Here is a 268,152-nt window from a genome sequence, read left to right as displayed (position 1 = left end):
AGACTATAAGACTAAGAAAAATTAAACATAAGTAGTAGTGAACTAAGGTGAGTTTGACTTCTTCTGTGTACAGGAAAGTTTCTGGGTCCTGACAAGCTCTTTCTTTTCTGAACTTCTTAAATTCTATTAAAAATATCTTTATAGAAGTGTAAACATGGGAGTTGTACTTGTTTCACTGGCTCTCTAGCTAGTTCACCAGTCCTGTCACACTTTACATGCCTAACGCAAAGTTGCACCTGACCCTCTGCTTGCTCAGTTCCCTTTTGCAGCTTCTGAACAGCTGTGCAGAACTTTAAACAGAACCCCTCTGTTTTCCTGACTCCCTAACCAGCCTTCCAGCTTCACGTGAATCCTCTAGACAACCCTGCATTGCCATGACCAGTTCCACATATATGTGAAACTTAAGCAGAGTTTAGACAGAAAAATCCTGTTTCAGACTCCTTAGAACTAAGGGTGTGTTGTTTTTTTTTAATATAAAAAAAACAACTAACCTTAAGTTTTAAAATTCTGTAGCTTTGCAAGAAGCAAAGATATCCACTACAGGTTTAAGTTTCAGATACACAGATTAAAAATAACTTCAACTTGTGAACTGAACCGTTTCACCTGTAGCTTTTCAGAAAATTAAGTCTCTCCTAAACATGAGCAGTAGTACATCGTTCAATCCCTGTATTATAACTGCACTCTTACATAACCTGTATAGTACAGCCAGTAAGTGTCTCTGTAACATGTGATGGCAAGGTTATTTTTACAGTATCACAGCAACAGGTTTTATGATCTGACATGTTTCCATAGTAGTAGCAGCAGGAGGATCAGATGCCTGCCTGCCTTAGAAGCTTTGTTTTGCTTGGCAGAATGTGTTCAGCTCCTTTATTTCCTTACACAGTACAAAACTAAGCCATGTGAATGTCCCCAAAAGGGCAGCTAAAAAGCTAGCATCACTAGTGTCACCCACGATGAAGTATCTTATTCAAGTTCTTCCAGCCACTTGGCTCTGAAATGATGAGTTAGCATATTTGGTCCAAAGAACCCCTCAGTCCTCCTCCCACCTACAGGGCATGTCCACAGCCACACTTAGCGCACAAAGCAGTATTCCCTTCCTGCTAGTCCTGACCAACACAACAAGCTGCGGCTCCAGCCTGCAGCCTAGAACAGCACCAAGTAATCTTTTTCTGTAGGGTTAGCTCCAGCCGCAACTCCCCATAACTAAGATACTTAACTGTACAATTGTTAAAACTCAGCTCACTCCTGTTGTTGGTTTAGATAATAGATAGGATTCATTCGTTAAAGTTTCCCCAGCTTGGGAGCTGTAACAGTTAAACTTACAAACCAAGACCAACAATCTCGTGCTGAAGCAGCAAGTGTCCAGAAAGAAGTGGGAACTGCTGCACTATGATATGAGGAAGAGAGAGAGAGATTCTTCCATGGCGATTTCTCACATCCTAAGCTTTGGGTCAGCATTACACTTTCTGCTGGGCACAAAGACTCCTGAAAAGCTGCTTCAGTTGTTTCTTCCTGTCATTGTAGCAGCCTGCAATGAAAGCATTAACTGGAGAGTTATACGTGACCGTATTCTTCATTCCTGTAAAGGAATAAGATAATAATTGCCCACTTTCAGGTAAAGCTGTACTCCGCTTTGGTAGTTTGGAACTACAGCCAGAGATGACTATAGGCACACTGAGCTGAGTACTACAAAAGAAATTTATGATACATGCTTAGCCTCACTGAAGTTTGAATTAAGAATCCCAGAACTACTTCACATCAGTAAAATACACAATGTCAAAAAAGTCCTTAATAAACAGTTACCACAATGACTGTGGAGCAGTTTTTGAAGCAAAGCTGGCATGTGAAGACGTCTGCAGTGGCTTAAAGTACAGGCCTATAAACAAAACTGTTGCCACTACATTTATACACTTGTTTCCAACAGTGCTCCTGCAGTCTGATTACTTACATCCACTTTTGGAAAGCATTTGCTCCTTTTGGACTCTTCACATAAGAGCACATATACCCATTTCTTTTGTTCTCAAGTGAAAAGCGTGTGCTCTCTTCTGGCTGACACACAGATAGATAGCCTCAGAACCTGAGTAGGGCACTCTGCCAGCTCTGGATGAGTAAGTACCTAAATGGGTATTTGCCATGAAGTTCTCATTCAGTGGTGTATCCAGGGTTCCCTCTCTGCTGACAGGCCCATCGTTCCATATCAGGTCAAAGCCTCCCACACGCTTCTCCTTCCCTGTCAGCCTACAACATTAAATGCATGTACTGAAGTACCTGAGTAATGGCAATCATCTGTCCGCACACGAATAAACTCCCAGTCAATCAGAGACAAAGCTGAACAGCTGAAAGCAGTGGACATCTTTTTATATAAGCACAGTTGCAGAGTCAATCACAAAATGATGCAAGGCACACTTCTTGGAACCGAGCTTGAAGAGCGAGGTAAGCGTGGGAGGCACGATACAGAACAGACTCTGAAAGAGTTCTTGTGCAAGTCCCAGCTCCAACACTAACTCCGTCCCCCTTACAGCCCTGCGTTGCTTTGTTTGCCCACTCTGAAGTGGCAGTATGCTTGCTTACTTTGCTGGTCTTGGAAATTCATTACTTAATGGTTATAAAGCTTAGAGTATTATGATCAGTTGCATAGAAAAGACAGAACTAGACCATCCATTTCATGCACTTTAATAAAAAATGTTAGAGGATAATAAAGATCTTGCCTACCTGCCTTCCATGTCCACAATATGAAGTGTGTCTTTGAGAAGATGACATTTGAGTTCATAGTCTTCCTGGCTACTGGCAGCAAGGGAAGGTGAAGCATTTAGCTCAAGAAGCCAGCTAAGGAGAAAAGATGAGCAGTAAATTATGGAGAAATGGACATTTTTGCCAACGGTTCATCTAACAGAAAAGTCCATCTACAAAAACATCATTACACTGCTAGCAGGCAGGAATAAGAGTGTGAAGCAATAGGAAATCTAACCCCAAATCTCATTCCTGTATGCTGAGCCAAAGAACATTCTGAGCTTATTGCAAAGTTTCTATTCCTGTTCTCAGTGGTAATAAAGAAAAAATCCCTCTAGCATCCAGAAAAGTATAAAAGTTAAAAACAAAGTCTAGATGAAACAGTAAATGCTGGGGATAATTCACAGAAAAAACATTAACCCTTTTCTCGTGGAGGAACACAGATGTATCCTGGGAAGTTTCCTAAGACAATGCAAAAAATAGTCAAATAACTCTCCTATGAGAGCCCAGTAAAAGCAGCAAACTGCAATAGCAGTATCCGGGAATTACAATGACATCAATGACTTTCATTCCAATTCAGTAGTTAGGTTTGTTTCCTGAACAACTAAAGTTACTCTGCTTCTTTATGTGCTGACTGTCTAAGCGGTAATTTGGTTTGAGGCTATGAACAGACTGGACTGTATGAATTCGGGCCATCCAAGGCCACAGCTGAGCTGCATTTATTTGCTCACTTGAAATAAAGCTGTCCCCAGGGGCCCTGCATGAAATAATTGGACTGATGCTGACAGGACATACAGCTTTAACAGGTATGCCAGCTACTCTATTTTTCAAGGGAAGAAGAGTAAAAATTGAGAGAAGACACTTCATAAGAAAACACTGTCAACATAAAAACATATCTTAAGGAAATTGCCTTACCCATAGTACTAATGGCACTTTACATGATTAAGGCTGGAAGAATAACAATCGTATTTGCTTGTCAGTTCTGAAGTATTGTTTGCTGTTTCTGTTTTTTTCTCAACGTGGATAATGACAAGTAAGTTGTATTTTCAGATTCCTGCTGTTGTAATACTTGGGTTGAAAATGTAGTGGATGAAAATTTGAGACTTTCAGCTGAACTTTAATTGATACATAGTTCTCATTTAGCCAGTGAGAAAAGCTGTATTTTAAAAAAAACTAAATAGAGTCAAATTAAGTTTTTTTGTTTTTTATCCTCAACTCCTGTGGAGCTCTTTTTCTCTCCACTATTAACAGAAAAACATCCTTCAGTTTTGGTCTGCCTTTTGGCCAGCATATCACAGATAAAGGAGTCATGTTCTAGTGCTAGGAGCCTAATAGCAGTGGCTGGACATTTATCAATGCTCATGGGATGCTGCTGTAATATACTGTGTCTAGAATCATAAACAGCAGGAGAGACCACGGTGACCCTCCCATTTCTGGTAACTGCTGTTCTACTTGTGATATGTCGATACTGGGGGAAAAAACGTTGCCCAAAATAGCACGTTTACACAACACAACACTAGAAGTACGGACAAATTTACATGTTGCTGCACTCAGCTAATAAGCCCTGATACTCTGAGCAAAACCAGCTGTATTGCTTCCAGATTTTAGCTTCCTTCATATAAAACAGTTCAAACATCTTTACATTTCACTTACGGTTCCTGGACTGGCTGACTCTAAGCCAGCTTACGAGCACCTATCCACAAGACACAGAGGCATCCCAAACATTCCTACGTCCCAGGGAAAGCAGCCAGCCCGCTACTGTAACCCCTTGTATGTTTATTAACACCCTTACGGTTTCAGATCCTGATCGATCAAGATGTCATATCCATAGAGCTCAAAGCAGTGTTTGTCACTGATAATCACGTTCTGAACACTCTGAAGGCTCTTGATGAAAATGTTGTCCATATCCGCAAAGAGAACTTCCACCAATTCTGCTCCATGCTTGGCAGTCAGGTACTGTCTGAGCTGCTGAATCATCCACTTGCAGCCCTGAGACATCCAAACAGTTACACTAAACTGTTCCCAACAGATGACAATGCATTCAGTCTGCTAAAAATCATCATCACTCTACAGTCTCTACAGCCAAGCAAAAATTCTTAGTAAAAAGCCAGGCATCAAAAGGTAGGGGCCACTAATCCCAAAGTGCAGTTAAGCTCTTTGAGCTTGATTATTGTGTGGCACTAGAAAAAAATTGTTAGGGTTCCCATTAGAAGTTCCCTACCAGCAATCATCTCACCTACTATCAGTGTATCGCAGAGACACTCCTTTCCATACAGACGAGAGAGAATTATAGAAGGGAGCAGCCTATAAAATGGGAAGTTCAACACAGTCCTTTATTACTATCAAATGTTGGCTTTTGTCTCAGATTCACTAAGAATCTGACATCTAAGATTTTTTTTTCTCTCTTTCAACTGCTGCCTCTTGAGACAGGAAGCTTAAGAGTGACAGTTGCATGTGAAAATATTAAGCTTGTTGTACCACTGTGGTCTTAGAAGTGCAGGGCTAAGCAATAAGATATCTACATCTCAGACGAGCACTAACCAGAAAGTTGTTATGTTTGAAGTCAAAAAGATCAGCCTTATAGATGAGCTGACAGCTGTAAAGCAACAGTTAAAGCAGAGCATTTGCCCACTCTCTCTCTCTCCTAAAGCTTCTGTCAATGAAATCGCATTTATGGGTGTCTGGAGACAAGACAGCACATTTGAGTGGCTGCAGCACACATCCACAGCACGGCAGCTGGCACGATGAGGTCAGCTTGCCTGCATCTGCCAAAAGAGTCCAAATGGCAGGCATCAAGGGAATAGCCTACGGGCAGCGCACATTCACTCACCTTCTCCAGATCGTAATCAGGTGCAGTCTTCTGCACAGCAACATTTGTGAGATGAACATCTGGCAGGAAGTGGAGATAAGGATCAAAGACAAACAGACAAGGAAATACTGAATTTTTAATTTAAACCATCCTTTTCTGCCCCAATGACAATAAATTATCCTCCCTGTCTGTAATCACAGGCTTCAGTCACACAATCTTATATTTAACACCACATGATGACATCTTACTAAAAAATCACAGGAAAAAGAACAAAAGTCAGAAGTAATGAAAAACAGATATCTAGAAAAAAAGAATACATGACTGCCCTGAGCTAACACTGTCCCTCATGACAGGCATGAAGCCCTTCACAAAAGTATGCCTCCAACCCTCAGCGCGCCTATATCCAAGAATGTTTGCTGTACCACTCTGGAACGGCTCTTGATCATTCAGAGTGAGTATGAACTCTGCCGAACTACCACTGAGAAAAGTGATGGATTTTTCTGACTCTTAAGCTGTCAAATTAAGGTGCAATACCTTTTAGGAGGATATGTTAATCAAATAAAATCTATCAAACTCAATACAGTAGCAACTGTGACACATAGAAATTAAGAACAAAATGATTCATTGGGTAGAAATATTTGACTTCCTATGAAGCTAAGGAAGAAGGAAGGCTGCAAAAATTCAACCACTAACAATAAAACCAGAACTGACATTTCACCATTGGTCCTAGCTGATTTTTCATACTGACATTTCTAGTGATCTGCTGACCAGTCTTCCTATGAAAAAAGATAGGAGAGGGAGAGAATGACAGCAGCAGCAACAGGACAGGAGAACCCTATACATGTTTGGAGGAATCAGAAGTGACAAGATACATCCAATATCAAACATTAAAATGGTATATTCCTTTTCTTACCCCTCTTTATAGCACACACAGATAGGTAGGATACAATGATCATCTATGCTATTCAGAGTAAATCGTGTATTAGAAAAGCGAGCAAATCCATCTCTGTATAACCAGGCCTTCAGCGGGATGTACTGAGAGAACAGGAAAAGAGCAACCAAGCATTAAGGCAAGAAAATCCAGTTCTGGCATAGCAATTACGTAATGGTGTTTTGCACTTACAGATGTCACTAGAACATAAACTCTCAAGTCAAACTTTCGACCTGTGAAACACAGAAATATGTAATACAATACAGTAGTTGATATTGCCAACTAATATTAGAAGTACCTAATGAGAATTTTATCTATAAATACACATGCAAAAGTAAATGGATTATAATTCACACTTTTTGTTACTTCAGCAGGAATTGTGTGAATATTTATCTAATCTTAAAAACACCAGTCGGACCATTACTCCAAACTGAGGATCATACACTTATGTTTCTGGAAAAATAATGCAAGATTTAAGTTAGTATTCCTTTGAATTATTTTGATGAATACTTGGGCATGCACACTAATGAAGCAATGATTAAGAGAAATAGTGGGGGGGGGGGGGTTAAATCACAGAATAGTTGGAAGGAACCTCTGGAGATCATCTAGTCCAACCCCCTGCTCAAAGCAGAGTCAGCTAGTGCAGGTTGCCCATGACCATGTCCAGCTGGGTACTGAGCATCTCCAAGGATGGAAACTCCTCTGGGCACCTGTTCCAGTGTTCAACCACCCTCACGACATAACATGTTATGTCATAACCAATTATGTCTTGAACTAGTTCTAATGATTCTTCACCAGGTCACTTCTATATTCTTAGAAGCTTTCTCTTAGCAAACCACTAAGCTACCACACTATAGATACTGACACTGCACATTATTCTCAGCCACATTTAGGCCCGGAAACAATTCAGAGAAAATAAGTCACTTACAGTTCACCAAACAGATCTATGATATCCTGTTTTCCAATAGGAACATCATCTATTAGGATGTTGCTTTCCACATACCAGAAAAGTGTAGCCTTAGATGGGCATCTTACCTCCTATTAAATATGGATTTTCAATATATCGCTGAGCTACATAAATCTCTACTTGTGTTTCATCTTTCTGATCATCTGTGCAGAGCCCATCCTGTAAAAGAAACCACAGGCAATTTCCTCGTTCAGGGTTGTATATGAAAAGAAGGTGAAAAACACCCACGGTTTTTCTAGAAGCCCAATTTCCATATAAGACAACAAATTCCAGAAAGAGTATCCAACTGTTCAGGAAAAGCCACTGTAAGAAACTTCGTTGCTGCCCTGGAGAATTGTGAAGAAATACTGCATGAGACAGGCACAAGTAGACAGAACAAGTCACTAGCAGAAAGAGAGGATGAAATAATAGCAAAAGAACAAAATGCCAGTTGGACATTCCCCTAAAAGGAGAGAGAGAGTAGTTCTCACCTTCTTCCAGTCAATGATATCCTTGAGTTTTCAGAACAGAAAAACTCCTTTACCTTGTGACCTGCCAACCTGCAGCACGGAAGAGCAAAGTTACTTGCTTTAGTGTCGTGTTTTCCTGCTGTTCCCCAGAATTTCAGTAGAGAAGACCTGCATAACCTGATTCATCATATACTTGCACCCAAACTTACTTATTTAAGGTTAAGGTGGGGAAGGGGGAATTAAGGATCCACGAACAGCTCTCTATTGCAAATAGCTCAGATTTACAAGTGCTAGGAGTATTCCTGAAGGAATGGGCAGAACATGCAGACAGCTTATGAGGAAGTTCCATAGTATTCCCCCTCCCCCCCCCCCAAAAAAAGTCACATGCTTGCAGAAATGTCAGTAATGCAACATACGTTCTTGGGAATTTTGAAGTTACATTTTAAGTTTGTGTATGCACAAAATAACCTAATTAAACAGAAAAGCCATGAAAGATGCCAGAGAACAATGACAAACAAGAGCAGAACAATCTTGAAGACAGCCTAGTTTGTACTAAACATTTAAAGTGGCTGAAGAGCGGCTCCGATAAACCACCAGAGAAGCAAGACTCCACAGAGTACCTTCTAAAGAAGTCCAGCCACCTTCAGTCCCAGGATTCAGCATTACACCTTCCCTGGCCAGAGTGTGGATAAAGGCAACCTGATGCATCATGACATGGGGCTGATCAAGAGCACGGACTGACAGAAGGAGTGACACAGTTTATCTTTACTCGCCTGTGAGTTTTGAGGTCAGCCACAAACTATTTAAGTTCTTGTTATAATTTCAGTAATCACAGTCTTTTCATTTACTCATTTACTGTGTTCTGGTTATTTACAATGTTAATTGAGATTGTGGGCACAAAATCAGCTTAATGTATGGTTTTTTGTTGCCAATTAACACATTCCCATTTGTAGAGTTGGATAATCACTAGCTGCTATCCTCCTGGCTGTAATTCACGTTAGTCTGCATAATTACCCCCATTCACTTCTCACAAGCATACCCTTACCGATAGGCCTGACTTGCAGAGTAAGGCTAATTGTCCTGTCCTAGCCTCCTTGCCAAACCTACTGCGCAAAGCAAAGTGACTGTCCTCTTGCAGGTCTCACAGATGGGTGTATTTTTAATTATGCACTGTAGCACAATATTTGTGATGTTAAATGCCTTGAATCAGCTGGCAGCAGCAAGGCATTTCTCAGCTTCATGTAGTACTGTTGTAATTTCGAAAGGAAGCACAATTTTTCCTTGGTTCCCAGGATATTGGCTGAAGTGGAACTTACTGCATTCAGCACATATAGGTTTTGAGGGACAAACGAAATTTGAAACATGAGGCTACACTTCAGGTCTCTAACAGCAAAGCACAGAGAAGATAATGCCAACCAAATCCAGTCTAACTTGCACTTCAGGCTGCTCATGGAGTCTCTTGTAATCTCTTCACATTCTCGGGATGAAAGTCAGCTTAGTAGGTTGGCTGGACTTGCGAGGGCTGCCATATAATATAGAGGGATTTCTTTAAAACCAACAGACATTTTCATAGCTCCATCTTAAGCAACTGCCCAAGCATGTTGCTTAACTATTAAGTCCAATTAAACAGCTGTTTTGCATACACACATGCTTTTTTGCACACATGCAGCTGAACTGAAAGATTTCAGAGCGTGAACTTGGCCATAACCCCACAGCAAGAATCCCCGGGAGCACAGTCTATTTCTTCACACAAAAATTCATTACTTTCAGTCTTCACCATTGAGTTAACTTTGGCTCAGCAAATAAACTGAGCTGTTTTTCAACTGCTGGAATAAACTGTTCCACAAGATGAAATGCTTTCATAGCATAAATTGACCAGGAAACTAGCCAGAAGCATCGCTCCTCCTAGCCACCTTGCTATGTGCAATTCTTCCTGCGGATTTCCTGAATATTTTCCTCTCCCTCCAAAGATTGAAAGCACCCATTCATCTCTGTCTCACTTTCCCTGGGACAGCACCATACTTACTGGTTTCATAATCCAAGTGATGCCAGGATTCTTGTGAAATTCTTCCACAAACAAGTGATACTCTAAAGGCATTTCAAAGGTCTTTGGAAAAAAGTCACATTTTGTTGCCTCAAGCTTTCCTGCTTCTCTTTCCAACTGCTTCCTAAACCTCTTCAGATTCTTCACTAGATAGTTCTTCCGAGTCAGCTGAGTAGAAAGAAATGTAAGATTAGGCTCAGCAGATGCTCACATCTTCTGAAGCACCACCCTCTTCTCACTTTAATTGCCCTCGAGATGTTTCTGGTGACATCTGGGAATCAACTGCACCACATATTCCGCAGAGAAAAAAAAAACACATTTATATGGATGCCATTAAGAACTGCTTTTTTCTTTGTGGACAAGAATGCTTGATTTCTTCTTTTTCATCTCAGTATGAACATGGGGAAGCTAGAACAGAGCAGGTCTTACAACCCATGTTTTACCATTTTTATGTTACCTTTCAGTTCAGTTAGCATATTAATTTCCAGGACAGACAGCAAATGTTAGGACCTGCCTAATTTGAGTTTGCAGGCAGACCTCCCCTGAAAGTTGTTACCCCCATAGCTGAGCTGGAAATGCATCAGCTCCTGAACCACTACAGATTACAGATCGGTATTATAAACCATTGTCAGTCTTGGTTTCTGCTAACAGTGCTAAGCGTGAAAGCTCAGGGACAGATGTACATCCTGCTCAGCTGCCCTTATTACAGGGGAAGCAACGCCCAAGAAAGGAGCAGGGCAGACCTGTGAAATACTAAGAGTTTTAGCTGTTACAGCTAAATCTGCCCATGAATACAAGTCAAACTCTGCCAAATACAGCCATTTTGGAGGACCTACTGCAATGCAGCCACCCTCAAATGTATTTAAAGTACAGGTTATCTTCTCTTGGGCAAATGAGGTATTATGGGTGCCTCCACTCTAATGCACTGGATTTGCAGGAGATCCTGCTCTGCTACATTAGGAAACTCAACTTCACCTGTAAAAGGGAGCGTCTGTGTTTTAACCAGATCCCCTACTGCAACTGTTTTTCAAATTTGCAGGGGTTATGGGCTTAGGGAGATGCACCAACCCTGGAATACAGTGAAGTGAGAAGTCACATTCCTGGGCAAATTCCCTCCCGAGATAGAGGGATGTCGACAGATTCCAAAGAGGGTTCAGCAGAGCTGCCGGGCAGCAGGGGGAAAACATTACGAGGTATTTCCATCCGTAGCCGCTTCCCATGGAAATTTACTGACAGCTTAAGAACCCTCTCCTTGCACAGCCGGAGCGTCGCCCCAGCTCGCCGGGGCTCCCACCTCGCAGCGGTTGCGGAAGTGGCAGGCGCGGACGCGCTCGCCCATGTACGCGGGGTCGAAGCGCTCCCGCAGCCGGCCGGCGTCGCACCAGTAGAAATCCCACTCCTCCTCGCTGCGGGCAGAGGACACCCCGCGAGGAAACCGCCCGCGCCCCACGCTGCCCCCCGCCGCAGGGGGGGCACGCGAGGGAAAAGCCGCCACGGCCGCCGCGTTTGGGGCGTTTCCCCCCCTTTTCGAAGGTAAAGGCCCGGTTTCCCCAGCACTAGGCCCAACCTGGGCCTGGCCTGGCCCCGGGCGGCGCTTACCCCTGGGCCGGCAGCCAGCCGCGCCGGCGGCTCAGCACGTCGCGGACGGCGACGCCCGGGCCGCACTTGAAGCGGACGCAGCCGCGGGGAGGCGGCGGCGGGGGTGGGGGGGGGCCGGGCCCGGCCGCGCCGCGCTGCCCCCCCGCCGCTGCTCGCCGCTCCCTGGGCCGCGGGCCGCCGGGCGGGGCTCGGGGACCGGCGCTCTGCGGGGAGAGAAGCGGGAGGCCGGCGGCGAGGCCGGCGGCAGCGGGGCCGGGCCGGGCCGGGGGAGCGCGGCCGGGACCCCCTCACCTGCCGCCTCGCCATGGCGCTGCCGGCCCGCGCCGCCCCCATGGCAACCGGGGAGGGGCGGGGCGCGCCGCCCCCATGGCAACCGGGGAGGGGTGGGGCCGCGCCGTCCCCATGGCAACACGGGGGGGGTGGGCCGCGCCGTCCCCATGGCGACCGGGGGGCCCCGCGCCGCCCCCATGGCAACACGGGGGGTGGGTGCCGCGTCGTCCCCATGGCGACCGGGCCCCCCCCACGCCGTCCCTATGGCAACACGGGGGGGGAGGCGCCGTCCCCATGGCAGCACGGGGGGCCGCCGCCGCGCAGCAGGGGGCGCCCGCGGGTAGGGGCCGCCGACCGGCCTGGGACCCCCGGGCTCGGTCCCACCGGGCCTGGTCACCTCCACGACACCTCCCGTGACACCCCCGGGCCCGGTCACCCCCCCGCGACACCCCCCGGGGCGCGTTGCCTGTGTGCAGCTCTCTGCCTCCCTTTCGCTGCCGGCGGGAGGCGGGTGACCCGTCCCCTTCGCTCGCGCAGGCCGGTGCTGTGAAATTACCCCAAAAAGGAGAGCGAGAACCAGGCAAAACGGCGACTTTGGGCAAAGCCCTGGCGGACTGTGCGCTGCCGCGGCCTGGCCCGACCCGACCCGACGCGGCGCTGCCTGCACCGCGGGGCCCGGCCTCGGCAGGCCAAAGCCCCAAACCGCCCCGGTCTGTCCCAAGAGCTGGCGGGGATTTCACCCCGAGACTTGCCCTTCCCGAAACCGAGCGGCGGGACAGAGCTCGGGGTCCCTTCACGGAGGGCCGCGGGGCCAAGCCCGACCCGTCCGCGCGACGCGGCGGCTCGTTTGAAGCGCGAAGGGGCCTCAAATCCCCCGGCGCTCGGGCGAGGGGCCCGGACTTCGCCCCAGCACGGTGCCAGGGGTAGCGGGGTGGCGAGGAGGGGGCAGGTTGGAAAGAGAAGCAGGAAAGCTTGAGGCAACAAAATGTGACTTTTTTCCAAAAACCTTTGCGAGCCGATATTTCCACACGTGCGCGCGCCTCGCCTCGCCGGCGGGACCTGCCCGGAGCCACCCGATTCCCGCGCCGCGGCAGGTGGGCACGGAGCGCCGGAGCGGCCCCCGGCCCTCCCTCGAGGGAGCCGCACAAAGGGGCTTGTTCCCCACACTGGCGCTTTGTTCGGCTCCGGCGCTCCCACATGATTGCTGCTCGTAGGTGGAGTTTCTCCGCTCCGGCCCAGGCGGCGGCCGGTGTCAGGCGGCGCCGGAGCAGCCTCCCCCGGCGGGAGGCAGGCGGCTGCCGCAGGAGCTGCCGGCACGGATTTATCCCGTCCCGGGAGAGGCACGGCTGCTGCGCCCAGACTGGCTCCGGCGCTCCGTGAAAGAAGCCCCTATCCAGCTCCCCCCCCACCCCTGCAAAGGGCAGCGATCCCGAAGGAGTAAATCACCTCTTCATGACGGAAACCCTACGGCCGAGCGTCCGGCGCGGGGACTGCGGCTTCGCCTGGGGACGCGGAGGACGGCCGCGCCGAGGTCACCTGCTCCCCGGCGCTCCGGCCGCGGGCCATGGGGAACGGCATGAGTAAGGTAAAGAGAAGGGCCGGGGCGCCGTCGCTCCGAGAGCGGCCTGCCGCAGCGCTCGGGAGGGGAGACGCGCCTGCCGCGCGGCCTTTCCACCTTCCGCGGAGCCCTCCCGGCTCACGGCCAAAGCCGCGCAGAGCTTTTCTGTCGGAGAAGCTTGTTTTACCTACCGGCAGGAGAAGCAGGCGGGGACCCTGCGCAGGAGCCGCGGGAAACCTTCCCACCGCCTCTGGGCTAAAGGAGCAAGGTCCCGCACGGACGCCGGGAGAGCGGCCGAGCCCGGAGCTGCCCCGTGGCCTCTGGCCCCGCCGCGCTCCCCGGGGCTGTGCGGTGCTCAGAGCATCGCTCGGTGATGCCGGCTAGAGACGGCTTCTTTCTGCAAAAACCTCCATCTCCCGGTCTTTAGCACCCCCCGCAACCATAGCCGCTCCTTGCGGGGTGAGGAGCTTTCCAGTGTCTTAGATGGAGCTCTAATACCCCATTTTATCCAGCGAGCAAGAGACCGGCACGTCTCCGGTGATGGGGATGTGCCGTTATCCGTGGCTCCGCAGCCTCCCCTCGGGAGCTGTCCTTGCTAAATGGGCATCTTGCAGCATCTCCTTTTCAGTTCAGCAGCTGAGGGTTATTCTATTAAAGGCACCCTGTCAGTACAAAATTGATCTAAAATTTCAAAAGTCATAAAAAAGGCTCTTAAAACTGTTAGACCAGTAGAAATATTTTCAAATGTGGGCAGCAAGATAAGTGCAAGAACAACTGTTTCTGTAAAAATAATTTCTTCTTGTACGATTCCCTGCCAAACATTAAAGCAGGGAGAAGCCGATAGTGAAATCGACTGTAAACAAGTGTGAAGCCGACTATTAATTTTCATCATCCAAGATGAGAGAAATGGAAAACATAAAAATAGTTAAGGGTAAAAATGGATGTAAGGCATCTTGCTCCTGTCATCGAGAGTGCTATTAACCAGGGCTTAACACTGTAAAGCAGTTATGTTTTCATCACGAGAAGTGGAATATCATGAGGGAAATAAAGCTAAGATGCAGGGTGCGAGATCATCCTCCCCAGCCCACCAGGAAGGGGCTCCAGGCGGAGCAGAACGGAGGGGAGCGGGATGCAGAGCTGCGAGGAAGGGACGGCTCGGTGCCTCCTGGGCTCTGCCGGTGCCGACTGAGGTTGTCCCTGCTCGAGTCCTTTAACTTCTCTGTGCCTGTTGTTTCCCTATCCATAAAAAGCAGTAGTGCCGTGGGTCATGGGTATAGTCCAAGGCTGTACTGAGGCATACTCAGCCTGGAGATCTTGGATAAAAATTACCATCAAACAAGTTATTGATGATAAACAAAGAAGCGGAGCAATAAAAAAGCCATGGCAGGCTTCCCGCGGCACTTGCCGCCCAGGCTGAGCGGCCGCTGAGTCCCGCCAGCGGCAGCCCTGGGTACTTTGGGGCTTTGCACGTCACGTCGAGGCGTACCGGAGCATCCGTGCTGCCCCGACACCTGAAGCGGCGGGGCCGCGAGCCTTCACGTGCCGGAAACGGGCTCGGGGGCGTGCAGGATGCGGCGGGGGAGCTCGCTCAGCGCACCAGGCGCAGGCACTTACCGCAGCAAAGCTCTGCCGGCTCGCGCAGGTGAGGCTGCGCCGGCATTCAGGAAGGGAAAAGCGAGCGGTGAACGCTGGCGGTTTCCTTTGTACGTTTAATTCTGGTCTCTGTGAAGCTCTGCCCCGTGCTGGAGCGCTGGCAGGTTGCTGCTTCCAGGGAGGGGGGGGTACGAACGCACGGGGTGCGAGTGCATGAAGTGGCTGCTCACAAACTGAAACTCTTCTTTGCGTCCTGCAGATCCTCCCTGGTCTTTACCTTGGAAACTTCATCGGTAAGCAGAGCCACGCGCCTGGACAGGAGTCCTTCAGCCGGGAAGCTAAGTTTGCCCCGACCGCGCGGTCCCCTGCTGCGAGGGAGCTCCTTCCACCCCTCCCTCCATGCTCCCCCTGCCTGTGCTTCCAGGTGGGCTGCACGCAGGGACCAGCCGCAGGCACCCAGCTTCTCCAGGGCTTCCCAGTTCGGGAAGGCCCAGGGCTTTTCTGGGGGCACGTGGGAGCAATTCTCCCTCTGCTAGTTCACGGATAGAAAGCGCTCTCCAGCCCCGTCGTCCTGGTTCACTCCAGCAGCTCTCGGGACGTCCCTTTGGCCGGCAGCGAGGGACCAGCTCCTCCTGCAGGAGAGCCTTCCCCTGCCTCCGCCAGCCTCCACCCGGCTGGGCTGGGCTGTCCTTCCCCCTCCTCCAGGCCCTGCTGGAAGCACCCGAGGAGGAAGTAGCAGCAGGCCAGGCCTAAACAGATGCAGGTGCTGGGTTTTTAGGCAGTTTGCTCAGAAACAGCAAAGACTTGGTGCTAATTCAGGGTGTGATGAGGTCACATCATCCTGTAATGAAGTTTCTTAATTGCACACAATGCAGTGACCGATTTTCCTGGCTGAATGTCCCAATACCACAAACCACGTGGGTGCAAACCACGCAGCACGCTGTCAAGGCATTGCAATCTCCCTGCCTGTCCCCCCAGTCGCAGGTGAGGGGGGGTTGCTCACGCCACACGCTGCAGCAGCGGGCAAACGGCATCGAGCATCCCACGAAACGCTGCTTCTGCGCCGGCCAGGCAGGGTTTGTGTCGATGACAGCAGGAGAGCGGCTGAGCGACCATGAGCAGAGCCATTGGGAGGGAAACGCAAGGCAGCAGTTCTCTGCCTTCACTCTGATTTTCTTGTTTCTTTCTAATGGCTTCCCTAATTCCTGAGATCGCAGAAAATGCAGATGGTAGAGGCTGAGCAAGGCCACAGCCCTGCCGGGAAGGGTTCGGTGGGACACGTATCTGATGTGACAAGTGACTGAAGCAGGGGAGCCGCTGGCTGGGCTCAGGAAGCCCTCGCCGCAGCCGCCTGAGCTCCCGCTGAGCGAGGCAGCAAGTGCAGGCAAGCCTGGGAGGCGATGAGCCCAGGTTCAGCCACCAACAAACACGTGGGACAGCACCTGGGCAAGCGGGGATGGATGCTGCACACACCTCCTGTTCTAGGAGAGAGCTTTTGAGTCACCCCTTCTTCTGCCAATTCTCTATTTTAATGGGTTTTCATTGTCAAGGACAATTCGTGACTAAGTACTAGCATCTGCCAAGAAAAAACAGCATTTACCAGAGTTCCTGCCTCCCAAAACAGTTCTTTGACGGTTTGATTCCTGCTGTGAGTGCTGAGAACTTTAAAAAAAACCCACTGGCATCAGTTGCTAAAAAGATGTCATTGAAAATAGCATCCGTAGCCGTGGCTGGTGATAGCCCTGGCCACAGCACCCTCCTTGCTCCTTAGCGCACACAGGGATTTTTCCTGAGTTTGGCCTGGGGGAAGCTGCTTCTGGCTTCATGTTTGGGAGCGCTTCCCACGAGGGGCAGCCAGGACACCCGGACCCCAGGTTAGTCACGAAGGTTATTGCAGGTAGGTGACTGCATTTGGTCTTGGACTGATGCCATGGAAGCGTTGCCCTACCAAGAAACGCAGGCTGATGACAGAGATTTAAGGCCTGGTAAATGAAGCTCTGACAGTTCACAGAGACATTTGCTTCGGCTGAAAGCACTTCCCAGCTGTAGTAAGCCTTTACAACCATGTCACTCTAATTACCGTCATTCTGCCTGTCAGACACGGGCGGAAAGGTGATGGGTGATGAACAGGTCCATGGACGGAGGGGTGGATCTCCGTTCCCCTTGCCACCTCCCTCTCTCCTCCGTACAGAGGCACACGATACGTGAACTCTAATGTGAAGCGTGGCTCTTGAGACTCGCTGTTATTAAATATTCATGTCATGCCATTAGCACATCATGGTTTAGATTCACAAGCCAAGTTTTTATACACTTGGAAGTTTAGAGACCCAAAGCTATGAGATGAGAAAATATTAGTAGTCATCTCTAGCAGCTTGTGCAATATCAGCTGGTAATGTCATAAAAGGAGAACGGCTACAAAGCTGCTTAGCCAGCAAAATGAACACACTCCCCTCCCAGCATAACAACTTTTGTGCTAGTCCGGTGACCAGAATCACAACCAGAGGAGGCTGAAGCATTAGTGAAAAGTAGGGTGTTTCTCCAGGAAGTTGTGCATACCTGATTTCCATACATGCAGTTTCAGAGAGGATAATGCAAAGTGCGGCAAATTGCAGCGTGGTGGTTTTCTGCAGGTACCCCAGATATTAAAAAGGAACTCAAACAGATTAAACCAAATTCAGAGTTGACATGGAAGGCTGCAGCTCCCCTTCTGTAGTTCATAAGATAAAGCAAATCATTTAGGCTGCAATAATTCACATCACTATCTATTATGTTTGCATGGGAGCGGTGCAGGCGGAGAGCGTATTCTTTCCTTTGTAAGCAGGGGAACAAGTAGAAGCAAGCGCAAACATGTCTGCTTGCAAATGAGTACGTTTTTCTATGCAGATGCGAATTTTCATCTTGAGCGCAAGCAGCAAGGTCAAGTGCCTTTGGAGGGAGTAGGTCTCTGTTTTGGTATCATGTGGATTTGCGTTCCCAGATTTCCAGGATGCATTTGCGTATTTGCCTGTGTCTGCTCCCCTACCAAGTGCGTAGATGCACACGGGGTGGCGCAGAATGCAGCTGTTTCTCTGGAGCGAAGCTCTGCGTGCTTGTTTGTCTGCAGGAGAGCAGCAGACCTACTGGTGGGAAGAGAAGGGTAAGAAATAAGTATGTGCTGAAATCTAGTCGTATCCTTCTTTAGATGCCAAAGACCTGGAGCAGCTCAGTCGGAACAAGATCACCCACATTGTTTCAATCCATGAATCTCCGCAGCCCTTGCTGCAGGTAGGGTCCCCTGCCCCTGACATCGCCGTGCAGATTTCGGCAGCTCCTTCCACTCTGCAACGTCTCCCTTCCAGAGCATCCCCGCAGCGAGCGTGCACACCTCTCCCCACTCCCCCGTCGGCACTCCCGGAGGAGCCGGGCAGCCCCTCTGCTCTGGGAAACCGGCCTTCTTGTAAATATAACCTGGCCTTGAATCCTGGCTAGAAACGGTTTCCAGATCCTCAGCTTGGTCTTGTTTTTCCACCCCCTCCCACGAGCTCTCTGTTCACCTATTGCCCTCCCTGACGCGCGTGCCCAGGGGAGACAGCAGACACGTCTCCGTGGACCCTGCCAGCCTCAGTGCAGAGAGCGGTCGCACTTGTGAGAACGAAGCCCCGGGGGGAGCGCTGGGGGCCAGGAGGGAGCCTAAACGAGAGCGCTGCTAGGCCAGCTGTGCGCTGCCCGAGACCAGGACAGCCGGACCGCAGCTCCCAAGCTCCCAGCTTGTCCTGTTCCTTTTGTGCCTTTCAGGAAATCACCTACCTCCGTATCCCTCTGCCAGACACGCCTGAGGCCAACATGTGAGTACCCCCCCACGGCCGGCCGGCGCGTTCCCGCACGGCTCTGGAGCACAGGGCAGAGCAGGCCTTTGCAGGGGGATGAGCAGGGAGGACTCGCAGCGCTCCCGAGACTTTGAGGCGCCGCCTCCAGCTCCTCAGCGGCCGCGGGCAGCCCCTCCGCAGCGCTGGCCCAAAGCAGGAGGGAGCATCCCACCCCGAGAGCCCCCGGGGGCTGCCCCGAGGGCGAGGAGCAGGGCAGGCAGAGGAGACACAGCCGGCCGAGAGCGCTGGTGCGGGCAGCCGTGGGAGTAGCCAACCCCCTCCCGTACACCCCGGTCACCACCGGGCCCTGCCGTGCAGCCCTTGCCACCCTCGCCCTAGCTGTGTCCAGTCCGCGGCAGAGCACGCTGCCCCGTTGGCCTTCCCTGGGGAAGCCAGAGCGCAGAGCCGCTCGGGCCCCGCAGCTGGTCGTGGCGGCTGTAAAGCAGCAGTTGACCTCAGTGCTTTGTCCTCAGGCGCTCAGGGCTGCGCCAGCCGCGGGCCCTTTGCAAGAGCCCTGTGCCCCAGCCCACGGTCCTTACTCTGTTTTATTTTTCCTGATAGCAAGAAGCACTTCAAGGAATGCATCGGTTTTATCCACCAGTGTCGCCTGCGTGGAGGGAACTGCCTCGTCCACTGGTAAAACTCCTTTCCCCGAGCCCGATGCCGCGTATTCCCTAGGGCAGCACAACGAGGCCCAGAGAAGAGGTGCAGCCTCCAGAACCCCCCTGCTTCGGCTGCAGGTCCCCAGTCAAAGCGAGCGTGCCCCAGAGGGCCCCCTTGTAAACGAATCCGCTCAGGAGCCACGGTGGGGATCGGCTGTGGCTCGTGCCTCAAACTGAGCAGGATTTAAGGATCCCTTTTTGGGCCAGAGAACCCTTTGCCCTGGAGACAGGGCAGCTTTTTGCTTCAGCCAAGCGAGTGGGAAGAGAACAGTTTAGGGGCAGGGATCCAGCCAGCGGCCGATGCTTTCACTTCCCCTGGGGAGAAGGATGTATTTATAGGCACCGATCAAGAGGACCTTGGAAGGGCTTTGGCCTCCCAGAGAGCAAGTTCTCTGAGAAGAGGAACTGAAATAGCTGGAGCAGAAGGGGAGGAGGAAGGGGTGAGCGTGGGGGTCAGGGCAGCAGCGCGGAGGGTGCGCTTCAGGCAACGGCTTTGCTCTCTTCCGCTTGCCAGTCTTGCAGGGATCTCCCGGAGCACTACTATCGTGGTCGCCTACGTTATGGCCGTCACAGAGCTGAGCTGCCAGGAGGTGCTCGAGGCCATCAAAACGGTTCGACCCATTGCCAACCCCAACCCTGGCTTCAGACAGCAGCTGGATGAGTTTGGCCACGGTGCAGCCCGGAAGGTGGGCGCGCGAGGGGGACCCTGCCTCTGCCACCCCTGCAGCCCTGCTGGCCTCTTGCACTTCCTCGGTGGCCAGTGCCTGCTCACAGGCCTCTTGGAGCAAGGGCAAAGTCCAAGGAGGACCAGGTTGCTCCCAGCACCCCTGGCTTGTGCTACTGTCCACTCCAGGAGTGGAGTCTTGCCTAGACCCCCAGCACCAGCTCTCTTGGACATTGCCAGCTGGGCACGAGGTGGCTCCTTGCGTTTGCCGAGCCAGGCTTCCTCAGCTTGTGCAAGTCAGGGTCCAACACTGACCGAGCGGAGTTACAGGCTTGCACCACCTGGAGATGTGGTTCATCATCACCACAGTCAGGGGGAGGTTGGGAGACCCCTCTTAGGGAGGCAAATAAAAGCTTGTGCATCCCAGGTTCAGGTTTGGCCTTGCGCTTTGACAGGCACATCGGTTTGCTCCTCCCTTCTTTCCCAGGTGCGCAGGTACCTGAAGCAGAGGTATGGGGCAATCCCTTTCAATGACGAGGAGGAAATAAAGGCCCTGCTGCCCGCAGAGAGGGGAGGACCAGCCAGAACAGAGGGAGCTCTGCAGGGACTGATACCAAGAGCCAGAGACATCAAGAGCACAGCTCCCTTTCTGCTGCGGGTGAAGAGGACGTTCTCCTGCATCCCTGCTTGTCTGAAGTGATCCCGGCCGAGGGGAGAGTAGCCAGAATCGCCTAACAGCCTGGTAAAGACTAAGGAGCAGCAACGCTACCGATCAGGAGGGGCCGTGCCGTCCAGGAGAGCCACAGCGAGCCCACGAGCTGGGAACTCGAGTCCTCAGCCCACTTATTCCTTCTCTGTGGGTTCGAGCATGTCGTCTTCTGCCCGGCTTTCATCTATCGCGGGAGGGATTTATTTGTGCTGCTGTGCTCTGCAGACCGCTGTGGGGTTAATCAGCTGGCGCTGGCTTATTCAGGGACTGGTAAAAGGGCAGAGGACAGTGCGCTGGGTTACTGCGGGCTCTCGCTCTGGGCAGCGCGACAGATGGGGCTTTTCCTGCCACGGTATCGGCGCCCACATCGCTGCTGAAGTGGCTGGTAGCACTTCAGCGCTGCTGCGCAGGCTGCAGGAGGTCCACGGCATGGTAGAGCTTGCTCTCTCCTTAGTACAATTTTTCCACCAGCAGCAGGTTTCCAGAGCTGAGGTGACCGCAGAGCAGGGACACACAGGTACATAACCATTAACTCCGGTGTGCTGGCTCCCACCGCGCGAAGGTGCAGCCCAGGCCAGCCAAGCACAAGCCCCGAGCAAGCACAGTAGCTTTAGGAGTGAGTTGCATCCTATTCCCACCGACCCCAGGGCACAACCTCTAAAAGGCAGGAGATAAATGTTTAACCTGGCCAGACCTCACTAAAGCAGAGCCTTAAGCCATTTTGCTTGAAAACTTTCTAGGTCCCCGTTCATTAATAAACATCTCTCTCTGCAGTGCGAGGTGCAGTCTGACTTGCCTGCGACAGCCAGGTGGCCAAGGGGGGGGGGGACGCTGTGGCAGGGAGGGTCCCGGTGCGGGGTGAGCCTGCAGGCTGCAGTGAGCTGCCACCGCCCCAGCAGGGAAGGTGCAGAGGGGCTGGTGACGCTGGCATGCCCGGGGGGGGGGCAGCCTGCCATCTCATGGGAGGGTCACGGGGAGGCGAGGGGTGCCCTTCCCTTCTCCCCCACCCAGCACCCAAACAGCCCCACCATGCATCACACGCACCCCATGTCCGCAGCGGGGGTTCCCAAGGCAGAGCCCCCCCGAGCAGCCGGCCCCGGCTGTGCTTCTGGGGCATCACCCATGGGCAGGAAGGTGTCCATGCCGCCCCGAGGGGAGCAGCTGGGGCAGTCCAAGGATGCTGGCAGCCACCCTTGCTCACGCCGCTGCCACAGGTGGGCTCTCACTGGTGACGAGGCTCTGCCCCGGGGGTTCAGGCAGAAGCAGATGGTGACTCGCACCGATCCCAAGCTCAGCTGCAGCCTCCTTGCTCATCCCATCTGAGAGACCTTGAACCGGAGCCTGCTGAGAGCACCAGGCCCAGGAACACACCAGCTCCACACTGCTGCAGGGAGGCTGCCCCCAAGCTGGGCTTTATAAACCCCGGCTCCCCCCAGTCCCCTGCCCTGCCTCATTAGCACCTCTCACTGGCTGCAGGTGGGGAGGTGTTGGGGCTGCCCAGATGTGTCACCGGCATCCGCTGTGTCACCGGCATCCGCTGTGCCACCGGCATCCACTGTGCCACCAGCATCCGCCGCGCTGGGAGCCGGAGCGGCTTCCAGGGTCTCTTCCCTCCTGTGTCTCGCGTGCTTCCCTCCTCCCTGCGGAGGCCAGCAGCCCCAAGCGCCCTGCCAGGCCGCAGGGACAGGAACCTGCAGGGAGGTTTTCAGCACGGGAGCAGGCGCTGGCTGGTCCCTGTTTGCGGCGCAAACCCGCGGCAGGGCCATGGCGCTCCATGCCAGAGCGCTCCCAGGCCTCCAGTGCCCGGCAAAACATACTTGTTTTGGCAGCTCTGGTTTACATGATTGGAAAAAAACAGGTGGGGGCAGGGCTGGCTCTGAGTTAATGTTTGACGCCTTTGGAAGTGTATTCCAGCATGAAAAGTTTAAGGGTTAAAGAGCTGCACCTGCCCTGCGCAGGGAGCAGCGGAGCGGGAAACCGGCTCCTGAGCATCTCTGCTGCTGCCGGGGCAATTGGATCCCGCTGAGGCCGCGTCAGCGCTCGGCTGTGGGCAGGGAGGAAATCCCCAGCTGATAAGGGCAGATACAGCCGAGCAGGACGAGCTAAAGGGCTGAGATTAGCTCCGGGACCTGGAGCCGACCCACGTGCGCAATGGAGTCGGGCCGTGCAACGCCTCCCCGGCATCCCTGCGTTTCGCACGACACGTGGGGGAGACCTGAGCCCTCCCCTTTCCCCGGGATGCGGCGGCCGCGTTGCCGAACGCGGGGGGCAAGGAGGGGGCCGGGGTGGCCGCGGGGCCGGGGCCGGGGCAGGGCTGCGTTGCAGCCTCTGCGTCAGAGCCCGGCTGCGTGGAAATCCCCTCCGCAGCCGGCGCGGCTTCCTGCGTCGCCGACTTCCCGCCCCGCGGCTCCGAAACCCCGCGGGCAGGGGCCGGCGGCAGCGAGGGGCTTTTCCTGCCGCCCTCCCTGAAACGTGGCCCCGCAGCTCCCGGGGCTCGGAGCGATGCCGTCGCTGCCCCAGCCGCTCGGAGCAGGGCTGCAGCGAGCCCGGCGCGGCCGAGCCCCTGCCCCGGGGCGCCTGCTCCTGCCCCATCTTCCGCTCGCTGCAGGTCCTGCCTCCGCAGCGAGGAGGGCTCAGCGCCGAGAGCGAGCGGCCCCCCAGCGTGGCTGGTGCGAATCCCGGCGTGCCCTCCGCGCCGCCACCGGGCCCTCGTCCCCGCTCCGCGCGGGACACCCCGGGCCGGCGCCTGGCACGACGTCACTGCTTATTCATTTCGAGGATTTCCATGTCAGCACAGCCCGCGGGGTCCGGGAGCCTCGTGTCTCCTCCCGGCCGAGCGGCAACTGCCTCTTAGTCAGAAGGGAAGAGGAACCCGGCGGGCGGGAGGCAGCGCAGAGTGGCCGGTTCCCGCGACGGCAGCCACGCGCAGCCTCCACTCTGCGGGCAGGGGACGAGGAGCTGCCGCCGCCGCCGGCCACATCGGCACCCGGCTCCGGCCCCTCCGGCCCCCCAGCCCGGCACCCGGCTCTCACCGGGGCGCCCCGGGGAGCCCAGCCGGCCAGGGGAGCTGCGGGCCAGCGCAAGCCCTGCTCCGCTGCGGATGCCTCTTCCCTGGCTGCCGAAAGCGCCGGCTCCGTGGCGGCCAAGCCAGGCCGGGAAAGGGCCCCGCTCCTGGGCGCTGCGCGCGCAGCCCCTGGTGAAGCTCCTCGGCCAGGTGCCACTGCGCCGTGTTCGAGCCCAGCCGGCAGCACCCTCCTCGCCTGGGCGTGAAAACCCTCCTCCCGCTCCCGAAGGGCCGGAGCAGGCAGGCTCCCGCCTGGAAGCAGGCAGCGCCCGCGCGGGACGAACCCTGCGGGTGGGAAGGCAGCGCAGGAGGATGCTCGGGAGCAAAGAGGCGGTTTGGGACCATGCTCCGGGCCCCAGTGCCCCTCGCGGTGCTGAGCCCTGTCCCGCCTGCAGCCGCACTGCCACGGCAGCTCAGTGCCCCGGGCAAGCAACTCCCGGGCAGCAAGTCATTTCCTGATGGTGCAGGAAGTCTGATATATAGAAAGCTAATGGCAGTCGAAGCCGCGTTTCCTCTTTGGGCACCGACCTTCTTCCGGGAACGTCCGGGGGCCCAGCAGCGACCTGGCTGGGCGGAGGGCTGGGATGAGTCAGGCTGCTCCGCAGCTTGCGCCCCGCTCCCTGCACAGCTCATCTCTGCCCTTCCCACCAGGTCCCTGTTCGACTCAGCTCTCGGGCCCATCTGGCACCTCGGGGGCAAATGTGAGTACGGTGGCGGAGGTGAGACTCAGCAAGCGAAACGATGACACCAGTCACGCCGGAGCCTGGAAACTCCAGGCCCTTTCGTGCAGCTCCTCAAACGCTGTCTCAAAGCAGCGTCCCGTGGGAGGATGGCGGACAAGCGCCGCGGGGGGAGGCAGCTCCCCCGGGGCCATGAGCCACCGTGCACCCATCCTTCGGAGGCCGCATCCCGGTGGGCCAGGAATTGGGTGGGAAGGAGCAGCCCCGGGCACCCCGGCCCCTCGGCAGGGCCCTCCGGGGCGGCCGGCGGCTCCGGTGAGCTCTGCTCCGGGCTCCTTCCACGCGCAGCCTGCAGGTGTTGCCTGCTCCGAACCCCCAGCCCGGACACGGAGCCGGGGCGCGTGGGAAGGGGCGGCTGCTTGCTCCCGCGTGCCGGCACTCCGGTGTGCCCCAGCCGGGAGCACTGCCTGGCCCCACGTGCCGGGGCTCGGTCCCGCTCCTCTGCCCCGGCAGGCCCAGGCGCCGGACAGGAGGCCCCCAGGTGCCGGCCCTTGTCCCCAAGGCACTGGGGAACCCTGATCCCGGGGGGGGGACACCCCGGTCCCCCTGGGGAGCCTGTGGGGGTGCGGAAAGACTAACGAGGCCCCTAACGCTGTCACAAGGCACCGAGGAGGGTGCAGGGTGCCCTGTCACCGGTGCAGGGCTGCGATGTCCCCTGTCCCCGGTGCAGGGTGTCCTGTCCCGGTGCAGGGTGCCGCGTCCCCTGTCCCTGGTGCTGTGTCCCTTGTCCCCAGCGCAGGGTGCCCTGTGCCTGGTGCAGGGGCGCCCTGTCCCCATCCCCAGTGCTGTGTCCCCTGTCCCCAGTGCAGGGTGCCGTGTCCCCAGTGCAGGGGTGCCCTATCCTGGTGCAGGGGTGTCCTATCCCCTGTCCCCAGCGCAGGGTGCCCTGTCCCTGGTGCAGGGGTGCCCTGTCCCCACTGCCCTGTCCCCGTCCCTGGTGCAGGGGTGTCCTATCCCCTGTCCCCGGCGCAGGCTGCCCTGTCCCTGGTGCAGGGGTGCCCTGTCCCCATCCCCAGTGCCATGTCCCCTGTCCCCGGTGCAGGGGTGCCCTATCCTGGTGCAGGGGTGTCCTATCCCCTGTCCCCGGTGCAGGCTGCCCTGTCCCCATGCCTGGTGCAGGGGTGCCCTGTCCCCAGTGCCGTGTCCCCCGTCCCCGGTGCAGGGTGCCGTGTCCCCTCCCCTCCGCCCCGGGGCCACGGCGCAGCGGGGGGGGGGGAAAACCGAAAGCGGCGGGCAGGAAAGGGAAAGTGAAAGTCCGGCGGCGCTTTCGCTTTCGCCGCCCCAGCACGTTCCCGAGGGCGCGCGGGGGCCGCGCCGGGCCGCGCCGGGGCGCAGCGGGGCGGCGGGAGGCGCCGCGCCGATGGCGGAGCCGGGGTCGCACATGCGGCTCAAGGAGTGGCTCGTCGCGCAGATCGACAGCGGCCGCTACCCGGGGCTGCGCTGGGAGAACCGCGAGAAAACGCTGTTCCGCATCCCCTGGAAGCACGCCGCCAAGCAGGACTACCGGCAGCAGGAGGACGCCGCGCTCTTCAAGGTACCGCGGCTCCCCGGGGCTCCCCCGGACCCCCCCGGGGCTCCCCCCCACCTCCCCGGGGCTCCCCGCCGCCCCCGGCCCGGCCCCGGCGGCCTCCCGCCCGCCCCCCCCCCGGGGCTCCCTGGGACCCCCCCGGCCGGCAGCGCCCCGGCAGCGCAGGGCCCCCTCTGCCCCGCAGGCTTGGGCCATCTACAAGGGCAAGTACCACGAAGGCACGGACAAGGCCGACCCGTCCACCTGGAAAACGCGCCTCCGCTGCGCGCTCAACAAGAGCACCGACTTCCAGGAGGTGCCCGAGCGGAGCCAGCTGGACATCTCCGAGCCCTACAAGGTCTATCAGATCGTGTCCGACGGGGCCCGGGACGCGGGTAGGTCCCTGCGTCCTCCGCTGGGACGGGGCTGCTTCAGAGTTGTGGCTGGTGTCTTTGCCGTTCCTGTACGAGCCCCGTGTCCCGCAGGCGTCACCGCCTCGGGCCTTCCTCCCCGCGCCTCTTCCTCCGCAGTGTCCCGGGCCGGGCTGCTCCGCAGCCAGCGGTGCAGGGAGCAGCCGGGTTGGGAGGGAGGAAGCCTGAGAGTGAACCTGGCCGGTGCCACGGTTGGGCAGAGGGTCACGTCGCCCTCGCGCAGCCCCCATCGTCCCTTAGCTCCCCGTCCCCTGCTGGGGCAAAGCCCCTCCAGCGCTCCCTCTCGAGGAGATGCTCCGATCCCGGGGGGCATCCGGACACGGGGCGGCTCCTCTGGCCGCGCCGGGTGGCTGTGATGCGGGTCGGAGCTGGATTTGCTCTCCCAGGCTCCCGGCCAAGGGAGGGCGCGGAGCCCCGGCCTTCGCCCGGGTGCTGGGCTCATTCCCAGGCCATCGCTCCGGCTGGCGCGCGGCTGCTCTCCGTCAGGGCATCAGCGGGTTTTCCCATGCTCTCTGCAGACAAGGATGGCAGCACGGAGTCGCCAGCCTGCAAGGACCAGCGGGTGAGCGAGCCCTCGAGCCCCGTGTCGTCCTCCGCGGCCGTTAGCTGTAGGCCAGGGAAGGTGGGAGCCGGCTGCCCCGAATCCCCCCTCTCCCGTCAGCCGTTCCCCCTGCCCGCGCGCTCCCGGGCGCCCGTTGGTGCCTCCTTCACTGCCCCCCCCCGTGTGGCCTGGCCTGTCCGTCCCTGCTTGTCCTGCTCATGTTCGCTCCTCGCTCGGAGACCGCGGGAACCGGCGTCCCTGGCCCGCCGCTGCTCCGCGTTTCCCTGTGGGCTGCGGGGTTTCTCCCAGGGCCATCGGTTTCCCTGGAAATCCATTTTTCACAGCTGGGAGTTTGCCGTGTCCATGCTTGTCCCCAGCTGGGCCCCTTTGGGAGCATCCCTGCGCTCCTGGACATCTCCGGCTGTGTTACAGCAGCACGTTCATCCCACCCCGCAGCTGGCTCGCTCCCGAGCATCGCCACGGCCCCCCCGGGCTGCACGGCTGCCAGAGGCGGGCGAGGGATTTGCAGCACGGGGGGGGGGGTCCGCTGCAGAGGCAGGAGCCAGCTCGGGTCCCCTCGCTCCCGGCTCCGGCCCTGGCTGCCGGCTCGGCCTGTCTCACCGGTGCCGCTCTCCTCCCTCCGCAGGGCAGCGCCGCGGTGAACCTGGAAGAGGAGAGCCGGAAGGGCGCGACGGAGACGGCGCCGCTGCTGCCCCTGGCCTCTGCCCACCCCGCGGACCGGGGTGAGGGAAGCGTCTCCCCCTCCCCAGTTCGGGGGGTGGTTCCGGGGGGCTCCCGCTCCGGGCCCACGTCCTGCGCCCCGGCACGGCCCCCCTGGGGCACCCGGGAGCGGGGAGGGGAAGGGGAGCAGCAGGACGGGGCTGGGGGCGAGGGAGCTCCCCGGGCCCCCCTGGAGAGGGAGGCGGCGGTGGGTCGGGGGCTCCCTCCCGCCCGGGCTCGCCGTCCCGCCCGCCCACTCCCGCGCTCCAGCGAGAGCCAGCAAATGAGCGGCGGCCGCGGGAAGCGCCCTGGTGCTCCGGAGAGCCCCCAAGGACACGCGCGGCGCCGAGCCACCGGGGCCCCTTTGCCATCCTGCCCTCTGCCCCCACCCAGGATACCACGTGCGGGGCGTTTTCTACGGCTGGAACCCGGCCCCCGGCCACCTCCTCCCGGGACCCCCGTCCTACGTCCCCACCGAGGACATCAACCACTCAGGTAGGAGCCGAGGCCGCGGTGCCCGGCGCAGCCCCCGCTCGGGACGCCCCGTCCCCGCGAGCCCGGAGGCCAGGCACCGGCCCTGTCCCGGGCAAGAAACCCCCCGGCTCGGGGCTTCCTCAGGCGCCCGGCTGACCTGAGCCCGGGCTTTCCTCCAGCTTCCCCCTCTTTTGCCTCTGCTGGAGGAAATGGGGGGGATGTAGCAGGTTTGGGCTCTTGCAAGGGAAGGCAGCTTCGGGCGCGGGGCGCCCCGGCGGGTTCCCCAGCCTCCCGCGCAGCTCCTTCGGGAGCCGCCGCGTCTCCTTCGCCGGGTGTCCCCGCGCTGACCCCCCGCTCGCGCAGACTGCTGGCTCCACGTCCGCCTCTACTACTGCGACGTGCTGGTGAAGGAGCTGACGACGCGCACGGCCGAGGGCTGCCGCATCACCTCCCGCGCGGTGCCGGCCGACAGCGAGCGCCTCTACGGCCCCTCGTGCATGGAGCAGATCCAGTTCCCGCCGCCGCGGGCGCTGAGCGGCAACAGCCGGGTGGCCAGCATGACCGACGTGCTGGAGCGGCTGCTGCCGCACCTGGACCGCGGCGTGCTGCTCTGGGTGGCCCCCGAGGGCGTCTTCATGAAGCGCCAGTGCCAGGGCAGGGTGTACTGGAACGGGCCGCTGGCGCCGCACAGGGACTGGCCCAACAAGCTGGAGCGGGAGAAGACCTACAAGCTGCTGGACACGCAGCAGTTCCTGCAGCGTAAGTGCCGCGGCGGGGGCACGCGCTGCCGGGAGGGAGGGCTCCTCCGGCCCCGCTGACGGTGTCTTGCAGAGCTGCGGGGCTACCTGAGCCACGGGCAGCCCTCGCCGCAGTACCAGATCAACCTGTGCTTCGGCGAGGAGTACCCCACCAGCGCCGGCCACCACTTCCAGAAGCTCATCATGGCCCACGTGAGTAGGCACCGGGGCGGGCGCGGGATGGGACGGGATGGGATGGGACGGGACGGGGCACGCGCCCTGCGTCCGTGCTCCCGGCGGCTCCGTGTCCCCGCAGGTGGAGCCGGTGTTCGCGCGGGAGCTCTTCCATCACGCCCAGCGCATGGGGCCGCAGCTGCTGCGCGAGGCCTCGCAGCCCTGCGCCCCCGGCGCCTCCAACCACATCGTCCAGGTCCTGAAGCAGCTGTGCCAGCCCTGAGCCCCGCAGCGGGCGGCAGAGGGGAGCCACCGCCACGGGACGCCAGGCGATGCGCCGCCGCCTTCCCCGCGTGCCGCCCCACACCAGCCCCGGCTTCGAGAGCGCCCCGGCCCCGCCAGCACCCGGCCACAGTTCTCCCGGCGCATCCGTGGGGCTGCACGGCGCCACGGGAGCAGGATGTGGCACAGACCCTGCGGCAGGAGCGCGCTGCCAGGCCGCGGTGTCCCGAGGGGCCGGGGCCGTGCTCCGCCGTATTTATTCCCTGGAAGCTGTCGGAGATCCCGTCCGGGCCTCGGTTTGCCGCGGGCTTCTCCGTTTCGCGAGCCAGGGCGGCGGCGATCTCGGCGCACGGCTGCAGGCGGGGAGGAGGCAGCTCAGCCCCGGGGACTCGCCGTTCGGGCGCGTTAGAAATAAAGGTGTTTTGGTACCGCAGGCTCTGGGCAGCGGGGGACTGGGGGTCACCGCTGCCACCCGGACACGCACACGGTGGCACGTGTTACGGCGGTGGGCGTGGGGTCGGCACCGGTGTCTCAGCACCGGGTGCTCCTGGCCGAAGCTGGGCTTTCCAGCACATCCCCGGCACCCGGCGGCTTTCCAGGGCCCGGTGCTATTGGCGAGGTCTGGGAGGGCGGCAGGATCCACCCACCGAGCCCCAAACTGTCCCGCACCGTCGGTCCCGGGGCTGGGTCGCCCCCACGCTGGCTCAGGACCGCCACACGCTCCGGTTCCCGAGCGTGGGCAGGGATGTGCAGGCAGCGGCGAGGACCCATTAGCTGCTCTGACGAGCCGGCAGCCTGTCCCCAAGCCGCTTGCTGCCCCATGCCTCAGTTTCCCGTGGGGCGAGATGGCTCCTGGGATGTAGTTCCCGCGGCACCTTGGCAGGGATGTTCCCAGGCTGCAGGGAGCGGTGCAGGGTACCAGCATAGTGTGGGAACCCAGCACGGTGGGGGATCTGGCATGGTGCGGGAACCCGGCACGGTGCGGGGATCCTGCATGGTGCAGGGATCCGGCACAGTGCGAGGAGCTGGCACAAGCACCAGCCTCGGGTGGGGGCCGAGGCACCGGGGCGGGAGAAGGTGGATTGGGGGGGGGGGGGGGGTGGATGGTGGCAGCCCCAGCCTGTCCCTGCTGCCGACAGCCCCACTGCCTCCATCCTGCCAGCTTCACCCCGCTCAGCACCCCGCGATGCCCCGGCCTGGGCAGGGAGCGGTGCCCGGGGCTGAGCGCCACGAGCAGGAGCAGCACGAGACCCCGGTGCAGCCGGTGCACGGGGCACTTTCCCACGGCGGGACCCGGGAAGCGGGTTTGGGGAAGCCGAGCTGGCCGGGGGTGGGGGCCGAGCCCCAGGGCTTGGCTTGGCCGAGCCGGGCATCCACGTGCCCCGCTCGGCGCTGGCCCGGCGCCGCGGCCGGCCGCAGGGCCCGGCGCTGGCCGAGGGAGCCCCGCTCCGCCCTGGGCGGCCCCGCGGCCGCGGAGAGGAGGGGCCCGCCGCCCCCTCGCCGGCCCGCGCGGGAGGCTGGGCCGCCGCCGCGGCGTTTTAACGGGCCGCCGCCGGGGCCGGACGGCAGACGCGGAGCGGGGCGGCTGCGGGGCCGGCGGCCGGCCGGGAGGCAGGATGCAGCCGGAGCATCCCCGCGGCGGCTCGGCGCTGAGCCGGCTGCCGCCCCCCCGCGAGCCGGGCGCCGCGGGGCCGAGCCCCTTCGGCAGCCCCGAGCCCCCCACCACCACCGCCGAAGCCACCAAGCCGCCCTACAGCTACATCGCCCTCATCACCATGGCCATCCAGAGCACGCCGGAGAAGCGCATCACGCTCAGCGGCATCTACCGCTACATCATGGGCCGCTTCACCTTCTACCGCGACAACAAGCAGGGCTGGCAGAACAGCATCCGCCACAACCTCTCGCTCAACGAGTGCTTCGTCAAGGTGCCGCGCGACGACAAGAAGCCGGGCAAGGGCAACTACTGGACTCTCGACCCCGACTGCTACAACATGTTCGAGAACGGCAGCTTCTTGCGCCGGCGCCGGCGCTTCACCAGGAAGAGGGGCCTGCGGGACGCGCCGGAGGGCGACGCAGGGCGCGGGAAGGCGCCGCGGGCATCCCGTTCCCGGGGGCTGCCCGCCGCCCCGGTGCCGGACCCCAGCGCAGCGGAGGGCGGCCACCCTTCACCAGCGGCCGCGGGGCGGCTGCTGAGCCCCGACGAGCTCGCCAGCGGCGCCCGGCCCGGCCGGCTGCCGCCCCGCGCCCGGCCACCCTGCCTGTACCCGCCAGACGCGCCGCAGCCCAAGGGCCCCTTTTTCGGCAAGGAGCCGAGCCGCCCGCCGCCCCCGGGCGCCCGGCCGCCGGCGCCCCCCCAGCCCGCCGAGACTGCCTTTGGGGGGCTGCCGCTGCCCCGGCCAGGTCAGTACGCGCTGCCCGGCGAGCGCCCGGCCCCGCTGCCCGCGCTGCTGCCCGCCGAGCTGCGGGAGCCGGCGCCGGGCTCCCCGCCGCCCCCCGCCTCCCCCCCGGGCAAGGAGCCGCCGGCGCCCGCCCTGGCGCTGGGGCAGCCCTTCGCGGCGCCGGTGCCCCCCCGTGTTCCCGGGGCCGCTGCTGGGCGCCGGCAAGCCCCCCCCGCCGTCCTGCTTCCTCGACGGCGGCGACGGCTACAAGGCGCCGGCGCTGCCGGTCTTCGGCTCGCTGGGCTGCGGCGCGGGGCCCGAGGTGCTGGGTGGCAGCTACCAGTGCCGGGTGCAGGCGCTGAGCTTCTGCGTGAACGAGCCGTGCGGCGCCGCGCTCGAGCACCTGCTGGCCGCGCCGGCCCCTGGCGCCCCGCGCCCGCCGCCCTGCGGGGCCGGGGGCTCGCGGGCCACCGAGCCCAAGGAGCCGTGGCCCGGGGGCGCCGGCCCGCTGCCCGCCGGCGGCGGCTACCCGCTGGGGCTGCCCCCCTGCCTCTACCGCAGCCCCGGCATGTTCTTCTTCGAGTGACGGACTGGGCGCCCCGCGGGCTGCCGCCGGGGCCGGGGCCGAATAAAGCTCGTGTCCCAAGCGCTGCCTGCTGTCGTCTCTGCGCCCGGCTCGGGGGTGGGGGGGGAGAGCGGGGCTTGGGGGGGCCCCAGGGCCAGGAGACGCCGGGCTTGAGGCTGCCTCCGTGCTCACAGGTGCCGGGCCTTGCTCTGGGCTCCACATGTGACACGACAGTACCGGCCTCAGCGCGTGGCCCTGCTCGGGCACCCCGGGAGCTCCCGGGGGGGCTGCACTGTGCCGGGGGCCGGGTGCCCCCTGCTCAGTGCCGTGCCGGGTGCCGGCGGGTGCCGCGGGGGAGCCGGCAGGGCCGGGCATGGCTCGGCCACCCTGGGAACGGCCCCGCGGCTGCGGCTTTGCAGGATTCCTCTGACCTGAATCATCCCGGGCGGCTGCCGGTGAGGAGGCACCGGCTGAGTCACACTGCCCATCCTGGGGTGGGCACAGGGGCCCCGCCGGAGCAGAGTGAAGCCGGGCCAGGCCGGCACCGTGCCGGGACGGATGGGGGTTCCCACAGCCCCAGACCGGGTCCCCGGCCCCCAGCCCTTTCCCGCGCTCCGCACGCGGCACCCCACAGCGCCTGGGCCAGCAGCTTTATGCCGTCGGCTTTGCAGCCGGAGCAACACTGGAAAGCACGTGTCCAAGAGCCCCCCCCAGGACAGAAACCCCCCCGGGTGCTGGTGACTCAGGTGGAGGCAGGAGCACGAGGCTGCCGGGGGGATGCTGGCGGGGGGGGGGGGGGGGGGGGGGGTCCCGCCGGGGGACCCCTCCGTGGTGCCGCGGGAAGGCGGCAGCCCTCATCCCGGCCCCCGGTTCCCGGCTCCACCACGTCCGAGTGCAGTGGGGCCGCGGCCTGGCCGGTCCCTGGGGAGCCCCGCGGGGCCGGCTGGCACCAGGGCAAGGGACGGCGCTGGCGTCACTCGGGGACCGGCAGCGCCGCGGCCGCGTCAGCCCCGTTATCGGCCCGGCCGCCCGCAGCCCACGGCCAAACCGTGGCCGCGTCCCAGCCCCAGGCCGGGCGGCGCGGGGGGGGGGGCTGCCCTTCGTCATCGGAGGAGCCGGCACGGCCACTCAAACCCCCGGCTTTTATTTTCGCCCTTTTTTTTTTTCCTCCCCAGTGAAAAACAATATTTGAGTGCCTAGATCATGCTGGCGTCTCCGAAGCCGCCTGCAGCGAGCGCGTCTGACCTCAGCCCCCTCCTTCGCGCGGTCCCCGGGGGCGCGGGAGGAAGCGAGCGCCGCGGAGCCGTGCCCAGGGGCCGTCTGGTTCCCACACGCCGTGGCCAGGCCGCTCGCCCGCGCCTGGGAACGCGCGGCCCTGGCCGGCCGCAGCCCCGGGCCGCCGCCGAGCGAGCCAGGGGGCCGAGCTGAGGGGCCGAGCGCGGCATCGCCGGGCACGGTGCGCCCACGGCACCCTCCGCGCCACAGCCCCCAGCTGGGTGCAGGGCTGTGATGGGAGCGGGGCGGCGGGCGCCCGTGCTCCTGCCTGCACCGCGGGGCGCTGGGCACGGCCCTGGCTTGGCCCCCGGCTCGCTCCAGCCCTTGGGATCGCAGGTCCCTGCTGGAGCCTGGCCGGGGGGGGGGACAGGGCAGATTGCAGCCGGCTTGTTCATCCCTGCGCGGGGCTGGTGCCTCCCTGCCGTGCCCCTGCCCAGGGGGGACAGGGCTCGGCCCCGCTCCCGGCAGCGCGGCCGCCCTGGGCTGGCTCCTCTCCCTCCCCTTCCTCCCCCCGCGCTCACCGGCGGCCGCGGTGGGTGGGCTGGCCCCCTGCCCGCTCGCCCGCTCCCAGCCGCGCCGTGCCGCACCACTGGGGACGCAGCCGCGCTCGCACCCCGGAGCGGGAGCAGCGCTCGGCCCCCGGGGCTCCCACCGCGGTGGCGCGCGACCTCGCCCCTCTGCCGGCTGCTCCCGCGGGGTGCCGGAGCTCAGCGCCACGGCTGCGGGGCTGGACACACGGGGATGCAAGGTGCCACAGCCCCCTCCCCGCGCAGGGGACAGGGAGAGGCAGGAACACAGGGCTCCTGCCCAGGGACGGGCCTGTGATGCTGCGTGCACATGTGCGCACATGCATGCATGCATACGCAGCTGTGCACACGCACATGCACACATGCATGCACACACATGTGGCTGTGCACATGCACACACACACGTGCATGCACACGCAGCTGTGCACACGCACACACGCAGCAGCCCCGCCTGCACACCCGGGAGGCAACGAGGAGCCGCCGATGCATCAATCGGTGCCGCAGCCTCGGTGCTACCGGGAGTGCAGGGTCCGGCCACGGGGCGCCCGTCACGTGCAGCCCCTACAGAGGTGCACGGGGCACCTGCCCTTGCCCTGCTGTCCCGTCCCACTGTGGCCTGCCTGGGCGGTCTGGGGAAATCCGCCCCCCGCCGCAGCGCTGGCCTTCCTCCCACCCCTTCCTCTTCCTCCCGCACGGAGCAGCCGGCTCACCCCGCTGCAATGCCCACGGCGAGGGCTGGCGCACCAAATCCCTGCGGCACCAGAGACCCCGCCGGGTCAGCCGGACACAGGGCATCCGGTGAGGAGAAGTCGAGCACGGCCCGGCAGCCCGTCCTCGGCCTGGGGAGGTGGCGGTGGCCCTGGGGATGGCAGCGGTGGCCCTGGGGACAGGCTGCCCTGGCTCCCCAAAGGCGCAGAGCCACCGGGCCAGCCCCGGTGCCTGCACACCGAGCTGGCTGCATGCGTGGGCGCCGCGCGGGCCGGCAAGGTGCGAGAGGTGCCAGGGAGCTGTGCGAGGGGCTGAGCCCTCCCGGGCTGGCCGGGCTCCATGGGCCGGGCACTGCTGATGGGAACGGGGCGCTGCCGATGGGAAGGGGGCGCTGCCGATGGGAAGGGGGCGCTGCCGATGGGAAGGGGGTGCCCGCTTGCTGTCGGGCTGCTGCTAGCCCGGAGCCAGGGCTGTGGCTGGGAATCAGTAACGCGGAGCGGCTCGCGGGGCCGGGAGCCGCCGGGACGAGGGGAGGGCACAGGGCAGCCGGGAGCGGAGCGGGGCCGGGGAGCCCCGGGACACCCCATGCCGGGGCCCTGCAGCCCCCGCGGCCCGCGGGGACCGGGGCGACGCTCAGCTCCCGGGGCTCAGACAGGAAGGAGACGTCAGCGCGGCGGAGCGTAACTCGAACCAGATGGGGCCGCGCTCTTTTCCAGGACCGCAGGGTGGTCACCGACAGGAACTGGTCAAAGGCTGCCGGCAGGAAACGGGCTGGGAGGGAACTCCCTCGGCCGCCGCCGGAGCAGGCGCCCCGGCCCGGGCAGCGTTAACCGCTTCGGGGCCACGGGGACCCGGCCGGGCAGGGGGGGCACGGGCCCCCGACGGGGCGAACCCCGCGCAGGGCTGGGGGGCCCTGGCACAGAGGTTCAGCCGTGAGGACAGCCCTGTCCATCCCTCCGTCCCCCCTTTTCCTCCAGCACCCCCAGGGCCCCTCAACCCCCCCTCCCCAGCGCACTCGGGGACCCTTTTCCATCCCTCCAGCCCGTGGGACAAGACGTGCCGCTTCCCACCCCCCCTCCCCGCGCTTATCCGCAGCCCTCGGCTCTCAGCCTCCACTTACTCACCCTACGCAGCCCAGCCCGCGCGGCAGCGGGAGGGAGGTTTAACGCCCACCGAGCCAGCGCAGCCAGGCAACGCGGCCAAAACAGGGCCAGGAATAGCGCCAAGCCCGGCACCCCAGGGCTGCGGCAGCCCCGGAGCCGCCTACGCCGGAGGCAGCTCGGCCCCGAGGGCCAGCGCTGCCCCTGCTGCCTGCGGGCTCAGGCTGGCAGCCCCCGCGACCGGAGCGGGGCTCACACGGCGGCCGTCCGCGACCACGCGGCCCGAGACCTGGTACAACAGGTCCCTGCATCCCAGCAGAGCTCCCGGGGCTCCTTGCGCGGTGCCAGACGCCCGCGGTCCCTCGGGCCAGGGCTGTTTGCACGTGGCCGGCTCAGACTCGGGCTACCAGGGGCGAAGGGCCAGCGGATCCCCTAGGAAACGCTTGAGTAAGGACACGGGAGCCTGATCCTCTCCTTCCCCGCTCGCTCTCGAGGCTGGAAAGTACATAGGAAGGAGCCTCCATGGGAAAGAGGGCTCCCAAGCGGCCTCCGGTCCTTTCCACGTCCGGCCGGTGCGGAAAGGCGGCAGGCTGAGCCCTCTCGCAGCCCGGGCCGCGCGGGGCAGAGCGCAGGGGAAGCGGCCGCGCGTGGGGCGCTCGCAGAACCGCTGCACGTTTGGAAACACCGGCCGAATTACAGAGGGCAGCTCCCGCGGGGGGGACGGGGCCCGGCCCCGCGGGGAAGGGGAGCCCGGCCCCACTCGCACCCCGGGCCAGAGGCGCTCCCAGCTCCGCAGGACCCCACGCGGGCGCAGGGCTCGCTCTCAGACCTGTACATTTATTTACACGAAGCTGAGAGCCCGGGCAGCTCTCCGCGCGCAGCAGGGCACTGCCAGCCCGGGCAGGAGCCAGGGGAGCCGGAGGAGCCGGGCCGCAGGCGCAGCCGGCCCGCAGCCACCTCCGCTTGCCGACGCCGCCGGCGGGCAGGGCGGCCCCCGGCCTCCCCCGTTCTCCGCTCCGGGCCACGCGCCCAGGGTTTTGCTGGCAGCCGCAGAGGGCACAGGCAGCCCCGGAGCAAACAAACAATCATCTCTCACCGAGAACTCGCCCACAGCAAAAACCAAAGCTGAAGGGAACGGGGAAGCCCGGGACCTCGTGCCAACCCTCCTCTCCCACCTCCGGGCAGGGCTCGATGCCGTCAGGCTCCGGGGGGCTCCTGTCCTCCAGCTGAACCACGCAGTGATGCTGGGCTTCATGGGAGCCCCGCTGCCGCTGCCGCGGGGGGCGAGCGGGGAAGGGGCACCCGCGTCCCAGCCTCGCTCGCGGCCCTGGTCTCGCTCGCGGCCCTGGCCGCGGCCCCGGCCCCGCTCCCAGCAGGCCGGCGGGGCGAAGCTGGCCGCTCCAGCCGCCGGCCGGCCGGCAGTTCCTGTGTGTTGGTGGTCAGCGCTGAAGCAATCCTTTCATGAGCGGGGGGAGCAGGGCCCAGATGGTCTGCATTAGGACGCCTCTCTCGCCTTTATCTTGTGGGGGACGTGCGAAGGGAAGGTTGTGTTTTTCCCCTGCTGGCAGAGCAGAAGGGCAGGGAGGTTAGGAGGGAACACAAAGCCTCCTTCTTTGCTCGCTGGCTCCCATCTGGGGACGCTCCTGGAATCCGTGCTCTGCACTTCCTCCCTTCCTGTGCGCGGAGCCCTCCCGGCGCGTACAGGAACTCGGGCCCAGCTCCGGTTACTGAGCTCCCGGCTCACCCGGCGGGGGAGGAGGCGCTTTGGCCCCGGCTCGCGTGCTAATTCGCCAGGGTGCAGGTCCACACCTGCCCCTCCGGCATCCCGATGCCAAGGTGCGACTCCCAACCTGGCACGCGGGACCATTCCCCGCTGTGCTCTGGCTGGGAGCAGAGCCAAATGCCAGAGAGATCGGGCACCTCTGGGTCCAACAAAAACTTGCCCAGGGCAGGGCTGCAGCATTTACAGGCTGAATGCACAAATCTTGCGTCCAAGGTAGTGACGAGCATGTAGGGCCAGTCCAGACAGCAGTGCTCAACACATAGGACTGGTCTTTCCCCGCCACGGTCGCGGGAAAGAAACGCAAAGAGAGCAGCGATGCTACGGATGGGGGGATTTTGCAGACACGCTCTCCCGGCCCCCCGCATCAGGAGCGGGCAACGCGGAGGAGGGGGGATTCCCAGCAGCAACTGCAGAGCGGTGCTGGGCGGCTGGCACAGGGGATCCCGAGCGGCATTCGGCTGCGCCTTGCAGAGACACGGTACGTTCAGGCGGGGAGAAGGCACAGAAGGGCTAGAAATCCAGAGATGAGATCTACAACTACCAGTAAGCGGTGGCCTCACAGTCCTGGGAAGTCCAGGCTTCATGGGAACAAGGACAGCTCACGCCTCGAGGCCCGGCACTCCAGGAAGGGGCTGCCAGCGCTGCCAGCAATGGGGATCCCAGCACAGCAATGCTTCCCCAGGGCAGGATGGTCTCTCCAGAGCAGCTCTGCAGCGGTAGGGTCTGGGGTAGAAACCCCGCGGGGTCCTGGCCCCCAGGCAGTCACGCAGCGGCTCGGAGCCAGGGCAGGGCAGGAGTCTCGGCGGAGGGAGAGGATGCAGCAGAGCAAGACCCGAGGCAGCGGTTTCGTGGGGGGCGCAGAGCAGGGGTGCGGTGTGCATCTCACAGCAGCGCGGAGTCCAGAGCAGTCACCTCACAGCAGCATGAGCAGGGGCCTTACGTGTGCGTGGCACCAAGCTGTCTCTCTCCAGCCTCTCACTCCTGCCCCCAAGGTGGGAAGCAGGTAGGGTCTAACCCCAGCAGAGATCCTACTGCCATCCAGAAGCAAGAACTACGTGTCACTCTCCTGCACAATCCCAGGACCAGGCTCTGCAGTGCGCAAGCCCCTATTCCAAGTGGTTGCTCTTTGGCCTTGACTCACACATTGCTCAGTCTCCTCCCAGGGGAGGCTGAGCTCAGACATCCAGTGCTGTCAGTGATCCCGAGCTGGTGATCTTCTTGAACCGGTTGGCAGCACACACACCGATGAAGTTTTTCTGTAAAAGGGAAAGAAGAGATGCTAGTCTGACAGCAAAGGCTGCAGATCTTGAGGCAGAACCAGACCGATTTTTAGAGCTGGTTCAGGAGCTGAGCTGCAGAACTGGCAGCTCTTCCACCTAGTGAAGCTGCTTTGACCACATGAAATAAAGCCCTGACAGCCGCCCTGGCACCAGCTCAGCCCTGTCTCCTGGGAGGAAGTGCAGGGCAGGGGGAAGGCGCACAGTCAGTGCCAGGGATCAGCCACCCTCCACTCAGAGGGGCACGGCCCTGGGAGCATCCCCTTCACTCTGTCCTGGCACACTTCTGCCCCAGAAAGGCACCTTTGGGATTGGTTTGGAGGGGGACAACCATGAAGGCATCTATGTTTAAGGGAAACCCACATTTGGGGCACCCAAGCAAGGTCAGGACCCATGGCACTGGGGAGCCATTCCTCCAGGCTCAGCTGTCCCTTGCCCCACAGCTGCCAGCAGGACAGACCCGCTCTCCCCAAACACGGCCCTGCCAGGATGGGCAGGGGCTGACAGCGCCTCTCCACCAGCTCTCCCAGGCGGTGCAGATGGGGGAAGGCCTTGACTGTCCTCCCAGCCCGCAGCCAGTGCTCAGGGAGCCCCCACGCACCTTCCAGCGCCTCCGCATGACGTATTTCTTGAGCAGCACCTGGGACTTGAGGCGGCGGTTGCAGCGCTTGGCCTTTTCTGCCAGGTTGTTGAGCCACGGATGCTGCAGGCACTGGCCAGCGCTCATTCGGGCACTGAGGGCAGGAGGAAAGCAGGTCACCCTGTGCTCCCGCCCTGGGCATGGGGTCCAGCCCGACAGAGAGCTGGGGTGAGCCCCGTGGCCCTGCAGCCCCCAGAAGCCACATTCCCCCTAGACCAACCCCTAGAAGACATGCCCAGGGGGTTGAGGGACCTTGATGGTCCCAGAGTGGGTGCAGATGGTGGGTATTTGGTACACACGGGCTGGTTGAAGTGAGCACACAGATCTGGGGACACCTTCCCTCTGCCCCGCCACGACCTCTGCAAGCGTCAAACCTTTTCTCTTTGATAATGAGGTTTGAGACGAAGTCCTTGGCCTCTTCAGAGACGCTCTCGAAGGTCTCTTCGTCAAAGTACCAGTTGGCAGCCAGGACATTGTTGAGTGTCTCGGTGTCATTGTCACCCAAGAAGGGGGAGAGTCCACTGAGCCTAGGAGAGAGGAGAGGGCTGGGTGAGAAGCCAGGTGCCTTCAGTTTGGGGCACTGCACAGCCTGATTTCTCAGCCCCTTCCAAATTCCTCTAGTACAAAACAAACCTTGCCGCGGCTGTCTTGTGCCCTGCGGGTCAAGGGCCCTGCCCAGGCAGAGCAGCCGGCGCCAGGAGTAAGGACACAGCGCCCGGCTGCTGGCACCTTGCTGCACTCCCGCCCGCGGCTGGCAGAGCTGAGCCATTTCCTGTCTGCACACACGCGCCCGGACGCTCCCAGGCACCCGGCCCCGCTCGCTGCCCCCCTCCTGGCCTCCCAGGCCTGCGGCGAACGGCCCCGGGTGCCCATCTCCCCACGGAGCAGTCCAGCACCCTCCCTCCACCAGCACCCTCCACCGGCCCACCGAGCTGCGGGGCGCTCTTGGGCACGCGTGAGGGTTGGAGACTTGCTCCGCGCTGGGCAGAGGCAGCAGCTGAGCAGCAGCAGCTCCGTCCCGGTGCCCTGAGAGGGCCCCTGCCGCACCCCCCCCCCTCACGTACAGCATGTAAGTGATGACGCCCATGCTCCACATGTCCGTGGCGTAGGTGACCTGCTCGTAGTTCACCACCTCGGGGGACAGGAATTCTGGGGTGCCGAAATTCACTTTCAGCTTTTCCTGGGGGTTGTACCTGCAGTCAGGGTGGCAAGTCAGCAGGAAGGCAGCAGGCTGTCCCCAAACCACTCCCTGCAGCACCCCCCCTCCGCCCTACCCCTCCGGGAAAGGCCGAATCCGCTCCCTTCAGGCACTCTGCGCCTCTCCAACCCTCCTGGCTTGGCCCTGCTCCCTTCTGCGTCAGCCAGAGAGAGCCTGTTATTACAGTGCTCCCAAACCGCTGTCCCTTGCGGTGTACAGGCCATCAGGCAGCACAGCAGCCAAAGCCACTCGCAGACAGAAGTCTCCAGCACTCCTGGCCCCACCACGGCTCCTTCCTCCCCGCAGGGCTGGGGCAGTGCCCTGTGTCCCCACATGCCAGCGAGAGGGCAAGTAGGAGCAAAGGAAGGGAGTAGGAGGGGAAGGAGGAAGAGAAGCTGAGGAGAGAGGGAGAACAAGGAGAGCAGATACCTTCGAGCCAGCCCAAAGTCGATGATCTTCACCATGTGCCCAGTGGCAGCAACGCAGAGGATGTTTTCAGGCTGCAGGGACAGGGAGCCCCCTGGTTAGAGCCCAGCTCCCCCCCTGCTGCAGCCCAGTACGGAGGACGCGCAGGGATTTGGCTGCCCATGTATCACAGGGTCCTGCGGAGGAACTGAAGGGGCAGGACAAGCGTCTCTGACCCGCACCGGAGCAGCATCGATTTGCAGGAAACCCTCCCGCAGCTCCCCGCAAGGTCATCGCCCTGGGGCTGGCTGGCGTCGGGGAGATGCTGCCCCAGCCTGGCCTGCCGGGCGCCGCAGGCCCTGGGCCGGCACGCAGAGCAGCGGGCAGGCTGCCCACAGGCTGCAAACAGCAGCTGCCTCCCTTGCCTGCACCTTTGCACCCCTTCCTCTCCCAGACCCTCAGGCGGAGGCCAGTCCCAGCAATTATTGTCCGCAAGACCGCAGGGCTCTGGGTTCAGACCACGCAACACTCCTTTCTGCGCTGGCCCGTCCTCCCCCAAGCAGGAGACAGGGCTGCAGAGTGCGGGGGACAGGGTGCTGAGGAAAGCTGGGTGCCCGTGCAGAGCCCCTTTAGCAGGACACAGCCAGGTGCCCACATCCAGCCAGAGCCGGGGCCGGCACCAGCGAGCTGGTCCCGGAGCTGAGGAGCAGCCGCGGCTGAGGCAGGGCTGTCCCTCTCTGCTCTTGGCCCTGGTGCTGAGCACCTTCGAGGGGGGCAGCGGTGGCTGCTTCCCGGGGCCGCCCAGCCCCAGCTCCGCACCTTGAGGTCGAGGTGGAGGACGCGCATGTGATGCATGAAGCGGATCCCCTCGCAGATCTGCCTCACAAACACCATGCAGTCCACTTCCGTCAGGTGGTAGTCATCGTCGATGATCCGCTCAAAGAGCTCGCCGCCCTCCACGCTGCGTGAGGATGGACCGTGGGGTCACCTGGGCTCCCCCCACCTCCTGCCCCAAACGCTCCTCTCGCAGACTCCCTGCCCTGCCCACCCTGCGCAGCTCAGCCCCCCCCCGGCCAGCACAGCCATGGAGAGGCTCGTGGAGAGACTGTCCCTCAGCAGCAAGCAGGAGGTGGCATGAGCAGAGCCAAAGCGGGGTGTGTGCGTGCTGGGGCTGGATACCCCCTTCCCAGGGAGGGGCAGGGCGAGTTATCCCGGGACACCCCAGGTTCACGGAGCAGAGCTGGGCAGCACAGTCCCAGCCCCACCGGGTGCAAGTGGGCAGGGAGAGCAGGAGCTGTGCAGGAAGGACCCCGGTTAGGGACCTGGATCATCCTCTGCTCTGACCACAGCTACAACCATGGGAGATGCTGTCCTGGGCAAGGCACAGCCAGAGATCTGCCTCTGCCTGTGAGCAAGGTGGGGCCGGTGCCCTAGAGGGGACAGGCAGTGCCTGGGGCAAATGTCCCCTGCGGCTGACTGCTTCTGCTGGGCGAGATGGGCCAGCAGGTCTGCTCCCACCTCCAGAGATGGCACAGACCCTCCATGATGGTCCCCCTCACCCAGGCATTGGGCCCAGTCCCTACCCCGTGCCCCAGCACTGCTCCGGCACTCACAACTCCATGAAGAGGATGATTTCCCGGGGTGTCTCGATGGCATCATAGAGCTGGATCAGGTTCCGGTGGTTCAGCTGGTTCATCACGTCGATCTCCAGCAGCACCATCTCCTGCAGAACGAGCCCCACAGCAGCACAGGAGGTGCGTCAGACCTCGGCCAAGCCACTGGCCCAAGGACAAGCCCTGTCACAGCCCTGAGGCTAAACCAGCCACTGCACGCATGCACGGGCCAGATGCTGTCACACCACCTCATTTATGCCAGCACGTGGCAATGCAGGCAAGAGGAATGTCCCTAGGGAGAGCATGCTCAGACCCCCGCTCCCGCTGCACTTCGGTCACACCTTGTCCTTGGCGCCCTGTTTCCGGATGACTTTGGCAGCCAGTTTGAGCCCTGTCTGTTTCTCTGTGCACGTGTGGACTTCACCAAACTTGCCCCTGCGGAAAGGGAAAGGCAGATACCGTTGGTGGCTGCCCAGGCTCCCAGGACCCTCAAACTGTTCCAACTCCCTGCACAAGGCTGGGGCAGCTGGTCCTGCGTGCTGCTGACTTTCCATAGCGTGCTGTTCGCCACTCCCCGCAGCACCCGTCCTTCCCGAGGCTGCAGGGGAGGACTCCAACACCTTCACTCCACGACTAGAGAAGTCCCATCAACCCGAGGCACGGCTCTGCCACTCGTCTGCCCCAGCCATCGCTGGCCACCAGGTAGGACTCTGATCCTCAGTGTCAAGGGTGCCTAACCTTGTACTGTGGGCAGGGGAAATCGCTCCCAAACCAGGTGGTGGAGGGCTTCACGAGGCTCTCCCACCCTGCCGGGGCCCCTTTACTTCCCAGGGTCAAGAACACGGAGCTACTGCCAAGGTTGTAGAGCAGCTCAAGGGCAGGGCCGGGGGGAAAACCCGGGCGTCCTGCGCCGCAGCCCTCCCTGCAGCCCCAGGGTCCCCTTCTTACCCTCCCAGGATCTCCTTGGTGCTGAGGCTGAACTGGGCGCTCACGCTGGCAGACCGCAGGGCGACGATGCGGTGCGCAAAGGGGGCAGGTGGCGGAGGGACGTCGTCTGCGGAGAGAGAGCCGGGCTGAAGGGCGGCTGGGACCCCCAGGACAGCTGGGGACCCGGGCGCCCCAGGCTCGGAGCTCGGCCCTGTGCACGGGTGAAGGCTGGCACCTAGCGGCACAGCCCAGCCAGTGCTTGGGCCCAGCACCGACCCGCAGGCGCAGGATGCTGCCATGCACCGAGCCTGGCCCTAAATCGGAGCCTCCCCTCGCCTGACAGCAGCTCCTCTGCTGTCACCCACAGGATCCTGCCGCACTGCTACAGCCTGCTCTGCTGCCCGTCACCGTGCACGCTGCCACCCTGCCGCGTGCCGCTCTCGCCCTCTCCAGGCCGCCGTCCTGCACTGTCATGCTCAACCCCTCCGTGCCGCCTGGCTGTGCATCACGCTTGTCCCCTTCGTGCCACCATCCTGCACATCGCACAACCCCTCTGTGCTGCCCTGCTGCGCATCACGCTTGTCCCCTTCGTGCCACCATCCTGCACATCGCACAACCCCTCTGTGCTGCCCTGCTGCGCATCACGCTTGTCCCCTTCGTGCCACCATCCTGCACATCGCACAACCCCTCTGTGCTGCCCTGCTGCGCATCACGCTTGTCCCCTTCGTGCCACCATCCTGCACATCGCACAACCCCTCCGTGCCACCCAGCTGTGCATCACGCTTGTCCCCTTCGTGCCACCATCCTGCACATCGCACAACCCCTCCGTGCTGCCCTGCTGCACATGGTGCTCACCCCTTCCGTCCTGCTGTCCTGCACATCACGCTCGTCCCCTGAGGCCAGAGCCCCGGAGAGGTGCACCCTGCGCACCCAGGCCCGGGCCGCCCCTTCCCCACACTCCATGCACATGGACAGCGGGAACTGGCTCTTGCAGGAGCCCCACGAGCACCCTTTGCCCGAGAGCTTGGCACAGCCTCCCCTTCCCAGCCGTTCCTGCAAGGACAGCGCAGGACAACAGGACATGCTGTCCCTTGCCACCCAGCCATGCGGTGGCTGTCACACCTGCTGCCACAGGGACAGGCTCTTCTTCCTCTCCAGCATCCCTGAGCAGCAAGAAGCGTGCCATGCTCTAGCTCGGAGAAGCCTAGGGACTGGACACGACACATTTAGCCCTGTTTACAGTGAAACAGGAGCTCGAAGGCCGCTCAGCAGGCAGCAAGCCAAGAGCACGAGCCAGTGTCCCGGCAGCAGACAGAGCCAGCGTCAGACCCCGGCGCTGCTGGCCTGCCGAGGGGAGAGGCAGCGGGTCCCAGGGTGCCAGCACCCGCCAGACCGAGGGCAAGGTAGGGATCGCATTTCTGGAAGGTGACACTGCCTTACCCAGTATCTCGAAAGGGTCTTCCTTCCCGAAGTCAGGGGTGAGATAGGGGCTGGGTGGGGGCTCTGCCTCTGGCGAGGGGAGCTGCCCCTGGGCCTCGGGGCCCGGCTCCTCCGCGGCCCCGGGAGCGGAGGCAGGGGCCCCTGCAGGGCTCGCGTCCAAGCCAGGCTGGGGCTCTCCTGCGGTGCCGGCAGGCTCTGGCAACGTCCTCTCCTCCTGGGTGCCAGCGCTGCCCGGGGCAGGGCCAGGCTCAGCCGCGAGGACAGACTGCTCTGGAGCCTGCAGGTCTCCCAGGGCCGTCGGGGCAGGGCCCGGCTCTGCGGCAGGAGCTGCTGGACTCTCCTTTGCCTGCGCTGCTGTGATGTCCTCCAGTATCATCTCCATCGCAGCTGCCTCCACGCAGGGCTGCTCCTCCCTGAAAGCAGGAGCAGCAGGTGAGCAGGGCCTGGCTGGGTCCAGCAGAGCCAAGCTCCAGAGCAGCACCCAGCACCCACCTCTGCCCAGGGGACCCCAGGCACCAGGAGAGGGGGAGCAGCGAGGGGAGGGACCCCCACCCTGGGAGGATGCCAGCTGTCTGCGCAGCCGCTCTGGGAAGTGGTTTCCCGGGGGGGACGAGCAGCACACGGGTACCTTTGGCAGGAGGAGGCTGGGCAGCTCAGGCTTTGCTGCAGAACCGGGCGCGTTGGCTTGGGACCCTTCGGCTGCTTCTGCTTGTCGGCCTCTTTCTCCGCCTGTGCAGCTTTCTTCCCTCCATCCTGTGCCTTCGCAGCAGTGGGGGCTTTCTCCTTTGCAGGCTCTTCTTTCTCTCCATCCTGAGCCTTTGCTGTAGCTGGAGCTTTCTCCGCCTGTGCAGCTTTCTTCCCTCCATCCTGAGCCTTTGCTGTAGCTGGAGCTTTCTCCACCTTTGCAGCTTTCTTCCCTCCATCCTGTGCCTTCGCAGCAGTCGGGGCTTTCTCCTTTGCAGGCTCTTCTTTCCCTCCATCCTGAACCTTTGCTGTAGCTGGAGCTTTCTCCACCTTTGCAGCTTTCTTCCCTCCATCCTGTGCCTTCGCAGCAGTCGGGGCTTTCTCCTTCGCAGGCTCTTCTTTCCCTCCATCCTGTGCCTTTGCAGCAGTGGGGGCTTTCTCCTTTGCAGGCTCTTCTTTCCCTCCATCCTGAGCCTTTGCTGTAGCTGGAGCTTTCTCCACCTTTGCAGGCTCTTCTTTCCCTCCATCCTGAGCCTTTGCTGTAGCTGGAGCTTTCTCCGCCTTTGCAGCTTTCTTCCCTCCATCCTGTGCCTTCGCAGCAGTGGGGGCTTTCTCCTTTGCAGGCTCTTCTTTCCCTCCATCCTGAGCCTTTGCTGTAGCTGGAGCTTTCTCCGCCTTTGCAGCTTTCTTCCCTCCATCCTGTGCCTTCGCAGCAGTGGGGGCTTTCTCCTTTGCAGGCTCTTCTTTCCCTCCATCCTGAGCCTTTGCTGTAGCTGGAGCTTTCTCTGCCTTTGCAGCTTTCTTCCCTCCATCCTGCACTTCCGTAGCAGCTGGGGCTTTCTCCTTTGCAGGCTCTTTCCCTCCGTCCTGAGCCTGTGCTGCAGACAAGGCCGTCTCCCGCGTGGGCTCTGCCTTCCCTCCTTCAGCCTCCGCTGCAGCTAGGGCCTTCTCCGCCTTTGGACCTTTCTCCTCTCTGTCCTGAGCCTTCACTGCAGCCGAAGCCTTCTCCTCCGTGGGCTCTGCCTTCCCTCCATCCTGAGCCTCTGCTGCAGCCACGGCCTTCTCCACAGGCTCTGCTTTCCTGCCTTCAGGCTCTCCCGCAGCCAGAGCCTCCTCTTTTGCAGGCTTTTCCTTCCCTCTGCCCTGAGCCTCTGCAGCAGTCGGGGTCTTCTCCTTTGAAGGCTCTGTCTTCCCTCCTTCAGGCTCTTCCGCAGCCTTCTTCTTTCCAGGTTCTTCCTTCCCTCCACCCTGACCATCTGCAGCAGCCAGGGCCTGCTCCTTTGGGGGCTCTTCCTTCCCTCCGCCATCCTGATCCTCTACGGCAGCCGGGGCCTTGTCCCCCGCGGGCTCTGCCGGGGCAGGCTGGGCTGCGCTGCCCTTCGCTTCGGCGGGGGGCTTCCTCTCACCGCCCCCAGCATCAGGAGCGCTGCCCAGCCCGCCGTCCCGCTCCATGGGGAGACTCCAGGGAGCCCCGCCGCCCCGGCACGTCACTCCCGGCTTCAGCGAGGCTTCTGCGGGAGAGAGAGGAGAGAAGCTGACAGCTCTGCAGGGGCCCGGCTCACCCCCGCAGAGGGGCGCACGGGGCCCTCGAGGGGTGTTTTTGCAGCCCCGCGCTGGAGCCACGGCCCCCCCCCCCCAAAGAGCGGCGACCCGCTGCCAGCCCGCAGCGAGGCCATGCCGCCCCCCTCTCCCGGCCGCCACGCCGGTGGCATCGAGCCAGGCCCCGCACGGCTGCCGGTCCCTGCGCCGTCCCACCGCGCCCTGATATTCGCCGTGCGGTGACTGATCGGTGCTCTGACACCGGCACCTGTTGCAGCCACGGGGCCTCCGGGCGTGCAAAGGGGCAGCGCAGCCACGCTGCACCCCCCCCCCCCGCGCCGGGGCCGGCCCCAGGCTGGCGCGTGGGGATGAGATGGGGCGAGTGCCCCCGGGAGTTGCCGGTGGTGCAGGTCTAGCCCCAGCCTGCTCCGAGGCCCTGTGACCCCCCCAACGCTGCTGCTGTCCCCCCCCCCGTGCAAGCTGGCAGCACCCGTCGGCGCCCATAGCACGGCGCAGGCTGCCAGGCCAGCAGCGTGGGCCACCGCGCCGTCCGCTCCAGCCTCGGGGCACCGTTACCCCGTTCCCTGGGCTCCTGCAGCCCTACCTCCCGCCGGGAGAAAGCACCAGTCACAGCCCCGAAACACAACTCCCCGCTCAGCCTGCGTGACTGTCCCCGAGGCAGGGACAGCCCATCCCGGTGAAAAAACACGCCAGCAACCATTCTAGTAACAGGGGAGTCTCCTGCTGGTTATACTGGGACAGGCGCCGAAACGAGGGGCAGGGAGCTGCGGAGGGAGGTTTCTGGCGAAGCAGGACGGACAGACTCAGCACAGGGACCCTCGGGCGGGGGGAGCCAGCGGGGCCGGGGAGGCAGCAGCACCCTTGCAAACACACGCATTACGTTCAGCTCCTTGGATTCAGGGCTCGGGTTTCCCACCCTGCGGCCGTACGGAGGTGCTGTGAACGCGAGCACAGGCAGAGCAGGCAGCCACGGGGACCCCACCGCCAGCACGCAGAGCCCCCGGCCCCTTTACCTGCGGTTCCCGTCGCAGAGGCGGTCAGAGCTGGCGGGAGGGCAGCATCCACAGTGTGGAAGCGCCTGGCCGGAGCGGCCCCTTCTATACTGGGTGTAACAGAGCTGGATTAGTGCGGGGAGAGAGGAGTATCCTTTACACCCGTCGGAGCCATTCCGCTTCGCCTTTCTCGCCACCTGTTGCTGCTGGAGCCCATTCAAAGGGCACTCCACTCTTCCCCGTCCTCCTGCCCGGAGGAGCTGGGTACGCAAACAGCAAGCAGATGACGGAGCCACCTCCTGCCCCCGGCACAGTCACCACGCTAGCGGCTCCCGAGCGCAGGCCAGAGGGGTCGGGAGGGCTGGCGCAAGGCGGGTCCGCGAGGGAGCTCCCCAGAAACGCGCCTCGTGGTGCTCACGCAGGGGCTGGGCTGTCCCGCGCTGCTGGGACCAGCCGAGCCAAAGCCCTGACCTCGCCAGACACAGGCCAAACGGTCAAGTGCTTCCAAGGCACTTGGCAGATGCCACCACAAGCCAGTTGCTAGCCCCCATGAGGACAGGATGCCCTGGAGTTACAGTGCTAGCCGTCCAGGGACCCTCTCGGACGGATAAAAGCCCAGCACTGCTGAGCTGCAGCCAGCTCTGCCCACTTGCACCAGCCCTTCCGGAGATCGCCGTTTCCAAACGGCCCTTTGCTCGGCAAGAGAGACGCGGCGCCCCTCGGCACGGCCAGCTCTGACCAGCGCTGACCCAGCAGGGCCATGATCACTCTAGACCTTTGGACTTAAAGTGAGGAAAGCATTGCTCATAAAGGGTACACAGGTTTGGTTTCTCAGGTTTCTGCTGGGGGTTGAGGTGGTTATTTGAGGCTTGCAGTAGGAACCTCTTAATAACTGAACCCAGGCCTCCCCTATCAGTACTGCCAGGTAAAAGGATTCCAGTAACACACACCATCAAAAACCAGCACCCATTTATCACGTACCGGCAAGCAGGATTGCTAGCACAGCCCGTACAGCACGGAGGAAGAAGGGCTCAGCCCCTCACCTGCATCTGTCACTCCTTTGAAAGGGGACAGCAGAGGCCTTGGCTTGGTGATGCACAATAAAACAGCGAGGACAGCTTGCGGTAAGAGAAAGGACACACCGCAGGCCACTTCAGGTCAGGCATCTGCTCCCGGAGCTACCCCAGCACGAGTCATGCCCCTGGCCACTCTCCAAATCGCTCTGCATCTCGGTCTTCCCAGCCGGGAAGCGGGGCAGCATCACCCTGCTCCTCGGCGGCGGGCGCCGGAGGCTTCTCAAGGACCGCAGAGCGAGGGGAAGACGAGGCAGCAGAAGGCTGAGCGCTGGTGCTTGCTTGGCTGGAGCGGGGCTTTCCCAGGGGCTGGGTAGGGTTGGCCAGGTGCCGCCGGGCAGGGCAGGAGTCAAGGGCTGAGATTACCTCAGGGTTCCCCAGCTTGGCCTTTGCCAGCTGCACGGCCGGGGCCTTCTTCCCAAGCTCTCTGTGCCGCTGCTGCTTGGAGTTCACAAGCCTTGAGTCATGCCCGACACCGAGCCCCAGCTGCTCCCTGCGCATTTGTGCGGAGCCTCCCCGAGCGGAGGCCCAAGGGACGGAGACAAGGGCGCAGCAGCCCTGCACCGCTGCCGAGCTGAGGCTGCCAAACACACGACGGCGAGCCCAGGAGCGGTGCTTACCTCGTACAGAGCGCCTCCGCGGAGAACGCAGCTACGTCCAGGCAGGGCGAGACACGCCAGGGAGGACGGGAAGGGGCTCGGGGCAATGATGGGGCCCAAGCAGACACCAGAGCTTCAGCTAAACACTCCTCTCCCGCAGGCAGGGAGGCTGGTAACACCCCTCTTGGGAAGGAGAGCCCGATTTGCACAAAGGTTTCTGACCTTGGCACAAAACTGCTGCCAAAACAGGCCTTAAAACAAACCTGGACAGGGAGAGCTCCAAGAGAAAACTTTAAAAGGACTTGGACCATCCTCTTTCCTAATCAGCTGTAATGGAAAACGGGAGGTGAAGCGTGACCTTTCCAACTACAACACTGCCAGCCAGCATCGCATCCCAGCGCTTAATATAGGAGAGACCAGGGCTGCAGCCAGCCCCACGCCAAAGCTCTGCACACGCCAAGGGGCCAAGGCTGTGGCCAGCCCCATGCTGAAGCCCTGCATGCCTCGAGAGGCTGGTGTTTAGAGGAACCTCTCCTCCAGTGGGCCCAGCCCAGGAGAGAGATTTGAAGCTCAGGGTACGGGCGGATAAGTTAACACTCAGTACCAGGTTCCCACAGGCCTCTACTTACCCCAAACAAGCAGTCCAAACTCTGGGAGATGCAGGTCAGAGCCAACAAGTGACAGTGCTTCATTGTGTCGTCAAATCCCGGCTCCTAACAAGCCACCAGCTTCTGTATGCCATGGCGTTCAGTTAAGAGCAAGACAAGCTGGGATCTAGACAAGGCAGTCCCTTACCTCCTGGAGATGCTGCTGTCCTGCCTCTGCCCACCCTTGAGTTGCAGGAGGGAAGCACGTAGGCCCACAGAGCTTCATGCAGGAATCATCAGCCAGCAGGAAAGACACGAGAGGAGGACAGCAATTTCTCTTGTTTCTGCAGAAGAGACCACCAGTGAGTAAAGCAAGAGAGAAAAGCTTCTCCCAGTGCCCTTTCCCTACCCCAAACTGAAATATCAGGGAAGAAACAAATAAATTTACAGTTTCTATGTTAAGTACCTTCTTACCTCCCTGGGACCAGTTGGCAAGTCAGGACCGCTCTGATCTATCACAAGAAGAGAGAAGGAAAGTGAATTTCTCTTTCAAAGCTGCAGACTGGGTTTCAGAGGGCACACTGAGCTTGTCCCATTCCAGCAGCTGCAAGACCACAGCAAGGTGCTCAGCACAGAGCCATCACCCTGGCACAGCATTTTAAGGAAGTGACATTTGGAGGACTAAAACTAGAAGGCTGTGTTTTTTCCTATGCCTCCAAATTGACCCTGCTGTGAAGGTTGGGCCCTGGGGTGCCCCAGCAGGGTCCCTTCCAAGGTCAGTCAAAACCTTTTTCTTCATGCTCTAAGGAAAAAGAGTATAGATACAAGCTGGACAAGGTGGTTTTTGCAATAGAGATTTAGCTTTTTTAATATACCTCAGTTACTGGCAACTGGGAAGATTTTTTTCTCCAACATCACAGCAAATAAGTCCTCAAACATTTCACACGGCAGCTTTACGACAAGACATCAGTGCACTTACTGCAGTCACCCACAGCGACACATTCAACACATCCTCCTCAGGAGCACTTGCTGCAGACCCAGCCGGAACAGACCTGGCAAGCGGCTTGCTGAAGGCTGGGACCACAGCCACGCGGAGGCTCTGAAAGGGAAACAGCAATTAACTGGCGTTCCCCGCAGCCAGCTCCGCTCAGCACACAGCAGCGGCACCAGTCACCTCCGTCTCTGGCTGCGGGCAGGAGCCAGAGCCCCGGGACAGGTATGCATCTCACACACGGGAGAGGCACTCTTCTTGCTTCTGATGGCCAGCTGGAAAGCAACAGGAATCAGTTGATACCGGTGATGTTTCGTCTTGCTTGGAGAATTCCCTCTCCATTGCCGTTGCAAGGAAGAGTATCTCCCTTTCTTTCTTGCTACTCATCTTTAGGAGCTGCTGCAACCATCTGGCAGTAACTCACAGCCCTGCTGTGCAAGAAAGAAGAGGCAAGTTTAAGCTAAGGAGAAAGTGAAATTCGTGGCTGGAGATATCTCCCTTAACAGTCCCAGTAGTTCTGAAAGCAAAACTAGCAAATCCTCAAGCAGTGGTATGGTAACAGAAGCATCTTAGGTATCTACCACCATAACCACAAAGCAAACAGCAACATTTTCTCTAAAGCAGGTAGCCTGGGGCTTTTGAACAGGCATCATGCACTCCTGTTCCATTCTTGGCAGCTCAGATTTGTGGTGTTGGCAAGCCTAGCTCATCGCAAGCTGATGAACTTTCTTTTTACAAGATTAAAGATAGGATCTGTTAATTAACTGAGAACCAACAGGGGTCACACAGGAGCAAATACACTGCTTTAACCACCCTATAAACGGCGTGACCGAAGCGCTGATACAGTTGTATACATGCAGAAGTTTGAGCACCGCTGGTATCCATGGCTCTCGGGGACTGCGGAATCTCGACTGCGCTCTCAGGGCACAGCCATCATTCCTTGCCTGTGAGCAGGAGTCCCGCTGACTTGGAGGCCAGAGAGCACAAACGTAGCAAAAGCAGAGTATGGCTTTGCTGCTGCTTTCAGGCACGCCGGCAGGAATAACTTGTGAGACTGCATGACTTGGGCAGTGGGGACTCTGCTCACTGACTGTCATTGCCAAGGCACAGTTTGGAATTCTCTCTCCTTTTCCTTCAAGCAAGAACTGCCAGGCACCTGGAAGCCACCTCTCCATCACTTCAGGCACACATTGCCACCTCTTCACCAGCTTTCTCCTCTCAGCAAGCTAGGGTTAGAAAGAGTACATCCATTTACCATGCAAGTGAGAAAGAGCCAATACTCCATAACTACGCCACACAGCTCTTCAGGCCATTTGGACTGGCTTTTGCTCTGAGCAGTAGAGGTTACAATAAAATTCTCCAACAAAATCAGGAGAGCCTGTCAGGAAAACAGCAAGCTTCCTGATGGCGCTTTCACATTTTTTAGAATTTCATGTGAGAGAGAACAGGGTTCACATGCAGAGATGAAGCCTTAGGACAAGATGAGGAAGCGAAGCTGTAAAGGAAGAGCAGGCATTGCACTGTCTTGGAAGTCCTAACAACAGTTCTTCAAAATGAGGGATGTATGAAGGAAGTCCAGTTTTCAGACTGCCCATGGTTTGGCACTATTAAGAGATAACATTCATTCATAGTCAAAGCAAAATAAGTTGAGTGAAAACACAGTCCTCTCACAAGAAAGTTTTATAGTAAAAGGAGGACAAGAGTCACCTGCAAACTAGGATTTCAGACACTTTAGTCTGAAAACCCACACGCAAATGACCAGAATGGTGCTCCAGGTCTCTTAAAGCACAGGAAACAAACCAAACACCACCATGGCTTCTTGGGCAGTGTGTTGCTTGGTTTTTTTTTTTTTTTTTTCCCACCCTTCCCATTCAGGAACTTAAGCCAGAACCTGCATTGGCTCTAGCTGGAAAACAGACTGTCCCAGGGATATCTGGCAAAGCATCAAGCATGCTAGTTCCCTAGCTACAAGGTTGTCACAACTTACGCAGCACACACTTTAACCTTTATGCTTTTCATGGGTAAAGAAGCTTCTTTACACAGCCAAGTCCTGTCCACTCTCCAGGAAACTCTATACCTTGTCTAAATCGAGCAGCACAGCAGGCTGTGAGGCAGATGGCTTCCAGACGAGAACCACCTCCCCACCTGAATCCTGGCCATGGCACTGTAACATAAGCCAGACAGCCTGCCTGTCCTGGTAGGGACCAACCCAGACATGTAGTCACCAGCTTAACTGCTTCTATCAGCACTAAGGTCTTCCCCGGACAAGCTATCATCATGTTGTGACAGGTCTAATCAAGGTGGTGGGGAAAGAGGGAAGAAAAATCCCAACATCGTCAGACCAACCATTGAAGAGCTATGCTCATGAAGAATACGCATTATCAGCAGCATAGCTGCCAGCAACGTCACTAGGAAATACTGAGTGCTGATCCGAAGCTTCGGGATGGAATTATGAGGAATGCATCCTGGAACTGCTCTGCACATGCACACAGCAGCCAACATAACCTTGCCAGCTGAGGGTCAGGGTACCTCTGCTAACAGTCTTTGCGTGTTAGCTTCACATCAGGCTAGCACTACACATCGGGAAGTTATACCAGCAGAGAAGCAAATGAGAACTGAAGCTGTGCTTTTTGAGAACATAATCAAGTCTTTTAATAAGAGTTCCATTTATTAGCTAGTAAGGTGTTCCAATTCTCAGCTACCTTTCAAGATAAAATCCAGGAAAATATTGGCTGCCTTTTAGTTCCAGTTCTAGTCCGAGTTCAACAAATTACTTTGGTGACAACTGAACTAGAGAAACAGCATCAGAGAAAGAATTTAGTACTAGAATTTTATCCAGCTCCAGTTCTCCTCAGTTACTTCTAGCTCTAGTCCCACCTACTGTCAAGGCATGCTTATAAAGTTAATGAGTTTTGAGTTTTTATATAAGAACTTTGTTGCAAAATCCACCAGTGGGTCACTCTGGAAGAATATAGGTTTTACATCAGCTTGTCAGCCTACCCTGACTCTCAAGGCACATGCTAAAAGAGCAGCCTTCAGTTAAATCCTAGTCCACTACTCCAGTCCTACAACTTTATTCTCCCATTTCTACTCTACTGGGAGTGGAAAATCACCTGCCACTGTTTTGTTTTTCACTGCTGAAGCCTTAACAGAATCCCTTCCTTCGCTGACATTCAGCTCTTCCAGGACACTGTTCATACATTTGCTAAATTGAAGCAGTTTTTCCAGCATGTCAACACTTTCCTCCTAATTAAAAGGGCAGATTACACTAACCACACTTCATCCGTCAGCTCATGAGAATCTACTGGGTGACTTCTGACAGCTCTGTCAAGTGTCTTACATCCCTGTACAGCACAGAGACTTGAGACTCTCTTTCACTAAGTTTGCAGTGTATGAGGAATATAAGAGGTAGTGCTTGCAGTAAGAGGTAATGTCTTTTATTAGACCAAATGATATAGTTGGAAAAAACTGACAAGCTGTCAGACATACAAACCCTTCCTCAAGTCTGAAACAGAAGCCATGTAAGGCATTCATGGAAATCCAGCTGTTCCATCATTCACAGATCAATATCTGCTCCAGCTCAGTCTTGTTATCGTGCTTGCCTTTACATTCTTCTATTGCTCATCATCGTTTAGGCTTTCCTGACTCTTCATAAATATTTGCTGCTACTGCTGCCTGCTCCTGCTGTCCACACGGCTCCATAGGAACTGGCACTCCAGGCTGCAATAGAAAGTACTTTCCTTGACAGCATATTCAAGCTCCTGAGAGTTTCCTTTCTAGCAGATCATATGGAATATCTCCACTGGGACAGCAATAAGCTTCAGGAAGACCGAGAATAAAAATCTGGATGCATTTGGTCAGATTCATGCAGATCTGAGCAGTTTTCAGGAAAAGGATGCTTACAAGTTTTTCTTGGTCCAGCTGTTCCTGTAAACTGTATTTCGGTAGGGCTATCCAAGTCAGCTGGGACAAACAGCCTTTTTGGTAGGGCTATTGCTGTTGATATTTCCTCACAAAGTTACTCTCAGCTCAGCAATATGGGACCATTGGCCAAGTTAGCAAAATGCATCTTAAACCATTCTATACGATTTGGTCAATCTTTCAGGACCAGTTCTGCCACAGCCATTTAATTATGTTCCTGTAAAGATCCTCAAGAGAAGGAAAGAAAAAGCTGAAACTTAGGCATAAAGGAGTCTTGTCTCTCCGCTTGCCATTTTGAGGCTATGCTGTTAGAGAGTCCATTCATCTTTTAGTACTAACGTGTTCACACAAACTCCCTTTTTTCCCAGTTTCTCAGTTACTCTCCCACCGCACAATACAAGAGTTCTTATGCTTATGGTGGGGATGACTTCCTCTCTTTTAATCCAACCAGAGCTGGAACTTCAAAGGACTGGTGCCCATTGAAAAGCTGAAACCTAATACACTCAATACAGAATACACATTTCTTGTTCACTGCTGGTTGTAGACTGCAGCTGCTTTTCCCTGTAATGATATCTCTTGAGCACTGTATTCTTAGGAAGAATTCCTGCAAAAACCATCTTCGGATACAATAAATGCTCGTCTTTGAATTTAGCTCTCTGAAGACTTTCTGCCTTTGTCATCTCTCTCAAATTAGAAGAGAAACAGTAGCAGTAAAACAGTAGCAATTGCTTGATACACTTTGACTTGGATAATGACAGACAGTACTTATAACTATACCCCTTGGTAGGGGTCCAGCACATGGAGTTTTCCAGCACACCCTCTCTTCTCTACCCAAAAGAAACCCAGAACAAAAGGCCACACAGCTCCAAGAATATCCAATATCTAGGTATCCAAACCTAGAGAAAATGAGAAAATGTTTTTCAATAAACCCCAAACAAGAAATAGTTTGCCCTACCTGAACAAGTTGATAATTCAGAGCTTCCCATGTTTCAATCTCTTCCAAACAGCTCCATAACACCAATGAGCAGCCCAACTCACACTAGCTCCAGCAAGTGATAAAGGTAAAAGAGACCCATAAACATAACTCCCAGGGAGAGTTAGAGCCTCAATACCATTACAGCCATGAGAAACCAAGCCAACATAGCAAAGAGTTATGCTCTTCCAAGCCTGAAAAAAAGGGCTTGCTTTCATTCTTTCATCCAAGGGCTTTAAGTATAGTTCTTTAAGTATGCTGTATCAGAGATGCAAGTCATTTTTCCACCAAGGAAACAGCTCCACAACATGATCGCTTACATTAGTGGAACAAGTATCAGCAATACAGACATGTTAGAGGGCAGCAGTGGTGCCTAAGTCAGATGACTAAAATCCAGAGCATCATTTGGAGTAGCAGTATTCTTAAATCCTTTTTGCTCTCACTCACTCTTATTAATATTCTTGTTAAGAGAAGACCAAGGAAAAGCCTAAAAGCAGACTTAGCAGGCTTGGAAGCCTATCACAATGGTAAGATAAGAAAATATTCTTAGTAAACCTTAATCTAAATATGATCACCACTTTGACGCTAGAAGTTTTGTCCTCCAGCACGTCAGAACGTTTGGTCTATATTTAGTTGTTCTAGCCGTACTAGACTGGTTAGGAGGACACAATACATCTTTAGCCAACATTACTGCACTGGCATGAACAAGGGACACAACTAACAGCAAGAGTTATTCGCCAGTTAACTGGCTCCCCAAATAGAATGACTTCAGCTATAAAACAGCAGAAGGTTTAATGCTCTAACATACACAGGGAACTACTTTAAAGTGTGGGCAAGATTCATATTAGCATTCATCTAAACATCAATAAGAAAGGTCAGACTTGCAATATGCTGGCTTGGAAAGCCTCACATTACTTAAACAATTCAAGTTTAATATATACTAAAAGGCTAACAAACAGAAACTTGAAGCCAATACTTAGACGTAAGAAGTCAAGGCAGCTCTTCCAGATGCACATGTCCTCGTATGTCTGCTGAGTGCCCTTTACTGAAATCTCTTCTGCAGGAAAGGGATTCAGCCCACGAGCAAGAGATGTTTATCAAATTAAGAATTTTTATTTAGTTCAGGTACACAATACTTGTATACAACATCAAAACCTGGTTTAGTCTTTAGAGAATAAGATGTCTAGATGTGAAGCAAGCCATGGACTAGATGGCACGGTCTGTATGCTGTGCCTCAGCCATTTGCCTCAGACGGAGTTAAACTACTTGATATAAGAAAAACGGAGCCAAGTGTAGGATTTGAGAGTGAGGAGTCATGTAAAAACAACTGTTCCCTCTCTGCCCACCAAGAGGGCAGGGAGAGATAGGCTCCCTCTCCCACTGTCACATGGATGCATATCAGCACCGGAATCTGTCTGAGAAGTTGGGAGACTTCGGCATAGTCAGCGGCTGGTCACTGGGTTTCACTTCTACACTGCGATATTTGCGGATTGGGTTTGCCTTGTGAACCTGCAAAAATCAAGGACAAAATTAAAGAAAATGGCTACAGTTACGCTGAACCTAAAATATGCAGGCTAGCCATCAGTGGGATGCAGTCAGGCATCTGTCTATCACACTATCACACTGCCTGGGGCACTAGAGTGAGCCACCAGGAGCATGCAAGACATGCTTTAGGGTTTTGGGCTTCTGTAGGGCATTCAAGTTATTTTGCTGCAACAGTTAGATGTGTACAGCTGAGAAAAATCATCAACAGCCTCAGCAGAGCTGATTTTTGTGGGTTTTGTTTTATTTGTTTTAAGATCAGTTGTAAAGTTAGTGAGGAGTCAGCTTACCACAGGGAGGACTAGAGAGTCCTAATGCATCCCAAAACTGACATAGTTCTTTTAGCATATTCACACATCCCTTTAGGTAACATTACAAACCCTGTTCAGAAACAGCTCACTTACCAATTCTTGTCTTAGTTTAGCAACTTCTTCCTTTTCACGCTCCTCTTCTCGCTGTCTGGCCTGTTCTTGAAGCCTCTCCCTTCTGGCTTCCAGGTCTGCCAATCGTTTTTCAAATTCTTGCCGCTCTTTAGCCCTTTTTTCTGTTGCCAGCTCAAAGCCTTCAGGAACTATGGAACCAGAAAGGCTCTCTAAGTTTAGAAATAGAGGGGATAACATTGGTGCAAAGACAGTCAGGTAAAGCAGCACAATACTAGTGTCACATGGAAGTCTCCCCCTGAAGCACTTCAAATTGTAAGGGTTGTTAGTAGACACCACTGGGGTTCTGAAGAAAAGAAAAGCTTAAGCCCAAATATGAGAAGTACTAATGCAGACATTACCTCTGTCATGGGTATTGTCATGTGAGGAGCAAGCACTCAATTGTTAGTACAAACAAGTTTTTGGCTGGTTCTATATCCTATGAAGTTTCCAGCGCATACAAACTAAGCTGTGGATGCCTCCATCTCATTACAAATGGGAAGGAAAGACTGACAGCTGCTGCAGAAATGCCAGCTGTCACTACAGGGAGCATCTTGCATACTATTTACCCTTATCCCAAGCTAGCATGCATCAATCATCTGCCAATTGTAGCATAGCTGTTAATACAGCTGCCATGTTAGTGCACAGGGACAGGGAGGCAGTGAAGAGAAAACTCCCCTGTTCCCTGGGGACACAGGCTGTTAGGGGGTTAGTTGATTGAGTGCACAGCAATATTGGCTGTGCTGATAAAGAAGAGGCATCAGCCAGTTTAAGCATCATTTAATTGCATCAGTTCTGAATTATCAGCCAAGCCTGCATAGCAAGTACTTGTAACTCCACCTGATAGCAGCTTATTTTCCTTTTTGGGCACAAAAGGCTCCTGGTGCACCACTGTGTTGGGACGAGCTTTAAAACATGCTGCTTCTTTCTGCCTTTTCAAGTCTTCTTTAAGCTGCATAAGAAGAGAGCCTGTCAAATGTCAGGCATAACAAAAACACCATCTCCCATCCCCCCAGACTTCAGCTCTCTGAACACTGGAAAAAGCCAGTTTGATTTCAGATTAAAATCACTTGCAAAGAAAATGATATTAAAGTCAAGAGAGATCTCACTGTCAGTTACTTTTGCCAAAAGTGACCTGAAGAACAGCTTCAGCTCTCAAAGCAGAATATTTTTCAGGTGTTCACCATAGACTCCACATGAAAAAAGCCGTATATTATTTATATATCAACACATCTCAAAGCACAGAAACAATCAAAGGGATCCAGCTACACATAGTTGCCCTCTAGAAAGTACCCCATAGCTGGTTCAGGCAACTGTGGTAAATTCCATCACTTACCATAAAGGGAGAAGGAAAGAAAAAAAAAAAGCCAAACCCTAACCCATAGCGCAAGGCTCTTGCCAAGGACAGAATAATTCATGGCTCAAACTAGTCCTCAAATCCTGATTAAGCTCAAGCAGGACACTTTCTGAAGTTGAGCACAACTCTGATTAGCCACTTTAAGTCTGTTCATAGCCGTTATCCTTTTCATCCTACCTGCTGTTTCCAATTCTGTAGCTTGGCAGCTCCCCGTTCATCAATCTGCAGATTGAAAGGCTCAGGCTGAGTTGGGTTTTTGACCTTTTTTTCTGGCAGCTTGACACGGTCAAAGTAAGGCAGAGGCAGTGCCTTGAACTTTGGCACCTGAAAGAAACAACATGAAATATTTTTTGCCCTTTTCTCAAAGGCATGTAGCTTTGGAAGCTTAACAGCCAACAGCAAGAGGCAAGTCCTGCAACACTCTTTTTAAGGGGGGGAATCCAAGGTATTTATTAAGTCTTACCTCTTCCTTCTGCAATTCTTCTATTTTTTTCTCTTTCTGTATTAGCCGTTCTCTGTCACGAGAATCAAAAGAGAAGGGGCAAACTTCCACATGTCGCTGCTCTGGCATTTTAGGTTTGAAGGGCACTCCATAATGCGGCATAGGGTTAGCTTTGATCACAGGAACCACCTCCTTTTCCTAAAGGGAGATTAGTGTTAGGATCTGACATTCTTATATGTGCCAGATTTGAGATTTTTGCAGAAAGACTACTGCTCCTGCTACACAAAGCCATGAATACTAGAGTCCCTTTAGTAAAGGTCACAGACAGCATCAAGAAAACACTCTGAACACTGCAAAGTTAGTAATCCAAGTATCACTTTATAAGCATCCTGAACCACAGACAAGCTTTTCATCTTTCCAAAACACTACCAGTTCTTGTACTCATCCAAATTAGCCCATAGCACCGTATTCGGGATAGTTACCTTTTCTTCATCTTTGCCAGGCATTCGTGTTCTGCTTCTCAAGGTGAAGGCTGGAGACCTGGGGACTGTAACAGGAAGTGCTTTCTTCTCTGGAACACCCTGTTCAGAAAAGTAAGTCACCCAAGACTAAATACCAAAAAACCCCCAAACCAAACCAAAACAAAAAAACTATAGAGAAACCACCTGATATAACAGTGTGTATTCATTGCAGTTCTTATGTAACGAAAGACAAGGTCTATTAAAGATTATTAAATACATAATGCAACATAGCCAGGGACATTTCAAAGCTAACTGCCCCTCAGCCCTAATTCCTGGGTCTGAAGTATTACTAAACTTCTTACCACAACATCCTCCAAGATTTTAGTTGGACACGGCCTGGAATGAAACTCAAAATGCTCTTCCTCCTGCTGCTTCTTATTCTCACGTTCCTGAATCCTTTTTTCTATTTCTAGTTCAAAGCCAATGGGCTGCGTGAGCTCCTTCACAGTGGGTTTCTTGGGTAGGATTGGTCCACCCTCTAAGATTTTGGGATCAAGCTCCCTTGCTCTGAATTTGTATCTACACAGAAAAAAGAGAGACAGTCACCTATACATTGCACATGACAAGATGCAGCTTCTAGCAAGCGGCTTCTCTCAAAGCATAAAAGAGCAACTGTCAGATTCAGAAGCAGTTGTGTCACACATAGCGTGAAGCTAGTTAACTCCCTTGTTTTTGAAAAAGCAAGACTTTGAGGTCTACCTTGAGGATTGCTTTCTTGGAAATCCAGAAAGTTTGGTTACAGCAGAGTTTCAAACTTTGTGCAGGCAGTACTGCTATACTGAGTTAGCTTTATTGGTCATAAGTTGTACTCAACCAAAGAACAGCTGTCCTAAGAGCACCTTCTTCAAAATGAATTGGCTACTTCTACATCCCTGTGTTCAAAGCACAGCCTTGCGCACAACCTTAAAGAATGTTAGTGTCTTTATACTACTTGTTCTTTTACGCAAAAAGGGTGTTCCTGAGAAGTGGTATTTTGGCATATGAAAGGGAGATTTCCAGGGTGTGGTACACTTCCCTCTCAGAGGGAGAAAGAAGTCAAACTTTACTTACTGTTGAATTTTCTCTATTTCCTCTGCTTCCAACTCTGCGGCACTTTTGCAAGTTACAGGTCTGAAGCGCTGCTTTGTTTGAAGCAGGGGTGTTTTAGGGTGTGTAAGCCGAGCCTTCAGAGGCTTTCCTGGAACTGGGCCTATAAATTCAAGTCAAAGACTAGCAGTTAACAGTAAGACTTGCAACAGGCACAAACAATTTGCTCAGTACAATAGCTAAAGCATCTTTCTTGTTCTGTCATCATCTCTGTGGACAGCCTGCTGGCTAGACATAGCCAGAACTGCTCACCTTCATCAGATTTCCTGCTCCTCAAATGGTAACGAGAGGGTGTGCGTTTTTGGAATGCTTCTACTTGCTGAGCAAGGGACACATATTCTGACGTAGTTTCTTCAAGTTTTCTTTTGTTTCCCTGGGAGAGATTGAAAGGCTTGGGGACAGTGGGCCCCTTCGGCACTCGAACCTGGAAACAAGAACTACAGTCATTACAGCCATTTAGCAACAGCATGCTTCAGCATCACTTCCTTTCCCCACTGATACACATTATCTGTCCCCTCCCCTTATTTAGAAGTGGATAACACTTAACATTAGACAAAAATTATTTCACTGTCTAAACATGCACAAATTAGTCATATCAGACTGTATTAAGTGGAAAATTAAAGCTTGAAGTGTAATGACTGGAAGGCCCGACACGAATGGACCCCATATTCCAAGAGAGTCCTTTTAAAGTCTTGTGGCAGTGCAGATACACAAACTAATGGGTACATATGCGCAGCATGCTTTCTCCTATGTATCTGCCAGCTGAACAGGTTACCAGCATCCTATAGGTTGCAAGAGCAGCAAGGAGGTGTCAAGAATTAGTCAGTGGCTTGTTGGCAATACTCTGGCTCTCACCGGAGAAGGAGGATGCTTCCTCAGTACTGCAGCAAAATCCAGTTCCTTGTATTCGTTCCCAGGCTGGCTTTCCATGTGTTGTTTAACCCTCTCCTCTGTGCAGAAGTGGAAGTCAATTGGCTTTGTTACTTGACCAAGAGTTCTCTTCACAGGTTGTCCTAAAGAAGAAGAGCGTGTAAGGTCTGGAAGCCTTTTTTGGTGTGTGTGTCTGCAGGGGGGAAGGCTGAAAAAGGAATTGAATTTCTAATAACTTGAACAGATTTGGGGGAACACATCTATAACCTTTCAAAACATGACAAAACAGAATTTAGTTTCCAGGCATTTGGGGGGGGGGGGGGGGCGCTGATACATATAAGAGCCACCTAAACCCTGATACTTAGTACAAAATCTGGAAGGCTTGGTTTTTTTTAAAGGTGCAGCTCCATGTTGCACTCCCCAGCTGAGCCCAGTACAGCTTCAGCCTGAAATTCAGCTAGAGCCCACCTGCTCCAGCAATAGCTGCTTTCAAAGACTCCTCATTCTTCTTCCTCAGCTCCATAACCTCCCGCTGCAATTGCTGCATCTTTTCCAGCTCCTGCTCCTCTGTACTCTTCAGCTTGCCAGAAAGATTGGTCCTCCTGCAGAAGCATGTTAGAGTTAAGGTAGAGATACATCTCTCCCTACTTCACTGAATATTAAGCATGATGTCAGCACAAAGGAACACACCTACCTCTGACTTCATTGCAGAAACAGTCATGTTATAAAAGCATATTCTTTAGAAACAATTTGTTGGGATTTTGGTTGCTCAAGAAAGCTGACAGTTTACTACTGCCTTGCATACCCATTTGCTATATGCACACTTCAGTATTAGCAAGAACATTTTTTTTCCACCAAGTTAGAAGCAAAAGCTTTTCTTTGCACAGGTTGAGTTAGTGAAGTACATTTCACCCTAATACTATTGTCCAATCTGGTGTTTATTAAGTGTGATACCATCATGTGCTGAGTTGGAAACACTCTAGCCAGGGCTGTCACCTAGATCAACTGTGATTAACAAAGACAAGCCTTGTTTATGAGAAAGCTACATACTTCAACATTGTTGGTGTCATGGGCATGGTCAGTTTGCTTTTCCCTCTTCCTGGGGAGTGGTCAGGATTCTGCAAGGGCTCTCTCTTCGCAGATACTTCCATCAGCTTCTCTCTGCTGTCAGAACTAAGATCAACAAGTTGTTATAGCAAACCACTCTAACTGTGCTCGAAATGAAAGATCACCTGCAGCTCTCACCACCATGCACAACATCCCCAACACCTGGTGAAGTTCTAAAATATTCCAGGACTGGCCTTACCTCACCACAGGCCCAGGCATAGATCGTCTACTTTTCCCTGGTACTCTAAGGCTGCAGAAGGGAAGACGAATTACCAAGTTTTCAGAACTTAGGCTTTTCTGAGGAGATAGGTGTACTGCAGTTCATTTAGCTAGAGCAGTGTTTGAAGGATTACACTTCTTTTCAGTAATGATTTCCTGACCTTAAATTTATCACCACATGATATCTTGGTGTTTAAGCCAATTTGAGAAATATTCTAGCTATGACTCTTTCGTAGCCAACGACTGTCTGATACATTCCTGATGGACCAGTTAAGCCAGGTTTAAAGCTAGCTGACAGATACTGAGTGTGGAATAAGAAGCTTAAGAAACCCAAGCTTATTTCATTCGTATCTCCAACTCCAAATAAAGAGAGGATTTCCTTTAGGTCTTACAGACATTTCTTTTCATCTATGAAATCAGTATCAGGAATCAGGTCCCTGTCACCTCCCGCTAATCTTCCACATTGCTCTCTGTGAGAGCCCCTCTCAGCCAAGTGGAAATACTTTCAAAATAATCAGTTGCATCCCTCTTCTCAGCCCCAAGTTGAAGGACCAATGACATACATTCTCATTTTTTTCATTGGTGGAACCTCTTCATTATTAACCAAGGCAACAGCATTTCTCTCAGCTTTGATTTTAGCCAGGTGTTTGCGTTGCTGTGTTTTTCTCTGCTTTGTAGCCTGTCTTCTACCCGCTCTAGAGTGCGACAGAAAATAGAGGTTAGTTTTCCCACAGGCCTGAGCAGACTTGCAATCTATATAATACTTTTCATTAGTGCATCACCAAACCCCAACATGCTCTACATAAATTAGTTGTGTTTAATACAACAATCCAAAAGCAGCTTGAATGACTTGAGTTTTACAAACCAGAAACTTAATATTCTTTGCTTTATACGAGTGCACAGAGCCCTTTGTGTTCATGTAAGGAGTGAGCTCAGCTCAACTCAGACAGATATAAACAAAGAAACTTTATAAGCCACCTCATTTTCAGGTATTCTCACATTCTAGAAGCTACTAAGGCTACTTAGTCTCATTTGACAAGCATGTGAGACACCGCATTACATTTCCACCCCTGAAGATTGTCCATCCAGCTTAGTAAGCAGATCAGCTGTCCCAGTACACGATCTCTGTACTGGAAAACTTCAGTCCAATAGGATAACCCAGAAACAGCTAGAATTGTGAGATCCTGAGAGTAGGGACCTGCTTAGTTACACTGCCAACAATCTTCATACAAACTGATCGCAAGTATTTCACCTTTGAGAGGCCTCTGCAGGAGCAGCAGCTCTCCAGCTCGTCAGAGATCCAACAATATTCTGTGGAACCACATTGACCTGTGCATGTTCTGTTTCACTGTCCTCTGCATCGTGGCTTTCACCTGAGAACAGTAACAAAGATCAGCTTATATGTACAGAAATGCTAAAGCAAAGCCACGTGAGAACTTGCTAGACAACAGTATATGAAGATGGTCCCCAAAAAGCCAGACTGAGTCCTTTTTAGTTTTCTGGTGAAAAACAAGTAGACTTTATCCTCTCCTCCCCATGCCTGCCAACTTACTTGTTATTCCTTGTGACGTGACAGAAGATAATGGAATATCAGGCTTTGAAAAAGCAGGGCTATTTTGCAAGACTGTTGCCAGATTTTCTGCAGGAGGGACATTCTCTAGATTGGCTTGTTGATCTGGGAGGAAAGAGACTTTCACTATACATCCCATGTTAGGAATTTTTAACAATACCACTGGTTATCACCAGAATGTTAACAAAGTCACCTGTCAAGTTACAGATCATGATGAGATAAATACAAAAAAAATTACTGCATGATGAATGATGCAGTCAATAACATGACTAATCTATCAGTACAGAAACCAGGCCCAAAATACGCAGCACACCAACCTTCACCCAAACAGAAAACAAATCAATGAGCTGAAAACAACTTACCAAACCAGGCATCTGCATTGTGCACATCGTCATCACTCAGAGACCCAAAGTTGATGCAAGTGTTTGGGACATCAAAGGAATAGCGAGATTCCGGGTGAGACATCTTCGCCTTCACGTTGTCCCCAGAGTCCTTCCCTTGCACTGTTTCAGTCCTTTAGACAAATAGCATTGGTCACCTGTTATGCCAAATCCCAAAACAGGAATCAGCTACTCAAAAAGCCGTTCTGCAGAACAGCAGACAGGCTGCATTACTCGAGACCCAAGCTCTAAGCTTTCAGTTGGACAGCATCTGCATCCCGTCCAGAGGGAACAGTAACAGTGGTTTCCTAAAAATCCTTCAACACACATGAGAGTCTTACACCAGACCCTAAGAACAGTGACCTCAATTAGGGGCGATTCAAAGGCAGCACCCCAGGACATTCACCATAGCTAAGAAAGAGGATGTTACTCTAGAGCATTGACCCCAGATTCCCATAAAGATAACACTCCTTTTGGTATTGAACACCAGGAAGAACCCAAAGCTTAGACCGGAAATCAATAACAACATCACATCTCCTTCCAACTCCACATGATGTAAGAAGCAGCCCTGCCTTTTTTCCTCTGCATGGAGGAAGCTTTCTGGAGACAGATGCTAGGACAGTCTTTGGTACATTTTCCTCTCTCAAAACTTACAGCCTTTCGATAGAAACCCTTATAAGCAATGTAATTTTATTCAGCTGCTGATTGGCAAAGCTAAGGAACAGTTTTACCATTGTTGTCATTCGCAGGTTTCAAAAACAAAGAGATCAAGTTTTGAAGGTTTTCTTTGTACCTGTCAGAGCTAGAAGTGTATTTTTAAAAGGGAACTACAAAGCTTTTCCAGAAACAGTCTGGTTTGCCCTTCCATCTCTCACCACATACAGCAAAATAAGTTCTTACCATTACCAAGAAACAGATTTATAAAGCTACAGCCTCCGATCAAATGAGGGTGACTCCAGAGCACTGCAAAGCTCAATTTTTCTCCCTCTGAAGGGCTACAAGCAAGAAGGAATAACATGACAAACCATGCTCTTCTACAGAGTACATTGACTTTCAAAACAGGAAGAGAGTGCTGCAGAGTACTGTTACGGGGCAAAAAGTAGGAAGAAGGTAGTGTAGAGTCCTTGGCGAGGTTCACGGCACTACCTCAAAAGCCTGTCCAGACTATAAACAAACTAAATACTATGACAGAGTATCAAGAATAGTCCAGGTAGTTAATTAGTGGAGCACTGACAGCAGAAGGAGTCCCGGTGTCAATAGGCGATACTAAATTCAAGAGAAAGCCAGTAAAGCCAGTAATGAAGTTATAAATCCTTAGCTGCAACAACACCTTCTTGCAAAGGTTTTTTTCATGCTTTCATGGTATCTCACACAACTGCAAGGCAAACTCCATGACGATATGTTTCAAAAATACTCCCCCAAAAGATCACATGAACTTTGCTTTTTTGAGTTCAACCAGTTCTAAAGCAGTATATTCTTAACCCACAAAGTCTTAGAGCTAAACCCATCTGTCTACGCAGACCACCTATAGTTCAGCCTAGACAGTATGCTCCATTCAATAAGAATATGTCCAAGAGTAAATCAAAGCAGCATTTAGGAGGCACCATTGCTGTTCATAACTCATAAGCCTTTCCTTCTGAAGATGGCTGCACCATGAACCCTTCAGCTCCCCAGGACAGAGGTGCTAGAGTTAAGGAGAAGAATGCTGCTAGAGAAGAGTTAGCTACATGACTGTGAAGCCATCAGAGTAAAGACCCAAAGAAGGCAAACAGAAGAATCAGAGCCAAAACCAACTGTAACTGAGCTCAAGACATGGCTGGAATTGAATGCTTTCCTACCATCCTTAATCAAGATAGTGTTTCTGTCAACACTACCCTTTTTTTTTTTTTTTTAAATCAAATGCGTCATCTGCATTCTCCCCTACCACTCCCAAATCAGTCCACCAAATTGGAGCACCAGGCATCATGTTTCACAGATACTTGTATCGACTGCTAGACTGCTGCAGAGTTGCCACAGTTCACATAAGTCAAATTATTTCCAACTTCTTACCGTGTAAAGTCCATACTCTTTCACAGCGTCAGCAGTCTGAGAAAGAAGAGTGCCTCTTCACTTTGACCCCCTTCTCTCTCTCCCTCCAGCCCCAGACTGAAACGAATAGTCAATCATCGCAACAAAGTTTATCAATATCACAGTTTCATATGCCAAGTTTCTTGAAAGAGCCAGTGGGGAGTTAAAAGTTATTCTGACTAAACTCCAGTGAGTCCATTTCAGTCAGATGAACTCATGGCTTCCCCGTTTCAAATCCCTACATATCCTCCGAGTCCTGCACAGAACAGGATTTACTATGGAGCAGTAGTTCACTGAGAGGCATTTCAAACCTCCACGATCAACTCCGTTTGGGACTGAGCTCACATTGATTAGGAAAGATTATCGCTGTGATCCATCCATTGTAATGTTTCTGGAATAGAAATAGGTTCAGTCAAGTACAGTTTTAAGCCTGCTGCCCACCCTCTCCAAGGACAGCTTAAGCATTTTAAGACATCTGATCATGATCTTGATGACAGAACCACCATTATCTCATTTTTTTCCTCAAAGACAGGAGGCAAAACTCTTTCCTTCCACTATAGCACTTTTCCCACAGGAAGTGAGGTGCAGAAATTTCTTTTCATTAGCAGATACTTTACCTAGTTAGCAGGTACAATGCGCCAGACCATGGTTATAGGGACGCAGTAATCCTACAAAAATCTATGCTGTAGCTAAACAGTGTGACCCTGCTCTCTCCCACATCCATCACCTTCTGCACTTGCACAGCTTCGCAGTGAGCCAGTGGAGGAACCCACGCAGCTGAAGAACACACCCCCTTGCTTAAGATCAGCTATCGGCAGGATCCATTTACACCTGGTTCACATAGAGCTGCATATACACCAACACTGGCACAGGAAAAGCATGGAAGGATCTTGTCCTCTCACCTTCAGAAATAGCCCAAATTTATTTGATAAAACTAACTGCAAAATGAAAACCTTAATTCTCCTTCTAGCTCCACTCTCCTCTAAATATAGATGTAGCTCCATATGGTTTCTGTATATAACAGCAAGGCCAAATTTACAGAGAGAAATAGACTGTGGGTTCTCTACACATGAGAGTGCCTTGGCCTCGTTTAGATTAGTTAGCTTTGAAAAAGAACTGAGCTAAACTGGAACAAGCATTCCTATCCTAGAATAAGACTGACACAACAGCAAGTGCAATAGGTATTTTGGAGTAACTTCACACCTCACTCTAATCCAAATTAGCTTTAAAATGCAGACAAGCTTTTGGATGATATATTCTTTGATTCAGTCACAGATATGCTCAACTTCATTGTCTGAGTGTAGTTGTTAATCTCTTGCCAGTAAAAATTTAGGCCAGAGAAGGCTTGAGGAGCAATTCCAGTGAGACCTAACAGAGCATTGACCTAGTTGCCTAGCTCCAATACGTGAATTCAGCACCAAATGCCTTGTAAGGGAACACTTCACACTACACAATTATGACTTAATCCAAAGAGACTCTTATTTTAGGACAGCAACCCGACACAGACCCGTGGTCATTAAGCAATACAATAATAGAGCCCATACTGACTAGAACAGAGTTCTCCTAGTTGTATAACCCTTTCTGTCAGGGAGAGGAAGCAAAGCTCCAAGATAAGAAATTGGACATCCCATGGAGAGAAAACAAAGGGGTTTGCGGAACCATCAATAGACAGGTGGAAGGAGCTGTGAAGAGGTGGTTTTTCTTGCTGTCTTGCAATTTACTTGGATAAGCCCCTTGTCAACTGGAGAAAAGACACCTTATCACAACACGTAACTGGAGCTTCATAAGCTACAGATGTAATTTACTCTAAGATCCTACCAGGACTGGAAGGGAGGTAAAATAGTACCAGATGCATAAAAATGATATTCTGATTTACATCAGTAGATAAATCTGAAGCCAGTGGTTTGTATGCCTCAAGACCCAAAATGGACTATTAGGAGTTAGCAGGAGAAACTTCCTCAAGCCCAAGGATGCTGCACGTCAATTTGCTGTGGTAATTCTGGTACCTCCTGCTGAAGCATCCAACACTGACTGCTGTTTAGACACATAACACTGGACTAACCAGACAACTGGTTTAATCCAGGCTGGCACCTTCTTTGTTCTGCTACAACACAAAGTGCTCCTTCCCTCTGTTGCTTCACTAAGTTGAAATTGCTAATGCATTTATGCCTTTTATTGAAATAACAATCCACACAAAGATCCCAGATGCTTTTCAATAGTCAGTATATAAACTGGACCATTACAAAGGGCTGGAAATTACCCCTCTAGAAACAGTCTTGTCACCATAACCTTGTAGGAAGCTATCTCACCACACAACAGCCATGTGAACTCCTTCAACACGATGCCACACAAGGAATTCTGTCTTTGACCATTTGCTGTTTTGTAGTCCCAAAATGGCTCTTTTTTCCTCCAGACTCCAAGGTAAGTGCATAATTATCTCTTTGCTAAAACTAAATAACTAAACCAAAATTATTCCAGGTCGAGCATTTTCCTTTTTGTTTCCTAGCTTTACGAACACCCATCCTCCTCACCAGCTCCCTCTCTGTCCCAGGCAGCCAGGAGGGGAGCCAGGGTGCCCAGCTATGCTAACGGCATGACTAAGATGGCTGCAAATAGAGCTGGGAGAAGGCCACAGGTCTCACATGTGGTGTCCTCCAGAGCTGCTGCTGCTCCCCATTCCAACCGCTACTTCCAGGCCTGCTGAGTAGAAGGAAGAAGCTACATTTACCTAACGATTTAAGTACTGAAGAGACAGGTTTGCTTGTGTCTTGGGCTGGGGGAGAGTGCAGAAGAAGATGACTGAAGAGGAAGAATGGAAAAATAAAAAGGCAATAGAGTTTTTAAGGGGAATTTGTTAAACACCTTGGTGAAAACTTTTTTCCAGCCTGGAGCTATTAGTCTGGTAGCCAATAACAGAAGTCTCCTTCATCTTTTCCTGAGTGGGGTTAAGGAAACATTTCTAACAAATACAGAATTTGTTTCTCTTTCTCCTCTGGTATTCCTCACTTGATGCTCAAACATGCTTTTCCACAGTACAGAACCAATGCTGAATTCATTGCTCTAGGTACAGAACAGAGGTAATGCTTTCTATTCCATCATTTGATGCTCAAATTCAAACTGTGGGACATAGTCTTTAACTCCACATAGGCAGGAGATCAGATCATATAGAGCTCTACAGACCACCCTCACCCGCTGTCATTAGCCCAGAGCTAAAGGAAGAGCAAGGCACAAGAACAGCAGCTTTTCTCACAAGCAGCCTGTGCTCTAGTAATAGCTACCCAGAGCTGCCTCCCCTTTCAACAGCCCAAAATAAACAGCCCTGACATCTCACGCTCTGTAAACGAGAGCCCACAAGTTTTAGAAGACATGAAGATGGGACATTCTAAGAATAACTCTTCAAGGAGCAGTGAGTTATTTTTAGCCACTATAACCTCAACTTATTGTTAGATAAATTGAAACTCCCCTGATTTAAAAAAAAAAAAAGCAAAAACTTAATAGTTTTCTACCACTTAAGTTACTTTTTGCCCCTTTTCTTCCCTCCTTTCCAAGGAAGCGGGATTTGTTTTGAGAAGGAGTAAAATCGTTTCTCGTAGCTTCAAAAGAAAGATGCACACTTCTTCTGGCTTTGAGTAGTCAGTGTGAATAAACAGTTAATGACATAACACAAGACACAGTGCAGCCTTGTCCATGCTGACATTAGCACATCACATCACTCCAAGCCGTATTTCACCATGAAAGAAATGTGCCTTGCTTAAGACTTTCTTCAGGTCAGATTTTGCGATTGTCGGTTTGAAGACTCAGATCTCAGCGCAGAGCTTTATTTTAGTCGTGACACGGCTACCCGTCGAAGGCTTATCGCGGTACTACGACCCCATATTGCGGGGGGAGTCTAGGCCGTGCAAGCCGGGGCTACACCCGCGGCCTGCAGGGCAGGGGCAGCGCGGCAGCACCGGCTCTGCCGCACACGGTCCCCCACGGCGGCCTCGAGCTCCATCGCCTGCAGCCGCTAACGTTTCGGCCAGGCTCGGAGCCCGACTCCTCGGGGGTAGCTCTGCCCCCGGCCGGCTCTGCTCCCCGCAGCCCCGGCAGCGGCGGAGGGGGCTCGGAGGCGCCTCACGGAGCAGCCGGCGAAGGGCCGCGCCCCACCGGGCGCCACGTCCGGCTGGTAGCGAGCAGAGGAGGCGGCCTCGCCACCGGGCCTCGTCCGAGAACGCAGCCGCGGCCCGGGCTACCGGGATGAAGCCTCCACCCGCCCCCCACCCGGCCGGCACTGAGGAGAGCCGCGACCCCGAACAGGAGCCCGCCGTTACCGGAGGACGCCTGCGGCAGGCAGAGGCTCGGCCCGGTCCCCGAGCGGAGCGCGGCCGGCGGCGCCAGGCGCTGCCCGTGCCCTGCGGAGCCGCCTCACCGCCGCCCGCTCCCACTCACCTCAGCGCCGCGGCCACCCTGCCCGGCGCCTCTCCCCGCCGCCGTTAACGGATTTTGAAACACGGCTCGCCAGTCCGAACGCACCAATCAGCGCCCGCGCCGACGCCTCTCCGCGCGCCGATTGGGCGGGCCGCTGCGAAGCGAAGGTGCCCGGATAAACAAAGGCCGCCCCTGGAAGCCAGCAGCTGGGCGCAGAGTCTGTCGGGAAGCGTAGTGCCCACGCACACAGCGGAAGGCAGAGTGAACCAGAGGCAAACCACAGCTCCCATAAGGCAGCGGGGAGGAGCCGGCCGACCAATCATAAAAGGCAAGGCTTTGTCCCGTGACCCGAAGCGGCCTATCGGTTGCGGGGGGGGCGGACCGGGCCATTTCCCCCCCACCCCCCCCGCCGCCTGGTGGGGGCGCTGCCCCTATGGTCGCGGTCCCCGGGCAGCGCCCGCCACGGTGCCGCTCCAAGCCCGCCTTCGGGTCCTGTCGGGGCCCAAGCGAGCCCCGGCACCTGCTGCTGCAGCAGAGGAAGCAGGGCAGGGTGCTGGGCGCAGATCCCACGGGAGCCAGGCCTCAGCAGTCACTGCGATTGTACCGCGGTGTTTTGCTTCAGGGCGTTTGAATTGCAGAAAAACGTTACCAACGCTTCATCTGACAAAGCCAGAAGCCACCAGGCTTGTTGACTAGTTCTGTCAGGGACTCTGTGGGCAGAGAGATAACATTCCTAACTATTTCAATATTGTCTTCAAGATCATTTGGGCATGAGTCAGCAAGTATTTGTTTGGCATGAGGACAGCTTAAATGTTTTTTCTAAAACCAGCTGATCCCAAAGGAACTGCAGTAACGCAGGCACTTCAAAACAGAGCAATCTTGTTCCCACGAGCACCACAGCTACTGGTACTGGCTGTAAATTATGTGATTGCTGGAGCATCTAACTGGCAGCATTTGGAAAAGCACATAAATTTCTGCCTCTCTCCCACCACAGGTGTTCCCTATCAGACAATAGGCATCTTTCTTGCAGTTTCAAAGCCCTGCATTACTTCCTCCTATCCTACCTGTTGCAGTTTGTTCCTGGTCCTTCAGCTAGTTGGCCCAAGGAAAACAACCTCCATTGCCAAGCTGTTCAGTTTTCAAACATAGCCAGGCTTCCTCCTGTTCAGGAAGAGCTCCCTTCAGCTGGCATTTCAAATCCCTCAAATTCGGCATAAAACTCCCTGTGGCTGTGACGCTTCAAGAAAGTCAGTCGTTAGGCTGCTAAGCATGGAAAACTGCCCATGAGCAGGCTGACCAACGTCACCGCACGGCTTCCTTCTGCTGCCTCAGCCCTCTGCCCCATCAGCCCTCGTGTCTGCAGCAGGGGCACGCCGGCCGCCGCTTTGTTCACGCGGCACAACGCAGCAGGTGCGCATCGGGCTCTGGAGACACAAAAAATAAAATATTAAGCCAGCCCAGAGCTGTGGTAACGGGGGCACAGAAGAGGGCCTGTGCTGAAGGAGCCCCGGCACAAGGCGAGGAGGCCGCGCCGGCAGGCCCCGGTGCTCTAATGTACCTCCGTGGTGTGCTGAGAGGGCGGGCAGGGCTCGGCCCCCCAGCTGCCGCCCCGGGCCGAGGGGCCCGGCACCGGGGCCTGCTCGGGGCTGCCTTGGGGGCAGAGGCCGCCATTAACGCCCCAGCGCGGCCCACAGAGGGCGCCAGAGCCTTGGGCTCCGCGCGGCCCAGCCGCGCATGCGCACTGGCACCCGCCGCCCCGAGCGCGCATCCTCCCGCTCTCCTCCCCCCGTATAACGGACAGTCCTGCCCCGCCTTCCTGCGCATGCGCGCTGTTCCCCGCCCAGGCTCGCGGCGCACTGCGCGTGCGCACCGCCCCCTCTTTGCCCCCTCCCACCCTACCGCACCCCCCCGGCGCGGCCCAGGAGCGCGGCGGCCGCCTGGCGGGCGATGAAGAAGGGGCCCGGGGGCTGCTGAGCGGGCTCAGGCCCGGCGGGGCTCCCCGCGACCTCTTGCTGCGCTGCCAGCCGGGCCCGCGGGACCGGCGAAGGGGAAAAGCCCAGGCCCTCCACCGGCCGCTGAGGTGAGGGGCGGAGTGGGGCAGGCCGTGAGCGACGCGCGGCTCAGCCAATGGGAGCGCCCGCCTCCAGGCCCCGCCCTGCAGGGCTTTCCTGGCGTTTGATTGGCTGGCGGGCGAGGGGCGGGCAGCGTGGGCCCCGTCCTCGCGGGCCCCGTGGCGGCCCTCGTGCTCGGGCCCCGTGCGCCGCCCGGCCCCGCCCAGCCGGCTACGGCGGCCGGGAGGGGCGGCTACGGCGGCCGGGGGGGGGTGGGCGCAAAGACGGCCTCCCCCTTGCTGCTGCCCGGTCCGAGCTGGCGCCGGCTCGGTACCGGGCTGAGGCGGAGGCTGCAGTAGCTCGTTGCTAATAGCAGCGAGCACCAGGAATTGCTCCCCCAGCCGTGAGGAAACGGGGCTGGGCACCGGCAGCCCCCGCGGCCCGGTGTCACGGGCACCGGGCGGGCTGTGATCGCCACGGCTTGCGCTCGCCAGGACGGCGGCGGCGGGCGGGAGGACGCGCCTCGCAGCCCGGCCGGGCGGGAATGCCCTTTGTTTGGCTGAGGCCTGCCTGGAGGCGGGGGCGTTGTTAAACCGGGGCCGTTCATCCCAGTAAGTCACGGGGGAGCCCGGTGAGGCTCATCCACCTCCTCTGTGGTTCGCTTGCGTTTTGTTTCCGCCCCTCAACAAATATGCGAGATCTGCTGGAAGGTATGTCAACTGCTATGCGGTTTCTATTGCTCTTTATGGCATTCCTCCCTCCTAGTGATACAGATCACAGAGTTGATGAATAATGCTATCGTTCTTAGAGTTGATCTGCTGAGAGATTAGATCCTGCTCTTCAGCTGTTACCTGTGACCCATTCTTTCCTCTTATGCTACACCTGACTCGCTGTCCAGGTTTTAGCAAAAAAAAGGTTGCACAGAAACCCCAATTTGTGCAACATGCAAACCAGCAAGAGCTTAGGACACTCCTGCTTCAAACAGCAGTGACTCCTGGTTTCTTCATAGTTCCTATACTTGATTATCTGTCTTTGAAAAAGCAGACTAAATCTTGGCTCTTCTGGCACTCATCCCTGAGTCTGGGTCCCTCTAAGGCTGCTGTGACTGACAAAGCTCAAGTGAAACTTGAAAGAGCAGAAAACCTCAGCTCTGGAGATGAGAACCCCTGCAACCCGCAGGTCCCTGCAGGACTGGGGAGAGCCGCCATGGTTAGCACGGGGCTGGGGCGAGAATGGCAGGGGGCGGGATGGAAAGCGTTGTGGGAGGGCCGGGGAGCTGCCTCCTTACAGTGTCAAATTACTTTAATCCAAACTCTCTCAAATGCAGCTGGTCCAGCAGACGAAGTGAGCTGAGATTTCCCAGCCCAGAGCTTTCTCCCGGCAGTTTTTCTCTAGGGGGTGAGTACAGAAACACAGACACGCTCTCTCTTCAGCCCACATCCTGATGGGGGACCAGTGCATCCTGCCTATTGTTACAGATCCTTGTGAAAAGGGAGATTAAAGGGAAGCAACCTTGTTCTGCCTCTCCTTGCAGGCTCTAGTGCAGAGTAGGAATGGAGCTGGGAGAAGCTGACTCCAGTAAAAATGAGTTCTGGAAAAATGCATTGAGTAAAGAGCCTTGAGATGGATGTGGAGTCTGCCAGTGACTAAAATACCTAGTGCCTTCTTTGGGGAGTGGGAGATTTAGCTCTGTGGAAGGAGTATATTCAGAATTTTGATTATGGAGACCTCTGACAGTTTAAATAACATCATAAATTCCTTTTATTCTAGAGGCAGTGGTGGTTCCATCTGAGTATAGTAGCTGGCAGACTGATATATTTAGAAGACTTTCTTTGGGGTTGTTTCTGTCCCTGTTTTATTACTGGGTGTGCTTTTTGTAATGCAGTATTTCAGGGCTATACTGAAAACTGTAAAGGGTGGCACTGACTTGTAACCCTGTGCGTTCCTTCTTCTGCAGCTACGGTGCTAGAACTCCTAAACAGACTTCATGCACTCTTTATCTTCTCCTCTTAAAGGATATTTTGAACCTTTTTTCCCCTTAACTTTTCCTGTTTTGCCTGAGGGAGAGTAAGGCTATTTTTGCTGGGATTTCGGGAAAATTGGGGACTGTTTCTGGCCATTTGGGAGGCAGCAGGGATTTGATGGCAGTGGCAGCTGCATTCAGCTTGCACCGTGGTGCACCTGGGAGCCGTGGTACCCAGCCAAGCTAATCCCTGGGGACGGGAAATGCCGCGTTTAACATCTAACCAGGCCCCTGCACGGGCGGCTGCCGGCCCAGCTCGGGGCAGCTCTGACCACCGGGAACCACCACCGGTGGCCTGAGCAGGCGGCTGCGTGGCTGTTGTCACCGCTGGGCAATACCGCGGGGGGGGGGGGGGAGCCGGGCCCTTTAACGGGTGGGCGGGCCGGGCGGCGGGGGCGGCGCTGCTTCCGCGGCGCTCCGGGACTGGCGGAGCGTGGCCGGGGCCGGCCTGCCGCCCGGGCAGAGGCAGAGGCAGAGCTGCCGCCTCGGCCTGCCTGCAGCCGGCCTGCCTGGCGGTGCCTGCGTCCGGTGAGATCCCGGAGCCAGGGGCCGGAGGGCGGGGGGTTGCTTGGAGCAAGCTGGGGATCCCTTTGGGGTTTAGCTTGGTTTCACAGCAGGGGGTATGGCTGTCAGCTCACAGTGCAGCTTAAATCCAGCTGCGGAGATGCCTGATGATCTCAGTCTAATGATAAACTATTGATGTTAATGGCATGAATGCATCTAAAAAGCTGGAATGTTAACCATTTCTTTGCCTCTCTTTTCTTTCCTCTGGCATTAGTCTGTGCAGAGGTCAGATGTTTTCATCAAACCTGAGGAAGAGTGGAGTCAGGACCTGCTAAGTGTGTTGATCTGCTTGTGCTCTGGACCATGGACTCATTGAGAGTTTCCCTAGTGTGAAAATGTCCAGCAGTAACCGGGAATTAGTGATTGACTTTGTTTCCTACAAGCTCTCACAGAAGGGATACAGCTGGAGTCAGCTCGAGGAAGAGGATGAGAACAGGACTGATTTTGCGGTAGAGGCTGGGATGGCCGGTGTCCTTAATGGGAGCCCGTCCTGGCACCCCCCTGCTAGCCACATAGTGAACGGAGCCGCTGTGCACAGGAGCAGCCTCGAAGTCCATGAAATTGTTCAAGCAGCTGACGTGAGGCAGGCACTGAGAGAGGCGGGAGATGAATTTGAGTTGAGGTACCGGAGAGCTTTCAGTGACCTCACTTCCCAGCTCCACATCACCCCTGGCACGGCGTATCAGAGCTTTGAGCAGGTGGTGAACGAACTCTTCCGGGACGGAGTGAACTGGGGTCGCATCGTGGCTTTCTTCTCCTTCGGAGGGGCGTTGTGTGTGGAGAGCGTTGACAAGGAGATGCGGGTATTGGTTGGACGCGTTGTATCTTGGATGACCACGTACTTGACCGACCATCTAGACCCCTGGATCCAAGAGAATGGCGGATGGGTAAGAACTCTTCTCTCCTGTGGGGGTAGCTCCCTGTGTCCTACTCATTCAAGACCATCAGTGGTACTAGTCAAACTAAAGCATGGTAGCAGCTCACTGCGGTGTATACGCTAGCACATGTTCTAGATCATGCAAGGAGATAAACGGGTACCTGGCCTTGCCCTCTATGTTCTTAATGCTTTGCCACAAGAGGGTCAGTCCACTGTGATGAAACAAAAGGAATTTTTATCTAGACTTGTCCTCCTTCATCCCTGTTTCTTTGCCTTCTCCTTGGATGTTACATAAAAGGCAGTTTTCCAAGAGCCTTTGGGAATCAAGTGTCATCCAAACTTGTCTTTCAAATGGGAGCTCTTGTTCTTGGGCATGTTCCTGGTGTCATTTAACAGTAGGGAGTGGAGCTTCCTCTCCTGTGAGCACACAGCACTCTCAAGGGTCGGCCTTGCGATCTGGTGGGGTAACAGCTACTTCTTCATTCTAAAGACAGGACTTTGCCTTCTGCTGTGTTCGCTGGTGAAGTGACTCTTGCTGTGAGCCTTTGTCAGGGGGCTGTTGGGGGCAGCCCCTTTTGGGCCCATCTCAGGGCGGTTGGAGCTGGTGTGGTGCAAGCCAGAGCTGAGGTGTGTGGCCAGCTCTGTGCCGGGGAGCTGCTAAATCTTCAGCTGCTTCGTACTTGGCTTGGAGCAATGTTCCCAGCTGCCCAGAGCAGCAAGTCGCGTACGCTTGCAATGGTTATGTATTAACATGAATAAGCATTTCTTCAGGAAGCATTCTTGAAATGCCTGGTCTGTCGGTGCAGTGCTGCATGGGACTCTGCCAGCGGGAGGTATATGGCCTACAGATGTTTGAGTTTTCTTCTTGCTTCTACTTCTGGGTCTTAGCGATTCCCTGCTGATGTAGCCTTTACTAGTGCCCACTGGAAAGAGTTCACTGTGTCAATTATTAGCATTTAAATGGTGGAGAATTGCTTTCTTTGCATGTTGGTAAGCTAAGGTCTTTGAGGCATATTCAGCTTGGCAGTTGTCAGCAGCAGTCCATCACAAGACCCCTGCAGATGTGAGGAGGGGACGGGAGCCTCTAAGCCTGGCTTTATGCTGTACACCCTTCTGGTAGAGGTGACCCACAGGAGCCCCTCGGAGCTCAGCAGCTCCTTGTGCCGGCTCGGCCTGGCTGGCTCTGCCGGGGACCCTGGAGAAGGAGCGAGTGGGTGCACCCAGGGAGAGGGAGTTGGTACACCCAGGGCGCAGGAATTCCTGGAATGTGGCTGCCCGGGGCACTGCCTGGGTGGGGCTGCTCAGGCGGAGGAGCTTCGTTTCGATTAATAACCCAGGGTCTGCTGGCCATTTCAGCAGGCTGTGTCTGGCCCATTAGCTCTCTCATCGAGTAGATAACCCTGGCCAAATGCTGCGTTCTTCCCCCCTCCCTCCAGCTTTGGCTTTTAAAGCCACAGATTAGTCTTGGAATTGAGTGATCAAATTGAGGTTTCCATGCTGGTGTGGCTGTTGCTGTTAGTGACGGATTGGGTTGTATCCTGGAGACCTAGGCGATAATGCAATCTGATTTTTTGTAAATGAACTCTCTGGGGGATTTAGATTAAATCACTGGTGGAAAATCACTAGTCCCTGCTTGTGGGGAATAAAATACCTCCTCCCTCTGTTCCCCACCCCCAACGAACTATCACAGTTAAGACTCTTCATTTTTTTGTGTCTGTCTCTAAATTCATTGTTTGGAGCAAATATTTGTTCAGCAGATTGCAGAAGGGTCAGGACTGCTCTCCGTCTAACCCGCCCACCAGCTCTCGCTTTGAAGATCTCTGTTAGCCGTGTTTCCCACCCTGGGGAGCAGCTTTGCGCTGTGCTTGTAACCTTGAATGGGGCTTCTGACTCCGCTGCCTGGGTTGTGCTGGTAGCTGAAAGGAAGCTAGGTAGAGTGGCAGGGGCCGTGCGCTGGAGGGGGTCCCGCACACCAGGCACCCGGGCAGGGCGGAGGAGCGTGGCTGCTGCCACCCTGTTGCAGAACCCGACTGGTGCTTTTTTGACTTCTCTGCTGTAGCTTTTGCGTGGACTCGAGTTTCACTACAGTCCTCCTTGCAGGGCAGCTGTGCCACCCTTGGCGAAGGGCTGGCGCTGGGTAGTAGCGCACGGGGGCCATAAGAGCTCCTGAGTGCCTCGTGTGCGGTGCATGCATGGGGATGCTCTGCTTCGTGCTAGCATGATTCCAGCTGCAGAGAGAAAAGCGTTGGCCTGATGCCATTTATTTCTCCCTTGAAGAAGAGTGTCACCCTGTACTTACTGTGACAGAGTCCCTCTCCTGCAGCCCTGTTTGCCCAGGGTTATGGCTCCCATTCAATGTGTCTGAGCTGTTATATTGGTCCATTCAAACAAAGCTTGCTGAGAGGTGCAGCAGGCAAGTCCCAAGGAGAAGGATGCAAGTTCTGGCAGGCCTACTCTTGGCAAAGACCAGGTGGTTTGCGTTCTGGAGCACTGCAGCATTTCGCTTCCTGGAAAGCCTTTCTGAGAGGGGGAAGCAGCGCAGTACCATTAGAAGTATCGTAGAGTCTGCTGACGTACAAAGACTTTGTTTCGTTCTCCATCAGCGAAGAGAGGTGGAACAAAAGAAAGTGCAGGATGGCTACTGGAGTGCAGGTTTGCCTGTGGAGAGGACTATTACAGCTGCTGTGTGCTGTGCTGTAACAGTTTTCTTAAGAAACCATTTTCTTGAGAAAAATGGTAAATCCTGCTACCTGATATCAACATGGGTCTATTTTGTCCTGTTTACTGGCCGTACCTTTGTTTCCTCTCCTTTCCCCAGTCTGGGAAACAAACTGCCACTGGGAAAACAAACAAGCAAACAAAAAACTAAGGTGGGGATTTAATAACCAGCCCTGGGCTGGAGAGAGTTGCTGCCTGTGTGAGCCACCAAAACTGAATAGGACATTTTTCTGCAGCAACTACTTTGACCAGGACCAAATTTCACTAGCTGTAAACTTTAAACAGTGAACCCAGTAGTGATCAAAGGAATTGCAGAAAACAAATCTGGTGAGAGGGAACACAGGAGGGGGAAACACAAGGTGCGCTGGAGAGCCTGGCAAGCAGAGATGTGTTGACCATGCTTAATATGTTTGAGAAAGGAAACTGAGCAGTAGTTCTGCTCTGCACCTTACAGAGACGTATCAAAAGTGCCTTGTCCAGTTGTGACCCTCCGGGGGGACGACAGTCCTTCCTTGAAGGCTAGATCTACGTTCAGAGTGGGGTTTAAATAGTGTTCTGTGGGAGCTTGGAGACAGGTCTGTGGACACAGAGGCAAAGGTTTTCTTGTTTGCAGAGCGTGTGATAGGGACCAGCAACAAGGGTCTGTGTCAGGCCGGGACGGAAAGCATGCAGCATCTTTGTCGCTGGTCTGTAACATCTGAATCCTGACAAACTGGACAGGACTGAAGGAGGACGGCCTGGCTGGAGCTACTTGCCCTGTTGGTCCTGTGAATCCCGAGCTCTCGGCAGTCCCCTTGCCACGCAGAGCAGAGCGTCCTGGGCTGTACATGTTGTGGTGTTCTGCAGTGGAATGGAGGCTTGTGGTTCTGTTTGGGGAAAACCCTTAGATGTCAATATAGCAAACTCATTTTCTAGTTTTTTAATATTTTTCTCGAATGATGGGAAGTGACTCAGGCTGTATCATATGACAGGCTGGGATTTCGTCCTGTGTTCTAGTTCCAGCCTTCTGAATGGTTTCAGGTTTGGAGCTAGGCTTTGATTCTCAGCTCTTCAGAAATGGTTTTTGACCTTGTGCCCACACCTGTGGCTACTACACCTTGCTGCACATAACTTGTCTGGGAGGCTGAGCCTCTCCCTCCCGTGCCACCAGTTTGTAATGCAATGTTTGCTGGAGGTTAGACTAACAATAGACTTTAAATGTAGACTCTCCACTGAATACCTCATATTTATGCAAATGAAGAGTCCCAAATCCACTTGTCCAGATATTCTGGACAATCCTGCCCCTTGCAACCACCACATTATCTAGCAGATCCTGGCTGCCCTATGAACCTCAGGTCTTGCTGGTTCAAGCTTTCTGGGCAGTCTGAGATTAGTGCAAGTTTGAATTCTGCTGCCGCTGTGTTCTGAGATATTGAAAGAAACTCCAGCACTAGGTGTCCATGGCGTGTGTTGAAGAGGCGCCTGTTGCACTGTGTGGGAAATGAGCTACCTCTGGGGAGAATGGTGTTTTCCAGAGCTTTGCCGTTCTGGCATCACCTGAGTGAGTATTAACTGAGTTTCTGGGGCATCCTGGCACTATTGCTCCCCTTCTAGATCAAAGCCATCGCTTTCAAATTTGGGTCAGCACATAGCAAAGCCGACTGTGCGCTAGGAAGTGGGTGGAGATAACCAAAGGATGCTCTTTGCTGTGTCAAAGATGAAGCCCAGCTGGTGGTCTGCAAAGCTTATCTGAGCTATAGTTTTTTACTCTGTCCTCTGTAATGGTTTTATGGTACATGTCCTTTGCAGCTGAGATGATGTCCCCATTGTCACCACCTGCTTGTGATGAAAAAATATTCTTCTCCCTGCCAGCCGAGTCCCTTGTGTCCCTCTGTAGCACTGAACGTTCCCCTGGCGCCAGGAGCTGCTCGCGTGATTATCGTTTTCTGCAGGATCCCGGCTCGGGCTCTCTCGTGGGGCAGGACAGCCTGGCTAGTCGCAGGTAGCTGCGTTGTGGCTGAGGGGACCGTGTGAGATCTCTGCTCTGCGCGCAGCTTTCTGGCAGCTTCCCAAGCTGCCTGGGCGCTGGGAGGCTGCTGTCGTGCTCTCCAGGAAATGCCTTTGGAATGACTTCCACTGCTGCTTCCTGTCCCGGCCCAGCAGCAGCATTCCTGCCACTAGAAAGTGAAAGATGGAAAGACACATTTTCAGAGCTTGATTCCTCACCCCGCCGACTCGGTTCTTGCTTTGGGGCCCTCTCTGTTTTCCTCGCTGCCTCTCCGTGTGTGGTGCAGTTTGATTACGCTTCTGAGATCTGTGATTAGAGCAGGCGCCTGGAAGGCAGAGCTCCTGATCGGCTCCTGTTCCGTCACTGCCGCGCTGTGACTCAGAGCAGCCCACTTAACCCCTGGGCCTTGCAGCAAAGCGGATAACGTTTCCTTCCCTCCCAGGGGAGCCTGTGAGAACTCCAGTTTGTCAAGTACTTCTCTAGAGAGATTTTCTTTTTTAATTCAAACAACCAAGTATCATTTAAAAAAAAAAAAACAAAACTGTCGCATAACTAACAAACTGTTTTTTACTGTTGTGTGTTCACAGCTGCTCTTGATAACGTTAGTCTTGTGATCATCTCCGGCTCCTGTTTGAAACGGGTGTCTGGGGCGCTGCCTGAGCGCTGCCCGTCTCGGCCGCGATGAGCTGGCGGGCCTTGGCAGAAGGGGTGGGAAGGAGCAATGATCTCATTTCCACTGTGGAAACTGCAGTTCTCTGACATGTCCAGGGTGCTCAGCTGCATTTGATTTCTGGGTGAAAACTATGTAAAGCTCCTGTATGGTTTACATACCTGGTTTATCTCCAAGAAAGGCGATATACGTGCAGCCCACACCAGGCACTAGTGTGGTACAGGCTGAAGGGTGGTGTGATGTTTCAAGGCCTTTGCTTAGGCTTCTCTCCTTTGATTTTTACCAAGCTGTTGAAGGCTGGAAGAATAGCCCTATCCTGACGTTACAAGGAGTCTCTAGTAGCTGTTTCCCCACTAACTGAGAAGCCGGAGTATTCCCAGGAGGAACTAGAGAGAGGTGGGGGAAGGGACGGACAGGCGCTGTGGCAGCGCAGCAGAGCTGCTGAACCAAGAGGGAAGGGCTGAGCCGTGAGCTCCCACACGGCAGCAGAAGAGGGGCTGCTCCTCTCCCCTCTGGTGACCCTGACGGCAGTGGGGAAACGCCACCGGTGTGGACAGGCCTCCTGGCGTGACTCAGTGCCGAGGTATTCCCTGTGGGGTGGCCGCTGCCTCTGAGCGGCAGCAGAGCAACTAGCTCTCCTCCTCCGCCCTCCCGAGAGGGATGTTACCCTTAAACACTATTGTTCTGAATGACTAAAGATTAACGCTGATAATAGAGGCATGAAAGGGAAACAGTGTCCCTCTGTGCCAGGGCACTCCTTGATTTGCTGCCCTGTCCTTGGAGAGGGAAGCTGAGCGTTTTTTCCCAGCCTCCCTGCTGCCTGCCTGGCCGGACGTGCAGGGTGGTATTTGCCGGTGCAAAACCTCCCCAAAGTCAAGCTACTAAACGTCCTTGAGACACTCAACATTAAAGTTAAAGGGCGCACTTACTAGAGAGGCGCGCGAGCTCTCTGCCGTGGGCTTTGGCGTGCCGGTGAAGAGGGAAGTGGGGGTTTTCCTGGATGCACCAGGGCAGCTTCGGTTTGCTCCTCCAGGGTGTTTGTATATTGTCGCAGCATTCAGGTGGGAAGAAAGGTTGCGCTTTGCCACACAGGCAAAACAGCTCGGGCTGAGTGAGGGTGCGGAGAGCTGTTGGGAGGCAAAGCCGTTAACAGATGGCTCCAGCTGGGGCTACCGGGGAGCAGGTGTGGGTTTCAGGAGGGGAACGTCTTCAGAGATGGCAGTTTCGAACCCAGGAGGCTCGAGAGGCAGAGCTCGGGCTGCCACGGCTCGCATGCCAGGGAGCTGTGACCTAGTTGTGCTGTAGAAACGCTCACTTTATTTTTTTATTTTTAGGTATTTTGCTTATTTTATTCTCATGTTTAATTTAGTTAGAAAGAAAAAAAAAAAAAAGGCAAGGGCTGAGCAGTACTGGGAAGGACTGCCTCCAGGCGGAAACGCCCCGTGCAGCTCCTCCATGCAGCCAGCATCTCCATCCGCCCGTGTCTTCTCTCGGACACGTGCTCACGTGTACCAGCCCAGTGCTGTCTCTCAGGATCTCTTTAATGGGAAACCCAGTGCACTCAGTGCTGCTGCCTGCCTCGAGGGTAGCGAGGGAGGGAGGAGCGGACAGAATTCAGAGCATTAACCAGAGAGGTTCCTGCGGCCACTGGGATTATTTGAACGTTGTGCTGTGCTGGTCTTTCTTCCCCCTGCTAATGGGAGCAGGGAGTCGGATGAGCATGGTGTTGAACCTACTAGCTGCATTTCAGCAGACATTATAGTGGTTGCTATTTCGATAGCTGTTTGTCCCTGCATTGGCACAGCGTGCCCAAGGAAGGGTAATAAGCTCTGTTTGAGAAGAGGGAAGTTTCAGGGGTCTGTTTGATTCCCTTGGGGAGAGCTGCTTGAATTTATTGCATTATCCTCCTTCCTGCTCAAGCTTGTGTTTCAGCTGTGTCTGCAGACATAGCTTCTGACTTAAGTAGATCCAATTAGTAGCTAGCTTCTGGCATCAGTATCCTGCTCGGGGAGATTAGCCCTTGAGATGAAGAGCCTCTTGTGGAGGAGGGGCCGGCCTCGGCGAGAGCTCAGACCATCGTTTCTGCCGGGGCTGCCTGCCCAGGACGGGTCCGGGGCTCCCCCTTCCCTTCGCAGCCGCGGTCCTGAGGTTAGGATGAGCGAGGCAGGTGTCCCCCCGCTCGGGGCTCGCTCTGACCGAGAACAAGGAGCAGCCAGGTTCACTCTGCCCTGTATCGCTGCCAGCCAGGTGCTCTTAAGACTGAAATCAAATACTCCAAAACATGACAACTTGGCAACATGTAGGAGTTTTGAGTGAGAGCAGAAGGCTTCCGCACGGGAGCCGCTCCATGCTGGGAGGGGTGGAAGGGGGCTGATGAGCAGAGTCTTGTAGGGCCTTGCCAGCGTCGAAGCAGCATGTGCTGCCTGTGCCGGGACCTGTTTGCTGGAGGTAGGACTGTACGTGTGAGAGAAGGGAGCTGCTGGAATGGGCTGTCAGTGCTGGTGACCTGGTGGCCGCTTCTCGAAGGAGAGCGGAAGAGTTTTCCTTTCCGACGCAGGGTGAAGGGCTCTGCAGAAAGCAGAAGGCAGAGGCCGAGGCTCTCGCGTAACCCTCGGTGGATTTTGTTTGAATGCAGCTAACTCCGCGCTTGGTAGGAGTGGGCAGCGGGACAGTGGTCTGTGCTTTGCTAGTTCTGGAACGATCCTGGTCCCATTTGCCCATCTCTGTGCTTTTTGTCATCGTTTGTGCTGAAAGGGGTTGGGGATCCTACAAGCGTTCTTATGCAAGAGGAGAGGCTGGTGGCGGTACGTGACTGGTGTGCTGTATGTATAACTCGTGGCTAGCTGGCTCGTATTTTGGGCCAGGGATGTGGAAGCTGGGTGTGTATGTGGCCCTGGGTATTTTCTGGGTGACATATAACTTACGAATTAAGAAAATGAGATGTTGCTACCCATAAGTCAGCAGTCATACCAGTGTTGTAAGTGCTTCCATCCTGTAATGGTACAGCTCACAAGCGTATTGAACTTGTCGGGAGAGTTGATTTCTTTTACTAGAACAACTGACCTCCTGCGGAAGCTTCCAGTGCAGCAGCAAGTGATTATTTCATGCAACAGCGTGTTTGGGGGAGCCCAGAGCAGAGCGCAGTCTCCTCCTTGTGCCACACTGTTCCCTTGCATTTGCTGCCTCAGCTCCCTGTGCTGCTTCCTCCCCTCAAGTCAGCAAGGATTTTGCTAAAAGCGACTTCACGCGCTGAATCATTGGAGGCTTAATATGGACTAACAGGAAGTGAAAACAGAATGAGCACATCTTCCTCTTCCTGTACCTCCACCCTTTCCCCTTTTTCATTCAAGCAGCATGGAAGCATTATAGCAGCCTTGTGAGACCCTTGGGCTGAGGTGGGAAGTGGTGAGATTTGGCTGGTGTTCCTCTGGGATGCTGGAGAGCAAGTGGCTCCTGAGGCAGGAGAACCAGTGTGCCCGTCCCAGTGACCCACCTCCCCTGGGGAAGAAGAACCGGGATGTCCCTGCACCCAGGCTCGTTCAGAAAGAGTCTGGCAATGCCGGCTTTCCCTGAAAAGTGGGATTGGAGTAAGGCTCATGGTCTGGCTAACGGCTGGTGAGAGCTATAAGGATCCCCCAACTCTGCCCCTGGAAAAGAGGGAACTCTCGTCTGAGCTTGCACTCGGGTGCACGTAAGCACAAAGTGTCCCCTAGCACAGGTTTCCCCATAGTTACACAAGGGCCTGATTGCACAGGAGCTGTGTAACGTTTGGGAAAAGTTATGACGAGGTGAAAACTGAGCTTTGTTCCCGGAGTGTCACGGGCACGGTGGACCCTGGAGAGGTGCTTGCGTTACGCACCAGGCTCGCTAAGTCGCTCAGGCTCCCCAGCATCGCAGGCTTCGCTTAACCGTGAAATTAAAGCAGGAGTCTTGCCCCTGCCCCCAGAGCGTGCCCCTCGCACAAAGGCAGGCAGACCGTTCTGCCGGTTGGGGCTCAGACACCATCTGTCCGGTGGGGAGAAGCATCAGAGAGACCGTCTTTCCTCGGACTATTCCATTTAATGCCCTTTGGAAAACAATCCCATTCCCAGCAGGTGCTAATCTCTTGAGTGGATCCGGCTCAGCCTGCGTGTTCTTCGCTGTGCCTTTGTGCTGAGGGCTCTTTGCCTGCCCTCCCGAGCGTGCCCAAAGCTGGTCTAGGCTTCAGCACCTCTGGGAGTCCTCAACCCAGCTAGTTCTGGGAGAATCACTGATGAAAGGTGGATGCAAACAGATTAGTCATTCACACCATCTCTTGCTTTAATACACATTAATGTTTCAGCAGATTTCTGAAACGGAGCAATTCCCTTCTCTCCAGTCTGTTGCTGTACACAGCAGTCCCCTGGGATAGGGAAGAGGGCTACAGCTGTCATCGTAGCCCCTTTCATGGATTTGGAAAATGCTGAAATTGTGCTGAATGGTGTGGGGCTGTTGTAGGTTCCCTGGAGATGGTGATGAAACCAGTTTGACAGGACGCTGCCGCGGTGAGGGTTAAGGCTGGAACGTGCTAGTGAAGGTTTGCTTCTGCTTGGAAAAGGGCTGGCTCTGGCTCTCCTACGTGCTGAAGTCCTGTTTGTTCGACTTCTGCCCCGATGCCCGGGCTAACGGAACGGGGGCAGCATCTGTGCCATTCCCGACGCCGGCTGGAACCAAGCAGCTCGCAGGCTTAGCGTGTGGCCGCTTGGGGTGGGAGGAGAGGTGGGGCCGTGCTTATTTAGCCCTTTTCGGAGCGTGGCTGCACCCCTCGGTCGCAGGTTCCTGCGCACAGGCCTGGCGGAGCCGCGGCCCTGCCACTGTCATGGAGATCGACCAGCTGCTTCCCCGGAGGTCGCCGTCTGCATGACGGTGCGAGCCGGTGGGGAGCACTGGCACCTGCGAGCCAGCGCCGCTGTCCCAGTGCCGCTCCCACCCCATCCCAGCCGCCCCGAGGTGGAGCAGCGGGGCTGGAGCCTGGAGCGGGAGCAGCTCAGAGCCCGAGTCCTCCGCCTTAGACGGCACATTTCCTTGGCGCGACATGCCTGAGGCGGGGGGTCGCGTTGTCCTCCCGGTCCCAGGGCTCCCGCGGTGCAGCGTGGCTGGCGTGGCCGTGTTCGGGTGTCACTGCCGTACCCCTTTAGGGACTGGGCTTGAGGCAGGGTTAGGGTTGGGTTAGGGCCATATTTGCGTGCAGGAGCTGGGGGAGGTTGGATCCTCTGGTGGAGCAGGGCAGGGAGAGGACCTCCAGGAGGGTCTCCTGTGCTTTAGTAGTCACACAGGGATGCGCTGCACTGTGTTTACAGGATTTCAGTGGCAGCCTAGGGAATATTTCTGTTTTCAGTTTTTCTGAAAGATCTCAGCTGCCTTTTCCCTACTGTGCTTCACCTACAGGTTTGTACATGCCAGTCCCATGTGGTGAGCTGGCAGCCCGAAGGGGCTCTGGGAACAGGTTGCTGTCGATGTAGGGCTTTGTTTTGGTCTGCACTGTGCTGCCGCCTTTCTTTTTCCATGCTTCTCTCACTTCTCTCGGCACAAAACTGTTCCCAGCATCTCATTAACAAATGTCTGTTCATGCAAACGAGTCCAAGCCTGGCCGGTGGCTGATGTTAGACCTCTTAACCGTAACTACAGCTGTGTTACTGCTAAGGTGTAACAGAAACAGAGCGCCTTGTTTTCAAGTGAAACATTGCCTCATGACTAGAACATGTGGACTGGGAGTCAGATGCTGCGGATCACGCTGCTGACTTTTATGCAACTCTAGGCAAATCACTTAACCTCTTTGCACCTCTCTTGATGCATCTGGGAATAATATTGACTTACTCTGCAGGAGGCTTTGGAGAGCCGACTAATTTTTGGTAAAGCACTTAAGATTCTTGCACGGGAAGTCTTTTGTATGCGCTGAACTGTTGCCGTGGGTGTCTGTCTCAAAAGGTAAACGCTCTTATATGGAAGCGTGTTTCCCAAGCAGACGCACTCGTCGGTGGGAATCTGGGTGGGAGACGTTATGTGCAGCTGGTGCTGTGTGCAGTTACCGTCTCAGAACGGTTCCCCTCTCACAAGCTGGTGCTGGCATTGCTTATGGAGCAGGAACGGCGCCGCACGGTGCGGGGAGAGGTGCCGCGCTCGGTCTGGGCCGGCTCCCTCTCCGTGGGGCATTGGGTGCGAAAGGTCTGGGCTCCTCCGCTGAGCTCTGCCGTCTCCTCCCTGAGCACAAGGAGATCCTGCAATGAGTCTCCCTGTCTCTGCCTGCTGGAGAGGGGGCTGTGATGGCAGTGGGGACCCTTTTGGGCCAGGTATCAAGTGTAGAGTGAAGCTCTGTAGCTCCTGCTAGAGTCAGTCGGTCTCAGTGTTGAAGTTGGACCGAGTGCCACTGGTTCACCGTTACTAGGCTAGTTAGAGCCCAGCTCTCCTTTTCTGCTATTCAGAGCTTCAGGCTGGTATCTAAGTGACCTCCAGACCCTTCACTTCTCCATGCAAGGGAAGCCTTGAGTGCCCAAGCTCCTGCGTTCCCCTAGCAGCCAGCTTCCTCCTCTTTCCTCTCTGCCCTGGCTCAGAACAGACCAGATGGGGATTAATTGCTTGCATCTGCTTCCTTCACCTGCCTTCATGGTTCAGTGTTACTTACTGAATCCTCTTTCCCTAAATGTAGCAGCTTATCCTGAAAGAGGAACTTGGTCTGCTTCACTTGCCCTGAATAGGATCTAGCAACTAATATCCCTCCTGCTCAGGCTGCTCGTGGTGTTTCAGCTGGTGCTGGTGAATGAAACCAGCTGAAGCTCTGATATGGATACCAGCAACAGGCTGAAACCTCGGGTCTTCCCCTTGCTGCTTTCGGGACAGGATGTGGACACTGTCCCAGCTAAACCTTGCGTCTGATAAATCTAGTCTTCCACATGAGACAGCGAGCGCTTTTGGTCAGGCACAGTCCTGTTTTCTATCTGCTACGCTGCCACGTAACACCGCTGATCAGTGTTTGGGTAGCTGCTGCATTTCCCCTCAGAGGTGACTGCATCTTGAAGTGGTTGGAATAAATGGTTGTCCGCTACGGTTTGTGTGTTTGTTTAGATTGCATTAGGTGCCTTGAGAGTCTTTGGGCAGCTGGTGCACAGGCAGGAGGCTCTCAGCACTGCAGAACCTCGCCTGCCCCTGCTCTGCGTGGCAAACGGTGCCGGTGGAGTGTGGATTGGGAATCTGGGGCTCTAGGTACCCTGTCTCTCTGGAGAGCGGCATGCGTAGCTGGGAGGAAGCCGCCGCAGCAAATGCGGCTGTAGGCTCAGGCAGGGAAGTGTTATGTCCTTCACCAGCACTGGAGGAGGAGAAGCGAAACCTAGGGATTGCCTTTCATGTAGGCATAACCTCTTGCTGTTTCCCCATCGCCGGCATCACAGCATCCTCCTCTCGGATGCGCCTGTCACCCGGGGGTGGGGAAGGGGATGTGGCGGGTGTTCAGAGCCTGTGGTGGAACAGCCTGTCCCGTCTGGGGGTGGCGGAGGCCTGCGCAGGCACACAAAGAGGGCAATTGAGACAGTGACGCACTGTTGCTACCAGAGTCCTCCTTTTGAGCAACTCAGGAATTCCAAATATTTCCTCTCAGATAAAGGTGACTGGGGGAGGCCAGAAATATCTGGACATGTCTGGGCAAGCCTGAGATCCCAAACACAGGGACAGAGAGGTCAAAATCAGTACTCGGCGTGCTGGGCTTCAGGTGCAGAGCAGTCGAGGCACGGGGTGGTGTGGGAACTGAGCAAGCTGCCTTTCCCTAACCTTCAGCCTGCTCCCAGGATAGGGAGATAGGATGCTTTTGCCTGTTTTCCCACTCCTCCTCTTCTGGGATCGCTGAGCTATTCCCAGGGGACACATCTGTGCGTGTAGTTCTGCAGTCACTAAGCTATCGGTGGCTTCTCGGGACGATTGCCCCAAGGAAGGAAAAGGCTCATGTCAGCGGGTCCTGGGCAGCCTGCAGCTGCATCTCCAACAGCTGCTGCTCCCTTCCTGCAGGAAGGAGAGGGGTTTGCGTCCCCTCCCCTCCCTTCCCGCGCCGGGCTCTTGTGCTCTTCTCCGCCTGTAGCACCCGATAGCTCTCGATTCACCCCGTGCCATTTATCTCTTGTTCAGCAAACGCTTCCTTTTCTTAGAACTAAGGGCCTCAAAACATGCTTCTTGGAACCGGCTTTCCCCAAGCTCCAGGGCACATACCGTTGCAAAGGTAGCACAGAGGATCCAGTGCTGGCCCCCATGGCCCCCCCCCCCCCCGGGCTGCGTGTCCTGCCCGTCCCCCGCACTCGTTGTGGGGGCCCTCTCCGGGTGCCGGCCTCTGCTGCTGCAGGAGAAGGTGCCTTAGTGCTGCCGTACCAAGCAGAAGAGCCCATTTCTTTTGACTTCCCTTCTTGAGCACTTGGTGCTGGTTGAGGAGCCCCAAGGAAAGTGCATCTTACCCCCCCCCCCCGCAAGGAGACTCTGCAGCGGGGCAGCGCGGTTTCGTGGGCTTCCCAGCCCTTGCCCCGCAGCTGCGCCTCCTCTCGGGGCTGTGGAAGGGGTGGTGGGGGCTTGGGCAGCGCCTGGCAGGCGTGGGGATACGTTTTACCCTTCCGTGGGTTTCCCAGGTGCAGACCGAGAGAATCGTCCAGATGACTTTCCCCAGCCCCCCTCTTCCCATGCTCAGTTTTGTGGTTGGTCCCACTAGGAACGAAGCACCGGATCCTGGGCGCAGGAGCTGAGGCAGTGGCAGTGGCAGGGAGCGCGCGGGGATGCCCCTGCCCTGGCCAGGCTGTGGCGAGCAGCCAGCCCGGCCTTCGCCTGGGCTTCCCCGCTCCGTACTGCCCTGCGAGGCAGCTCCCGCCGAGGGCAGCCCAGTGGTGGGAGCCGCGTGCTGGGCCGCGGTCGTCAGCCGCTCCGCGGAAGGAACGGCTGTGCGGCCCCTTCTGCCACAGCAGCGTTCCTGGGAGCGCTCCGGTGAGGTGGGGATGGCTCCTCGGATGCGCAGGAGAAACTGAGGAGAGGTGGCAGAGGTGTTGGGTGTGTTTGGCGTGTAGCTTGGGGGGCAGACTTCCATGAATATCCAAGCAATAGGGCTTTTTCTGGGGAACCTGGAATGTGTACAGCATCCCTCCTGCAGGCTGAGCGTTGCTGCCGCAGCATCAGTTGCTGTGAATGCCTGGACTTGCCTCAAAGGCCAGTGCCTTCCCTGGGAGGGAACGAAGGTCCCGGTATGGAGGGATATTATTTGGGCAGTGAAGGTACTCCAGAACCAGGCATTTTTGGACAAGCCTGTGTTTTCTGTACGTACGCGTGCCCCGGTTCTCCTGTGTCCTCACCAGCCTGCTCTCAGTTTGCTGCCGCTTGCCATGTTCTGTCACTGCTCTGCTGCTTGTCACCATGTATCAGCAGAAAGATTTCCTGTGCCGTAATTAAAAATATCCCCTCCTTGGGTTTGGAATCGCCTTCCATCCATCTCCTGCAGTAAATCACTTGCTATTCTATGGCTCCTCGACCTTCTTCCTGGGCCAAGGACTGAGAAGCAAGCTGGCAATCACCCTCCTTCGTGTTTAAATGGATGCCATTAAGGCATTTTAAACAGCCCTACGAAGCGGGGGTGCTGTCAGCTCTCCAAAGCATAGGTGTTTACTGTTGGCAGAACGGCAGTGTCTTAAGGGGGGGAGCTACAGCAAAGGCAAGTGCTGGCCACGCCGTCCTCCTCCCGGAGAGAGCCTGCCCGGGGAGGGCTGGGGAAAGGGGCAGGAGCCCTCACCTTCTTCTCTGGGCGGCATCTGTGTGCGACTCGGGGGCCTGTCTGTTCCTCCAACAACGGAGCCGGGATGCAACACAACACCTCTGCAGAGCCCGTGCCAGCTGGCAGGCCTGGTGGGAAACTATCGGCCTTCTGCTGCGCTTTGTAGGTGATGGGGATCGCGGGAACAGTTGTCATGCTCCTGAACAAAACTTTGAGCGAGGCTGTAATAGTGACGGGCCCCGCGGTGAGCTGGCAGGAGCGCCTGTTGCCAGAGTACCCTCTCCCTGGGGTCCGCTAGTATCCCCTTACAGCAGGGGCGGAAGGCGGTCAGGGAAGTCATGAGATACTGCAGACAGTGCTTCACAGAAGGCAGAGAGGAGCTTTGAAGGACAGCAGAATGGATGGGGCAGGGGCGGGTGCTGAAATACAGAGATCACCTGGGCTGTTATTAAAACGCTCGTTCCCCTGCTGTGGGGGTCGATAGCTGTGGGACAAAGGATGCTGCGCTGAGAGGGTCTGAGACAGCCGGGTGGTGGAGGAGGTGCTGCTGGGGCAGGGGTTGCAAAGCCCACGGACTGCTTGTACGTAGTGCGAAGAAGAAAGGTTTGCCCTTGCAAATCCCCCTTTTCCCTTACCCCTCTGGAAAAGGGATCCTTTTACGTCTTCATGTGTAAGAGGCTTACCCCGGCGCCAGTCAGCATCCGTCTTGGTAAGAGCTGCGTGAGGAGGCCATGCTCTGAGGTGATCAGACAGCTTTGGGGGTGAAGTCACAAGCCTCAGGAGCTGCTCCGTGAGCGGAAAGGTCTGTGGCAGAGGAGAGGGACACAGCCCAGCCGCCTGGCAGCTTGCTGTGTGCCTGCTTGTGGCACCCCTTGCTGCGAAAGGCTGTGTGCGAGCGCGCACCTGCAGGCCTGTGGCAAGGCGAGGGGATGCTCTGCAAGCCGGGACGGTGCAGGAACGGGCCGAGGGGTTATTCTGTGGGGACTAGGGGACCGGCACTACTTTTTCAAATAGCAACAGAGAGGCAATTGCCTAAAGAGCTTCTTGGTGTTGGTGATGAGGGACACTGACCCCCCCCTGTGGATCCCGTGGCAGCAGCCATCGCTCGACGTGGGTGTCGCGGGGGCCGTGAGCAGGAGGGGAGGCAGCTCCCTGCAGAGCAGCGGGCTGGGGCAGACCCCGGGCGAGGTGCTGCCCCTGCCTCCGCGGAGGCCGTGGCAAGGCATGGCGTCAGCTGGGCTTATCTCTGCTTTCCCAGAGCAGCCGGATTACTGGAACTGCATTTATTTATCGGGGAACAGGGGACCTTGCTGGGAAGATGGGCTCTAGGTGCAATACAGCCAGGCTCCTGGGAGAGCGGGCCCCGAGCCGGGAGCCTGGCTGCAAGCTTCTCCCAAGGGCTCTCGGGAGAGCAGCCGTCCCTTGGGATGGAGGCGCGCGGCACTGGCAGGGTCTCACCGTGTGCTCGGTGCCGTGGCGGGGAGGAGGGCCTGCTTGCTTAGCGAAAGAAAACAAAGTTAGGCTGAACTGTCCTGCTCTCTGGCCCGCTGAGCTGGAAGCGATCCCTGAGGCCAGAGTCGCGCAGCTCCAGCTCTCTGTAACCCCGCGTTCCTGCTGGGCTCTGATAAACCTCGGAGTCGCTGGGGTGTAAAGTTCTTTCCTTTGTGTCGTCTGCCCGGTCGTTGAACTTGGATCCCTCCTTTCACTGCAAACAGTGTGCGGCCCTTGGGCCTGAGCAGTTAACCTCATGATGGTCCGAGGTCTGCGATGGACAACCAGGTCCCGGGAATGCTGGCTTCCCGCTTAGCTGCGCAGACTCAAAAGCAAACGTTTAGTAGCCATTTAAGTGAAATGGTTCCCATAGACTCGGGTGAGTTTTCTATTTAGTAGCGTCGTTAAACCACCTGGGCCGCCGGCCTGTGTTGGAAGAACCTGTTGAGCAGCGAGGCCGCCCTCTCCACCCATGGCCTGCAGCCAGCATTGTGCTTCGCTGGCGGAGCGCTGGTGGAGCGGCTCTCCAGGCTGCGAGGCTTCCCTGCACCGAGAAGGGCCGGGTGCCTTGGTGCCCGGGGGGAAGAGGGAGGCCCCGGCCTCGGCGCGGCCGCGGAGGTGTGTCGGGGCTTGAGCCCGCGCCAGTTCTCGCGTTGCCAGCCCCGCGGCACACCGCCTGCGCGCTCGCGGCCGAGGCGCCAGCTCTGGGGCGCGGGGAGGCTCGCTGGGGCGCGTTGCCCCGTCCCTGGGGGCGCGGGTTGGCAGCCGGGCCCGCGGAGCTGCGCGGGCGCCGGGAGGGTGCAGGTGCGCTCCCGGAGCGCCTCTCCGGGGGCGCGGGAGAGGTTCGGTCCTGGGGCCTGCGCTCTTCTCTCCCTCAGTCCAAGCCTGCACCTTCTGCTTGCTCCTTGAGCCTGCTGGCCATCCGGCCACCCCACTGCTGCCTTCCTGCCTCCCTCGGCGGAGAGAAGGGCTGTGACAATCTGCTGCACAGTGGCACTGTTAAATCTGCCCGGTTTTCGCCGTCGCCAGAGATGAAGGGCTGGGGGAGGAGGTCAGCTCAGACGGGCAAGTCTGGAGTGACTGCATTCCTGGCTGGGCCTCGTGTTTGGCCCCGTCTCCTGAAACTCTGGGGAAGGCAGGAATTTCTCGACCGGAATGGCTGGCTTTGCAGCGATGACTCGTGAAACTGAAATGCGAAATCCAGAGCATGTGGTGAAGTAACCCGCAGCGGCCAGGGCCACGGGAGCGTTGGTCTTGCCGGGATCTGGCTGCAGGGAAAGGGAGGCGGGAGGATCTGCGCTCGGCCTGGAAGCCGTGGGGAGACGTGGTCTGTGCTCGTGCTGTAACCGTAGGCACCAACTGTACTGCTGCTCCCTCCGACCTCGGCAGCGGAATAAAGCCCAGCTTTTTCTTGCTGCGATGATTTCTATCACACTTTGATGCTAATTTTAGAGAGCCTAGAGCATGTGGTGCATCTTCTGCCCTGCCCTCGTGTTCTCCTCGCAAATCCCTTCTGGCATCTGCTTCTCTCATGACTGGTCCTGTGCTTCCCCCTTCACCCTGTGTGCATGATTCAGAGCAGGGAAGCGCAAGGCTCTGTCCCCACCACTGCGTTCCCGCCTGCAGGAGCCTGACAGCCCTGGACCTTCCTGTTCCTTCCCCTTGCATCTCCCTCTCCTGAACCATGGAGAAGGAAAAAGCCGCAGAAGGCAGCAGAGAGACCGAGGCGGCTGGAGGAAGGCCCCCAGCATAGCCCAGAGACGCTGTGAGCATCCTGCAGATCTGTGTGACCGCAAGGTGGCACGTGCAGGATGTCTCAGCCATCTCCAGCCTCGCGGAGCAGACGGCATAAAGCTGCTTGTCCCAGGAGACAGCCCTTCTCCGTGCAGCCAGGAGAGCCCTTCACCGTGGTAGGCGGTGGGAAGCGCAGCCCTGAGCACCCCAGCGCAAGGGTGGGAACACCACCAAGTGCTCCTGTCCCTGCCCGGAGCAGGGGTATCCCTGTCCCTGCCAAGTGCTCCTGTCCCTGCTGGCAGGGGTATCCCTCCTGCCTCTGCTCTGCTCCCACCGCCCAGCCTTTGAAGCCTGCCGGTGCTGCCAGTGAGAGCTGATGGGAGAAAGCGAGCCCCGAGCACCCGCGAGGCCGCGTGCGAGCAGCGCTTTGGGAGCAGCCCGGGCCGGCAGCCGGCAGCCGCTCAGGGCAGCGGCCCCGCTCTGTGTGCTCTCCCAGGCCCTCTGCTCACTGCTCCTTCTCTTCCCCCGCAGGAGCGGTTTGTGGACCTCTACGGGAATGATGCTGCTGCCGAGATGAGGAAGGGCCAGGAGACCTTCAACAAATGGCTCCTGACTGGGGCGACCGTGGCAGGAGTGCTTCTGCTGGGATCTCTGCTGAGCCGCAAGTGACCCGACACCGAGTCCTCCCGTCGCCAGGACAGCTGCACCTTCACCGCAACATCCACTACACTCCGCTCCCCAGCACCGTCACCGTCGCAGGGGGCAGACCCCCGCCACCTCCCGGGGCAGCTGCCCTGCTCCACGGAGCTCTCTTCCCAGTGCCGCCAGCTCCTTTTCTTGTAGCCCCTCTTATTTACAGTTCCGTTGTGTTTTAAAGGCGCTGAGACCGATGCAGCACTTCAGCCGACGGCTCCCAGCGCTGGGGGGATCCAGGCAGCTGGGGGCAGTACTGGCTAGAAGGTGTCCCAGCCCTGCAGGGCCCTCTACATCACTTTGAGGAGAATAAACAGACTTATTTTTGCATGTGTGAGTGCGTGCGTGTGTGTAGATGTCTCACTAATATAAGGTTCCCTAGCCAGAGCAAGGGTCCAGGCTCTGAGACCCCTCCTGTGCGCGTGCCGTGGCTGCGGCTCGCGGGCTCAGCACCTGCGCGGCAGCTCCCAGCCCTGCGCCGGGCTGCTGCTCTGCGGCAGCCGCCGGACCGGGGCGCGGGAAGAGGCCGGCGGCCGAGGAGGACGGTGCCGAGCTCTGCCGGCCCTGCAGCACTCCTCTCCCGCGGCTTCCTCTGGGCGAAGCTGCTCCCAGCGCTGCCGTGCAGCTTGCCGGGAAGCCACGTGCCCACCGGGAGGGAGCCGCGGGGAAGGGTGAGTGCTGCAGAGGCCGATGGCAGGCGGCTCTGAACCGGCCCGTCTGTCCCAAAGCCCCTTTCCAGGTTATGTTCTCGTGCCTGTTCTCCTCTGGCGCCAGCTGCTGGGAGCTGAGGCCCGGTCTCAGGTGTGTAGCCAGGAACGCATGTCAGGCCCAGGGCTGTGCCCGGTGGGAAGGGATCCTTCTCCTCCTCCTCCTCCTCCTCTGAATGTAGATTGCTGTGGGGCCTCCCAGGTGCCCCCCGTCCTGCCCTGCCCACGCTCGCTCCTCCAGGGCCCCGCTCTTTGCTTCGCTCTCGCGTTGGGGCTGGGCCGGCGGGCAGGGAGCGCGCGTTCCCTGGCCGCAGTGCCCAGCCGGGGCGAGGAGGACGGCGCAGGCGCCGGGGCAGGAAAGGGAGGACGCCCTGGCGGCACGAGGGGCTCCTGGGAGAGCTGCCCGGCTGGCACCATCCCCAGTAACTTCCAGCAAGCGCAGGAATAAATAGCGAGGGGGCGGAGGGGAGCGGGGCTGCGCCTGCCCCCGCGGCCCAGGCCTCTCCCCGCGGCAGCTCCACGTAGCCGCCCGGGCCAGGCCGGCGCTCCTCCCCACGCCCGGGGAGCAAACATAGGCAGGGCAGCAGGAGCAGCACCGCCCCAGCCCGCGGCCGGCTCTGCGGGAGAGCGACCCCGAGGGAGGCAGGGAGCGAGGGCAGGGGGCGAAGGCTCCCTCCTGCCGCCCCGGGCCCAGCGAGAAGGGCCGGGAGCCTCTTGGGGAGGCAGCACTGGGGGCTGGCAAAGCCGCTTGCCACTGCCCTCTTCCTAGCTAGGAGGTGGCCGTGCCCGTCCCGGCTCACCCCGGCTTGCTTTGGGGGGGGGGGGGGGTGCGGGCTGCACGTGGCTGCGCTGACACCAGCGCTGCGCCTTGCTGCGCTCCTCCGGCCGCCGGCCCCGTAGCACAGGTGGAAGGAGCCCTGTCCCGTGGCGTGGCTGTGACGGGTGCGTGCTGTGGCGGGGGGGGGGCCTGGCTTCTCCCCGTTTGCCCCCGGCTGCTGCCGGGGCTCGGGAGCCACAGAGGCGCCGCAAATTATTAAGCTGAAGTTTTGGCTTCTGCAGCAACCTCTTGTTCGTAGGAGACCCGGGCTGTCCTCGCGGGCATGTCGCTGTGTACATACCGCCCGCGCTCTGCTGTAAATATCCGAGTAGTTTTTAATTCATTTGTGAATACTCTAATGCTATTTTTGTTATCTGTATGTCTGTATTTATGTGTGGTGCCGTGCTCTCTGCGGAGGCCAAGGCGGGCTGGTGCCGGGGGCCCCGCTCCTCTGCGGCCGGAGCAGCCATGGGGGGGGGGGGAGGGGGGGGAGGCAGCGCAGCCGCTCGGGCCCTTCCCTCGCCCTCCCGCCCGGCCGCCCGCACTGAGCAGGGGCCTCGCGCTCCCCGTGTAGGAACCGCTCCCATAGGGCAAGCGCCGACTGCTTCGGTTTGCAGGTGGAGGTGAGTCCACTAATAAACTCTGTCATTGGAGCTGCCGGTGGTGCTGTGGTTCTTGGGGAGCGCGTGGTCGCGGGGGGGGGGGGGGCTGGAGCCCGGCGGGGGGCTTGGGGCGTTTCTGCCCTTCGGGGTTGAACAGGAGCTGCTGACGGTGGAGCGGCTCTTCCCTGCCCTGGGGAATGGATGGGCACCTTGGGGGGGGGGGGGTTAACCCTGAGAACAGGCTTCCAGGAGCCGGAGATGGTGCGGGGCTGGCGCTGGGCAGGGGTCGGGGCCCAGCGGCTCCTGCTCACCTGGTGTCAGGTTCACGTGCACGTCCAGCACCCTCGTGGCCCGCGCCACTTCCTTGCCTCCAACCCGCGTGCACGGTGTCGGGGGGAGCCGGGAATGGTGGGGGGGCACCAGGCCGTGGTTGCCTGCAGCCCAGCCCTGCGATGTGGGAGGGCGGGGGGGGGGGGGGGGGTGGTCTTGGGCATTTTAATTTTGCAGGGCGATGCGTGTGCCGGGCAGCGGCCGCTCGGGCATCCCGGCCCCCGTGCCGGCTGGCACCCAGCCCCTGCCCTGCACCGTGCCCAGGCTGCTCCCTTCGGTTCGGCACGCCCGTCCTCCCCGGGGCCGCAGCGGGCAGCCGCAGCGAGGTCCGCCGGCTCGCAGGCAGCACCGCGGGGCCCCGGACGCCCCGGTGCGGGGCCAGGCTCTTGGGGACGTGCCAAGCCCAGGTGGGCGCTGGGCTGCTGCCCCATGCACCGGGCACCAGCTCTGCTTCCGCACAGCCCCTTCGCCTCCGGGGCGCTGGGTCGGGCCCGGGGTGAGCAGGGCGGCATGGGGCCGGCGGCGGCCCCGGCGGTGGGGAGGCCACGGACACGAGCACCCTCGCGTGGGCGACGGGGGAAGCAGCCGTGCAGCTGCTGCTGCTGCAGCCGCCCCGGGGCGACAGGTCCCCGCAGCATCGGGCCCTGCGCAGCCGCTGGGACCGGGACCCCCCCCAGCCCCGAACGGGACCCGGGAACAGGCACAGGCCCCAGCCCGGACCGCAGGGCCAGGGGACGTCTCTGCTCGGGCAGCGAGGACACGGACAGCACACCGGGCTGAGCAATGCATCATTTTAATCACTGCCGCGGTGCCCACGGGGAGCTGAGGGGCTGCCCGGGCCCACGGCCAGGCGGCTGCACCAGCCCCGGGGCCGGCAAAGCCGCCGGCTCCTCCCTGGCCGTGGGGAGACGGGGACGGCGGGATGGCTCGGGGTCGCCTCGGCAGGGCCGGCAGCCCGGCTCAGCGGTCCCACGCGCAGCGCCGTCTCAGGGCTCGTACTGCAGGTCCGTGGTGACGAGCGCGAAGCCCTAGGCGGAGAGCGGGGTGAGCGGGACATGGGACACGGGGTGCAGGACATGGGGTGCAGGATATGGGATACATGCTGTGGGATGCAGGACATGGGACACCGTGGGACGCGGTACCCACCTCCTGCAGTGTGACGTGGGGGTCGAGCAGGCGGAGGCGGCGCACAGCAGGCAGCGGGAAGCCAGCCCGGAGCTTCCCTGCAGGGGAAGCGGAGATGTCAGCAGGGCAGCCGGGGCGGCAGCGGGGCAGCGGGGAGGGGGCAGCACTCACGGTTCGCCAGGGGCACCCCGAACACCCGCAGCCCGAAGTTCAGCAGGTTCTCCAGGCTCTTCACCTGCGGGACACGACGAGCCCCGTGAGCCCGGGCACGTGCGGGCGCCGGCACGGGGGCAGCCAGACCCCTGCCACGGCCGTCGGACACGTCTGAGCGTGCACACACACCCCCAGCGTGCAGTGCCGCGCCAGGCCAGCGCAAAGCCTGCAGCACACCGGTGGTCGGAGCCGGGATGCCCCGGCACAAGCCCCCCAGCCCCAGCACGGCCTGCTCACCTCCAGCGGCCCCACGTGCGACTCCACCTGCGCCACGCTGAGGCTGGAGGGAGAGAGCAGGGTCAGAGCCAGGCGCGGGGCATGGAGGGGAGCCGGGGTGGGAAGCGGTCGGAGCAGGTGAGAGGGGCCCCGGGGAGGGGAAATGCCAGAGGTGGAGAAGGGGGAGCTTCCCTGGGGGCTCCCGGGGATGCAGCACCCCGGCCCCAGGCGGGGGACTCACCCCACCAGGCTCATGGAGCCCCCGATCCTGCTCGCGGTGAGGATCGGCTTCCCCGTCACGTTGGCATCCTGCAAGAAGGGATGTTGGAAAGATGGGGCAGTGCCTGCAGCCCAGCATCGCCCAGCATCGCCCAGCCTGGCCCAGCATCACCCAGCAGTGCCCAGCATCGCCCCCAGCATCGCCCCTGTACCACCCAGCATCGCCCCACGAGGAGCACAGGGCAGGTGGCCCCCTTTGGGGCCTGGCCCCGGATCCCCTTGCCCCCGGCAGCACTGGACACTCACAATATCCAGCAGAAAAGCGGGGACGCGGGTGGCGTTGGGCAGGACCACGAAGGCCTCCGCGGAGCCGAAGAGGGCCAGGCGCAGGCCGTCGGGGTGGCAGGAGAGCAGGGGCTGCCGGCGGGCCGAGAGGCGCAGCTCCATGGGCTGGTCCGGGTAGAGCTCCTGCAGCTGCCGAGGGCCAAGGCTGGGCTGGGATGGAGCCGCGTCGGCTCCGCAGGGACCAGCCGGGCTCCAGGGCAGCCCCCCACCCCAGCCCCACCACCAGCGCATCCCTTCACCGTCTCACCCAAGCCTGGATGTGGGAGGCTGGGGATGCATCCTGACCGGCCCACATCCCACCCTACCTGCATCACATCCCCCCCTGCATCCCAACCAGTCCATATCCCATCCTGCCCCCATTGCATCCCCCCCCCCCCGCATCCCAATCAGCCCGCACCACATCCCGCCTGCATCGCATCCCCCCCTGCATCCCAACCGGCCTGCACCACATCCCGCCCACCATCGCATCCCCCCGCATCCCAACCGGCCTGCACCACATCCTGCCTGCATCGCATCCCCCCCCCTGCATCGCATCCCACCTGCATCCCAACCAGCCCGTGTCCCATCCTGCCTGCATCCCATCCTGCCCACATCCCATCCTGACTGCATCCCATCCCCCCCTGCATTGCATCCCCCCTGCGTCCCCAACTGGCCCATGTCCTGTCCCACCTGCGTCCCATCCTGCCCACGTCCCATCCTGCTCGGTGCTGGGGGCGGCTCCCTGCCCCTGCTCACCTGCGGGGAGAAGAGTCCCAGGCTCTTGGTCCTCAGCTGGAGCGGGAAGCGCCGCGGGAGCTGCAAGGCAGGCGGAGAGGAGGGGGCTGCTGGGGCGGCGAAGCCGGGCCGGTGCGGGGCAGCGCGGCCGGGAGCCCCGCGTGGGGCAGCTCAGCGCCACGGGTCACACCGGGACCCCCCGGCCCCGGGGCCGTACCATGTCGCCGGTGACGGTCCAGTGCAGCGCGCCGGCCGTGAAGTACACGAAGGCGGCGGAGTTGGCGACGAACTCGGTGACGCCGAGGAGCAGCATGGGCTCGCGCGCCGCGGGCAGCAGCACCGGCGCCGCCGAGAAGGGGCTCTGCCGGTGCCAGCCCACCCCGAAGAACTCGCCCTGCGCAGGGACGCGGGCGGGTGGGCGGCCGGACGCGGTGCTCGGGCCAGCCCAGCCCTGCCGCCGGTGCGCTCCGGCGCGGGGCGCCCGCGGGGACGGCGCTACCTTGATGCTGACGTCGCCGTGCTCCGCCGTGATCTCCGGCCGCTGCAGCAGCGAGTAGTCGATGGCGGCGAAGGGGTCGAGCTGGGCGGACACTGCGGGGCCGCGGGGCCAGCGTGAGCCGTGCCGCCAGCACCGGGGCCGCCCCACGGCAGGATGTGGCCCCCAGCCCGGTCCTGCTCCCCACGGCCCCAGGCGGGCACATCGGAGCCCCCCGGCTCCCAGCGCTCCCCACCTTGCACGTTTTCCAGGACGTCCTCAAGCCTGCGGATGCCACGATGGAGCTCGGGGCAGAGCTGGAAGCGGAGAGCAGGCGTCAGCGAGCCCCGCGCTGGGGACACGGGCCCCTGGGGGGGGGGGGACACCGGTGGCACCAGGGCCGAGCACTCACGTGCTTGTTGAGCTCCAGGCGCAGGGGTCCTTGCAGCACCGGCGCCAGGAGGTTGTAGAGCCAGCTGCGGGGACAGCGCGGCGCCCTCAGCCCCGGGCAGCCCACGGCCACCCCCGGGGAGCACCGCGGGCCCCCGCGCACCCGGAGCCCAGGGGCAGCGCGGGAGCAGCGGGGGCCGCGCCGTTACCTCTGCCCGCGGCGAAACTCCAGCTGCAGGCGGCCGATGTCGGAGTCGCAGCCGGCGCTCCAGACGGCGGGGCGGCCGCCGGCGCCCACGCTCACCCCCAGCACCGCCGAGACGGCGACGTCGCCCGCGCGGACCTCCACGGTGCCGCCGTCCCGGCTGCGGGGCAGAGCACGTGAGCCCCGGGCGCCGCGCGGAGCCGGCCCGGCGCGGAGGGGACCCGCGGCGCGGGGACTCACATCGCCCAGAGCTCGGCCGCCCAGTCGGCGCTGAGCCGGATTCGGGCATCCCGGACCGTGAGCCTCACTCCCACGTCCTCGGAGAAGTCCATGGCGGAGTCGTCTATCTGCAGCTCGTGGACGCGCACCCTGCGGGCACCGGGAGCCTGAGCCTGCCGCCGGCTCGGGCGCGCGGGGGCACCGGGGCCGGGGCGGGCGTGCGGGCTCCTACCGGGGCACGGCGAAGGCGAGCTCCCCCAGCAGCGGCAGGCGGTACGAGCCCGTCAGGTTGAGCACGTGCTCCTTCTGCAGCAGCGACCGCAGCGTTTCCAGCCCGAACCGCCGGCCTGGAGCACAGCGCCCGGCGTCAGGGCACGGCCGGGGCCGCGGGGCGCCCGCGGGAGCCGCCTGGGCGCGGGGCAGGGGGATGCGCGGCCGGGAAGGGGCGCGAGACCCACCGTAGTCCAGGGCCCTCTGGGTCACCCTGCCCTTGAGGCCAGGGTTGGACGTGGCCACCGTCAGGCCGGCAGCCAGCAGGAGCAGCAGGGACAGACGGGCCATCGCGGCGGCGCTGCGGGACCTGGGGGCTGGTGCGGGGGGGGGGTCTGAGGACCGGGACGCCCTCGCACCCTCCCGCGCCACCCCGGCCGCCCGCCCTGCCGCGACTTATATCAGGGCTGGGGAGCGGCGGGTGACATTGGGGGGGACGGCGGGGACAGTCCCGCCGCCGTCCCGGCGGGCGCCCTCCGCCGCCGCTTCCCGCACGTGCCGGGGCCGCGGCGAAAGCCCGCCCTTGCCCAACGCGTGACTCAGAGGGGAAGCCGGGTCCCGCGTCGTTCCCGTCTGCGAGCGGCCCGGCCCTGGGAGCGGAGCGGCCGCGGGGGTCCCACGCGGTGCAGCCGGGGCCGGCGGCCTCCGCGACACCCGGCCGCTGCTCTCCGGGATTCGCTCTTCTGGTTTCGTGCCCCGGGGGGGTGGCGGGGAGCGGGCGGCCGGCACGTGCGCGGGCCCGGCTGGCGCAGGTGCTCCCGCCGCACCCGGCCCCGGGGGCCATGGCCGAGCCCCGGCGTGTCCCGGCACCGCTCCGGCCGCCCCGTGCCGTGGCCGTGGCCCAGGCAGTGCCGCCCCACGGGATCCTGTGCCTGGTGCCCAGCCGCGGGGCTCAGCCGCTCGCATCCAGCCCCTCGGGAATGACCCCGGTGGATCCCGCGCGGGACCATCCGCACCTCCCCTGGGGGGGCCGCGGGAGCACAGCCGGGAGCCTGCGCGGCCACAGGACCCCAGGGAGGCTGGATCGGTCGGAGCGAGAGCAAAACTGTGCAACGCCCTCGCAAAGCCCCGGCTGCCGGGGCGGCAGGGCTGGGCCCCGGCTCGCACCTCCTTCCCCCCCCAAAACAGGGGCATCAGCCGCCCGCATGGGGCGAGCCCCGGGCAGGGATGCAGAGCACAGGGTGCGGCGGGATGGCCGGGAAGAGGGAGCCACGGGGAGCCTGACCGCGGGAACCAGGTGCCCGGTGCGGGGACAGCCCGGCCCCGACGTGGCACAGGCTGCCGACGTGGCGCAAGCCTCCCTCATGGCAGCGCGGGCAGCTGCATCCGACATTGGGCATCCCGAACTTGGCCCGAACCAGGACCCCTCCAGTGGCCCCAGGACCCCGCCGCCGGGGCCAGGTCCCGTCCCAGTGCCCCGGGGAGCGGACAGGGCCCACATCTGTCCTCACCGGAGAAATCACAGCCCCAGGGAAAGCAGTACACGGAGCCCTCGAAAGCAGCACTCAGCATCCCCGGCACTGCCAGCCACAGCCATGGTGACACCCACAGCGCCTGGCAGCGTCCCCAAGGCCAGCCCCATACCCCAGCCCAGCCCCACGGAGTCCGAGCTGTCCCCAGCACCCCGGCCCGCACCCCGCTCCACTCCGGCCACCCCTGGGTGCCCCAGCCCTCCGCCGAGCCTCACCGTGCCAGGCGAGCCTGGCGCCCCGGGCCGGGGGCCGCGCGGGTCCCATCGTGGTGCCCACCTCAGCCATGTCCCCCGGGGCCACCGGTGGCAGCGGGCAGCAGGGACCTGCTCCGACGGCGACGTCCATCCCGGTGGTGGACAGGCTGGTCGGACCAGAATGTCACCCAGCTCCCGTGTCCCTAATCCCTTCCGGGATGAGTCAAGTCCCTGTCGCAGCAGCAGCAGCACCAAGGAGCTGTCGGACAGCGGATGCCCGTCGGGGCTGGGCGCTCCCTGGGGCTCACTGGCAGATCCCTGCGCGGCCGCATCCGGCATCCTGGCACGTGCCAGCAGGGCTGGAGCAGAGACGTGGGGCGGCGAACACGTGCCGCCACGCGCAGAGGCTTCCTCCAGCATCTTCATCTGCCTCCTTCCACCTCGGCCGGCTGCGGAGGAGCTGCGGGAGCAGGGAGGGAATGAAGCCACCTGCGAGCAAGGCAGGGACGTGGCCTCTGCCACGGCACGGAGAAGGGCCCCAGTGTCCCGAGCATGGCCCCAGCACCCCGGGGCCTGGCCCAGCACCCCGGCGAGGCTGCCGGTGCCCAGAGCCGCCGTGCTGGTGCAGCCCTGGCTGGGGGCAGAGGGGCTGGAGGGGCCCGGGCTGGCTCAGCCCCTGCACGGCCCCATCAAACGGGGGGTCCCTGCAGCAGCCCCAGCAGAGCCCCCGCAGTACTCTGGTGCCCCAGGAGCCCATCCTGCCCTGGGAGCCCATCCCGCCCCCCCCAGGATCCCATCCCACCGCCAGGAATCCCATCCCACCGCCGCGCAGTGCGAGCGGGCGCCGGGAGAGGGACCCCGCGGGCCGGGAACAGGCACCGGGGGCCGCGCTGCTGCCGCCCGGCCCGGCCGGGCCCGGGGACAACCGGGGCCCAACGGGGGCAGGGGCTACCGGCAGCCCTGGGGGGGGATGGCAGGGTCCTGGGGGGATGGAGAGTCCTGGGGGGGGGGAATGGTGGGGCCCCAGGGGGTGGAAGGCTGCATCCCCCCCCCCAGCCAGCAGCTGAGCAGGGCCCCAGATTAGCCGTGCCCCCTGCTCTGTCCCCTCCCGGACCTGGACTAACACAGGCCCTGGGGAGGGAAGGGGACATCCGGCCCCGTTTGTCCCCCCCCCCAGCAGTGGCGCCACCAACTCGCTAAGGGAGCCGGGGGCAGCCAGGAGCACGGCACATTTTGGTGCTACTAGTTCAGATGCTTTTTACTTTGATCGAGAGGAGCTGAGACCGGGGGCCTTGCCAGCCCCCCCCTGCCCACAGGAAGGGCTCCAGCCCAGGGCAGGTTGGGGACGGGGCGGCTGGGCAGGGACAGGAGCACAAGGAGGGTCCCCCAGGACAGCAAAGTGTCTCCCACCCGGCACAGGGTCTGCCGCAGAGAGTGGGACCCACGGCCTCCACAGCTCCCCTGCCACTGTGTCCCCGCCAGGGCAGGGAGGGCCAGGCTGGATGTCCCTGTTCCCCGAGTCACCTGGCATCCAGCTGCCCCATCCGCAAGCAGATGGTGGGGATCCACCATGCCAGGGGACTGACACACATACAGACACTTGTGAATACGTACGCACACACACACACTTGCACCCACGCATGCGAACCCTTGTGAGCATGCAAACACACACGCACAGGTGCAAACACGCACACCTGCAGCAAGGCTGTGTCACCCCTTCCATGCCTGCAGGGACAAGCTCAGGGCCACCCGTACCAGGCCCGGCTGGGGCATCTCCCTGCCACAGCATGGAGGCAGCCTGGCTTTCTGGGCAGAAATGGGGTACAGGGAAAAGGGGGATGCACCCACCTACGGCACTTGACCAAGGCCTGGATGTGGCCCTGGGCTCCCACCACGGCCCTCACTGCCAGAGTAGCCTCCCGCCCAGGGGCTGGCACAGCAGGAACCCCCAGTCACCCCTCCGGACCCCGATGGAGGGCTGTTCCCATCTACTCCGGGGGAGGCAGCTCGGTCCCACGACACAAGTCACAGGGCAGCACCGTCACCCAGGCGCCCCGCAGCTGCCGTGGGGTTGCACAACCCGCTGCTGATGCAAGTTCCTGCTCCTGCGTAGCCCGTCCAGCTGCAGCTCCCATCCTCAGGGCTGCAAAAGGGCAAGTGGAAACCGCAGGGGCAGCACCAATGTTCCCAAGGCGAGCGGCACGCCAGCCCTCGCGTGAACTCTCACCGGGAAGCGCGCAGGGGGCCAACCGGCACAGCAGCCCCCGCTGCAGCCCCGAGCCTCCAGGCTCCCGGCCGATGCAGTGACTCACGCGTGACTCCGCGCCAGTCCCTGAAGCGCCGCGCTGGCCCGGCTGGGAAGTTGTGCAAGGCCAGGTCTGCGCTGCCAGGCACATGCTGCGGGGCAGCGCCGGCCCACGGGGACCCAGCCCGGGCTAGGGCCTGGCTGCACAGGGATGCCCAGGGTGCGGAGCCAGCCCCAGAGCTCCCCCGGTGTGTGTGTGGGGGGGGGGGGGGAAGCCCCACACCTGACCCCATCCCACCACACCGCATAGGGCTGCCCATGGGGCCAAGAGGAGAAACCCCAGAGCCCCCCACTCTCCCCACTCCCCGGGGGGGGGGGGGGGGCAGACACAGGGGGACCTGGGGGGCACAGGCTGGTATCCAGGTGGGGGCCACCACCAGGGCCAGGCCCCTTCCCGGACACCCCCCCTTGCCCCAGGGCTCCTGCACCCCACGGCGCGTCCAGCGCAGCCCACGCTGCCGGCGACGGGCTCCCGCGGGGTTTGTGCTCCGAGCGCAGGCGGCTGGAAAGGAGAAGCGTGCGTCGTAACCAGGGCTTGTTTAATAACAAAACTCCAACTATTGTAGAACAATATTCTCCAGCATCATTGTAATATACAATACAGGGAATGCTCTCAGCAATCTGAGAAGGATACGTGCCGCGGGGCCGTCGCGGGCGGGGGCCGCCCCGGCTGCCCCACCATGGGGCGGGGGCTGCTGCCCCCTCCGTGCCGGGCCCGGCCGCGGCGCCGGGCGAGTCCTCGCAGGTCCGGAGCGGGTCTCAGCGGCACAGGATCCGGTCCGCAGCGGGCATGCACGGAGCCTGCGGGAAGGGCGACAGGGGGCCGGTCAGTGCGGGCTTGGGGAGCCCCAGGGGAGATGGGGATGGAAAGGGGGAGCACGGGGGGGGGGGCAAGGGAGGGCGGACCCGGCTGGGGGCTGCTGAGCTGGGGTAGGTGGAAGGGGGCACCCACAGCAAGGGGACTGCACCGGTGCAACCCGGCGGGGAGGACGGGGGCGGCGCTGGGGCGCCCGGCTGGTTCACCTGGAGCGAGAGGAGCGTGAAGGCGACCGGACCGGGGCAGTCCGAGTACCCGGGGGAGCGGGAAGGGGACCGGACCCGGGGCAAGGAGGGACCGGACCGGGGCCGCACTCACCTCGGGGGGGTCCCCACCGGGGGCGGCGGCGCAGGGGGGCCCCCGCTGCAGCGCCAGCTGCAGGTCCCAGATGTAGTCGATAACGTGCTGCAGGATCTCCACCTTGGAGACGCGCCGGTGCCGCGGCAGCGTGGGCACCAGCGCCCGCAGCCGCGAGTAGCAGCCCTTCATGTCGTAGAGCAGCGCGGCGGCGGCGGCCGCTTGCTCCACCGCCCCCGGGGCCGCGGCCGCCGCCGCCACCCCCGGGCCCGGCCCGCACCGCGCGGCCTCCCCGGGCCGCACCGCCTTCAGCGCGCCGCCGGCGCCCGCGGGCAGCGGCGAGGGGGCGGCGCTGGCGACCTTCATGGAGCGACAGACAGTGACCGGCGGCGACGGGACCCTGCGGGCGGCGGAGCAGAACGCTGCGCTCTCGCCGCGCCGCGCCGCGCCAGTTATAGAGCGCCGCGGCCGGGGGCGGGGCCGTGGGGCCGCGGCGCAGCCAATGGCGACGCCTCGGGGGCGGGGCCTGCCCCGCCCGCCCCATTCATGCGCCTCGAAGGGGACGGTGTTAAAGAGGCAGTGTCCCTCCCCCGGGGAGGAGCGGGCCGCGGCGGGGGGGGGCTCGGGCCGCGGCTCGGGGGGGGGGGGGGACCGGGGTCACGGAGCACCGGGGCGCACCGCCTGCGCGGACACCTTCCCCGCCACGGGCCGTGACCTGCACGGAGCCGGCCCCGGGCCCCGGGCCCTCGTTAACTCTGCGCTCCCGGAGCTCGGCCCCGGCAGCGGAGCCGCCGCGGGCAAAGGCGCCTCCAAACGCCCGGCTGTGAGCGCCCGGGGGCCGCCGAGACCCCACTCCGGCCGCCGCCGGGGCCCAGCAACCCCCTGAGCTCCCCTCCAGCTCCTGGACCCCTCCAGCCCCCCTGGACCCCCTGGACCCCCCGGGTCTGGCATCCCCCGGTCCGCAGCCCAGCTCGCCCCCTCCAGTCCCCCAGGCCCACTGCAGCCCCCGGCCCCTTGCACCCCCCCCAGCTCCCTGCACCCACGGCCCCCTGCATCCTCCAGGTCCATGCACTCCCGGATCCCTGCAGCCCATGGCTCTCCCCAACACCCGGACCTCTGCACCCACGGGTCCTGCACCCCTGACCTGCTGCATCCCCCAGATCCCCATATCCCGTGGCCCCCTGCAGCCCCAGTCCCCTGCACCCCCAGCCCCTGCACCCACAGGTCCTGCACCCTCGACACCCTGCACCCCGACATGCTGCATCCCCTAGGTCCCTGTATCCCTGCCTCCTGCACCCCCAGGTGGCTGCACCCCATGGCTCTCCCCAGCCCCGGCATCCCCTGCACCCCCGACCTCCTGCACCCTACGGCCCCTGCACCCCCCAGGCCCCCACACTCCTGCACCCCCAGGTCCCTGCACCCCATGGCTCTCCCCAGCCTCAGGGTCCCCTGCAAGCCCAATCCCCTGCACCCTACGGCCCGTGCACCCCCATGGCCCTGCCCGCCCCCAGCCCCCCGCAACCCCCCCCGGGCCCCCTGCATCCCTCCCAGCCCCCTGCATCCCCCCCGGGCCCGCAGCCCAGCTCGCCCCTTGCGGCCCCCCCGCCTCCCCGGCGCCTCAGACCGTTAGACGCCAGGGCCGTGACGTCACCCATTCATAAAACCCCGCGCGCTGTCAGCGCGGCGCCTCGCGGGCGGTGCCCATGGCGACGGGGGCGGGGCGCGGCGCGGCGGGGGGGGGAGCGGGGGGGGGGCGCCCCGGAGCGCTGCCGGCCCCGGCGGGCGCCTTCCCGGCCCCTGGTTCAGGCGCAGGCGGCCCGGGGCTCGCTGCCCGCGGGGCCGTGCAGGGGCCCGGGCGCCCGACGGGGTGCCAGCGGGCCCGGGCTGCCGGGCAGACGCCCCCGCTGCCCCGGCCCAAGTTTGTGCAGCGGCTGCAAAAAGCCAGGGAGGGAAACCTGCTGCCCCCCCTGCACGGCGGTGCCCTGCCCGTGGTCATGCCATGCCCATGCCCATGGCCATGCCGTGCTCGGTGCAGGCTGCAGGCGCAGGGCAGCGCTGCCCTCCCGGCTCCCGGTGCCTCCTTGCCCCAGCGCGCAAGAGCCGCCCTGGCGGCCCTGGGTCCCCGCCAGCGCCGGGGCGCAGCTCTGCCACCATGGGACACCGGGCGAGCGAGGCGCCAGGGCCAAACACGGGGGGGGGGGGGGGGGCAGCTGATGGTGGCGTGGGGCCGCGAGGGCCGGGCTGAGCCGTGGTGCCCCCGCGTGCCCCAGCAGCTCGCGGGGCAGGCGGTGCAGGGACGGGGACGGCGGGAGGCCGGGCTGGGTGAGGAGGCAGCGGCTGCGCGGCTGCAGCCTTCGTGCAAGGCACAGTGCAAAGACGTAACAGAAAACCAGTCCCTGCCCTAAAGGGCTTCCGATCCAAGCGTTAATTAGCATTAATGATCGTTACCTTATCCTCGCACCTGTAGGGAGGTTCATCCAGCGTCTTGGCTAGACAAGAATGATGGCGCCGCGGCGGGAGGTGACAGTTCCCTGGATCGCAGCCGAGGCCGGCGCCGGGGAGCCGCGACTCGCGGGCTGAGCATCAGGCGGCAGCACCGCGGGGTCCCTGTCCCCCCACCACCCCCATGACCCCCACGGCCCGGCCTCGCGCTGGGGTGCCATGTCCAGCTGTGTCCCAGCAGGCTTCGTGCTCGCTGCAGGGGCTCCCACATGTCACGGGGGCTCACAAGGCTCTCGGCCCCTGGGGGCTGTGCAAATGCCCCGTGCAGGGAGCCCAGGCCGCCTGGCACAGCCTTTTCGGCCTTTTCAGCCTTTTCAGCCTTTTCAAAAGCAGAATCCCCCCCCCCCCCCAGCCCCTCTCCACCCCCAAACGGCATGAAACAGTGCAGCAGCAAACAAAAAATCTCCAGGCAAAGTTGCAGCCCTTTTGCTTACTACCCACACACAGATGTGCACACAGAGGCGTTGCACATGCACGTGCACACAGATGCATCACCCCCCCAAATGTATGCACGCACACGTGCACAGATTCACGCACATACACAAGTGCACAAACCCGTGGATGCATGCACATGCACACACACACACGCAGATGCACACGGATGCAGGCGCATGCACGCATGTCCATGCACACGCGTGTGCCAGGAGCGTGGGAGCGGCTCCCCTCCCCCGTGCCCGCGTGGGGCCGTGGGGCCGTGCCGCGGGGCCAGCTGCGCCGCGGCTTTGTTGGTGGCAGCAGGAAGCAGCGATGGCCTCTGCAGCGAACAAAGCCAGCGCGGGGCCGGGGCGCCCAGACAGCGCAGCTCCAGCCCTGCCCGGCCCGGCCCCTTGGCTCACCCAGGTGACGGGGCCACGCTCGCCACCACCACAGCGGAGGACTGCAGGGGTGGCCCCGCTGGCCCTGGCAGCCTGGTCGCCTCGTGCCCTGCCTGGCCAGGGAGCGTGCTGCGAGGGCGGGTGCCGGCGCAGGGTGCGCAGGGTCCCAGCGCGGGGTGCGTAACCCCTGGGTTGCATAAACCCTGCGGTCTCTGGGTTCTGCCTGTGTCAGCCCGTCTGGGAGGGGGAGCCACATCCCTCCATCCCTCTGCTCCTGCATCCCTCCATCCCTCTGTCCTTCCATCCCACTCTCCCTCCATCCCTTCCTCTCTCCTGCCCTCCATGCCCCCTTCCTTCCATCCCTGCATCCCTGCATCCATCTGTCCCTGCATCCCTCTGTCCCTGCATCCCTTCATCTCTCGCTCCCTGCCTCCCTCGGCCCCCCGTGCCGGCGCCGGCGGTTCCCAGGGTGGGCACGGCGCTGGGGTCGCCCCCTCCATTCAGGGCGCCGCGGAGAGCCTGGTGCCTGCCCGGTTCCCACCGAGGCTATCAAAGGCGCTAATTAGCCCCCATCTGGCGGCGGCGCCGGCGGCCCCCGCGCACGGAGGCGCGCGGGGACATTGTGCGCAGGAATGCCTTTCAGCGCCGCCGCCCGCAGCTGCGCCGCCAACAATGCACCGCCGCCGGCCCCGCTCGCCGCCCTCCGGCCGCCTCAGATCCCCCGCCGGCCGCTCGGCGCGAATTAGCCAGATGTCAAAGCTCGGGGCCCCGGGGCCCAAAGGTCAAGCCCGGCCCCCGGGCTGGCGGCCGCCCCGGCGCGCGGCTCTGGCCGGACCCGCTTGTGGCTGCCGCCGCGCCCGGCCCCGGGGTGGCACCGAGCCCTCGCGGGGCGCCCGGGGCTGCTCCAACCCCGTTCTGCTCCCGGCAGCACCCGGTGCCACGGCCGCACCAGCGCCCAGCTGCATCGCCTGGGCGCTGCGGGAGAGCGGCCGGCGGGCGAGGGCGGCCGGGCCGGGGGGCTCCGGGGTGGCCGCGGCGAAGGGACCTTCCTCTCCATCGTGCCGGGTGCCGGGAAGACCCAAGGGGAGGTGGCGGGGCCGGGGCGGGCGCGCTGGCCGCGGGAACGGCGGCCGGACCCGGCACCTCGCGCCACCCGGGCCGTGTCGGCCAGCAAGACGGATAGCTTCATTTCCATGTCAATTCTGGGAACGGGGCGCGCGGCGCAGTAACACCAGCCCCGGCCATATGGCGCTCGCGCGGGGCTAAGCCGCCGGCCCGGCGCGTCACAGCTGCTTTGCGCGGCGGGGAGGTTGCCCGGCAGCCGCGCGCATCAAAGCCCCGCGGGCTGCGCTCCCCAGCCAGCGGGACCATGCGGGGCCGGGCCCCGGCGTCCGGGCGCTTGCGGGGGCTCGGAGCGGGCAGGGAGCCCCGGCTGCGCCGTGCCGCCCCCGCACCGTGCACCACTGGGCTGGGACACCACGGGCGCCCCGGGACCCCTGCGCCCCGTGTGCCCCTGCCCTTCCCGGGGTCAGGCTCGTCCTGCCGCCCTGGCCGGGCGCAGCGGGATGCTGGGGAAGCGCCGGCAGCGGCACGGGCGCCGCGGGGTCGGCGGGCGAGCGGCGCCGCAGATGTGAGCCGGGGCCGGCAGCTCCCGCCGCGCAGCTGGAGCGGGGCTGCGGCCTGAGAAAGCCCCTGCGCGCTCCCCTCCCTCCTCCCGCCTTCCCGTCCCCTGGCTCCATCCGCTCCAGCCCAGACCAGCTGGAGCCGAGCGGCCCTTCCTGGGATTTATTCCAGCTTCCTGCCCCTCCTCGCCGGCAGACGCGGGCTGGGGCTGCTCGCGGCTGCTTCCTCTCCCCGCTCGCAGCCGCACGCCACGCGGGCCAGCGCCGCCGGCCAGCACCCGGCCCCCGACCGCCCGCGCACCCCGGCCCTGGCCCCGGCCCCCCCTGCCCTGCCACCGCGTGCCGCGGCTCGGCGCCCACCCCGCTGCCGACCCGACATCCCGGGCCCTGGAGCCGGACCCCGCCGGGGGCCGCGGTGGAGGGGGGGATGGGGCGATGGCACAGGCTTGCTTGGCCATCGCGCCGGCTCGCAAGCTGCGCTCATCACCGGCCGCAGCGGCCCCCAAGCCCTGGCCCAGGCGCCCGGGCTCCCGGGTTCCCCCCACCCTGCTACCCCGGTGCTCGGCGTTTCCAGCCCCGGGTGCTCGCTGCGCGCTGCAGCTCAGCCCGTCCCATCCCGTCCCTTCCCATCCTGCCGGGGCCGAGCCGCAGAGCCCGGGGTGCAGGGGGAGCAGCCTGGCCACGGGCTCGGGGCCGCCCGCGTGCAGGGATCAGGCCAAGCGCCGACTGCGGGCGCAGGACGGGGGCTCCGCACCCTGCCCAGGGGACACGATGACGCGGCCGAGAGCTGCGGGTGGCCCCGGCCCTGGGGACCGGGAGGGCTCAGGGCGCCCCGGGGGAGATGCCCAGCGGCGCGGGAAGGGGCTGCAGGGGAAAAGCCTCGGCTCGGCCCCGTGCACGAGGGGAGCGTGCCGGGGAGCAGCCTCGGCCCCCGCCCCGGCCGGGCCCGGCAGAGATTTCCTGCTGGAGCCGGCGCGCTTCCTCGGCCGCCGCAGCCGGAGGGACCCCGCGGCGAGGGGGAAGGCGGCCCAGCAGCCGCCCAGACAGAGCGGAGCCAGGCGCCGCGCGGCCGGCCGGGAGCAGGGCTGTGCCGGGCCCAGGTGCGGCTGCGCAAGCCCAGAGCCGGCGGAGGCGCGCGGCCCTCGGCACCACCCGGGGGGAGCCACCGCCACCGGCTCCTTCCAGGGGCCGCCGCGCTTCCTTCCTCCGGGCCCTGCCCTGGCCCTGCTTATCGCGCCGGGCAGGACCCCGGCGCCCAGGGTGCGGGTGACCCCGCTCTGCCCTCCCTGAGCTTTCCGCTCCCCGCGGCAGGGCCAAGAGCCCTCGGAAAGCTCCTGGCTGGCTGCTGCCCTCTCGCCGCACGCACCGCTGTCATGAGCGGCCCCGAGCTCTGCGGGAGCGCAGGCCGGCCCCGCTGCTGGCCCGGGCAGCGGCAGAGCAGGGAGCAAGGACGCGGGAGTGGGATGCTCGGGGCGAGGAGCGGAGCACGCGCCAGCCCTGCCCCTGTGGGACCCCACTCGGCGCCCAGCGGCTGTGAACGCGCTGCTCCGGGCTCGCGCGCGGCTCCCCGGCAGCCTCGGGGCCCAGCGAGCGGCGACGGAGCATCCTTGCACCAAGACGGGCCGGAGGTGCCCGACAGCAACCCGCCGCAGCACTGGGGACACGCAGGGACGCCCCCGCGTCCCCTTTGCTCCGTGCAGGGCCATCCCTGCCCGGGAGAGAGGCTCGCAGCTCCCTGTCCCCCAGCCGGGCGCCTCCTCGGGCCGAGCGCTGGGCAGAGCCCTGGGCGAGGGGACACGGACGAGGTCCCTCCGGGGACGCAGCCCTGCCGTGCCCAGCGCCACACGGCGCCCTGCCGCTCCGCGCCGCAGCCAGCGTCATTTTCCATGGGACACTCGAGGCTGGTGAAATCACATCTGGAGTCTAGACTCAGCGGCTCTGTGGGCCGGGCCTGTCGGCCGCACCGTGCCCAGGCCCTGCTGCACACTGTTTGCTTAGCTGGAGGTATTTAATTGGAATTAAAGTGGCCCCTCTTGTTTTTGCGGACAGGGCTGTTGGAAAAGGAGCTGTAAGTCATAGAAAACATCTGTAGGAGACTGCGAAGGGTCATTAGATGGCAGAACACGAGGCGCCACTTTTAGTGCTCGCAGCCGACGTGGGGAATAATGGTTCAATACGGCTTTTGTGGAGGGGCTGCCAAGCCAGCAAACACTTTCTATTTATTCTGGCAGTGGGCATGGCCGGAGAGATGCGGCTCCTCCGTGCGCCGGCCCCGGAGGGCGGGCAGGGACGGCTCCGCCAGCACTGCAGAGGGCCGGCAGCCAGGCCGACACGGCTCGGCGGCTCCTGGGGCTGCCCCGGCCCCGAGAGCCCGAGCAGAGCTGCAGGGGGAAGCAGGGACAGCCCGAGCCACCTAGGCTCTGCCTTCACCCTCCTCTGGAGCTGGATTTGGGGTCTCCCCCAGCTTCGTTTCTGCACGCGGTGGAGACACCGGGACTCCTCTTCCTCCCAGGGGCCCAGGCTCAGCCCCGGGGAGGGACGGGGCTGCAGGGCCAACCCTGCACAGCCCGATGGCTGGTGACGCCAGTGGGGGGAGAGCAGCCCCCTGAGCAACTCGAGGTCTCCGCTAAGGCACTGACAACTGCCACGTAACCCAGAGGGACAGCACTGCAGGGGCAGACGAGGGGGCAGCAGCAGAGATAGAGCCCATGCTGCCGGGAGAGCAGGCAGTCACGTCAGAAGCCCACGCAGGAGCCAGGGCGACCGATCCGGGTGCCCCCTTCCTTATTGCAGCACCCCCAGGCCCAGCCAGAGCAGACTCCTTCCTTTGAGATGGTTTAATATGAGAGAAAGCAAATGCACAATACAAAATTTAAAAACCGGCCTGTGGTTCACCCCCCCCACCCACTTTGTACCCATGAAGGAGACAATAAAATAAAAGGGAGCGAGGCTGGGCAGCCCCCGGGGCTGGGCTGGGGGACGTGGATATGCGGCGTACATCGATACCCCACCTGGGCGACTGCTCCGGACACACACAACACGATGCTCTTGCACAACCGTTTCATCGTCTGTCACTTGCGAAGGGTCTGGAAGGGGCCCGAGCCCAGCAGCACCAGGCCTGGCCCACGCGGGCAAGGTCACTTCTCCTTCTTATCAGCTTCTGTCGTCTCTTCCTTGGAGGCCCCCGGCACCTCCTTAGGGGTAGAGGTCTCCTCGTAGCTGGGGACGAGAGGCACAAGAGGGCGAGGGGTTACCGGGACTTGGCCCTTCTCGGGCACAGGCGCGTGCTGAAGCCCGGCAGGGCCAGGACAGCCCAGCTTGGAGCCGCAGGCTCTGCCCCACCACAGCGGCCGAGCTCTTTGAAGCGGCCACATCGGGGCACAAGCTGTGCCAAGGGGTGGGCTCACAGCTGTCCGTGGGCAGCCGGCTCCGGCCACCGGGTCCCCCAGCACAGGGACCCCTGCGAGGCAGAGCCCGCTCCCACGCCAGCACGGACAGGGAGACGAGCGCCGACCCTCACCGCGACACCCCCCCGGACCACCCCCAGCCCCGGAGGCGCTCAGCGAGAGGGCTGGGCCACGCGGACGTGCTGCAGCATCCCTCGCCAAGCCCCCGCAGGCGGGGGATCCACCGAGCCACTGCTGCGCTTTGGAGCGCATCTGCCTTTCAGCGCCGATCCTCGCTCCGGAGACGACAGTCGGATATCCTGGATAATACCACGCTTCCCCCCGCACGCCGTTGCCTGGAGCGCTGTTTAGCCAGGGGAGCCGCAGCGAGACTGACAGTGGCAACCCAGGGACTCGCTCCTCCGGCTGCAAAACCCCCACGACACTGACCTTCGGGCCCGAAACAAAAGGCTACGGGGGAAACCGGGGAGCACAGCTTGCCCGGCCAGGCCAGAGCTGTCAAATCCTCTCCCCCTTCACAGTCCTCCCCGCAGAGAAGGGGAGAAAAGCCAGCTCACAGCAGCGAGGTGGCAGCCACTGCATCGCTTGGGCGAGGGCAAGGGGGAGAGGTGGGAAGAGCCCCTACCTGGCCAGAGCGACAGACAGAGAAAGGGCACCGTGTGCAATTGCTACATGGCGCTAGGGCTTTGCTGCCGGCGGCGGCGGGGACAGGACAGCTTCTGCTGCATGGAATCAGCAAGGCTGGCCGGCGAGCCGGACACGGTGGGGAAGTGGGTAAGTCTTGGTGTGTGTGGCAAGATTTCAGCAGAGGACTCATAGCTGCAGGAGAGACAGGAAGCAGGAAGGGAAAGGGGGGAAGAACAGGACAGAAGGGAAAGAGAGAGAGAGAAAAAGGAGCAGAGTCTGAGCGAGATAGCTGCAAACCCACCACCCTGCACAGCCAGGTTTCTCCTCCGTCTCCACCACCCTCTAGCCCAGGCTGGGGCTCCCGGCCGAGCTCTCCTCGCCTGCAGGCCCTGTGGCACGGGACAACGTTGCAGCATGGAAGAATGAGGGCTGAGACCTGGGAAAAAGGCAGCTCCTGCTGGCATGCGTAAAGCCAGGCAGCTGGAGCCCACAGAAGAACAAGCCCGGGCACTCAGCCACAGATGTGCACAGTAGGCAGAGACTGGCCTAGGGGCTCTGGAGACAGCAGACCAACACACACGACAGGCCCCTTCATGCAGCTCTAGGACAGGCAGGTCTATGGCAGGTGCGAGTGGCAGATCAGGTTTCCCACTCCTGACAGCTGAAGGCTGCAGAGCAGCTCAAAGCAGAGGGAGCCCGAAGGTTACTGCCTGCCTCGGGAGGCTCGGCAAGGCTGCAAGCCTCAAAGCCACAGCTGAGCCAGGTGCTGGCTGGTTCTGCTCCACCCGCCCCCCTTCCCCACATCGGCAGCGCAGGCCTACCTGCTCCGACCCTTCCTGCGGCGCCGGCCTGCCCTCCCAGCCCGCACGGGCCCTCAGGTGCGGGCCCCAACTCCCCCCGCGTCGGACCCTCATTGCCACGCCGGGTCAGCTCAGCACTGGAGCCCTCCTCCCAGGGCGGCTCGGCCACGGCGAGACGCCACGTGCAGACAGCTTGCTGCGCACGGGCGGCCGGCAGGGACCACAGGGGAGCTGCCGGCTCCAAGGCGCCGTCAGCGCTCAGAGGAATTGGGCGCATCAAAGCCGCGCAGGGGAGCGCTACACCTGGTGGGATTCCTGGGGTGGGAGGCCTTTGGCCTCCAGGCACGAGTCCTATTGCATCCCATTTCCTCCGCCCGTGACTGGAGCGGCTTCAAGAGGGACCCGACCCTGGGGATCTTGAGGCCCCCACGCACCCACAGCTTGCGCCGGCCTCCTGTGTTTGCTCTGGCAGGGCTCAGCGAGGACAAGCAGGCAGCGCTCTGCTGCTAGAGCGGCCTGCGCTCAGCGCCAGCAGCTGGGTGCTCTGCCGAGGCATTAACCCTCTGCGCCCTGCTGTCAGGCTCCGCGAGCTCCTGGCTGACACACGGGCCGGACTTGCAGCTCGTCTCTCACCAAGCATGCATTTCCTGGAACGGGGAGGTGGTGCTGCTGTGAGCTGGTGACTCACAGGCACATGTGGAGAGTGGCTACAGGATACCAGGTGCACAGGAAGGACGATCCCAGGACACTCAGTGCCTGCAGCAGCGATTGTCAGAAGCAAACATCAAAGAGTGGGCAGGTGCTGAAGGGCTGGGGAGAAGTCCCAGCTGACAGCTCCGGTGAGAACACATATACCTGCATCTCCCAGGGGAGGGGAAGGAAGCGAGGTCAGCCTGGCTCCCCGGTGCACAGCCGCGAGAGCCTGCGCCCCCATCAGCCGCTGGTGTCCCTCTGACCAGGCTGGGGCCTCAGGCGGGCTGCTCCTGGGGCCATGGGCACCCAGCAACCTTGGCACACATCTCCTCCCACACGTTAACCCCCAGGCTGAGTTGTGCCCCAGGAAACACAGCTCTTCTGGGACAGATGTTCCCTTCCCTCCTCTGCTTCAGCCATCCTCAAACAAAAAGCTGCACTGGGCCACCACGAAGCCTTGAGCTCTACCAAAGTCTCACGCAAACAACTGAGCCCAGCTGAGGAACAGCTCCCAGACAGGCCAAGCCGTGCTCTGCACGGCTCAGAGGATGGGAAAGCCCAGGCAGGAAACTCCAAGCTAGAACGATGCTGCCCACTGACAGTCCACTGCTAACGCCTGGAGCACAGGAGGGTGGCAGAAGGGCTGGAGGACAAGAGCACAGCTTAGACTCCCCTCGCCATGTCTGCAGTTCCAGGGGCAGGGAAGACTGCTCCAAACAAGGATCCTTTTCCTGAGCAGGGAGCCTGGGATGTGCTCAAACCAGCCCTGGTTGCTCTTGCAGCTGGATCCAATTCCATTCGCCCCCACCCACAGGCCCTGGGACACAATGACCAAGTATCTCTGCACCAGGTGTGCGGTCCCACCCTCCCCTGCCTGCCAGCTCATGGGAAGAGTTTGTCACAGGGGCGTAAAGCAATACCAGATGCTGCCTGCCTGTTGGTACTGCACCAAAGCTCCCACACAGTTACGAGGAGGTGGTTAGAGCCAGGGCTAGCGTGTACAAACACAGACCCACTCCCTCCACCTACGCACATGCACACGCACACCCAGAGCATGCCCAGATGAACCCGTCCCTCCAGCTGTGCCCAGGCGTGGGAACATCTGCACGCTTCATGCGCTCCAATGCCGCAGGCAAAACAGCTCCATCCACAGCTGACACTCACCTGAACATTTCAGTTACTTCTCCCTTTGCCAAGGCCACAAGAAGTGGGAATCCAATGCAGGCGGGGACTAGGTATAGAAGAGCCGGCTGTAGGGAACAGTAACAACTGTTAAACCAAACCACAAGACACCTCTCAGGAAGAGCACAAGGCAAGCTGGCCCTGTCCCCACTAGGCCTATCACATCCGCAGCCCGAGTTTTTGTCACAGTGCCGCACACAGCGGTTAATGCTCAAAGCTGGGTTTGAGAGCCAAGTTACCACTGCAATGGGACAAAACCCATGACGTGAGGTCCCAGCGTCCAGGCCCAGCATTCACGCGGCCCAGGGAGGGGGGATGCAGCCTGGGGTGCTGGTTTCGGCTGCAGAAGGTCCCATCTCTTGCTTAGTAATTCACCAGACTCTTTGTAAGAGCCAGGGGAATGTTCATCCAGGGAAGAAGATAAGCGTTGGGCTAGTTAGGGCACAGATGGCACCCAAATGCCACGCTCTAGTGAGGCAGTCTGCAAGGAGTGAGCGCTGCCACACTCACCCACCACTTCGTCTTGCTAGACACCTCCTCTGGCCCAGGGAGCTGCTGGGAGTTACTAGAGCCAACAGGGTGTCTATAGGCTGCACTCTTCCCCCCATCTAGCGCCCCAGACCAGGCCATGAACACACCAAGGGCTCCTACAGAGAGCAGCAACAGCACCCACAGCACAGGCATACTCTCAGAGCCCCCTTTCCTGCATCAAGGATGGTTCTCCCGGGCAGCTCAGTTAAAGAGAGCCACAAAACACAAGCCAGCCCAACTGAGGTGCAGCTCTTGGAAATGCTGCTGCCTGAGCCAGTCTCCCTAAAAGGGACTGCCCCTGCCACACACACAGAGGCAGAGCTTTGGGCAGGGGACAGGTACAGACACTGGAAAACCAAAGCCAAGAGAAGGAGCACATCTACTTTTTTCTGGCACTAAGCAGGCACTGTGGCCAAGCTGGCATTTCCTACAGTCTGGGAGAGCTGGTGGAGTGCATCTGTGTGAAGACAGCACAGCCGAGCTTACCTGGGCATGCTTGAAGATGTGCATGATGAATATGGTCAGGCCAAGCCCAAAGATGTAGGCCACAAAGCTGGTGTAGAAATACGTGTGCGTGTTCTTCTTTAAGCTACACGGAAAGGGGGCAGAGCAAAGTTACCTTCGGCCTGGGGCCTGCGACACCAGCAGCCAAACTCCCCAGGCAGAGAGGGAGCCAGCCCAGCTATCTCGGACACCTCCCGCCAGGGCAGGGTGCCACGCTCTGCCCTTGCCCACCAGGCTAGCACAGAGACTGCCACCAGCGCAGCACCCCAGGCCCAAGGCGGCAGTGCCGAGGACCAGACGGGGTTACACCGATGTGAGGTGGTGGGAGGCGAAGGAGATGCACAGTTCTGCTGCTGGATGCTTACACAAGTGGTAGGAAGCAGTACTGGAGATGCAGGGAGAGGGTCCCCCCCTCTCCAGGGAGGTGCTGCCTTTCCCTGGCACCCCTCTCTCAGCACATGCTGTTTTATTGCAGGTCAGGCTAAGGGAACTGGGATTCCCAGCAGGTGCAGTCAGGATGTGGGTGGAAGCACCTGGAAAAGCTGGCACAGGCTGGAGGGTCTGTGCAACAACAACGGGAGCATGGCCACACCACCGCAGTCACACGAAGCAGCCCATTCCCAGCAGCACCTGAGCCAGAGACTTTCGGTGTGGGGCAACTGCTGAAAGCTACACCTTGGTGGTAGGCACAACTTCTCTGCGTAGGAAGGAGCTGTTTTTCCCACCGTGAACAGCAACTCAGAGGCAGCCAACGCTGCCAGGCCCCAATTCGCATCCACAGCAGCAGCGCTTCCCAGGAAGCGGCGTGCCCAGCTCTTTCCCATGCCTCCCTCCACTTTGCCTCACCACCACAAGGGCACTGGCCCCCCTCCTCTGCTGGGGGATGAGCCAACAAGGCCCTACGGGGCTGCTCTGCGCTGCTGCCTCAGGTCCACCCCCCAAGGCTCAGCCCCTGCATTCCCAGCTGCACATACAGCAGTGCTCCTGAACTCAGACGATTCACCCCAGCACTCAGGACTCACCCACAAACCTGACCTGCTCCTGCCCTGCTCGTGCCTGCTCTTCCCAGAGCTTTCTCTTGCACCTCCACACTCCAGCAGCCCCCCAGGACCCCATCCCAAGCCCCAGATAACAGCTGGTAATTCTGCTCCCAGTTTTCCCCTCTCCTTTTCCTCTACAAAAACAGCTCAAATATGCTGCAAGATCCAACCTGTTGTAATAGACCCTTCCCTACCACCTACTCACCTGATGTCAAAACGCAACAGCAAGGCAATGAAGATCCCTATGGGGAGAAGGGCACAGTGAGAGGATGGAGACCAGCAGGCAGATTGAGCAGGGAGCAAGGCAGCACTTGGAGCAGCTGGGCTCCCTCCGCTCAGCTCCATGCAGCCATGCTTGGGCTGACAGTGCCCTCTCGCGGCACAAGGCACCGAGACAGCAGCCAGCTCCAGCACCCAGCCCTGCGGGAGGCCTGACGGGCTCCAGCACCCAGCACTGGGCAGCACCGAGGCCCAGCAGAAGGTCCATGGGGCTCCAGCAGGGCCGAAGGCAGAGGAAGGCAAATGAGGTCGCTCAAAGCCACCCACCCAACTCCCCACGGCCAATACAGATGGATGACCCCGGATAGGATCCCTTCTTCCATCCTTACCTGGAATGACAATGTCTCCCAGACCCAGCATGGCAAAGTTGTCGGCCTCTAGGCCCTTCTCCAGCAGGTCCTGAGGGAAAACCACTAGGAAGAGCAGAGAGAGGCACACTGAGGGCGGAAGGATCCCTGTGCTGAGCAGACCTCTGCATTGCTGGGCCTGGCGACAAGGGATCTGAGCAAGGCAGGAGCCCTACCCTGTGCCCTGGGCTGCCTCCTCCTCCGTGGCTCCCCTCACCCTCCTTCCTGGGCCAACTCTGGGCACTGGAATGGGAAACTGAGGGGTTCAGGGCCTGCCCCACATGCACGTTCCCAGCTGCAGCTCCCAGCACTCAAACCACTGCATAATCCACAACAGCACGAATTCACCTCTTTCCTTTTGGGCCACCCTGAGCACCTGAGATCCTCACCTCTGGGGAATGCTGACTAATCCAGCCCACCTAGGTCTCTGCAAGTGGTCCCTGTCCAGAAACCTGGCCTGACTCACTGGAGTTTGATGGCACTGTACAATAGTTTAACCGCTCACAAGCTAGGAGCTTTCTAACAACATCTTCCTGCACACAGATCCCACTTTGAGCAGAGCTCCAGAAGGAGAATCTGTTGTCAGCAAGGCAGAGGGTGCACAGGGCAGAGACGGCAAGAGAAAGGCCAGTCCCTGTGTCCCGGGACACAGGAAAGATCTACTCACATTTTATTGGGGCCTCAAACGATTTGGCAACAGTCACCATCACGTTGGTGCCAAAGACCTAGAGGCAAGCAGAGGAGTCCAAGGTGACCACAGCTGCACAAGGACACAAACACACTCAGCTGCAGCCTCACCTCAGGGTCAAGAGCAGCCACAGTGGTAGGAAGCAGCCAAAGAGCCTCAGAGCTCTGGGAAGATGAGTCCCACCAGCAAAACTCCAAGACTTGGAGCAGTCGAGCCCATCTCCCAGGGAAGAGGGCACAAGACAGTGCTCAAGGAGGTAAATACATCAAGGCTCTCCTGTTTTCAGAGCAGCACCTGGGATACTGCTCACTTCACACAAGCTGTGCCGACTACCACCCCATCCCTCCCCAACATGGAACGCCAAGGGTCATTTACAAGGGGCAGCAGCACTGAGTGGGTTTTGTTCAGCTCCGATTAGTCAATTCAGTACAAAGTCTGAACAACGTGCAGGACGTTATCTGAGGATAGGAAATCTCAGCTGAGAGCATCCCAGCCAACGCCAGGCAGCTGTTGCTTGCAAGCTTCCAACAAGGACTGTAGCAATTGTCAGATCAGCTGCATTTTGCTCCAACGTCATTTATTTGTATTGCACTATCAGCTTTAAATACTGGCATCTTTTGGGGGATGGACTGTAAACATTAGGTCAATCACCCCGATTTCTATTCCTTTTCATCTTCAAGCCTCCAGTCTTGACTATACCAGCAGTAGGCATACAAACCAAGTGCCGGTTAGCACCTGGTGAGCAAGATCCAAGAGCTGGAGATCAAAAGAAAACTTAAAGCAGGCAATTGGGCATCAGAATAATTACTACGAGGTGCAGCAAGGTCTGGCCATTGTCAGCCTCATCTAAGGGCAGAGCATGCAGCAACTGCTATGGAGTGACAGGACTCTCAACCAGGACCAGGGAAACACCACAAAGCACCACATAAAAATTCACCCCAAGACTATGGTTCACTGAGTAACTCCACTTCTTTCCTGAAATCCTTCTGGGATGTCACTGTGAATAAATCCATGCTAAGATCCAAGTGATCTGTCCCTGCACAGGGGAACAGTAAGAGGAATTGCACTTCAGAAAGGCCTTTCTGCAAAGCCACTGACGACTGTGCTCCGACAGTGCACTCTGCTGGAGAAGCCCGGATTGACTACAGCAGGCAAGCGGACAGTGGCAGAGGTTATGCTGCTGCTACCTCCAAAACACTATAAAGAAGTTCTCCTGAATCAGAGACATGCAGTCTATACAGTCCCCAGCTCCCCCACACTGCCTCTCTCTGGCATTGGGCGAGTGCGGAAGGGACTGCGATCACACCCCTAGCACGCTTGGTGCTTGGTCAGGAGGCTGAATCATCTTCAGCTGAGAGCACTGGACTGGCACAGACACATGAATCTAATAGCTGGGACTGTTAACAAGCCTATGAAACCACGGGCGGCACCAGCCGAGTACAAAATAACACACAGTAGCCAGGCTTAAAGAGGGAAGAATTACTGAGGCAGCTGTAGAGCTGCCGGACAGACCTCAAGGTACACAAGGCTTTAAGACATTTTGAAACAGAAAAATTCAGAAGGTGGAGGTAAACAGGAAAGACCAAGGAATCCAGATATCACATAGGACTAAGGAGGAAGAGGGATCCAGTGCCACTGTAGAGAGATAAGGAAAACCTTAAAGTGAAGATGACAGAGCACTGTACTGGCCGAAGGGAAACGACTGGAGGCCTTCCAGTATTTGGTGTTTGCGCAAAAGAACAGAAGGACGCCAACAAAGCTGGCAGATGGCGGAGCTGAGGCACAGCCCATACGAGGAGGATCAGCATATCCCAGGAACAGTTAGGTGGGTGCAGGTAGCAGGAAGGGCAAAAATCACAGGTTTAGGGTCACTTAACAAGAACCTTCGCTATGAGCTGGCAACTCTGCCACTGAAGCTGAGAAAGACTTGACACACCAACTGATCAGAGACGACCACCAGTATGATGTGGCTGTGGAACAGGCAAATTCATTGTAGCCAAATCAGGGGTGGTGTTGCTGGCAGAGAGCAGTATTAACAGCTCTAGCCAAGCATTCAGAAGACCTTACATAGGAATACAGGTCACCAAAACTGTTATGTTGAACACCTACACAGTCTACGACAGCAAGACTACCTGATGAGATCCCTGCCAGCCCCGGACTCTTTGACTAGGCCAGAAATTAAAAGAATATACATTTGCTGAGCTGAGTTTTGCCAGTGTTCAATTCTGTCATCACCCTCACCACATCCCTTTGGGTTGAGAAAGTGGAAACCTGGCTGCCAACACATGTCCAGCCAGTGTGTGACCTCCAAGCAGGCGTGACACCCCGCACATGCCTTCCACGAACGGCTGCAACCCGCATCCTCCCCCAGGGAATGCTCCCGTTTACCCAGAAGACGTCGTAGATGAAGAGGCCCCCAAGCAAGATGCAGCCAGTGCTGACGTTGTTCAAGTGTAGCAGCTCCACCCCGTTGAGGGAAAACGCCAGGCCAAAGAGATTGTTCGCAATCCAGTGCTGAGAACGACAGGAAAAGGAGAGATGGATCGCACTGCACAGAGCCATGGCCGCCCACGGCAGACGCCTTGTGGGCAAAGGCACCAAGGCAGGCTCGATCCAGCCCATTCCCTGGCCTCCCCACAATGCTGCTGCTGCTCTCTTACCTTTCTCAGCAGGTACCAGACCCCGACAACACTGCTCATGGCCAGGCACACAAGATCCTTGGTGTCAAACTCGTAATTCACTATTTCTGCAACGCAACACAGAAGACTGATTTTGGCTGGCCTGGGCAGCTTCCCTTCCCATGCAGGGCAGCAACTAGCGGGTTTACGAGCAGGGGAGGAACACAGAGCCACAACGTTCATGGCCCAAATGAGGGGACTCTACCACCGCGAATGGCCATGCCCACGGTAACCACGTGCAAATTCAGCACACAAGCAAGCAGCTCGCACCGGCGAGCCAAGGTCTTCGCCTTCAGCCAGACTCTGCCACATGGACAGCATCTGTGATCCCTCTGTCAATAAGGAAATTGGATACAGACGCTGTCTTATGGCAGGGAGGGGCCAGTTCTTCTCGCCCTTTCTCTACTCCATTAACTCCTGGTGGTACTACTAAAAGAAATAACCCCCTACCAGTAAAGCTACTGGGCAGGATCCTTACCAGAGGACCTTCACCAGTGCAAAGATTTAAATCAAATCAGTTAAGGGAGGGAAAAACAAACAAACAAAAAACAGCATTACATTAAAGGTAGCGCATTTAATACTGATCATTAGGTCTATTTTCAGAGCACTGGTTCTGGGATTTCCCTGCCAGCTGGAGGCACACAGCAGTCCCAGCTCTGCATGAACAAGGCTTACAGTGGCTACCAAAGCACAGCACGGGGAAAGAGACAAGTCTTTGAGAAGATTGTTTCAAAGGGCTGAAAGTCAAAACACCAAGCAAGCAAGAAACAAAATAGCAAGGGCAGAAAACATTCAGGCCCCTAGAGAGACTGGCGAGCTCACGTACCTTCCTTGGTCTCCCCCGAGCCCTGGGTAAAGAGAAGCTGGTACTGTTTGTTGGGGAAATTTGCAGGAAAGAATCTGTTCATCATGGGGCTGAAACAAGAGGTGCAGAAAGGGCAGTTCTACAGAAACCCCAGCACCTCTGCGCGACAGCGTCACAGCACAAACATCAAGCCCCCACCCTCTCCCCTCTCCGTTCACGAGAGGAGGGAAACGCCAAGTTTCACCACATCGGGGCAGGCACAAGGTCCAGCCCCAGTCACTGAGCAGCATGCACAGGAACTTGTCCTCCCCAGGGGTTTGACCAGCCTGTAGGTAACTGTCCCCCAAAAACACTCTAGGGCAATGGGCGCATGCCAGCACAGAGCATCACCAACGAGAAGGGAGAACCTATCCCAGACCTTAACACCTGCCCTGTGCCCCACAGTGCTGGGCACAGTGCCCTGGCCACCATGAAGCAACTTTCCTGTAGCTGGGAGCAGGGGCATGAAGCCCACGCAGAGCAGCAGCTCTGGTCTAGGGAAAGCATCTGGTCCCCAACCCCCTAGAGCTCAGGAAACAGGAAACCAGTTTTATTTTTTCAGTTACTGAAACATGGTCTGAGCTTTCAACACCTCACACCAAACACCAGTGCGAGACACTGAGGACTTTAATCATTAACTCCAGCTGCCTGTTTCAGCTGTCCCAACAGAGGGAACAAGGCTGCTGAGGAGCTCTCCCCACCCCGCAGAGGACCATGCTAGGCCACAGCGGCTCTTCCTGGTGCAGCCAGTCCTGATTTCTGACAGTAGCCACCCACACCCTTGGGAGCTCTCCCAGCAACACTGCACAGGGTACCGGATCACTGGTACTCCCAAGACTTTGGCTCTGACCCTGGTTCCCTGAGCAGAAGGGCTTGCAGCACCCTCTGGGCCTGTCTCCCTAGCTGTGACGCAGCGACAGTACTGCCTGCCCTCAGCGCCCTTCAGATCTACTGAGGGAAAACACCAAGAGCTGAGACGTGGCTCTGCCGCAAGGCAATACTTATGGCGGGGTTTCCTAGAGCAGCCAGCCCTGGACACCCCTGCCCCAGGCACGTTCCCGCCACCGCACTGTACCTGATGGTGTGGGACAGGGCTAGGATACCCAACACAAAGAAATACATGGAGAGCAGGAGGTTGATGTACTCTTGTGAGAATATCTGCAAGACAAAATCGACAGAGGGGGGTTACCAGAATGTTCCCCCTGTTTCTAGCATGAGAAACTGTTTTATGTTGCAATCGGCAGTTGCTGCATCACCGCTTCAGGAAGAAAAGCTGGAATAACCCAAATTCTTGCACTGTTCTAACACCGCTGATGTGAAATACACAGGAAATAGCCATGTACTTGCAGAACGAGCACAAGGGGCCTGTGAGTCGCTGCACATCTATGAGCCGCTCAGGTCAAAAAATAACTCCTGCACTACAGAAAGGAGGACACAGCTTCCCCAGTGCATCTCTTGTGGAGCGCAACTGAGCACGGAGCGAAACAGCACGCGGCTCCTGCGGGCTGTCCCAGGAGAGGGGAGCAGCAGCACCTCCCTGCCGCCTCGCTCCTACGGCAGGCCGAGCACACGCCCTGCCCTAGTTTAGCAGGGTATTATTAGAACTCCTGCCCTCCAACACACACACACACGCAGCCCTACCACTGAATCACACCCCTTGTGATTCAGTGTGCACCAGAGGCCGCAGCAAGGCGCTCCGACGTACCCAGGGCGGCCTTTGGTCCTCCTTGGTCTCCTAGAAGGAGGGATGCTGGAATCCTAGCGCTTATGGCAGGTTGCAGATACTAAAAAGGAAGAAGCCACAGATCATGCGGCAACTTTAACTGGGTCACACTGCACATTCGGTACTTCTTTTCCTGGTGTCTCAGTCTCAGCCAGGAAAGGTCCCCGAGTACCCTGAGAAGTGGGCCACTGGGCTGGGCTCCAGGGGATCATTGCGGGCTGAAGGGCCTGGCTGCCAGCTCTGTACTCCCACCATCGGCAGTGCCCAACATACGCTCTGCTCCACTACTACTAAAAGAGGAGCCACAGCAACTCCAGTGAGCGCACAAGTAACTTGAGGCTCAACTCCAGCACTGGGAAAGCAGGGCATATTGCTAGGGAAGCGTGATCCAGCCTGTCCTGCCTTCTGCTGCAGAAGTTACCTCCACGCATCCTCAGTGCCCTGTCTACAGGTGCCCAAGCCACGGCACATGCTTGCCTTCCCCATTAGCAAAGATCAGACGTGGCAGCTGCAGCGCGCAGGCCTGAGCCCACACGCGCAGCGGGGTAAAGATCTGCACAGTGTCAGCTCGTGTGAAGCAGGGCAGCCCGAAGCAGCTCAACCAGTCACAGCATCAGTCAGTGTGCTGCACACTAACTGCCATGCACAGAGATGAGACTAAACTGAAATATTCCCACCTTTGAATCCCTAATCCCCACCTCCTGCCCCACCGCTGGGGTACCTGCCATCCCTTGGCAGGCAGGAGCACCATGCCACCTCTCGGGCAGTCCAGAACAGAGGGCTGGGTGCTGCCCAGGCCTCCTATCCACACGCCAATCCACAGGTACTGCCTGACAGGCCCTCGCTGCGCTGGCAATCCTACAGCTTTTCCAGGCCCTCCGGGTGCTCAGCCACACGCTGGGCATGCACAGAGGTACCCAAAGGTGCTTTAAGTCAAGACACTTTTTCCATACATACACAGCCTAAAGCACTTGCTGCTCAGACCTCTTATCTGAGACTCAGAAACTGTCATTTAACTCAGTTTATTGAATTTACCTGTCTCAAAGACTTCACCCAAATACATACCGGCTTGTCCATAAGCTCTTCTTCACCTAGCAATTACCCAGGCCTACAGCTGAGATAGCTTTAGGAGCAGGGCAAGGAATACTGCACAAAGACAGAAGCATTTGCAATTCAAAAGTCTCTGGCATCCTCTGGTTTCAGTTTGTGCACCTTTGGTCAGCCCAAGGAGGTAGGCAGAGCTCAGGGGTGTACTCAGCCCTCCACAACTGCCTCCAGAACAACCACATGCGCAAACAAGCTCTGAATTACCCAAGGGCTGTAGAATTCAGGTGAGATCTAACATCCTCCTGCCTGGTAACACTGAAGATTCAAGCTGCACAGTCTTAAGAGACCTTCTGTCCCAATACTACGGGCCCCAACAGGGTAAGCCAAAAACAAGTCAGCTCCATCTCTGGAGTTCCCAAAGGCAAACGCAGCAGGGCTAAGCAGCAAGGAGGAAGGAAGGAGTAGTCTATTTCTGTGGGCCCGTTGATGTTGCTTACTTACTTTAAAGAAGAGGTAGAGTCCCAGAAGGGTACAACTGGCAACAATGGGAAAACGAGCAGCATCTCGGCTGGTAATGGTCTCTGGCATCTCAGAGGAGTTCTGGGGAGGGAAGGAGAGGACACGTGCGGATTAGGCTGTGCACTGGCCTTGTACCTGAACAGGAGGGAGAGCACAGAAAGGACAAGCATCTTGCAGGGCTCCGCAGGGGCATCACTGCGGCTTCACGGAGGAGCAGAGCATTTGCTGGCTCCCTCGGCCTGGTAGGTGGGACTGTGTTACAGGCAGAGCCTGAGATGGGAAAAGCAAACCTGCCCACATTTGTCCTTCCAAGGGCTGCCACAATTTACTGCTTTCTTCCTCTTGAAGGAGGAAAAAACCTGCTTTCTGCACTGGCGTTTTTCCTTTCTCCCCTTGCCCAGAGGAGAGCTGGACTCTGCAGCTCCTCCAGGCCGCTCATGCCTGGCTGTCTCCATCAGCCTCCCCATCTGTGCGCACCATATGTCGATCACCCTCTGAATGACATTTCTCTCCAGTCACCTTTTTATCCCTCACCTCATTCCTGAAACAGTCACCATACTCCAAAGCATCAGATTTATCAAACTCTTTAATCTTTTGAAACTTCTGTGAACAAGCTAGACCAGACCCCTTTTAAGCCGTTTCCCATAAGAGACCTTCGACGTTCACCAGGACTGTTGTCCCTCCCTGCTCTATTCTCCTCCTCGCAGTTATCTTCGCCACAGGACCTGCCCCGGACACGAGGGGGGCTGCCCGCTCGCAGGCCAGCTGGGGACGCCATGCGCACAGCGCTGCTGGTGCTCGAAGATTTGATCTTCGTCGGTGCAACACCTGCAGCCGGCACTGGACAGAGTGCCCATGAACGGGAGGCCGTATGCAAAGCAGCCGCACGAAAGTAATGACGGCTTATCTAGAGCACAGCTGCTGCCACACAGCACCCAGCTGCTCCGAAGCAAGCGCCCGCAGAACCGCTCGCTCTTGGCAGCGCAAGGGAAGAGGAATCCCCCACAGATCCACCTCCAGGCCCTGCTCACTGATGCTCTTTTAGCCTTCTCTAGGGCTTGATGAACAGGGCTGCTAAGACCCCCATTAAGACCAGCCGAAGGCCCTGAATTAAGATATCAGGGCAGAAAATGTTTAAAAAAATAATAATAACTGGACTGTACAAAACAGTCCCTTCCCCTGGACTTCAAAAGAAAGAAGTATTGGGATTTAACTTCCAGCCACTACCCACAGCTGGGTGGAAGATGCAGAAACGAGCACGATGGGCCTGGATGCAGGCTGCCTGTGCAGCACGCAGGAACGCGGCACCTGTCCGGGGATTGAGCCCAGCGCACGGGATGGGGAAACAAAGCCACGCACGAGTCTCTCCCAGGCGCTGTCACTTGTATGGGTGCAAAGACTGTTAGTTTTCCAGGCACGTGCATTTCTTGTGACAGCGGGGTCCCAGCCAGAGAAAACCAAGGAGGAAGTGAGGTGCAAGGCGAGACCTCTCCCCAGAGGTCCCCCATTGCCCCAGAGCGCTCTCCCCTTCCCAGGAGCCGCGGGGTCGGGGCAGAGCGAGAGGAGCCCGGAGGGCACCACGGCAGCTCTCGCTGGGGGTGGATGAGCACACGCAGCTCCTGGCGAGACCCTGCTGTCCAGGGACGGGGGAGACCCAGGAGCACGATGCAGGGCAGGGAGCAGAAAGGCAGCCGGACCCCCGTGAAGGCCAGGGAGCCTCAGCTGTCCCGGGAGGGTGGCAAGGCGCAGGGACCCTAGTAACCCCGGGGAGGGGGTGTCCCACAGCAGGGCAGAGCCAGTAACCCCAGGAGGCTGCAGCTATCCCAGGGAGCAGGGTGCGGGGAAGGCCAGGGAGCCCCGGGGAGCCCGGTGGGGGGAACGCCGGTGTCCCCGGTGGGGGGGATGCCCAATCGCTCCGGTATCCCCGGTGAGGAGAGGGGGGCCCGGCTGTCCCGGTGGGTGTTTGGTCCCGGAGCCCCAGTGGGAAGGCGGGCAGCACCCGGCTGCCACGGTGCCCCAGTGCGGGGGTGTCCCGGTATCCACGGTAGGGGGGCGGGGGGAAGCCCCCGGTGGGGGGGGGGGCGGTATTACCGGCGGAAGGGCAGCCCTGGCAGTCCCGGTGCCCCCGGTAAGGGGGAGCGCCGGCCGCCCCGCTATGCCCCACGGCGGGAGGGGAGCCCCGGTGCCCCCGGTGGCGGCGGGAGGCCCGGCCGCCGCCGCGGCGGGGGGGGGGGAAGGGAGGGAGGGGGGGTTACCTTGCTCTTGGCGCAGCTGACGGAGCGCAGCGCCCCGAAGAAGATGGGCAGCAGGGCCATGAGGACGAGGCTGCCGTAGGCCAGGGCCATGCCCTCGGGGGTGGCGGGCGGCCGGGCGGCCCCGGCGGCGGGGGCGGCCCCGGCGCCGCTGCCGTTGTGCGCCGCGGCCTGTTCCATGGCTGCCTGCTCCCCCCCTCCGCGGCCCGCGCTTCCGGCCCGCCGCCTCGCGCCCAGGGACACGTTCCCTTAGCGGCCGGAAGTGCGTCACGCGCCGGCGCCTCCCCTCCCTCGCGGCACGCCCCCTAGCAACCCGGCCCGACCCGTTGCTAGGAGACCGCGCCGGGGCCCGCGGCCTGCGCCCCCCGCGGCCCCCCGAGGCCCGACCGGGACCGGACCCGGGGGGGGCTGCGCCCGGGCTGGGTCCTCCCGGGACCCGCCTTCCCCGGGGCCTGTCATGGCGCCACACTCCCCACATCTGCCCCCGTCGGGCTTGTCCCTGCATCCTGTCATGGTGCAGGATCCCCGGGACCTGCCCCCCCACCCCCCACCCTGGGGCCTGTCCCTGGTCTGGATCCCTGAGATCTGCCCCCCTCTGGGGCTTGTCATGGTACTGGATCCCTGGGATCTGCCCCCTCGGAGCCTGGCCCCAGGCTGGATCCCCCCCAGGGTTCCCCATCCGTGCAGGTGCCGGTGCTAACCCCGGTGCCGCGGGCGCAGCGAGGGCCGGGCACCCCACATCCCCGCGCCCACTTCCCTGCTCCCCCACACCGCGGGGGCGATGCCGCCCCATCGGAGCCGGCGGGCAGCGCGCCGCCGCGCCAGGAGCCGCAGGAGCCTGATCCGTGTAACGCGGGGGCATGGCCGGGTGCAGCCCCGCGGGGCGCTAACGGGGCGAGCGAAGCCCAAAGGCGCCTTTCAAGAGGGCGTCGCTGGAGCGGTGCCTCGCGGGGTTCTCCGCTCGCTCTGCTCCGGCCGCGCTCCGGCTCCTCCTCCGCGTCCCCGGCACTGTCCTGCCACCCCTGCCAGCCGGGGCGGGCTTGAGCGGAAGGTGACTGCTCCGGCGACAGTGGCTCCGCGCCACCGAGCCTGAGGCCCTCGTGCTTTGCAGCCACCGCTGCGCCTTCCTGCACGGCCCCGTTTTCCGGAGGAGAGGCTCAGCGCGAAACCCGCACCCCTCGGAGGCGTCCCGCTCTCCCTTCTGCTGCCCTGGATCTTCTCTGCTCCCAGCCCACCTGGGGCCGGACTCGGCAAACAACCCCTCCGTAAAAATGCCTTGTAAATGAAAGCAAACTTTCCATGCAGCTGGACCAGCGCCAGGGCTCTGCTGGAAAATTGGCCGAAATGTCTGTTTTCCTTGTGAATGTTTCCTCCCCTCCTGAGCTGCTGGCAGCAGGGTTATGTTATTCAGCCTCCTCCTCCTCCTCCTCCTCCTCCTCCGCTTCGGTGCTGCGAGGCCGATACCAGCTGCGGGTGCAGCCGGGCTGTGCGGCCCCCGCCGCGTGGGGTCGGGGGTCCCTTGGGCTCTCCCGACGCCCGAGCCTGCCCGCGGAGGGCCCTTCCCGGCTGTCCCGTCCGCAAGCGCGGTCCCCTGATCACAGGATCATTCGTGTTCCCTGACAAGGGTGGGAAAATCGGCCCAAAATTTCGGTTCAGTAGAAACGCATTTGCCTATCTGCTCCCTTTGCCGTCCTCACGGGCCGGAGAGGCCCAAGGGGCCGGCCCCTTCGGTCCAGCGCGTCCTTCAGCCCGGCTTCCCGCAAGGAAATCTCTTCCCTCCTCCAGCTTGGGGAAGCCGGGATTGACCCGCCGTAACACAACAGCTCTGAGCCGCGCTGCATGAGCGCGACGGGCTGCTCGGGTTTCCTGCACCCCAGCATCGCCTCCGGCTCCGGCTCGGATCCCAGATGGGTCCAAGCTGCAGGCAGGGCGAGAGAGCACAGTGGAGGAAAAAAAAGTTTTGTTTTGTTTTTTTTAATATTTCCCTCTTTTTTTCCACACTTAAAAAAAAAAAAAAAAAGAATCTATTTCAGGACGTGGGATGATTCATAGTTTCGTATTTCAGGCAGAGGGTAGATGAAAAGGCCTCTCGGGAGCTCGAAGCGCCTGTCCCCGGGGCTGGCCTGCTGCCCGGGACGCTGTCCCCTCGCTGGCACCGCTTCTCCCACAAAGGAGAAGGACAAGGTCGGCAGCGCAGGCACGGCGGCGGCAGCGTGCCCGCACGCCGCCCCGCGTTTCCCAGCTGGCACGGTGCCGCCGCCGCCGCTGCCGACCTGCGCCCCGATTCGGAGCCAGTGCTCCGCACGGGAACTGCTTTCCCTCGCCGCCCTTCTCCGGCTCGCCCGGGACCCCGCCACGGCTCCGCTTCGGCAGGCGGCTCCCAAGTCTCTCGCCTGGTTTTGCTTTCCGTCCCCGGGCTCGTTCTGCTCAGCGCCTCCTTGCGAAGCAGCAATGCCCCTCGCGCGGCTTTTCCTTCTGCTGTTCGCAAACTTCCCTTTTATTCCAGACCCCTCGAGCCGCATCTGCAGCCCCCCCCCCCAAAACGGGCACGGCTGCTCCGCGGAGGCCGGCACGCAGGGGGTCGCGGGGCAGGGAGATGCTCCCGCTCCCGCCAGGGCTGCGGCCGATGCCTGCAAGGTGCCGGGAGCCGCCGTGGGCTGCCCCGAGCCCCCGAGCGTCACCGCGTTCCCGTGCTCCGCGGGCTGCATGGGGTCCCCGGAAAATCCCCGCGGAGCTGCAGGGGTGGCAGCAGGGACTTCCCACGAGGCGCGGAGCTGCGGCTTTTCTTAGCGGCGCTCCATGAGAAGATGAACGGCGGCACGTTTCCACGAGCATTTAACTCTTCCCATGCCAGGAGAGATGCGGAGCCGGTGCCGAGGCGGCAGGGAGGAAATCGGGGCAGAAACTCCCCGGCCAGGGGCTCCCTGCCGGCCCCAGCGCAGGCGTTTGATGGGAAAGGCCCCCGGCGGCAGCCTGAGCTTTGGGGAGTCGGGGCTGGCAGAGCCCCCACGCCGGCTCCCCACTGGCGCCGCCAGGCCGGGAGCAGCGGATGCCCGCGGGGAGGCCTCCGCGGGGCCACATCCACCGGCTGCGTGTTGTGCCCGGCTGCTCCGTCGGCTGGGCCGGGGGGAGCCGGCTCTGGGATGCCTCTGCGCGGGGACTCAGAGCAAAAAATAGTTGCGTCTCCACAGCCTGGGGAGATGCACCAGGATGCATGGCGCCGGGATGCATGGCGCCGGGATGCATGGCCCTAGGGCAGCCCGAGAGCTCCCGCAGGAGCGGCTGGAGCCGCCGAGCCCCGGCACCACCTGGCCCAGGTGCAGCACCTCACCGGCAGCCGCAGGCAGGGTCCTGGCCCCGCGCCAGCGCCTCCTTCCTCCCTTCCTTCCTCCCTTCCTTCCTTTCCCAGCACCTCACTCACCGCGGTCCCCCCTCGGCCTCGCCTCCCGGCCCTCTGGCGCGGCTGCATTTTTCTGGGTTTGAGCTCATTCTTTCCACTCCCCTCTCCGCCGGCTGCCTCCTGCCAACTTTCCATCCCGCCCCCCCCGGCTCCCGCTGCGGAACGGCTGCGACGGCAGGAGGAGGCGAGAGCGGACGGGGCTTTGCAGCCCGGGCGATGCTCCGCGTGCCCGCGGCTGGGCTCCGAGGCTGGGGAGCCGCCGGTGTCGTGTCCAGCGGCACCAAGGATTCGGGTGCTCCGAGCAGCTGGAGGAAGGAGAGCGCAGCAGTGCCGCAGTCACCGGCGGCTCCGGGAGGACCCGTGCAGGCTCCCCCGGCCGCCGGGGCAGCAGGGAGGGGGCGGCCCAGACCCGGCATCGCCATCCTGCTGGAGCGGGATGCTCCCTGCCGGCTGCACTGCGCCAGCCCGCGGCTCCCCACGCTCCTGCAAAGCGAGTGGAAACTCCCGACCCGACCTGAGGAGGTGGAAGGGGGGGGGGGGGAACGGCCGGATCCAGCCTGGCGCAGGGCCCGGGGCTGTCGCCGCTGCCCGGCACGTCCGCGTCCGGCGGGGCCAGCCGTGCCGCGGCCGCTCGCCTCCCGCCTCCCTGCCCCTTCCCGGGGTTCCTGCCGCGCAGCCGCCCCGGCACAGACCAGCAGCTTCCAGCCCTGCTTTATTCTGCAGACCTGGGGCTGCCAGAGACAACAGAAACCCCCACGGGAAACGCCGGTCCCAGGGTGCCGGGGCTCGGAGCCGGCGCTCCGGCGGGGGTGAAGGACCGGCACCGCGCGGCCCGGCCGGGGCTGCCCCCGAGGAGCCGGCAATACGGGGGACCGGCCCCGCGGCCCCTCCTCGGCTCTGCTCCGGGCCCGGCTCTCCTGCCCCACGGCGCGGGGGCCCCTGCCGGCCTCTGCCCCTCGGGGTGCAGCCGGGACACGGAGGCACCGGCCCCGCTCATCCCCCCGGAGCGGCCGCCGGAGCGCCCAAATCCAGAGCAGCCCGCAGCTCCGGCTAAATGAGCTCCGCGCCCTCGGCATCGCTCCCCCCCGTCTCCGCTCTCCTCGCTCGGGAACGGCCCCGCGGAGCCGCTGCCGCCGCCGCCGCCGCCGCTCTCAGAGCACGGACAGGTCGTGGCAGGACTTGGAGCGGACTTTGAGCGCCACTTTCCTGCTGTTCCCGGCGACCAGGCGGTCGAGGAAGCGCCGGGCCCGCGCGGTGAGGCTCTCCTTGCGGGCGGCCGCGGGGCGCGCGCCGGCCTCCCGGCCAGTGCCGCCGGGGCGGCGCAGGCGGATCTGCCGCACCACCCCCTCGAAGAGCTCGGCCACGTTGTGCTGCAGCGCCGCCGACGTCTCGATGAACTTGCAGTCGAAGACCACGGCGCAGGCACGGCCCTCTGCAAGGCAAGGGGGGGGACAACGGCGAAGGGCATGGTGTCGTCAGCACCGGCACCGCCGGCACTCCCCGATCCCCGGCGCCGCGGCCCCGCCGCTCACCTTCCACCGACACCTCCCGGCACCGCACCAGGTCGGTCTTGTTGCCCACCAGGATGATGGGGATGTTCTCGGCCTGCCGGCAGCGGCGCAGCTGGATGCGCAGCTCGGAGGCGCTCTCGAAGCTGCCGCGGTCCGTGACGGAGTAGACGATGACGTAGGCGTTGCCCACCTGCAGGCACCGGCTGCCGAGGCGGCTCTCCTCGCCCTGCACCCGGCGGTGGAGCGGACGTCACCGCACGGACGTCACCGCGCCGCCGAAGCGTGGCGGCCCCCGGGGGGGGGGGGCTGCTCGGAGACCCTCGCCGTTCGGCTACGCTCGCCTTCGCACGGGGACGGGCGAGGAGCAGGCGCGCGCCCGGTGCCCACGGCGGGGCGGAGGCGGCAATGCCCGAAACGGCTCCGGCGGGGAGCTCGCGGCTGCCCCCCCCTGCCCCGCGCGGCTCCGCGCTGCACCCCTCGCGGGTCCCGCTGCACCGGATGAACGCGGGCTCCGGGCTGCTCGCCGCAGGAGCGAGGACGGGGCGGACACAGGCCGTGCCGGGCTCCCCGCTGCAGCCCGCAGCGTGGGCAGCACATGTGCAGCAGGTGCAGTAAAATGCAGCTGCAGCGCTCCCGGCTCTGGGGGGTGTTTGACACCGTTTCCTTTCCAACCCAGCAGCAAGGAGTTACGCTACGGGCTCGGCTTTAGGGGGTATTTTCAGGGCATTGCAGTGCTGGGTGCATTTCGAGGGAGTGACCACCCGCCGGCTCTTCCCAGGAAGAAGCCCAGGCCCCGGGTGGCGCGCGGTCCTCCGAGGCAGGAGCACGGGGGCACCACGAGCAGCCAGCGAGGGCTGCTGGAAGGATGCGCCGAGATTTCTGGCAGAAAGAGGCCTCGGCTGTGCCGGAGCGGCGTGGAGCCGGGCGGAGGGAACGCCTCGCTGCCAGGCTCCCGGAGGCGGGGGGCAGGAGCCGTCGGACTCGCGTCGCTGCCTTTTAAAGCATTTGTCCTTGCCAGCGGCATCATCCCCCGCACGTTTGGCCAGACCGGCTCCTTCGGCCCCGTTCCCAAACTGTTGCATTTTGCAATGGGCTGACAGCAAGCCCCCTTTCCCCAGCCCCTTCCCGCCCAGCTCCCACGCGGCTCGTGTGCCGCTCGGCCGGGATCGGCACTCGCCTGGCCCCGATGCAGCCCAGCCCTGTCGAGGCATCGAGCCCAGGGCAGCCCTGCGCTCACGCCGGCCGCGGCCCCGCTCTGCAGCGAGCCCCTGGCGCCGCTGGGAAGCCGCGGGGAGACTTTGCAGAGCTCGCAGGGCCCCGAGGAGGAGGCTGCAGCCAGGAAATCACCCCCAGACCGGTCCCCCCCCCGGCGCTGCGTACCCGTTTCTCCGACTCCCAGGTGTCCATCACGAGCAGCGTGGTGTCCTCACCATCCACGGACAGCGTGCGCTCATACGTGTCCTCTGCGGGAAGCCCAGAGAGCCCGTGTCAGAGGGGCCGGCACGCGGCAGCAGCTCGGGCTGGGGCACCAGCTCTGCGGCAGGGCACGAAGCTCCCCAGCTGCACGCCGGCAGCTCCGGAGGGATGTGGAGCCTCTCCCTGTGCACGGACGCAGAGGATCCCCCGAGCCACGGCCGTGCCGGGCAGCCTAGACCCGGTGCCGGCCTCAGCGCCAGGCTCCCTCGCCCAGCCCAGGCTGGAAGCATCCTCCTCCGCCTCTCACAGGGCTTTTCCAAGCACAGAGCGGTGCATCCAGCCCAAACCCAAGCTGCCTCCTCCATCAGCACTCCCAGGCCCTTTCCACTGGGTGATTCCCACTGCGGAGGGGCTGGAGCCAGCCCCTGGCACAACTGTCCCCGGCTCCGGATCCTTCTGCCGGGCACTCGGGACTCCCCCTCCACCGGACCCTGCGGGACCGCGGGGCACCCACCTCCACGCTGCTCCAGCAGGTCCCGCTCCTGGACGCCAGCGAAGAGGTTGACCAGGCTGGTCTTGCCCACGCCGGGGTCGCCCAGCAGCACCACGCGGTACAGGGGCTCCCAGGTGCCGGCGGAGTCGGACGAGTCGGAGGACCAGCTGCCGCGGCAGGCCGCGGCCTTGCCGCCCGGCTCGAAGGACGAGGATTGCCCGAGCTGGGGATGGCCGGTGCCGGCTTCGGCCCGCGGCCTCGCGCCCGGCGCCCGGTGCGAGAGCGGCAGCGGGGTGCTGGCCCTCCTGCGCACGGGGCTCCGGCCCCCGCACTGCGTGTTCAGGGTCATCTGCGGCACAGAGCGGAGCGCGGCGCTGGGGGAGGCGGGAGCCCCCCGGGGGCCCCTCTGCCGCCCCGGTGCCGCCGCTGCCGCCGCCCTCCTGCCCGGCGCCGCTTTCCCGGGACGGGCGCTCACCTCGGCTGCGCTCCGGCGGCCCCGGCCCCGCCGCCGCCCGGCCCCGCGGCAGCGGCGCTTTAAGCCCCGGGAGGTGGAGCCGGGCCGCCGTCGGGCCCTCCCCGGCCCGGGGGGGCAGCGCCGGCCCCGAGGTCCCGGCGCCGCGACGGTCCCCGGCCCCGGGAGCAGCCGCCACCCGCGTCCGCCGTAGCTGCGGGAGCGGCGCGGTCCCGCCGGCGCTGCCTGCGCTCCCCGTCGGGCTGGGGCAGCGCTCCGGCCCCCCGGGCGCGCTCGGACCGGCCCCGGCCCCGGCCCCGGTCCCGGCCCGGCTCCATCTCGCGGCGGCCCGGGACAGCGCACGGCGCCGCCGCTTCGGCAAGTGAGGAGCGAGCCGAGCCCGTCCCGGTGCGGTGCCCGTCCCGGTGCCGGTGCCGGTGCCGGTGCCGGCGCAGAGGGGCTGACCCGCAGGCAGGGCTGCCCCAGGGACCAGCACTGCCTTTTACCGGGATCTGCCCTCCGCTGTCCCTGTTTGGACGACACGCCGAAACGCCGTCTCCAAGAAACCGTAACGGAAAGCGGGAGGCTCAGGACTTATTTTGAACGGGTGAAAACGGAGTTGTTTTTATTTGAAGGCGTCGGCAGGCGCAGAGACGTTGCCCAGGCGCAGGCTCTCCTGCAGCGCAACGCAGGAGCGCAGGGTGCTGCCAGGGGGAGGCTGCCGGCCACCAGCACCGCTCACGCTGGCACCAAACTTCCTGAGCGCAGGCCTCTGCCCGGGACGCCAGTGTGACCCTGCACTGGGACACCAGTCCGGCCTCACACTGGGATGCACTCAGCTCGGCTGACAGTCCTCGCGGCACTGAGGCCAGTCCACGGATCTCACACAGCAGTCAGGCCGCAGGGATAGAAAGACCCGTTTTGCCTTTGGCTGTGACTCCTTTGGTGTTACCACACTGGCATGAAGGGGTCTGGTCATGCTGTGGGTGCAAGGAGAGCTGGTAATGCCTCACCGAGAGCTGTTGTCATGGGTCTTGCGGCGTATTCCTGGGTCTTGCAGCATATTCCTTCCAACAAGACTGCTGTAAGCACAGAGTGCAGCCAGTGCAGGTCAGCAACGAAGATCACCGGATTCCACCTTCCTACTCCCCCTTATTCCAGTGAGTCCTCAAAGAAGCTGAGCTGGGCTGTGACGAAGAAGAGTTGACGGGGAAAAGGAGGGGCTCTGCGGCAGACGTCATCCAAACCTGGCCAAGATGTGTTCTGGGTGATGGCCCTGTGAGCGAGGCCTGGCCTGGCACTAGATAAGAGATGTCCCCTCCGTGGGGATGTTGAGGACAACCTCGGTATCCGGTGTGCACCTGAGCAGAGAGAGGAGAGTTACGAGGGGCAAGGCAAACTGCAGACCAGGAATAAACAGCCGTGCTTCGGTTGGCTCATAGGAGCACGGTGGTGAGCAGGAGAAACGCTTGTGCAACCAGGGCGGGAGGTGGTGACTCTTCTCAGATGCTCTGTGTAGCCAACCCAGACTTCAGAGGCTTTCTACCCCCTGTACGACAGCCCCATCCTTAGAGGGCAAGAGGCAGACGGCGAGGAAGTCTGTGTTGTGTTAGTGTGTGTCACCCCTTGTCTGTGTTCCTGGACTCCAGGACATGTTTCCAGTGGGGACGCACCAGACGCTTGTTTTGTGAGACAGCAGGACAAAGCAGGCAGCTGGGGAGCAACAGACAAAAGCCCTTTAAAACCAGATGAGCGTTCTTGTTCCGCATGAACCAAAGGCCTGTCCAGCTCCCTAGCTCACCCCAGCACTGTTTTGCTTTACTTCTGGCTCACCCTTAACAGCCCACTCTGGCTGCTAACCAGGCTTCCTGTGAAAGAAGAAATGCAAGCTCTAGCTCAAAGCCTGGGTCCTGCTCAGGGCCGTTTCTTAGACCATGCTTGTGAGATACCCAAGCGCTCTGCGAGGGAGGCTGGGTGCCTGTTGACCTTTCCAGAGAAGCAGAGCCAGATGTAGCCCATGGGACTGTGAGGGAAATGGAATGAAATTGGCTGCCCCTTGCTGTCCATCCCAAAGACAAACAGGAGAGAAACCGTGTCAGAGCAGCCTCAGAGGTTACATCTGCTTTCTTGCAAAGAGCAGACAAACGTGGTACTCTGAGCTTGGTCAGAGGTGTGATCACCAGTCTCTGGGTCGGCCCAGGATAAACTGGGCTTCCAGACCACCCCCAATGCGGGGCTTGAAGCTGCTAGGGAAATCCAACCCAGGTGACTGGAAGCAAATAGATTTTGAAAGAGGGGAAGCTGAAAGGCAGATGTGAATGGATACGCAGGGGCTCAGAGCTCCTCTGGACTTCACACGCCCTGAAGCTCACAGCAGCGTACAGTGAACCCAAGCGGAGCCAGCTAGAGTCCTCCACTACCATGCTCCCTTATACCCAGATAGCCTGCTAGGCTGAACACAGCTTATGACTAACTTTGCTCTTTCAAGAAGCAAACTCGGTGTCTGGAACCAAAGGGTTAATTAGAAAACTGAGGGACTGGGGAAGTCGTGTGAAAAGTTGCAGGGAGGTCAGTGGGAAACGGCTGAGAGATGGTGGCGAGGGCTCTGGCATGGACTCCCGCCTGTCGGGGGGGGTAAGCACCAAATGCCTGACTTGTGATGTTACAGAAACTTTCCACTTGGGCCTTCCTGCTATTTTTAACTCTTTTCCCAGCCACTCTCAGTAACCCCAGCTCCACCAGCTGTCGAGGCTAATTAATTCCCTTTTTTATCATTCTTTTATCTGAAAAAATTAAGTTGCATTAATCCATCAAGCAGTTGTTCGGCTCACCACACAGTCTCCTGACATGTTCCAGGCTTTCCTTCTGCTTCAGATCGTGTCTCCACAGCTCTGCAGCCATATTGGGCTTGCAGTTAAAAGCCAGGCCTTGGAGGGGGGAGATCCAGCCTCTCTTATTGTCTCCACCACCACTGGTTTGCTGAGTGAGTTTGTGCCACCACAAAGGATTGTATTTTCATACTGTGTGTGAAGCGCAGAGCAGCTGAGGAGCTAGCCTACACCTACGCTGACAGTGTAGGCTAAAAAGGAGAAACGCCACTAACAGACATCTCTGCACCCATGAGCTATCTGTACAGGCCACTGCTGTAAATGAATGCGCAGGTGGGCATGCTGTTGTGCCAACAACAACAGGATTCAGACTACCATATGCCCAAGATTTAAACATATTTGACCAAATTTTGCTCATGCTTGTACTCCTGGACAGTCTGGCAGCACAGAAAGCCAAGGCATCTAGGCAGTTCTGAATCATCTGTACTTTGGGCAGTACCCCGTGGCCATGGGACAACGTGCAGCGTACGCCTTCAGTCCGCAGTTTTGCGGGACAGGCTCCCTGCCGTAGGTACGGTAGAAAATAGCTTGTCACAACTGGCTCTTGGTATCCTTCCAGCCTACAAACTTGGCCAGTCTCAGTCAGTCCCTGGAGACTGGCCCGATATTTCTGTGAAGGAGCTGGCAGGTTCTTCTCCAAATCAACATATAAATGAAGATTCACCTTGTGCTTTATAATTTTTACATCCAGTATCAGCCCAGTGCACACTGTTAAGCAGGAGTGGGGATTACTCACAGCCTCTATTCTGGAAGTAATTAGCTACCAGTGAACTAGGACTGGGAGAGAGCAGGGAGAAAGATAAAACAATTTTGCCTTTTTGCTGCCAACCAATGTCTCCGATACTTTTTTTTTTAACATATTAGGGAAATGGCTGCTCCTCTTTGTTCTCACAGAGTGCTGGTGGGATTTCAAATAACCAGGCAAAGTGTCTCTAGATGGGTAGGACCTGCCTTGTCAGGGATGCTCCTACGAAGCCCACCCCCTCCCCTCAGTTTTGTTTCTCAATCATGGAGTGAAAAGAACAATAAAGTAAGAGTTGCCGTAGTCACATGGGCCTTGTAAAGCTCCGCTGCTCCTGCCTGATCCCTGCTGCAGTCACTGATTATCCCCGTTACAGGCTGGACAAAGCAAAGCACAGCAGAGAGATATGATGTGACCAAGGCTGACAGCGCATCAGTATCAGAGTTATGGCTAGTTCCTATCTGTTGTTAGGCAAATACCACCAGACCCTGCAGCCGTCTTCCCAAGCCAAACCCAACATAAGCTGCAGGTTTATATTCTGGGCTGGGTGCAGGTTTAAATGTCATGTCTGTGGAAATGGTTGGGATGAGGTTATTAGTACTCAATACTAAAGACTGAAGTGGAAAATGCCCGATGCAACAAAAGGTCACAGAAACAGGCCTGCCCACTGACCAGCTCTACTTCTTTTCAGGGAGCATGTTGTCTTACTTCGGTCTGCGGAGAAGAACGTCAGCAAAGATGAGCTCTCTTGGATCTCCCGTGCTCTGCTGAAGTGTCTGGATGCTTCTTGTCAGCTCACTTATCTCCTCTGTCAGGTCTTTAATAACCTGAATGAATTACATTTTGAAAAGTTCTTTATTTTGCAATAGAAGCAGAACTTAACATTTTAGAGATTTACAAACAGCAGAGCTAGAAAACATCCCACATGCAAGAAAATCCCTAACAGGTTTCCTGAAATACCTGTGGTGCCGCTTACCCTCAGGCCCACTGATTCCAGTGGAAACGGAAGGCAACGTGCCCCACTGTGCCAGACGAAATCCTCGCTAAGCAGGGCCGCGGCTGAGGGGCGCTGGCTCTGCTGCGCTGTGCCAGTTCTTCCCCAAACCACTCACCTCCCTTTGCCTCTGTACTTCACATTGCAGAATATGATTGCTCATAAACATCCGCTTCAGGCCATCCTGATGCAGTAACAGCTCCTGTAGGGGTGAAGAGAAGGAAAACAGCTGAAGAAACTTCACAATAACTACCAGCATGAAACCACTGTGAGGTGCCAGTGTTGGCCATATCTAGTCAAACAGATGTGTTGCTCTTCAAGGAAGCAAAAGAAGTCAGTAACTAATATTTGCATAGCGCTGTGAAGCTCTTAGCACAGAAGAAGCGTTAGGTACATCATGCAAGAGAAACTGTACCAAAGGAGTTCCTCCTATTTTGTGAAGAATGGCAACAGTCCCTGCTCTGTAGTGCTGCATACAGTTTAATTTTGTCAGGAATTTATTACAATGCATGGGCACTGGCTGAGTGGTGTCACAGCTGAGCAGCAAGCAGCTACCTAAATAACGTAAGAAAATGGGGACCATAAAAGCAGAGTGAATGCTGGGTCACAGTGCACTTGCCTCCACATGGCAAACTCTCAGGTGTGAGTCTGAGAATATTTCAACATATCAGACTACAGCAGCAGCTCAGAAGTCCTTCCCTTTTACCCTCCTAGCTTGACAAACAGCTCCAGGTACCAGCTGAACAGGAAGGGAGCAGCAATGCTCTGTTATTCTTTGTGGGCTCTCTGCACTGTTCTGTTGCTAATGGGCAAAGTCTAGAATCCCCTGCCTTGTCTGACAGCTCCCAGAAACCGATCGCTCTTGCCGAGAAAGCAAATGAACTCCACCGACCTCCACGACTCTCTCTAATATCTCCTCCTGTTCCACCCGCAGTTTCACTTCCAGATCCTCCAGGAAGGCTTTCCCCAGTGCTTCTGTCTCATCTATCTCATACTGAGAGTGGCAGGAGAAGGTGCATAAAAACAACAGAAGCATTAAGCAAGAGAAACAGTGCATCCCTTGCACCCCTGCCCTTTCCTTCCTCCCTTGCGATGTTGAAGGGAAGGTCTCAGCACCTGCTGTTGCTCCTTCAGGTTCTGGATCTTGTGCAGCAGAAAGGCTATCTGGACAGCTTTTGCTGGATATTCCCTGTCCATGTAGTTCCGCAGCACATGAAGTTCGTCCTGGAGAACCTGTACCTTTGATGTGGCTTCATCCAGCTGCTGCTGTAGTTCTGATGAAAAGCCAAAGCAGAAAATCTCAACCCTGGGTTCCAGAGCTTCACTTCTTCATGGAGTTAAGGAATCTTTCCTGCATTTGCTGAGTCCTTCTCTCTACAGAGATTACGTACCACATCGGAACTGGGAACAACCACCCCGAGTCAGACCACTTTGACCAGATCCTGCCCCAACAAGGATCCAGTCATGCAAACAGCTGCCAAGGAGGTGATTCTTCCTACCCCCTTCAGCACGGGCTGATGGATGTCACAGGGCTCTATCCTTTCCTAGTCATCGCTGACAGGAAAATGATGCCCATAGAGCATATGGGTTTATTTTTCAGAAACTGAATTGTTTGACATTTATCACACCAATGCAGTGTTTTTTATCTAATGAGATGGAAAGCAACGGTAACATGGTAACATAGACTGTTTCACACTAATGTGAGCAACTTACTTCCCAGATGCTTTTCCAGTTTTTCTTCCATTTCTTGGAATTCTGCTCTTGCTGCATCCAGACGGTTCTGAGTGAAGTTCTGCATCGCTGCCTTGACCGTCTGCACAGAGAGAAATCCAGTCACTGATCACTCCACAGAGCTCTGAAATGTCCCCCTGGAGCATCCCTAACGCTTCTCTCACATGTTATTGCTTGCGTTAACAGCAAAAAGGAATCCATCGCTCTGGCTAGCGTCAGCTTGTGCACGGGAGCACAGGAGCTGCTCTTGGGAGTGGCCTGGTGCTTCCAGGAGCCAGCTGAAGCCAAGCGCATTATGGAGGGAAATGTTTGGGCTGTTACGGGGGTGAGAGCTGTTGCTTGGAACAGTTATTGCTTTGGACGCTCTTGTGGCTTTAAAACATGGTTCAGCAACAGCACCTCACAGGATCTTGGGGCATCAGACAGCTCCCCCAGCACTGGGATGTTCGAGTCACACTGTGCAGTGGAACTGGCCATGCAGTGCTTGACCCTTCTCGGGTACAAACGGGTGTAATGGCAACAGTTTTGCATTCTACTGAACTGGCTCCATTGGCCAACCCTAAAGCCTCACCCCAAATACTTCGTACTGCTGTAGCAGGTCTCTGGCTTGCTTGGCAGTGCGGTCATCAGTGTGCTGAATGTCCTCAATCAACTTGCAGTTGGTCTCTGCCAGGTAGGCACTGTGCTGTTTCAGCTCTTCTATGAAATTTATCTTCAACTTGGTCAGATACTAGAGGAATTTGTAGGTTAAAGGGTTGCAGATTCCATCAGTCCCCCCTGCCCTGAGTTTTCTTACCATTGGCTGCCATTCCCAAAACATTTCTGTCCCACGGTAGCAGCACCAACAAGGTCCCAGTCATCGTCACATCATGAACCACACAACGAACCTCAGTCTTATTGCCAAGGCACACTGATTTCCCCCACACAGCACACCCTGGACTCACTACATTCAACCTGCAGCTCCTCAGTCTTGGATCTGATCTTGTGTTTCTCTGCCCCTCGGCTGTCAGTGAGTTGTATGGCTGGAAGCAAGGGATACTCACAGATCCACTCAACCCCCGAAGGCGGGAGCAATCACAACTCAGACCAGCCCCTAGAGATGGTTTCCTAACTTGTTCTTAAAGCCTTCCAGCCAAAAGGATCCACAGTATCTTTTAGTGTTTCACCACCTCGATAGTTAGAATCTGTAATCTTTCTTATGCAATCCAGGCCGGTTTCTTTCTGTTCTTTCCCAAAAACGCAGAGAACAACTGATCATTGTCTCTTTTATAACCACCTTTTCCTACTAAAAGGCTGTGGGCATGTCCTCTACCTCAACCTTCTCTTTGCTAGACTAAGCAAACCTGATTCTAACAACCTTTTCTAATCTCACCACTCCTGTTGCTACAGTCTGGACTCTCTCTTGGTTTCTCTTCATTTTTCTTAAAAGACTATCAAGCTTAGATTTCACCAGCATTAAACAGAACAGCATAATTACCTCCAGTGTATTAATAAATAATCACGTGTCATTTTGCAAGAGTGAATCAGACTGCTAGAATTCCCTCTGTAAAGACAGCCAGAGTAACTGTATGGATTTCCTACCTACATCACAGCACATCTGTCTCATGTACCTGGATAGTTCTGATATCTTCCAAGTTTTTAGCTAACTCAGCATCCTTGAGTGATGATTTCTTCTGAGTAAAACTTCCAGATTTCTTTTGGGATGGTAATGTCTTCGAAGGCAAGGGTGGATTTTTATTCAACCTAAAAGTAACTGGCAAAACAAAAATGCCCTGTGCTTATTACACAGTCCAGTTTCAATGCCTACATCTACTCTCTCCTGTGCTATGTAGCTGAGGGAAATATAAAGAATCACTGTGAGACTTAATTCATACTTTCTACACCCCCAGCAAAAGCAGCTTGCAGTTACAGCACAGGAGCTGTGTCTACAAAGCATTCCCTGGGCTTCTCAGGCTCTCCCTCTTTATTCCCAGCATCTCCCCTTGAGCAGTTTCTTGTGGCTTTTGCTGAATGTCTCTCAGCAGAAAGTACTGGGTGAATGCAGAGGTGGCAGCAGTGGGCAGTGACACCAGGGTGGTGTATAAGGGCAACGTCTGCCAACCTGGCTTGTTTTTCTTCCCTTTCTTCTTCTTGCCCTCGTTTGTGATCGGTGGCAAAGTCAACTTGCGGGCTGGAGATTTCTTCTCCTTTGCTTCTATCCTCTGCCATTTGCTGTAATCCTAAACTCAACATAAGCGCAGCACAGACAAGACATTACTGTCAGGGAACCAGAGGAGGTTTGTGAGCAGAGACCTCTGTAACTTAACCCACACTTCTGACTCCTCTGTAGAGCTCCCCTTGGGCTTCCCGGTGTCCCTTTGGGCTCTTTATCAATAGCAAGTCTACCACAGTGCCATCAACCCCACTGTGACAACAGACTTACTGTTTTCTTAAAGTCTTCCATGACATTTGGGACCAGGCCCCTCGCATCCATCCCCGTGCAGGCTCTGGAAGGAAAGAGGATGACACCAGCAAGGAGGCTGAGCCCCTTGCTCTGCCCGTTCCCCTGGATAAGCTTGCGCAGGTCCAAAGTCAGAGCAGAGAGGCAGAGACTCCACCGGGCTGTGGCACCCCTGGTGCCCTCCCCATCTTCACCTCCCTCCCCTGCCCCAAGGCAAGCCCTCCTGCTCATCCTCCCTGCCCCATGGGGAGCTGGGGAGCCCCCTATGCCAATCCCCTATGGGGAGCCCTCCCCATATGATGTGGGAACAAGAGAGAATTCAGGGAGAAAGATAAGGGGGCACACGGGAAAAACAGTACGTGGCAGCCAAAGCTCACCACCCTTTTGCAACATGAGTAACGAACTAGCTGGTGAAGGCCAGACAGTTTGTTCCAGCTGCACGGCGGAGGAGGGAGCGATACGGAGGTATCATGGTCCTCCCCTGACCACAAAGGGTTGCATCCCAAAAAATAATTGCTGCTCACAGACTAACTGTTGACCTATAGTACCCCCAGCCTCATTATCCCTGCTTACCATATTAAAAATCACGCCCTTTGCTGCATAACGATATGTAAATAAGGGGGGCATACCCCCAACAACTGCGCAAATGGCAATCCGGCCAATGAAGTATGTCTGCCGCACTTCCACATCCCACCTTCAGCAACTATAAAACAGAGGATAGCTCACTAAAATTTTTGGAAGGGAAGAAAATTGAACCGCTGACCTGTTCACTGGAGATTGCTGACGAGCGAGCCTCCTTCTCCCTCCCCCAAACAGGGACGCCTCTTTGGTAAGACTTGCGCCTCCGACAAACGTCGGACGTTACCCGGGAAAATATATTATTATTGAAAGCGCTTAATTGTTAGTTTGAGCTCATAGAAAGAACATTTGTAGCAGCAAGTGCATTTATCAACGGCAATTCCGAACCTGTTGTATCTGTCGCTTTAATAAAATCTTATTCTTTTTTACTTTGCGAAACTGTCTCAGGGAAAGTCCTCAAACAGGGGGGCTCTGGCAGGCAAATGTAAATTACACAGATTCTTTTTACTTTGCGAAACTGTCTCAGGGAAAGTCCTCAAACAGGGGGGCTCTGGCAGGCAAACGTAAATTACAAAGATAAGGAAGGGCCTTCCGTCCCTCCCTTTCACGCGACAGTAAATTGGCGTAGTCGGCAGGATTGCCATGGATAAACTGCTGCATAAATATAAGTGTGCACCATCCCAAGCAGGGAAAGAATGGGCCCATAAATTTTGGAAAGATGAAGATAAAGTGGTAGAGCGAATAGAGCAGTGTAGAAGCCAGCAAAAGATCAGGAAAGGTAAAGGAAAAGGAATTGTTTGTGCGGTATTGGGGGCTTGCTTATCTTGCGCGCAGAAAGAATATAAAGAGTCCCCTCCTCCCGAAATAGTTGCAGACGCAGAATATGCTGCTTTAAAATCAGCTAATGAGGTGCTGGAAACCTCACTAGCCTTTGAAAAAGAGAATCGAGAAAAGTTGGGGACACAAGTAAATGGTCTCACAGTTGAAAACCAGAACTTAAAGACAGAAGTTAGGGAGATGAAAATGCTGCTAGCTGCAGCAGAAAGGCGGGAGAAGCAGCTGCAGGCAAAATTAGACTTACTCCTAAACCAAATGCCATCCACAGTCTCGGCTCAGCAAATTCGTAAACTAGTACGCTGCGCTGACCCTGAGACCTGGGATGGGGATATCTGGTATGACAATGACGATAATGACGATTTTCTGGAAAGCTCCGATTGCTGTACTCCCACCCCAGAGCCTGTGCCAGTACGACCACTGATTAAAACTGAGGTTGCAGCTGAGGGAGAGGATAACATTCGTACTACTGTACGCTCAATCCCTTGGTCCCCGGCTGAATTGGCCAAGCTGCAAGAAAAGTACTCTAGATGGCCGGAAGAATCTGAGACCGAATATGTATGGCGAGTCTCCCTCACGGGGGGAGATCGTATCTTGCTGAGTGAAGGAGAGGCAGAGGGCTACTGGGGCCCCGGAGTATTTCTAACCACCCCTCTGGGCGACCAGAATTATTCATTAACCGCCCGAGCTGTCTATTGGGCCGGTGGCATAGACCCGCAGGAGCGAGGGGACCCCCTTGTTATCAAGACTTCTGGCTTCTCAGACCTTGCTGCGTCTGTGCAGAAGGCAGCCTGCATACAGGCAATGTATGAGAGGGAGGCGTTAAGGAGATCCCCCATGCTGGCTCCAATCGATCCAGCAAGGTTAACCCCCCTTATCCGCGGTCTCCCTGATAGCCTGAAAACTTATGTGGCCAATGCTCAGGATCGCATACAAACCGCTCGCACAATGAACGCTGGCGCAGCTGCTGCGCAGCCCCCGCGAGAGCAGGCTCATGTGACCACCTGGAATGAATTTGTGCAAGAAATAATAAGTTACGGACGCCGTATGGGCTGGATTGGAACTAAGCCCGGAGAACCGACTGAACCTCCATGGTGGGTCCGTCAGGTACAGGCTAGCAATTTGCAGCCTGAACCCCACCAAAAATTCGACAAGGAGCGTAATGACCTCTGGCGCAGAGCACTGGCACTGGGAGTACCGCGGCAGTTACTGCACAGCACCCCCACGGCTGACCTTCAGGCTCTGGTACAATCTCTGGGCCGAAGGATTGATGCGAGCGGGGGGGCCCTGCCCATAAGGCATGACTCAGCCCCGCAACAGGACCTGATTGACTTACCAGATGCCACACCAAAAACCTCGCATCCCCAGGGAGGGCAGTGAGCCACCCTGCCCGGCGAGTGCTAGTTCCACAATGGCTCCTTGATGCTGTCTGCAGCCACACAGGCAGGAATTGACGGGGTGGTACGCACACTCCCCCTACAATTCTCCCGCTTGTGGCCGGTGAGGACATTCCTACTCCCTCAAGAATCATAATATACCAATATGTTGATGACATACTGGTAGGCGGAAAAAAGATATCAAATTAGTACTAGATGTATAGTACCCACCTTCTAACATAAATTTCGCCGGTTGGACGACAACCGAGCATCTTTTCTTTATGTTTCCACAGGTATTCCACATGCCAGGAAATTGCACCTGGGATCAAGGACTCCCTTACACTGACTGGGAGTGCCCCCAAGGATTACTAATTGTTTGTTGCTGGGTAATTGTGTTTCTAATGCTTGTAATTGTCTGTAGGCCAAAATTGTAATCAAAGCCTAGCTTGCACTGTCGCTTGTAACCCACTGTCAACATGAACCTAATATTATATATAGGCCGCGCCGAGAAAATATTCTTGAGTTTAACATGTATATGCTTAATAGGTATAATGATAATCACATGTGTAAACCGAGAGAATAATTGGCAGAACAGTACGAGAACTTGTCGCGATCAGTTCCCTCATGATTTGAATGGTAATCTGATTTTAGCCTTGATAAGGGGCTTTGCAGCAATGCTTAACGAGTCCAGCATCACTGCTTGCCTGCCCCTACCCAAATCAGCTGAGGATCCCCTGCCTATGGGAATAATTCCAACGGATATAGAAACCAATCTATTACATCTCTGGAATCAAAGTGGACCCATACCATTTGTAAATCCGCATGCCCCACATCAGGCACCACTAACTGTAACACCTACTGGAGCTTTCAATTTCTCAACAATTTCCAAAACTGACTGCACCCTTAGTTGGAACTACACAGAGGAGCCTAATGGCTCAATGATCTGGAACCCAGGCGGATGGACTACACGCTGTAGTGCATTGCCTTGGGGTGCTTTAAATTCATGGTCTTGGGGACGTGCAGCCAACATCCTGCAATATACCCAGCCTGTAAACACGTCCTGGTGCATACAATGGGACGATGGAATGGGCCAGGGATGTCCAAAACAATGCCACGATGCTACACTGGCTGCAAATTGTCCTTATAGTTGCTCTTGGTCCGATCCTGATAGGGGCTTCATACCCTTTGATCATGGGTCCCCTTTTATTCCCATATCAAATGGATCAACACTGTGGTCTTGCCGAACGGTGATAAATTGCTCCAACTGGGAACAATACAAGTGGGTACAGTATTACTGGTCAGTTTACACGACCCTAAAAATGGGCTGCCTGTGCCGAAACCACAGCGTGCCCTATGCATACGTAGGATCAGAATTCGTACCCCGCAATGACTGCCGCATCACCTCCGGCGATGCACCAGCAGGCCTAATTTGGGCCTGTAGTGATGGTCACATGTATACTACCTTATCTGCTAGACTACCTAACCCCCAATGTACACTAGGCATCCCCACTTTGTGCCCTGTATGGAAGAGGACCCCAGTCCAGCCCCACTGGTTTGCTCGCACAAGAAGGGAGCTGGGAGGTAAGGTTGAGGGGTGGCAGGACCCAGGAGCAGCCGTCCGAATAGCATGGGGAATGGAAGGATTTTGGGGATTTGGGTCCGCTACAGTACGAACACGGTTGTGGATAAGTAAATTAGCCTACCAGGTAGAACTTTTAGCCAACGCCACACGAGACAGCTTGTCCTTGATCAACACACAATTGCAAGCTACGACTAAGATGGCTCTCCAGAATCGCATGGCACTGGACCTGATGTTACCGCACCAAAATGGACTGTGTGGCTACCTCAATCTCTCAAGCACGGACTGCTGTGTTTACATTCCAAACGTCACACAGGACCTCAACACCCAACTAGAAACCATACGACAGGTGGCCAAAGATACTCGCGAGCTCCGAGAGTCGATGAACAACAGCTGGCTGTCGAAATTGTTCGGCTGGTTTGGACTCAGTGTCACCGGATGGATCCAAAGCTTGTTACAGACTGGGGTTATCATTATCATTGTGGTAATATTGCTATGCATTATTGTTAGCTGCCTAAAAACCTTCATAAGCCGTGCCCTAGAGTTGCGTCCACTCACCACTTCCTATACCCCATTAGTGGAGGTCAGTCCAGAAACATACGCATCACCCTTCCAACAAGTTATCGATACACCTGTGACTGAGAGTGGGATGTGAAAGTGGCAGCAGCCACGGGGTGGATGATGTGGGAACAAGAGAGAATTCAGGGAGAAAGATAAGGGGGCACACGGGAAAAACAGTACGTGGCAGCCAAAGCACACCACCCTTTTGCAACATGAGTAACGAACTAGCTGGTGAAGGCCAGACAGTTTGTTCCAGCTGCACGGCGGAGGAGGGAGCGATACGGAGGTATCATGGTCCTCCCCTGACCACAAAGGGTTGCATCCCAAAAAATAATTGCTGCTCACAGACTAACTGTTGACCTATAGTACCCCCAGCCTCATTATCCCTGCTTACCATATTAAAAATCACGCCCTTTGCTGCATAACGATATGTAAATAAGGGGGGCATACCCCCAACAACTGCGCAAATGGCAATCCGGCCAATGAAGTATGTCTGCCGCACTTCCACATCCCACCTTCAGCAACTATAAAACAGAGGATAGCTCACTAAAATTTTTGGAAGGGAAGAAAATTGAACCGCTGACCTGTTCACTGGAGATTGCTGACGAGCGAGCCTCCTTCTCCCTCCCCCAAACAGGGACGCCTCTTTGGTAAGACTTGCGCCTCCGACAAACGTCGGACGTTACCCGGGAAAATATATTATTATTGAAAGCGCTTAATTGTTAGTTTGAGCTCATAGAAAGAACATTTGTAGCAGCAAGTGCATTTATCAACGGCAATTCCGAACCTGTTGTATCTGTCACTTTAATAAAATCTTATTCTTTTTTACTTTGCGAAACTGTCTCAGGGAAAGTCCTCAAACAGGGGGGCTCTGGCAGGCAAATGTAAATTACACAGATTCTTTTTACTTTGCGAAACTGTCTCAGGGAAAGTCCTCAAACAGGGGGGCTCTGGCAGGCAAACGTAAATTACAAAGATAAGGAAGGGCCTTCCGTCCCTCCCTTTCACGCGACACCATACATCCTCCTTGCCCCACAGGTAGGCCCCTGCCCATCCTCCCTCCCCAATGAGGAGCCCTCCCGCTCATCCTCCCTGCCCCATGGGGAGCTCCCTATGCCAATCCCCCGTGGGGAGCCCCCTGCCCAACCTCCCTGCCCCATGGGGAGCTCCCTATGCCAATCCCCCGTGAGGAGCCCCCTGCCCAACCTCCCTGCCCCATGGGGAGCTCCCTATGCCAATCCCCCGTGGGGAGCCCCCTGCCCAACCTCCCTGCCCCATGGGGAGCTCCCTATGCCAATCCCCCGTGGGGAGCCCCCTGCCCAACCTCCCTGCCCCATGGGGAGCTCCCTGTGCCAATCCCCCATGGGGAGCCCCCCCCGCTCATCCTCCCTGCCCCATGGGGAGCTCCCTATGCCAATCCCCCGTGGGGAGCCCCCTGCCCAACCTCCCTGCCCCATGGGGAGCTCCCTGTGCCAATCCCCCATGGGGAGCCCCCCCCGCTCATCCTCCCTGCCCCATGGGGAGCTCCCTGTGCCAATCCCCCATGGGGAGCCCCCCCGCTCATCCTCCCTGCCCCATGGGGAGCTCCCTATGCCAATCCCCCATGGGGAGCCCCCTGCCCAACCTCCCTGCCCCATGGGGACCCCTCCCTGCTCATCCTCTTGCCCCATAAGGATCCCTCCTGCCCCCTGAGGAACCTCCCTGCCCATCCCCTACCGGCAGCCCCTCTGCCCCCCCTCTTGTCCCCTATGAGGAGTCCCCCCTGCCCGGCCCCTGCCCCACAGGGAGCACCCAAACCCCCCACGGGGAGCCGCCCCGCCCCACAGCCCCCCCCTCCGGGGCCGCTCCCCGGTTACCCCGGCCGGTCTCGGCCCCGGCGGCCCCGGGCGCCCCCTGCGGGTGGCGCTGCCGCGGCGCGTCCCCGTCTCCCGGCAGCGGGGAGGCGGGCGGTCTCCAGGGCGACGGGAGGCGGCTACGGGGGCCGGGCGGGGCCAGCGCGGCCGGGCGGGGCGGGGCCAGAGCGGCCGGGCGGGGCGGGGCGCCGCTGCGCCCCCTGCCGCCTCGGCCCCGGCGCTGCAGGGGGCGGCGGCGGCAGCGGAGAGATGGGATAGAGGCGACGGATGGGATGGGGTGGGGTGCATGGGACCAGATGGGGTGGAGTGGGATGGGACAGATGGGATGGGATGGGATGGAATGAAGTGCGTGGGGTGGGGTGGAACAGATGCAATGGATGAGATGGGAACGGAGGCCCCATCCCTGCCACGCAGCTGGTCCCCACCAGCCGAGCCGGGCCACAGCTCTGCTCAGTGGCTCTCGCTGCCTCTCCAAGAGGGGGGCGAGAGGGAGAAGGGGCCGTGGGCTCCAGCCCGCTTTGCTCGGGGTGCCCCGGCCTGGTGGGCCCGGGTGCATGTGGCTCTCGGGGGTGACCGGGACAGGGCACAGGCAGGTCCCGCGGGGCCGGTCCGACCTGGACCAAAGGGACCCGCTGGGGCAGCCCTGACCCAAGCCAAGCTGCGGACACCGGGCATCTCGCAAAGGGCCCAGTCAAGGCCTGCGGGCTGCGGGGGCTGTGGGGTGCTGCTCAGGGGCTGCAACCCCCCCCCCCCTCCCAGGACACGGGCTCCCAGCTGCGTCGCGGGGAGCGGCAGGACCCGGGGGGGGCCGGAGGGGCCGGGGGGGGCGGGAGCAGGCCCCGCCAGCCCGGCCGCGCCCCCCCCCCCCCGGGAGGAGGCGAGCGCGGCCTCGCCGCGGGGCCCCCGGCTCCTGTTGCCACGGCAACTGGCGGGCGCGGGCGGGCCCCGCCGCTCTGGGGCAGCCAATGGGCGTGGGACTCGCGGCGGGGGCGCGGCGGTAGCCAATGGGCATCGCGGGCGGGCGGGCAGGCCGCGGTCACCGCGGCAACAGGGCGCGGCGGCGGCCAATGGGCATCGCGGGCGGGCGGGCAGGCCGCGGTCACCGCGGCAACAGGGCGCGACGGCGGCCAATGGGCATCGCGGGCGGGCGGGCAGGCCGCGGTCACCGCGGCAACAGGGCGCGGCGGCAGCCAATGGGCATCGCGGGCGGGCGGGAAGGCCGCGGTCACCGCGGCAACAGGGCGCGGCGGCGGCGCGCGCGGCCCCGCGGCGGGCGATTAAAGCGGCCGCAGCTGGCGGCCCCCGCGCCGGCCCCGCTGTCGCCGCCGCCGCCCCGGCCGCCATTGGGCGCCGCGGCGGGGCAGCCCCTGTCTCCATGTGGCCCCGCTCTCTGCCCTGCGGCCCCGTTAACCCTTCCCAGTACCGGCGGGCAGACGGCCCCGGGCGGGCCCTGCTGCCATGTAGGGCTGCACAGGCCTGGGGAGGCCGTGAAGGGACCGGGGAGGCCGGGCTGGGACCGGGCCTTGCTGGGACTACAGCCTCTCACCTGCCTCCTCCCGGCTCCCTCCCAGGCCTCCGCAGCTCCGCGAGCGGCGGGGTTCCCTCTTCCCGGTGTCGGTGCCGCGTGTCGCGCCGTCGGGTTCAGTCCGATTTAGACGAACACCCGTGGCCCGGAGGGGAACCGGCCTTCCCCTGGCAGCACCGGGCCTGCAGGCGCCTGTTTCCGATTGGGAACCAGCTTTGTCCCCGCGCATCGGGGCAGCACTGGGATCCCTGGGGGCAGGCGTGATTCCCTGCCCCGAGCTGGTCTGTGCGGAGGCTCCGTGTCCCCCGCACAGCTCTCGGGCGAGCTCATGAAAAATTAAAGGCCGCTCTCAGCTCGTGTGTCCCGTCTCTGTCCGAGACCCTGGCACCCACCGCGGCGGCAGACACCTGCGCCTGCCACGGCCCGGCCCGGCCTGGCTGCCTCCTGCACGGCACAGGGGACGGCGGAGCCAGACCCGGGGCGATGTGTTCCGGGGTCTGGGAGCGGCTCTGGGGCGATGTGTTCCCAGGTCCAGGAGCAGCTTCAGGGCAATGTGCTCCAGGGTCCATGAGTGGCTCCAGGCTGATGTGCTCTGGGATCTGGGATGGCTTTGGGGCCACGTGCTTTGGGCTCCCTCGGCAGCACCATGGATGGTACCGTGGGGTACCGAGAGGTACCGGGGTGTTTAGGTACTGGTACTGGGGAGTACTGGGATGCCCGGGTGGGGGTACTGGGAGTTCCTGGGGGTACCTGGGTGCCCAAGTGGGGGTAGCAGAGGGTATCGAGAGGTACCGGGGTTACCGGGATGCCCAGGTGGAGGTACCAGAGGGATACTGAGAGGCACCGGGGGTTACTGGGGTGTTGAGGTGGAGGTACTGGGGGTACCAGGGTGCCCAGGTGGGGGCACCGGGAGTTACTGGGGGTACCGGGGCATCGAGATAGAGGTACCGAGAGTTACCTGGGGCGCTGGTGTGCCCAGCTGGGAGCACTGGGAGTTACCGGAGGTAGCGGTGCATCGAGATGGAGGTACCCGGAGTTACCGGGGCGTCGAGGTGGAGGTACCGGCAATTACCGGGGGGGTACAGGAGTGCCCAGCCGGGGGGTCCCGGGGGGGCGCAGGGATGCGCAGCCGGGGGTGCCCGTGGTCCCGGGGTGCCCAGCCGGGCCCGGGGGCGGGGCGGGGCGGGTGCCGGGGCGCGGGCAGGGCGCGTGCCGCCGCGCCATTCTCTCCAGCAACCCCTCTCCGGCGGGCGCCCATTGGCGGAGCGGGACCTTCCCCCTCCCCCCCCTCCGCGGGCGGCGGCCAATGGGGGCGCGGGGGGGCGGGGCCTCCCATTGACAGAACCGGCGCGGCGGTGTTTACCCGCGGGGGCGGGGCGCCGGGGGGGCGGTGGCGGCGGCGGCGGCGGCGGCGGCGGCGGTGCCGCTATAAGAGCGCGGCAGCGGGGCGGCGCGGGGCGTGCGGCTCCCGGGCGCACCTACACCGGCAGCATCGCCGCACCATCGCCGCCCCGCACCGGCAGCATCGCCGCCCCGCAGCATCGCCGAGCACCCGCCGCCGCCGCCGCCCGCCCCGGCGGAGCCGCCCCCGCCGTGCGCCCCCGCGCCCCGCCGCGCCCCGCCGCCGCCGCCGCCCGCTCGGCACAATGGGGCCGTAGCGGCGGGCGCCCCGGCATGGTGCAGCGAGCCATGCGGGGCCGCGGCGGCGCCGAGGGGCGGCGGGACCCCCCCGGTGGCGGGACCCCCCCCCCCGGCGGCGGCGGCGGCGGCGGGGGGCGCCCGGCCGGCCGAGCCCGCCTGGTGCAAGACGCCCAGCGGGCACATCAAGCGGCCCATGAACGCCTTCATGGTGTGGTCGCAGCACGAGCGCCGCAAGATCATGGACCAGTGGCCCGACATGCACAACGCCGAGATCTCCAAGCGCCTGGGCCGCCGCTGGCAGCTGCTGCACGACTCCGAGAAGATCCCCTTCGTCAGGGAGGCCGAGCGCCTGCGCCTCAAGCACATGGCCGACTACCCCGACTACAAGTACCGGCCCCGGAAAAAGGGCAAGGGGGGCCCCGGCGCGCCCCGGCCCCGGCTCCCGCCCAAGGTCAAGCCGGCGGTGCTGGGCCGCGTGCCGGCCGCCCGCAGGCAGCCCGCCAAGGCGGCGGCGGCGGCGCGGGAAACGCCGGCCGAGGACCGCGCTGCTGCCACCACCACCGCGGTGGCCGGCTGCCCCGAGGCGCCGCGGCCCGCCGAGCCCCCCGCGCCGCCCAGCCCCGAGCCCCCCGAGAGCGCGTCGCCCTCGCCCGCCTCGCCCCCTTCCTCCTCATCCTCCTCATCCTCCGACGAGGAGCTGGAGGAAGAGGTGCCGGGCGTCGCGGCCGGGGTGGCGGCCAGCGGCGCCGGCGCCCTGGACTGGTCCGTCTTGGACAAGGACCTGGAGCTCTTCCCCCGCGGCGGCACCTCGCACTTCGAGTTCCCGGACTATTGCACGCCCGAGGTGACGGAGATGATCGCGGGGGACTGGCTCATGTCCAGCATCTCCGACTTGGTCTTTACGTACTGAGCCCCGCGCGCTGCAGGTAACTCTATTTTTTTCCCCCCCCCCCACAATCAGGTCTTTATCAAGAGGAAAAAAAAAAACAAAACAGGAAAAAAAAAAAGAAAAAGGAAAACCAGCTGTTTACATGCAGGAATCAGGTATTTTGCCTTGAAGCTGCTGGAAGGCAGAGCGCCCGGCTCGCCCATCCCCCTCGGCACACACCCACCGCTCCAGCCGTCCGGGCGTCCGGCCCGTGCGTCCGGGTGCCACCAGGGCCGGGGGGGGCGCGGGGGGGGGGTCTCCATTGTAACGCGCCCCGCTGGCGGCCCCTTCCCCCCGCGCTCCCACGCGGCGGCCGCCGCCGTCCATGTCTGCTCCAGACACTCCCCTTCCCCATCTCCCTCCTGCCCCATTTTATTTCTTCCTCCTGCTCCGTCGCTAGCAGCGACACCCGCCCCATCCCCCGGGATTTCCATGCCCCATCCATGCCCCCCCCCCCCCAAAACCGCTCCTCTTGCACCTCTGGGAAAAGCCAGTTTCTTTTGCTATTTTTTTTTTTTTTTTTTGCCTGCATTTACAAGCATGTCTTCGAGTCTCTCCTGCTCCTCCGGGCAGCCGCCGTTTCGGGGAGGCGGGAGCACCCGCGGGGCCCTCGGCACCGGGCGCCCCCTTTTCCGCGGCTCCTCGCCGCGACCCGCTTCGGGGAAGAGCGGAGCTGCCCGCACGTGATCCGCACGTGGGGGCCGAGAGGCCGTGCTGCTCCTCGCTCCCGCGCCCGCTCCGGGGAGCCGCCGGCGCCGGGCAGCCCGGCCGCGGGAACCTGCCTCGAGCTCCGGCACGGGTCCCGCTGCGCTGCGGAGCGTCGCACCGGAACCTCCCGCGGGGAACGTCCTCGTGCGGAGGAGGCTCCTCCGGCTCGCTTTTCCCTTGGCTTTTCCTAACGGCTCCTTGCTGCAAGGAAAGGGCATCCCGGGAACACGCGGCTGCCGGGCCGGGCTGCGGCTCGGGGGGCGGCGGGGGCGTCCGGCACCTCCGTAGCTCCCGGCGCCAACCTTGGCTGGGAGCAGCCGCCGGGATCCCGGCGCCCTGGATACCCCAGGGGAGCCCACGGGCCCCCCCGGACCCTCTTGGGCAGGGGGGAACCTGCCCCTTTCCCCCCCCCCCCCCCGGGGCTCTGCCTCCCCGTTTCGGGGCTGCAGGGTCCCCCGTGGCCCCCGGCCGCTCGCCGCCCTCCGGGGCCGGGCTCGGAGCCAGGAGCCCCCCCGGGCCGCGGGAGCCGCCCCCGCGCGGTGCGGTGCGGCGGAGCGCGGCGCGGCGCGGCGCGGCGGGCGTCGTAGATGTGTAGGTGTGTAGAGCTAGCTGTGCGTGCGCGCGTGTGCGTGGGCGCCTGTGTCCGGCGGCGGGCGAGGCTTTCCCGCGCCCCCGTCCCCTGCTTTCCCCCTCCCGCGCCTCGCCCTGCACCGCGGGGGGCGCGCGGGGACGGCGGCGGCCAGGCTGGGAAAACCCCACGGGGGCCAGAGGCCTGATGCCAGGGTGAGGGGCTGGCGCTGCCGGCGGGGGGCGTCCGGCGCCCGTGGCCTCCGCAACGCCCGGGCTTCCAGGCTGAACGTTTCCTCGGGAGCGGGATGCCGGAGCCGGGGCTCTCCTGCGCTCCCTCCCCGCTCCCTCCGGGCGCTCGTGGAGGGGGGGAGCCGCCGCCACAGCCAGTGGTGGATGTCGTGTGACGTGTGGTGATCGTGCTGTAGAGACCCCCGAGCGCTCGCGCCGCCCCCCCGGTGCCCGCCCCATCCCGCCATCGCTAGCCACAGAACCAATAATAAACAAATAAAATAATAATAATAATAATAATAATAAAAACCAAACCTCTCTCAGGAACAAGCTGCCCCGGCCGCGGCCGGCAGGGCCGGGGTGCTGCCGGTGCCGGTGCCGGTGCGGCCCGCGGGCGCGCGCCACCGCTCCGCGTTACCTTTTGTAGTGTCGTGTTAGTGACGGGGTTCCTGTATCTGTTGTCGTGGAGAAATAGGCTTGTAGAGGAGGGACGTGCTGGCGCCGGGCCCGGCCCGACGGCGCGCGGGCAGCGGCCCAATGGCGCCAGGCGCGGGAAAGCGCGGCCGGTGGTTATCCCGACTGTTGTAACTATGGAATAAAGTGTGTTGGTCTGCCTGCGGCCGGCTCCCGCTCCTGGTGTCCGCGTCGCTCCACACGGTTCCCCCCCGGGGAGGCGGCAGGCGGGTTAAAAACCTCGGCGCTGCTGCCCGAGCCGCCGGCACCGCGCTGCGCTGCACGGGGCCACGCAGCCGGAGAAGGGGCCCGCGTGTGCGCTCGCCTCGGCCGGACGCGGCTGCACGGCTCCTGCGAACCCGAGTGCCACGTGGGCGAGCGTGTGTGTGCGTGTGCGTATATGCACCTGCATCTCCCTGCATGTGTGTGCAAGCACATGTGTGTGTGTGCACCCTGCGTGTGTGTGTGTGTGTGTGTGTGTGTGTGCACTGCATGCATGTGCACAGTCTGTCTGTGGGGACGTTGCCCTGGCTGTGTGCAAAAGCATCCAGCCTGTGGGGGTGCACGGAGCGTGGGTAGGTGCATGTGTGTGCTCTGAATGCACACGGGGGTGTGCATGGTGCATGGGTGTGCTCTGTGCATGCACATGGGGTGTGTGTTGTGCATGGGTGCACACGTGTGCTCTGTGCGTGCACATGGGGTGTGCGCTGTGCATGGGTGCATGCATGTGCTCTGTGCATGCACATGGGGTGTGTGTTGTGCATGGGTGCACACGTGTGCTCTGTGCGTGCACATGGGGTGTGCATGGTGCATGGGTGCACGCGTGTGCTCTGTGCATGCACATGGGGTGTGCATGGTGCATGGGTGCACGCGTGTGCTCTGTGCATGCACATGGGGTGCGTGTGGTGCATGCGTGTGCTCTGCCCCCTCCCTGCATGCCATCGCGGGGGGGCCACATGCACGGTGCTCGGGGCGGGCCGGGGTCGCAGCCCGCTGCAGGCCCGGCGGCTCCCGCCGCCCCCGGGGCAGCGATGGGGCCCGAGCAGTGCCCAGTCCGGGCTCGGAGCCGGGCGCTGCCCCAGTGGCCGCTCGGCAGCTCCGCGGTACTGTCCTGGCCAGGCTCTGCCAAGCGGAGACCCCGGGCTGGGGAGGCCGCGGTGCCGGGGGATGCGCTAGGAGGAGCCGCCGCAGGGGAGCGGGCAGGGCTGGGGGGGGAGTCCGGGGGGGGCCGCGGCCTCACCCGGGGCTTCAGCCGCTGCGGGGCTGCAGCAGGAGCCGGGGCGGCGCCGAGGCTCCCCTGCCGCGGGGACCTGCCGGGGAGCCCGGTGCACCGGGGGGGGGGGGGGGGGGCTGCTCCCGCCGGGGAGGGGGCTGCTGCCACCGGCCCCGCCAGCGCTTTGTCCGCGCTCCTGCGCAGCACTGAAAGGGTCGCGGCTGCTCCCCCTCCCTGCCTCCCGCCCTGCATCCCACCCTCCATCCCTCCCTGCACCCCTCCTTCCGTCCCTCCCTCCCTCCATCCCACCCTCCATCCCTCCCTGCATCCCTCCTTCCGTCCCTCCCGCCCTTGTATCCCACCCTCCATCCCTCCCTGCATCTCTCCTTCCGTCCCTCCCTCCCTCCATCCCACCCTCCATCCCTCCCTGCACCCCTCCTTCCGTCCCTCCCTCCCTCCATCCCACCCTCCATCCCTCCCTGCATCCCTCCTTCCGTCCCTCCCGCCCTTGTATCCCACCCTCCATCCCTCCCTGCACCCCTCCTTCCGTCCCTCCCTGCATCCCTCCTTCCGTCCCTCCCTCCATCCCTCCCTGCATCCCGCCCTGCATCCTGCCCCCAGGCTGCCATCCGCGCACATCCGCGCACATGCAGGCAGAGCCGGGGGCGCTGGGCGTCGGGGGGCTGCTGCCCTGCGTGCTGGGCACCGCGCGCCCCCGAGGAAGAGGAGCAGCCGCTCTCGCCCATCCTGCGCAAGAGTCCCCAGCCGGAGCCCGCGGCCGCCTGTGCCCTGGTGGGGCCGGCGGCTCTCCGAGGCCAGCGGCTCTCCGGGACCGGCATTCCTGGTGGCTGCAGGAGCCTCAGGGCGGCCGGATCAGCCTCGGCGCTGCAGCCACATCCTGCCTCTGCCCCTGCCCCGCGGCCGCTGCCTCCGTGCCCCCGCTTCCCGAAACGCGCCCGGCCCTGCCATGCGCTGCCCCCTCTCGATAAAGATCCCGAAAAACCCCTTCGCTCCAGGCTCCGCCATCATTTCCGTGCGAGCGTGCCCAACGCCCGGGGCGCCGGGTTTCGCGGGCCGGGCTCCGGCTGCCCCCACATCCCGCACCACCTAATTCAATTCTCCGCTTAACCACGTCGAAATCTCCGCAACGAAACCGTTGGACACAGTTTCCCCACCGGAGGCTGCTGAGGGCGCTGGGCTAAGGAGCTCACGGGCGCGCGGGGCCGGGGGGGGGGTGAGGGCGGCCGCGCTGGCACTGCACGTGGGGCACAGGGCACGGTGCAGTGTGCATGGTGCATGGGGCATGGTGCTGGGCGCATCCCCACGCACCCGCGGTCCGGGGGGAGCCGTGTCCATCGGGAAGAGCCGGCTGAAGCAGGGCCCCATGGAGCGCAGCCTGGCCCCTCTGTGCACAGCAGGCTGTGGGGCGCGCGGGACCCTCACCGACCGTCCCCATCCCGGCCTGGCAGCTGGGGCGAGGGTGCCTTCCCCGCGGCCGGTCCCCTGCGGCGGCCAGGTGGCCTCTCTGGCGGAGCCCGGCAAGCCGGAGCGGACCAGGGCGTCCGGGGGCAGACGCAGCCCCTTTGCAAGCGGCGGCCGAGCGCCTGGGCTCAGCGGGGTCGGAGCTGAGCGCTGAGCGCTGCACGCTCACGGCACCGGGGCCGAGCGGCTGCGGGCTGGGCTTCCCCCGGCTCCCCCAGCGCCCGGCACGGCGCCCGGCCCGGGGCAAAGCCTGGGGAAGCCCAGGGCTCCCTGGCTGCAGCCGCGGCCTCGCTGGCAGGTGCCAGCGCTGCAGAGCCGGAGCAGAAGCCGCCCTCCAGCAGAGCCGGGGCAGAAACCCCAGGGCAGGCGGGAGGAGAAGCACCCCGGGCTGCGGAGACCCCGCGGAGCTGCACGGAGCCGCCCGACGCGCCGGGACGCCGCTGCCTCGGCTCTGAGCCGGCTCTGGGCGCTGCCCAGCCCCAGCACCGCGTGGATGCCCCTGCACCCCGCATCCCCGCCATGGCCCCGCGTCCCGTACCTCTGCGATGGCCCCGCGTCCCGTACCCCTGCGGTGAGGCCGGGGCGGCCGAGCAGGGAGCTGCAGAGGGTGGCCCTGGGGTGGCCACCGCGGCTCTCCAACCCATCTGGCCGTGTAAACTCCCCAGGGCCCCTCCGCGAGCAAATCGCAGCCCAGCCGCCTGCGGGAGGGCAGGGCGGGCGCAGGAGCTGGGGAGCTGGGGAGCCCCAGCCATGCGCTGGGGAGGCTGCAGGTGCAGGGAGGGAGGGCGGCAGGGAAAGGAGGGAGGGCGGCAGGGAAAGGAGGCAGGGAAAGGAGGCAGGAGGCAGGCAGGGAGGGCAGGGAAGGAGGGAGGGGGCCGGGCTCAGCCCGGGATGTTGCAATCGGGCTCAGAGCAGCATCAGCTGTGGCGGGGACGGGACAGGAGTGGCAGCTACCGAGCCCGGCCGGATCCCAGCCCGGTTCCCAGCTGGGTCCCAGCTTATCTCAGCTGACCCCCAGCTCTATCCCAGCCGGATCCCAGCTGGATCCCAGCGCTGCCCCTGGTGGTCACAGCCGGGCCATGAGGGCTCGCTGCACCCAGCGCCGCCCCCCACCTGCCGGGGACCCGCCGGAGCTGCCGTGCCAACAGGTACCGCCGTGGGCTGGGGACGTCCCTGCCCCTGCCCCACCCCCTCTCCTGCCCATCTCCTGCCCCTGTCCCTTCTCCTGCCCCTGTCCCTTCTCCTGCCCCCACCCCATCCCCTCTCCTACCTCTGCCCTGCCCCTGCCCCTGCTCCATCTCCTCTGTTGCCCTTGCTCTAGTCCTGCCCCTGCTGCTGCCCCACTGCTGCCCCTGCCCCTTCCCCTGCCCCCCCTCGCCCAGCCCCGGCCCTGAGCACCTGCAATGCAGGGCCTGGCTGGGCCCCCCGGCAGCCACTGGCTGGGTCCAGAGACCAGGACCACCAGCACCGGCACCGGCACCAGGCCCTGCAAGAGCCGGCAGCACCCGCTGTGCATTGCCCTGGCCAGCATAGCCCCCTGCACGCTGCGCCCTGAGCACCCGCTGCATGCGGCACCCAGCCGGGAGAATCCCTGCACCCCGTGTACGCTGCGCCCGGCCGGGAGAACCCCTGCACCCACTGCACTGCCCCAGCCGCGATAACCCCTGCACCCAGTGCACCCTGCACCCCGTGTGCGCTGCACCCACCATGCACCGAGTGCTCGCTGCACACTGCCCTCCCCGGGGGTCACAGCAGGTCCCCCCGGCTCCTGCCCGGACAGCGGGGCAGCGTGGCCAGGCTGCGCGCGGGGCAGCTCCCGGTGGTGCCGGGCTCCGTGCTGCCCCTCTCGCTGCTCCCCAGGCGAGCCCGGCCCTGCAGAAGTCGCCCCTCGCGACGCGCCGGCGGGCGAAGGGGCAGGAGCTTGAGGACAGCCCCGAGCCGGCGCCGCCGAAGCCCAAGCGCCCCCGGCTCTGCCCCGTGCCGGGGCTCAGCCCCTGCCTCCAGCCGCTCGCCCGGGCCCCCCACGCAGTGGACCGGGACGCCTGGCTCCTGCGCCTGGGGCCGTACGTCCTGCTGGAGCCCCGGGACGGGGGCCGCTCGTACCGGGCCGTGCACCGCTCCACCGAGGCCGAGTACAGCTGCAGGGTAGGGGCGTCCCGCGGGGAAGCAGGGCCGTTGCGTGGTGCCGGTGCTCCAGGGAGTAGCCTGGCTGCCCGGCCGGCGCCAGCGCCCGCGGCCCTGCTTGGTGGCACGGGGGACCCGGCTCTGGGTGGCACAGGGGACCCGGCTCTGGGCGGCTCTGCCCTGCGGGGTCCCGGGGGGTCGCAGCCTGGCCAGGCTCCGACCCCCGCGTCCCCGTGCCTCGCCGCAGGTCTACCCGGCCGGGAGCTGCCAGGAGGCCCTGGCCCCGTACGGGCGCCTGCCGCCGCACCCCAACGTGGCGCGGGTGGCCGAAGTCATCCAGGGCGACCGCAGCGCCTACGTCTTCTTCCGGGCCGGCCACGGGGACGTGCACGGCCACGTGCGGCAGCGCGAGTGGCTGCCCGAGCCCGAGGCCGCCCGGCTCTTCGGGCAGATGGCGGAGGCGGTGGCGCGCTGCCACGAGCACGGCCTCGTGCTCCGGGACCTCAAGCTCCGCAAGTTCGTCTTCGCGGACAGGGAGAGGTGAAGGCAGCGGCCAGGCTGGGGGGGCCCTAAACCCTGCGAGCAGCCCTCCCTCGCACCCCGGCCTTGTCCTCCTCCTCCTCGTCCTCGGAGGAGGCAGGTCCCCGCGGAGCTGCACCCGGGGGCCCCCACGGGTGCGGAGCCGCAGGACGCCGGCCGGGCTCAGCCCCGTCGCTCTCCTTGCAGGACGCGGCTGGTGCTGGAGACGCTGGAGGACGCCCGCGTGCTGAGCGGCCCCCGACGACTCCCTGCGCGACAAGCGCGGCTGCCCGGCTTACGTGGGGCCGGAGATCCTCAGCTCCGGGGCGGCGTACTCGGGGAAGGCGGCGGACGTGCGGAGCCTCGGCGTGGCGCTGTACGCGGTGCTGGCGGGGCGCTACCCCTTCCAGGGCGCCGAGCCCACCCTGCTCTTCAGCAAAATCCGCCACGGCGTCTTCTCCATGCCGGAGGGGCTGTCGTCCCGGGCCCGCTGCCTCCTGCGCTGCCTCCTGCGCCGCGACCCCGCCGAGAGGCTGACAGCGCGGGGCGTCCTGCTGCACCCCGGCTCAGCGCCCCGGGGGAGCCGGGCACCTGCCTTGCCTGCCACCGGCGGCTCGATCAGGTCGTGCCGGATGCTGGAGGCCCCCGGGGCGAGGAGGAGGACAGGGAGGAAGAGCTGTACGGTTAAGCGCCTGGTTGTGCCAGCGGAGGAGAGGATGAGGAGGGCTGCCGGGGCCCCGGAGAGCTGTCGTGCCCCGGGGGAGCGCGGCCGGCGTCTGCGGCGGGACATGGCCGCTCGGATGGGGAGGCCGCTGGGACGGTTGCGCAGCCGTCAGCAGCTCCTGGCCGGGGCTCACCGTGTGCCTTGGAGAGACCTCGGGGGCCTGGGGGAGCCAGGCCACCAGCAAAGCTGCGGAGGCTGGGAGCAGGCCCGGGGGGGTGAGTACAGCCGCGGCCCCCACCCTCGGGGCCTGCCCTTAGCGGTGCCCGCAGCAGGTGCACTGTGCCGAGCCGGACCTGCCGTGCCCTTCTGAGCCATGCCGAGCCTTTCGGAGCCGTGCCGAGCCGCACCGTGCCTTTCGGAGCTGTGCTGTGCCGTGCCGAGCCCTCGTGAACCGTGCCCAGCCAGCACGCACGCAGCACGTGCTCTGCTGTACCCACGCTGCAGCACTTGGGAGCGACCCTGCTTTTCGCACACACCATCATTTGCCTGTTTCCTGTATTTTGGGGTAAATAAAAGGTTTGTGACCTTTCCCTGTGGGCTGTTTTCCTCTGCTGAGGGCCTGAACTGCCTCCGGCTGCTCAAGCGGGAGGCCAGGAGCAGGAGGGATGGGGAGAGCCACCGAGCGCCGCGTGGTGAGCTTCTCCTCGCCTCTCCAGCCCTGCGTGGCGGCGGGGGAGAGACCCCGGCACCCTGTCCCAGGGCCTCACGGCGCAGCCCGCGGGTCCTCCCCAGGGGGCCGCCCGCATCGCGCTTCCTCATCGCTCGCCCTCTGCTTTCGCTTTGCCACGCCGAGCTCTGGGTAAGGCCGGGCAAGGGGACGCAGGCCGCCGGCTCACCGGGCTTCCCCGTGCCGTAAAACCTCATCGTTGCCTGCCCTCCACCCGCGAGCGCCGCCGAGCCCTCGCGCAGCCCCCGTGCTCCTCCAGGGATGGGCAGAGCTTCAGCGGGCGCAACAGGGCTCTGCCTTCGCCCTCCTGCAAAACAGTTTTGAACGCTATTAGGAAAGTTGCTTCTTGAGAGGAAGTCACAGCGAGCTAAAAATAGCGCTGGCCCAATCCGGTAAACACGGCCACCAGCCTCGTGTCGCTGAGTAAAGCGAGTTCCCAGGGCCCGGAGAAAGCGGCTGTGTCATCCCAGCTTAGCGGCGCGCAGGGAGGGGCGCGCGGGGAAAGGGCGAGAGCCGCGAACAAGGAACGGGTGACGGCGGGGCTTGGCCGTGCCAGGCAGCCCGGCCGATGGGCAGCACGCCCGGGGGCTGCGCCTGGCCGCCCGGGATCTCCTCCCGCAGCGGAGCGCCGGGCGTCCCGCGCGGGGTGCGAAAGGCACGGCGAGCTCAGGCTGTTCGCAGCCGCTCTTTGCCCGGGAGGCCGGGGCTGCGCCTCCGCCGCGAGGGGCTTCCGAGAGATCCGATGGAATTTGCGTGTCCTGGCATTTAACCATCTGGGGGCAGATTAAAAAATGAGAGAACAGCAACAGCAAACACCACGAAAGCAACCTTTGGCGCCGCTCCTGCGTCCCTGTCACACGTCGCTCCTGCTCCTCCTCCCACCCGTTCGCTCTGCGCCCGGGTCAGCGACCGCGGACGGCTGCCCTCGCTTCCCGGGGACAGTGCCAGCTCGGGGGTGCCACAAGAGCAGATTTTGCACCCCCAGCCCAGTCCTGCAGAGCTGCCCCTGCTCCAGGTGACGCAGAGGGAGGGAAGCGTATTTAGTAACTGTTTATTTTACAATTACAGGGTTCGTACAAATCTTCATTTACACGGGTATGTATAAGTCTTTATACAGAGTAACTAAACCGCCTGAAGAGACCATTTCCTTACGGATCCTTCCTTCCCCCTCGGTGACGATGCAAGAACCAAAGCGCATCGCAGCCAGGGAGCACGGGGGCTGCAGGAACACGCCGGGCGCCTCTCCTAGACCAGGAGGGCCCCCGATCCCAGAGACCCCTTCCTTGGGGGGAGCAGGCGCCGAGGCAGCAAACCGCTCCTCACGCAGCCCCAGCGCGGCTCGCAGCCCCCGGGTGGGCAGCGCAGAGGGGTCCCGGGCCGTGCCGAGCTCCAGCAACGCCTCCGCATCACCGCATGCACGCAAGCGCAGGCCACGGCACCAGCACCACAACCTCGAGCGCGCAGAGGCAAGCCGAGAGCGACCCACGGCGCTGGGATCGGCTCCCTGCCCCTTCCGCGAGCATCTCAGAAACGAGAGCAACGCGCACCCTTCCTGCATATTCACGGAGGAGCAGAGAAAGGGAAGAGCAGCTACCTCCGCTCCGGTCCCAGGCAGAGGCACTGCAGAGATCCTCCCTCCTAACCACCTCGTGTCGGAGCTAGGAGATGCTGAGGGAAAACAGGAAACGCTGAGCATTGGTCCCCCCGCTGGCTCCCCGCAGGCAGGAGCGGCTCTGCCCGCCCAGCGGCCCCCCGAGCGGCTAAGGGAGGCGCCCGAGACAAGACCTTGACTTCTGATCTAAAAGCGCAGCACGCGGGGTCCTGGCTGCGGGGCTGCAACCTCTCTGAGGCCGCTGTTACACAGCAGGCGCAGGGGCCCCGCTGGTCCGCGTTTCCCGGGGCTGTCCGAGCCGGGAGCATGCCGTCCGTGCTTTAGAAAACCCTCCCGTCTCCTCCACGGACAAACCCTTCCCTCGCGTGATGCAGGTTTGAGGCCTGGCTGCAGCACAAACCACACCGCTGGAAGAGTCTCGCGCGTATCCTGTGGGCTCCCTTACAGGAAGGAATATTTTTGCTCCCCCTGGCCACCCGCTGGCATCTGCAGCACCCCTGGCAGAGCGAAGGTTTGGACTTGGGCAAGGAAACAAACCAGGCAGGAAAATGCTCTCCTCTTTCAGTTCCGTTTCTAAAGTGCTAAGTTACACAGCTCTCCTCTCCCTCACCTTATTGCATTGCAGAGGCTGCTGCGCCCCCCGTGCCTTGGCCACACGGCCCCCCATGCACGCGCAAACGCGCACCGTCCTTTAAACACGCAACGTGTCTGTGGGCGCGCTGGAAAAGGAGAACCGCGACCAGCCCACGGCTCCCACAAGCAGTGCGGGCAGTCCTGCCGTTAGCCGTCGGCTGGCGCTAGAAAGCAGCGTGTCCAGGACAGAGGCCGACAAGGGACGAGGGAACAGGTCTCGTATCCCTACCTGCTTGAAAGCAAATTTAAATACTCCAGATTTCAGCCTGCAGAAGCAAAGGAAACTTCTCCGCCCAGTGTTTTAAAGAAACACCAGTCGGGTAATGCGACTGCGCCCTAGGCACGCCAGCCACGCGGGGCTGGAAAGGCAAGGCCTCTCCCAGACTGAGGGCGCGCAGGTGTAACCCAGAATTTACACAAACGCGGTTAGGGATTTACAAGAATGGGGTTATGGACAGGAGGGTGTCGGGCCTTGCAGGGTGCAAATTTTCTTGTGTTTCCAGAAATCTGTAACTCTTCAACCAACATCTCGTTTTCAGGTGTGCAACCCCTGGACACTGGCACAGATGGCTTTGGGCACAACACAGCAACAGAGGGGGAGACGGGTGGGAACCAGTCAGAGACAGGGTAAGGGCACTTGCGGGAGGGTTTAGCAGCTCAGGGGAGAGGTAGAGGCATATACAGTCTATTGGCTTTGTTTCAGTGAGATACGAAGTTATCTAGAAGGATTTGCTGCTTAGGCTTTCAGGAGGGCAGGGAACGGTAAGACTTGTCAGACTCGGCGAGGAGTCAGGGGCTACGCAGGGCAAGGGAGCAACCTTTCTGGGAAATTCCCTCACCTGTGTTACTCCGAGGGGCGATGCGGAAGTCTGATCAGTTAGTGGGAGAGAATTATGACAGATTTCCTACAGTAATGACTTCTGTCCTGTGCAAACTATTTCACAAGGTGGAAAAAGCCTTTCTCCGCTTCAGAGCCTGCTTTCAGAGGTGTAAAAGTCAGCAACAGGAGCTGCTTTGTGGCTCCGCTAACACGTGTGGTGACGTGATCTGGCTCATAACAGTATATACCTCAAGCGAGGTAAGCGGCACTTCTCTCTCCCCTTGCTGACCCGATATATGAACTCGCCATTGCCAGTGAAGGTGCCCCAGTGACCGAGAGGTGAGCTCTCTCCGTCAGGCCCAAGAATTCCCAAAGACATGCTCCTGTCCCCTGCCGTTCACTGCTGTAACGGATCAGACTGCAAAGATTAGGAAGCAGAGTCATGGAGTGCTATACACTAGAGACAACCTCATCTCATGATCTTGACAGGGATTTGTTAAAGATGTGGATCTACCAAGAGGTTGCCTAGAAGGAAAGAAAAGGGTCAGACTACTGGTGAATCTACATAAAGACGGCCAGGAGTTCTGGCAGCCTGCAGAAAAGGAGGGCTGGAGAGGGCTCAGCAGAGCACCAACCCCTCACCCCTACACATGCAGACCAAACCCTGCCATGACGCTCTTCTCCAGGCAAGTATCCGCCCTCGCTCCCACTAATTATCCCCAACAGAGAATGCAAGATCGTTTCGGCACAACCCACACACAGCTCTCCACTCGCACAGTCATCTGCTGCGCAGCCTGATGAGCCAGACTTGTCCATACCTCCAGTTCCTCATGACACAGCAGCAGAGCCCATCTGTGCTCCCTCCTGCGCAGGGAGGTGTGAACAAGGTGAGTGTTGGTGTGGGGAACGATCCTGCTGGGCTGGTTCCCACCAGTCTCTGTCGCAAAGGCCAAAAGTGTCACGGGACGCAGCAAGAATAGAAAACTCTTCAGACAGGTCATTTCCAGACATGTCCTTTCATCAAATGTCATCCATTCCCACCAGGGAAGGATGCGGGACTTGGTGACAGGGAAAGCCCTTCCCCTGGTTTCAGGGAAAAATCTGCAGTTCAAACTTGGGTGCCCATTCCAACGCACTCTTCACCACAGCCAGGGCAGCTGCTCCCAGCGCGACCGTCAGCCCCATAACCGCCAGCTTGACAAAACGGTTGGTCCTTGGCTTTGTCAAGATGGATTTTGTCCGCTCCTCCCCTCGGAGTCGCTCCCTGAAGCGTTGTCTCAACACAGTGTCTGGTCTCTGCTGCACTGATGCCAACTCAAAGTCTTTAAAAGTGGAAGCAGCAGTTCTGCAAGAGAAGAAACGGGTCAAGAGCAGCCTTAGATGTGCCTTTGGGATCAACCCGCTGCAGGGCAGGAAGATCTTCTTGAGGAAGTGAGACCTGGCCTAGGCAGGGATGTACAGGTTACGCAGGCACGATGCCAGGGGGACACAGACTGTCCTGCACTCACCGTTCAGCCTGCTGCTGAGCTGCCTCCCTGGCAAGTTCAGATGGTGGAAACTGGACAAAAAGGTCCCCAGCTCTGCTGATCAGAGTCTCGTAAGGAAGGTCCTGGGGGATCTGGGACAGGAGGTGGTGGACAGAGGCCATGTCGCACTCGCAGTCCAGAACTTCCTGCTCCCGATACAGCACAATCTACAGAGAGGAGCGAGAGCACTGAGAACAGCTGGGGAAGAGCGGACGCACTCCTTGTCACTCACTGCTACTAACTTCAGAGCTGGAAAACACTTCACTTGCCATCTGAAAGGCCTGCCCTTCTTCAAGAAGGCACACTGCAATGAAGCACTCCTCATCTGGGAAAGGAAATGCTTATACCCTTCCTGAAGCTCTGAAGCCATGGAAAGCCCCTTCTGGATAGTTATGTCTTCTGAGAAGAGCCTGGTACTGGCAGGCCTGAGGCACAGGCAGAACCTCAGTAGGACTTGGCTCCTCGACTTCCCTTTGAACAGAGATTTGTTTGGACGGACAGATTTGTTTGGACCCCGCTCAGAGAGGGGGCAGAGGCATGCACAGTGCAGAGCTCCCCCTCAGCCAGATGGGCTCCTCCAGCCGCAAACAGCACCCAAGCAAGTGCTCTGCAGCAGGGCCAGCACATGAACGCAAAGAAAAACTCCCTGCCGTGCTGCCTCCACAGCACTGAACTCGAACAGCCTGCAGAACTGGATGCTCCAAGGCGCTCTGAGCTCTCCTGGATCCTACCTGCCCTCCACCATCACGAAGGACATCACTGACCTCACGAAGGCCGCTGCAGAGCAGGCTGCAGCAATGGACAGCAGTAGCGCTATATTTTCCAGCCCCTCTCAACAGCCCCAAACTACCAGTACTTTGCCCTGGTTCAATCAGTTCCCCGTATCGCCCTGGCCAATACCTACCACAGCGGCAAAGTAAATGGGCATCAGCGGATGGCACGCCAGAAAGAAGTCGTATAATCGCACGACGTGTCTGAAGTCGGACAAAACATGCCCGAACCACGTGATCAGCCAGCTGAGCGCAAAGATAGTTCCCACTTCCGCACTGCACAAAGAGAAAGTGCTCAGTTAGGTCAACAGCTGCCAGCAGCTCGGAAACAGCGCTAAAACACTCCTTGGTGATCCCTGTCCAGCACATGCGTTATCCAACAGCCTCCATTCCTAGAAGGGGAGATACAACCGACTATCAACAGAGCATTCAGAGCTCAGTCCAGCACCAGAAACCATCTCTCCGATACAAAGATGACAAATCCAAGACAAAGTACTTGTACTACTCATCTGACTGCAGATAGCTAGGGCGAAGAGGCCACCATTTAAAGCCTCTCAGGACAAGGCAGCACATCAATAGGTGTGGGCCAGCTATTGATTTATTCTGAGGAAGCCACTGTGGTGCTGTGAACATGCTGCCTAGTGAAACCAGCTGATGCAAATGAAACCATGAACAGTAATGCGAGACTGACAGGGCAGAGCTAGGAGGCTCCAAGGGAACATCTGCATACCTCTGCATGAAGTCATGCACCTCAGGGTTCACCTGGTCTATGATGGGCATCAGGTAATTTAAAATGTGCTTGGTATTATCCATCGTTGGGTCCATAAAATCCCTGAGGAAAGATTAAACAAAAGCTCTGTCAAGTGACCATGTCACTGAGCTGCGCTCTCCTGCAGGGAGGCAGTCAGAGGGTAAACAAACTTGCAATAAACTGCTTTGCTGCCAGGGTGGCCCCCAACTCCCAAGGAATTCTGGTTCTTTTGGACAGCCCCTTCCCACCCGCTGGAGGACACACAGAGCTGATCTAACCAGAAAAGCTGGGCTCACACAATCGTGCCAGCGTTAACTGACACCGCTTCTCATTTTGCTGCAATGCACGCACAAACCCTAATACCTCTGCAGCACCCGCAATCTAACCTGCCATCCGGGAGAAGAGGGAGAATCCCTCCAAACTGCTCCCTGGCTGAAAGCTTGTTCTCATTTCGGGGCACAAATAAGAGATTCACTTGCCCTGGGGCTCAGGACACCGGCTTTACAGACCACACTTTCAGTGCAAAACTGCCCAGGGCTTTATACAGAAAAGTGGGAGGCACTGTGCTGAGCCAGCCCACGGGAGCCAGAGAGGCACCGACACAAGAGACGACCGGAGAATTATTAATAAATACATGCGCGTTGGCTTTTTCAGCTTCAAGAGATGCTACAAACTAAACTGACGTTTGATGAACCAGTCCTCAATTATCCCTTCCCTGGAGCACAACTCCCTGCAAAGCCACGTGTTCCCTAACAGCATCCCTCCGGGCGCAGACACGACAGGCAGCCGGCCTTCGCCCAAGGCTCTGCTTTCTAGGCTCCACTGCCTCGCACCGGGACAGGCCGTTCCCATCCGCCCAGCCTCTCCCCCAAGCGCAGGTGTCTCCACAGTATGAGGACACGCAAGCAGGTCCTCTCCTCAGGCCGAGCCCGGTGAGGTACCTGAGATGATGCGTTGAGAGCTTTTCCACCAGAGCCGTAGCCAGTCTGTCGCCTACCACCAGGAGGAAGGTGACCACGATGTCATGGTAGCCCTGGTAGTAGTGCAGCTGGGGGTTGCGCTTGAGGACGTGGAGGATAATATCGATGAGCTCCTCCTGCAGCCCTTCTCTCTGGTCATCCGGCATCCCTGTGGGGACAGCACCACGCGACGACGGTGGGACGGGCTGCATCGCAGGGCCCCGACCAGCCGCCTGCCGCAACAGCGATCGTGGCTGCGGTATGTGAGGAGAGGGCCGTAGGAGGCAGAGGCAGCTACAGCCTCAGCACCCACCCGCTTATCAACCAGCCTGGCCACAGGGGATGTGGTGCAAGGGGCTGGATGTAAAACTAGTGGAGAAAAATTCGGAGTCCTAATCCTGCCCCCGAAAACTCCGTTGGCCCAGGGGAAGCTGCAAGTCATGAGGCTGTTAACCTCGGGAGCTGCAGGGCCCCTATCTATACGGAAGTCACTGTGGGGGATGGGAGCAGGGTTTACTGGTGTTTGCACAGCGCCGTGAAGAGCGAATTGCACTGCACACCCAGCACTGCCGAGGACGCTTCAATCATTTCTAATTTCCCAGGGGTTCTAGAAAAAATTAAACAGGACCTATTTTCACAGAAACTGTGCCAGCTGCATCAAATTGTGAGGCCCCTATCACCACACCTTTATACCGGTCCTCTGTTAACAACATGCATTTAGGGACAGGATGTTGCAGGGAAAAAATTATTATTCTGCACAACTGCAGCCGTTTTTTGGCAGAGTCCTTGTCAACAGATAAAATGCAGAAAGGCCGAGCAGAGGAAGTCCCAGCTGAGACCCTGCAGTGGCAAAGTTCTCCTTTTTCCCTTTTTCACTAATGCTTCTAAAAATAGGCAGGAGGCTGCCATTCAAGGGCAGAAAGAAAGTGTTAGCAGACCCTTCAAGAATCAGACTTGTACATAGTATCCTTACTCGAAAGTGAATCAGAATGAATCAACTGTTTATGTGAAATAAAAGAAGCAGAAAGGGGAAGCAGACTCTAGCCAGAAATAACGACTGCTCTGCAGAGTTAGGTAACTGCTAGCTTAAATGTTTTATAAATAGCACAACAAGGCACCAGCCACCCACAGCAACTAAACAACTGCAAAAAGCTTTTGTTTCTAAGTATTAGGAGGTCTTTTAAATTTGGTGCATGAATCACCGAGAGAAAATTGATTTTGAGATCATTTAGAGCCAGAATTTGTACTAAGCATTAAGGAACCTGCCTTTCACACTCTCAAATTAGACTGCAGTCTATAATAAACTGAAGCAAATGGTAAATTCCTCAAACACTGTCTTAGCTTCGCCCTCAGCTTGACCCTTAGGGACAGTGGGGTACGCTGGATCCAGGCTTCTCAGTCCTGTGAGTGCTCAACAGCTCTAGCCTGCTGGCAGAGGGACTCAGCAGGGAAGGGGGGAATGTAACATTAGAAGAACCACATCAAACAACAGCTACAGCACAGGCAGGAGCTGAAGGAAGCCGATAGCTGCAGAAAAGCTCCACTTTACAAGAACGTTGCTGCAAACTCGCAGAAAAAGGTTTTCTACAAGACAGCCTCCTGGAACAACGGAGTATCACACCTGCTGATCTATCGCAATCGCCAGAGGAGGAAAACCTGCACGAAGGTTTGAGACAGGAAGCGCCCCACATACACAGATCGTCCCTCATGCAGACGGGAAGGGGAGAGCAATCCTCTCACCTGGTGGGAAACGGCGCAGGGATCGCCGCACATCCAGTAATACTTGCTGGTAATCTTTATTGTTCTCTCGCAGTTCCTTTCCTAGTGAAAAAAGAGGAATATCATTAACCCTGAATAGTGCAAAGGTACCAGGGAGACAGCTGGGGGAGGGAGCCAGGAGAGACCCTGCTCAAGTCAAAAAAAGGAGGCTGAAATCCACCCCCAATACAAAGACACACTACCCCAGTCATATATCTGATTTTTCACGTGTCACACACAAGCCCCATGCTCTCGCTTTACTGTTGTGCACTCTGATACTAATGACACTTCAGCATGAGAAAAAAATACTATTATTTCTTTACACAACATATTTTAAAATGCTTAAACTGACACCACTCCCAGCCTTCCTGGAAACATCCTTGCTCCACATTTTTGCTATGAAATTCAAAGCATACTCAGCAGCAGCAAGGCACAATATGCCGTAGAAACCATGAAGAATAGTTTATTAAATAGAAATATTTCAGTATCAAACCAAAAAAGCGGATAGCTAAGACAGTTAAAACAGAATAGACAAGAATTTGCTGGCACGCTAAACTATCCACGCTGTCATGTGAAACTGCATATCGTCTTCCAGCAGCTCTGACCAGCTAACGCAATCCAGCTCCTGACTGACACGGGGGGATGCACACTTCTGAACGGCCACTTAGCTTCAGGAACATCAACAGAACCTTTCACTGTGGAACAGCGATTGTAAAAGCTACAAGACTTGGATCTCCTGCATTGCTAAGGTTTAAAAACCACGCACATATCTCATCAAGAAGGTAATTTCCCCTGCTTCTGCTCTGATGAAACAACACACAAAATTCATGCAACAAACTGCTTCATCCATGCCTGGAAGAGACACCTCCAGACGCACTTCAGTAAAGCCAGGCTTCAGCAAAGCCACCTCACCACACGAACAAAAATTAAGTTTGCTACTTTTTGTTACTTATTAACTTATACGTGCCAAATAATTGCACAAGGGCCACACCAACCACATCCAAAGCAAACTTATTGCCACCAGTGTCACTAAAGATAATAACGCTCTGACAGCATAATGGAAACGTTGTTTTGAGGAAGTCATGTATTTCCTAATCTGTCATTTACATCATGAAATACACCGAGCACGCGAGGTTATGGCATTCGTTCCCAAGTCCCCTTCCCACACAAGCTTGGTGGGAAAAGCACAGTGTACACAAAGAAAAGGCAAGTCAAAAAGAGCGCAGTTCAATGCTGGGATTCTTCCTCAAGCATATAAAGAGATCACTGAGCTGTTCTTCCAAAGTATCCAAGTCTAGACTGTTCCGTACCTGGAAGAGGAGGCAGGTCGTCTGTATTAACACTTAGCAGCTTTGGCCACACTTTGCAACGAATCTCATCCGTCAAGAGCCCCCCTTCGCTGATTGCCATCCGCCTGAGTGCAGCCACATCGATGGGATCGCTGTTCAGAGCCTGATAAATTTCTGCCACTTTTCTTTTCTTCTTAGAATCAAAGTCTGCAAGAAGACCACAGAGAAGCAAGCTAACAGGTAACGCCAGCACGCAGGGGGAGAGCACGCAGCAACTCAGACCAGAGGTGCAAAAACCCCATTTACTGCGACGTCTGCAGTCACACATACCGAAATGGAGAGGACACAGGAGACCCAGCACGTGCCCTGCCATGACAGACTACAGGCGACTCAAGCAGGTGATCCACCAGCTGATATCCAGGATCTCCACACACTAAGCGTCAAAGCGGTACCTCGCTGCCTGCAGCCGCTCTCTAGCAGCCCTGCTAGGCTTTACCCTCGGAGACCTCCCTAGGACGCGCGCCGTTGCTCCTCCGCTGACACAGGAGCACCGGCATGCCACGGAAACCACCACCTGTGTTCGAGTGGATTACCTGCCCTCGGTTCCCATACCTGTCAACAGAATCACCGCTCCGTTCAGGACCGTGAGTGCTGGGCAAAGCCATTTTGCAACTGTTTGCTCTCCAGAAAAGGCTGACTCAGCTGCCAGCTCAGGTGTCAACTGTTTCCTAAGACCAAGACTTCATGTCTTTACTGACTCCCAGCTAAGCAGTGGCTTCTGGGAACAGCCATCCTATACAGCAGTCTGAAAACTTCCACTGACAGCAACAGTCATAAGAAAGGATGTATTTGTATCGGAGTTACGCTTATCACGAACATATCTACTTCTCTCCCAACAAGCACAAACTTGCCAGCTATTATTATATATGCAGGTTGGCCAGTACTAAACACGCACCAGTGTTGCTTTGCAGAGCACGTGAATTACGGGGCACGCAGGGAAGAGAATAACATATACAAAGCACACAGTACGCTGGTTTTAAATGAGTTAAACGCAGGACTCAAAAGCTTTTCCTGCGGAGCTGAGAAAGGACACAGTATTTCACCGCATCGCAGCATTTGCCACCACTGCCCAACGCGACGAAGCAGAGAGGCAGCTGAGGGCCGTCTGATTTCCTGCGCTGGGGGAGTTTCCACTAAGGTATCCATGGAGGTTTTGCTGGGCAGCCACAGGGCTAGGGCACCGCGGGAGGCTCTGACCACCACCTTCACTTAAAGGTTTTTTCTGGCAGATCCCTGTGAGTAGCTTCCAGGATACGTGTAGTTATCAGGAAAGCTAACATTGCTCTTGGGATCCGAACTGTATTCATTTGATAAGGAACTTGTCTGAATAGGATTTGGTGTGGGAGGATTAAAACAAGCCTGATGGAGAAACAACCATTTCTCAATACTCCACCCTTCCCACAGCAATTTTAGCCAGTTTAGTTCTTTGGCCACGTGATATTTACGGCATTTCTGAGCTGCCCTGGCCCGCTTCCTTGCTCTTGTCAAGCTGTTTGCAAGTGTCTGGCTGAGAGCAATAGTTTTTTAAGAGTCTGAATGGGAGAAAAGGGCAGGATGACAGGCTGTTCACATGCGCACAAAACCTAAGTAGGTCAAGTGGTAGATGCTGTCCCTTTTCAAAATATCCTTTTTTGTACTTTTTGGATGAAAAACAAGCTGTAACAGTTTGTGATAGATCTCCAACCCCCCTCTAAATACCAAAATCCTAGCAGCATTAAACCTTTTAAAACTCACCCAGTGATCACAGTTTCCTTACGTTTCCTTTCCTATCTCTTGTGCAAGCAAAGATATTTGTGCACAAACAGCCAACAGCTCTTCTTAGCTAGCCATTCCCTATCAGCTGCAACAGGCTTTGCTGTAAACGCAAGCACTGCACTGTCACATACTGAAGACCTCAGGCAGGAGCAAAGAAAGCCTATGAAAGAAAGATTCCCTATTCACACGCAGAGAACTTAAAGAGCAGCGTGAAGGAAGGAGCGGGTATTGTGGGCTCCTCTTCTGAGATTTGCTGACAAGAAAACAGTCTTTACACCGTTCAAATCTACAGTAGACAAAAGTAGCAAGCATTAAAACAGGAAAGTTTCAAGAACTTTTTTGTACGCTCACAAAATGTTAACACAAGCTGTCAGTTACACTTCAAGAGAGAGGCAGAGAAACACAATGCTCAGGGCATGGGGGCTTAGAGCACCACAATTCTATATGTGTCAGAAAGGAAGGTTCACCTGACTGCAGTAAGTGGATTTTTATTTATTTCCATGGCTAAGAAGAGAAGCTGGACTGGTGCTCACTTACTCGCAATCAGAGCAAAATAACCACCTGCATGCAGAGGTGCAGGTGATCACCATGAGTGCTGAAGGGCTGAAGAGAGATGAAGGCTGAAGGCAACCCTGCATTTTTAATAACAGAAACAAAGCACAGGCACCGGCTAACACTTACATAACACTTCGCAAAGATCCAGCCGCCCTCCCAGCGCTCCTGCAGAGCCACTGCAATTACTGCTGGAATTTGCGGGTGGGAAAAGTGAAGCCCAGAGACATCAAGGGCCCTGCCCTGAGCAGGGCAACAGCGAAAACGCGCCACGCAGCTCCAACCCCGCGCTCAGGTCCTTGTCGCGGCTGGTTCCCGGTGCCCGCAGAGGGCCGGACGCCCAGCGTGGGGGGGGGGGGGCAGCGCCCCGAGCGCCGGACACGGGCTCCAACGGGCAGGGGCGAGCGGCCGGTGGGGACCCCCCCCCCCCCGGCTGCGGGGCTGCCAGCGCCGGGCGCCTCCCGCCCCGCCGCTGGGGGGCGCCGTGCCCGCGGGGCGGCCCCTCCCCCCGGCCACCAGGGGGCGCCGCAGCCGCGGGGCGGCCCCTCCCCCCCGCCCCCCAGGGGGCGCCGCGGCCTCGCCCCGCCCCCACCCTGCCTGAGGGGAGCCGGCGCCCCCCTGTCTTGTCCCGCCGCGGCCCGGCCGTACCGTGGGCGCCGAGGCCGTTGGGCGGCGGGCTCCGCCGGGACATGTTCTCCGCGCGCTGAGGCGCATCCCGGGCGGGCGGCAGAGGCCGGGCCGGCGCTCTGCGCTCCCGGCGCCGTCCGGTGCCTGCCTCGTACCCGCCCCCCCCCTCCCTCCTCTTCCTCCTCCCCCCGCCCCTCTCGCGGCGGCGCGCGGCGATGTACGTCACGGCACGCCGCCGCAGCGCGCAGGCGCAGCCGCGGGGGGGGGGGGAACAGGGGGTCACGCGGGCGGAAGAGGAAGTGGCGCGGGCGCGCATGCGCAGCGAGCGGCGCGCAGCACGTGTGTCCGCCGCCGGCCAGGGGCCCGGAGCAGCCGCGGCGTGGGGGGGGCGGGGGCGCCCCGGCCCCGGCCGGGAGGCGCCGAGGTGAGACCCGGAGCCGCTCCGGTGCGCGCGGCACTGCTCACTGCGCAGGGACGTTTGTTTCAAGGTTTTTATTAAAAAAAAAACATGAGACCTGCATGGCACAACTTCTTCCCAGCACCGTCGGCGGTACAACACGTACAGTACGGTACAGGCGGCGACCCGGGGCCGGGTGGCCGGCTCCCACCGAAGCGCCACCCCCACCGCATAAAAAAAAATACCATAAGGAAAAAAGAAAAGAAAAAAAAAGAAAAAAAGCCTCTGGAGTTCGTTGCCAACAGGACACCCACACCTGGGCAGTGGCTTTGCCCCCGCTACGGCGCCGCAGACGCAGGCGGTGCTGAGGGCGAGGGTCCCGTTCGGGGCATCCGGATGAGGTAACTCACAGCATGCCGTCACCGTCCACACCCCGCGCTTCGGCTGAGGTGGCCCCCGCAGAGCTGTCCCTCTGGGCGCAGGTGGTCAGGCGTCCTTTTGCAAGGCTTACGGGCACGAGGACCTTCAGCCGTTTGCGGTTTCCTCTTTCGCACAGCTTACCCGCGTTTTTTAAGCTAGGAGGGAGCACCAAGCACTCTGATTCACAAACCTCCCTCACTCAAACTAATAATAATAATAAAAAAACTTGGTTAAATGTCCTGCGTAGCTCACAACCTAGTGCAAACAACTACAAGTTGTATTTTTGTCATACTTGGTGCTTTAAGTTACAGCACATCAAGGAAACAGTCAACATGGTCCAACTTTCACATCATTCTAGGATATAAAAAGATTAAGTACAATTCATTCCACTGGATGAAATCATGGAGGAGAAAACTACCCTGGCATACACTGAAAACCTCATCTCCCATGCCAGCGATCCTCACAGAAGGGGGGGCCATGCTTCATGTTCTCATGCCCCATTTCTCTTTGGTTGGTTTAACCCAGCCCATACACTCTACTACCCTACCTTGCAGAATTAATCAAAGTAACAAAGAAATACATGGTTATAACCCCCCCCCCCCCAAAGAAGAACAAACAAGTGATGGATGCTCATAAAACAAGCAGGAGCAGGATGCCAAGGCTGCAGGACTTGTTGCAGGAACTGGGAGAATATTCAACACTCAGAACAAGCCACTGCGGGAATGGCATCAGGGTTGGAGATCATCAAGGGGTGACGGGTGCCATTGTGCTAAAAGCCGCTTTAGTAGAGCACCTGACAAGCATAACTGATCTGATTTCAATGAGCAGCAACCCCCCCCCCCCCCCCCAAAATACCCAAGAATTGTTTCAGTATCCCAAATGCCATCAGGGTTGAGACAGAGGAGGAGGGTGTTTTTTGTTTTTATGGCAAAAGATCCTTATCCCAGGAGATACTTTGGCTTGGGATGTTTCTATAAGGCTTCTCTGCACTGCTCACTACAACAGATCATACAAGGTGCAGGAGAATAGGGAAGCGGCCTCCCCAGGACGTGCAGGGCTGTTGGCCACTCCTGTGTAAAAGTGTGCAACACCAACCCAGTGAGACCTCTACACAGGGAACTTAAATCTAACCTCGATAAATAAAACCAAATGTTTATTTACACCAAAGAATTCCAACACTGGATCTTTCACATATGAAGGACAAAGTATATATACACAGCAAGGGGTAGCAGGGCTGTAACAAGGGTGTATTTTGTTGTCAATGATAATATTTGTCCACAATTACTGATCTACCATTTCAGTTTAAGTCTGCTCGCTCCTTCCTCTCAGTGCATATTTACAAGACTGTGAGGTAACTGGTATTCTCACCACATGGCACGTGAGGGAGGGGATGGTGGGTGAAGATGTGATATCTGACTTGGCGCAGTCTGATTTTTCCAGCTTTAAGTAGCCACCAGCTTGAAACCTATATAAACAATTTAAAAACAATATACCCAATAACAAACTAATTCCAGAGATCCAAGCCAAGCAATGGCAGGAAGAACCCTCCATGAGAAAGGTACTAATTAGAGTATGGCTTACTCTACAGGAGCACCTTTACCAGGAAATGGCAAGGACTTCAATTGGATCAGTAACTTTATGCTTTAAGACTAAAATTACATGCAAGGGAGTGAGTTGGCATTCTGGTTGGCTCCTAAGGAGACATGATTCAATCAATAGGGCTTTAGACATTATCTGCACTTACTTCTTTTAAGTTTATACCACCTCTCCATACTGGAATTTTCTCCTCAGTGTACCCCAGCTGAGTCATATGCAGGATATGGGGTTAAAGTGACTGGTACTTTAAGAATCCCCCTCCCCTGCCTCGTGAAGACCTTGTTTGGTAGTCTCTGGAGAACAGCACAATCCCCCAAGGTGTAGGCTGGTGGAGGAGTAATGGTGGGAACATGAAGAGAAGAGATTTCCAGCAGGATGCAATAGCTTGGAAATGCTGTTGATTCATCTTTGTTCTTAAATGAAGAGTACTTTTGGGGGGAAAAAAAACTGTCCGAGAAATATTCCATCTGTAGGTATTTTCAGGGAATCCCCTGAGTTACGAAAAGTTCAAGTAAAAAAAGAAAAATCAGCCTATAATAATTTTGTATATAATGACTGAACTACTATAAATCCACAAGCAACAGTTCAGACACGGTGCCTCCAAAGCGTTCCATCCCCTCCCTTCCCCTGCCAGGCACGAGCTGCGTCCTGAGGAGAGGTGGAGGGGAAACCTCTTCCCCACCTGACTCAGCTCAGGCAGCAGGAGACAAAACCCATCACTACTGCTGAGCTCCTGCAGCAGCTGGAACTGGCATCCCCAGAGTGGTGGTGGCAGAAATGACGGGTGAGCCTGCTAGGGGTCCAAGGGGTGAAGGTGTTGGCACTGAAGAGATCCCTGAAACAGAGACAATTAAACAAGAGTTAGAGGGGAAAACGGTGCATCCCTATCCATGACAGCTCAGCTTCTTAAATGAACAGTCATCTTTGCAGTTCAGTTTGGTGGCATTTTATTTCCACAGCTTCCAAAATAAGCTGAGATTAAAGATATTTTACGGTTCTCTACAGATTCTGAAAAGAGCTCAGAGTTGAATACATACAAGTGTCTCCTAAAGGCAGATGTGGCCCTGTATGGCAGGATCACTGTCCTTCACACTGCTCCCAGAACATCCAACTGCAAAGCAGTTTTGTTTAAAGACTAGAAAAGCAGGTCAAGCTGCAGAGAGGCCTTATTTATCGCTCTCTCCCACCCGCTTCTTTGTGGCTTTCCTTGCACTTGTCATCAGCCCCAGGAGATGACCTAATGCCCCACCTGTAGAATTCTCTCTCCTGGATCCTCACATCCACACAGCTATTATAAATGCTTTAAAATGTCATGCACTGAAAACAGTCAATGGCAGAACTGACCTGACATCATGCTGGCACTGCTGACAGGAGTGCTGCCACCTGGCATGTTGGACGAGCCCATCCGAGCCTGGTCTTTCACAATGGGATCTAGGAAGAACACACTCGCTTTAGGTGCCCTGTTGGCAGACAGCACCTGAAGCACACTGCCTGCCTCTGTGCACAGCTAGTCCTGGCAAGCCGCCTACATTAGAAGTAATACCAACTTTCATCTACTGGAACACAGCAGTTTCCACCAACTCCAGTGGGAAGTGCCCAAGAAGTGCCCAAGGAAACATGTGATAACTCAAAAGTGGCTCAAATGACACGCTCTCTAGCTCAGGAGTACTGCTTGACAGGTGAAGTTGACCTTCTCCCTTCTGTGCGAAGCAATTTAATAAAACCAAACCCATAAAGTGGGTTTGTGTAGCAAGCAGTAAGATTTTCACAAACTACAGTAACATTATACACATCCCACAGTTGCTTTTGAGTTGCAATGAGCTCCAGTGACAACTGATGTCTTCTGTAAGACATTCCCATTTTAACTGCTACCTCTTTATTTTCAGCTGCAAGTAAATAATGATACCATCTGAACAGAAACAACCCCTTCCCACGCCTACTGTGGCAGAGGAGGGAATTGCAAATTTTGCCCTTTGTCATGCTGACTTCAGCCCAACTTGTATCTGTATTTGGACACAACTTAATTTAGCTGTTCCTCCAACTCTCACATTCAAAGTTTTCAGCTTTACAAATGCTCATACTTGTGAAACATTTCACTTGAACATTTGCCACAGGCACAATATAGATCTATACTGTTTGTTAATTGCACGACTCAGTTCAGCACCAAGAAAAGGACAACATAACTGAGCAAATATGAATATTTTGCATTGTTACAGCAGTCCCCCAAAACCTATATATTAAATCTTATTTATTTGTAAAAAGACAGCAAGCATTTAAACACATTTGCTAGTGAAAGTTTCATTTATGCCTGCAAACACAAGAACTGAGATAATATTCACTAAGGTACACATTTAGCAACAAAATGAGTCAAAACGGTTTGTTACTCGACAAATCAGTTATCTCATTTTATCAAAACACAGGAGTCAGCGTACCCCGACATCTGCTGAAATTAGCATGGGTCTAACACTAAGGCTTCTTTAACATGGTGCTGACTCACTGGCTCGACACTGGCACATAACACTTCAGCTTCTTCAGGTGGCAGTGGCCTACTTTATCTACCAGAGAGACAAGCAGTCTCAGCTCCAATGCAATTACTTGCAAAGACCAGGCATATTATGTTGCTTTTCTTAGCTCCTATTTTCATAAACTCCTGGAACTGAGATTTGCCAGAGGCAGGGGAAGAACTGTTCAAACAGTAAGAGTTGATACTTACAGAAGTAGGGGTGTTCCATGGCTTCTCTTGCTGTGAGTCGTGACTGGTGATCATATCGCAACAGCTTGTCTAAGAAATCCAGAGCTTCTGGACTTACCAGATGTTGGTTCTCACTGTGAACAAAGCGCTCCCATCGCTTACGGGAGTGTCTGCAGGAAAAATACACAAAAGAGACAGAGCTGGGGACATCAGTGATGAACGTCACATTTTTAAAAAGCAAGGACTGCAGTAGATTCCTATCCCTCTGAGACGGGCTGCTGCGTGGTGCAGCAGCAAAGGGGCAGAGCTGTACAGGACCGTGAAGCAGCAGTACACTGTGCCACCACGTGGCGGCACAGCAGCCATGGCTCACAACAGCATAAGGACTGAAGTTCAGAATGAACTTACAGGCCTAACATCCCATCTTCTGCTCTTCTCATGACCCCAACATTAGTTCTTTGTAGTTTTGTACGTCACACATGAAATAACTCCGCGTAAATGCCATCTTAAGCAGTAACTGATTTCCTGCACTGTAATTCTCAGAAACACTGGTACTTGTTTCTTTGCTAGAATACTAAGAGAGCATCTGCCTCTCATGCTTCAGCTCCAGCAGTTTATTTTTTGTCTAAATGACCTTTAAAAATCTTTCCTCAAGTGAATCTGCAGAGAAAGGACTTTCCATGGGAAGCACTGGTAAAAGGGACTGAAGCCACAAAGTAACTGTTGTCAAGAATCCTGGCACTGCTTTCTCCCTTAGGCAGAAGTATTTGTTTACTTAAAGGTCCGTTGCCAAAGCAGTAGCTGTCCTGGTCTACCAAGGGCTCATAAGCTTTTGGACTACTCTGGACCTTGGCTCACCTGCCCAAGATGTCATTGAAACGTGGATCCAGTTCAATGTTGTATTTGTCGATGTAGTCGTACAGATCTTCTGTTCCCAGCACCTTGGCTATCCTCACCAGCTGGGAACAAACAAAAACATCAGTCCTACCGTGAGGGAATGGTAATGCCAGAGCCAGCGTGAAGATACTGCAGTATGAAGATCCCTTGGGAGCCTGAACCTGGTTTTAGTGTTGTGAACCAGCAGCCACAGCATTGTCTTGTAGCTCCTACTCCTCCAGCCATGCAGAATCACAGGCATCATAAACATGCGTGCACTCATACTTGATACTTCATAATCCAAAGCAGCCAGGAAGGAGCTGTATACCCTAACCTCCATAAAATTAAAAATCTTGCAACACTAATTCCCTCGATAGCAAGAAAAAAAAAAAAATCAAAACCAATAGGGTAGGAAGGGAAGAATAACCGGACAAAAAATCAGAAGCTCTGTAACTTGTCTGTGAAGGGTGAAGTGCCATCCTGGAGGGCTCCAGAATTAAGGTTTGAGAAAAGGAGGTCAGTGTTCTCAATCTGAACACATTAGTTCAGATGCAGAGCACAGGTTAAAGGTCCAAGTGCAAGAATCTTGGCCTAAAGGCAACACACAAAGATTTCAGAATCTGTATAAAACTGTACTGAATTCACAGTTTCTATACAGAGAGAGAGGAGAGAAAAAAAGAAGATGGATATCGGCAGAGCAGGGACTTTTCACGTGACATAACCTCAGAATCTATGGATCTATGTACCAGAACACACCAGCCTTAATGTAACTATTGTTATAACTTTTCCAGATACCTACTGAGGAGCTCATGAATACAAAGCACTATAAATCTATTTCTATTTAATTGGTTAGATGATTTAGAAAAGGAACATGGCTTCAAACTGAGCAAAGAAGCCATTACAAAAATATTTAAATTATTCTTCAGCTCCCCTGACAGAACTGTAAGCAGAAAACCTTCACTGTGCTAAATGAACAGAGATTGTACATGACCAGCTCTCACCTGATCATAGTTGTCATGGCCATGGAAAAACGGCTCCTTTCGGAATATCATACTAGCCAACATGCAACCCAAGCTCCACATATCCAGACTGTAATCATACATCTGTACAAAATCGGAAGCACATTTCAGCTTTTAATGAATTCAGCAGAAAAAATTCACAACACTAATAGGGCCCCCCTCCCCCCAATGATACAAATATGGCCATATTAACTGGGAACAGACTGAAACATGCTTATGCATCTTCATTGCTAGACCACTGTTCAGCTCAGTGTTCCAGTTAGCAAAACAGCAGGTATCCTATTTCCATCCTTCTGCAATAGAGATATTAAAGACCAATGCCTCTTACTGTTTTCACTACAGACCAGGATGTTGTGAAGCACTGAAAAACCTAGGCTGAGAAGGGAAGCATCGAGACAGGTACAACATGGACAGACGAGGAATTGCCTTAAAACAGAATCAGCGCAATCTGAAAGTAACCAGTAACTCTGCTATTGCCAGCCCACAGCATTTCAATAATGCAAACTGCCATCAGATTACTAGATGCTTTTACAGCTTAATTTAGAAGTTCATACAGTACTAGCTATTCCCCAAAGGATTTTCTTTTATTCTTGTACCTTCCTACATCAGCCTTGCTAAAAAATACTCAACACTTGCATTTCAAGATCCATGATGATAGTTCTGTGCGTCTTCCTTAGGTCCTGAGATAACTCATTAGTTTCTTTAATTCAGTGGCTTTATAGCCACTGCTCTTTACACTTTTGAATGGACTGTCTTTAGTTTCAGATCTCTAGATATCTGAATTTCTGTTTCATTACCTTGAAATGGCACAGACTTTCTGTATAAAAGCCAATGACAAACCCTGGTAATTCTTACCTGATAATCTACAAGAAGTTCAGGTCCTTTGAAATATCGGGAAGCCACTCTGACATTGTACTCTTGGCCAGGGTGATAGAATTCAGCCAAACCCCAGTCTATTAGTCTAAGCTAGAAATGGTAGAAAGCAAAAAGAAAAAAGGCTCAAGGGAGGTTCCAGCTCTCCACTTGCTGAAGCCACACTACAGACAAGTTTAGTTTGAAGTTTCATTTACAAGTTTTCTATTTTCAGTTAACTTGAAGTTGATGACTATTTCCATTTAGAGCATTTATTTTAATCACATGCCCCTTCCTTCTCTCCTTGATCTGGAAAGATATTAAAGTACATTTTGCAAGTGCCAGAACTGAAGAAGCTTGGTTGCTTGTGCACGTGTTTTTCAGGACTGACTGGTATCTAAGAAGCTCTGAGTGAATTTTTCTTGTGAGGATTCTCTAGTATTCACCAAGAGAAAAGCTCACAAATGCATTTTCTCCCTGAATAGGGGTAACAAAGTCTCTGACCAAGTTACTTGGTCCATATTTTCAAAAAATCTCTAGGAAATACTATTTGTAAGCTTCTACTAAAACCTAGTCCCAGTGAATTTTAAAGTAAAAGCAGAGACTACTCTGTATGAAAGCATTAAAAGCTCAGACATGACCTCCTGTAGGTGCAACTTTACCTAGAAGCACCAGAAGGATTTAACTGACTTGCTGATTTCAAGGGAGTTCTAGTTATATCACTCAACTTTTGGGGGGAAACATTCTAATTCAGACCCAAAGAGTTTATCTCTGAAAGCCTGTCTGTTTTTAACACCCTCTGCCTCCATATCATGATCTGGTCTAAATAAAGTCTCTCTCCTTACCAACTCCTGTTCAAACATATAACCCATAAAAGCTTACAAAAAGCAGCTTATAAAATTTCATTTTAAGCTTGTTCACATAATGGAAGTGCTACCCCCCTTAAGGATGCCTGTTAGTATCACAATATAGGAGCACCCAAAAGGAATTCTGGTCTGCCAAGAGAAAAGTAGGACCCCTGCCTCTCTTCCAGCATGCCCCACATTACCTTTCTGTGCTCATGGTCAATCATGACGTTGTGAGGTTTGACATCTCTGTGCATGATTCCCATGCTATGGCAGTAATCTAGAGCCTGTAGGACACACACAAAGAGGGACACTGGAGTCACAAGCATCTTTCAAGTTCAATCATATTCAGAAGCATTTCCACATATACCCAGTCTAACCAGATGGCAAGACTTTACTACCCAGAGTTCTATCTTGGACTAGACTCATGGACCTCAAAAAATACTTCTAGAGCCCTCTCACAAGGAAGTCCCAGCAACACAGAAGCATTTGACTTCACCTCATGGGCTTCCTCATAAAAATGGAATTTCAGAGTTCCTAAGAACAGAGTTACTAAGCGCTTCTGATCAAACAAGTCTGCTCTTCTCCAGACTCCTGAGGGGAAATATATGTTTCAGAAGAACAAATACTTACACCACATTAAAGCACAAAACCACCCAGTAACAGCTTACAACTTTCTGTTTTCAGAAGCTACAATATATCTGTGATTTAGAATCTGCAGTTATCTCAGTGCATGCAAAGGTTAAAATATGAGAGCTTCTCTGTCCTCAAAAAGGGCAAGAATCTGCTGTGGAAACAAGGCTGAACAACTGATACTAACTTGACGTCTATTTTCTACCCCATTCTTCCATAGGCTTTCTCCTTCTCTCCCCTGGTTAATGACAAGATAACCATCTCTATAGGGTTAGCTGGATGCAAACTCTAGAAATAAACAAGCTGATAAAACAGAAAACACCAGCTTACCTTCAAGATCTCATACATGTAGAATCGAATATCATAATCTGTTAATGTCTGGTATAATTGCTGTGGGAAAAAACACATCACTTCAACACAAAGAAAAAAAATCATATTCCTGCCAATCCAGAACAACCCACCCCTGTTATCTGCTGATGTGGTTCTTGAACTCCATCTGAATGAACAGTAAAAATTTCCCAAGTTACCCTCATCCCACACATGTTCAGCCTGTTCCTCTCCCCTTACAGATCAAATACATGGTTTACTTCTAACTCTGCTCAGATAGTACATACTGGTTTCTGTCACTAACTCCCTCAGGTTGCACTCGCCCACCACCAACATGATATGTTATGCCTGCAGACTGGTTCTCAAAAAGACTGAAGATGCTCTGCAAGATTAAGCAGCTATTCCAGATGGCACTACACAGCCATTCTCCTCCTGAGGCAGGTTAACAGGAAGGGGACAAAGAAACATTTAAATCCCTTCTCCTAGAAGTATGGAAAGCCATGGAAACAGTTGTTGCGAAACGTTTCAAAAAGACTCAGCTTGAGTAAAGCTGTGACAGGCACTGATGGTCTACTAGATGCAATGAATTTGCTCCAAAGCTTGAAATCTGGATTCTCATCTTGTAACTTTTGTGACAGAATGGTACTGAGGGCTTAATTACAAACTTCTGCCCCAAGTGTATTCATCTTTAAAGAGAGCTGTTACGTCAGAAGCAAATGATTAAATAATCTGCCTGCTCCTTAAGTACTTGTCCCTCCTCAAAAAATACATTAGATGCAGCTTTCAAATGGAAAACATATTATAAGTTACATTATACTGTACCTTAAAGTCTGTGTTGTTTACATGTTCAAAAACCAAAGCAGGGGTCCGGGACTAAAACAGAGATAAAAGTGTTCAGCCATGTTAAACTGAGATAATCTGTTTTTTATTTAAGATAATGAAATAAATTTTTACTCCTGAAACTGCTAAAAGCTTCTCTACCTCAGACACATTTGGAATTCCCTTCAGATGGAGAAAGGAAAGCTAAAGCCAAAGTCCACTGCAGTATTGTTTGTAAAATGAATTGACATGTCTAAGTTCAGTGGTATCACACTCTTACAGAGTGAAGGGCTGGAGTGATCTGTGGGGGAAGGGCCCTTTGAAAGCAGTTAATCAGATTAAGAGCTGATCTGATTAAGCAATTCAAAGGCAGGGTTTAAGAGCAGGGGAAAACAATAAGACAGATCAGAGCTGAAGTCAAACTCAGCAACTTCAGCTTTAACCCCAACGTACCCTTTAAGTTCCTTTCATACTCACCACAGGGTCTTTTACTATATCTGCAAGAGTGATTATATTGGGACCACCTCGCAAATTCTCTAAGATTTTGATTTCACGCTTGATTTTCTTCTTTTTTACAGGCTGAAGAATAAAAATTCAAAGTGTTAAGATAAAGCATTCAAGTGAGTGAGGCTAACAGACAGCTCATCATCTAGATGACAAAGGTAGGTGACTGCGAATTAGTAAAATACATCAGAGCCTTTGCAAGTAAGTTCAAACAGCTAAATTTTCTTGTTATCTGACTATGCATCATTCAAGTAATGGCTCAAATATTTGCAGTCTCCTTTCTAACGATACAACTATGACAGCTACAAACATTAGTTGCATGTGAAAAAAAGGTTAGGAAGATGGCATGGTTTTTTTTTTAAAGCAGTCTGAACATGATCTGATAGTCAAAACCTTAACTGGCATATGGTAAATCTAGAACCATGAGAAGTCCACAAGCTATCTGAGGGCTACTAAATGAAGGTATTTCACAAATCAAGGCAGTGGAATATCCAGTTTCCAGGAGACCCTTACTTATTCTGGAAGGATATTACATCTGCAATGGAATTTGCAGAGCAGAAAAGAAAATTAAGTTAGCAGTCCTTTAAATTTAATCAGTGGTTTTACAGGACAATGATCCCACTTGCTCATAGGCCTCTATTCACATGAAAGCATGCCAGAGCACGGGTAGTTTGGAGCTGAGAATTTTCTAGTCAGCTGTTCAAGTGGTTTTTAGCTCCAAGTGCAAATGTGTTGCACATCAGGACTTCTTTAACATAAAGGCTAATTCCTTACAGGCAGAGGCATAGGGCTTCTACTTGTAGGCTTGAAATGATTGCCATTTTCACCAAATGGCACTCCATAGCCAGGCTTTTAGGATTTCAGTGTTAGAACATCAGACAATTTAGACCAAATACTGCACTTTCTAGCCTCCTGATCACCCCACAACAGATTTCATCTTTTACCCAATCCCCTGCTCACCTTGAGAATTTTAACAACTACTTTTTCATTATTTGTAATGTTGATGGCTTCAAATACTTCACTGTATTTGCCTCGGCCTAATTTTCGAACTAGCTGGTAGTCATCTTGATTTCTGTGGAGATAAAAAGTTAAAAGTCCCAAAGAGCTCAGTCATTTCCACCACAACTTACAAAGTGCTTTTTAATACTAAAGCACTGCCTCACCTTCCAAACAAGCTGGATTAACTAGTGTCTTAAATCTCCTGAAAGTGAGGATTAAGAATTAGGAGTGATACAGCAAGCTTCTTGTCACACTAAGCCAATTCAATTCAGAACTTGTTTCTTCTACAATAGATGACATGAGCCCAACTATACGTTTCAGCATCAGCAAACGCAAGCTATTCCTTCCAGCAGTCTTTTATATATATGAATATATATGTGGAAACTACGTATTTCCTAATATAACCTTGTTAAAAATCGATAAAGTTATTAAGACCAAAAACTTAAGTGTTAGCCCATTTAAAAACAGACTTACACTTATGCCGAGAAGACAGAGTACAATTTCAGAAGCCAAGAACCGTAACAAAGCTAAGGGCAGAACTCGGATAGTCCAGGCCCTGCTATGCAAAAGCAGGAATGCATAACTACTAAGCTGGCATCACTGCTGTCTGGTTCTTGGACGGTTTAGTCATAAGCTCAATTTAGACACCTCCCTCCTTCAAAAAAGGCATACATGTCTTTTCCAGTCACTTGCAGAGAGCTGAGCAACAAGTCACAAAATAACATGTACCTATTTAAGTCTGCTTAGTCTCTTTACTCATCCAAGTTAGGAACAACATCAGATATCTTTTCATCTCTTTTCAGCCCCGCACCCAGAGCTGCTTTGACTCTTCGAAATTAAAAAAGATTTTCTCCCCTCCAGAAGGATAAGTTTCCTGACTCCTTGGCAAGAATTCTTCAAACTAACTCTTAGTGGAGCTGCTAAAAGTGTTCTTGCACTGCTGGGGATTTAAAATTTTGACTACAAACACTTTCAAACACACAAAAGGTTATTGTGCTGTTCCTGCAATTATGAAGAAAAGCTGTGATCCTAATACAGGCCATGCATCCTAGACATCTGCCAAAGAGCATGAAAAAGCCTAATGCAGCACAGGTGCCTGAAATCTCCACGCACTGTTATGCTAGATCCTACAAGGATCAATCCCAATCCAGGGACATCCATAAGCAGCCTGGAGACTTACCCCCACTCAACAACATGTGACTCATAGTCCCAGTACTCCCGGGGTCTGTGTGTGTTTACATCAGTGTAAACTCTGGCCCTGCTCGGCACGGGTCCCGACATATCAGACAGGTTGGCAGATGGAAAGGAGACGTCTGAAATCAGAGGCTACCAGAACTCCAAAGTTGGAATTGGGATAAAGGCCTCAGATGGGCCTCAGATTCTTCAAACTGCAGAAACAAAATAAACCAAAGGTTAAAATCTCAAGATAATATAAAAATATTTCAGTTAATCATTAAAAGCTGTTGAGAAGTAGAGGCTGGAGACCAGCCACAGGCCTGGGATCATTCATCAGAACTTGAAAACTTATTTGTCTGCTTTCCTTCAAAGAGGAAAGGAGCACTCAGCTCAGTTAACAGAAATAACAGCCCACATGCACCTTACAATTTTGAGCAAGCTGTTTCTAACTTAAGGTGGCAAAGATAACTTCCCAAAAGGGAAGGAATGCAGCGTGGTCTATATCTGCAGACAGACTCCTCCCTTTCAGCTCCGAACTGAAAGCAACAACCATCTAACATATTCTCTCTTCCATACAGGAAAAACTCTCATGCCATCGCATGTAACCAGAACTACTCTATTCACTCAAGGTTGCATGACTATCATCTTTTTGCAACGCATTAATAAATGATGCTACATAACAGAGCTGACACATTTACAAGCTCATCTGTGCAGCCTAAATTAAGCACTTTCTGAAAGTTTCAACTTCTAGAAGCATCAATTTTAATTTAAAACAGAAGTTCAGGATTTACTTGCAATTCTTAAAAGGATCTCGCAGACTGATTTCATCACTACCTCAAATACACAAGAACAAACCAGCTTTAAAAACACTTATTTTTGACTCCCTGTTGTTCCTATGCTTGCTTTTTATTAAAATTCAAATTGCAGGGAGACAAGAAGCATTCTTCTGCTTCTTTGATCTGTTCCAAAGGCTCAGGAAGTCAGAATCAAGAACTAAATACCCAAGAAAAATTCTTCTATTAAGACAAACTGCGTGGAAAGTAGCGATCCCTCTGAGCTCACCTCCCAAAGACATCCAACCCAAGAGCAGATTCTCTACAGTCAAGTTTTGCCTATCTCCTCAGTGCATATTACTTCCTATAGATTTTGGGAAGAAGCCATAAGTCATCAAGCTTTCTGCACTTCTAACTGCTCATTCAATGTTCTAAGCAAGCTTCTCAAGGTATAGATTGTGGCTCTCATATCTAAAGAAGCTGAGATGGCTCTGGCCCTTCAGCAAATAAGAAACGGCTGAAATTATTGGTGGAAATCCTATCCTACAGCAAGACAAATCTTCCATTGTTTCTCAGATTGCCACAGAGTTTACTCCCTCTAAACCAGCCCACTGGAAAAATACAGGAGGCAAACTAGCTAAGCATCTACATACACAGAAAACCTGGTTGACTCAGGAATCTCTGAAGCTTTTGGCAGTGCAGCATTCTTCCCATTTCCTCATTTTCTGAAGAAGGATTTTGCTGCTCTCTTCATGCCCATCTGCACTGATATCCCATCACATCATCACACAACAGATAAAACTGAAACATAACCCAGTGTCCACAGCGAACAAGAGTTACAAATCAGGCAGCCAGCGGGTCTCTTATTTTTAAAAGCTTGGCATTATCTTTGGGCTTACCTAAAGAAAAAAGCTGCACCGCTTTGGACAATGCAATTAAGTCCTAGTATAGACAACAGTGTTCTCTTTCCCCACAAGGCATAGCATGTTTACATTGATAAGTTACATCCAAACTAATTGGACTGTCATGAGGAACAGTACATCCCCAACCAGCAGTTACACAAGAAAAAGGACAGTGGCAAGATCGCAGAGAGGCTACTCACTACAAACCTTTCAGGGGTTTAAACTGTTTGAGGATGCTTGCAAGAATTCAAGACAAACTGAGTCAGTTAGGCAAGTTCTACAGAGACAGGGAAGCAAGCCTGATCACAACTTTCTACGGTCAAGATATTAAATCTGACTGTCCAAAAGACGGCGTCATCTGTTTCGGACTATGGTGCCTTATCCAATGCAAAAGAGAAATTCTGCTGCAACTGACTAAAAACATTTCTTCATCTTCTGCTTGTCCGAAGGATTTAATAAGCACCTCCACTTCCTCCCTCTTAAACTCTGATTTTAGCAAATCTTCGGTCAAGCTTTGGTGTTAATTTTAGCCATTATTGCGACTAGTCAAAATAACTCATACGAAAGTTATTGTACGTCAGAAACAAATATTCTGATTTCTACGTATTTAAGACAATAGTAGCTTACTGTAAAAACTGACTAATCACGCAGAATAGCTCTAGTTTCTAGTCCTCCATGACAACAACCCGTATTGGTTTCTCACCAAATGAATTTGGGCCCAGGATATTGTAAAAGTTACTTAAAATCTTGCATAGGAATCATGGTACGCAACTGTGCTCCTCAGCAAAAATGAACTCCTTGGTGCAGGGGTAAAGCCCATTTATGAAGAACACAGCTTTCTTAGGGCCTGGTCCAAGGCTGCAGAAAACTCCAGCAGGATCTAAATCATCACAAACCTCATTGTGTTCCAATTCAAATTTAAGCCATGCTTTGGACATTGCCAATACAAACACACTGCATAGGTTACAATGCCCTGAGGTGAGGAAGGAAAAAAAATACCTATAAGCAATCCTACTAATACTGCTTGACTGTTTTGGAAGGCACATAAATATCATGGTGATGGAGGTGGCATAAAAGTATATAGTCAAGAATCATGTCTCCTGTATCAAAAACCAACTGCTGAGTCTTTGTACATGTCATTTAGCCTTCTACCATTTATAAATCCGGGCTACGCACCAGAAGCGCGCTGACAGTCACTGTTAGAGCCAATAAAGCATGCTAAAATCCTCAGACTGGAGGTTTGATTTTTTTAATTAGGATGCAAGTAGGCAGAGAAAGACTCTTTCTGCTGACAAGCATGTTATTAAGTATTACAATCTTATACTAGAAGTATTTGCCTAAAATAAAAGTAGTATTTTTGCATCTCTCAAATCTTTCACCATGAGTGAAAGATGACACACTTAGGCATTTAAATACAAGAATTTCTTTGTCAGCTTTCAAAATAACTCACAAGGAAGGAAGCTGTCTTGGGGCATGAAAGAGTATCATTTGTTGTGTAGTCTATGGCAAGGACTATACAACCCTGTTTATAGAAAGCCACTCTATCCATGGGCAATGCTATAATCCGAATAAGTATAATGTAGTTACTTGCTACACCAATCTCATCCCTTCTCAGAAAACAGGCAACCGGTGGACTGCAGGAGAAAGCAATAGCCCCACTAATCAGAAAGACCTACAAATTTGCTCAGAGTGGTTAGTTTAGGCTATGTCACACCAGAAGAAAATTCTAGAAGCCAAACCTTCTTCCTTTCTTCCTGACTTCCGCAGGACTTCAATCTATTACCCAGACACAGCTCAATCATGGAGTATGAAGCAAGGGGAGGACCTTGGGGATCTGAGCCTGATGTTCTCCGCAGTGCCCTAGCACCTGCTTCTGCATCCACGGACAAGTACACAACAGCTCTTTTCTGCCTGGAACAAGCCTTCTCCAGTGGTATGAACCTCGGTAACATGGGTTATTTTATGACCTACTGACACACAAATGCTTTTGAACGCAGCTCCTGGTAGACACCATTGCAGTAATCTAGCCTCAAGGTCAAAAAGGCACACAATATTCTTCCAAAGTCCACGACAGAGCTGTAACTCAGGCCTCAACACAGTAAGGGATGGGGACACTTCCAGAAAGGTGCTAGGCTAAGTGAAAAATACCAAGTATTACTGGAAAAAAAAAAAAATCTATTAAAAAAAAAAATGTTATTCCTCTAATAAAATACATTTTCAGCAGCAGTCACCAAAGACCTCGAACTGTTTAGGTGGCATGACCCAAACTTAGAAATTAGATGCCGTTTCCAAAAACATATTCAGACATTAACAGAGCATGCAAGTTTACTAGAACAGGCTTAGTACAGTGACATTTATTAAATTTCAAAATTTAATCACAACATTTGTTTCTCCTTACCCATGTGCACGCAATGCCTAAATACAAAGACAGGTAATCACATCTACTGTTCTTTATGGGAAATGAAGAGAGAGTCGTACTGCACAGATAACTTGATTTTAAAGCAAACATGAACTTATGTACATATACAAAATTACTTTGTCTGAAAGTTAAAAATATTTAAAGTTTCTCACTCCCTCTACTCAAAAATGCTGAAGAATTTGTACATATTTTGCTTTTGCTACCCCTAGAGAGGAATAATTTTGTGATAGATCCAAGCTCTTTGATAAAAGGAAGCAATATAAATAGAGGTAAATAATGGGCACAGATGTGGACATGTAAATGTCAATTTAGCTTACAGTTTTGAGGCAGAAAAGCTACAGTATGAGTAGCAGTTAGTATTTGTTATGCCCAGATGAGATGAGCATCCTGAATTTATTATAAAGGATGAGTATATTACTGTGGTCAGAATCTAATCAGAACATATAATTTATTAATGCATAGATCATAGAAAAATTTGGGAGGGGCCTCTGGGGGTCATTTAGCCAAGCAGGTCTAATTAGATCAGGTTGCTCAGGGCTGTGTCCAGTCTAGTCTTGAACACCTGCAAGGATGGAGACTCCACAACTTCTCTGGCAGCCTGTACCAGTATTTCACTACCCTCCTGGAATAAATAAATAAATAAGTCTTTAATCAGAGCAGTTACAGTAATTTAATATGTGCTGCATCTATATAGCAGTCGTCTTACCAGCAGACTTCCTCCTGCACCTACATGTAGCAGTCTGCACAGCAGACAGGAACCTGGTGCTCAAGTGCCACCAACTGGCCTACTCTAACCTATAGCTAACATTATGGTCACTCCAAGATGTTACAACATTTTGGGCCACTGTGAGAGCAAAGGAAAGTATTCCAGTCTCAGAAAAACACAGTGCACCTCTGAAGGAATTATTTTGCTTTTTAAGTGGCTGATAGAACTAATTGGAAAAGCAGTAGTGCTTAACTAGGAAACATGACCGCGAGTTTTTAGGCAATATACCAACGATCACATACAGAGGAGGATAAAGCTTTCAGTTACAGGTCTGACATACAATGTTCAATACTCAGGCTTGCCTAAAGACAGAAAATACTCTAGCTGTGCTGTTTTAGCACTCATGTGGTTACCTCTTGGGAAGACATCACCAAACAGCATTCACATGGAAGTTGCACCAAATGAGTACAACGGAACAGTTTCAGCGGTTGGTTTTCCTACCTAGGCATACCCTTAAAAATGCCATTTCAGTATTACCAAGTTGACAATTAGCTAATCACTTACACAGCATCCTTACCAGAAGCACCACACAGAACTCAATTTATTCTATGTAGAAAAAAGTCATGAGAACACAGTCAAATAAAACACTGCCATGTACTACTGGTAATTACCCTGCCAGAGTGCCCAAGAGTCCCAATCAAGAGGCAGAAATAATTGTGCTGGCATCATATAGGAATTTTCTAATCGGGAGGTCTATTAATTAAAAGGAACCAGTTCTTAAAAGTTTGAATTATCCTAATAGTAATCTGTTGTCTGAACAGCTTGGTGAAACAGACTTCTTGTGCCTGAAGTTCAACAAAATGGTAAAAAGACTCTCAATGTTTACTTTGAATTTGACTTTTAAAACATTATAATTTAAGACACTGTTACAAAAACCTCCTGTTAAAAGAGATCTCAGCATCCTTAAAATCCACTCTAATTCCAACAACAAGACCCCATACAGAGGACTTCGTTTCTTTTAAAGTATTCTTACTTCCAGCACTAATACCTAATTAGTGTATGAATTTCTTATGTCCTTTATCCTTCCAAATGTATTCATTTACAGCAAATGGCATAAAACATAGCTCTAAGAAAACTAAGCAATTTAGTTCTAAAAAGCACACATACTTAGCCTCCAGTAAAATTCTTAATTTTTTATTTAGTCTAGAATAAGTGAGACATCGAATTTTTTTTCCCCCTCCTTTTAAATAATAATGTTTCTAGCCTGGAGCATCTCTAAAGCATACAGTTACTCAAAACTTTAAACCTAAAAAGTTGCACCAGTATGACACAGTGCATATACAGACACCGGGTGAGTTGGAAGCCAAGAGCTTCCCAGAAGACTGGTGTCCTGAGGAATCTCGCAATCGCTATCCAAGTGATGACCTTTCTGCATACGGCTCAGAGTATAAATAAGACATCCGAATATAAATAAGACATCCGTGAATATGAACATTGCTCGATACTAACCTCTCTATGGATCGCTGCTAGCAGCACAACTTCCTCGTTTGCCATCATCATCAGCAATATATTGCCAGATAGTTCCAAGTTCATCTGCACAGACCAGGAGCGAACTCAGTGAACTATGTTCAGCACTATATAAACACGATCATTACAGATGATCCATTTGAATTCAGATTAAGTTAGCAGAAAACATTGCCAAAGGAGGACGATAAGCACTGAATTGACCCAAGCTACACCCAAAGAACCAAGAAAATATTTTCATCACTTTACCACTTCCAGATAGCCCGGACAAGATAATGTCATTGTCCCTTCAAGGAGGAAGCTAGATTCACAGATTGGTCATACAGGTCTAAAGACTTCTCCTCTCACTTCTGCTTTCCCCATATAAGCTCATTATCAGCTGCAACTGTAACAGACACATCGCTAAGACAGAAAGCGGCCTGTTCATTCTGAATTAACCCCCTCGATTAGCTGAGAAGAATTATAACAAGTTACCTAGAATCAAATGGCTATTCCTTTCCTTTTTCCACCACTGGAAGCAAGACATTAATTCTCATAACAAAAGGCTCAGACCCAATCTCTGAAATCAAAAGTGTATATCATGCTTTATTAATGAGAGGAAACATTAAAACTATCAGATCAAATTCATTATAATTTCCTTCATATAGGTTATTTATCCCTTGATTGTAAGCCTCCCAGAGAATGAGCACTTGCCTCTTGAATGTTTGGAGAATATCTAGTACTGGATAGACAATACTGAAATTAAAAGACCTAGACATACTTAAATACTACAGTACAACCTACTGGTAGCCAACATTAAAGAGTATACATTTAATTTAGTTCTCAAATCCCATCTTAACTCTAAAGCAAGAAATAATAGTAATCAACTTAATTAAAATATATATATATTCTGTTTCACAACAGAAACCTGATTTGTGTAGCTATGTGATACAGGAACTGCAGCAACACAAATCTGGAACAGATGACCTCCAGAGATCCCTTCCAACCTATATTATTCTATGATTTTATAGATGAAATAGAAACGAGCTTGGACTAATAAAATGGACATATTCCATCCTTTCCTGAAGCCCATCTACCTATTAAAGGGACAACATCAAGTTGAAGAGCAGATTTTAGAATCCAATTGAGTTGAAAAAAACTTAGGTTTGAAATCAAGCTTTTCTCTCTCTCTCTCTCTCTCTTTTTTTTTTTTTTTAAGAGCATCATCTGCTCTAACTACATTACACACACACACACACTATATATATATATACATATATATATACACACACACAAAACTACACACACACACACGCATATAATATATATAGTGTGTGTATACATTAGATTGTGCCAGCCATGGAGAAATAATAAATGATAATGTATAAGGACCTCAAACATTCTCTTAAAAAAGAAGCCTGAAAAGTTGTGATTTAATTCAAAATAAAACACGATCAGTGCATTAGGGAAAATGGCTGACAAGTTTAGTTAAACTGGGAGAAACATCTCAAGAGTAATTCTACACTAGCAATGTCCTAAAACTGATACTAGCTCTTCCTTCATCAGCTTCACTAATTCCTCCCTTGAATTGCTAGCAGTTTCTGCCCATGAGGAAGTCATCCATTGGACGAAGGATGACAGCAGAAGTCAGTAGACAGAACAAGAAACAGCTTTACTGTAACTCTGTATTTGATGCTAGCCTCCACAGTCTTGGGCAGAACTTAAATCTCCCAATTCACAAATGTAGAAAGCAGCATCACCCACCTAACGGAAGTTCACAGTTGCAGTCAGCCTTCATTTTTGTACAGTACCACAATGGCTAAATTTCAGTGAAGCTCACATAGATGCTCTATGGGTTTCCAGAATCTCAGCCTAGTTGGACAACTGTCCTTTGCAAAATTTCAGTACTGGCAACTCCACATACACCTGGGCCGAAACAGCTCAAATTTACTCCAGCAACAAGAGGCTGCCAGTGACTGGAATGTTCTTCACTCCCCCACCTCTCCTAAGAGATTTTATACAGAATAGTTAGTCAACTGTGAAAACTCCTCTCTTCCCACTCGTCCCTAAAAAATCATGAACTCTCCTTCATATCTTAAGAGCTAAGCTAGCTCACTATACACAAAGCAAAGGGAAAACTTTTCCTAACACAAAAATTCTCAGACTTATTTTGGATGAGGTCTCCGTAGTTCCAGTAGCAATGACACTATAGGACGCATATGCATCTGCAAGTCCAATGCCACTTACTCACACTAAAGCCTAGGCTCTGATTCATTCCCAGTTCTGCAGAAACTTCTCTTTCTACGGTTCCAAGCCCCCACAGAACACAGTGGATATTGTATCATGAGACTTAAGTGATGTACAGTAACAACCAAATAGAAATGGCTATTAATGTAGCCACATATTGCCAAACTAACATGTTAATATAAATGTGTTGAAACAGAAACTGATCCATAACGTTTATTCTGTTAGCATCTCTTCCCTCTCACATGAGAATTTAGGCCAAGCAGTACTCTCTCGCCATTAGTGAAATAGCCTTTAGCCATGTCGCACACTACAGGGAATGCATGAAAGGCTGAAACAACCACACAATGCATCTTTTAGGAAAGACATCTTTACAGCTTTGACCACGCCAAAGCAAGAGTACTTGTAAGGATTTCAGTGTGAAGTGATTCTTCTTCTTCTAAGAACATTCCTAAAAAAAACCCAAAGCTTGTACCACTGGAGCTTTGGATAGTATTTTCCAAGCCTTAAGTCAATTACCAAAACTGTGATTACTACATTTTGTCAGGTCCCAAGATCCTGGCAATACCACCTAACTTTTCCTACAAGCTCAAAAAGGGGAATATATTAGCATCACTACAGGCTCTTTACAACCAACATCAGGTCAATAGACAGTGTCCTCTGGAACTTTCTACCTTCGTAATTACTGATACATGATGCAGTTGTTTTCCTCATTAATTAGCAAGCAAAGAGTACTGACAGACCGATCTCTCAGCTGTTTTGATCCCTATGGTTTATGTAAGGAGTGCGATTTATCTAGAATTCAGACAACTAAACTGCATCTTCCTTCAGTAAAAGTTAGTTGTTTTTAAACAATCTGATCATGCAATTCCTAGAGGTAGGAAAAGTTAACTGCAGCCAAAGGATAACCTCACGTATATTGCACATTTCTTTAGGAAATCCTTGCGAACAACTGTTCCTATCAAGCACGCAATACATTGCAAACTATCTTCAGTTCTGATGGCAGCAGAAAGGCTTAGGAAGAGGTAGCCAATGCAAACTGCAGTTACAGAGTAAAAGTTGTAACATAATTATCCAAAAATTCATTGCTACAAACATGAAATGTACTTAGCTACATCCGTTCTGACAATCAGATGGAGTAAAACAGTTCTTAATCTCCAGAAATCATTATCTATTATATACTGATTATTCTGTCTCTATGTAACACACCAAGCGCTCAGTTTATATAGCTACTGCTAGATATGGCAGCTCTCCTGGACATAGCAGGCAAGGCAAATGTATTGACTGAGGAATGTGTCATTATGATTTTGTATTTCACATCAGTGTTTTGGAGATTAACCGAAACTCATGACTAGCAGCATTCATCACTGTATAACCCAGTAGGGATACAAATACTGAATACACCCTCAGCCTACCAAATAAAATCACACCACTGTCAACTGTATACAAAGACAAATTTGTCCATCTCCACAGCATTATTCTTCATACCTTGCAATCACCAAGTAAAGCCACAGCACTGCATTAATTCATGGATTTGGGAAGAGTATACGTTTATATGCCTTTTGAGACACCCACACATTCTAAAATGCTGAAGCTAGCAGAAACTCTGTAACTTTTAATTTGTAAACTCAGTTGATGAGATGATAATCTGGATGCTCTAGAAATTCCATCAGTGAGCAAAAAACCCCCTTTTCCTTCTGAACATAATGAAAGTACTGCTTAACCTGCAGAAGCTATGGCTGAAGTTTAACAGCACTCTTGTAATAGACAGAGGAATCTGTGACAAAACTCATTAAAAGAATAAAAAGGAATAATCCAGAAGCTCTTGCTTTTTTATACTAGAATCAATTTGCTGTATGTGTCCACACTAATCCATTTTCAGCGCACTAAAAATAAACAAGAATTGACAACTCATATACACGTATGTAAAGATGCACTCTGTGAAAAGCTGCCTCCGAGGCTTTGGTCAGAACATAATAGACACAATTTCACCTCTCTAGACATTCAGGAAGACTTAAGGAAATACTCATTCATAACATGGTGTGACCTCTCTCATCCAGTGAAAGCAAATTCTGGCATGTAATTCTGCGTTAATATTACTGAACACACTGGAATCTCTCTACACTTAGTAACAGCTTAATAAAAAAAAAAAGGTTATTTCACCCTTTGGTTACTCCTGAAGGTGTAGTATGCAGAGGCCTACTTCACAGAGACGGACAGAATATCTTAGTATTTCTAGGACTGCTGCAGCACTTTAAGACAGGACTATCCAATTGGCAGCCTGTAGCCAAATTCCACCTGAGCCCAAAATGACTTGCCACTTCCACATAGCACACATTTTATTTGTCATTCGGATTAAGTAAACTACCATAATATAATACAGCCATTAAATTAAGAAGCTGGACAGCCTGCTTTAGAAAACTCCCTGCAAATGGTAACATTCCTTAAAAATTAGAAATCAATCCTAATAAGGACATAATCTACCTCTCATGAATAGAAATAACTAAGATAAACTCTGTATAAAACTAAAATTACTGAAATCACAACCTTCCAAATATGAGCCTGGGGTGGTATTGTCCCGAGTCTGCAAAGAGCTCCTAGGTCTCCACTGCTGTTCAACTTCCCAAAGCAGTAGCATGAAACAGATAATAAAATCATTTGTTTGAATGCAACTGTCCAGAAGAGTATGAATAAAGAAACAGGTAAGATTCATGTCAGGCTCGTTTTGCTGCTCCTCTATGGCTGAAACCTGATCAACAGAAGATATCCTTGAATCATTGATCCCATGACCACCATCAATAACCCCACTTCTTATCAATCTTTTATACTAGCAGATAGGTTTAGCATCCTGATGGTAAGCTTAAGTGGAGTCCAAAAAACAGGTTGTAAAAATATTCTGCTTTCAGAAACAGCACTAACAACAATTCAGAAAGCAGCATTCTCCTCTTCAAAGCAGTTTTTCTAGATCCAAAGGATAGCTCCTTTTCTCCAATTAGGTTCTGTAAATTCCAGGATAAGTCAGCTCTCAGAAGCCCCTGGAACGAGATATCCAAGCTTAGAAAAATAATCCAAGAGTTGTCTCACAATCAAAACCAGACAATGTTTGTAGTCAGGCTAAGTCACAGCAGTCCTTCCTGGCCTCAAAGTCTGGGGGTTTTATTTTCTCAAGACCATTACAGGACAATAAGATCTAGGCTGCCATCCACCTCACGCAGATAGTTCATAAAACAGATACCTTAATACAAGCAATTCAATAATGGATGAAGAGTGGAGGTGACAGGCCTGGTAACCCAGAAATAAATCCCTGCCTCTTCAGAAATGTGACATGAAATTAATCACGCCACCCCAATGTCACCCATTTGTTCCTCCAGCCTTCTTTTCCCTTATTCCTCAGAGGACATAAGGAAAGACAGAAAGAGAAAATCAGTTCTGGAAGGAGAAAATGCAGAAAAAGAATTCAGGTGGAAGGTATAGAGACACTGTCCTTAATAAAATTGGAAGAAGTTATTACCCTGTTCCTTTCATCAGATTTGAAACAGAACTCCTTTTTCTACAACTCCACAAATCTATGATTACCTTTTGGTGTCCTGTCTTCCCCCAAATTCCTTCCATAAGCCCACTTCATTGCTAGTTACTTAATCTCCACTACTTGAAGAGTGGCCAAAATCTCAAATACTAAAGTAGTTGTCTCCCTCCCTCACGGAACAATATTTTACTAAGTCTTTCCCTAGTAATCCCCACTCATAGGTTTTTATCTTTGTTCTCACTTTGCACCAGCTTTTTTTCCACGTAAATTGAGTTCCATTAGCTGTCACGTCACAAAACTTAACTCTGCTTAATTTCATGAAATATTTCATGATCCATTTTTCTCCAGATTTGCTACAAAACCTACTTCCAGTTTTATTATTCCTCTTCTAAAGAGCCACATTCCCAACAGAACCTATTTCTCCTCAATTTATTAACCCATATGTCCTGCCAAAACCAGAGAACCTGTTTTGAATCTTCCATTCAAAAACATCTGCCTTCTCCTCCAGTACCAGAACCCCTGACCACACTTCCCCATTCTCCCCTACTGTGGTTTATCCCCAGCACAGTACCCTACCTGGCTACTCAATTATATTAGTTTTTCTTCCTTTGCTACAGCCAAGGCCAAGATGATGTTATCATCCTCACTCCAGGACAGAAAAGTAAATCTCTCTCCATTGCCAAGCAGAAAGGGAACGATCGCTGTCTATCAAAGATCTATACTGCCTTCGTAATAATGAGAAGATCTAGACTTTTACAATAAAATCTTCTTCGATAGAAGACATTAGAAGAGATGGACTTCCAACCACAAAAAATAGGCAGACATTCTCCTATCAGGGACAAATGCAGGCTCCTCTTTAAACTGGAATAGATACATTTCTGCTAGTGAGAGAAGCATTTTATTCCAGTTTTCTTTCTTCAGGTATATATACAGTTTGTGTTGCCACAGAAGGACGTACCGCTGTTCCTGTTGGTATATTTTAACCATGCACAGCGTCTTGCTATACAAACTGGCACATCACCCTAATTTAAAAACTAATTAAGATAAGAAGCTGATCAAGCATCTACGCTCCACTCTGTCCCCCAATCCTATCTACATACAGCACAGGCTCCCCTCTCCTAGCACAAGCACCCATAGCTTTGCCATTTTCTACATCATGCTGACACGAGCAATGCTCAGGATGGGCGATTCCTGTCCATCTACCCATGCTACACCTGGAATCTGTGCTAGAGAGTCATATTCAACACACAGGCCAATCGGCAATATGGCATGAACAGCAACTCCATTTGAGTCTGAATATTTTTGGCGAGTATTATTTTCATCCTACATCTTATAAAAAGAAAGAGGCTTCTGAGTACAAACTAAACTGTTAACTGCCCCAAGGGGAAGTAGTATAGTCTCTGTGTCCATGAAGAAGCCTTGAAAAATCTCTCTAAAAGGGTAATGTTGCCTTCAATCACCTCAAACGGGCGCTCATTCTCAAACATGTTACAAGCTCCTTTTCCCAGCGGTTTAAGGAACACGTTGAGGACGGCGCTTGCATGAGTCAGGTAAGTGCACGCGGAGCACACAGCACGGTTACCTGCACACAGTACTGAGTTTAGCAGCAATGCATCAGTGCTCAATGCAACAGTAGCCTTCCAAGACCTCAACCTGGTGGTAGGTTTGAACAGTGCAAACTCCTGCGCCATTGCAGACTTCTGTTGCAGTTACTGGGGTTCTGCCTGGGTGCAAAGGACTGCACTACCGAATCAACACAGACTCAGGATCCATAAATTTATCTTGCAGAAGAGAGGCACATACCATCATGAGTCTCTACACAGATCTACCGCTGCTGTCAGCAGAAAATATACCAGTGATTGAATGTTTATGATCCAAACTTTATTGGTTGCACCCAGAGACCTTAGTAAAAAAAAAGAATAAAGTAATCTGACAAATAACACAGAACATTTCATAATCTTATCTGCCCTTTCTTTTATAAAGCATATTTCACCAACAGCCACACAGCCCGTTGCCCCAAGGCACAACGAACTAAATTACAGGGGCGCGAATGACCACGGCTGCTTTCGGAGGAGGGGAACTGGTGGGGAAGTGTGTGAACACCCCCTCGCCTCCACTCAGAAAAGCCAAGAGCAAAGACCCTGCACGGCCGGGGAGCAAAGAGAGACGGAGAAGCAGGCCTGCCCTGTCCCCTCCGCACACCCCCTGCCTTGCCCCTTGGGGGAAGGGACATGGCTTTCCGGGGAAATAACCCCCCTTTGGGGGAAATAACCCCCACACCGCCCAAACGTGCGCCCTGGGAGAGAGGTGGAGGGGAGGCTGCCCGCCCGCGGGGCCCGGCCCTCCCCGCACAGCCGGGGGCAAACGGCGCCCCGCCGCCGCCGGGGCCTGTCCTTCCCCTGGGGGCAGGCAGACCGCCCGCCCCGCCAGGGAGGCCGCGGGCCCGGCCCCCCCCCCGCGGCGGCCCCGTCCGGTTCCCCCCCTCGCCCCCGTCCCCGCAGCGGGGCCCGGCCTGGCCCCCTCCCCCCCCCCCCGCCGGGGCCCAGCTCCTGAGGGGCGGCCGCGGCCCCACAGCCCACGCCGTGCCCGCGGCGGGGTGGGGGGGCGCGGCGGCGCCGGAGACGCGGCGGCGCCTCCCCCGCTGCCTCCTCCGCCCGCTGCCCCCGCCGCGGGGCCCCCGGAGGGGCGCCAGGCCCGCCGCGGCCCGCCGGTACCTGCCGCGGCCGCCGCGCTCGCCGCCTCCCCGCCGCCGCACACAGACAATATGGCGGAGGCACAAGGCTCGGCCGCCAGCCGCAGGGACCACAGCGAGGCGCGCCGGAAGCGGAAACCCCGCCGCCCCGCTGGCGCGCGACGTGCCGCGGGGCCCCGCCGGGGGAGGGGGAGGGGTTGGGGAGGCGCGCATGCGCGGCGGCCGCCCGCGCCGCATGGCCTTGTGGGGGCTGTAGTTCCCTCCGCGGCCCCGCCGTGGTGGCCGGGAGGGGGAGCAGCCCGGATACGGCGTGCGCGAAGCGGCGGTAAATACGGCGGGCGCGCGGCCCTGCCGCGCGGCGCGGGGGAGCCGCGCACAAAATGGCTGCGGGGCCGCGGCGGGGGGACCCTGCCCGTTACCGGCGGCGGCGGCGGCGGGGACGGGCCCGGCCTGTGCACGGCGCCCGCCGCCAGGTGGCAACTGCGGCCCGTGTCCGGCGCAGCGCGCCCCGGGGACCGCTCAGCGCCCGCGGCCCCGCGGCCCCCCCCGTCCCGGGCCCGGCGGCGGAGCGAGCCCGGCCCTTCGCCCCCCGCCGCGGGCCCCGGTCCGGCTCCCGCCGTGTCGGTGCCGCTTTGCCCTGCGCCCAAAGCCGGGCCGGGCCCTGCCGCCTTGGCCAGCCCGGTGACCTTTACTAACTTTCACGTTCATTATCCTTGATTTCCTCTCTTTTTTTCCCCGGAGTATCGACTTTTCTCCCAAAAGTAACTTAATTGACTGAAGCAAAGCATCCGCCGGCCCCCTCTGCTGCAGGGGAGACCCTGGGGTGGGGGGGGAGCGCGGCCGGGCCCCCTCTGCCGCCTCCTCCCAAACCCCTCCGGCCCCCCCAATCCCGGGCTGGAGCGTGACCCGGTTCGAGGAATTTGCCCCCAAAAAATGGGGCCGGCTTCCCCAGGAGCCCGGATCTGGGGACGGGCCCCGCCGGCAGCGCAGGGAGTTTTATATCGCCCACCCGCCGCCCCCGGGAGCCCGCGGGGGCGCGCGGCACAGGCAGGCCGGAGCCAGGCCCGGGCCCCGGAGCGGCCGCGTGGGAACCCCGAGCGCGGCGGCGCTTGGCCCCGTTTCCCCACCCGCGGGGGAGTCGCGTCCGCGGGAGGAGCCGCTGGCGGCTCTTTGCCCGAATCCCGCAGCCCCTCGCCCCGGGTCACTCCCATTAGGTAAAGGAGCAGCTCCTCTTGGCTTGGGTATCTCCCCGCCGCGCTTTCCTTGTATTGTACGGGCCTGGGTCATCGAGGAAATCTTACGGGTCCTTCTGCTGCCGAGCGGTCACTGGGGAAGCCCGGCCCCCTTCCCCCCATTGTCAGCGGCCGGGCTGTATCCTCGCTCCGAGCCCCGGCCCCTAAAAATAGCTCTTTGTCAGGCGATTGTTCCGACACCTTCGCCGCGGCATTGACGTGGGCCGGAGCGGGACAGAGATGGGGTAGGTGGAGGGGAAGGGCTGGAGGTGCCCCCTGGGAGCCGCTCCGAGGATTCGCCGCTGATAACGGCTCCCGCCGGGGGGGTGGTGGGGGGAACGGGCTGTCCGTGCGCGCGCTGCTGCACTGTCACCTCTCCCCCACCTGCCCTCCCGCGCCCCGGAGAGGTGCTGGACCCGGCGCCAGGGGCTCCCCCTGCCCCACGGCGCCCCGGCGAGGCAGCCCCATCGGGCAGCAGGGCCGCGGGGCTGGAAACACCCCGCATCGGACCCCGGCCCGACATTCCGGACAGGCGCCATGGAGCGGCGTTCCCGGATGCCCGCCGGAGCAGCCGCGGCGCAACCCTTGGCAGAGCCCAACCAACGCAGGACCCGCTCCGGAGGTCGGATGGGGCCGTGGGGACCCCGCGGTGGAGCCGGGGCAGCTCCTGGTCTGGGATCCCTGCTTGCAGCGGGGACCCCCAAGGGGAGGTCACCCCGCTCGCCCCCCTTGGCCACCCTATGCTGGAGGGGACCGTCCCTCCGGGCCATCTCCTGCCCGGCCACCCCAGCTGTGGAAACAGTATTTTATTTCCCATGAGTTCCAGCAGGTCGGGATTAAAATAAACTCCTGGCCCAGATGCCTTTTCTGGCATCGCAGGAGCTGCTGTGCCGGCTGCGAGCAGCCCGCTCGTACGCCCGCGGTGGCCCCGGGCCGGGCTGAGCCGCCGCGGGGCAGGGCGCGGGGCCAGCCCCCGCTCTGATTGCCCCCGGCGCTTTTTCCTTTTTCTCCCTTAATTTACTGAGTGCTAAATCCAAATATTACAACTTCCCCTCCGCGCCGCTGGTTACGCAGGCGGCCCCCGGCCGGGCATTGTCTTATTGTTTGCAGAGGGAAGCTCCGACGGGAGATTAACCTGGCTTTCACCCCGCGCGGCGGCCTCACACCCTGTCCCTGCCGGCGTGGCCGTGTCCCGGGGAGCGGGGCCGGGGTCCCGGCGGGGCGCGGGGGCCCGTGGCCAGTGCCGGCATCCCCCGGGCGCTGCGGCAGGGCCTTGGGGCTTGCCGGTCCGCGGGATGCAGCAGGACCCGCAGGAATGGCGCGGCCCCGGTCCGGGCATGGAGCTGGTGGTGGCCGGCACAGGGAGTCCTGGGCTCTCGAGCAGCCCCCGCGCCCGGTTCCTGCCCCGGGACCCGGCAGGGCGCTGGCGATGTCGGTGCGGTCTGCGGCTCAGCACGGGGGTCCGGGGTTCTCAGGGAGGCAGGGACTGCCCCACGCCCCAGCCCGTGGGTGCCCATCACACCAACCCCCAAGATGTCCGTCACACCCCAGCCCGTGGGGTGCACACCGCTCTGACCCATGGGGTGTCCATCGTACCTGTCCATCAGACCCCAGCCCATGGGGTGTCCGTCACACTGGTTCGTGGGGTGCCCATCACACCCCAGCCTGTGGGGTGTCCATCACACTGACCCATGGGGTGTGCATCACACCCACCCATGGGGTGCCCATCACACTGAGCCATGGGTGCCCATCACGTCCCAGTTTGTGGTGTGTCCATCACACTGACTCATGGAGTGTCCATCACACCCCAGCCCATGGGGACCCATCTCACTGACCCATGGGGTGCCCATCGCGCTGACCTATGGGTGCCCATCACATCCCAGTTTGTGGTGTGCCCATTGCACCGACGTGTGGGCTCCAGCAGGGACGGTGTCCAAACCTCGGCTGATCGTCACCGCGGCAGGGACGCTTTCTGCCAGGCAGCGAGCGCCTGAGCTTCGCGCCGGTGAAGGTGCAGGATGCGTTGGGGTCTTTACCGCTCGCGTCCGCTCTGGGGCAGAGCCCGGCGAGGGCCAGGCAGCACCCAGAGGCGTCACGAAAGGGCAGGGGGTGCAAAGGGTGGTGGACGCCGGGGCTGAAACGCCCCTGCGCGCCCCCGGCGTCCCGGTGGGCTCCGTCCGCGCGGCCGGGCCGAGTGCCGGTGCAGCCCCGGCTCAGCGGTGGCGGCGTTGCTCACCCCTCGGCCGGGTCCGGGGGGCGATCCGGACCCCCGCGCTGCCGCCCCGGCCCCCGCCTCCCCCTCGGCACCGGGCTTTGGCCGGAGCCCGGCTCCGGGCGCAGCCCTGCCGCGTTCCCGCCCCGCTGGCCCGGCAAGGTTAAACTCGCGGAGAGGCTGAAATATTTGGGAGGGGAATGGAGAAGGGAAAGGGGGAAAAAAAAAAAAAAAAGAAAGTTCTATAAAAAGAACGTTTAAAAACACAAGTTAAAGAAGAAAAATACCAGGCGCGGAGTGCAGCTGCGGTTCTGGTTCCAGTTCCCAGGTGATGTCAGGCCTGGAGCGTCTCCAGCCCCGGCCCCTCGGAGACGGTCTTTGTGGGTTCAGCACTGAGTGTTTTTCCTTCCTGAGACTCGGGGACACCTTCCTGTCTCAGAGAGAGCAGCCAAGAGCCGTTCCAAGGGTGTCCGAGCGCAGGAAAGGGAGAGGATGGGAGGGGAGCGGGAGCGCGGCGGCGCGGCCGGGAGCCCCTGCGGACCCCCGCGCTGTCCCCGGCGGGGCCAAGGGGCGCCGGGCTCCCAGCAGCCCCCGGCTCCCGCGCCTCTGAGTCACGCTTCCCTCTCGCAGCGCTGGGAGGGGCTGGAATGCACTGGGATCCGCCGCCCCGGCACTGGGACCTGCTGGGATATGCTGGGACCCAAGGCCCCGGCAATGGGACACGCTGGGACCCAGGGCCCCGGCAATGGGAGGTGATGGGACACACTGGGACACCCCCCCCCCCTCACTGGGACCTGCTGGGATACACTGGGACCCAGGGCCTCGGCAATAGGACACGCTGGGACCCAGGGCCCCGGCAATGGGAGGTGATGGGACACACTGGGACACCCCCCCCCCCTCACTGGGAACTGCTGGGATACACTGGGACCCAGGGCCTCGGCAATGGGACACGCTGGGACCCATGACCCCAGCACTGGGACACATGAGGATCCACAGTTCTGGTACTGGGACATGCTTGGATCTGACGCCTGGTACTTGGACGTGCTGGGATACACTGGGACCCATGGCCCCAGCACTGGGAGGTGATGGGACACACTGGGACCCAGGTCCCTGGCATTAGGACATGCTGGGACCCACAGTCCTGACACTGGGACATGCCAGGACCCATGACCCCGGCACTGGGACATGCTGGGACGCTCATGCTCAGCCCTGGGACACGCTGGGAGCTGCAGCCCCGTGTTTGGACATGCCGGGAGCCGTGCAGTGAGCACCGGGACATGCTGGGACCCACAGCCCCAGTGCCGGGACAGGCTCTGGCTGCATCCCCAGCACCGGGACACTCCGGGACCCTCTGTGCCCCCTGCACGGAAGGCAGCGGGAGCCAAGCCGGGAGCTGCCAGGCAGCCTCGGGGTGTCGACCCGCTCCGATGATCCGCGGGCGAGCGGTGCCGCGGGGCGGCCGTGCGCGGGGGCTTCCCGGGAGCGCGGGGTCTTCCCGGGAGCGCGGAGCCGGCTCGCCGGCTGCTCCTTCAAGGGAAGCGTGTCCCCTTTCATGTGCGGGCCGGGCTGTTTGCGGAGCGGCAGCCCCCCCCTGCCCCGCCGCTGCCCCCCGAGAAAGCCGAGGGCAGGGATTCAGTGTCCCGGGATGTTTGGAGAATCTCACGGCTGTTTATTGGGGCCTGGGACGCATTAGACACGCTGAGAACAAGCCTCTCCCACCCACCCCGGTCCCTGCCGGGGACTCGCTCTCGCAGCTGCGCCGCGCTGGCAGCTCCATAAATCAAGCCCTGGGGGAAGGGAGGCCGGGCGGGGGGGCTGCGCCGGGGGCAGCCGGGCCGCGCCGGGGGGCAGAGGTGCTCGCGGCCCCTCGCCCCGGCTGCGGGGGTCCCGGCGCTCCCGGGGCGCCCGCGGGGCCGGGAAGGGGTGCAGCGGCCCCGGGGACCCGCGCGTCCCCCGAGCCCGGCGCCTTTCCCGGGCTCGGCTCCCCCCGCCGGCAGGGTGCCCGGGGCAGGGAGCCCCGTGTCCCCGCCTGACCCCGCTGCACGCGGCCCCCCCCCCCCCCCCCCGGGAGCGCGGCCCCCTTCCCGCAGCCGGCCGGGCCAGGGATCGCCGCAGCCGCAGGCCCTTCCCGGCGCACAGCTACCCGTGGGGATGGGAGCCACGGTGGCAGCCTGTGCCGGGAGCGCTCTGCCATGGGACCCCCCCCCGGATCCCGCCTCGGCACCATCCCGCTCCAGGAACCCCCTGGATCCCGCCTTGGCACCATCCTGCTCCAGGACCCCGCATGGATCCCGCCTCGGCACCATCCCGCTCCAGGACCCCGCATGGATCCCGCCTTGGTGCCCTCCCACTCTGGGACCCCGCATGGATCCTGCCTCGGCACCCTCCCGCTCCGGTACCCCACGTGGATCCCGCCTCAGCGCCCTCCCGCTCCAAGACCTCACGTGGATCCCGCCTTGGCACCCTTCCACTCCGGCACCCCGCGTGGATCCCGCCTCGGCGCCCTCCTGCTCCGGCACCCCGCGTGGATCCCGCCTTGGCGCCCTCCTGCTCCGGGACCCCACGTGGATCCCGCCTTGGTGCCCTCCCGCTCTGGGCTCCGGCCAGGGTGCACAGGACGTGGGAGGGAGCCGGACGCGGGCACAGGGCTGGACAGGCCTGGACGGGGTCGGGCATCCCGGGTCCCGCGCTCCTTCGGCACTGCGCCGGGGCGGCAGCCAGGCTCCGGCCCGTCACGAAAGTCAGGTTTATTTTCCGAGCGGCTGCGTGCGAACAGGCAGCGCCCACGGGGCCGCGACGCCTTCTCTTCCCGCGGCTCCGGCTGCAAACGGGCTGCTTCCCAGTCCGACCCCCGGCCCAGCCCGGCGCGGCACAGCCGGGATCGGGGTCCCCGCGCCCCCGTCCCCAAGGGCAGCGCCTTGGCCCTGGGAATGTCCTCCCGCCCCGCTGCCGCCATCGGTGCCGCCGTCGGTGTCGGCACGGTCCCAGCCCGCGGTCCCGGCTCTGCTCCCGCCACCTCCGCGGGCCGGCGGGCAGCTCCCTCCCTCCCCGGTCCGGTGTCCGGAGCTGACGTGTCCTGGCTCCGGTGACTGCGCCGCTGTGTCAGGCGGATGCTGCCGGCCCCGGCTCACCTCCGCGCCACTCGCAGCGGCGTCACCCCTCTCCCCTTCAGGCAGTTGCCCCCGAGCTCCCTCCGGCCGCCCTGCGGAGAGAGGAGCGGAGAGCTGCGGGTGCGGGAGCGCCAGGGACGGCGAGGGCGAGGGGCGAGCCGGGCACCCTCCTCCGGCCTGGGCGGCTCGGGGGCCCCGAGGGGACGGACGGACAGATGGACAGACGGATGGACGGAGGGGGTTCGCCCCGGCCAGCGGCCGTGGGGCAGGTGCCGCAGCGGGGCCCGGGGCCGAGGCGGGACGCGGTGGCCCCCGTCACCCTGCAGGGACGCGGCACCTCGGAGCGGGGCCGGGGCGGCTCGTTTCGGGAGCCCCCGCGTCCCCGCGGAGGGAGCATCCCACCGCCCCCGGGACATGTGGCACCGCAGCCCGGTCTTGCAGGGGTGACAGCGCAGCCCAGTATAACCCAGCAAAGCCCAGCGCAGCCCAGGATAACCCAGCGCAGCCCAGCACTGCCCAGCACAGCTCTAGCCCAGCATGGCCCAGTATAACCCAGTACTGCCTGGCAGAGCCCAGCATGGCCCAAATCTAGCCCAGCGTGGCCCCATATGACCCAGCACAGCCCTGCACAGCTGTGGCCCAGCACAGGCCAGTATAACCCAGTACTGCCCGGCAGAGCCCAGCGTGGCCCAAGTCTAGACCAGCATGGCCCCGTATAACCCAGCACAGCCCAGTATAAGCCAGCACTGCCGTGCACAGCTCAGCCCAGCACCACCCAGCATGGCCCAGTATAACCCAGCACTGCAGCGTGCAGCTCAGCCCAGCACCGCCCAGCATGGCCCAGTATAACCCAGCACTGCAGTGCGCAGCTCAGCCCAGCACCACCCAGCATGGCCCAGTATAACCCAGCACTGCAGTGCACAGCTCAGCCCAGCACCACCCAGCATGGCCCAGTATAACCCAGCACTGCAGTGCGCAGCTCAGCCCAGCACCACCCAGCATGGCCCAGTATAACCCAGCACTGCAGCGCATAGCTCAGCCCAGCACCACGCAGCATGGCCCAGTATAACCCAGCACGGTCCAGCACAGCCCAGTTCCAGCCCAGCCCAGCCCAGCCCAGCCCAGCCCAGCCTGGCACATCCCAGTACAGCCCGGTAGAGCCCAGCCCAGGGCAGAGCGGCCCTGCCCAGCTCCGGGCCGTCGCCCTCGGGAGCTCTGGGGGTCCCGAACGTCGGCGAGCAGCTCCCGCAGCCCCTGCACTGGTGCCGCTCGCCCCGCTTTGCCCGGCGAGGTCCGGGGCACTTTGAGCGACGCCGGCGAGCGGGGAGGGGAGAGGAGAGGAGCCCCGCGAGCCATTAAACATGGAGAGGCAGAAAGCGAAAGAGCCCCGAGGGCCGGAGCCGGAGCGTGCCGGAGCCGGAGCGTGCCGGAGCCGTGCCGAGGCCGCCGGGCTCGCCGCAGGGAAGGGGCGCCCCCCCTCTGGCGAGGAGCGGGGGCCGAGGAAGACGAGGGGCTGCGCGAAGGGCAGAGCCCCCGCGGGCGGCGTGCCCGTGCCGGAGCCCGTGCCGGGGGCGCAGGGCAGGGACGCGGGACGGGACCCCCACCAGCCCCCCCCCCGCACCTCTGCAAGCCGGGGGGGGGGGGTGTTCCCGTGCCGCAGGCGCCTTCCCACTGCATCCCGGAGCTGCAGCCCGGCCGCGGCAGCGGGGCGACAACGGGGGCAGCCGGCGAGCCCAGCTCCCCGCAGCATCGCTGCAACCCCCCGGCCCTGGGGGGGCCGTCGAACCCCCCCCGAACCCCCCCCTCCCCACGCCGCCCCAGCTGGTGCAGCCCAGCCCTCCGCCGCCGCCGCCGCCGCCGGGAGCCGTGGGCGTGCAGCTACGAGCAGGATTTGGCCGGGAGCGGCTCAAAGCTGCGGCGGGGGCCGGAGCCGGCGCCGGCGGCTGCACCGCGGGCAGGTGCCCCCCCCCCCCCCCAAACTCACCCCTTTGCGCTGGTTGCTGAGGCAGAAGGTGCAGATGCTGCGGGGCTGCCTGGCGTCGCGGTCGCCCTTGGCGCCGTAGATGGTGCTGAGGCAGGGCTGCCCGTCCTCGCAGCCCTCGCCCAGCAGCAGCACGTTGGCCAGGTGGGCGATGTAGCTGGAGGCCAGGCGGAGGGTCTCGATCTTGGAGAGCTTGCGGTCCACGGGCTCCGTGGGGATGAGGGTGCGCAGGGCCGTGAAGGCCGTGTTGACGCTCTGGGTCCGGTCGCGCTCCCGCGCGTTGGCCGCCTGCCTCTGCTTCACCACCACCATGGGTCCCGGCTTGCGGGGCGCCTTGCGGCGCGCCTCCGCGCCCTCGCAGCAGCCGTACGAGCGGTCCGACGCGTCGCTCTCGCTCCGGTTCTCCTCGTCCTCCGAGAGCATGCCGATGTCCGGGTAGAGCACGCGGGCGGCCACGGGGCGCAGCACGGTGAACGCCATGGCCGGGCGCCCCGCGGCCCCTCCGGCGCTGCGGCAAGCCCTCGCCGCCGGCACCGCCGCCGCCGCCGGACGCCTTCCCGGCTGGCTGCTCCGCTCCTGCGTCCGAGCGGGGCTGGGACGGCCGGCCGCGGGGGGAATCGGACTTTATACGGCCGGGGAGGGGCCGGCGCCGGAGCCCACCCCCAGCCAGCCCCCGGCCGCGCTCGGGGCCAGGCAGCCGGCCAGCGTCCTCGCCCCGGCACCCCGCGCGCGCGGCAGCCGGCTCTGCCGACCCGGCCTGGCCCGGCCCGACCCGGAGCGCTTCCTCCGGAGCGGGAGGAAGGTGCGCGCCGGCAGTGGAAAAACGACGTCTTTTCCTGCAGGCGCGGAGCGGAGTCTCCAGCACGGGGCTCGGAGCAGCCCGGAGCTCTGCCCGCGCTCCCTCCCCGGCTGCTCCCCTTCACCGCGGGGATCCCCCCCGCTCCCGCTCTCCCTTCGTGCCCCCGTGTCTCCTGCCGGCAGCTCGGGAGCGGCCGGGACCGCCGGCTCTGCGATGCTCCGAGCGCGGCAGGTCAAGCGGTGAAAGCGGCTTGAGCAAACAGGGAGGGCGAGAGGCGGCTGCCGGCGGAGGGCTGCTGGTGGGGACGGGCCCCCAGCACTCGTGGGGCTGTGCCACTGCGCCACCGTGGCCAAGGGCATCCTGCTGCTGGAGCAGGACCTGCTCCGGGGATCCCCGACATCTCCCACGGGCCAGCAGAGCCGCAGAGCAGGCCCGTGCGCGGCCGCTGTCCCCATCCGGCTGCCACCCCCGGGGACAACGGGAGGGTGCCGGGGCGGAAACTCAAACTAACGAGGCAAAACGAGGCAGCTCGGGGACTTGCCGGTGGCTGGGAACACGGAGCTGTGGGGCTGGGGACGGGGACCCAGGGATGCAACGGGGACGCTGGGAGCCCCGGAGCGAGGTGGATGGCGGGGAGGTCCGGGGCCGCGGCGCCACGGGACGGGACGGTGCTGCGTTCCCCGGCCATGCTGCCGCGGCGGCGGGTGCCCTCGGGACGGCAGTGCCCTTGGGACGCTCCCTGCGCCCCGGGGGCTCCCTGCGGAGGCGGCCGGCTGCGAGCAAAAGGCCTCCTGCCCCCCGCGGAGCCCAGGTGGCCCCCGCCGGCGCGGCCGCGCAGCGCTGTTTGCCTTCACCATTTGTCCGCCCTCGCGGCGCCTGTAAATCACGCGGCGGGAGGGAGAGGGCTGCCGCAGCCTGGCCCTGCCTCGGCTTGCCGCGCCGGCACCACGGCATTGCCCATCCGGGCTCAGGCCCCTGGAGCGAGCGGTGCCCGGAGCAGCGCTGGGGATGCTCGAACCCTCGGCTGCGCGGGGAGGCAGCAGCTGAGGAAGAGGAGGGCGAAAGCACCAGCCCCCGGGTAACGCTGGGGTGCGAGCGCCCACCGGCTCCCCAGGGTCTCAGCAAGCCGGGAACATCCCCAGGGATTGCAGCTCGGGTCTGCGGGACGAAGCCTTCCCGTGCAGACGGAGCAGGGCAGCGCAGCGGCTGCAGGCAGGGAGGCACCGGCAGCCGTGGCCGGAGTGGCTCTGCCCAGGGTCCATGGAGCCCGGCCGCGTGCCCCTCGGCCGCTGCCCGCCGCCCCGCCGCCCTGCTGCCCTGCCGCCCTGCCGCCCTGCCGCCCTGCCGCGCGGGCCCTTCGCGCGGGCGCCCCGCTGGGCGCGGACGCGGCAGCCCCCGGCCTGACAGCGGCAAGACGGATGGCGGGGCTGTGTACTCAGCTGCAGCCGCCCCACACATGGCCACCAGCTGACGGGGGGGGGGGGGGGCCGGGCCGGAGCGGGACGCCCAGGCGAGCTGCCCTGGGGCGCACGGCGTTGCTGGGGGGCACTGCCACGCACGGGGGCATGCATGTGCGTGCGTGTGCATGCGTGTGCGTGCACGTGCATGCATTCGTATGCATGCACATGTGCGCAGCTGCATGCGTGCATGGGTGCATGTGCATGGATACGTGCACGGTATGGGTGCACGCACATATGTGCATGTGCACGTATGCATGCGTGTGCGTGTGCCTGCATGGGTGCGCGTCTGTGTGCACGGCCTCACACACGCTCCCGGCTCCACAGGCTCCCGCTGCAGCGCTCCCGGCTCGGCCCGCACGTGCGCGCGGCTGCCCCGCCAGGCCCTCGCGCGCGCCAAGGCTGCCGGCCGGGCAGCGGCAGCGCAGCCGGCGCAGCGGCAGAGCCGGGGAAGCCGCAGAGCCTGCTGCTCCCTGGCCGCCCGCCCCCAGCTGCCGCCGGATGCTGCTGCCGTTCGGGCGCAGGACGCGGGCGGCCGCCGGGCTTTCCTGTGCGCAGGGCAGGACGTGCCTCCCCGTGCCGCCCCCCCCCCCCCCCCGGACATTGGGAGCCTCGTGCCTGACTCATCGGCCGCGCGAGGCGAAGCCGGGGCCGGCGGCCTGGCTCCGGCGGGGGGAAGCGGCACTGCGCTCACAACAAGCCTCCCGCTAGGCCGCTCCACACCCCCGGCGAGGCCAAGTTGAGCGGGTGCCAGGACGCAGTTGTGTTTGGCATGACAGTTCTCCCAGCTGATCGCAGCCAAACAAACCGCGCTCCGGCCGCGGCAGCGCCGGCGGGATCGGCGACCCGCGGCGTGCGGATGCAGCCGTGGCCCCGTGCCTGCGCTCCGGCAGTGGAAGGGGCTGCTCTGCCCGGGTGCAGCGCGGGATGCTGACCCACAGTGCAGGATGCTGACCCACGGGTGCAGGATGCTGACCCACAGTGCGGGATGCTGACCCACACACGGGATGCTGACCCACGGCACGGGATGCTGACCCATGCATGGGATGCTGACCCATGGCACGGGATGCTGACCCACGGCGCGGGATGCTGACCCACACATGGGATGCTGACCCACGCACAGGATGCTGACCCACAGTGCAGGATGCTGACCCACGGCACGGGATACCGCCCCACAGCGGCACCCAAGCCCCACTGCGAGGGTGGCCCAGGCGAAGCTGCTGGCGCAGCCCGGCCAGCAGAGCAGTGTCCCTGGGGATCGGGGCGCTGGGAGCCCCGAGGCGCTGGGACCCCCCCTCCGCACGCAGGGAAATGCCCCCTGCCCTCGCGGGCTGGGGAGTGTTTATCCGAGAGGTGACACTTAAGTGTAAGAAAATAAACAGGGAGCAGATGGCACGGGGGGCCGGGGCTGCCCCCAGCCCCGCGGGGCCCTGCCGGCCCTGCTGGGAAAACACCGCTGCCGGCGAGGCAAATGGATTCCAGACCCCGCGTTAACGCCGGCACATGTGGCCACCGGGACGCCGCGGCCTGACCCCGCTGAACCCGGCGAAGCAGCCCCGTCCCGTCCCATCCCGTCCCGGCTCCCGGGGTTTGGGGCACATCCGGGGCTGCGGCTCCGCGGCGGTGCCCACCCGGCTCAGGGAGCTCTGCCCCGGCCGTCGGGGTGCATTTAGTGTGCGAGGCAGCAGCTTGCCCCGGATCTGAGCCCACGCGGGGGGCAGGATCTGGTCCCGGGGGGGGGCTGTCCCTGCCCGCAGCACAGGGAGACCCAGGCTGGAAGCCGGGAGCATCCGGGGATCCATCCCGCTGGGTTTGAGAGCGGCGAGCAGGGCTGGGCGGGCGGTGCTGGGCCCTGCGCTCGCCGAAGGGGCCTGAGTTTCTGCGAAACCCTTTGAAGTGCCCGAAGCAGCTTCGCCTCGAGGGCTGACCCTGCCCTTTGGGGAGGTCAGCGCCTGCGCTGCCCGCGAGCGGGTCCGGCGGCTCCCGCGCCGGCGGCCGTGCCGGGGGCAGCGCGCCCGCCGGGGCGCTACCTGCGGGCCCCAGCGCCGGCGGTCTGGAAGGCATTACACGGCTGTCGCGCGGGGAAGTCTGTCCCAGTTCCGGAGCCGGGACCCTCCCCAGCCAGCCCCGATTAAGAGCGAGAGAGTCCACAAAGCGCCTTTGTTCCTGCCCTGGAACGAATGGATTGGAGGCAGCCGAGATCGGCTGTCAGCCGGCGATACCGGAGACCCCGCAGGTCAGGCGGAGGGAAGGGGGACAGGTGGAGGGACGGACGGATGGATGGACGGACGGACAGACATGCAAATAGCTGGTTCGCACAAGAGTTCGCCGCTGCGCCAGCCGGCATGGTTGTGGCCCTGGCAGCGCTGGCTCGGAGATGGGGAAACCTGGGCACGGGGCAGAGCCGGGAGAGCAGGGCGGCACCACGCTGCCGAGTGCCTAAAACAGCGTCGCTCTGCCCCAAGCCGTAGCCCCCAGCCTGTCACCCCCCCCCGTTCCAGCCCCACGGCGCGGGAGGCACCTGCGTGGTCCCCTTGGCCGCGGCGGCCGTCCCGCAGCCCGGCCTGGCTCCCGGCCCCCGAGGCCGAGACCCGAGAGCGGTCTCGCGGGGCGCCCGCTGGCCTGGCACGGACATCCTGGCTGCGTTCGCCGGGGATGGAAACGCGGCCGAGCGGATCCTGCAGCCGGCGGCCATTTCCAGCTCCTGGCTGGAAACTCCCCGCGAGGTGCGAGCGCGCGGGAAGGAGGGCTGCAGGATCCGGCAGCCCTGGCTGATCCCCAAGCGCAGGGACACGGCTCCGGGGAGATGGTGGCAGCAGTGCCACGGGCAGAGGACGGTGCCAGGCAGGGCAGGGGGACGCAGCCCAGGGCCTGGGGTGAAACCAGTCCCTGCCGTGGGGTGCCCATTTCGGCAGCAGCAGGGCTGGGGGGACGCCTGAGACCTGCCGCGGCCGAAGGAGCCGCCACCTCGTCCCTCCCTCCCACGCTCGAACAAGAGGAAACTTTTTAGCACGCCACGATTCTTCAGAGAAATTTATGGCTCATGAGGGAGCCGGGGCCGGGGCTGTTCTCTCGGCGAGCGCTTGCAGGGCTTCCTCCCGGGCAGAGGGCAGCTTTGATGCAGCACATGCAGCGCTGCCGCGCCGGAGCCTCCCTTCGGGCCCTTCCCGCGCAGAGGCACGCCGGCGCGGCAGCCCCCCGCCCGCCCTGCCCTTCCTCCCCGGCGGCTCCTGCGGAAACGCCTCGCTCGCAGGCAGCGGCGGCAGCGGCGGCACCGGCCGGGGGCTCGATGCCAGTTGTAGGAGCTGCCCCATCCCGCAGGCAGCGCCGCCAGGTGCCCCCCGGACTGGGCACGTTGCAAACGCAACGGGAGGCAGCCGGATCATTCCCCTGCCCTGCGGACCTGCTGGCCCAGGTGAGCCGTGCCCTCCTCCCAAGCCCTCTGCCCGGCCTATTTCTACCCAGCCTGGGAGGATGGGATCTTTCCGAGGCGGAGCGCGGCTGAGGGGGCAGAGCGAGGGCAGAAGTGTCCGGACACGGTTCCTGTCCCAGGCCTGCTGCTGACTCACAGTGTAGCAGGGTGAGTCAGTGGCCTTCCCCCTCCCCAGACCAAGGCTCCCGGCTCAGAGGGATGCTGAGACGCCTGCGGGATGCTTGGGGCAGTTTCTCCAGCCTGCACGTGGGCTGAAGACGTGGCGTTTGCAGAACTGTCGGCATCCCGGCACGGCGGGACTGCGGTGCTCCCGCAGCCAGGTCACGGCCCCACTTCAGCTGCATGCCGGAGGGGCCTGGCAGAGCCTCTGTCCCCCAGGAGAGCATCTGTCCCCAGCCCGTCTGCTCACAGCTGCCTGCCCTTGCTAGCACCCGGCCCGCCTCGTGCCCACGCCGCACCGTGCCGTCGCGTACCTGCTCCCCCGACCCCAGGCTGCCCCAACACCAGGCCCCGAAGCCATTGGAGTTCGACCGTCTTTATTGCAGGAGCGGCAGGGGATGTCCCCAAAGTGCCCGTTCGGAGACATCCCCCACGGAGAAGGGTGTCGGGGGACGCCAGAGGATGGGGGACGGGAGGCTTCGGAGCAGGCACGGCTCAGGCTCCTCCTGGGCTGGGAACGGGGCGAGCCCGGAGGCGCAGGGAGAGGCCGGGGGACCGGCTCTGCCCCCGTTTGGCTTGGCTCTGGCTCGGCCCCGTTCGGTTCGGCTCGGTCCCAGCCCGGTTCGGTTCGGTCCCGTTCGCACGGCCGGAGCGGCGCGGCACAAGGGCGCCACCTGCCGGCCGCGCCGGGGGGCGCCGCACCGGGACGCAGCGCGGCGCCGGCTCGGCTCAGCCCCGGGACCCCCCCGGACACCCCCCCCCCCCCGGGACGTGCGAGCCCAGGACCGTGGCCTCCCCCCTCCGCCCAGCTGCCCGCCTGGCCGGGTGCGAGCCCGGGGCGGGGGGTCCCTGTCCCCGTCCCCAGCAGAAGGGCATGGGGACACCCCAGCACCGCAGCCGTCCCAGAGGGACCCCAGGGCACGGGAGCCCGAGGACGGGGGGGGGGGGGGGGCCTGTCACCATCCCAGCCGGAGGAGCACCGGCTCTGCATCCGGCCCCGGAGACAGGCCCAGCTCAGCCCCCGGGAACCCCGGGGGGACCCCAGGCCGTGTGAGCCCAGGACCAGGGCAACCCCAGAATTTGTCCCGGCTCAGCACGGGGGGACCCTGGGGGGGACCCAGCCCCGGCCAGGGCTGGAGCCGTGCGCGAGCCGCTGCGGAGCCGGCCCGGCTAGCGCAGGTCGGGTGTGGAGGAGCCCAGGTAGGTGCGGAGGTCACTGAGGGTGGACGGGATGATCTTGGCGGCGATGGTCTCCCGCTCCAGCTCCTTGTGGGCCGCGTAGCGGTGGCATCCGCCGAAGGAGTAGAAGTAGTCCCCACCCTGGCTGCCCTTAATCCAGAGCACATCGATGGGGGGCACCCGGTCCGGATCCTCCTGGGAAGGGAGAGAGGTCCGGGAGCAACGCAGACCCCCGACAGCCCCTGATCCCACCTGTGCCGGGGCTGCGGTGCTGCGAGCTTCCCCCGGCAGTGCCCCAGCACCCCCAAGGCGGCGTGGCGGAGGGCCCGCAGTTACCTGCAGTGTCTCCACCAGGCTCTGCACCTTGCCCGGCTCCAGCACCGAGGGGATGGGCCGGATGAGGACGTGCAGGGGCACATTGTGCACGGCCGAGATGTGCTGCGTGTGGATGCTCCCGTCGCCGGCCTCGGCCATGGCTGCTGCCGGGAACCGGCCGGGCCCTTCCGCCCAGCTGCCCAGCCCGGCCTGGCGCTCCGCCCCGAGCAGCGCGGCTCCCAGCCGGGCCGCCCCGCTTCCTCCTGGGCCTGCCATCGCCATCGCCCGCGCTGGCGCTGGCCCCGGCAGTCGCCGCCCCGCGGTTTTGCAGCGTCACAGTGAAGCAGCAGGACGGGCTGGGCCGGGGCGGCTGGGCCAGCGCCGCCGCTCGCCCCCGGTGTGCCGCGTGCGGATGCGGCTGGGCGTCCTCAGCTGGGGCGGCTGGAGCGGGGCTGGGGCTCGGGGGGTGACGCTGTGCCCGGCTGCCCGTTCCCACGCAGCAGCTGAGCCCTGCCGCGGAGGAGCCGGGGGCAGCGGGACGAGCCGGGGGGGCCACCTCTGCACCGGTCCCAGCAGGGCCGTGGGGCTGCACCCCCCCCCGGGACTCCGCTTTGCAGCCCCTGCGCCGCTGCATGAGGGTTTGCTGTGCGGGTAGCTCAGCCGAGGCCTGGGAGGTGGCTGCTCCTGGTCTCGGCAATGCCCAGAGCCTCCCTGCTTCCCCACCCCGGAGCTGGCTCACGCAGAGCCGTCCGGAGTCCTCCACGAGGAACAGGCAGCGTTAGGCAACCCCGAAATCCGAGTGGCAAAGAAAGGGTGTCGTGGGAGCTGGGCAGCCACCGCTGCGTGGTTCATCCCTGAGTCTTTTTAGGTCGTTTCTCTGGACCGTTGTCCCGAATGGTGCAGAGACTCCAAGGAAGAACCAGGTCTCCCGCTCGCCCCCAGCTCCCGCAAGCAGGTCACCCGCAGCGTGCGAGCGCCTGGGGAACGGGGCCGCGCTGCAGCCGGTGCCCCACGCGAGCCGGGAGCCGAGCAGGAGTCTGCGCCCCTGGAGCCGTCCCCGGCACCGAATCCGTCCCCCACTCCCCGGCCCACGGAGGGACCCGGGTTTTGCTGCGGGGGGGCTGGTCGGGGGCTCCGGGTGGTGGGAACCTCGACTGTGCAAACAGGCGCAAATCCCGGCCCCGGCACCGCTTTGGATGTGTTTTTGCGGGCAAACAGCACCTCGCGGATGTGACCAGTGACTCACCTGCCCTCTGTGAGAGCCGGGGTGACGGTGGCATTCGGGAACGGGATTGCGAGACTCTGGAATCAGCCTGACTTTTTGCAGAGTGAATCAGGCGATGACTCGGCAGGTGAATTATTGTGCTCTCACCTGCCAGGACGTGTCCCAGCGCGGCGGCGACTAATCTCACCGGGAGCGCGGGGTCCGGCAAAGGGTTTGCTAATGAGCCGGAGGCCCAAAACAATTTGCCCCCCATTTGGTAACCATTTGTGGAGCCTTTGAAGGGCGCCTGGAACCGGGAGCGCTTGGCTGGCCCCACGGCAGCGGGCGCTGTTCCTGCAAACCGGCTGGTGCTCGGGCGGGTGGGAACGAGCGCGACTTATTTTGGGGCAGATGTTGTCTAAGCGTCGCCCCAGCCCTGGGGCAGCCCCTCGGGCGCCAGTGCGGAGCGCCCCGGGGCTTGGGGCATGCCCATGGCTTGCTTCCCTGCCCACCGGGCGCTCGCGCGTGGCCACCCACCCCCGTCCGTACAAATCCCCTGAGACAGGCATCTTAGTGGCACAAGTCCCTTTTATATCCCTGAATTGCATTACAAGTAATACTGCAGGTGGCTGCGTCTCCGTAGCCTTGTCTCGCTGTGATCTGTCAAATACAAAAACCTGGCAGGAAAAAAAATCAATCATGCACGGAAAATTATTGCTGTAGTGTCTGCTATTTACAGTATGAACAGGGAGCAGGTGTGCGGTGGCCGCGTGCCCGGAAAATGCCCGGTGCCTGCTTCAGCGGCGCCGCTCACACACTCCGGCCGGGCGCCGGCATGGGCATGGAGCGAAGCGCATGGACGTCGGCGAGCGTGAAAGCGGGCGTGGGAAATGCCGCGGGGCTCGCGCAGCCGGGGCGATGCTCTTCCCTGCACGTTGTGGATGCGCGCAGGGGGCGGCAGGGAGCATCGGGGCGCACGGGAGGCATCGAGCCACGCGGGAGCCCGCGGATGCAGCAGGGCACGGGGAGCGCACGGGTGCCAGCAAGGCGGCGAGGAAGACTGCCGGGAGGAAGACTGCAGGGAGGAAGACGGTGCAGCGAGGTCCGTGCGTGCAGCCCCCGGGCCTGACGGTGCCGGGACTGGCCCGGGGTGATTAGCGCCGTGGCCGCTCGCGGTCCGAGGTAGGAGGAGGCGCCGCGGGGCAGCCGAGGGTGCTCTCCGCTGGGAGGTTGCATAGAAACGCTGCTGCGCTCCCGGGGCAGGAGGAAGAGGAGGCCTCGGCAGCGTGGTGGAAGACGAAGGAGAACAGCTTTGCCTTTGCTTGAGGCTTGTGGAGCGCGGAGCCGGGGCTGCTCGGCGCGGTCTCCCTGGCGTGCTGGCGCCTTCGCACCTCTGCTCCTCGGCAGCGTGGCATGTGGCCCTGCCAGGTCCCTGTCCCCATCCCTGTCCCTGTCCCCGCAGTCACGGCAGCTCTGCTGCCTCCTGCCAGGCCCCGCGAGCCGTGCAGAAGAGCTGCCGGGCACGGGCACGGCCAAGCCGCTCTTGGCAAATAAATAGTGGAAAGCTTAAATTATAAATAATATAAATAAGAACAAATAAATAGACTCACCCGAACGTTGCAGCAACACCGACCCCTCCTGCTGCGTGGCCGTCGCCCTGGGGCCGCAGCGCCCGCTGCCGGCGGCATCACGGGCCCAGGAGGGGGTCAAGCGACGGCCCCCGGCCGGGGGTGGAGGTGCGCGGCTTGGGGTGAGGGTCCTGCCCCGTGGCCCGGCCCCGGCCGTGTCCCTGTGGGGCCGCGCTGCCTGGGGGTGGCCACATCTCTGGGACCCCCTTGCTTCCCCCCCCCGGCTGCGGCTGCCGGCGCTTTCGGGAACACCGTGCCATGCTGGATCGGGGGGGTTCGGCAGGACCCTGGACAGGCTCCGGGGGCAGAGGGCTGCGAGCATCCCCCGTGCCCGGGGAGCTTTGCTCTGCCCCGCGGGGCAGGACGGGACGGGCTGGGAGGCGTCAGCGCCCTCCCCGCCGGCGCACGTCCCCGGCCCCCGTTGCCTTGTCACCTCTCCAGCCCTATCGTCCCGTCGGGGCTTCGAACGAGGCGAGTTTTTGCCCCCGGAGGGAGCAGGCGAGTGTCTTTTCTCCCCCAGCGGTTGCCGGGAGGAGAAGCAGCAGCTCTAAATAAATAATAGCAATAAATTAAATAAATACACGTGGAAAGTCACGAGTCGAGGGGAGGAGGGTCTCTCCCGAGTCTGGAAGAGGATCCCGGCAGGAGTCCCCTGCAGGGAAACCTGCCCGGCTGCGGAGGGGCCCCGAGCGCGTGGGGCGAGGGACCGGCTCCCGCCGCGGGGCCCCTTCTCGCCCCGAATGCTCCAGGGGAAGCGCCGGGACGCCCTTCTCCCGGGGCGGGGGGGCGAGTCATGGGCGGGGGGGGGGGGAAGTGTCCTCCAGCGGTGACACCGCTGCAGAAGGAGGGTCTGCAGCAGGCGCCGCGGCCGGGCGCCGGGGGCCAGGACACGCAGGGGGGCCGGCGGGGGGGGGGGGCTAGTTGCCCATTGCACAGCTGTGTTCGGAGCCCTTGAAGCAGGCGGACTCGTAGTGCTTGTTGAGGTACGACTTGAGGGCGAAGGTCTTCTCGCACTGCTTGCACTTGTAGTGCTTGAAGGCGGAGTGGGTCTGCATGTGGGCGCGCAGGTTGGAGCGGTCGGCGAAGGCCTTGCCGCAGTGCGAGCAGCCGAAGGGCTTCTCGCCCGTGTGCGAGCGCATGTGGCCCTGCAGCAGCCAGGGCCGGCTGAAGGCCTTGCCGCACACGTCGCACTTGTGCTTGAGGTTGTGGGTGAGGACGTGCATGGCCAGGGCGGGCATGGAGACGTAGGCTTTGCCGCAGGTGGGGCATTTCCTGGCCATCTTGCTGTCCAGGCTGCGGTGCGTCTGCTTGTGCCGGCTGAGGTTGGAGGAGGTGGCGTAGGTCTTGCCGCACTCGGGGCAGGAGTGGCGGTGGCTGCCGCGCCGCTGGCTCTCGCCGCGCCGCCGCGACCGCCCGTCCGTGATGAAGAAGGCGTCCATGGAGTAGCTGTCCGTCACCGCCGCCTCGCCGTGGAAGTAGCGGGCGGAGAAGCTGGACTGGGGGCTCTCGGGGTCGCTGTACTCCTCGTGCGCCGGCGCATAAGCCGGGTCGGCCGGCGGCAGCGGGAGGCCCTGCTTCTTGTCGGCATCGTAGCCGGCGGGCGCCAGGCAGTGCGGGATGTACCCTGCAGGGACGACACAGCGCGGTCACCGTCCCCCCCGGCCGCCCCGACCACAGCGCCGGGGCTGCGGCAGGCGGAGCAAAACCCCGAGCGGGCTTCGGACGGAGGAAAGCCGTCAGCCAAAGATGCCCATTCCCTCGTGCCTGGCGGGGGGTGCAGCTGTGGGGCTGAGACCCACGCGGTGCCCGGCTGCCGGCAGCCCCCGGGGCCGCTCGCTGGCAGCAGCTGTCCGTACCGCAGCCGCGGCACATGCCGCTAATGAGCTCTGCTGCCCTGCCCCGCTCCCGGGCTCTGGAAACCCCAGGAAAACTGGGCGAGAGGGGCGAGACGAGCACAGGAGGGCCTGGGAAAGGTCACCCCATCTTGCCCTCCATCCCCTCCTCCGGGGCTGCTTCCCCCAGGAACGGGGCCAGCCCCGCTCTTGGAGAGCAGCTCTCCCGTGGGGCTTTGGGGCCGTCGGGTGCAGCGGCCGTGTGGGGCTCCGGGGAGACGCGGCCGGGGCTCTGCCGCAGCCACATCGGTGCAAGGGACCCGGTCCGACCCTGTGCTCGAAGCAGGGCCTCTTTGGTGCATTTGCACCATGAGATGTGGGCTCTGGCCAAGGGGGCGACCCCACGGCCCCCCTGGGTGCGCTCCCATCGGGCGACCCCGGTGCAAGATGGGGTGCGGGTCGGTCTCGTGGGCCGGCAGCTCTCGACCTGTCGCGGGGCAGGCGCCGCGTGGGATTCCCCGCCTGCGCTCCAGGCGCGCGAAGGTCGCTGCGACGCGGGGGCCGGGCGCCGGAGGAATGATGCAGCCTTCTCCCCGCCGGGCCGACGCGCTGCCAGCACGCGCACGGCGCTGCGCACTGCTGACGGCACGCTGAGGCTCCGTGGTGCTCCGGCAGCCCCGGGCCAGCCCGGAGCATCTCCCAGCATTTTGCATGATGGTCCTTGCTGGCTGCTTCAGAGGATGTTTCTCCACCGTTCGTGGTGGCGTGGGCTGTCAGGGGCGTCCAGGGGGGCTGTGCACAGCCAGGCTCACCTCAGCCCCATGTGTGCATGCCCACGGGTCGGGGTGGGCACCCCACTCTAGCTGGGGCCGTGCAAACACCCCCTGAGTGCAAGCCCCTGCCTGCCCCACTGCTTTGGGGGACCCCCCCAGCAGGCTTCCCATCTGGGGCGAGCTGCAGCAGGGGCAGCCGCGGTTCATCCCCCTGAGGCTGGGGACCCCCGTGGAGTGGTGGGGAGTGGGGCCCGGCGAGGCCGTGGCAGAGCCGTGCCCCCCCCACCCCCGCGCGGCTCCCCGCGCCGTGCTGACAGTGCGGTCACACGGGCTGTGCAGAAAGCGCTCTGCTCAGCAATTTCTCACGCTGCCTCCGAGCATGCAGCAAGGTTATTTCCAGGAGAGCAGCGTCGGCAGCTTCTGCCCAGCTGCAGCACATCCCTCCCCCACTGGCATGTCGTTCCCGAGCAGGCAGGGGGTGCAAAGCAGGAACCCCCCACCCAAGTCAGGCGGGTCTCTCACCCCTGCCCATGGGTGGAGAAAGTCCCTTTGCTGGGGAGCAGCAAGCGTGGAGCAGGAGGGACAAGGAAAGTGCTGGTGGTGGGGCTCCCTTGGCTTGCATGTGGCTGGATCAGGCCCACACCCGCATCCAGCCTGGCGTCAGGCTCCCTGAGCAGCCGGGACTGGCCAGGCCATGGCCTGGGACAGACGTCTCCAGCCCCCGCTTCCAGGGCATGAGCCCAGGCCGCCCCGTCGGGGGTCTCTGTCGAGCCCGGATCCTGCCCCAGCCTCACCTCGCAGGAGGGGGCTCCGGGCGCCCCGGCCACCCTCCACCCCAGCCCTTTGCACCTCCCGGCCGGGGTGCGGGCAAGGCGGCTGCTCCCTCCCGCTCCCCTTCCCAGCTCCGACCGGCTCTTCCCTGCGCTCCGGGGAGCGCCAGCATCCGCCGCGCTCTCGGAGGGGCTTCGGGCACCGCTGCGAACAATGAAACCCGCAGGCACGGCGAGGCTGCTGCTCCCTGCCTCCTTCCCCTGCCACCCCCTCCCGGCTCCGGGGAGCCCGGCGGCTTCGTGCCCCCCCCGGGAAGCTGCCCTGGGCCGGAGCCGGCCTCGCCGCCCGGCGGGTTGGGGCCCCGGCGTCCGGCTGGGGCCGAGCCCCTCGCCGCTGTGCCGGCCGCAGCGGGGGCTGCCCAGCGGGGCTGCGGGCAACACGGGCGCGGTGCTTCCCCGAGGACCAACTTCGGCAGCGGCCGGTGGCCCCGCGGAGGGGGGGGGGGGGGGGGGGGGGGGGGACACGAGGCGCACGGGCACAAGCCCCCCCCCGCGCGCGGCCCCGCGGCCCCCGGGCGCCGGCACGCACGGCCGCCCCGGCTGCGGGACACAAAGGCCGGGACCCCCCCGCACGCCTCCATCCCTCCCCCGGGGACCGTGTCCGCGGGGTCCCCGTGTCCCCCCCCCTCCTGGCCGGCCCCCCCCGGCCCCCCCAGCTCCGCAGCGCCCCGGCCGCCGCGGGCGCACACAATAGCGCGGGGCGGCGCGGGGGGGGCGCAGCCCGCCCGGGAAGTGGGGGGGGGGGGGTCGGCGGTGCCGCTGCCCCGGCCCGGCCCCCGGAGCCCCCGGGACGCGCCCGGGGCCCCGCACTCACCATCGCCGGCGGCGGGGCCGGGCAGCGCGTAGGGGGGCTCCAGGGGGGCGTAGCTGGGCGCGGGGACCCCGGCGTCCGGGAAGGCGTCCGCCTTGATCTTCTTGACCAGGAAGGAGCGGGGCATGGCGGGGCCGGGCCGGCGCCTTCAGCACCGGACAGCTCCGGCACCGGCACCGGCACCGGCACCGCGAGGGGCCCCGCGCAGCGGCCGCGGCACCGGCACCGGCACCGGCACCGGCACCGGGCTGCTGCTGGCCGCCGTGCGCCGCCGGGCACCGGCTGTGCGGGCGGCGAGGCGCGGGGAGCCGAGTGCGAGGGGCGGGGAGGGAGGCAGGCGGCGAGGAGGAGGAGGAGAGCAGGAGGAGGAGGAGGGGGAGGAAGGCAGGCGGCCGGGGCGGGGGGGGGGGGAGGGGGCCGCTCCGCCCGGCCGCGCCCGGAGCCCCCCCGGTGCCCCCGGAGCCCCCCAAGACGCCGCCGGCAGCGCCGAGCGCCCGGGGTAGCGGCGGCAGCGCGGGGTCCCGGCCCCCTCTGGCCCCGGCATCCCGGCTCCGGCGGTGGGGATCCACGGAGACACGGGCCGCCGGGGCCCGCTGCCTCCCTCTGCCTTTGTCTCCTGCCACCAGCACGCAGGGCCTGGGAAGGTCGGGGCTGGGGGTCCTTGTCCCCATCGCTGTCCCTGTTCCTTGTCCCCATCTCTGTTCCCTGTCCCCTGTCCCTTTCCACTGCCCCCATCCCTGTTTCCTATCCCCACTTCTGTGCCCTCTTCCCTGTCCCTATCTGTGTTCCCTTCCATCCCTGTCCCCTGACCCCATCCCTGTCCCCGTCCCATCTCTGTCCTGTCCCCATCGCTGTCCTCTGTCCCTTTCCCCATCACCATCCCTGCTCCCTGTCCCCTGTCTGTTTTCCCTGTCCCCATCCTTGTCCATTGTCCCTTTCCCCACGTCCTGTCCCTTCTCTCTGTCCCCAGGGAAGCGCCGTGACCTTCGCCGCCCACAACAGCAGCCGGGCTCGTGGCGGCGCATTGTTCCCTGCCGGAGCCCCCATTCCCCCCCCTCTCGCCAGCGCTGAGCACACGGCGCAGCCTGGCGCTGTGGCCCTCCTGGGCCCAGCCCCGGGGCAGGATGAGGCCCCGGCCCGGATGAGCGCTGCGGAAGGGCTGTGACCCCAGAGCTGGCTCTCCCTGGGGCCGTGCAGGGCTGACCGGCATCCCGGCCCCGCCGCCCCGCCGGGGATGTGGCTGGCCGCCGGCTGGGATAGCCCTGCCGCTGCCGTCCCGCCGGGAGCCCCTCCGAGGTGCTGTGCTCAGGGGATGCTCACAGGGAGCGGGGGGCTCCGGGAGCGGGGCCATGCTCCAGGGATGCACATGGGGAACGGGGGGCTCCAGGAGTGGGGCTGTGCTCACGGGACGCAGCGCAAAGGGCCTGAGCTGCTCTCACCCCCACCCCAGCTCCTTGTCCCGGCGGCCAGGCCCTGGGCGCTGAGCCACGACCCTGCCACCGCGCTGGGGACCCCAGTCAGCCTCGTCCTGCTTTGCAATCCTGCCTTCAAAGCCGGCTCTCCCCCCCCTCCACCCCAGCCCATTATATTAACAGCCTCCTCCTCCCCGGAGGGCCCTGCCTGCCGAGGCGGCTGGTGAGCGCCTGCGGAAGGGCCGCGCTCTTCGCCGAGCCTTGCATTACGCCGAGTGCATTGCAGCACTTAACTAATAATAGTTCATGATATATCACCGGCAGCAGAGCGCTGGCACGGCCGGCGCGAGGGGAGCTGGGGCGCCTGCTCCGCGCCCTGCTAGCGGAAACCCCCGGCCTCGGGATGCCCCGACCCTTCCACCGGGTACGGAGCGTCGGCCGCAGGAGCACGCTGCCGTCCACGAGCGGCCACCCTCCACGCACCTGAGACCACCAGGCCTGCCCGCAGCTCCGGGCTTGCTCCCAGCCGGGGCTGATCCCGCTGCAGGGGTTTGGCACTGATCCGGGCGCACCGAGGGCCGTGAGACCCCAGCCGTGGGGTGGCGTGGGGCACGGCACGACCCGTCCCCACCAGGGCTGTCCCCGGGGCTGGGGGGTCAGAGCTGCCCCCGGTGCGGGCTGAGGGCTCATCACTCCCCCCGCCTGCCCCCAGCCTGTGACGGCGAGTCCCATCTGGCCCTGACGTCGGGGCTCTGCCAAGTCCAAGGTCACCCCGGCCCCGAGGGCGCACGGCCCCCGGCACCATCCCTTCCTGGGGCCGCAGATCCCGGCCATCCCTGCCGTGCGCACGGGAGCCGGGCGCTCCCGGCCCTCTGCTCCCTTATTTATTTATACGTGTGCGCGCGATTTCTTTCCTTGCAGGCACGTTAGCAGAACGGGCCATTACTTACGCCCTAGTTGGGCCGGCCGTGCCTGCCTGCCCGCTGCCCTGTGATTTTTTCCTCTCTCCAGGCTGTGGTGTAATAAGGGAGGTAATTAAGTGTAAAAGCCAGGGGGAGGGGGAGGGGGGGCTGGGGAGAGGGGGGACGGGAGCTCGGCTCCTTTCAGAGGCAGGGGACTGAGATAATGTATGTTAATAACCTGCAATCAGTCCTGCGGAGCTGTGCTAATATTGCTGACTGCAGCGAGGCTGGGCCCCCCCCAAACCTGCCCCCGCCGCGCGCGGGAGAGGGAGGGGAGCGCCGGAGAAGAAAGGCCCAGCCTTTCTCCTGGAGTGCGACTGGGTGATGGCTAAATTCGTGCCTTTCTGAGCAGCTGTATGGAAATAATTCCCCTCTCGCACGGCTTGAATGCGATTGTTCCCCGTGCGCCGGCTCTGGGGCGGGAGGAAGGAAGGGAGGAAGAGAGGGGGCGGCAGGCGCTGGATGGCAGAGGGGGGCCGCGGTGCCGCACCGGGGTGCGGGGACCCTGTGCCAGTGCGGGGACTCCCGGCCTCATGGATCCGGGTTGGGAAGGAGCATGGGGTGCGGAGGGGCCGGGAACGGGGAGAGGTGCCACGTCCTGGGTCCCCCCGCAAGGGCGGCAGGGCACATCCAGCTCCCCGCTGCTGGGGACGAGCCGAGCTGCCGCTCGGTGGCCCTGCACCGATGGCCGGTCCGTGGTGGCTGCCTCCTGCCCTTCTCCCTGCATCTCCATCCCGCTTGCTGGTTCCGCAGGGCCTGATCCTGATGGATACGCGGTGCCCGCAGGGACAGGCCCGGGGCTGCCGGGGGCTGCCTGCAGGCGCTGAGCTCGCTGCCCCACTGCTGCCCCTCTGCCGTGGGATCGCCCGCGGGTGCAGCCCGGCACGCTGCGGGAGCGCTGCTGGCCCGGCGCAGCACGGCACGGCACGCGGCCGGGATGACTCATTGCTTCCTGCAGCAGCCGCCGGGCTTTTTTCCCCCTCGTGGCAAACCTGCGCCGAGCTGCAGTTTTGGCCCCGGCTCCCAGGTCTCAGCTGCGAGGCTGGAGATGGTCCGGCTGTGGTCGGCTGGCCTGTGGCTTGTCCCCACGCCCGCACAGGGCCACGGCGAGGATGGAGGGCTGGGGACCAGGCTGGTGCCGGGCCACCCCTGGGACCTGGCGCCTGGCTGCCCCAAGCACCGGGGCTGGCACGCGCCAGCTGCGCTTGCACCAGCTCCTGCTGGGAGCCGGGGGCTGCAGGGCACCCGCTAGCACCCGCCGTGTCCCCGCCAGCGGTGCAAGGATGCCAACACCAGCAGGGATGGGGGGTCCGGCATGGCGCTGGCTGCGGTGAGCAGAGGGCCAGCGTGCCCCTGGTGACCGGCTGGTGGCCAGGGCTGAGCAGGCCGGTGGCCGGGCAGGGGCAAGGGGCTGGCAGCAGGGCTGGGCTCCACTCCGTGGCGCCGGGGGGGCTGCCGGCAATTAGCTATTCCGGCCGCGTCCTTCCCGCAGGCGGCCGGGATGCAGTTGGAGCCCCCGAAGTGGCTCGAATCTGTGTCTTTAAGGCACAACAAGAGCCTGTCTGGCAGCTCGCAGCCGCCGCTCCGCTCGCTCCGCGGTGCGGCAGATTGCGAGACAAAGAGCCGGGGACAAAGGCACGGCTGCCTCGCGCCCCGGGGACGGGGTGCCGGCGCACGCGGGGTCTCGGCGCACCCCGGTCCCCGTTGCCCCCCGCCTCAGTGCCGAGCCCAGCACCTCTCCCGGCAGAGCAGGGTTTGCCCCATGGGGGCTCATCCCGGTTTTATGGAGGGGGGAGGTCGAGCATGGAGCTGGGACGGGATGCAACGGAGCACATGGAGCCAGTGGAAAGCGTGGCCAGGGCTGCTGGAGAACCCTGGGCAAGTCGCCCCTGCCCCGCTGTGCCTCAGTTTCCCCACCTGCTTCCAGGGCCTTTCCCCCACGCGTGGGGGCCCCTGAGACTCAGCCAGCCCCGGCACGAAGCCCCCAGGACCGTGTCCCCGGGTGGCTGCGGTGCAGCGAGCGCCGCCCCGGTCCGTCCGCCCCGCAGCGGATGCCGAGGCAGGGCCGGCGCGGGCTCTGTCTCCCCTCACTGCAGCCGGCTGCAAACCCACGCGGGCGAGGGGCTGCCCCGCTCCTCATCTGCTAAGTGGGTCAGGCCGGGCTCTGCGTGGCGGCGCTCCCCTCCCGGCACCGTGATTGATGAGCCGAGGCAGGCAGCTGGCACCCTGCTCCTCCGGCCGCTCCTCCCCGGCGCTGGGGTGCTCCGGGCCGGGGGACTGCGGCGGGCAGCTGCACGGCGGAGGATGCTGGGGGCGGCTGCGGGGATGGGGGCAACGTGCATCTCCCCCCCCCCACCAGGAGCAGCCGGCCTCGCTGCAGGCCAGCCCAGCCCAGGAGCTCGGGGACGCCCTGCGACATGCAGCAGGGGCTGTCCTGCACCCGTGCATGGCCCCCGTCCCCCCCCCCCCCCGGCACGCCGCAGCTCCCCAGCCCCTGGAGCCCATCAACGCGCCTCCCGCCTGGAGCCCCTCTCCTGCCGCCCTGGGGCTGCCCCTCGCCTGCACCGGCAGAAAGCAAAGGCGGAAGCAACGCGCCAGCGACATTCCCCCCCCGGCTGCTCTAGGGGCAAACACAGCTGCGAGTACAGGGGGGGCAGAAGGGAAGCTCGCGGCTGTGCCCCCTCCCCTCCTCTGCGCAAGGCTGCCCTGGCACCACAGACGCACGGAGCTGGACAGACGGAGGGGGAAGAGAGCTGGGGCCCCTGGAGCGGAGGGTGCTGTAGGGAGAGGCTGCCGGGCAAGCGGGCACCTTCCCTGCGAGCCTGGGCTCCCGGGGGTGGCAGGGAGCAGGCAGCAGAGCAGGCAGCGGAGCAGGGCGGGAGGCGGAAGCGGGCAGCAAACACCTTCTATTTGTTCGAATGCAACAGGGAGGTCCCGTTCCCAGGGCACCGGCCGAGCACGGGAGCAGGGGCATGGAGGAGAGGCCGGGGCCGGGCTGCTTCCCAAGAGCCGTCCCGCTCCCGCGGCACAGGCGGGGAGATGCACCAGGTGCTCCCCTTCCCGGGTGCGGGGCAGGCGCTGCCCCGGGGGAGCGTCCGCGGGCAGCGGGGCCCCCCCACGCCGGGCGCCCGGCCCCGCTCACGCCGGGCACTGCAGGCTGCAGTAGTCGGCGGACTGGAAGAAGCCGTAAACGTTGACGAGGGGGAACATGAGAACGGCGCCGAGGAGGGAGCCCAGCTGCTCCATGGCGCCGTACCACACCAGCGCGCTGTGGCTGCGGCTCCGCAGGATCACCCCGGCCATCACCTTCACGTAGGAGAGCGTCCCGGTGAAGAGCACCCAGGAGAGCACCTGCGGCGCAGGAGGAGAGCGGTCAGCGGGGCGGCGCGACGCAGCGCGGACCGTCCCCGGGGCGAGAAGGGGCGCCGCGACTTACGATGACGGCGTCGCCCCACTGGGACTGCTGCAGGAGCGGGCAGGGGCTCATCACCGCGATGGCCATGTTGTAGGCGCCGAAGGCCGTCCCCGCCACCGCGAGGGCGCCCAGCAGGGCCAGGGACCTGCAAGGGACACACCGGCGACGCAGGGATCACTGCCAGCACGGCCACTTGCCGCAATGGGAGAGGCCAGACCCGCAGCACAGGCAGCGGGTCCGGTCTTTCCAGCCGGGTCGGCTGCGTGCTTGCCCCATCCTCCCGTCTTGGTCATCTCTGCTCGCCCAGCAAGATCCCGATGGTTTCCCGATCCCTTTGGTCTGGGGACTCCCGAGGTCTTCAACCCACCTGGCTTCTCCCCCCCCATCCACTCCCATTGGGCTGCTCTTGGGGCAGAGCCAGCCTGGAAATGCCCCGTGCTGGCGTGGGGGTCGGACCCCCGGGGACCCCGCAACCCACCTGCCAGGCAGGAACATGGCAATGATGCAGGCGAGGGGGTTCGCCATGGAGCTGAGCGTGGCGGAGAGGTGGTAGGCCGTGTTGCCGTAGGGCAGGCAGGAGTAGGACTGCACGGACGGCAGGACCCCGTTGGTCAGAGAGCTCACCCAGGTGATGAGGAAGTAGATGAAGGCGAGCTTGGCCAGAGAGTAGGAGACCTTCTCTGGCCCGGCCTCCCCAGGCTGCCTGGTGTCCGGGCACGGGCAGCCTCCTCTGCCCCCGGAGCCGGCTCCTTCCTCGGGAACCTGATCAAATGAGCTCAGGATGACGCTGCTGGGAAACAACTGCTGCTGCGAGAGCTCCCACACCTTGGGCTGCCTGCTGAGGAAGAAGAAGGCCACCAAGCAGGCTGCCATCATCACTGTCATGAGGAGGAAGAAAAGGAGGGTGGAGAAATTGGCCGGGAGGTAGCGGGTCTCCATTTGAAAGACGCTGCCCTCCGTGGTCTCGTTGCCAGAGGTGATGTTGACCACACGGCTGTCGTTGACACATCTGGAGATGCCAGAGCCCTGGCCCAGCGCAATGAGAGCGGGGATCAACCCGCTGAGCCCTTCACCTATGAAGAAGGTGGTCAGATACTGGGGTTGCAGCTGCATCATGAAGGGCAGGAAGGTGACGGAGGAGGTGCAGTCCACCAGGGACAGGAAGAAGGTGAGGACCAGGAACGCGGTGCTGTGGGGCACCCCAGCGATGGGGGACGTGTAGCTCCACAGGAAGGCCAGGAGCAGACAGGCCAGGACGCCCGTGGACACGATCACGTAGATGACGGCCACCTCCTTGAGCAAGCCAGGCCTGAAGCGGTGCATGAGGGTGACGAAGAGCGGCCCCACGTTGGCCATCTGGATGATGATGGTGATGTAGGAGGGCAGGTCCCACTGCTCAGGCAGCACCGTCACCAGCAGCGGGAGCTCGACCCACAGCCCGTTGATGGCGACCCAGGAGCCGGTGCCGAAGACGCAGGCCAGCAGGTGGGTGAGCAGCGCCATGGCTCACGGCTGGGCGCCGCGCACCCTCGGGCACCGCTGCCGCGCTGCGGAGGAGAGCGGGGGGGAGGCTCGGCTCAGCGATGGGGCGACACGCTCCTGCCCGCAGCGATCACCCGCGCCCCATCCCCGGCCCGCTGCGAACGCCCCGATGGTTCCCCTCCTGCATCTCCTTGGCAAGTCCTGCGCCCGTGCAGCATTTTGCAACCACCCGGCGGTGCCTGCGCTGGGAGCCCGCGTCCCCGCGGCATCGGGAGCCGGTGCTGCGCGCGTCCGGCTGCAGCCAAGGGTTGGGAGGATGAGCCTTACGGGCGGGATCGAAGCACCCGGATCGAGCAGAGCTCCTCCTAGCCCAGCACCCCCCCTGCCCCACGGCAGACACCCTGGGCGAGCACGGGCAGCCTTCCACGCTCCCCGGCAGCCAGCGGCTCAGGGCTCTCCTGTGCCGGGCACGGCGCAGGGTCTGCCCCGTCCGAGCCCCGTCCTACCTCCCCGGCCCTGGCCAGCCGAGATGGAGCCTGGCCTGGCCGGGACCTGCCCGCACGCGGGACCTGCCGCAGCTGGCGGCCCGGCTCAGCCCAGCACGGGGCACGCGCGGCTCTCACCTGGGCGCTGAGGGGTCTGGGCAGCTGCTCCGCTCCCCGGGGGTCGAGGCCACGCACCTCCCACCGCATCCGCGGGGCAGGGAAAGCGGCTCCCGGCTCCTTCCTGTGCGATCCTCCGCGCGATCCCAGCAGGCTCCGGAGCCCGCGGGAAGAAGGGCCCCGGCAGCCCCACCTGGAAACCAGCGCCTGCTCATACCAGGGAGCTGAGTCAGCCGGGCCGCGGGCTCCCGCCTCCTCCGCCGCATCCCCTGCCCTGTCCCGGCCGCCCGCTCCCATCGCCCTGCCGCGCCGGCGGTGAGGCCGGCTCCTGCCGTGCCGGAATCCTGGGCCCGCTCCCCGCCGGCCCCATCCCTGCTCCCCAGCACGGGGGAACACGCGTGGCATCTCCCACGCGGGCACTCACCGCGCTTTCAGGAAGCGATGGCACCACGCAGGCGGCAGCGCGTCCCCGGCGCTGGAGCGGCAGCTCGGAGTGGGCACGATGCCGACACTGCCGGGTGCAGCTCCGCTCCTCAGCCCCAGCCCGGCGGGCGGGCAGTGCCCGTGTCTCGCGGTGACGGGGACAGCCGCGCGGGGCTCTCAGGAGCGAGCTCCAAGGGTGCCTTTCAGGACGCCCATCCCGGGTGGGGAGACCCCGGCAGGTCTCCGCAGCGGAGCATCTGGTCCGGGCATGGTCAGCTGCAGGTGCAGGGTGCGATGAGACAAAAGAGGAAAGAAAGGAGAGAAGCCGTCGCCCTTGGGGCCTCAGGGAGCACGGGGCAGGCGGAGAGGGACCGGCCCGGTCCCGCTGCCCCCTCGCAGCCAGCCCGGCCTGGGGGGGGGGGGGGGATGGAGGGGTGCTGGGGCTCAGGGACCCCCCTGCCTCCCTGCCACATGCTCATGGGCTGCAGGGTATCGCCAGCCCGGCCCATGTCCTTGGGCTGGCGTGGGACCCGCTGGCAGGACCCCGCTCCCCGCCAGAGACCCTGGCTCGGCCCCAGGCAGCCTCCCCCCGGCTGCCGGCTCAGGCCTCCCCGAGGGCCGGGCTCGGTCCCGCTGGCCGGGCTCCAGCTCCGCTGCCTCCTGCCCTCTCCCGGCAGCCGCAGGGCCGGCTCAGCCCCTCGCCCGCTCCCTGCGCCCGGGCACTGCCACCCCCCATCCCACGCGCCCCCACGTACCGCTGGGGCCGGGCACAGCCCCATGCTCGTGCAGCGGGGCCGTGGGGCGCGCTCCGCAGATCCGCCGGTGGCCCGGTGCACCCCGGCTTGGCTCGGCGCCGGCGATTATTCTTGGCTGCGCCGTGTACTTTGCACTTGTCCCTGCTGAACTGGGTCCCACCTATTTCGGGCTGCGGCGTGCAGGTGCATATATCACTGGGCTGCGGCGGCTGCTGCTGCCAGGGATCCCGGCCGGGCCAGGGCTGCGCGGGATCCCACGGGGACCGCCAAGCCTGGCTGCGGCGTGGCCTTCCCCTGGCATGCATCACTTGCGGACGCTCCTCCGGTGCGTGCTGCTGCGTTCGGTGCACCCCGGTACCCCAGCAGCCCCGCTCGGCCTGGAGACACCGTGATGCTGCGGGGCGCTCGGCCAGGGCGGGCACCGGCAGCGGGGTTGCAGCACCGTTCAGGAGCCGGCACGACTGAGCAGGGGCTGGAGGGGCCTCGGCACAGCGGAGCCTGCAGCCCCCGTGCTCCACGGCTCCCCGCTGCCCCTTCCCAGCACCCACCTCCCCGGGACACCACACACGGGCTCTTCCCCCGGCACCCACAGGGTGTCGCTGGGAGAGCGGTTTGCAACGCGCTCGGCAAGGAGCAGGGGCTGCTTTGTGCAAGGGACCGGCTGCCCGCGGCCCTGCCGGGTGCCCGGCTCCTCCGGGGCCCGCATCCCACCCGCATCCCTGCACGGCAGGGCGGGGAGCCGGGATGCCCTGCGGTGAGATACTGGGAGGCACCGGGCACGCGTGGGGCTTGGCACGGCCCCGTGCAGCCGAAGGCCCTGCGCTCCCAGCCGGCGCGGGGATGGCAACGGCGACCGTCCTGCATTTAACTCAGCAGCGCAAAGGAGCCACGGGGCTGGCGGCGGGGAGGTGGGGGCCACCCGCCGCGGGGGTGGCACAGCCCGGCCTTGCATCGCCCTTCACCTGCACGGCTCCCCGCTCGCCCTGTGCTTCCCCTCCTCATCCTCCAGCGGGGTCAAGAGGCTCCAGTGCCCAGCTCAGGGAGCAGGATACCTCCAGGGCTCCCGGCCAGGCACTCACTCGCCGGCTCCAAGTCAGGGCTCAGCCCCAGCTGGAGGCTTTATTTAATAACCCCCCTCAGCTGAGTGCCGGGGGGGTGGCAACGGGGCAGGGAAGGCAGCTGCCGCCTCCGTCTCCAGGTGGTGCCTGATTCTCCGGGAGGAATTGGGGACCCCGCTCACCCCCTGGACCAGTAGTCGCTCCGGTGGGGGGATCCCCAGCCGGGCAGGCGGCACCGCACCAGGATGGGCAGCCCGGGGGGTGCGGGGACCTGGGCGGCAGCTTGCGGCGGGTGGCCCCGTCATCCCCTCGCCGCCTCCCCCCAGCTCCCCGGCCCCATTTGCATCCGATTTCCATGCGAATGGAGCAGGTCAAGTTGAAAGTTGAAAGGCTGCTGCCTCGGGTGCCGCGTGGGGAAGGGGAGAGGTTAGCGCCCGACAAAAGGGCCGGATCCCCAGGGCATCGCCCGCGCCCCCCCGCCGCCACCCCGGCAGCTCCCCCCGCCCCGCGCAGCCGCCACCGCCGCCGCCATCTGCGGAGAGCCGCTCGCCCGCGCCGGGGCGGCGGGAGACAAAGCCTCGCGCGGGGGCCCGGCCTCGCCGCCCGCCGGGGAGCCTCCATCTGCTCGCTGCCCGCGCGGCCCCGGCTCGCGACCCGCCGCGGGGCGGCACGGGCAGGGCTGCGCTCGGGGGCCCCTCGTCCCCGCACGCGAGCAGCGTCGTCCCCGCTGCGCCGAGGGCGACGGAGAGCACGGTGCCCTTCCTGCCTCGTCCCCTGCGCCGCTGGGGAACCTCCCCGCGCCGCACGGGGCCTTTGCACGGGGCTCAGCGCCGCGGCGCTGGCACTCAGTGCCAGGGCAGGGAGGGATGCTCCGGCCGCTGCTCCGCTGCACGGAGGGGCCGGCGGGGCTGGGAGCTGCGAGCCCGCTGTCCCCCCGAGGGATAAAGGCTGCAGGCATCAACCGGGGCTGCTTCCCACGCTCGGGAGCTGAAACGGTGCCCAGGGAAGGGCCAACGCGGTGGTGCCCCATCCCGCTCCTCCCGCAGAGCATAGGGCACCACGTGCCTCCCCGGCCCCATGGCTGGTTGAAGGGTTGGGGCTGAGCCGGGGAAACGCCAGGGGAGGAACCCGAGAGCATTTCAGCAGGGCGTCCACGAGGACAGAGCCCACAGCTGGGGAAACTGAGGCACAGAGCAGGGCAGTGAATTGGCCCGGCACGGCCCGGGGCCATGGCTGGGGCTGCCCTGGGAGCCGGTTCCTCGGCCCGGGGCTGCCTTTGGAGCGGGGCTGGGTGATTTCTCGGCCGTTTGCAGCCTTGTCTCGGCGAGCAGCTGCGGTTGCAGCCAGGGACGAGCGCCCCGGCGGCAGGAGCGGGGCGCGAGGGCTCGCTGCGGAGGCACGGCCGCCCGAGCCGCACCGAGCCCCCGGCCCCGGCACTATCAGCACAGGTTTCTACAGCCTCTGCTGATAAGACCTTCCTATCCGGGCAGCCCTCGGCGTGGGGGAGAGGCCGCAAGGCTGCAGCTGGATAAGGTGAGTACACACACGCTGCCAGGGATCAAAGGGTCGGGCCGGGCCCCGCCGACCCCCTGCGCCGCCGGGCTCATGGGGCGATGTGCCGGGGAGCGAGCCGCGGCCGGGGCTGGCGCCGGCTGGCAGAGCACCGTGGCACGTCCCCCGGCGAGGGGCCCGCAGAGCCCCGACAGCCCCAGCACCCGCTTGGCTCTCCGTGTCCCGTCCGTGTCCCGTCCATGTCCCGTCCGTGTCCTGTCCCCGTGCACTCCAGAACCTCGTGGGGAGACGTTGAGCGAAGCGCAGAAGGAGGCCTTGGCTCCCGCCGACGGATTGCCGGAGGGACCCGTGACCCTGCTCCCAGCAGCGCCCGGCATCGGCCGCTCCCCAAACCGAGGCCCCACGGCTCCCGGGTCCCAGGCGCCGGGTCGCGCCGTGCTCGGACATGGAGCTGTCCGTGGCATGCCGTCAGCTCCGCGGGCGGGCGGGCCGCCTCCCGAAAGCCAGCCGGGATATTCCCCGGAGGGAGAGGCGCTTTGAAGCGCGGCTGCCTGCTGCAACGCCCTGCTCCCGAAAGCGCCGGCTGCCGGGGCCGAGACGTGCCCGGGCAGCACCGGCAGCCGTGCGCCACCCCAACCCCGGCCCCAGCCCCGGCCCCAGCCCCGCGCCGCCCCGGCACGCTCGCCTCCCGCACGGCGGGCACCTGCGGGGCGATGCCGCTCGGCCCTCGCCCGCGGCACCGGTCAGGGCTCTCGCGCGGATCCACCTTCAGCCAAAACGATTGCAAAAGGCCGGGGCAGCCCTCGGGAGCGAAGTCGCTTGTTTCCCCAGCGCTTCACTCGGCTCTTTTCCCTTCATCAGCTCCTTGACTCGCTTCCAAGCGCAGTTCAAAAAATGCACTGCTGTAGTTGAGCTGCGGCTGCGCGTTGCTTCACGGGCCTGGAGCTCGGCCCTGCCACGGGGAGCTGCTTTGCCCCGGGCCCAGGCTGGGCTGGCCGCTGCCCCAGCCCGCGGGCAGGCACCCCCGGAGCACCCCGGGACTAGGCTTAGGCCAGCGGATCCGTGCGGTTCCCAGCTCGGTTCCCAGCTCGGTGGCCCTGCTCCAGGTCTTCACCCCGCTTTGCACCGGGGGTCTGTGCCCGGTACCTGCCGCGCGCGGTGCGAGGAGCCGGCGCGTCGCAAGGTCCCTCCACTCTCGGCACCGCGGCTGCCCCAGTCTCGGCTTGCTCAGCCCAGAACTAGCAGCATCTCCTAGAGACGATGCCATCAGTTGTTACGGTTTTGTTTTACTCAGGTATTAAAGCAATTTGGAGTTTATTGCACAGCTGCGGATGTGTCACCAGGCCCCGGGGCCCTGGGCACCGCTGGTGCTGGGCACAGGGAGAGGCGGAGGGTGCCGGCACCCTGGGCCGGCGCCGCGGCTTCAGGAAGGACCAGATCGCCGAGCTGCTTCTGCTGCCACGTTCGTGGTTGTGAGCTGCAGAGGGGAGCGGAGGTGATGGCGGAGACTTCTCGAGCAGGGCTGGGAAATGCAGTCGGTCTGGTTGTCCCGTACCAGCCACCTTTGCGCCTTGCCAAAGCATGCCTAAGTGGCGGTTCAGGGAGCACCTGGAAGGAGGTCAGAGAGTCAAGCGCTGCGGTTTGCTTTGTGAAGGGCTGGACAAATATGTGTCCCAGGAAAACAAAGTGAGTTTTGCAAATAAGAGCAGGCCCTGCAGCCTGGTCGAGTGCGGCAGAGCCAGGAAGGAGCTCCCCGGCCGTGGGAGAGTTGCACAAGGGCACGAGCTCTTTCCTGGGAACTGACAGCTCTTCCCGGAGCAACCTCACTGCCGGAGTAAAACCCGCCTCGACGGCACGACAAGGACCCCCGAGCCGGGAGAGCGGAGGGGGAAGTCCAGCGGCGGCCTGGCACATGCCGTGCACGCGCCTCGGGCCAGGCGACCTCGGGGAGCCGAGCGGGAGGGGAGATGCTCCGTCCCCATGCAGGACAGGCCCGGCCAGGCTGCAGGGTGCCGGGGCGGCGAGGCCGGCACCGCGCACGCCAAACCCCACGCAGGCCTGTGGGTCGGCTCAGCTGGGCTGCTCCAGCCGGTGGCTGGGGTGATGGAAAGCACCGGCATCCCCGCGCCGGCTCTGCCGAGGTCTCCAGGACCAAACATCCCCCAAACCCACCTCGGACCGGCAGCCCCGGGGCTGTGCCTGGGCTCTGAGACCCGAGCGGGGCTCTTTTCCCCTCCTTGCAGACGCAGATGCCTCTGCGCTCTCCCCCCCGTGCTGCCCGGCTGCGCCGTGGGCTGAGCGCGGCCTGTGCCGGACTCGACAGCTCCGGTCTGGCTTGGAAACGCTCGGGCCGCGCTTGCTGCAGCCGAGTGCGGCCGGGGCTCGGCCCGGTGCCGGGAGCGCCCCGGTGTCCCCGGGGGCACGCTGGGTGCCCGGCGGCTCCGGAGGGGGGTTTGGCTGCCGCTGCGTGCTGCGCTGCCTTGGAGGGCGTTCTCGCCTGGCGCTGACTCAGAGGGAGCAGCGTGCCACGCGGTTTCGGCAGATCCGCTCCAGCATACGGGAACGGGGCTGTCCTGTGGGAAGGAAGGTGAAGACGTTGCTCACGGAGGAGGAGGAGGAGGCTCCGGGGACAAGCACAACCCCCCGGCCGAGCGCAGGCAGGAGTCACTCGGTGGCCTGTGCGGTGACCGGCGAGCTCCCGTGTCCCAGGGCAGATCCAGGTAGGTGCCGGAGGCGGAGGTGGCCCCGGCTCCAGCCCCGCGTGCCGGTCCCTCGCCGGATGCTCCCAGTCGGGCATCGCAGGGCTGGGGCACCCAGCGAGGGGGTGGGTTGGCACCTCTCCCGGCCTGACTTTTCGGGGGAGCCGCCTCCGCGGAGGGAGTTATCTGATGTGGTGAAGTCAACCCAGCTGGGCTGCCTCAGGCTGGGAGGGCGCCGAGCCGGGACTGCGGCCGGGCATTGCCCAGGCACGAGCCGGGCTGCCGGCCCTGGCACCGGGGCTGCCAAGCGCCGGCAGCGCTCAGGGGACGCGATAACGTCGCTTTGTTTTCGGGGCTGTTTGGAGGGCGGCTTGCACGCACCCGCCTGCCGCGGCTCGGCGCCGCGGTGTTTGCGCTGCGACCGGTGCCAGGGCTGGCGGCTCTCCAGCTGCAGGAATGCGGAGCGGCGGGTTGTGCGGCTGGCCGGGCCTTGTCGCTGCTGGCTGGCCCTCGCCAGCAGGGAAGCCCGTGCCACGCTGCAATCCCTCCGTTGGGTCACCATGGCTCGTGCTCTGGGGCTGGGACAAGGCGCCCGGCATCCTCGTCCCCACCGCCCACCCGCACCCTGTCGCCTTCTATTCATAGCTCAGCCGTCACCTCCGTGGCTTGGCCCTGGGTGCGGGTGCAGAGCCGCTTGTGGGATCCTGCATGGCTCCGGTGTCCCGCGCTGCGGGGATGCGTCCCCGCGTCGCCTCGACCTGCCTCCCGGGGCTGGGGGCTGCGTTCGGACCCCCGTGTGCGGGGGCCGTGCCTGCCGCGCCACTCCGCCGCCCCTCGGCAGAGCTGCCCTGCGGCGCGGGGCCGGGCAGCACCGGGCACGCGGGGTTTCGCCGCGCAGGCGCTTCCCACCGCCCCCGGAAACTGCCCCGGCACGGGGCTGAGTCAGGCTCGCGTGTCCCCCCTCGAGCGGGGCTGGGCGACGTGGGGCCTCGCACGGAGGCTGACGGCGATTCCCCCCCCCGTGGGGCAGCTGGGCCAGGCTGGGGGGCCACTTGCAGCCGGCCCTTCCCCAGAGTCGTCTCCCCTCCGCGCCTCGCTGCCCCTCTGCCCCGCGTCTTGTCGCCCACCCGGCTGCGCGCCTGCCTCCGTGCAGCGCCGAGCGCCGCCCGGCCCCGCTCTCCCTCGGGGGGGCTCAGGCAGCGGGGAGGGGGCCCGGCGTCTCCCAGCTCTGCTCAGCGAGCGCGTTGGTGCTCAGCGCCGCCGCCGGCCCCGTCTGTGGGGCGCCCCGGCCCGGGGGCTCCCGGGGGGGGGGGGCGCAGATAGCCACCCGGGGGGCGCGGGGTGGGGGGGGTCGGGGCTGCCTGGGACCGTCCCCAGCTGTCCCCTGCCGACACTTCCCGGGTCAGCTGGCACCGTCCCCCCGGGGCCGGGGCCGGGGCCGGGGCCGGGGCCGGGCAGCCGCGGGGGCAGCTGCCGCGCGGGGGGGGGCCGGGACCCCCGCACGTTTGCAGACCGCGGCGCGGGGCCGTCGCGGCCGTCGGGGCCGGGCTCGGCGCGGAGCCGCTTCGCCGCCGGGGCCGGGCAGCGCGGGGGGGGGGGGGGGCGGCGGCAGCGCTGCTCCCGCCCCGGGAAGGGCCCCGCGTCGCTGCGAGCAGGAAGCTGTGCGAGCAGGTAGCGCGGCCGCCGGGGCCGCCCCGTCAGCGCGCCCGGGCACCGGCACCGGCACCGGCACCGCTGCGGCCGGTGAGTGCCCGCGTTTCCCCGGCCCTCGGCGGGGCGGCAGCGTCGCCCCCGCCGCGGCCACCGGCGGTGGGGTGGGGTGGGGTGGGGGGCAGAGCCGGGGGTCGCGGGGAGCCCGCGGGGGGGGGGGTCGCGGGGCTGCTGCGGACGGGCTCAGCGCGGCCCCCACCTCGGGGCGGCCGGGAGCCCGGGACTTTCCCGGGCGGAGCGCGGAGCAGCGCTGGGGCGGGCGGGAAGTGCCACAGTGGCAGTCGCGGCTGTCCCTCCCCGGCAAGGGCACCGTCCCCGTCCCGTCCCTGTCCCCACACCCGGCCCGCCGGGGCACGACGGGGCCGGCGGCCCTGGGGGGCTGCGGGACCCCCGAGGGGACCCCCCCGGCGAGCGGCCGCCGCCTCTCCGCGCCGTTGGGGAAGGCCGCGGTGCGTGTTGTGCTTGGCGGGCGCCCAAGGACATGAGGTTCCTGGGTCTCCAGCACGGATCCAGGGCTCTGCACGGCTCCTGGCACATGCCGGCTGGGAAAACAGGAGCAGGAAACCCCCCTGGGGCTTTCCAGAGGGGCCCGAGCGCAGGGAGCCCGCAAGCCGCCCCAGCCCCCCCGGCCCCTTGGAGGCTTTTGCCCGCTCGTCCGGGGCCTGTGGCTGGGGGGCTCTGGGGGCCTCGGCACCCTGCCGGCTCCTGGCACCTCGCTGCGCTGGGGCCGGCCCAGCCCAGCGTGCCGTGGCCCCAGGGAGCCCCCACCGCGCTGCCTTTGCTCCCCTGCACGGCTGCAAAGCCGGGAGGCTTGCACGGCTGCAAATCCACCTGGCTGAGGGAAAGGGCCCTGCAAATGTGGCCGATCCCCCAGGATCGAGCTGCCCCCGCCGCGCGCTGTCCGGCAGTGGGGGTCTCACGGGGCAGCCGTGCAGCGCCGGCGGGGGACAGCGGGGACCGCGCTCTGTTTCCCCCTTGCAAACCAGCGGCATCCTCGCTCCCCCCTTCCCAAAGGAGACGGGGCTCAGCCTGCCGGAGCAGGAGAGGGAAGGGAGCCTGCCCCAAAACCTCCGAGGAGGCCGCCCGCCGTGGGGCTGGGCCCCGATCGCCCCTCGGCTGGCGGGTCGGGGGCCGCGGGGCAGCGATGCCAGCAGCGCGGCAGCCTTTCTCCGCTCGCCACGGCCGCCCGCCGGCTCGGTCCGCCGCGCGCACCGGGCCCCATTGGCCGAGGTGCCGTTTGAAGCAGGCTTGCTCCGCGGATTGGCCGGGGGGACGTTTTGGGGACGCCTCGGTGGCGGGCGGAGGCGTGGTCCCTGCCTTGAAATAGGAAGCCGGGCGCCGGCCTCGGCGGGCTGGCGGCGCAGACCGAGCGGCTCCGCACGGCTTTGTCTGGCCCCGGCGGGCGAGCGGCGGCACCGGGGGCCGCGGGGAGCCCAGCCGCCGCCACTGCTGCTAACGCCGACCCCTCTTTGCAGCCGGCGGCTCCTGACCGCGGGGCGGACGCTGCCCGCAGCATCGCCGCCCGACCTGCGCTGCGGGATCCGGTGCCGGCGTCCCGCCTCGCCGCCGCCGGGCACTCCCGCGACGCGACCCTGGATGGGCGGCGCGGGGCGGCGCGCCCGGCGGGGACCATGCCCGTGGAGACCCTGCAGGCCGGCGGCGTGATGAAGGGGGTGGCGGCGGCGGCGCCCTTCACCTCGGCCATGCCCTTCCGCATCCTCAACAAGGGCCCCGAGTACTTCCGACGGCAAGCGGAGACCGGCGCCAGGAAGCCCAGCGCGGTGGAGAGGCTGGAGGCCGACAAGGCCAAGTACGTGAAGAGCCAGCAGGTCGCCAGCACCAAGCAGGAGCCGGTGAAGCCGCTGCTGCTCAAGCAGCCCCTCTTCGCGCCGGGGGTGCGCCGGGCCATGCTCACCCCCTGCCGCAAGGCGCCGCCGGGGCCCCGCCGCGTGGAGCCCGCCGGGCCCAAGAGCTCCCTGAACCTGGACATCCTCAACAACCTCATCAACGTCTGCGACAGCCCCTTCCCCAAGGCGGAGAGCCCGCGGGGCCGGGAGCGCAAGGGCAAAGCGGAGGGGCTGGAGGCGACGGGCGCGGAGGCGGCCGGGCACGGCCCCGCCGAGGGCACGAGCAAGGTGTCGGAGAGCTCCGCCGGCTCCAGGCCCTCCGGCTCGGTGGCCGTGCGCCGGGTGGACGTGCGGCCCTGCGGGGCTCTGTGGGCTCGAGCGGCCCCCGCCGTCGCGGCGGCGGCAGCAGCGACGTCGCCGTCGACGCCCGGCCCCGGCGGCTCGCGGAGCTCGCCCAGCCGCAGCCCCCGCGACGGGCGCCCCGACGGCGCCCGCCGCCAGACCCCGCTGCACCGCTCCAAGTCGGACCTGAGCGACCGCTATTCGCGGGCCACCGCCGACCTGGAGCGCTTCTTCAACTACTGCGGCCTCGACCCCGAGGAGGTGCGGGACATTGGCATGGAGCGCTTCGCCCGCGCCGCCTCCGACATCGTCTCCGTCAAGTTTCACAGCGTGAGCACGGCCAGCTCGGAGGGCGCCCGCTCGCAGCGCAGCGCCGCCACCCTCGAGGAGCGGCCGGCCGAGCGCATGCCCTACGGCATCTCCGTCATCGAGCGCAACGCCCGCGTCATCAAGTGGCTCTACGGGCTGCGGCAAGCCAGGGAGCCCCAGGTGGTCTCCAACGTATAGCGACGCCGCCGGCGCCGAGGGTTCGAGCGAGCGCGCGGGCGCCGCGGGACGGCGGGACGGGGAGGAGGCGGTGCCCGAGCCCCCGGGTGGTGCAGGCTGCACCCCCGGGACGTCCTGACTGTTATAGGACCCTCGAATTTAGCCCCCGGCCCCTCCTGCCCCCTCCCCTGCCCCTGCCCTACACCCCTGTTTGCAGAGCTCAGATCCGAGCAAGAGGGGGGATCCCAGCCAGGCTGCGGGTGCTTCGCGGCGGCCCTGCGCCCGCCCCGGCCCGTGGAGAGCTTTGCTTCCCCATGGATCTGGCTCGCTAAAATCCCCAAGGCGGCAGCAGCAGCGAAGAGCCGGGTCCCCGTGAGCGCGCGGGAGGGCGGATGGTCTGTGTGCACCTGCTGAGCTCGTGCTGCGCTGCACTGCGGGGTGCGTGGCCGTGCACCGCCGGGAACGCGCTGCCCCATCCCGCTCCCGTGAGCGGCCGTGCACCGCTGGCCCCGGGGCTGGGAACGCGCTCCCCTCTCCCACGGGATGCCATGCACCTGCCTGGTGGCTCCCCAGGATGCCCCGAAGCGCCGTCCGCCTCTGCTGCCGTTGCGGTGGTGTTTGCAGGGGCAGAGCGAGCAGGGCAGTGCTCCCCGTGTCTGCACGGAGCAGCGCGACGCCCGGGGCGGCTGCTGGCCCTCCCGGCGTGGAAGCCGCCGCGGGAGCCTGTGCCCAGCGCAGTCCCTCGTCCTGCCCCGCAGACCCGCTGGGCTCCTCCGGGGCAGGCGCACGGAGACGTTTTGTGGAGCAGGAGCTGCCTCCGCAGCGAGGCCCCGTGCTGCGCGGGGACAGCGCCTCGGCTGATCCCGCCACCCAGGCCGACGGAGGCGCAGGGGAGGAATCTTCCCTCCGCGGAGCTGCGAGCGACCCAGGCCTGCGCGTGTGGCCGCCTGGGTTTATATCTCTCTTTTTATAAGCTGGCAAGCAAAAAAGCCCCCAGGATCTGGCCACGCTGTGTCCCCTTATTTATGAAGTTGGTTATGTTGGTCTCCTCCTCATCTCTCCTGTTTTTGCTGAAGTCTGAGCTGTAAAAACGACGACACAAAAAGGAAGAACAACGCAGCTGGTTTTATTAAAGTTCTGTGCTTTGGAGGCCGTGTGCGTTGCTGTCTCTGCGGGCAGCGGGGAGCGGCCGGGCCGAGCTCCCGGACGCCCCCGCTTGGACCCCGTGTTGGGGGATTGCCGGGAACGGGAACGGGGAGAGGGGCCGCTCCTCGGCGGCAAAGCGGCACCCGCCCGCGCGCGGGGGCGAAACGCTGCAGCATGTTGGGCACCTGGGCGGTCGGCGGGGAGCAGCGCGTGCCCGCTCCCGGAGAGCCGCGGCGTGCCGGCGCGGGGCCCCACGGGCACGGCGGGGCGGGCGCTCCTGTGCCAGCAGGTCCCGGCCGCGGGAATCCCCGGCGCGGCGCCGGCAGCGCCCCGGGAGCGCCGCGCCAGGCTGACCTCGCGCAACCGGGGACTTTCTGCCTCGGCTCCCCGCGCCGAGCCCCTGCCCCCGCGGCGATCGGAGACCTCCCAGCGCGCCGGGGCGGCACGCGGGGCTGGCGAGGTGCACGGAGCGCTTTGCAGATGGAAAGCGCCCGGCTGGGCTCCGTGCCAGCGCGCGGGCCTGCGGGAGAGCCAGGCTGCGCCCCCGGCACACCCACGGACACGGTGATTTCGGTTTCCCTTTTGCACCCTGCCACGCGCCTGCGTGGGCGGCAGTGGCAGTGGGAGCGCGGCGCCTGGACACCCAGCCCGAGGGCAGCACGGCCCCTCGGCCGCGGCCCCGCGCTCGGGGCCAGTTTTAGCCGCGGGAATGCTCTGCGGGAACCGGATCCCCGTTCCGGCTAATACCCAGGCCCTGCTGGTGGCTGGGGCCGGCTGTGCTGCCGAATTCCTCGGTGGGGCTTGATCTAAATTTACTGGCTATGGCCAAGAAGAGGGGGGCTCCGGCTGAGCCCTCGCAGCAGCCCCGTCGTGGCCCTCGCCGGTGGCTGGTCCCCTTCTCCTTCACCTCCTGGCTAACGCCACTCGAAGGCTGAAAAGGTTTCGGGCCGCGTCTTGCAGCCCCATCGGCTGGCGTGTGGGGCTGCCTCCGTCCTGCTCTGCTTCCCATGGGGCACCGGGGACCCCCGGGGCTGATGTGGGGCCCTCGGCCCTGCGTGGGGTGGGATGCTCTCGCCCCGGGGCCGAAGCAGCGCGGTGCAAGCTGAGCTTGGTCGCCCAAAGCGCCGTGTGCTCACATGTGCATATGCCTACGTGTGCGTGCACGCATGTGTTTGCACGTGTGTCTGCGTGTGCATGCGTGTGTGTGCGCACGTGTGGGTCCGTGTGTGCGTGCATGTGCAAGTGTGTCCGTACGTGCACGTGCATCTGTGTGTGCATGCACATGTGCACGTGTCCACGTGTGCCCGTGTGTCTGTGGCCTTGCCCTGTGCTGGCAGAGCCTGGTGAGGCCCCGCGGAGGAAACCCGCCTTGTCGGCGTCCCTCTTGGGGACAGCAGCCGCCCCAGCCCTGCTCCTCGGCTGCCCGCTCTCCCTATCGCTTTCCCCGGCAGCTGTCCCTCCCCGGCTCCGGTTTCCCCGCAGCTGAGCCCGCCTGTTATTTATAGCGAGGGGCGAGGGCTGCTGGAGGGTTCCCCCCCCCCCCCCCCCCCCGCCTGGCTGGATCCCCGTTTCGGGGCGCGGGGGCTGCTTGCTCCTTGCAGCACCCACCTCTAAAGGCGTTTTCCTTTGCAGCCCGCTGAGGACAGGGAGCAGCCGGGTGCCCGAGGCCGCCCGCTTTCCTCTGCGGCAGCTCGTGGGCACGGCTGTGCCCAGCCTGGGGGGGCCTGTGCATTGCGGGGGGGGGGGGAGCCTGCAGAGGCGAAATGTGAGGGCGCAGGCGCCTGGCCCGCTCGGCCCGAGCCCGGGGGCGGCAAAGCGAGGGCAGCCGCGGCCCCCCGACGCCTGCCGGAGGAGGAGGAGGCGCCGGCCGGTTAGTGCCTGCTTGCCGAGATCCCCCTCCCCAGCGGTCCCGCCCTTAATATATTCTCCATTTTTTAATTATTAGGCACAGATCCACTGATGAGCATCTTTCTGAAGGTGCCAGCTGTGTCATGTGTTTTAATCAGCGTTAATTAGCTCATGCCTTGAGACGGCTTTGAGGGTGAGAAGTGAAGTTTTATTGCTTTAATGCTGTGTGCGCAGCCGGTGCCAGGAGCCGGCTGGGCGCTGCGGCGCGGCCCCCGGCGGTGCCGCCCTGCCCAGCTGCGCCGCGGCCGCGGGACGGATCCCTGCGGCTCCCTGCCCGGCCCCCCCGCCGGCTGCGGAGCCCGCGGGGCCGGGGCCAGCACCGGGCAAGCACGTGTGTGCATGTGTGCATGTGTGTGCACGTGTGTGCACGTGTGCATGTGTGTGCACGTGTGCACGTGTGCACATGTGTGCATGTGTGTGCACGTGTGCAGGTGTGTGCACGTGTGCATGTGCATGCACGTGTGCAGGTGTGCACGTGTGTGCATGTGTGTGCAGGTGTGCACGTGTGTGCATGTGTGTGCACGTGTGCATGTGTGCACGCACGCGCATGCACATGTGCACCCAACCCCTGGGTGCAGTGAGGGGGGGTGCGGGATGGTGCTGGGTCCTCTCCGCGGTGGGATGATCCGGGGAGCCCCAAGCGCCTTTCCTGGAAGCGAGCGGCTCTGGGCGCTGCTCGCGGGGGGGACGATGCGTGGGGTGAAACGGGGGAGGTGGCCACTGCAGCACCCCCGTGCAGGGGCCGGGGCGCAGGTCCTGGGCGCTGCTGTCCCCACCAACCCCAGCGCCTCCTGGGACTCGGGGTGGGTGGGTGACACGGGGACCCGCTGGGGTGGCCAGCGTCACCCACGTCCCTCGTGGGCGCTGTCACCAGGCTGCTGGTGACCTCTAGTGGCAATGGGCCCGAGAGGGACACGGTGACAGGGCAGGGATGGGACCTTCATCCCCCACCCCGAACCAGCCCGTGACCCCCAGCCCTGCTCCGGAGGTGAGATGGGATGGGATTAGGTGGGATGGGATGGGATGGGACGGGTCCGTGCCAGGTCTGCGCACTGCGGCTGTCACTGCAGATGTGGCCAGAGGTTTGTCCGGGGGATGAACCCTCAAACCCGTCGGAAGGCGCTGGGACGGGCACAGGCTGCGGGCTTGGGCGGAGATATTGCGGCTCCTGCTGCACGAACCTCCGCCCAAGCTCTTGGATCCACCGCGGCCTTTGGGGCCGTTTCCGCCCACGGCCCTTCACCGCCGGCACGGCTGCAGCCAGCCAGCGGCTGGGAGCTGCCATGCCGCGCCGTGTCGCACCGCGCCGGGCTCCGCTCCCTCCCGGCTCTGCGGGGCCCTGTCTCCCGTCCCAGCAAACGTGCTGCGCCGGCTCCAGGCAGCGCAGGCAGGCGGGATGGGGGCCGGTGCTGCTCTCCGTGCCGGTCCCAGCACGCTGCACCTGAGCTGCCCAGCTAGAGTCAACCCCAACTCGGGGGGGTCCGCGCCGGGGATGCGTCCCCCTGCCTGGGGTCGAGCCCCCCCCATCCCTGGGGCCCCAACGCCCCACGGCCCCCGGACACGAGCAGCCGGGGGGGGGGGTCACGGCGCCTGGCGTCCCCAAAATGAGCCAGACGGGGCCGAGAGGGCAGCAGAGGTGCTCTAAGGTCCTTTATGTGCAGCTACATGTCGCATGCATCGTGCCAAAGGCAGCGCCCTGCTGCGGGCGCCTCGGCCCGGGGGAGCCAGGTTGGTCCCGCAGCGGTGACACCGTGGCCGTGCCAGCCCCCCCCTCCCCGTCCCCCCCCCCCCCCCCCCCGGCCAGAACCCCAGCCAAGGCAGGAGCACCGGTGCCTGGAGGGATCCGGGTTCTCGCTCCCAGTGCAGCCCAGCTCGCCCGGGCCGGCGCGGGAACCTGGGGCGCCCAGCGCGGCCCTGCAGCCGGCCACTCTTGCGAAATAAATATCTCGTAGTACAAAAATAAAAGCGTCTCCAGTCCAAGCATGAAAATGGCAAAAGCTGCTTGCGAAGCTGCCAGGGCGAAGCGCCGCTGGGGCCGGCGGAGGGGCCAGTGCGGGCCAGGCTGGCTCCGCTCCAGCTCCGCTCCAGCTCCAGCCCCGGCTCCGGCACGGCGCAGGGGCCATGCTCGGCTCCGCAGGAGTTGCTCCTGGGGCTGCAGCCCCGGCTGCGCCGCTGTTCTCGAGGGAAATGCTCCCCATCATTGCATTTTGTGCCACGCTTTCCTGGCTGTTACCATGCTCCTCCTTAAGTTTGGGTTTGTGCATAAAAGCGAGGGGGGGGGGGGGGGAGCGGGGGCTGCCCGGTGCCTCCCGCAGCAGATGGTGGCCGGTGCTCAGTCTCGGGCTCCGCTCGCCCCTGCCGTGCAGCCGGGTGCTGCCAGGTCCCTGCTGCTCACCCCCCCCCCCCCGGCCCCCGCTGCCACCAGCCCACCCTGCTGCGCCCCCCCCCCCCTCCATCCCAGCACATGCCCCTCCGAAAGCTGCCACCAGCGCCCATCCCGGCTCCCTGGGTGCTCCCGGCTCGGTTGCCCGCATGCGCCCTGGGCTCGGGGATCCCGCTGTCCCTGCACCGCCGGGCCGGGGCTCGGCAGCGGTGGCCCCCGGCTGTCGGATGCGTCCGAGCCTTTTGCAGCGCGGGGGCCGCCTTCCCCACGCCAGCTCCTCTCACCCTGCTCGCCGAGGCCGAAGCGGGCAAAGAGGGACGGCGGCGGCTTTGCAACGGCCTTAAAACACAGAGGAGGGGGGCAAAGCCAGGTCCATCTCACCCCCTCCGTCCCTGGGAGGCAGCTGGAGCGCGCAGGAGGCCCCGGCAGCCTCCGGACAGCCCGTCCCTGCGGCCAGGACCTGCTTCGGAGGAGCAGGAGGCCAAGCAGAAGCTCAGCAGGACGACGAGAGAACCTGAACTGGGAACCGGTGGCTTCTGAGGGCTGAAAAACGGGGCCAGAAAGGGCTGGTTCTGACCGCAGGCAGAGCCCGCGCTAAATCCGGGCATGCCAGGGCTCCGAGCGGCGGCTCCGTCCTGCCGCGGCCGAGGCACCGCCTGCCCCGCGCCGCCAGCTACCCGTTCCCGGAGGGCGAGACAAACCAAAGGGAAAAATAATAACGGGGTGAAAAGCCTCAGTGGCGCCGTCTTCCCGCAGCTGCTTTCCGAGCCGGCCCTTCCCCGGAGCGCCCGGGGCCGAGCGCGGCTGGCTCCCACGCTGGGGTCCGGCACCGCGGCACGGGGCGCGCGCTAGAAGCCCGCGGGCCGGATCAGCATGCGGGTGCCCTTGAGCGAGTAGCTGGGCCCCTGGAAGTAGTGCCAGCGGATGCCGTTGAGCTTGCGGATGTTGTGCCGCGCCGGGTAGTAGACGCCGTTGAGGTTGGAGAGGCCGCAGGCGTCGAACCACCAGCCTGCGCGGAGGGAGCAGAGCGGGAGGATGAGGGCCGGGGGGGGGGGGGGCTCGGGGTGGCCCCCCCTGTTGTCCCCCCCTGCCCAGGGCGCCCCGCTCACCTCCCGAGAGCATCTGGGCGCACTTGCAGAGGCAGTTGTCGTTGTCGGCGTCGCGGGTGCTGAAGTTGGCGCCCTGCAGCACCATGCCGCTCTGCTGCCCCGCCGTGCCGCTGTAGCCCTGCAGCGCCAGCCTGGGGCCGGGGGCAGAGAGGCGGCGTTGGGGGGGGGGGATGCGGGGAGGGGCCCGCTCACCCCCCCCAGCCCGCGTCTGAGAGCTGCCCCCGCTTCGCCGTTAGCATCAGCTAGGGTTTTTTTTTTTTGCAAAAAGACCCCCCCGGCCCTGCTCTGCGCTGCAAAGAAACCCCCAGGGGCCTGCGGGGGGGGGGCTCGTGGCAGCCTGGCGAGGCTGCGGGTCGCGCGCCGCCGGGGCAGAGCCGCGTCCCCAGGCCCCTCCGGTCCCCTTTGCCAGGGATGGCTCCGTGCATGGGGCTCAGTCCCAGAAGAAGCTGCGTGCTGGCTCCAGCTCCCGCCACCCCACCGGTGCCGGGCCAGCCTGGCTCGCCAGGGACCCGCCGTGCATGCACAGTCCTCCGGGCCTTGCAAGACAGGTCGCGCAGCGTGCACGCACGTAGCGTCCCCTGGGACACGGCCGGTGCAAGCCCGGCATGGGCATGGGGCGCCGGTGGCTGCACCGGGACGTGGCGCGCTGGGCACCGCCGGGGAGCTGCACGGGGCTGCAGCAGCGGCGGCTGCGTCCCGCCGACATGCAGCAGCGCTGAGCTGCTTGCGAGCGCCCAGGCAGCCTGCCAGCACCGCTGCGCGCTGCGGAGCCGGGACGGGAAATCCCTCTTCCTAATGCAATTTCATGCATTAACATCGACTTTTGGCTTTCAAGGGCCTGGGGAAAAAAATTCGCTGTGACGTTAGCCCGGACCGGGGATGGCAGCGCATGCAGCGGCCGGGTCCCGCAGCCCTGCCCGGGCCCCGCGGCGGCAGGGGATGGGGACGGCTCGATGCCTGCCGGGGCTGCCCCGCTCCTACCTGTAAAGCTGCCGCTCGCTTCCCAGCTGGAATCTCTCGTAGTGGGCGAAGGCCTGGGCGCCCTCCCAGTCGAGCAGCTCCACGCGCAGGGCGTAGGGCGCCCGGCTCGTCAGCAGGTGCACGGCCTCGTTCCCCAGCCAGTGCTCGCCCGCCGCGTCGCCGAAGCCCTGCGGAGCGGCAGCCGGGGTGAGCGCCGCTGCCGCCGGCCGCCCGGATCTGGGGTTCCCCCCCCGGGGCCGCGGCGGGCGCAGACCTGTTTGTACTCCTTCCAGGTCCTCTGGAAGCTGACGCTGCCGTTGGCGCGGAGCTGGATCACCGTCCAGCCACCTCCATCCAGCTCCATGTCGCAGTACGCCTGTGGGAGGGAGCGTGGGAATGGGCCTGGAGCCAGCGCCGGACGGCAGCGGCTCTGCGCTCCCGTGCTGCGGAATGGGCTGCCCTGCGTGCCGCCGGGGCGCGAGGCAGCGCTCACCTTCTTGGGCTCGCTCAGGTTGGCGATGTGCAGGGTGTAGACGCCGCTGGCGTGGACGCCGGCCCGGCGGAGCTCGGCGCAGTCCTGGAAGCGCTGCTCCTCCCTCGGCAGCGGGGCTGGCGGCAGGGAAAAGGCACGTGAGCCCGGCGGGCTCGGGGCTCGGGGCTCAGGGCTCAGGGTGGGTGGCCGGCAGTGCCGGGACTGCCCAACCCGGCTGGGGAGCCCTGCAGGCTCGTGTTTCTCTTCCCCTCTCGGTTTTGATGTTTTTGTGCCCACGGATTATTTTTCTTTCCTGCACGATGTCTCCGTGCATCCAGGTGCGCGCGCTGCCCCGGGGCTGCAGGACGCCAGGCTGAGCCCCGGGGATTTACCGCAGCTGGGGAAGGGGCCAGTTTGTGCTGGGGGGGGCGGCATGTGAGCCCCTTCCCCTGGGGACCCACGTGCATGGCAGGGCTCATTTCCACTGCAAGATCGCCCATGCACCAGCACGGGGGTCAGCCCACGGCTCGGCACGGGAGCATCCCTGCGCCCGCGGGGGCCGGGCACCCTGGCTCACCTCCGCCCTGCGCCACGAGCCGCGCCAGGCTCTGCACCGACTCCAGGAGCTGCAGCTGCTGCCGCTGCAGCAGGCTGGTGTTGGTGCTGGCCGCCAGCAGCGACTTCTCCAGGTCCTCGATGGTGCCGCTCTGCCGGCTCACCAGGCGCTGCAGCTTCTCCTTCTCCGAGCGGATCCCCGCCAGCTCCGTCTGGTGCTTGTTTTCCATCTCCAGCACGCGGATCTCGAGGATGCTGCGGAGGGGGAGGCGCGACGGTGATGGGGGGGGCTTTGCACCTGGGCGGGGAGCGGGGAGCAGCGCGCATCCCCCCTTTCCAGCTGCGCCCCCATCCCTGCCCCCCTTTCCGGTGCCTCCGTCCCCTCCCAAGGGCTCCCGGGGGGGAGGACCGGGGTCCCCAGGCCCAGGCCCTACTTGTTCCTGTTCTGCAGCTTGTGGATCTCGTTCGTCTGCACCAGCAGCTGCTTCTCCAGCTTGGTGGTGGACAGGGAGTTCTCCAGCAGCTGCAGCTCGATGCGCGACGTCTGGTTCAGCACCTGCAGGCGGCCGAGGGCAGCGTCAGCACCCGCAACGCCCCGCGCACCCCCGGGCGGGCGCCTCCTCGCGCATCGCTGAGTCAAACCTTGCATCACCGCGGGCAATCGCCCCCCTTTTAACAGGGGCGGTCCCCGGGGGCGCGGGGACGCAGGGACGCGTGGCCGGGCTGCCGCCACCGCCAACCTGGGCCTCCACGTCGGTGAGCTTGCGGGTCTGCTCGGCCGTCTGGTTCAGCAGGGAGCTGCCGATCTCCAGCATGGTGGCGGTGTGGTTCTGCACCGCCGTCTGCTGCAGCTGCGCCATCTCCGGCTTCACGCTCGCCTGGATGTAGCTCTCCAGCTGCGGACGGGATGGGATGGGATGGGACAGGATGGGGGGACACGCCGGGTCACGTGGGGATCGTGCGGGCTCACCCCCAGCCTGGAGCCTCCGTCCCCCCCTCGGTGCCCGGCCGGGAGACGAGCACGGCGAGCACCGGCATGTTTTGCCCTGGCGCGATCTGACTCGCCGCCCTTTGAAGCTTATCGGGAGGCCGGAGCGTGCTGCCCGCCGCGCCGTGCCGCGTGGAGGAGCTCCCTTGGAAACCCGCAGCCGAGATTGCCGCGGCTCCGGCGCCGATAAGGGCGTCCGCGCCCCCAGCCGGCTCCGCTCCCCCGCGGCGCCGCTCGGAGAAGGGCTCTTTCTCCGCGCTGGCGCGGGGGCACTCGGGCAATGCTGCAGCGCTGCCCTGCGGGACGGCGGGTCCCGCTCCCGCGCTGGCACCGCCGCTCGGCTCTGCCGCCGTTTCCCAGCACCGGCTGGGACACCGAGGGCAGGGAGCCGTGGAAGGTGCCTTGCCGGGGTCTGCCGCTGCCCCGCGATGGGAAGCGCTTAAAGCTGGGAAGAAGCAGGCTTCAAATAAAGATCAGATGTTGCTTCCACTTTCCCAGCCCGCGAGGGACGCGCTTTTCCCAAAGGATTTCTATTTCGAGCGTGCCTCGCCATCAGGTTCCCATTCGGCCCCGTGCCAGGGTGACGGGCTCGGAGCGGGACCCGGTCGGGGTCGGGGCGCGGGGCCGGGCCGGGCCGGGCCGGCGGAAGGGGAAGCGCGGCCTCCCACGCCGGCAGCAGGCTGGGAAAGCTGCCGGGCGCGGGAGCAGCCGGCCGAGCCCCCGCTCCGAGCATCGCTCCCCGCCGCGGGACGGTGGCGAGTTAAAGGGCTTCAGCTCCCTGTGCACCCTGCGTTTCCGTCCCGGAGCACCCGCTTTCCCACGGGGGTCCATGCAGAGCCCCGAATCCCTGCATGTCTTGCCGGGGCGGACCGGGATGCAGCGCGGGAGCGGGAGCGGGACGGCAGGGCTCCGGGCTGCTCCCTGCACTTGTTCGCGCCTGCCGAAATGCCGCGGGCAGGCGGCGAAGCCCTCGCGCTCTCCTCCACGCACCCGGGCGGCCGCCGCAGCATCAGCCCGCGCGGCGGGAGCCTGGGACGGGGTGAAAAGGGCGGAAAAGATCCGCCGGGGCGGGAGATAAGAGCAGAGCGGGCGGCGGAGGCGGGCAGCGAGGCCGGTGCCGGCCCCCCCCCGGGTTTTCCCGCGCGGGACGGGAGAGGAAGCGGAGAAACGCCTGGGCCGTGTCTGGAAAACATTTGCCCAGGCCGAGCGATTGCTGGAGAGCTTCCCTGCGACCGCGTCGTTAATCTTGTTGCTTCACGGGGCTCGGGGGGGCCTTTTCTCCCGCTCGATCTTGCCTTTTTTTTTCTTTTTTTTTTTTCTTTTTCTTTTTCTTTTAAACAAACATCTCTCCGAGCCGAAGGGCAGCACGTACCCGTGGAAAAGGTCGGGCTGGCACGGGGAGGGCTGGGAAAGCGGCCCCGGATGCTCCCTGGGAGCCGGGCGAGGGGCTTTTCTGGGGCTCCCTGCTCTTTTTTGGGGGGAAAACCCGCAGCAGCCCACGAGCCCCCGCGCCGTGGCTCTGCCAGGAGCCTCCTCCGGGGGGGGTGGCCGGGTCCCACGGGAGCCGCCGGCTTGGAGAGGGCCGGGAGCGCCGGGCAGAGCGCGGGAGCCGGCCGCAGCCCAGGCACGGCGCGAACGTGCTGCTCCGCTGGCAGACGGGGATCGACGCTGTTTACAGTCCGTCCCTGAACCCGATGCCTCCTTCGAGCCCGGTTTGTTTGTTCAGGCCTGGAGTCCAACCAAAACAAGCCTCCTTACGCAGTTCCAGTTAAATTAGGAAAGCCGAGGGAAGAAAAAAGAAAGGAGAAAAAAAAGAAAAGAAAAGAAAAATGCTACGAGCCGCCTCTGCTGGAAGAGCGGGATGGGGGCACCGGGCCCCCCAGGGCCGCGCTCCCTCCTGCTGCTCCGCGCAGGGACCGGGCTGCGGGGACCCAGCGCCGGGGACCCCGGGGTGCAGGGACCCAACAACGCCGGGGACCCCGGGCACACACTGCGCACGCTGCAAAGCTCGCGGCAACGGAGCTTCACTGCATCCAGGCCGGCTTTGCCGAGCGCCGGCTCCGCTGGTGACTCTGCGCCGCTCGGGGCTGCATTTGAAAGGAGCCGGAGCGCCGCATTTCCCTGGCTTTTTGTCCAAGGCGGCCGAGGAGGGGCAGAGAGGGCCCCGCGCGCCCCTGCCTGATGCTGCCCCCATCGCTAGCGGACGGGAGAGACCCCCCCCCAAGCGGCGGGTGCAGCAAAGCCCCCGCGGCCGCCGGGCCCCAGCCCCTTCCAGCTCGGCGCGTTCGGCTCCGGGGCCACCGGCAGGGCTGCGTGCATCCTCCCCGCAGCGCGGGCCGGCTCTGGGAACGGCTTCCGGGAAACAGGGAAAACAGCCGCGTCTGCCGGGGATGCTTTCCTACCCGTGGCGGGCATCGAGACCTCGCGGGACGGACGGGGTCTTTGCAGAGGAAACCTCTCGCCGCCCGGCGGCCGGCAGCTTCGCGGGCCAGCGAGCCCTGCCCGGCGCGCGGAGGCGCTCCGGTGCCTTTGCAATGCTCCGGTGCCTTTGCAGCGCTCCGGTTCGGCAGCTGGCACAAGGCCGAGGCCGGACCTTGCTCCCTTTGCTCGCCACCAGCACCCAGGCTCCCACGTGCCCGAGCGCGGTATTTGCGGCTCTCTGGGGATTTGCGGCTCTCCGGGGACTCGCTCCCCGGACGGAACGAGCCGGCCCGCAGCTATTCCTGGGTCTGACGCAGGCGGCCGCTTGCCCGGCCGCAGATGCGGGGTCAGGGGGTGCCTCGGAGAGACCTCGGAAAGGAAAAGCCGCTTCCTGCTCCGCGCTGCGGGGTCGAGGCGGCCGCGCGGGGACGGGCTCGGTGCTGGGCATCTCGCGGGATGCCGGCACCCGCGGCAGCCCCTGCCCTGGTCTCCGATCCCAAGCCCATGGTGCAGAGCCGCGCGGTGGCACGGGCACCCCGGTGCCCTCCTGGGGGGCCGGCGCGGGGCAGTGCTGCCTCCCCGCCGGTCCAGCAGCCCCCTGAGCTCCCGGCCACAACCGGGAGCCTTTTCCCGAGCGTCACCGCGATGCAATGGGGGGCAACTTCCCCACCGAAAGATGCAGCTTGTTGCTGGAGCAAAGGCGGAGGCAGCCAAAGCCTCTGTGCACCCAGCCGCAAGCCCGGAATGCTCCGGCCCCCCGACTCCCGCGGGGTTAACGACGGGGGGGAACACGCGCCGCTTCCCGCGCAGCCCTTCTCCGAGCGCTGCGGGCTTGGCATCCGCGGGAGCCGGGTGCGTTGCCTGCTTGCAGCCCCTCGGCCCCTGCGCGTGCGGCGCCCCGGCGAGGGCCCTACCTTGAGCAGCCACTGGGTGCTGTTCTCCAGGAGGCGCTCCAGGTGCTGCAGGCGGCGGGCGGCGGCGGGCGCGGGGCCGGCGGGAGCGTCGCGCTGCAGCGCGTTGGCGGCGGCGGCGGCGGCGGCGGGCGGCGGGCAGGCCGGCGGCTCGGCCTCGGGCAGCACGAAGGTGTAGCTGCAGCGGCCGTGCTGCACGCGGTGCGCGCGCCGCCGGCCCTCCGCCGCCGCCCGCCGCCGGGCTCCGGCCGCGCACGCCACCACCACCGCCGCGGCCAGCGCCACCAAGCCCAGCGCCAGCGCCCGCATGGCGCCGGCGGTGTCGTCCCCCCCCCCCAACCCCGGACGCCGGGGCCCCCGCTGCCGCTCCGTGCGGCGGGATGGGACGTGCCGCCGCTTCCCCCGGCCGCCGCGGAGCCGCTCTCCGGCGGGGACGAGTCAGTGGGCGCCTGCCGCCGGGGCGAAGCGCCGCGGGTTTGGCATTTCCTCCGCCGGCCTCTCGCCGTCCCTCGCAGCGGCCGCCAGCCTCCCCGGCCTTTTATTGCCGGGCCGCGTCCAGCAGCAGCAGCAGCAGCAGCAGCCCTGGCCGAAGGGGGAGGGAAAAAAAAAAGGAAAAAGAAAAACAAAGGAAAAAATCTGTTTAAAAACAGTACTTCTATCTTTTTTCTCTCCTCCTAGCCCACTGCGGGGAGATCAAGTTTCACACGTGATCTTTAAATGTGTCTCTCTCTCACACACACGCATACACACACGCAGGCAGGCACGGCCCCGTCCGTCCGTCCATCCGTCTGTCCCTCCCCGGGGCCGCCCGCACCTCCGGGTCCCCGGCGAGCCGCGGGGAGCCGCGCGCTCCGGCCGGCCCTTCCAGCCGCCGAGCCGCTTCCCAGCAAATCTCCCTCTGATCGGCACCAGCTGTGACCCGCCGCCTTCGGGGCTCTGACATCCCCGGGAAGAAAATTCCCACCCCGAGCCCCGGCTATTTATAACGCCGGAGGAAGCCGCAGCCTGGATTTAGCTGCCCCGGCAGCGAGCCCGTGGGGGCCGGGGCCGGCGCTGTGTCCCAGGCGGAGCCGCGGATCCCACGCGGGGCGTGGGGATGCCGCCAGCCAGCCCAGCTCCCCCGGACGCCGGGGCCCCCGTGCAGGGCGCTGCCGAGGGTGCTGCCGCCGCCGGGCTTCTCCCCCGTCGCAGCGCCCAAAGCCTTGCGGCGGTGCTTGCGGCCCCGGGGCCCGGCTCCCCCAGCTTCCCGCGCTTCGCGTGTCCCGGGCTCTCGCTCAGCCCGTGGTTGGCTCCGTCGGACGGAGCCGAGGACTTTTCCCTTCTGCTTTGCAGAGGGACGATCCCGGCAGGCAGCTTCCCGAGGGTGTTCTCAGCGGGGGGGGGGGGTGTTTCTCCCAGGTTAAACCTCATGGGAGGGGTGCACGCGTGCTGCTGCACATCTGGGCAGCTGTGCACAGCTGGGGGGCGTGGGAGGGGTCCCTGCAGTGCTCCCCACCTCCGCGCAGGCACCGGGGCCACCCGGAGCCCCTCGGGAAGCGATGCCGCGGGCACGCACCCGGCAGCATGAAACCCTCCTGCGCACGTGCGGCGATGGCCGGGGAATGGGGATGCTCCCCCTGCATCCCGGGTGGATCCTGCCGCTGGCGGATGCGCCCTGCTGCTGCGGCATCACATTGCCCGGATGATCTGGCGGGGACCCCGCCGTCCCCGCGGGCTGCGCCCCGTTAGCCCGGGGCTCCTGCTGCAATTAGCAACTGGCCAAACGAGCCCTTTGCCGCTTCCCGGGACACCGAGCTGAGGCCTTTAGACACGAGGGACCCCTGCGCGTCGCTCGCGCCTCCCGCCAGGGCCGGGCTGCACCGCTCGTCTCCCGGGGCTGCGGGAGCTGCGGTAACTCTGGACACCGGCTCCGGGGCCGCTGCTTGCTCCGGCCGCTGGCGCAGACCCCGGCACCTGCGATGGGAAGATGGTCGCAGCCGGCTGGGTGCGGGGAGGGCAGGACCGGGCCGGGAGGGCTGATCGCTCCTTGCCGCAGCTCCGCGGTGCCCGGGGGCTTCGCAGGTGCCGTGCGGGACCTGCTGCACCGCGGCCTCGGCGCTGCGTCCCCAGGGAACGGCACAGGGGAACCATGGAGGAGAGGACACGGAAACGCTGAGAAACGCGTCTTTCCTCCGAAATCTCCCAGCGCCGAGGCCTGGGGCTCGGCAGGGTCCGCACCGACGGGACCCCCGTGCCGGGCAGGGCTCCCGGGGCTGAGGCAGCGCGGAGCCGCTTGCAAACGGCTCGTGCTGAGCCCGGGGGGATGCACGCTCCGATGCCGACCCGGGGTGCAAGGAGGGGTGCCGGGAGCTCCCAGCGCCCGCTCCACATGCACCGGGCTCCCGGCCCCGCCGCTGCTTCCCCCTGCTGCCGCTGCAAGGCGGCCAGGCGAGGCGAGGGCCGAACAGAGCCCGTGGCCCCGGGGGGGGGGGGGGGAGCAGCGAGGCTCCCTGCAGCAGTGCCTCCGGGAAGCGGTTCCCACCGCCAGCGCGGGAAAACAGGGATGCCGGAGAGTTCGCGGGAAAACAGGGATGCCGGAGGGTTTGAGATGTTTATTTGACAGCAGACAAGCGGAAGAGCTGCCTCCGGCCGCGGCTCAGCCTCGCAGTGGCTCGGCGGCCGCCGGCTCGATGCTGACACCCAGTGCTCTCGCCCAGGAAGGGCCCGCGCTCGGCGCCGCCGGCCCCCCGCCCGGCCACACCGCGGGGCAAAGCCCCGAACGCTTGCGGGAACGTCTGTGGCAAGGGTGAGGAATCTAGCAAACGCGTTTTAAATACGCCGATATTCCTAGGTACAAACCTCTGTGTGTCACATACATATAACATTCACGGCCGCAGGCAGCGCAGGTGCGGGGGGCCGGCGGGGGGGGCCGGGGCTCGGGCCCGCGGGTTTGCCCTCGGGTTGCCGCCAGCCTTTCGGAGGGGGCTGCGATCGCCGCGCGCCCGTCCTGCGGCATGCCGGACCCCCCCCCCCCCCCCCGGGTGAGCACCCACGCGCCGTGCACCCACGGGTGGCCCCGGGGCTGGGGACGGAGCAGGCTGGGGGAGCGGGGGGAAAAACAAAAAAAGCCGGAGCCGCCCCCTCCCCCAGCCCCGAGGCGCCGCTTTGGACGCTGCAAATCGGGGTTTTCTGCGGAGGGAATGTTTTACGGGGCGTAAATCGTCTCGGGAGAAAGGGGGGGGGAGCAATCGTGCAATTCTCCGTGGGCGGAAAGAGGGGGCAACGCGGGCGATGCGATGGCGACGGGACGGCAGCGGGCGTCCGTGCCGCTAGGTGCCCGCCAGCGCCTCTGTCTTCTGCTTCTTCTGCCTCTTCCTGCCTTTGCTTTTGGGGTCGGCTTTCTCTGGAAGAGAGAGGAGGAGAGAGGGGAGCTGGCGGGCTGGGGCGGCTGCGGAGGAGCTCCGGCGGCGGGCGGGGGTGCCGGGCAGCCGCACATGCCCTCCCCGCCGGCATCCCCGCCGGCATCCCCGCCGTGCCGCCCCGTGCCGGTGTCCGGCCGCGGCCAGCATCCCGCATCCTCCGGGGTCACGGGGCTCCGCTCCGCGTGCCGGCGCCGGCTCTCTCCGAGGGCCGCCGTCTCCTTCCCCGCCGGGGTCTGTTTTTCCGCTCTGATCTCCCAGACGGTGCCACCCACGAAGGCGAGGGCGCAG

At 60.3% G+C, this 268,152-nt stretch overlaps 24 protein-coding genes across 43 annotated transcripts in view; 8 read left to right on the top strand and 16 right to left on the bottom strand.

Annotated features, from left to right (window-relative positions):
- The window catches only part of PDRG1 (p53 and DNA damage regulated 1), a 2,391-nt gene extending 2,349 nt beyond the window's left edge, over positions 1-42 (top strand). For both annotated transcript variants that reach the window (XM_067307771.1, XM_067307770.1), the window contains one exon: positions 1-42. This exon is cut by the window's left edge and continues 952 nt beyond it. The gene's annotated coding sequence lies outside the window, so the exon portion shown is untranslated.
- TTLL9 (tubulin tyrosine ligase like 9) overlaps positions 1-11,835 on the bottom strand; it is a 12,306-nt gene extending 471 nt beyond the window's left edge. The window contains 12 exon segments of the mRNA XM_067307976.1: positions 1-1,528; positions 2,117-2,238; positions 2,713-2,826; positions 4,523-4,719; positions 5,561-5,619; positions 6,487-6,574; positions 6,663-6,703; positions 7,506-7,596; positions 7,908-7,976; positions 9,913-10,098; positions 11,225-11,560; positions 11,821-11,835. The exon segment at positions 1-1,528 is cut by the window's left edge and continues 471 nt beyond it. Of these exon segments, the coding sequence (XP_067164077.1) occupies positions 1,458-1,528; positions 2,117-2,238; positions 2,713-2,826; positions 4,523-4,719; positions 5,561-5,619; positions 6,487-6,574; positions 6,663-6,703; positions 7,506-7,596; positions 7,908-7,976; positions 9,913-10,098; positions 11,225-11,560; positions 11,821-11,835 (1,389 nt within the window). The 3' untranslated portion in view covers positions 1-1,457.
- On the top strand, positions 11,396-21,603 carry DUSP15 (dual specificity phosphatase 15). The gene is made up of 8 exons (XM_067307769.1): positions 11,396-11,463; positions 13,014-13,384; positions 15,210-15,243; positions 18,132-18,214; positions 18,725-18,774; positions 19,357-19,431; positions 19,972-20,143; positions 20,609-21,603. The coding sequence occupies exons 2-8, from the start codon at positions 13,364-13,366 to the stop codon at positions 20,819-20,821; spliced, it is 648 nt and encodes a 215-aa protein (XP_067163870.1). The 5' UTR covers positions 11,396-11,463; positions 13,014-13,363; the 3' UTR covers positions 20,822-21,603.
- Positions 21,604-25,951: 4,348 nt separating this feature from the next.
- On the top strand, positions 25,952-29,623 carry LOC106497377 (interferon regulatory factor 4-like). Its single transcript, XM_067307570.1, has 8 exons — positions 25,952-26,168; positions 26,347-26,536; positions 27,091-27,134; positions 27,760-27,856; positions 28,227-28,328; positions 28,671-29,066; positions 29,139-29,257; positions 29,361-29,623. Exons 1-8 carry the CDS (start codon positions 25,995-25,997, stop codon positions 29,499-29,501), a joined length of 1,263 nt encoding a protein of 420 aa, XP_067163671.1. The 5' UTR covers positions 25,952-25,994; the 3' UTR covers positions 29,502-29,623.
- A 1,463-nt stretch (positions 29,624-31,086) lies between these two features.
- Positions 31,087-32,524, top strand: FOXS1 (forkhead box S1). The gene is given in 2 exon segments (XM_067307593.1): positions 31,087-32,058; positions 32,060-32,524. Coding segments are annotated over 2 exon segments (1,347 nt in total). The 5' UTR covers positions 31,087-31,116; the 3' UTR covers positions 32,465-32,524.
- Positions 32,525-38,897: 6,373 nt separating this feature from the next.
- MYLK2 (myosin light chain kinase 2) lies at positions 38,898-47,472 on the bottom strand. Its single transcript, XM_067307975.1, has 14 exons — positions 46,114-47,472; positions 45,965-46,041; positions 45,603-45,749; positions 45,531-45,563; positions 45,337-45,485; positions 43,918-44,023; positions 43,311-43,404; positions 42,970-43,079; positions 42,176-42,317; positions 41,381-41,451; positions 40,818-40,946; positions 40,128-40,280; positions 39,715-39,847; positions 38,898-39,092 (listed from the first exon to the last, which is right to left on the bottom strand). The coding sequence occupies exons 1-14, from the start codon at positions 47,470-47,472 to the stop codon at positions 39,012-39,014; spliced, it is 2,784 nt and encodes a 927-aa protein (XP_067164076.1). The 3' UTR covers positions 38,898-39,011.
- A 10,334-nt stretch (positions 47,473-57,806) lies between these two features.
- On the bottom strand, positions 57,807-72,811 carry TPX2 (TPX2 microtubule nucleation factor). Of its 3 annotated transcripts, none has more exons than XM_067307592.1 (17): positions 72,725-72,811; positions 66,212-66,363; positions 65,832-65,954; positions 65,532-65,652; positions 64,843-64,974; positions 64,004-64,126; positions 63,422-63,555; positions 62,939-63,096; positions 62,336-62,507; positions 62,048-62,186; positions 61,300-61,516; positions 60,959-61,057; positions 60,498-60,674; positions 60,212-60,358; positions 59,518-59,629; positions 58,663-58,850; positions 57,807-58,225 (listed from the first exon to the last, which is right to left on the bottom strand). In XM_067307592.1, exons 2-17 carry the CDS (start codon positions 66,312-66,314, stop codon positions 58,115-58,117), a joined length of 2,256 nt encoding a protein of 751 aa, XP_067163693.1. In that variant the 5' UTR covers positions 66,315-66,363; positions 72,725-72,811; the 3' UTR covers positions 57,807-58,114. The 3 variants fall into 3 exon arrangements, with proteins under 3 accessions (XP_067163693.1, XP_067163692.1, XP_013813777.2); XM_067307591.1 differs by lacking the exon at positions 72,725-72,811 and adding an exon at positions 68,279-68,305; XM_013958323.2 differs by lacking the exon at positions 72,725-72,811 and adding an exon at positions 68,279-68,305 and having other exon boundaries at positions 58,663-58,829.
- A 1,784-nt stretch (positions 72,812-74,595) lies between these two features.
- On the top strand, positions 74,596-97,586 carry BCL2L1 (BCL2 like 1). Of its 4 annotated transcripts, XM_067307596.1 has the most exons (5): positions 75,016-75,464; positions 75,799-75,963; positions 76,082-76,152; positions 77,556-78,228; positions 97,095-97,586. In XM_067307596.1, the coding sequence occupies exons 4-5, from the start codon at positions 77,677-77,679 to the stop codon at positions 97,230-97,232; spliced, it is 690 nt and encodes a 229-aa protein (XP_067163697.1). In that variant the 5' UTR covers positions 75,016-75,464; positions 75,799-75,963; positions 76,082-76,152; positions 77,556-77,676; the 3' UTR covers positions 97,233-97,586. The 4 variants fall into 4 exon arrangements, with proteins under 4 accessions (XP_067163696.1, XP_067163697.1, XP_067163695.1 ...); XM_067307595.1 differs by lacking the exons at positions 75,016-75,464; positions 75,799-75,963 and adding an exon at positions 74,596-74,783; XM_067307594.1 differs by lacking the exon at positions 75,799-75,963.
- Positions 97,587-100,581: 2,995 nt separating this feature from the next.
- LOC106497384 (bactericidal permeability-increasing protein-like) lies at positions 100,582-104,394 on the bottom strand. The gene is made up of 15 exons (XM_067307974.1): positions 104,292-104,394; positions 104,066-104,180; positions 103,855-103,983; positions 103,619-103,774; positions 103,432-103,495; positions 103,276-103,336; positions 103,044-103,135; positions 102,762-102,938; positions 102,566-102,625; positions 101,792-101,959; positions 101,508-101,575; positions 101,288-101,330; positions 101,009-101,072; positions 100,859-100,935; positions 100,582-100,740 (listed from the first exon to the last, which is right to left on the bottom strand). Exons 1-15 carry the CDS (start codon positions 104,392-104,394, stop codon positions 100,699-100,701), a joined length of 1,419 nt encoding a protein of 472 aa, XP_067164075.1. The 3' UTR covers positions 100,582-100,698.
- A 4,398-nt stretch (positions 104,395-108,792) lies between these two features.
- Positions 108,793-109,625, bottom strand: ID1 (inhibitor of DNA binding 1). The gene is made up of 2 exons (XM_067307711.1): positions 109,210-109,625; positions 108,793-108,875 (listed from the first exon to the last, which is right to left on the bottom strand). Exons 1-2 carry the CDS (start codon positions 109,552-109,554, stop codon positions 108,834-108,836), a joined length of 387 nt encoding a protein of 128 aa, XP_067163812.1. The 5' UTR covers positions 109,555-109,625; the 3' UTR covers positions 108,793-108,833.
- Positions 109,626-116,949: 7,324 nt separating this feature from the next.
- Positions 116,950-133,504, bottom strand: HM13 (histocompatibility minor 13). Of its 2 annotated transcripts, XM_067307831.1 has the most exons (13): positions 133,292-133,504; positions 131,019-131,117; positions 128,823-128,905; positions 127,730-127,818; positions 126,886-126,971; positions 126,614-126,739; positions 124,205-124,262; positions 123,520-123,603; positions 123,117-123,153; positions 121,854-121,956; positions 120,819-120,904; positions 118,160-118,353; positions 117,265-117,346 (listed from the first exon to the last, which is right to left on the bottom strand). In XM_067307831.1, the coding sequence occupies exons 1-12, from the start codon at positions 133,466-133,468 to the stop codon at positions 118,203-118,205; spliced, it is 1,179 nt and encodes a 392-aa protein (XP_067163932.1). In that variant the 5' UTR covers positions 133,469-133,504; the 3' UTR covers positions 117,265-117,346; positions 118,160-118,202. The 2 variants fall into 2 exon arrangements, with proteins under 2 accessions (XP_067163933.1, XP_067163932.1); XM_067307832.1 differs by lacking the exon at positions 118,160-118,353 and having other exon boundaries at positions 116,950-117,346; positions 133,292-133,499.
- Positions 133,505-135,251: 1,747 nt separating this feature from the next.
- On the bottom strand, positions 135,252-140,612 carry REM1 (RRAD and GEM like GTPase 1). The gene is made up of 4 exons (XM_067307837.1): positions 140,130-140,612; positions 139,580-139,662; positions 138,221-138,425; positions 135,252-138,120 (listed from the first exon to the last, which is right to left on the bottom strand). The coding sequence occupies exons 1-4, from the start codon at positions 140,455-140,457 to the stop codon at positions 137,840-137,842; spliced, it is 897 nt and encodes a 298-aa protein (XP_067163938.1). The 5' UTR covers positions 140,458-140,612; the 3' UTR covers positions 135,252-137,839.
- Positions 140,613-141,153: 541 nt separating this feature from the next.
- Positions 141,154-158,818, bottom strand: C18H20orf96 (chromosome 18 C20orf96 homolog). 3 transcript variants are annotated; one of them, XM_067307836.1, is made up of 11 exons: positions 156,140-156,250; positions 149,337-149,400; positions 149,016-149,133; positions 148,525-148,667; positions 147,486-147,644; positions 146,897-146,996; positions 146,300-146,457; positions 146,076-146,177; positions 145,302-145,385; positions 144,898-145,016; positions 141,154-141,920 (listed from the first exon to the last, which is right to left on the bottom strand). In XM_067307836.1, exons 2-11 carry the CDS (start codon positions 149,385-149,387, stop codon positions 141,860-141,862), a joined length of 1,095 nt encoding a protein of 364 aa, XP_067163937.1. In that variant the 5' UTR covers positions 149,388-149,400; positions 156,140-156,250; the 3' UTR covers positions 141,154-141,859. The 3 variants fall into 3 exon arrangements, with proteins under 3 accessions (XP_067163937.1, XP_067163936.1, XP_067163934.1); XM_067307835.1 differs by lacking the exons at positions 141,154-141,920; positions 156,140-156,250 and adding exons at positions 141,927-142,272; positions 158,620-158,818; XM_067307833.1 differs by lacking the exon at positions 141,154-141,920 and adding an exon at positions 141,927-142,272.
- A 637-nt stretch (positions 158,819-159,455) lies between these two features.
- Positions 159,456-161,888, top strand: SOX12 (SRY-box transcription factor 12). Its single transcript, XM_067307613.1, has 2 exons — positions 159,456-160,228; positions 160,770-161,888. Exon 1 carries the CDS (start codon positions 159,496-159,498, stop codon positions 160,210-160,212), a length of 717 nt encoding a protein of 238 aa, XP_067163714.1. The 5' UTR covers positions 159,456-159,495; the 3' UTR covers positions 160,213-160,228; positions 160,770-161,888.
- Positions 161,889-165,963: 4,075 nt separating this feature from the next.
- Positions 165,964-168,215, top strand: TRIB3 (tribbles pseudokinase 3). The gene is given in 6 exon segments (XM_067307972.1): positions 165,964-166,032; positions 166,745-167,029; positions 167,256-167,548; positions 167,735-167,783; positions 167,785-168,132; positions 168,135-168,215. Coding segments are annotated over 6 exon segments (1,125 nt in total).
- A 1,740-nt stretch (positions 168,216-169,955) lies between these two features.
- Positions 169,956-182,181, bottom strand: TBC1D20 (TBC1 domain family member 20). Of its 4 annotated transcripts, none has more exons than XM_067307628.1 (8): positions 182,052-182,181; positions 179,058-179,243; positions 177,730-177,810; positions 175,972-176,158; positions 175,010-175,111; positions 174,414-174,555; positions 173,492-173,676; positions 169,956-173,328 (listed from the first exon to the last, which is right to left on the bottom strand). In XM_067307628.1, the coding sequence occupies exons 1-8, from the start codon at positions 182,092-182,094 to the stop codon at positions 173,073-173,075; spliced, it is 1,182 nt and encodes a 393-aa protein (XP_067163729.1). In that variant the 5' UTR covers positions 182,095-182,181; the 3' UTR covers positions 169,956-173,072. The 4 variants fall into 4 exon arrangements, with proteins under 4 accessions (XP_067163729.1, XP_067163731.1, XP_067163730.1 ...); XM_067307630.1 differs by having other exon boundaries at positions 173,492-173,601; XM_067307629.1 differs by lacking the exon at positions 182,052-182,181 and adding an exon at positions 179,367-181,209.
- A 1,798-nt stretch (positions 182,182-183,979) lies between these two features.
- On the bottom strand, positions 183,980-210,064 carry CSNK2A1 (casein kinase 2 alpha 1). 6 transcript variants are annotated; one of them, XM_067308021.1, is made up of 14 exons: positions 209,973-210,053; positions 206,652-206,767; positions 195,190-195,397; positions 193,971-194,082; positions 192,984-193,085; positions 192,510-192,560; positions 191,691-191,750; positions 190,931-191,014; positions 189,886-189,996; positions 189,013-189,114; positions 187,994-188,094; positions 187,157-187,305; positions 185,788-185,874; positions 183,980-185,278 (listed from the first exon to the last, which is right to left on the bottom strand). In XM_067308021.1, the coding sequence occupies exons 3-14, from the start codon at positions 195,288-195,290 to the stop codon at positions 185,163-185,165; spliced, it is 1,176 nt and encodes a 391-aa protein (XP_067164122.1). In that variant the 5' UTR covers positions 195,291-195,397; positions 206,652-206,767; positions 209,973-210,053; the 3' UTR covers positions 183,980-185,162. The 6 variants fall into 6 exon arrangements, with proteins under 6 accessions (XP_067164122.1, XP_067164121.1, XP_067164124.1 ...); XM_067308020.1 differs by lacking the exon at positions 206,652-206,767 and having other exon boundaries at positions 209,973-210,064; XM_067308023.1 differs by lacking the exons at positions 206,652-206,767; positions 209,973-210,053 and adding an exon at positions 209,062-209,109.
- Positions 210,065-215,841: 5,777 nt separating this feature from the next.
- On the bottom strand, positions 215,842-219,064 carry TCF15 (transcription factor 15). The gene is made up of 2 exons (XM_067308026.1): positions 218,489-219,064; positions 215,842-216,596 (listed from the first exon to the last, which is right to left on the bottom strand). Exons 1-2 carry the CDS (start codon positions 218,963-218,965, stop codon positions 216,522-216,524), a joined length of 552 nt encoding a protein of 183 aa, XP_067164127.1. The 5' UTR covers positions 218,966-219,064; the 3' UTR covers positions 215,842-216,521.
- A 6,216-nt stretch (positions 219,065-225,280) lies between these two features.
- On the bottom strand, positions 225,281-226,117 carry SRXN1 (sulfiredoxin 1). Its single transcript, XM_067307715.1, has 2 exons — positions 225,849-226,117; positions 225,281-225,707 (listed from the first exon to the last, which is right to left on the bottom strand). The coding sequence occupies exons 1-2, from the start codon at positions 226,107-226,109 to the stop codon at positions 225,504-225,506; spliced, it is 465 nt and encodes a 154-aa protein (XP_067163816.1). The 5' UTR covers positions 226,110-226,117; the 3' UTR covers positions 225,281-225,503.
- A 3,459-nt stretch (positions 226,118-229,576) lies between these two features.
- On the bottom strand, positions 229,577-233,032 carry SCRT2 (scratch family transcriptional repressor 2). Its single transcript, XM_067307830.1, has 2 exons — positions 232,909-233,032; positions 229,577-230,283 (listed from the first exon to the last, which is right to left on the bottom strand). The coding sequence occupies exons 1-2, from the start codon at positions 233,030-233,032 to the stop codon at positions 229,577-229,579; spliced, it is 831 nt and encodes a 276-aa protein (XP_067163931.1).
- Positions 233,033-238,167: 5,135 nt separating this feature from the next.
- SLC52A3 (solute carrier family 52 member 3) lies at positions 238,168-242,068 on the bottom strand. Of its 3 annotated transcripts, none has more exons than XM_067307587.1 (6): positions 241,957-242,068; positions 241,203-241,477; positions 240,800-240,985; positions 239,173-240,241; positions 238,716-238,839; positions 238,168-238,630 (listed from the first exon to the last, which is right to left on the bottom strand). In XM_067307587.1, exons 4-6 carry the CDS (start codon positions 240,195-240,197, stop codon positions 238,418-238,420), a joined length of 1,362 nt encoding a protein of 453 aa, XP_067163688.1. In that variant the 5' UTR covers positions 240,198-240,241; positions 240,800-240,985; positions 241,203-241,477; positions 241,957-242,068; the 3' UTR covers positions 238,168-238,417. The 3 variants fall into 3 exon arrangements, with proteins under 3 accessions (XP_067163688.1, XP_067163687.1, XP_067163689.1); XM_067307586.1 differs by having other exon boundaries at positions 240,800-240,971; XM_067307588.1 differs by lacking the exon at positions 240,800-240,985.
- Positions 242,069-248,924: 6,856 nt separating this feature from the next.
- FAM110A (family with sequence similarity 110 member A) lies at positions 248,925-252,759 on the top strand. The gene is made up of 2 exons (XM_067307746.1): positions 248,925-248,968; positions 250,411-252,759. The coding sequence occupies exon 2, from the start codon at positions 250,567-250,569 to the stop codon at positions 251,629-251,631; it is 1,065 nt and encodes a 354-aa protein (XP_067163847.1). The 5' UTR covers positions 248,925-248,968; positions 250,411-250,566; the 3' UTR covers positions 251,632-252,759.
- Positions 252,760-257,763: 5,004 nt separating this feature from the next.
- ANGPT4 (angiopoietin 4) lies at positions 257,764-265,395 on the bottom strand. The gene is made up of 10 exons (XM_067307745.1): positions 265,278-265,395; positions 264,467-265,045; positions 260,884-261,039; positions 260,578-260,699; positions 260,166-260,398; positions 259,610-259,725; positions 259,391-259,492; positions 259,138-259,304; positions 258,157-258,287; positions 257,764-258,056 (listed from the first exon to the last, which is right to left on the bottom strand). Exons 2-10 carry the CDS (start codon positions 264,770-264,772, stop codon positions 257,896-257,898), a joined length of 1,494 nt encoding a protein of 497 aa, XP_067163846.1. The 5' UTR covers positions 264,773-265,045; positions 265,278-265,395; the 3' UTR covers positions 257,764-257,895.
- Positions 265,396-267,584: 2,189 nt separating this feature from the next.
- RSPO4 (R-spondin 4) overlaps positions 267,585-268,152 on the bottom strand; it is a 6,453-nt gene continuing 5,885 nt past the window's right edge. Inside the window, exon 5 of the mRNA XM_067307842.1 lies at positions 267,585-267,845. Coding sequence (XP_067163943.1) covers positions 267,772-267,845 — 74 coding nt within the window. The 3' untranslated portion in view covers positions 267,585-267,771. The remainder of the gene's footprint in view (positions 267,846-268,152) is intronic.

This window comes from Apteryx mantelli, chromosome 18, assembly GCF_036417845.1.
Source record: "Apteryx mantelli isolate bAptMan1 chromosome 18, bAptMan1.hap1, whole genome shotgun sequence".
Lineage (NCBI taxonomy): Eukaryota > Metazoa > Chordata > Aves > Apterygiformes > Apterygidae > Apteryx > Apteryx mantelli.
This window is presented reverse-complemented; position numbering and strand designations above follow the sequence as displayed.

Excerpts from the sequence above, each read along its gene's own strand:
- C18H20orf96 (XM_067307835.1), bottom strand. The coding sequence starts at position 149,387 with ATGGATGCGAGGGGCCTGGTCCCAAATGTCATGGAAGACTTTAAGAAA. Across the intron at positions 146,997-147,485 it reads AGCAGTACGAAGTATTTGGG|ACGGTCAAGGCAGCGATGCA; the intron begins GTGAGGCTTTAG and ends CTCTCTGTGCAG. Across the intron at positions 146,178-146,299 it reads ACCTGAAGGAGCAACAGCAG|TATGAGATAGATGAGACAGA; the intron begins GTGCTGAGACCT and ends TGCCACTCTCAG.
- REM1 (XM_067307837.1), bottom strand. The coding sequence starts at position 140,457 with ATGACCCTGAACACGCAGTGCGGGGGCCGGAGCCCCGTGCGCAGGAGG. Across the intron at positions 138,426-139,579 it reads CCTGGGAGTCGGAGAAACGG|GGCGAGGAGAGCCGCCTCGG; the intron begins GTACGCAGCGCC and ends CGCCGGGTGCAG. Across the intron at positions 138,121-138,220 it reads CCGGGAGGTGTCGGTGGAAG|AGGGCCGTGCCTGCGCCGTG; the intron begins GTGAGCGGCGGG and ends CTTGCCTTGCAG.
- DUSP15 (XM_067307769.1), top strand. The coding sequence starts at position 13,364 with ATGGGGAACGGCATGAGTAAG. Across the intron at positions 15,244-18,131 it reads TTACCTTGGAAACTTCATCG|ATGCCAAAGACCTGGAGCAG; the intron begins GTAAGCAGAGCC and ends ATCCTTCTTTAG. Across the intron at positions 20,144-20,608 it reads GCCACGGTGCAGCCCGGAAG|GTGCGCAGGTACCTGAAGCA; the intron begins GTGGGCGCGCGA and ends CTTCTTTCCCAG.
- SRXN1 (XM_067307715.1), bottom strand. The coding sequence starts at position 226,109 with ATGGCGATGGCAGGCCCAGGAGGAAGCGGGGCGGCCCGGCTGGGAGCC. Across the intron at positions 225,708-225,848 it reads GCCTGGTGGAGACACTGCAG|GAGGATCCGGACCGGGTGCC; the intron begins GTAACTGCGGGC and ends CTCCCTTCCCAG.
- TPX2 (XM_067307591.1), bottom strand. Across the intron at positions 63,097-63,421 it reads AGCAGCTATTGCTGGAGCAG|GACAACCTGTGAAGAGAACT; the intron begins GTGGGCTCTAGC and ends CTTCTTCTTTAG. Across the intron at positions 59,630-60,211 it reads TACAGAATTGGAAACAGCAG|CTTAAAGAAGACTTGAAAAG; the intron begins GTAGGATGAAAA and ends CTTCTTATGCAG.
- ANGPT4 (XM_067307745.1), bottom strand. The coding sequence starts at position 264,772 with ATGCGGGCGCTGGCGCTGGGCTTGGTGGCGCTGGCCGCGGCGGTGGTG. Across the intron at positions 259,726-260,165 it reads GCTCGTGGCGCAGGGCGGAG|CCCCGCTGCCGAGGGAGGAG; the intron begins GTGAGCCAGGGT and ends CCCTGCCGCCAG. Across the intron at positions 258,057-258,156 it reads CGCCCAGATGCTCTCGGGAG|GCTGGTGGTTCGACGCCTGC; the intron begins GTGAGCGGGGCG and ends CCCTCCGCGCAG.
- HM13 (XM_067307831.1), bottom strand. The coding sequence starts at position 133,468 with ATGGAACAGGCCGCGGCGCACAACGGCAGCGGCGCCGGGGCCGCCCCC. Across the intron at positions 128,906-131,018 it reads GACTCTACCTCTTCTTTAAA|ATATTCTCACAAGAGTACAT; the intron begins GTAAGTAAGCAA and ends TTTGTCTTGCAG. Across the intron at positions 126,740-126,885 it reads TCTGGTACCTGCTGAGAAAG|CACTGGATTGCGAACAATCT; the intron begins GTAAGAGAGCAG and ends TGTCGTTCTCAG.
- SLC52A3 (XM_067307587.1), bottom strand. The coding sequence starts at position 240,197 with ATGGCGCTGCTCACCCACCTGCTGGCCTGCGTCTTCGGCACCGGCTCC. Across the intron at positions 238,840-239,172 it reads GCCATGTTCCTGCCTGGCAG|GTCCCTGGCCCTGCTGGGCG; the intron begins GTGGGTTGCGGG and ends TGTCCCTTGCAG. Across the intron at positions 238,631-238,715 it reads AGTGGGGCGACGCCGTCATC|GTGCTCTCCTGGGTGCTCTT; the intron begins GTAAGTCGCGGC and ends CCTGCGCCGCAG.
- CSNK2A1 (XM_067308020.1), bottom strand. The coding sequence starts at position 195,290 with ATGTCGGGACCCGTGCCGAGCAGGGCCAGAGTTTACACTGATGTAAAC. Across the intron at positions 192,561-192,983 it reads ATATAGTAAAAGACCCTGTG|TCCCGGACCCCTGCTTTGGT; the intron begins GTGAGTATGAAA and ends TCTCTGTTTTAG. Across the intron at positions 189,115-189,885 it reads AACTTCTTGTAGATTATCAG|ATGTATGATTACAGTCTGGA; the intron begins GTAAGAATTACC and ends GATTTTGTACAG.
- SOX12 (XM_067307613.1), top strand. The coding sequence starts at position 159,496 with ATGAACGCCTTCATGGTGTGGTCGCAGCACGAGCGCCGCAAGATCATG.
- MYLK2 (XM_067307975.1), bottom strand. The coding sequence starts at position 47,472 with ATGGAGCGGGACGGCGGGCTGGGCAGCGCTCCTGATGCTGGGGGCGGT. Across the intron at positions 42,318-42,969 it reads ATCATCCTCTTCATGGAGTT|CGTGGAGGGCGGCGAGCTCT; the intron begins GTGAGTGCCGGA and ends ATCCTCACGCAG. Across the intron at positions 39,848-40,127 it reads CTCATTATCAAAGAGAAAAG|TGCCCGAATGAGCGCTGGCC; the intron begins GTTTGACGCTTG and ends TCCTGCCCTCAG.
- FAM110A (XM_067307746.1), top strand. The coding sequence starts at position 250,567 with ATGCCCGTGGAGACCCTGCAGGCCGGCGGCGTGATGAAGGGGGTGGCG.
- TBC1D20 (XM_067307628.1), bottom strand. The coding sequence starts at position 182,094 with ATGTCCCGGCGGAGCCCGCCGCCCAACGGCCTCGGCGCCCACG. Across the intron at positions 177,811-179,057 it reads CGACCTGCCTCCTCTTCCAG|GAAAGGAACTGCGAGAGAAC; the intron begins GTACGGAACAGT and ends TTTTTTCACTAG. Across the intron at positions 173,677-174,413 it reads CCATTTACTTTGCCGCTGTG|ATTGTGCTGTATCGGGAGCA; the intron begins GTAGGTATTGGC and ends TCCTCTCTGTAG.
- SCRT2 (XM_067307830.1), bottom strand. The coding sequence starts at position 233,032 with ATGCCCCGCTCCTTCCTGGTCAAGAAGATCAAGGCGGACGCCTTCCCG. Across the intron at positions 230,284-232,908 it reads CGGCCCCGCCGCCGGCGATG|GGTACATCCCGCACTGCCTG; the intron begins GTGAGTGCGGGG and ends TCGTCCCTGCAG.
- LOC106497384 (XM_067307974.1), bottom strand. The coding sequence starts at position 104,394 with ATGGCCCGTCTGTCCCTGCTGCTCCTGCTGGCTGCCGGCCTGACGGTG. Across the intron at positions 103,136-103,275 it reads CGTCCTGGAAAACGTGCAAG|TGTCCGCCCAGCTCGACCCC; the intron begins GTGGGGAGCGCT and ends GCGGCCCCGCAG. Across the intron at positions 101,331-101,507 it reads GGCTCCATGAGCCTGGTGGG|CCTCAGCGTGGCGCAGGTGG; the intron begins GTGAGTCCCCCG and ends CTCTCCCTCCAG.
- LOC106497377 (XM_067307570.1), top strand. The coding sequence starts at position 25,995 with ATGGCGGAGCCGGGGTCGCACATGCGGCTCAAGGAGTGGCTCGTCGCG. Across the intron at positions 27,857-28,226 it reads TGCCCACCCCGCGGACCGGG|GATACCACGTGCGGGGCGTT; the intron begins GTGAGGGAAGCG and ends GCCCCCACCCAG. Across the intron at positions 29,258-29,360 it reads AGAAGCTCATCATGGCCCAC|GTGGAGCCGGTGTTCGCGCG; the intron begins GTGAGTAGGCAC and ends GTGTCCCCGCAG.
- ID1 (XM_067307711.1), bottom strand. The coding sequence starts at position 109,554 with ATGAAGGTCGCCAGCGCCGCCCCCTCGCCGCTGCCCGCGGGCGCCGGC. Across the intron at positions 108,876-109,209 it reads CCGGTGGGGACCCCCCCGAG|GCTCCGTGCATGCCCGCTGC; the intron begins GTGAGTGCGGCC and ends CCCTTCCCGCAG.
- TCF15 (XM_067308026.1), bottom strand. The coding sequence starts at position 218,965 with ATGGCGTTCACCGTGCTGCGCCCCGTGGCCGCCCGCGTGCTCTACCCG. Across the intron at positions 216,597-218,488 it reads TCAGCAACCAGCGCAAAGGG|GGCGGCCGGAGGGAGCTCGG; the intron begins GTGAGTTTGGGG and ends CTCTCTCCGCAG.
- BCL2L1 (XM_067307595.1), top strand. The coding sequence starts at position 77,677 with ATGTCCAGCAGTAACCGGGAATTAGTGATTGACTTTGTTTCCTACAAG. Across the intron at positions 78,229-97,094 it reads TCCAAGAGAATGGCGGATGG|GAGCGGTTTGTGGACCTCTA; the intron begins GTAAGAACTCTT and ends CTTCCCCCGCAG.